Below are 229073 nucleotides of genomic sequence, written 5' to 3' on the forward strand. Positions count from 1 at the left end.
AATGTTAAAAACAAAATCAGAGCCAGATAGTAGAAAAGGACAAGATAAATACTGTACGTGCTGGAAAACTCCATTGCTGTGCTGACTCACAGCCTAACCATTCTACGAGTCAGGTGACATTACCGCAGTGATAAATCTGATCTGTATCTAGAGAGGACGACTCCTGGGCCAATTCTTTGTCAAATACTGAGGAAATCGTTGCCATATGTGAACATTTTTTAGTGGTGCCTTCTGACAAAATACATATTTTCCATTCTTTATTGGGTTGTTTATCTAGACTTAGAATTATGATATACTTCTCAAGTGGTTCCTTTTCTGAGGATTCGTATGGAACGCATTAAAAACAAGTTTCCATAACAAAATTACTCAGCAGTAGAGCTGCGAGATCTTCCACACCCCTCCCTCCAGACAAACTTCACATCCAAAGTGAATACAAATGGCCCTGCTTTGTGGCTTCCCAGCACTCAGCCACACGTGCTGGAGAGGCAGTCCCACTCCTCTGCAGGAATGCACAAGGCCAGGACTTGCCTTTTAGATGCTATGATCCACTGCTACAGCCTGGTGAATCCAGTGTGTTCCAACATATTGGATATAAGGCAGAAAGTTTTCATGATGAGGGTGGTGAGGTATCGGAACAAGTAGCCCATCCATGGAGGTGTTCAAGGCCAGGTTGGATGAGGCTTTGGGCAACCTGGCTTAGCAGCTGTCTCTGCCCCAGAGGAGTTGGAACTAAGTGATTTTTGAGGTCCCTTCCAACCTAAATTCAGTGATTTTATGATTCTATGACATGATTCACTTTCTCCATTCCTTTCAAGGTAGTTACTCCTCAGAAAGGAGAAGAGAAAAAGGGTATCTACATCTAACTCCTAAAAAAAAAAAAAAAAAAGGAGACATGGAAAGATAAGGCATTTGCTTTGTGTCTATATGCCTATACAATCCTTGAGTACAAAGGCTAGAGATGATCTAATTGACAACAAAGAAAATATTTGGCTAAATAAAATGTAGACACAAAGCAGCTCCATTTGTACTTCATCTTGGAAATACTTCATTTTCATCCCAGCTAAGGCTTTCTGACATTTCTTTTCATGCGATCACATTTTCATTTACATCTTCAAGAAACTTTAAGTGTTGAGGGCTGAGATTTCACACTTGTCATCCACCCCATGCTACCTTACTTCTAAAAGTAGCCAAGAACTTTTCACAAACAAAGTGGATGAAAAATAGAGAAACTACAGCTAAATAGCACTTTAAAAGATTAGCTGCAAAGCTGAGGTATTCTGTGTTTTCCAGGAACCGTGTGGAGGAAGAGCTGAACTTTAGTTAAAAATAAACTTTGTTTATTCACTTTTTCCTGTGAAATACATCCAGATCCCAAAAATGCACAAGTTTCTGACAAGTAGTAGTTTACATGTACCTCATAAAGACTTGCCGGAGTTTAATAGCTAAGCTCCCCAGGCAGTGTCTCTTCACTAAGTATGTCCCACCTCCTTGCAAGCTCTATACATGACTGAACTGTACATGCTTACAGTCAAGGAAAAAATAAAATAATAATTTAAAATTATTCTGCAGCATAGGGCTAAAAAGAAAGAAATCTAGTTTTCCTTTGCAGTGATTGTTCCTATATACCTTAGGCTTCAAGCACACTGGATGTTGCTCCAGGGAGCAACAGTAGTCCCAGTTCACTCACTGCTAAAGCCAAGCATCACGGAGAGGAGGGAGCTGCCTGCCTCCTCAGGGAAGAACAAAAGGTAGATCAAAAGCTGTGAGGAAAAAGTATGTAGGAAGATGTGAAATTTCTGAAGGAGAAAACTAGGTCTATATGTCAATAAAGAAATAGAAAGTTGTACTGAAACAGGACAAAGACTCAGCAATTTGGTAAATCTCACAGAGGAATAATACTAGGTGTGGAGAGGTGAGCTATAGGTCCAAGCAGGTGGCATGGCCACAGTGAGGGAAGAGTGGAGCTTTACATGTGCAGAGAAACCATTCTCAGAACTGCATGAGGAATGGGGTGAGGCTGATTGATTGTGTAGAAGAATAACACCAAAAAAATGAGAGTTGATAAAGACTAACATAAGATTTCATGAGGGAAAAAGAGATTGAGGAAAAAGCAATGAGGTTAAGAATCTCTAAACAAGACACTTTTGAGTCTCATTTGAGAGATGGTTAGTGAAGTGCTAGGCATAGGACTGGAATGATACTGGAACAAGTACATCCAGCTGAAGAGTTACTTGCTAAGGACAAAGAAGTGGACCACAATCATCAGAACTTCAAATTAAGTCCCAAATCTTTCAGCTCATCTCTGCGCCTGACTACATGTCCTGTGCTCTGCTTGTGTCCCTCTGTGAGGTCTACAACATTCTTATTAGGTCAGAGAATGAAAGAATTCATAGAGTTAGAAGGGACCTTTAAAGACCATCTAGTCCAAATCCCTTCAATGATCAGAGACATTTACAACTAGATAAAGTTGCTCAGGGTCTGCTCCAGCTTGATCTTGAATGTCTCCAGGGATAGAGCATCTACTACTTCTTGTTCCAGTGCTTCACTAAACTCATCATAAGAAAACTCTTTCCCCATATCCAGTTTAAATCTCCCCTCTTTTAGTTTTAAATCATTTCCCCTCCTCCTGTCACAACAGGCCCTACTAAAGAATCTCCCAAGATCAAGAAGCCAACCTCTGTCAGTGGCAGCACTGCTGATGAACAGTGTTGTATCTGTGTAGGACAGCACATGGGAATGCCCAGAAGGAGAAGGACAACCCCAAAAATTTTAATATGAACAAAGTCTGACATTGCTACTTACCTTTGATTGGCCTCAGGTAGACAGGGATCTCTAGCAAGAAATATCCTTGCCTCTACTGTCAACCCTTAAATGAGGTCTGGAAAGGGGTGGAGCCAGGATCCACCCCTTCCAGTCACTCTGGTGCTTTGCTTGCACCTGAGCTTCCCTGGGTTGGCCCTGTCTTCCCACCAGGTGCTCAACTCCTGCTTCAGGCCATGATTTAGCATTTCTACTACAGAGGGTACTGGGACATTAGTACTACAGTGTTTGCAGTGCACAGACCACGGCACCTCGCATCCTAGGACAGTTTTCTTCCCATTCCTGAGTTATCTTCAAACCCTGGCCTTCATTCAAGAACTCTGGAGGAGCCACAAAGCCTCCTCTTCCTCCTGGAAGATAATTGCCAAGGTCCTGAAATGGTTCCTCCAGGACAGGGAGACTCAGCTCTCTCATGGGCTCAGCAGAGGAAAGACAAAGCAGGAGGGCAGAAAACCATTTGGCTATAACAAGATCCATGAAGGAACTGAAATCAATACCCAAACACGGGACATAATTCCACTTTTTCATAACTCGAAATAACGATCCTGGTTTAAATGATTTACACAGCTCCTCACATGATCTTTGTGTCAGAGACAGGGATGAAATTCAGCTCTCCTGAGTGACATTCATCTACCTCAGCCATAAGACAACCCGCTTTCTCCCTTCTGTCCCCCGCCTCATTCATTTCACATCTTCCAACTTGTACAAACATATGAGTCAGGGGACTTAACAGACAACAGATGCCTTCACAGTATAATTCTGAATCATAACCCTGGCAGAGTAGAAGAAATCATGTGTGATTATTTAATTCAAGATTTTAACCTAAGGAACTGAATGAAAATTTGCAAACAACAATAATTCAGGTATTTATTAATTTATAAATTAACATCTGTGAGTGTAGAATTTTTTTTAAAGATGTTAACTGTTGAGTGAGTTTCTTTGTTTTGTTTTCTGCCATGGTCTAACTTTGAGTACAACATAGAATCAGCTTTATAATCCCAGAGCAACAAGAGCACAAAGACAAACACTTGGGTTTCTCTTTTCTGATTCACTATAGTCAAAAACGTGAAACAACAAACTTACTGAAGTCCTGTCAAGAAAACTCCCAAAAGACCCACATTGATTTCAATCTGTACTTTTATGTGTACTTATTCTATATGTACAATCACATCACGATCAGATATACAATCCTATCCTTTCCTGATGTATGTTTGGAATCCTAATCTTTTAGGACTTTGGAGATTTGCAGTCCAGCCCACATATGTAGTGCACAGCACAAGTGATGTGCCACTGTGCATGTTCAGTTTGTGATAGGTTTGTTATGCAAAGCAAACACACACAGAAGTTACAGTGCCCCAGATGAGTCACGTGTTCATTAACTATTCCACCGGGCTGCCAACATTTGCTGTGGAAGATAACAATGCAGTAGATTCCCAGCAGAAAAGCTCTCTGGAAAAGGGAAAAGAAACAAAATTCTCTGCAAAGGACATCACACCAAAGCTGTTAGTTATGCATGAGTTCATAGAATTGGAACCTGCAGATCAGACGAGTGTTTAGTTTCATACACCTCTAATCTGCTTTTGTTTTTGTGGGTTATTATTTGACTGGGGCTTGTGCTTTCACATTATCCACTCTTCCATGCTCACAATACATTCCAAAGAGAGGAAGAAGATATGGAGAGCAATAGAAAATAACTTCAGCAGACATCTTCTTGGCTACAGGTGTAATTATTGGATTTGATAACCTACAAAGATTTTTCAAGTATCAGTGACAAGGCTATGATTTATAAGCAAATCCTTAGAGTCTTTAAGATGGAGACTGCCTCTCCATATTACAGTTGAATTTTAAATATTTGGCTACAGAAAATTCTCAGTAGAATAAATAAGAAGGACACTGATATAATGTGCCCTACATAGTATGGCTAGGCTTCTTGAAGCTTCTTGAACAGCTGTTTACTAAAGAATTGGAGACGAGGAAAGCATTATACTGATCAGATCAGCCTCAGCTTTAGCTATGGCCTTGCACTCTGAGCTCCATCTACCAAGGCAGGATGATTTGAATCCTAAGTCCGATTATCCAGATCCAACATCCAGAGAGCCAACATCACAGTGCAATAAGCAAGTGAGTCTTCTCAAACTGCATGATTTTTTCTACTGTTTGATTATAAGAGGAGTTAGTTCTGCCATTATTCATTCTAACAAAGTTAAATTAACTTGACAGTTTTACGTCTTCCCAATAAAAGAGAGGTAAACATATTCATCTAGAAGACCATTCAAAGCAAAAAAGCTGACTCTCTGTTCTTTTGAGATGGGATCTGTACTTCCCTTGGTAGCAATGCTTGAGACCCAAGTAGTTGATCCAACAATTTGGTCAGTAGTCTCAAATCCTGGAGTTCGCTCATGAATTCTCCTGCCTGCTTTTCCCTGCCTGGGGAAGCTGCCAGTTCTCACAGACAGGTTGCCACAGAGCATGTACAGATTAGGCTCAGGAGTCAGCTGAAGCTGGCTGAGCTCATCTGTGCACACATAGGTGTCTTATGAAGACCTGAGTCTAGAACTACCTTCTAGAAATCTTTTATTTTAACACCAAGAAGTGAGAAAGGTTGGGAGATTTCCCAACTAAATCACACTTGACTTGTGATTGCCCTTTCCCTTCCACTCTCACTTTTATTTACAAGTCAGGCGTGCTTTAACATAGAAAACAAGCCAGAGATGTTCAAACCCAGATATCCTCAAGGTTACTGAACAAAGGCTTGAACTTGTGTCTCCCTAACATTTCCTTAGACTTAGCTGATGGGTCTTATTTTGTCTGTGATGCAGTGCTTTATTAATTCTACTGAACTATTACATTTACTCTTAGTAGCTGCTTAGTTCTGCTGGAAATATGCATATATTTGCTATAATGTGATGCAGTTAAAAACAGGCCATCTTTTCATACATGTTCTCACTTAAAAAAGTGAAAGAACAACAAAACTTCAACTCAGGAGAAGGAAGGGATTAGGATACAATTTCTATCCAATCTTCAGCATGCCTTTCACAAGCTCTTCTATTCTCACTTTGTAAGCACATAGTGTATAGTACATGAAGTACAAATGTCATCAATCTACTGTTTACAGTCTCTCTAGCCTGAATGGCTAATAAGTTTAACACATACATTTTTCAGTACAAATTAAGCCTGCCAGAATGACTCACACTTCTATATAAAGGAAGTTCTAAACATATTTATGGGGAAATTTAGTTGTCAAAGTCAGTTAGCGTGTTGAAGCAAGAGGAATCCCATGTTTCTTTCTAACCTTTCAGAGAACACAGTGTTTGGCAGATGCAGACCAGTGCAAGATAAGTGGTTTTTAAACTTGTTTGTGTATGGGTGTGTGTGTGAAGAGAGCAATTACAGACTCAGGAGAGCAATTCCGTGGAAGTTGAAGATATACCTCTTTGCCTTTTAGGAAAGGAAAGGGTCTTTCCACAAACTAGCGAAAACTGAGGAAGGGCTTCTGTACTTTTTTTTTTTTTTTTTTTTACCCTCAGTGATACAGTTGATATACTGAAAGACTTTACCTATAGCTCTTGCTTTGCTGGTATCCTCAGTTCTAACACTACAACTTGTTGCATTTCAAGATCATCTTTAGTCTCCAGTTTCTGAAATGTTTATATAAATATTGTTGCTCATAACGATCTTTTCCAGAAGAAATGGTCTAGCAAAGCAAAGGTGTTGTAAACTAAACATAGCTGAAAGCCATAGCATTTTTATTTTTTTTTTTCCAACCAAAAAGAGCAGACTAAAAAGGAATGCAGAAGTTCTTCAGTTTATTTGGTCAGCTAGCCAAGAAACTGATTTTCTATTCAGCCATTGTTTCAGTGGAAAAATTCTGAGCAACCTCTAATGAATCCTTCCTCTCATTGTTGCTCTACAGACCCTAGGAAACAGGATAACTTGCCAAGAATACAGAGATAGTTGTTTCTCCTTTCATTATCATACCTCATATCCTGCAAAGAGACACAGAGTCATAGAATCATAGTCAGAGAATCACAGAACAGCTTGGGTTGGAAGGGACCTTAAAGCCTAAACAGTCCCAACCCCCTGCTGTAGACAGGGTTGCCATCCACTACATCAGTTTGCCCAGGGCCTCATCCAGAGATGGGAAACTTCTCTGAGCAACCTGTTTCAGTGCCTCACCTGAAATGAGGCATTTAATCTCTGAGTTAAAATATATATATATATATTATTTATTTATTTATTTAAATATAATATAAATCTCCCATTTTTTAGTTTAAAACCATTCCCCCTTGTCCTTTCACTATCTGCCCGGGCCACACATGCCTCCTTTATGCTTTCTGTGCTTCAGAGCCTAAAATCTACATCCAAAATGGATGAATTGGTGTCTACAATGCACAGCAGTTAATGCTCATTTGTTTGTTGCCAAAGCAACAGGCCCTGTGCAAGACCAAGATTAACAGCTTGAAACCTTGTCAGAAAGGAAGAACTTCATTTGAACCATAAGTGCAAAAGAACTGCAAAAGACCCTGAGGCCAGAAAAAAAAGTAGCAATAGGAAGTGTAATTCTGGAGCATAGCGATGACAGAAGACAGCCAGAAGGTGGAGGATGCAGGCACAGGAAGGATGGTATAACTGGAGGGCTAAGGAAAAAGAAACAATTATCCTTGACAATTTACAGCAGACAGTGGTGTTTTACTCTGGAGGGGATGACAAGAAGAATCCTGACCTCCTTCCCTCCAACTCTACTCTGAGACTTACAGCCTGTGTCCCTGAACTGAGGCTATTAAATATATTTATCTGTGAAAAATACAAGACGTCTGAAGTACCTAGCAATAAATAGGGCCTATTTCTTCCATATAGATTGCCCTCATTTCCAGGTTACGTGCATAAACATCTTCATTTTACATCTCTTCAGAAATCCAGGCACACTCCTTTAGGCAGTTAGATCACTGTTGGAGTCTTTCCCCAAAGGCCTAGTAGACTTAACCAGCAAAAGCAAAGCTGAATGTGGACCTTGTAATTTGCTTTCTCGACTTTCAAATACTGATAAGTCATCTGAGTCCTTTTTTGGAGCCTGTGACCTTTTGTGGACTTCAGTCCTTGTTTAGCTATTAGTGCCGTGTGCTCCAGCAGGCAGATGGAACAGCATGAGGAACGTCCTTCTGATATTCCCTTCTTATCAGCATCCCATTCAAAGAACAGAAAATTATCAACAAAAATGTTCATCTCTTCAGGATCATGAGAAGATCACCTTTTAATCCAATAGAGGATTAAAGTGAAATGTCTGTTAATGGGGAGACCAAATAACTATGCTCCTAAAGGATCAAAGCAAGCCTTAACATGTCACTGTACACCTTCTCTACGGGCAGCTAATGCTAAACTCACCCACTACGAGCTTTACTGCATTTTTAATGGACATTTGAATTCTCCACTTCCACCCAGCAGACATTAGGTTAGACAGTGTGCTGAGGCAGGTGGGCAGCGTTTAGTGTTAGAATTTTCAGTTAAAGTTAGAGCCTGCTTTCAAGCCCACTTTTTGTAAAACTGACCATTTCTTCTCATAGTGTTAATCAACCAATACGGTATCAACAACAGGTTATAAGGGATTGCTCTTACCTTCTTAAAAGAATTTCCTTTCTGGAAGATTGTGTTTAGTTCCTTTTTTGGGAATGGAAAAGGAATCTCAGCATCAGTTGAACAGTTTCAAGTCAGGCCAGTCACCATGGCAACATTTTTTCTGATATTAGAGAGCATCACTTGGGAAGTACGGTTAGTGCAATAGCATCAAGGATCATTTTCATACATTCACTTTAGCCTTGTGACTTAAAGGCACGGTGTCCTTTTCTTGTGAAAAAGGCTGCGATACAATGCACAACACAGAGAACAGGGGCATACATTTATACGTTGCAAAGAAATTGAATGGTCTCAGCCAAACACAGACCTCAAAAAGTGTGGCTGGCAGAAACCCACCTTTAGCTACCCCATAATCTAGTTGACAAGCACAGCTGTTCTAGACTCATTTTTCTCCACTGACTATAGTATAACAGTATTTGTCTGCTATTTAGCTATAATCAGATGCACAGATGCAGAATACTTCTGAGCTGCACAGTATCACCTTGAATAATGACTGTGCTTGAGTTATTTCACTTCTTGTCACATTAGATTGAGCTGTGTTTAAAATATGCTGGTTTTGCTTTTAAAAGTAAGGATAAATATGTAATTTTACTACACTCGAGGATTCTCAGTCTATAATGTCATTCTTTTTACTTTTTCCTCTCTGGAGTTAAGAACATAGCTTCTAAATGTGCTTGAAAAGAGCTGCTTAAGGACATGGTGGATTCTTAAATGAAATCTTTGGGATTATTTCCTGTGATACCATGAGAAGTGCTGGATTCAGTGCAGGATTAGGAATGAATATGATGTATATGAAGCAGAAAGACAGTCATATCTATAATTATCAATAAAAGTATTCAAGATTCTTTCTTGTCAGCTAGAAAGAGCCAAAATTCATGATAGAATCAGAGGCCAGCTACCTCAATTGAATCAATATTTGGTCTAAATATTACATTTCAGGATAAATAAGTACCAAAAATACATATCTCATACTTTTTTATTCAGTGGACTAAAGAAGTCTTTTCACTATTTACCACACTGTGAGGAATAGTGAGCCAAATTCTGATTTCACTTCCATCCATGTAAGGCCTGATCTGGCAAAGGAAACTCCTCAGGATTTACAAGGTGGTAGAATGAGCTCAGGATACAGCCCTGTGTACTGCATGAGGTAATGCTTACTCCCATAACTGCCTGGAGTGTTTCCTTATGGACCATGGAAGAACTGCTCAGTCTGTGCAGGAATCACTGAGTGAAACTCAGTGGCCTCTCTTCTGCATGAGGTCAGACTAGATAATCAGAGTGCTCCCTTTTGGCCTTGAAATCTATGAATCTATTAAATGAAAACAAATGTTACAATTAATCAAACTGCTTTTCCCCTGCTCTAACCCACAGTGTTAGTCATGAAAAATTGGCCTCTCAAGACACGGTTCTTTATGGCCATTTTGACTGGTGTTTGGTGCAATACCACCATGAATTAACCACACCACAAGTGTCAATCTTTCCATTTCATTTTTTTCACATTGGTTGCCTGCTGAAACTCAAATTATATTAGACCTTCAGAATGCATGAATAGGTATCTCCATCAATAAAAAGATTCAGTAGGAGTTAGGACAGTAGCATCCAGCTGTAGAGGAGACATGGAAGTGTCTGCCAGCTGCAGCCTGAAGCACTGAGACACAACATAATAACAAATGGCATACATCACGTGTGGGCAGAGTTTAATGTCCTAGAATGGAAACCCTGTTGCATCACCCATGAGTAGAGGACTGAATTATTATAATTGTCTAAGTGTAAACAGGATACATGGTGTATATTTTTACTTGGATCCCACGCTCATTATGCATTTGCCACAGCCATAAACTATGACCAGTGCATGCTGCAAAACCTGAGATCCATCTGGGGTAACATGAAGAGGACAAAATTAGAGATGCCTCCTTCACACAATAAAAAGTTGACAACCTAACCAACCTACCCAATGATTAAGCTATCCTGAAAATAACTGTTCTCAGTCACATTAATTGTTCAGTGTAATTGTTTGTCTTCTTCCTGCGAATAAAATATATGAATTGTCAAATTTATGTGAAATGTTAAGTAATTTACCAATAGTCAAAATCAAACAAAATGTACAGGCTGCATTACCATATGTGCAGAGTGGTTACAAAATATGACTTGCATTATTATAGCATGCCTTCTAAAATGGGATTTATGAAGGTGAAGTTTTGCTGTTATGTAATGTGCATTGTTTATTATGCTTGATACAATGATTTGGGTAAAAAACTCTGCACGGAGATTAACCTTTTAAAACAAAAAACTTTTCAGATACAATTTTCTGGATAAGATATAAATGGAAATATATTCTACCTCTTCTTTTGGCCATCTACCAGCTAATAATGGAATAAGGAACAAGAAACTTTCAGTTACTCTGAGGAAAAAAAATAGAAAATAGCAATACATAAACTTGATTGAATATGAAAAAAAAAATAGTTGTGCATTATTTCATGTCTAAATGTACTACATTCTTCTGTAATTCTTTGAGTTTAGGGGGCATATGAATTTCCAAAAGGGGAGTGAGCTTGAAATGGCAGTGTCTCCTCTGATTACCGACACTAGGAATGATTGATACAAGCTTTTCTACTGGCTTTTTTCTTACTATACTTGAATACAGCTGTGATCTTAATGAGTATATCGATATATGAATGACTCAGAAAAATTTAGCATTTGTGTTGAAGTGATTTTGTGAATTGCATCCTATTATCCAGGAAAAATGGCAATGCAATGGTGCCTACATGTAGCCTTCTTGCAATTTTTTCAGGTGTCATAGGATGTCTGAGACTTTTACATTGCACTGGCAGATATGACCTGCCTCCTCTGAAGATGCAGCTGGAGATCAGCCAGGATCCTGAGGAGCAGCTACCATCGCACGAGGCATCTGTGGTTAGTCAGCTGAATGAAGCCTGAGGCACCCAAGTTCTCACTGTATTAGCACAGATCTACTCGATACAGTCACCAGAGTCTGTAGGGTGACTCAACTTGCCTTAATGTAGGCAGCTAGTGGCTAAGCAGCCAAGTTGCTCTCTGGGTTTCTGTGTGTGCATTAACTAGATCTCCACTGACTCTGAAGGAAGTTTGAATACTTAGCTTGCATGTAGATGGGTACACATGGGTACATGGAGTGTACCCACGGATTCAAAGTGTAGGGGCCGATACAGCTGTCCAAACATTTAGAGTTATTTCAAATAATCAGGGCATCTAACTGCTTTCAAGGAAAGCAAAGGTCTAGTGTATATTCTGCATTATAATTCAAATTGTTACAGTGATGTTTCAGATACATTTGAGCATACTCTGTTCTTGTGAGACCCCACCTGGACTTCTGTGTCCAGTTTTGGAGCCCCCAGTACAATAAGGACATGGAGCAGGTACAGAGGAGAGTCACAAAGATGATGATAGGTCTGGAACACCTACCCTACGAGGACAGACTGAGAAAGCTGAGGCTCTTCAGCCTGGAGAAGATTCCAAAGAGACCTTATAGCAGCCTTCTAGTACCTGAAGGGGGCCTATGGGAAAGCTGGGGAGGGACTTTTTAGAAGGGCAGATAGTGACAGGATGAGGGGAAATGGTTTTAAACTGAAAGAGGGTAGATTTATACTAGATAACAGGAAGAAATTCTTTACTATGAGAGTGGTGAGAAACTGGAACAGGTTGCCCAGTGAGGTTGTGAATGCCACCTCCCTGGAAGCATTCAAGGCCAGGCTGGATGGGGCTGTGAGCAACCTGGTCTAGAGGGAGATGTCCCTGGTATAGAAGGGGGGTGTTGAAACCTGATGATCTTAAAGGTACCTTGCAACTCAAATCATTCTATGATTCTATGATAATATGCTGCATTCAGATGTGAAGTCCTTGGTACAGGAGAGACACGGACCTGTTGGAGCACATCCAGAGTAGGGCCACAGAAATGATCCAAAGGATGGAATACTTCTCCTATGAGGACAGCTGAGAAAGCTGGGGCTGTTCAGCTTGGGAAAGCTTCTCTCAGATGCAAGGTGACCTGATAGAGGCTTTTTAGTATCTAAAAGGGAGCTACAGGAAATAAGAGACCCTTTAGCAGGGTCTGTGGTGATAGGACAAGGGGAAATAGCTTTAAATTGAAAGAGGGTAAATTTATGTTAGACATAAGGAAAAAGTCTTTTACAGTGAGGATGGTGAGCTACTGGAACAGGTTGCCTAGAGATGTGGTGGATGCCCTAACCCTGAAGAGTTTCAAGGTGAGGCTGGATCAGGCGCTGGGCAACCTGATCTAGCTGTGCATGTTCCTGTTCATTGCAGGAGAGTTGGACTAGATGATTTTTAAAGGTTCCTTCCAACTAAAATGATTCTATGATTCCGTCATTCTATTTTTCTGTATCAGCCAGCACAAAGAGGATAAATTCAGGCAACTGAACTAGAGTTCATAATTCCTCCATAATGCCTTCAGCAAATGCTTCTGCATTCCAGACTGCAGACACCACAGTTCCTAATAAGAGGTAAGCATGCTTAAAGTAATATTGTAGGCAGAACTGGGCAATTAATTAACCAGCTGCTCATCCAGTCTGGGTTTTGGGAAAACTCAACTCACTGGAGCCTTTAGCCAATGACAGACACCATCCTTCTTGTCTCATCATCCATCACCATGCTCAGTTAGTGCTATTTTAAGTCCATGACTGCATTTACAAAATAGATTATCAGGGCAACCAACCTCAGACTGCCCCGAAGAGGGTCAGATTAATAACTGGGAGGGGGTGCTCCCAAACTGTCAAGGGCAATCAGAATTAATGCTTAAGAGGAAATAAAACTGAGCAGATGAAAACCAAGAAACTGGGACTTCCCTGAGGGATGACGAAAACACTTTAGAATAATGGCCCAATTATTTAATTCTGAATTTCAGTGAAAATCCTATAAAAGTACTTAAAACACCCCCATTAGCACTAAATGAGCTCATCTTGATTAATGTTATTAAAATAATTGCCAAAGAGTTTAGTAATAATTAAGTCTTTTATCTCAGGTGATAAATTCTTAACATTCTAGATACATTAGTATAAAGCATAAAAATAAAAGTTTATTTTTCATTTTTATTTTTCTAATTTTTTATCTTCTTTCTTCACCCTCACCATCAGACAAAGCAACATGTGCACATTTCCACCCTAACCCCTGTAAGTGTTGCAGAGGCAAATTATGCAATAACATTCCCATTGTTTCATCTGAGTGCTTAGATGCTTCTACCTGCTCAGACCACTGACTTTGGTGGCTATTCAAGACACCGGATTAGAAGATGAATTTCTCTAACAACTCTTAACATTAACTGCATGGTGTGGTCTCACTCAGACAGTCTGGTCCACCACCTGTTTCTTTGTACTGGTCTACCCTTGAAATCTTAATCAGATGCCTACATTTAGGTGGATGGATCCAACTCTTCAAACCCTGTATAGGTACACAATTTGAGTAAAAATTCAAGTCCACTCGAAGCCATTTAAAAAAAACCAACAGTTTTCAATGCTGAATTTGCTTAGACTGATGGAACTGGTAACTGAGGACAGTGCTAAACTCCTCCCTTCCCTCCATCCTCATCATGACCACATGTTGGAGTCCCTTTACTGATATTGAGTACGAGTTCTATTGCTCCTAATGTTCAAAAGATGCACTGTGCTTTTCACAATATCGAGAAGAGCCTTCGAGTCCTTAGTAATTTTTCCCAGGTTCCAGTGACACGTCAGCAGCACTTTTCCTTGTGTTAGGGCTCAGAGCAAACTATAACTTGCAGGTGTTCAAATTGCATTGCACTCAGAATGATAGGAGGCTGTTTTTCCTTATCTTCTCCATTGCAGGCTGCATAGGGGCACAAAGAGGTTTGCTCTTGAGTAGACATAAAAGGAAAGTTTGGGAAGCTTTCCTCTGCTGTACTGTCACACAAGCTATAGTCCTTATCACTAAGTATACAGGTGTCTGTATGAGTGCCCTTGGAGACAGGAACTACCCAAAAGAGACAAACTGCAGATAGCACTATAGTGGCATCTACTTCTGGAGAGGTACTGTGAGGATGGTGCCCATATGATTAGAAGGTCTGAGGATTTTCTGTCCTCAGTTAGACACAACAGAGCTATAGATGATTTGAAAAGCATGGCACCAACTACAAACCTAGCATCCTGTGTGAGCATGTAGTGAAGCTAGCATGACCACGCTCCACTGAGCTACACCAAGCAGTGCTACAGTGGAAAGAAAAAGGTGACTTCAGTTCTGTTAGATCTCCTTGCAAACCTGCTTCCACACATTGTTATCAAGTGATGCCGACAAAGAGTTTACTTGATCTGAAGTGATTTTTGTTTAAAGTCATGTTTTGATGTTATTTGTGTGCCTGTCCATAGAGCAGCTTTGGACAGTACGGAGGGAGTGTCAAAGAAATCTGAGCCTGTAAACACAGACCACAAAATCTGAGCAGGGAAAGGCATATTTTGATCTAAGGGAAATAATTGCACCCAGGGATTTCTTGAAATTGAAATAAAACCAAACAAGTTCTAGTTACTTTCTCTGAATCAAGTGATTTTTTTATAAGTTTCCCATAAGTTGCACAAAACCACTGGTTCTCCATTTCCTGACATTTCTTTGACAACTTGAAAGATCTGATGCAATCTGTGGAAATGTATACAGCATGAAACGTCTTCAAATTTCACAGATATTTTCCTTTCATCTCACATCTTGCAACATGTAGCCATTATTGGAAAGCAGTTTGCAATTTCACTTGTCTACACCCAAGCTTTTGTAAAATGTCCTTGTTTGTTGCTGCTGGAAAAAAATGTCTTGAAGTTTAAACTGTTTCTCCCTATATGCCAACAAACTGGCAGCAAAATGTGCATCCTTGCAACTTTCTGGGAAATCATAGAATCACAGAGTCAGAGAATGGATGGATAGGAAGGACCTTAAAGACCACCCAATCCCAATCTCCTGCTATACAGGGTTGCCAGCCACTAGATCAGACTGCCCAGGGCCCCATCCAACCTGGCCAAAAAATACCACCCACTTTGTTAACCTTACAGACTTTGACTTGCAAGGACTCATTTGGTTTCTGAATTTATTTCTCTCTGGCTCTATTTAGTCTCCTATCAGTCCTATCCAGACTCTTTTCCCTTTGCCACCCCCAGATTTACCTTCCATCTTCTCCCTCCCACCAGTTCCCAGCCCAGTTTCTTCTCCCCACATGTGCTGGTTTTCTGTGACAAGGTTTTGGTAGCAGGGAGTTGCTGCAGGGATGGGCTCTGCGAGCAGAGTCCAGCACTTCCCCATGTCAGATTAAAGCCAGCTCCAGCTGCTCTACATGGAACCCTCTACTGCTGCTCCTGCAGGATGGGCCCTGTGATATGCAGCCATGTAGGAGCAGAGCTTGGAGAGCTGCAGCCTGGGGGAAGACCATATAGGATCAGTTCAGGAGGGACGGCATCTTGTGGCATCTGGCCCTGCCCTACATGGAGCAGAGGCATAGAGTGACCATGGAAGAGTGATAGAGATAAAGCATAATGGACTGAGTAGAGTCCTTATTCACCACCCCCCTGCACTGCTTGGTGGGAAGAGGTAGAAGCAGGTAGGAATGGGGGAAGGTGGTTTTAGTTTGCTTTGAGTTCTTATGGTTCTGGTCTGTTTGTTGTTGGCAATAAATTATATTAAACTCCTTAAACTGCGTCTGCTTTGCTAGTGATGGTAACTGGTGAGCAACCTTATTAATTTATCAACCTTTGAACCTTTTCCATCATATTTTCTCTTCATCTTCCTTTCCAGATAGGTGATAAGAAAGCAGTGTGCTGGAGTTTATCTCCCCATCAAGATTAAATCACCATACCAATGATATTTTTCTTCTATTCAAAATGAAGATTAGGGTCCTACAGGTGAACCCCGTGTGGCCTGTGGAAGTCTGTCCAGCCCAATCCATAGCAGCAGATTGAGTAGAGCCAGGACACAGCCACAGATCCCCATCATCTGAATTGGTAGATGCTTCTAGCAAGGCAAGAACCATTTCTGACTGGGAACTGTCAAAGATAGCATCCTCCAATCAGTTTCTGTGCACAGCTAGAATGATCTAGTTGTGCAGGGATTAGACTTGATGAGGACCTATTAACTAGCCAGGTTATAAGCAGCTGTCATGTCTTGAGGACAAAGAGACTTTAATAATATAGATATTCCCAGATGTCTTCAGGCACAGAGAACAAGGCCTGGCATTGTTCAGAGCAAACACGCAGTCAGGTTCCCAGTACTCCTTTCCCAGAACCTCTGCCCTGCTGCATTTGTGCAACCAAAAACAAGGAACAGTAATACATATATGCACATACTGAAGGTTGTAAATCTGTCCTGGCCATTGAACACACCTTCATCCTCCTGACAGATGGTTTTTGCCCACAAGAACAAGCCCATGAACACTGTTTGCTCGGTGTTCCTCTTTTGATTTCACTCTGCCATGTGTTTTTCTGAGCTCTCCTCTGCACTCAGACACTTCCCACACCAAAAAAACACAGAGCAGTGTGGCTGGCTAGCTTGTGCTGCTCAGATGTTGCTAAATTCCCATTGAGAAGTAATGCTGAATTTGGCTGTAGGTGTTTTTCCCCAGTTAAAACTAGCAGGAGTGTGTTTTGTGAATGGTGTGGGGGGAAGGGAGTGTGAAAAATAGAAGCGCCCCATTCAGTTGCACAAGCTTCAGGAGCAATTAGTAACTCAGAGGGGAAAAAATCATGAACCAAATCATAGGAAATGGCAATGGAGCTGCAAAGATGACATCATAGTTTATTGGAATTATTTAAACATCTTAGACATATGTGCAAAGCTCAGTGGAGAACTCCAGTGCTACATGCCAGTGAAAATCAGCCTTTCATTCAGGATCAAGTCTAATATTCTCCTGGCTTCACATTGGAGTGCTTTACTCATCTTTTTTATACATGGCATCTAAATAAAGCTTCTGTCATAATTAGCTGTGCTGAAACAACCTTGAGTATCACATGATGATACATATGCTTTAGCTGATGTGCATCCGGAGAGAAAGCTAACCAGAACCACAGGATATTTCAGACCTTGGGGGGAGGGAAGTGAGCAACTGTGCTGTGGAAAGTAGCTGGAAGTTATCCAGCTTCTGCAGGCCAGTCAGTCATGAATATCCTGCTTTGGCCACAGAGGAGCTGTGGAGGAAGCAGGCTCACAACAATTGGGAAAGGTTTGTAACCACAGGAGTCAAATGAATGAAGCCAAGAGGCCGCCAAGTGATGCAATTCATGGAAAAAAAAAAAAAAAAAGAAAAAAAGAAAAGAAAGAAAGAAAGAAAAAAAACAAACCAAAACAAAACCTCTTCAGCTCCTACACAGGAGCATTCATCATTCACTGTGACCTTCCAGGAATGTGCTGACAGACACAAAGCATTTTGTGTGACATTGTGCCAGTGAACAGGAATGACTGCTGCTCACAGCGTTGTTTCCTAACAGCAGGGCACCATCTTCTGGAGGCTGCAAAGACTGTCCTGTCCCGGCTGCTCCTTGAGCAGGTCTGGAAGGGCTGAAGAGGGGTGAGAATGATGCACCAGCCTTTTGAAAGCAATTTAGGGACTAAAAATATCTACTCTTCAGACCTCCTATTAAATCCAGACACTGTGTCAATTAGATGCAAGTGCCTGAGTGGCAGAGAGGGGTGTGTGAAGGAAGGGGTGGTGGTGCTGTGCTGGGTAGGATGGAGCTGGGGGAGATGTCTTAAGAACATCCTCATAGAATGTGCTCACAGGAAGAGCCACAGCTGGACAGACAGACACTCTGCACTTCTCCTTGACTGAACTTCATGAGATTCCTGCAAGCCTGTCCAGGTCCCCCTGGATGACTGCAGCCCTCTCATGAGCCACTGCCCTCAGTTTTGTGTCACCTGCAAATTTACTCAGAGTACACTGTACCTCATCATCCAGATTTTTAATGAATATGTTAAGCAGGACTGGACCCAGTATTGACCCATAGGATACTCTTCTTGCTGGCCTCCAGTCAGGCTTTGCATTTTTGACCACTGCCCTCTGGGCCTAGACATTCAGCCAGTTTACAAGCCACTGCACTGCATCACCAGTAGTTTCTCCATGAAGATCTTATGTGGTCAGTGTCAAAAACCTCACTGAAGTCCAAGAAAACAATGCCCACTGCTCCCCTCTCATCCATCAGGTTACTCATTTCTCTACAGAATCTTATCAGGTTGGTCAGGTATGACTTTCCCTTGCAGAATCCACAATGACTACTCCTGGTGATGATTTTTTTTCTCCTCTGTCTGTTTCCAGGATGAGCTGTTCCATCAGCTTCCAAGGAGCAGTCACTAAGTCCTCCCTTTTTCTCTTCCCAAAGAAAGGAGTGACATTTGCTTTTCTCTACTCTTCTGGCACTTTTCCCAGTGGCCACAAAGATTATGGAGAATGGCCTCGCAACCACACCTGCCAGCCTCCTCAGCACTCATGAGTGCATCCCACCCAAATGGGATCCACCCAAATCCCACCAAATGTCTTGTTTGCTCAAGTAGTTTCTGATCTGATCTTCTTCTTTTTTTGCTCCAACCTTTCAGATTGGCCTCTGGGGCCTGAGATTCCTGAAAGGCAGTCTTGGTGATAAAGACTGAGGCAAAATTGGCATTCAGCAATCTCTGGAAAGAGAGGGAGAAAAAAAAGTGTGCATTACAGATACATTTCTGGCTTTTCATAGATTATACTGTGTTTTGTATTTCTTGGTCCAAAGAGGATTGATTTGATCCAACACCTCTGAGCTTGCTGGTGGTTGTGATACAGAGAGCTGTAAGCTGGTATCTCAATTCAACACCTGATCCTGACATCAGTTACATCTTCCTAGGTAATTTCAGAGTAAAACATATTTTAATTTTAGATGCAATTCATGTGAAAGAAATGTGGTTTATATACTGGATGCAGGCACATCTGTTATCTTACACTTAAATTTATCAGAAGCACAAGGACACCATTTCCCACTGCCATGGTCATTAGCTTCTTTAGGCTGCTTTGGATACAACATATTTTACTTCTGCTTTCAGAGCTGTACAGTGTAGTGTTCCAGCAGCTAAGGCCCCTCTGGGAGAATCCCTGACCCCTCAAGCCTGTGCACACTTCTTGCACTCTGTTTATTGAAGGCACAAGCCAAGGAAGACACAGATTAGGCAATTGAAATTTCTATGAGTTTTCATTGCAGAAAACTAGAGATGACACCAGTATGGCCCTGCATACCATGAAGACACAATCAGCACTGTACAGTGTGTTGAGGGATGTAGGCATTCCTCTAAAACTGGTTATGCCTCCAGTGCTGACCCTCAGATTCTCTTCAGAGAGTTCATTGCCCACCTTTTACCCACTCCAGGCACAAACTCAGCACAGACACCTGAGTACAAAGTAGCATGAATTTTACTTTCCTGTGCCATGCTTTTGTCCAAACTCATAGACTCACCTAAAACAAGTACTTGCTCCATTTTACATCTACAAACCCACAGTTCCCAAGCCCTTTGACAGTTGAGGTGTATGTCCTGCTATCTTTCTCTTTGAAAAGCTGAAGTCACACAGATTAGCTGAAAGGCAATGCCATAGGTACCATGAACAGAAGTCTTTAGGCAGTTGAGTACATCTGAGAGTTCAAGTCAGACAGATTGCTGCTTATCAGCAGCAGAAGCTAAAGGCAGACAGGTTTCCCCCACCCTCCTACTCATTTGTCTTTCCTGAAACCCTTCCAGCACAACACATTGTGCAAAGGAAGAAGAGGGGGTAGTGCTGGGATGCATGGCATTAGTCTGCACTGAGTGCCATAGTGCGTGCCTTGATGAGGACTCCTACTGACAGGCTGGCAATTCAGGAAGCAGAAAAGAAGCTGTCTCACTGCACAAGTGGTCTGGCTGGTCTTTCACAGACTTTGTTGTCTGAGTGGGCCTGGAACTCTGCAGCCCACACAGGAGGACAGGAGTGGAACCTGGCCAAGAGGGTGGATGGATGTGGGTACTGAGGTCTTGGAGATCTTGACCATGAATGAGGTTGCACAATGATAAATAGCTTCATGTATGGCTGGATTTTAGTACTGCAGTCTGGATGGGCTCATCTGACAAGAAGAAGCAAAAGAAGCAAAATAAACTGGTAAAATAAAGAGCATAAGGAGCTGCTTGACTTCACTGTGTCCTCCACATAGTTGGTGTATCAACTGGCCAAAGCCAAGGAGAGAGCACTCTTTGTCACATGAAGGCAGAGACTGAGAAGATAAAGGCACAGAAAATACCAACCACAGTTGATAGAATAAGAGTGGTGGACAGCAGGGCGAGGGAGGTGATTGTCCCTCTTTACTCCACCTGCTTGAGGCCCTATGTGGAATACTGTGTCCATTTCTGGGGCCCCCAACACACAGAAAAGATATCAGGCTTATGGGATCAGTCCAGAGGATGCTCAGAGGGCTGGAACACATCTCCTATGAAGACAGGCTGAAGGAGCTGGACTTGTTCAGTCAGGAGAAGAGAAAGCTGCAGGGAGACATTATTGCAACCTTCCATTATTTAAAGGGAAATTATAAATAATAGGGAATTCAACTTTTTACATGAGTAGATAGTGATGGGACAAGGGGGAATGGTTTTAAACTAAAGGAGGGGAGGTTTAGATTTAGATTAGATGTAGAGGGAAGTTTATTACTGAGAGAGCAGTAAGAACCTGGCACAGCTGCCCGGAGAGGTGGTGGATGCCCCATCCCTCGAGGTGTTCAAGGCCAGGTTGGATGGTGCCCTGGGTGACTGATCTAGCACTTGATCTGGTGGTTGGCAACCCTTCCTGAGGCAGGTTGATCCCTGAGGTCTCTTCTGATCCAAGTCATTCTATGATTCTGTGATAAATGCAACACTGCTGTTTGGGTTCAGAGGTAGGACATGAGGCAACAGTCAGAGAAAATAATAGACACTAAAATCCTTCAGCAAAAAGAGAGTAGAAGATCCAAAAATACACTTCCTCTTCTGTGCTTGCCTAGAGCTAAAATTTTCAGGGCCATCCAGATGATAAAGTGGTCAATCAGGACGAGAAAAAGGACTCACAGCACCTCTGTGTGATACTGTCACTGTAAAACCAGGTGCTCACTGATGTCCATTAGTTTTAACAAGCACTTGGGTTTCTCACTTCACCTCTCACAGGGCCACATGTATTCAGTTTCTCACAGCCCAGCTGCAGCATTCAGTCTCCCACCACTGCAGCCCACAGCAGCAGCAAGGCTGCTCCCATGCCCCTCACTAGATGCTTCTTGGCAGCCTCTTCTGAGAATGGCCAGCCATGTACACCTGGGAGCAATCCTGGGCCAGTGCCTCCTATCGGACCAGCTGGAATCATTACCAGGCACTGCCTCAATTATTGCCCAGTGGTATTTTCAAGTGCTTATTGGAAAATGGGGACACAACCAAAGCAAACCTGTAGGGAAGCATAAAAAATCAGTTCTAATCTAAACTGTGGGTAACAGCTCAGATAGACAGAGTGAAACCCTACAGTTACAATCCATTTAAGAGACTAGCTTCCTCTTATTCTCCCTCTGATACAATAGAGATTTTATGAGATAATAAGGCAGAGCTCTCCAGTTATGTAAGGGAAGATTTTACCTCCCGGTGAGCAATGAAATACGAAGCCCACCTGATGTCAAATTGAGCAGTTTAACTGGTGGCAGTGCATACCAGTAGATATCAAAGGCGTTACTCAGAACCTGCAAAGGCAATGGAAGTGAAATGCAATACTCATCCACTACATAACTGTGGGTTGTGGCAGCACGGCACCAGGAAGTCTATTAAATAAAGACTATTATAGAAACTTTCATCCCTAGGTATCCCGAGCCTTTTGTGCTTGCTGCATCCTGAGAATCATTCCTCCCTATATAAAGACAACTGATTGTATCAATCTTTCCAAAACAAAGGCTGAATTCCCAGCAGCAACCACTTCACTGATTTATTTTGAAGATGTAAAAAACTGATGCAAGGCTCTTTAAAAAGGTGGTTGTGAATATTACAGTTTATCAGAAAAGCAGGGAAACTCCACCATAGTAAAGAAATGAGCACCATGTTTTCTTTATCATAAAATCAAAGCACGTTGCATTCAGTAATTGCCAGTTTCTTTTTTTCTAATTCCACACATGTTGGGACATGGAAAATTGGGTATGAGGAGGCTTTTAAGGAGGAAATTGCATCTTAAAGATTTTAATGTATTTCCATAACTTCCAAGCTTTTCAAGAGTTACTGATGAATTAGAGGACCGCAGTCCTGAGAGCTGAATTTAAAAGACCATAAAAGGACTTAAATTTCAGATGATGGGTGCTCAGCCATTCTGAAATTCAGGCCTTATTACAGTGTTTCCAGTTAGGCACCCAAAGTCATTAGTCACTTCTGAAAACCTTGGCATAAAGTAAAAGAGAAAATCTCCAACTGAGCTAACATCCTTCATGTACAGTCTCATAAAATAAAAACTAGAAAAAATGTCCTAAAGCCCATGAGTGAGTCAATCTCATTCATTGTGGCTGTGGTAAGCTGTAAATTATTTTTATTTAATAATAGCTAATACCTGGCTTTTACACAGTTTTTGCATTTTGGGTTTTGTTTTCTTTTTATCAGTGGGCTATAAATGTACTATAATCTTTAAATGCAGCATCATGGAGCCATTAGTACAATAATTTAGTTAGTGTAGACAGATCATCATAGCAAAAGAATCCAGCTAAACAAAATATACACCAAAGTATTTGCTCCTTAGAAAACAATGGGAAGTTTCAAGCAGGCAAAAATTCTCATGCCTTTCTCACATATTCGGAGTGTATTTCGCAGTCAGATCAAAGATGGTTTTGTTGCTATTTCTTTCTCTGTTTCTTTTGGTTTTTCCTGCCAAGCCAAAGGCATGGCAGTTGAGTTGCAAATCCCAGCATCAGGTTTTCTATCCTGTCCTTCAGAGCAAACAGACAGGAGGAAGCATTTGGTTGGACTGTGTCCACTAAGGTGGTTTGCAGAGCAGCTGCCTGGCCATCTGCCCATGGCTGTATGTGAAATTGTTACCTGGCTCAAAAGATGCAGGGACCAACTCATGGGTCCTAAGTTATCCCCAGCAGCACTTTGTCTGGGATACTTAAACATCCTGGGTGGCCAATAGCTGGCTGCAGGAGCAGCCTCATTCAGGATATGGATGGCAGAACTCCCAAAGAGGCTGTGCAGCCTCCTCCTTAGAGCTCTCCAAACACTGCCTGGACATCGTGCTGGGCCCTCTGCTCTGGGTGTCCCTGCTGGAGCAGGGCTGGGCCCAATGGACTCAAAAGTCCTGGCCCACCAGTGATTCTGCAGCTGTGTGACATGAGAGCATTACATTCCACCTGGCCAGTGCTGCTGTACCACAGAGCTCTCCATTGCCAGCTAAGCCATTGCATATGTGTGCAGACCTGATCAAGTAGAGTAGCCATTTGGCAGGTAAGTCTGGCATTTTCAGGTTCAAAAGTTTCAGCCTTGTATGGCCAGCAAGCCAGGAAGCTGGACTCTAAAGAGAAAACCAAAGCTGTGGTGGCGGCTTGAGAAGGCCCATGTTTCATCCAGCACAGCAGGTCAGTGCCAGATCCATCACCCTGCAGCTCAAACTTCATATATGCTAGCCGAGTTTCTCTTTTTTCACCACGAATTTTTTTTGCTGTCTGGTGACAAGAATGCTCTTACAAGGGGCTGAAAGTATGCGCAAAGCCAGGCTAGAGCTGCCCATGGAGCCACTCATCTGTTGCCTTGCAAAGGTCTCTTACAGCATTTGAGAAAGTGATGCTTTGCAGTTTTTCTGCACAAACATATCGCACTTTGCTTCTAGCTAAAACCAGTGACTGGACTAGGCAGGCAAAAGGTTGATTTAGGTGTGGCAAAGTCTGCAGTTTTAATGGATAAATAAAGTTCTTGTGAAATTCTTGCAGAAAGCCTTGGTGCAATGAGCAGCTGCTACTTTGTTCCTGCCACAACTTTGCAGCCTGCTGAACAGAGGCAGGTGAAGACATGGGCACGATGAGACCAAAGGAAACCTCATCTCAGGGTCCGTCTGAAATAGGAAATGATGCTGAGAGTGACACACCAAACAGCTCATAAGGAAGTTAAGAATAATCCTTAGGAAAAGAGCACAATTTGTAAGGCAAGCACAATTCCCTACGAAAAAAAGGAAGGAGGGGTGGAATCAAAAGAAGCGAAAAATGGGTAATGGGTAATAGTCGGTAATCCGTGCAAAGCAACAAAGCAAGAGTTCTGGATAGAAGTAGTCAGTACAGTTTTCTGAATATTTCTTCCTAGCCCAATCTCAGAACTATGTGATTATGCATCAGTTTTATGCATTCGTTTAATAGTCAAACCAACTCTCTATCTCGTTTTTATATAATTTTAGAACCTGGAGATCCGTTTGCTTTGCAAATGAGCCTTTCTTTTGATGTAAAATAATTCCAGATGAAAAAATCCAAGCCTACACCTGACAAATTGTCACATAAATCCTTTAAAAATAATTTAGAAGTGTTAAGGAATACAATATGTTTATACAGCCCATCATTATGATAAATATTAGTTTTTCATCTCTAACCAGAAAATATGAAATTTTCATATAGCAAAACATTTCACTTAAAAGGAACATAAAAATGATTAGCCTACTTCTTAAAATAGGTAGTGGTTTTGTTTAGCTGATGTGCTGACACTGCCTGAATGTAATAAGTATTTGTTTACCACTGTGGAAGGTCATGCATTTGGTTATTACTATCAATCAGTTTCACAGGTAAATCGGTGGGTAGTTAATTTGACCAGACATCTACATTTTTCCTTTTTATTTTTATTAAGAATTACAATCACAGCGTTATTTTCCAGAATGAAAATATTTTTTCATGTTTATCGATGGCAGTAAAAGCCACCGAACATTTTTATGTTGAAAGGGAACAGATAGAAGTTCAGATTAGCCAGAACTGTTCCTCCATGTTCATGCCCAAGAAACATTTAGGTGCTGTACTGTGGGGACATGGTTTACTGGGAAATAGTGGTGGTAGGTGGATGATTGGACTACTTGGTCTTGAAGGTCTTTTTCAACCTTGCTGATTCTCTAATTCCCTGATTTTTTGAACGTAACCCCTCACATCACTGCATTTTAACAAGCGGTGTTAGCCCCTCTTCCAATCTGTATATTGGTCAATGACTTCAAAACTAGTCGACACCCCGTTATCTCCTTGCACAAAACTACCTAAAGCTCTGAGCACTTTCAGTGCTGAGTTCCATCATTCACTGAGTGCCATAAGTGCTCAGAACTTTTGAAAATTAGCTTGCATTGAATAGATGGGTGGAGATACACTGGGACAGCCTTGCTTGCTAGCTTTGGCACTGGGATCTGCCCACCCTGCTCACACATCACTGCTCCTAGATATTCATTTTCTCTTTAACACTTTGGGTTTGGAATGGCTCTGATGCCTAAGTGTATTGTTGTAACTTATCAACCTTTGCTCTGTTTCTTAAATGAAGTGCTTTATAGAGAAATTCATCTAAGTTGGGAATTTATAACCAAACCAAAGCCTTTTCCCTGTGTCACCAGATAATTAAAGTATAATAAACTTTAAAATAAGCCCATGAGGGCTATTTCTCACTCATAGAAATAGAAACTAGGAAAAACTGATCTACAGTCCTGCTGCTAGTTACTGATGTTGCATTTACCTAATTTTTAACCCCTTGTCTGCTTGTTGTGAAAGGACATCGCTGAGCTAGGGCTCACCTGGAAGGTCTCGGTTATAGAGAGAGCACTCTATAATGCACTAATAGAGCCTCCAAAATGGCCCACCAGGATGGAGCCCACTAGATTGGAGCTCATTAGTGCATGGCCCACCAGGATAGGACCCACCAGGTTGGGGCTTACTAGGATATGGCACGCCATGCTCCACCAGGACAGAGCCCACCAGGATGAGACCTATCAGTAGGGCACGAGTCCTGCTTAGTCCGTCAGCAAGAGAAGGTCCTTGATGCTACTCTGAGAGCTCTTCCCTCAGTGGCACCAAGCAGGCAACACAGGTGTGTCAGGCTCTTCAAGTAGATTTTTTCCCACAAGACAGTACTAAAAAAGGAAATGAGAAGCAGCTTCCTTCATGACTGAGATTCTCTCCGAAGGGCTGTTTTCTTGCCTACCACTCTCCTCCTATGTTGCAACACAGGAAATTTGCTTCTACAAACACCTGGTGTTGTTTCAAACAGACAGATGGTCGTAACCTCAGTCTCCTGTAATTGATGGCCTACTTGTCTAACTCAGTAACTATCTCTCACTTTAGACACAGATGATGCATCTCTAAATACCGTTCCACATTAAAACATTCTATCTTCCTGTTTTGCATATCAGTCAATGCAGCAGTTCTTACAGAAACCAGCAATGGCCTGTGTAAACCAGGAGACAGTGGGTGTAAGCAAGCAGAGATAAAATTATGCAGGCTTAAATTACAAAGTGGATGTGTGGTTGAAGGATTTAGACTCATATTGCAAAATTAGCTGGGACATAACGTGCAAGCAAACAAACATGCGGTAACCCCAGAGCAAATTGGTTGGACTTAGCCCACAGAAGCCAGGCTGCTGTGGCACATACCATAGAACCCCAGAATGACATAACGGCTAAGGTTGGAAGGAATCTTAAAGATCATCGAGCTCCAACCCCCATGCCATGTACCACCTGCCCCCCACCAGCTCAGACTGCTTAAGGCCCACCAAACCCGGCATTGAGCACTGCAAGGTTGGAATACCCACATCTTCTCTGGGCAGCTGTGCCAGGGCCTCACTGCTCTCTAAGTAAAGAATTTCTTCCTAACATCTAACCTAAATTTCCCCTCTTTTAGTTTAAAGCCATTCCCCCTTGTCCTATCATGTTTTGTTACAATGATGAATGCTGATGTGACATTTCTATGCATAGACATTTCGCATAGAAATGTTTTCTTCACTCTTCTTCACACTTTTTCAGACTCTCTACCACTTTCTAGGTGCATCCAGATAGCCTTAATGATCGCAGTTTCAGTGCTCACGGCTCTTCTGGCTGGGTCCAGAGATCACGATCGCATCCCAGAGGTTATCACAGTACCAGAGACAATTAGCAAAGCAGTGCCACTTAATCACTTGGAATGTCAGAAGCTTTTTACCCTGATTTTACAAATCAGGATCTGCCCTGAGTTACCTGCTTCCTCTCAGTCCTTGTGCCAATCACACCAAAGGCTGACATGGTGCCTGGAACCCTGGCACCAGGCTCATAAACTAGCTGAAGTTGCTGAGGCTACCAAGACCTTTTGTTTCCTGTTAGTGTGTGGAGACAGTAATTCTTTCTCCTCTCAGAAAACAGTGAGGACAGTACTTCTTATGATAGTTGGGTCTTCAGAAGCTGAGCTGCTGATAGTGACTCACATACCTCCCTTGTACACCTCCCACCGCTCATATCTTGGCATCTCATTGGCAGCAAGGCCTTGTCCTCATAGCATTCCTGGTACAGAGGCAGCTGCCACCAGCCTCACCTTGAACATAGAGAGCCAAGGCACAAAGTATACCGAAGCATTCATCCCAACCAACACAGACGTGGGTCAGGGTGTGGGCTGGATCCTGACTTGGAACCAACTTTTTGTTTTCTCATCAGCCCTTTTGTCTTGGGCAGGTAGTCTTGATCCTGGAACTTCTTTACTTGTGGTACATCAGCATTCGTGGTCCATCTGGATATGGATACATCCACGTTCTCAAGTTCACGAGTGGATAACAGGCAAGTTACTTTATAAGGTCTATGCTCAGTCATAGGAGGATTAATATAAACAATGATGAAGTAAGGCACTGTATGGAAATAGACATGGGAAAATTATGTTACAGTTTCGTTAGACATATTTAGACAAAAATATGAAGTCCAGCTCTCCTCTTCCTCCTATCCCTGTGCTCCCCTACATATACTTTCTGATTCTGGCATGCACTGGATCCCTCCCTGAGTCTAGTTAACTCTACTAGTGCAGAATAAGTCTGTCCCAGAAGTACAGAGTGGCAGTGGAGTGAAGAATCAGGAGGAACAAGAGAGGAGACATGGAAAGTGACTTTTACCTTTAGGCAGTGACAAACCAGTGGATCAGTTCATTAGCTCTTGAAACCACAGCCTTTTTTTTACAAGAATTCATTAGGCAAAAGAAAACTGAAGTGATTCCATACCGAAAGCAGGTGGAGAGTAGCAGCCCAGGGCAAGAGAAGAAATGAGTGTTGCAGAAAATGCGGGTGCGCACAATGGAACAGCTTCCTAAGTCATTCCATCCTAGTGCAAACTGGCACTGACACAAAGCCAACAAAAATCACATCCCACATTAATTTGAGAAATAAGAATATTTCTCATGCTATTTCCCTTCACACTACAGCTGGACCAGAAATTAAGTCCACAGTACAGAGCATTGAATTTTTATTTGATATCTGTGTTCTTAAATGAAAGTGACTATGATAACTTTCAGCACTCCCTGTTTCTTTCCTCTCAGTACTTTCCCAATAAAGCTTTTTTTTTCAGTTTCTGAGAACTGCAATTTTTTCTTCCAGTCTTTGTCTCTGTTACCTTGAACTTGACAGCTGAGTTGGGTAACTGAAAGGTCACATTTTTAACATGACCTGTTGAATTCCTGCTTTCCCAGTGTGTTTATTTGCACTCAAGTATGATTTTCTGTACCTCCCCCTACACACTGTCTCTCTAAGAAGTCTGCATTAGCAGAGCTTTTCGACTTTACGGGCATTTTGGAGAACTCCAGAGATGGCCTCAGCTTCCATATCACACTCTAATGTAAGCCCATGCAATATTAAAAAGAGGCAGAAGCAGTTTAGGTGCAGACAGTGCCTCTTCTTGGGATCAAACTAGGCTACAGAAGAACTGAAGTTCCTTTCCAAGCCCACACAAATTGCTCAGCTCCAGCCTAAACCCTCTGGAGGAGGAGGCCCTAATATCTTATTGCTACTATCACTCCAGCTAGAATTTACGTGGAGAACGTAACAGCTTTGATGTTTGTATCCAGCAGGGACACCCAGAGCAGGGCACTCAGAACCATGTCCAGATGGCCTTGGGAGCTCCCCAAGGAGAGAGCCCACAGCTTCTGGACAATCTATGCCAGGGCTCTGTCACCCACACAATGCTCATTCAAGCAATGCCTAGACACAGGCAGAGGGTCAGCAAATGGCCACCACTTGGCAGGATGTTATTTGGACACGCACCAACCCAGTTGGGTGTGGTGGAAAGGAACAGTCCCTGCCCTTGTTGGGCAGCTGTTTACTTGCACAGGCATATTCACTAAGCATGAAATATAAATAGTTATATCTAGCAATGGGGAATGGAAACTGTCCTGGTCATTGGTTTTGATGTATTTATGGCTGCTTTTAACGTAAATCTACATTTTCAGAGCTAACGGTCCAAGCCTGCAGATAATTCTCTTCTTCCTCTACCCTATCCTCTACAAAAGCCAGAAGCAAATAGATCCACTTCTACCTTCTCTTGGCTTCTAGTGTCCAAAACGAATTGGTGGGTGCAAGTGTGTAACTCACTGTTCACACCAAGTCGCAGCCACAGCTGCACGTGTCTGAACGCTCATGCAGAGGCTCATGGAGCTAGTCCTATGTCAGCACCATCAGACAAAAGGCTTCCACCGTTTAGCTCTTGGATATTTACTGGTTATGAATCAAAGAACCAACACCTACTGAGAAATCTGTGAAAGCATCTTTTTGGTCTGTGTTAGCAGCACTGTTCTGAGATAAAGTTATTATTTGAAAACATGACCTATTTTCATTTTGCATCAGTCTTTTTAACTGTTCTGAAAAGGAGAATGTTTATACAATTTTGCAAAGAAATGTGAACTCTCCTGCTACATTTACATTCCTTTGTTCCAAAACGTATTCCTCTTGTTGAGATTCCAGCAGACAAGGAAAGCAGACACAGCGGTTATTCTCCAATGTGAAACTTAAAACCACAATCTCCCGCTCAGAGAACGCAGAATGAGTCACAGGAAGGGGCCACTCGCTTGCAAAACTCATTAAAAGCAAGGCAAGGCAAAATGGATTTCCTGTATCAATAAATAGATTGCTGGCAGTCAGCAGAACACCTGACAGTGCTAGAGGGTAAAAACCAGTCCAAGAGTAGCCAATAGAAAATAGATCAATTCTTTAGCTTGAAAACTGTACCTCCCCAGTACTAGTTGGGTTTCTTGGCATTAGCTGACTCAAGCAAAGTGCTTCAGAATATGCATAAGTTTGAGTGCAGGTCGCTGAGTGTACACTTAAATAGACTGCGGTTATTTTCAAGAGTAATCTTACTCTAATGGTGCATGTATGGTACTGCAGAGCTATAGGTGCTGCAGAGCATATAGATGCTTTGTTCCTTGATTTTACGAAGAAGAAAAAATCCATAAAGATGCTCTAATCCTATCTATCTAAATTTTAAGTACATCTGTAGTTGCAACTTCATTTTGCTGTTAGCAGTAGCACTCAGACATGTCCGTAGGGATTGCTTTTTGGTTAATCTGCTTCTCTCCTGCTGGGCAAATGAAGACAAAAGGGCCTGCTCACCTACTCTGCTCAATGCAGAGACATGAGATTTGGGTCAAAACTGCTTAGGATGCATCTCAACATCTGGCTAACTACAAACCAAGGTTCAACACTGGCTTGGAAATAAGCTGCTTTTAGCCATTTACTTGGCTTTCGTTCCCATTCTCTAGTTCCCCCTGGAAGAAAATTTATCTGTCCTTTTGCCTTTGTTTTTCTCCATCACATTCCAATGGCTGGGAAAATCTTGATGAGGATCTCTTCCCAAAAGCATCTCTCTGTATCACTGCTGGGTTTTCTTTAGAGCCAACTTTGTGTCTCTTATTTGCAACTAACCTCCTCCACACGTCACTCAGTCACAGTAGAGGAATGAAGGAGGAGACAGTTTTCACATCAAGCACAAGAATTAGGACTATCACAGGGTTACAGCACTGTGAGTATAGGCCCTTCAGCAGCATTTATATAATAAAAATAAATCAGTAACAATTAATACAACCAGGTTTCACCTTTCTGCGAATTCAGAAATTAGTTGAAAGCCGTATTTTTAAGCTCCTGGCATCAGTAGTCTTCTGCCACTAGCAATAATCTATTCTGATGTACTTGGTGGTATCTGCAACACAAATTAAGACACTTATTTAAAAAGAAACCAATTAACATAGCATTCTGTCTGGGAATATTCCCTACCTTCCATGGCATCAGAAAATAATGGTCTTCGCTCCTCAGGAGATTTGCTCCCCCGACTTTTCTACCTCTAGTGTTAATTAGATATTGCAGGAGCAATGAATATGTCCTTATAAAGTTGGGTTTGCTGAGACAAAAGCATAATTCCTCTGACTTTTAATTAAAAAAGCACCTTCATTTCAAAGCCCGTCTCCAGAGCTCTAGTGTAAATGTTTATTCAAGCCGGAGACATACAGAAAATAGAGAAGACTGAAGAAGCAATGAGTGCAGGCTGCCCAAATACGGCTGCTTTTCTATTTTTAACAGGGAACTTTAGCTGCTGCAGAGCCTTATCAACCCCAAACATCTTTGTTTTCATATCAACACCAGCCTGACACTAAGGCTGCGCTTAGCTCGTTCAGCAAACCCAGCAGAGGGAGCAAAAAGCAGCTTTGCATTCTCACACACTTGAGGAAATGGTTCATCTCCAACAGAATAGCCAATGACAAAGAGAAAAAGAAAGGGAGGGAGGGAGGGGAAGAGGGAGGCTATCAGGTCAGTACTATTCATCACAATGATCCCATTCAATCAGACTGTTGGTCTTCCAGATCATGCTAAGAATTAGACAAAAAGATAAAGAAAAATCCGAGGTGGGGTAAGATTCCTGACTGCCCAGTTCACTCCAGTTCCTGTCTGGTTTACTCCTGGCTCCCAGGTGCATTCTCAGATCCCAGAACAGTGAGAGCCCAGAACCAGGCCTTGTCTTTCTCAGACTCCTTCCAGTTGAAAAAGCTCTGGATCAAACTCTGTAACAGCAAAAATTTCGTAAGTGCCAGAAGTTTCACTGGACAGCCCCAGTATGAGACAGGCAGCTGAGAGCAGATATACAAACCCTGTGCTTCACAGTTTCAGCAGGTCTGCAAAAGCACTCCTGCAACATCAAAGCATACAGAAAAAGAACAGAAGTCAGAATTTTTGTATTTGCCTTTATTACAATATATGTTGTAATATATGTTGCATTCAGCAGATCAAAATGAGGCGTTAAAACGATTTTCATCATTGCAGTAGCACATACATATACAGAGTAAATACTGTATATAAATAGGCTGTGAAATAATAACCCGTATCTACAAATAAAAATACCCAGTACCCTCTTCCTCTCACCCTATATTACAGCAGTAACATTTTAACCTTAACACAACTAATACACCAAGCGTGGTATTCTGTCACTCAAATGACACAGCTGGAGCAGTATGGTCATCAGCTCCATGAAAAACAAACATCAGTCACTCCTCACTGCTGCACATTCTGGTTTGTGTGTATTGTATAAACAGAACGTGCAGCGATTTCACGTGCCTGCATATTTACGTTCACCAAATATTCTTTCTTGTAACAGAAACCAGCACTACACTGAAAGTTGATTTTTTCTTTCACAGAAAGAGTAGGAATTTGTTAAACCATGCTTTTCTTTTTTTTTTTTTTCTTCTGTATGAATTAACAAAGCAGTTCAAATATTACGCATAAAATTGCTCAGCTACCAAACCAAGATATCTTATTCTCTCTTCAAAAGTTTAACAATGTTTCTAACAGGCCAAAACTTGGATTTTCTTAACTATCTTTTTAGTCAGCAATTTTGGTAAGCACAAGTTATAATATAAACACATTTGTTTTCCTCTTCAGCTATATTTGAACTTTCAGATACAAAGGGGGATATACCATTTGTCAGACATGAGGCGTTAATGTCACAGAACCATAGAAATGTTGGTCAGAAGGGACCCCTGGAGGTCATGTAGTCCAACTTCATGCTTGCAGCAGATGTTTGGCAATATGAGATCAAGTCAGACCCAGCCCTCTTAACCAAGTCAAAAAAAAAAAAACCTCCAGGTGGGGATTTCACAGCATCTCAGGCCCACCTGTACCAGTGTGGCTCTATGCCTACGAAAGCGACAGAATTAAAACAAACCCCTGTTCACACTATGTGGGTTGAAATACACTCCGATGAAATAGAAAAATAGGGATTGTTATCTGGGATTGTTTAAGTCATAAATAAAAACCACATAGGCTTCAGTTGCAGATATCTCTTGGAATTTTTCTTATGGCAGAAGTTGCTGTGTGCAAATGAAGAATAAAAAATTGACAGCTTCTGACTGAAAAGAAGGGTTGGTTTAATTTTGCATCACAAATGGATTGAAACAGACCATTGCCAAAACTGAATTAAATAGGAATCAGTGTATTCATCCATTAATTCAATCATTAGTGACAACTATAAACAGATACTTGAAAGAAACTGTGGCTATATTTAGAGATGCAACCATTTCAGCCTGGTAACCTGAGATCCTCACTGATTGTCTTACAGGTTTGAGAAATGTGATACAGGCTTTCTGACAGTCAATTTGCATTTTCATTAAATTTGCAAGGAGAGCATAATCAGTCTGGGTTACTGAACACACATTTCTTCCTCTTTGTGTTTGTCTATTAATTCCAGTATCTCCAAAGTGGATGTACTCCGAACCAGCAACGTTCATGCAAAAAGGAAGACGGAGGGCTCACCACTGCACAACTGCAGCTGTGCACACTGCAGCTGTGCAAAGGGCTGTGCTTAGTAATTACTATTGAAGGCACAGGAAAATTGTAAATTGGCCCCCTGACATCTCAGATAAAGTCTGCAGCACTAAAAGTCAGAAAGCCCCATTTATAGAATTACCATCCTAACTATGTTGTTATCACTCTTTTGACATGCAAAAGCAGAATTTGTTGAAAGAGAACAAATGTGATACAGAACAGCTGTTCCCAAACCTTTGGGTGCTAACCAACCACAAACACATCTTAAAATTTCTCCTGGACCATTCTGCCTAAACTCTTAATTGAAAACACTGCAAAATAGCTGCAAAATGTGCATCACAGCCTCACAGATCACAAGCCGGCAGAGACCACAGCTTGCAAACCACTGTTTCAGCCATACTGAAATCCCACATACACAGAATCCCATGATGTCATTTTTAGTGTTTCAGAGAACAATTAGATTTTTAAGTGTACTTTAAAAAGAGGAGAAAAACATCACTTTCTTAGCTACAAGTTCAATTTAAGAAGTATTTGGCATATGGTCATTATTTGATGCGTACATTTTAAAGCAAAGTACCACATTGTATAAAGGCAGATCATTTGGAAAACACTACCAACTGATCTGCAGTATTGCTTCTATCACACATAGTTAAATCTTAAGGCAGTTAAGAGCAAGTAGCAAAAACAGTACATACAGATTGTGTCTGAACAAATGAGTGGAAAAAAATATGAAAGAGGAGATTTCAGTCTCTTGAAGAAAGTAAATGGCACTAAAGTATCCATTCTTTATGATACAAAAACAACAAAAAAATCCATACAGTAAAAACCTGAGATGCATCACTCACCAGCATCAAAGTTCACATTTTAACCAAAAATAATGTTTCAAATACAACTATTCCATTTTGACAAAATCCTCAGTTCTCTTGGCTCAGCAATGTCTTGAAACTCAGCACATATGCTGAGCAAGACGTCTTCACTGAGGAAAAAACAAAATCACTGAAGCCAAACCACAGACTCCAGTAAGATGGGCACTACACAGAGCAGCCTGCATCTTACACCGTCACACTTATCTTAATCCAAATAGCTTTTCCTGAAGTGCACTACTTCTCAGTAAGATGACTAGCAGGATCTTATTTTACTTTCCATTTATATTGCACATGATTTATTTCCACACAGAAAAGTGTTATCAGATCAAAATAGTAGGATGGAATAAATGAACACAGCTCCACTGGCACTGATGGCTACACCAGTTCACAACAGCTGAGGACCTAGTTCAGTAATTAGTTCAGGTTCCTCTGGAAGCCATCTGGTCCAATCCCCCTGCTCAATCATTTGCCCTTTCAGAGGGTGGAATCTGGCATACGGACTGCAACATGTATCACAAAATGATGTCAGGACTGGCAAGTGCCTCCAACTCCCCAGCTGACAGTGGTGTCTGATGAAAGACAACTTCAGTGATACACAAAGGATACAGAACCACTTAATGATCTTACGACAGATCTAACCGCAACTCTATCATCACTGCACTTTTATTTAAGTAATGAAACTGCACGGCATGATTTGAGTTGCTGAGTGAAGAGTGAGGAATGTAACTCCCATTCCTGGTACAGCTCACTCTTGTCATCTGGAAGTGTGACTAAGTATGAGGAAGCATTTCTAAGTTTGCTTACAGCAAATGAAAACAACATCACAGATTCCAGCTGAACTGTCAACAGTAAAAGCCAAATGATGTTCTTGCAACGTGAGCTAGCGCTTTCTTTGCTCTGAGGCTGACAGTTTGGAGATGCAGTTAAGATGAGTCTGGATGTACATCCTGAGTTTCAAAAGGTGGCAGAGGTTCCCTCCAGTAGGTAAACTGACTGTAGGTATCGGAACAAGGGAAATCTGAAGAATGTCTTCTTTTCAGCAAAGGGAAAATATGGTCTACTACTTCACACAGTCTGACATAGCTGAAAAACAAATAAATAGATAAATGCAATACCAAACCATCTCAGATCATAGTAGTTCGATTTATTTAAGTCCCCAGTCAAGACATGGCTGTATCTATATGAACAGTTATACTCCTTAAATGAATAAAATTGAGTTTAATTTTGGTGTCTAGCTTCCAAACAGGATTCACAGTTCAGATACAGAATCCACCTTTGCTTTGAATGAATGCTTTTCTAGAAAGAACAAGGTGCCATTTTCAGCCCAGATCACCTGTCGAGATATTCAGGCCCCACATGCTGTTTCTTCATTGCTGTCCAGCTTGGCTCTAACAGCTCCCTACTCAACTGGTCATACACATATATGCTCATTTTGGTTCCCTGTCCATTAAGTGCAGTCTCAACTTTACACAAGGCCTTTTCTTTTCAACTGAGATGCCTAAGCATCTTGATGGAAGCCTTCAGTATTTCCTTCACTTTTTTTCCCTAGCTCTTCTACACAGAAGTTTCAGGAAAAGGAAATTTTGACAAGGTCACAAAAAGGCAGATGGCTTCACAAAACTGGTTAATATATTTTCTATGCAGATTAAATTGTACACTTGTTATTCCTTTTCAGGAGTAGACTAGATAGAATATGTTACACTAAATGTGAAACAATTTCTGTATCAGTTTAACCAGAAAAGTGTGGAAAGTCTGCACTTTATTTTACTTAATATTTTGTTTGGCACATCCTAAATATTTTTTCATTACTAAAATTAAATCCATCTTTGGGCAAGTTGAGTCATAGGTTATAAAAGGAAATTAATTTAGACTATAAAGTGTAGGGATTAAGATTACTTACGATGAGATGTTTGTCTTTGCATGTTCTTGTATAAGTTCTCCTTTGGGGTTGACTGTAAATATTCGGTTTAAAGAAACACCCACTTGTTTGTATGAGTAAACATCCTAAATAGAAGGCAAAATTAAAAAGGATTATGATTCTGTCTCTGTATAGTAAAGTTCATCCTGAAATATATTACATAGAATATATCTGCATAGTATTGTTACTGTATCTATCAACTGTGGATCTGAAATTCTCTAAAAGTTTGCAAACTTGAACTCAGCGTAATGATGAGCTCATGAAACAGACAATTTGCGGTGAAGTATGGAGTTTGCCACTTTAATTTAAACTATTGATCAAATCATGTTGTTTCTCAGTTAATTCCCTTGACACAAAAATAACATTCAATAAAAAATAAAAAATATTTGCACATCCATTTTTCTTTCAGAGAATATTTAATTCCCCAAGTGTGTTGTACTGAATATCTCGCAACAATGCTAAAACATAACTGACATAAAATAGTGATTAGTTTGTAAGGACAAGGTCATAAAAGAAAGTTATAACAACTGTTTATTTAAACCCCTGGAAACATCTCCCAGTTCTTGTGCTTGGTGCAATATCCATAAATTGACTTTGTATCAGAGAAAGGGAAAGCAAGGTATAAACACTATAACTGCAGTTCTGATTCCCAGGAGGTAACACAGATACAACTGTGGGAATCAATTAAACTGGGAGAGGGAGATTTAGACTAGATACTGGGAAGAAATTCTTTATTGTGAAGGTAGTGAGGCACTGAAACAGGTTGCCTGGAGAAGTTGCAAATGCCCCCTCCCTGGAAGCATCCAAGGCCAGGCTGGACGGGGCTGTGAGCAACCTGGTCTGGTGGGAGGTGTGCCTGCCTGTAGCAAGGGGTTGGAACTAGGTGATCCTAAAGGTCACTTCCAACCCAAACCATTCTATGATTCTATGCTATAGAGAGCAATCAGAAGTAAGGGTTAAGAATATCTTCTAAGAAATTCAAATTATTACAGCAAGCATGAAAAAGTTCTGATCTAAAAAAACAAAACAAACAAAAAAAAAACCTAACAAAATTAAGATTAAAAAGATCAGGCCTAGCTGCCATGGATATAGTTTTAAAGTTCAGATGGTGAAAGATTGGAAGTTTAATGAAGAGATGCAAACAATTTTAATTTCTATACCATGCAGTATGCTATGTGCACCTGTAGTGCTTGCAAGTACTGAAATTCCACTGAGTTTATTTGGGGAAAGAACAAAAAAGTGGCAAAAGTAGGAAACAGAGAAAGTTATGATCCTGACGTTCACAAAGCAACTAGCCTAATTGTATTTAACATCTGAAACAGCAATCAAAGAGATATCAGTAATCTCTTTAGAAACTCCAATTTTCTGCTTTATTTGAAGTTGTTACTGATGCATGCACTAAAATAATGATTTTGTTTTACTCTGAGGTTCATCTATAATACGAAGCCACAAAGTAGACAAAATATTAATTTTGAAACCATATGGCTAAAGTTACCTTGATAGGGGAAACTAAACTGTGTTTGATGGAACAAACAGACAAAACACTGGTCAGTCAACGGGGACCCCTTTCCTATCCTCACTGACAATACTTTTGAATTATGTAACTCGTTAGAAGATGAAGCTGAAAAAAAATTGATACTGCTCATAAATACCAGCAACCCTAGGAGAAATGTGATTTAACTGTAAGAATGAATTCCAGCAGAAAGGCATGCTGAACTCTCTCAAATGTAGCTACAACGTGCATGGCTTCAGTGCCAAAATATCTTGCCAGGCACCTTCATCCAAACATCTAAGCATCTAAAATACTCAGTCTCTAAATGTTCTCATTCACACTGACTATGGCTGGTGTCCATATTTATGCTGGTGATTTCCTTGAGCTATCAATGTTTTAGCCAGTAGACGCATTTGAGGTCTTGCAGGCTGAACAGCTAAGGCTGGAATCTATTCCATGCTCAAGTTTAACTAGAGCTTTTAGATCTTGTAAAGTCAGTGGAGAGCACCTGAATCACCCTCGAGAAGCTTTCCATTTCTCTCCAGCGACTAAAGGAGGAAGGAGCCAACTGGTTAGTTACAACAGGGAACAGGAAGGGTCAAGGACCATTCTCTCAAGGCCATGTTACAGGCTGCCCTAAACTACACATTAGTTTCCACTGAAAATACCACTCACCAATACACTGCTGGAGGAAGCAGCAAATGCTCTGCAGGGCTCATGGGCACAAATAACAGTTCCATCTGCTTAACTTAGGTGCCCACTGACACTGTAAAAACTTAAAGAGTGCTACTTCCTGAGCCAAAACCATTTTTCAGATCATGGTTTCAGTATAAAAGAAAGGATGATCACACGTCAAGGTGCCTCTGTCCCAGTTTTGCTTAGCTTATATGAAGTCTCAGCATCCTCCCTAAGGCTGCTGCCTTCTGCGGATACATGTAAGCATCCTTTGGGCCAGGACAGGAGTAAGAAAAGCATACAGCACAATTTTAGTCTTCAAATGTGTGAGAAACTTGACTTCCTCTCTCTGTGTCAAGAAGCACATAGGTCTCTCCACAAAGCAGAATGCCTGATCAAATGGGACATCCAAATCTTTCTAAATATTGTGTTTTGAAGTCTAAAGTCCCACTGATGCTCATATAAAAGGATTTGGTGTTTGTCCACAGGTAACTCAGTGGTACTGTATCAGCTGCAGTGATATGGTACCAGTATTTTCACAAATGCTCAAGGATTTATTTATTACATAGTTAGGGTTTAAATCAGTACTTAGTGTTATGCTAAGTTATGTAGATATAATGTAGTTGGTTTGCTGCTCTTCCACCTCTGCACTGTGATATTTTGGAGGAAGAACTTTTTTTTTTATCCTTTGTACAAGGCCTAATAAAATATTCTCTAGTTCCGTTTAAAGCTTTTCATTTTTAATGCAACAGAATTGTGAAATAACAGCAACATTTCTGTTCTCTGCAAAAAATAATTTCAGCTATTACTCACAGCGGGTCTGTTTCCAAAAGCAGCATAAAAGGGTTCTGTGTTGGGATAAAACAAGTTTTTTATGTCTGTCAAACACTGAACTTTGAATTTTTCTGGCTTTTTCTCTATCACTTCCCTGAAATGACATAAAAGAAAAAAGTGAGGGAAGCACCAAATGAATAAGTACACATGAAATACAGCATAAACCAGTTTAACTTTATTTCATCTTCTTCCCATCCCCCCCTTCCCCCCCTCCCTTACTCAGGACTTCTGCAAAACTTTTTCTCCAATAAATCTTCATTTGGAAGTCACAATGGCCACCAAGACAAAAATATCATTCCTAAGCTTATGTGATGGCCACAGTAAATAAATCCTCCAAAACAAGAGGACTTCTACTGAAGCTTAAGCATAAGTTAAGTAAACTGCTTCCTGAGAACTGCAATATGATTCACTTAGATTATATTAGCCACCACTATGTATGGTTTTTTAATCACAATTTTTTAAAAAAATTAAAGGATTGTAATTAACATATGTACTAAAAGGACCTCAGACTTTTAAGGTGCTTCTACAGTTAGGGTCATCCATCACTGCTAACTAGCAGAAGTAATAAAGAAATCTTCCATTTCTTTTCAGTTGCTTCTTACAGAATACAGAATTCATTAATGAACAGAGGAGCTGCCTCATCTCTGGGTAAAAGCCCTTTCATAACAGCTTCTCTTGGCAAGGATGCTGAACAGGTGGCGAAGTCTGGAGTTCCCACAACAGAGAAAGACACCAGCATGACACAAAAGTACCGAAGATGCTCAGAATCCTACATCCTAGTATCATATATGCCAAGGAAAATGCAAGTAGCACGGACACTTCATAGGAATATTACAGCCCTTTGGAAGAGTAGTTTCACATATAAATTAAAGTTTGAGCATGTGCAAAGGAGGAATAAAACCGTCTTTCCCTTAAAATCACAGTGAATAAATCCACAGGTAACAATTTAGTCATATGTTGCCCACACACCAAAGAAGCTGAGAAATAAATGGGCATTTTTTAGTCTAAAGATGATACCCAAAAGAGTATCACTTGAAATATATTTCTAGATATAAGAACGTAAGATGACAGCAGCTATGCTTTTACCATGACTATCATTTAATCAGTCTAAGAAGAACACTGCGTACCTCCACGCTGTCTTATATTTAGAACATGACTGGTAAGACAGCCTGTAGCATGTCATTCAATCAGGAGAACATCTGAACAACTTTCCATTAAAAATTCTAATGAAATCCTGTCACAGCAGCGTTTTTACAGCCTAAAATATTTTCAGTAATCACTTTACTTACTTTGCTGAATTAAGAAAAAGGTACAATATTCATATCTGTGCTGTTATGATTTATTTGTTACACAACAACACCTACAAAAAACATTATTGTCCAGGTAGAAAAAGCACAATATAGTCAGGACTATAAAGAGTTCATTTTATTTACAGGTGAACTTCTTTGTAGCCCCCAAGAAATAAATATTTATCATCCACACACACACAGAAACAACAACAACAACAAAAAAACAGGCAATATTTCTACCTAGACAGTGATTGCAGACATATGTTGGGGTGTGTTTAAGAGAGAAACTAAGCAATATGCTTATCTATTTTATTGTGGTCTTTTCTTCAGCACAATTTCTTTTAAATTCAACTTTGGACCACTATGTAAGTAAAACGATTATGAATATTTCAGTAGGTCCCATTAAAACGCTGACAATTCAGCTTTCACCAACCTCCAAATTTCTTTCTACACAAAAGTGATACTGCAGTACCTGTGCAAAGCTGAGAATAAGCTGCTTGGACTCAGCAATACTGGCCCCTGTGGCAGCACAGTTCCACGTTCATTGACCCAGTGCAAGTATCCTCTGGTCATGTCTGCCATTCCAATAGCACGTGCTGAGCAATACAAAAATTTATATCCATTTCTGTAAACAGGAACAAAAGATGATAATGCTGTTAAAAAACAAAGCAGGCGTTTTGAAATAGATAATGTTGTGAGTTTGTTCTCACATGAATCAATCACGGTTAACAGCTATATTTAAAAGGAACAACATTTATGTTACAATGCTGGACAATAAAAATCTGCCTGGTTCCACTACAGTTAATGATTTACACTTACAAGGGACTTGTCTTCTCATAACTTCGCATGACTTTCTACTTACCCTTGCATACTAAAACCACAGACATTTGAATTAGCTAAAACAATATCTGCTAAGAGGAAGCACTTGGCATAAAACAGACAATGGCAGATTAACCTTCTTTGTATTAACAACGTCATAGTCCAGCCTTCTGAGCCTCTGGGTGGGGAAAACTGGTCTACGTGCAGCAGCAACATGCTCCTTTCAACTCTGAGCAAAGTAAAACTGCAAAACATTATATGAGAAGTAATCTTTGTACTGACACTGAAACAAAAGTTTCAGCAGAAGTTACAGGTTCTGTCAGAACAGAACAGAGACGAAAGGCATTAGTTCAACTTCACAGAATTTCCTTTTGCAAGTCCTACAAGGGAATGTGAAATAAACAAATGCGTATTCAGCACACACAGGCCATTAAATATAGCTATCCTATATTTCTGTAGCGTTCAGCTGTAACGTCTAGCTGCTACATAATTAACTCAGTAATTTTAAAAATGACATGACTCAAATCTATTTTCCCATTTTTGTGTTTTCGATCAGCAAAGCCCAAAGTACTGACAGGCACAGAAATAACTACCGCAATTAAAAAGAAATTAACATTTTCACCAAAGACAATGCAGAGGCCACACACAGGAACTAAACAGTGTTCCAGTATCTGAATTCACATGCTGTCCTGCTTTTTCTCTTATCTTGTATGTCTTTACAAGAACTAGAGGATGGACCAGCGTCTCTGGCATAATTTAGATTCCACCAACCATGGTTTATAATTTATCATTTACGTAAAATAAAAAGCAATAAACAAGTCCTAACATAACCACAGTGCACAGAACTAGTCAGATTATAAAACAACAGTTAAGATATGTTCCAGAGGCTCTTCAAACAGCTGTGGTAAGCTCAATATACAAGAGCAGCTGAATGTGATCTAAGAAATACATTCTTTTTTCCCCAGTGTCTGTTCAACATGAACAGAAAACAACCACTAAAACTTGTTGATGCTAAAAATCTGGATATATGAATATCAGAATACAACTTCTGACACTTCATCTGATCCCATTCAGATGTCGATTAACTTTTCTCCTAGCTTCTCTTTTTCCCCTCAACTACTACTGACAAAGCTCACTATTCTCTCAGAACAGTTCTCCTATTCACACTCATCAGAGGAAACATCAAGTTTTTCTAGTTCCTCAGGCCCTGTGCAACATGTAGCTCAATGACTTTCAAAACCTTTAAAATATTTAACATTTGTAAATTTGCCACTTAAATTAACAGCAAATATTCATATAGGCAAGAAATGAAATAAATCGTATAACAATCAGTAACAAAGATCACCATCACTGTATATAAACACAATGAGAACCTTAAATGGTCCATTCCTACTCAAGATAGATACTACGGTATAGAAATTTAATATTTAGACAGCTGGAGTCCACACTTGTTCTCTCAACTCCCTTTCTGCTTGCTGGAAACAGCAGAAATTCTCCTAAACTGACTCATTTCAGGTATTTTAGACCTCATCCATGCACAACAGATAAAGAAACTCATGTCTCTCTACTAACCTCTTCAAAAGAAAAAGAACTAAGCAATTAGTTTAGATTAGACACCTAACTTCCAGGCAAGTAAGCTTTGGCTAGAAATCCACCTGCAATGACCACCCTCAGCTAAACAATCCTTAGATGTTTTGCAACGTCTATCCTCAAGGATAGACACGAAAGTCTCATATGGTAAGGTTGCAACTTCCAGGTTGCAAAAGCTTCCACTTATTGAAGCTATACAACTCATTTAGATTACTATATTTTTTCTAAACTGAACTGTATGTGTTTGAGATGATTAAGAGAATAATTGCTACTCATTAACTGACAGGGGACTTCTGTTCCTGGTATCACAAAGCAGGTATTGGTCTGGCTATCAGACAGCAGATAGTTACACTGTGTAAGCAAAGAGATAGTGACGAGATTTCTCTTAACCTGTAAGCGTAACAGTCTATGAAGATTTCAACTTTCACATGCAAATGAACAAACACACACAAATCACAGATATATGAACAGATTTACTGAATACTCACTGGCTCACTTTATGATACAACTTTGCAATCCCTTGGTGTGTCCAATCTTTGCCAAGAGTAGGTAAAATGTGACCTAAAGTATCTGACCTGAATAAAAGAAAAACAATGTATTTGAAATGAAGAACAAAACAAAAAACAAACTTACTGCTTTTAACTAATAACAGATGAGACCAATATAAATTCCCCTAATTAAATTACCTAGCTGCACAAGAAAATTAGATTTTCTACAAAGTACTGATTACTATCAGAAGAGGGTGAGATTATTCCCTTTTCTTTCAAGATAGTCTTGACACATCTATGCTGCTTTAATCAGCCTAGTGCTCCAAGACCTGTTTTCTCAGATAAGCTAGTGAGCCATAAGTTAAGGAGGAAGTTATAGCATACAAACTACCAATTAGACCTACGGAGTAGACCAGTTAGTATTAAGTATACTTTTTGAGGTTTACATTTCCTAAATAAACCAAGTCTAACTACAAGGTAGGTAAGATCGTAAACCTCCAAGCACTGCAAACCTCCAAGCATGCGATAACGTTCTAACCTCTTCAAATAACCAAGCTGTCAGTTGGTCATATACAGCTATACTAGTTTCAACATATTTCCCACTCCACATAGAAGAAAATTATTTGCAATACAGTAATATTTAAAAGTAGAAAGAACTGAACACCTCACTAGATCAATCGTTATAAGGATACACAGCAAGAAATCCAACTACTCTAATTATCTTGAATCTTACAGAGAAAAGATTTGGCAATGGATTAGGATTCACAGTAGTATTGTAAGGTGAAAGAATTCAATTACTGTCCAGACAAAGAGAAGAGTAGGTCTCATTTACTTTGCTGAAACTTAAGAAAATAGAAAAGGCAGAGGAATTAATTCATGTTGGCAACCAAAAAACAGTTTGCCCTTCAACTGATTAATTGCAATGGGAAAAAGAAGTTCAAGAGTCAGTTCAAATCAAGTATTTTAATTTAGCCCAGATTAGTTTTGAAAATCCTTTTGTTCATTGTTTGTTTGTTTGTCTGGTTGTTTTTTTTTTTTGCATCTATTGTACCTCATAAGTCTGATAGAGCAAGAAGCCTATGATTCTGCTGAATGCCCCGCAACACTGCTGTAAATGCTATCACAAAACACCAAAAAAGGAAACACTGAAAAGCGAGTGCTTATGGCATGTTTCTTTATGAAATAATGATTCTAGCCAGTGAATCTTGCAGTGTTTGAAAACAAACAAAACTGAAGCAGAGAAAAAACAGACTCCACAAAATACTGACATACAATTCCTTTCCTCAAAATTCCCTGGTTTTCAGTCCAATGGACAGAGGCAAATAAATAGTCCCCTTTTCATGAACTCACCGTGTAATGGTTCCATCTATGTCAGAAATTATAACCTTGTCATCCCAATTCCATAGGTAAATGGTGCCTTCACAGCGGCAAGTACCTTGATATTGTGTTGTAACACTAAAGGTCACATCATTGGGACCATTCTTCAGCTTTAAGCTTTTCTGCAAGACATTATCAGCAGAATTATCAACAATTTGAGCATGTGAAACAGACATCATGCAGAACAGAAAGCTACAGATGGCTGTTGCTTTGGACACAACCTTACTGCTTTCAGCAGAGCCATTTTCTAAGTAAGGTCAGAAGAGATTTGTCACATATTTTGAATACGAAGCATGGAACAGAATGAAAAAAAAGTCTGATTCATGGTAACCAATATGAAGGAGCATCCTGAAAGGTTCACATGGAATAATGAATACGGAAGGTTTCTCATACCATGATAAAGATATAGATATGGGGAGAGAAGCACAGGTAACAAGTAGTGCCATGAACAGTGAAAATGACAGAGTGCTTCTATGTGGATTTATGTTCTATGGATCCACACTGGCACATTTCTAGTCTATAATAACCCACCTATTATCCTTCAGTTTCCAAAGTTCCTTAACTTTCCCACCCTGCTGCCCTTCTCTTTCACTTAGGAATTAATTTGGCATGAGACTACTGATTTGATCTCTTTTTGTAGGCTCAATCATTCATTTTCACAAAACCTATTGGAGTTTCTTGCTTTAAGTGTTCTTAGTTATATTCCACTGAATCGTTCAGTGAGTTAATATGCAAAATGAAGGTGTGAATGCAGATGGGAAACTGATGAATCCCATCTACTGTGCAATCAAGAATCTTATCTAAGAGTAGTTCTGACTTCTGCTAATTACTGCAAGGTTTATGTATCTTAAAAGGACATTTATATTTGCAAGCAAGTAATATATTTGTGTAATCCTTGTTTTCTGCCTGATTTAGGAAGTTACAACCACATTTCATTCATCTCTTGGGAAAAATTCAAAATTCCTTTCAAACTATTTAGGAGTGAGCAATAGTCTGCAGAATGCTGTACTTCTCATATGAGTTTCCTTTAGAAAATTAATTGGCTGTAGGAAAGATGATAAAAAATGTTTCACTAAAGTAGCCCATTTTTCCAAAATCCAATTGGCACGTGCAAAACAGAGCAGCAACAGTTTTGTCACCATTAGTCAGAATGTGTTCTGTCATAGAGGAAGACAAGAAATTAATAGCCAGGCTTCATAGTGAGTACACAAGTAGCTCTTTCAAAAGTTACTAACAAAGAACTGTATTTACATAAGAATGCCTGTCTGTTTATTAACGGGAGGGTGGTGGCAGAAAAGAGACCTCTGGGTTGACACAAACTTTACACAACACAGAAAGGATGTTGTTCCAGTATACTCAGATGCAAAACACTTCAGAAATAGTTTTGGTATTTGTCTAAATGGGCTCTGAATCTCTGAACCCCAGCACTTGCTGAAGGAACATTCATGTATAATACTGAGAAGAAAAAGGAAAAGATAGCTTTAAAGTTACTGTAAAAAGATGGAATTAAATGTAAGAAGTAAAGAAATAATTAAACCTTACAAGTCTGGATAACAATATTGTTCTCGTTGCATTAGAAATGACATTTCAGTACAAAGATGTAAAACCAACTCACAAGCTGGTCAGAAGTTAGTCGAAGTGTTTTTTTGTAACTGATTCCAGACAATAATGAGAGATGACTCGAGTTGGCTTGTAATGACCCAAGGTTTTGTTTGGCAGCTCTAGGGTCTTCATCGCTCGAAGAAGATTCATCTTTTATTCTGGAACAGTGCACACAGAAAATGATGCTATCATGTCCGTAAATGCATCTCAGTATCCATTAAAAATGCATTAACAGTGAGTCACCAAATAAGTTATTGATTCTCTGATCCTGTTTCACAAGAGGTCATTCACAGCAGGGCTTTTAAATATATCAATGGAGTGCTGAATTTTCATTCATGCTTGTCCCCCATTATTAATACTTGGATTCCCATGAGGTCCCTTCCAACCCTCATGATTCTGTGCTTCACTTGTCTATATGCTAGTTTTCATCACTTAAATTTAACAGATAACAATTAATATGTTATGTTGACTCAAAAAAACTCAGTGGTAAGTATTCATTTTTATATACATTGTTTCTTTAATATATTAAAAAAATACTAAAACTACAGAAAATTCTCATTTCTCAGTGCAAGAAAAAGAAGTTTGCTGTGCTGGTATTTTGTTTTGCTTTTTTGTTCGTTTTCCCTAACTTAGCAGTTAATAAAAGAATTTGGCAATCTGGTCATCCCTTCTCCCCTCCATTATGGGTGGGATACGACACCAAGTGATTACAATTTTATCATCAAAAAACTCCTTTTTCTGAAAGCAATTATCAGGTTATTCTTTTCCACGATCTGCAGGATTATCTCATTCAGGATAAAGTAAAAACAAAAAAGACCCACTTGATTGAGCTCATTTAGACAGAGGCAAAGTTTTTCTACAATACACAAAACTATCACTTAGAGAAGATAACATATCCCTTCAGATCCTGCAAATATAATCTCTGAAACTACTAAAGCTACTGGGTCCGTTTCCATCACAGCTGGACGTTCTTTGCTGTCAGGAAGTCTTGACCTATCATCAAGATGGTATATGTCATGACTAACAACATTATAAAATCCATCTTATTATCCTTTGTAACGTCACATCTCAAAAGCTTTATTCAACATCCCACTTGTGCTCTGTTTGTAAGCAATAAATTCTTAATGACAGATTTTTAAGATCAGTTAAAACTTAAAGAGCACTGACTACAGAATTCTGTCTGCTTGAAATCCTAACCCCACTTTAAAGCCTATCTTTCAACAACCATGTAAAAGATATCAGACCTAAACGTTACTTATCAAAAAAGGAAACTCAGTCTTTTTGATTCCTTTGTTAGATCTCAAACTCAGAGAACAGAGACAAGCAAACCAAGAACTACATCCCATTCTCCTGGAATGCAACTGCTTAAAGAACTACAGCTACTCCATTTTTTTTCCAACCATGGTGACCCTTGAGTTTCACATAGTGAGTATAAAGCATATTTAAATCTGTATGATATGGCCCTCTTCAGCTCTAAGCACAACACGTATGAGCTGTCTTTACAGTCCAAACGGAATGCACAGCAATGATACAAGATAGGAGAGCTGCCCCTGGCTATCTCATCCCCTCCGCAGTTTCTGGGGAAAACTAAGACTCATCATACAGAGCCTTTATGAGGCAGAGATTCTAGCTATACAGTATGATTAATTTGTAACATGAGAATGAACAGATTTCTGCAATCCTTAAAAGAACTAATAAAAAAAAAAAACAAAAAAAAAAACAGGAATCTTTCCTACCTATTGCATGTGAAAAGAAGCCTGGAAAGTGTTAGGCTCCTGAACTTCCTAAAATACGCAGGAAGAAATTAAAGTGTCAAGCCATAAATCAGGATTTTAGCACATGTGAACTGAAAACAACCTGGGATAACCTATGATGCTGCCTTGAAAACTCCAGAGAGATGTAAATAGTTTTGCAGTACTGCTTCAATTATTGTTTGCTTTTTTTTTTTTTTTTTTTTTTTTGTCAAAGGGCTGGAATATGTGTCATAGAATTACCAGCCAAACCATAAGCTAAAAATGCCAAAGCACACTTGCAAGGTCTGCAACCTTGCCATGGCTTATAGCCTTGATAGCTGCACTTACACACAATTCATAATTCACTGCATCAAATATTTACTTCGCACAGTACTTATTTTTCATTGCATTAAATATTTACTTTGTGCAGTACTTCTTGGTTCAAATATAGAAACAGCTTGATTTCACTTTTAAATCACAATTCTTGCTCATTTCAGGTAGAGCAAACTTCTTGGGTACCTGTTTGCCATGCTCATCTGTGAAGAGTCTTCTCCTTTAAGTCTACTCCCACTCATACCTTGCTCTGCCTTTGTTTCCTATAAAAATACAAGAAAGTATACAAATTCATGGAAATCTGATTAAAGAAGGAAAAAAGTTACATGTAAAGATCAAGTACAATTTTTTTTTCCATGCATTCCCTATCACTTTATCCATGATTAAAGAGGGAAAATTGCATGGATTTCTTGAAGAATAAAGGCTGTGCAAAATAATTAAGCAATGTAAATATAAAACTCAGAAGAATAATTAAGATTTAGTTTTGCACAGATACAAAACTCAGATTTCACATAGCTGGCACTCTTGAAGTTCCAGAATCAAACTACTCAGTTAATCACAGATAGCCAGATTTCACTTGAAAACCAAAACCATCTGGAAAAATAGAGTTACCTTCCACTGAATTATTAAAATCTTTAATCCAATAAAACATTCCACATTATTTTACTCTGAGTCGATGCTAAGTTCTATCAATTCCTTCCCAGAAGAAGAAAGATTTTTGAGTAGTGAATGACTCGTGAAAAACAAAGAAGAATAAAACTTCCCCTTGTCCATTTACAGCTTTATAGATAAGCAAACGCTTCCACTGAGGAAGAAATTCTAACTATTTCAAGCTGCAGAAACTAAAATCTCAGTCTCTAAAGCTCATATCCACAGACCAGTACTGTGGTTATTTCAAGCAAAGCTAAGAGTTCATCTATTGAGGTACAAGCATAAAACCTATCTCCCCCAAGAACTAATGCTTCAATAGTATAAATGAATATGAAGTAGTTTTATTAGCCAACTTTAAAGATTAAACACGTCTAGACAGGAGATCAATATTTCATATAAAATTTTGCCTTTTTCACTGTGCTTTAATGTTCATTCATGGCTTTAAGGCTGTTACCACAAACTTCTAATATTCAGAAAAGAAATTTAAGATGACTTTAAAAGTAATGTAAGTTTTCCACCTTAAGTTTTACTGAACTTTACTGTGCACTCTCATCATAAAAATCTGTTCTTCAGCTGTGAGCAAAAACTGTAGAAAGGTAGGCAAAACACGTGGCACACCTCTTCAAATCTAGGCTCCCAGACACAAATTTTGTTAGATAATACTGTCTCCCATCTATATAATGGAAAAAAAAAAAAAAAAAAAAAGCAGAACCAAAATACTGCAAGCAAACATTTTAGGTAGGGTCTGATCGAAGGCTTTCTGAAGTCAGACTTCAGATGCTGTTTAAACAACTTCTAGCGTGCAAATCCTCAGCCAAAATGGGTATGAAACAAAGTTCTGAGGGATGAACTTGAAGGCAGCTGGCCTTTCCAACTTACCTCTTTAATAGTGCTGTTTCTCCCTCTCCAGGAAAACCACCATCTTCCACCTTTTTTGGGCATCTTGTCTCTCATTATAGATTCCACAGTGGCCTGTGATAAATGGATGGTAACATAAAAAGAAACCAAAACAAAGGACAACCTGATATATGTAAATGAAAGAGTGCAAATGCACAATTTTAACTGATAATAAACAGAATAAAAGTAAACATACTGTCTGTGGACCATAAATTCTACTAAAGCAAAATCTAATGGTATCCAGCACTGCTCTGAAGTAACTTAAACATGAATACTTATGGAATTTTTAAAAGAAAAAATGAAAAGGACAAAAAAAATCAAAGGAGGAAAAAAAGCATAAGTAGGTATTAGTATAATGCCAAGAATGGAGAAGCTACTGGTTTGTTTGTTTGTGTTTTACATTACTTAGTGCAAATTATATTTTAAAAAAGCATAACAAACAAATGAGTAAAAAAGATCACTTCCTGAAAGAGTTGTCATGGAAAATAGTATTAAAAAAAAAAACAAAACAGCATGCAAGATGGTCATTTTCATTTATGAATTACTATGAAGTACATAACTCATAATAAGCTAGGATAAAATCAAGGAAGTTAGTAGTTTTAAATGAGGTTAGCATGATACTATGAACTTGAATGACAGCGTTAAGTTTTGTACTTTTTCTTTTAAACCTTTGCTAATTTCAATATTCTGTATATACTGGATTCCTAGTAGAAGAAAAAGTTTCTTCCAGTAACTATGATCAGAGAGATTTATAACAAGACTTGAATTCATCCAACCACGAGAGTGAGCAAAAAAAGCAGAAGAGGAAACACCACAATAAAGGTGGCTACAATGTTCAGTATGTCCTAGAATAGCTTAGCCACAGGTTTTGTGACAGCCTCTACTGTGAATGAAATATCAAAACAAAATTGCATTGTTGATTAGTGAAAAGAAAAAAAAAAAAAAGAAAAAATCCAGAACTGATTCCAAGAAAAGCTAGCAGTTAAGAAAGCAGGCTGAGTTCAGGTTATGCAAAAATACACTTTTTCTCAGTTTTTTTTTTCCACAGGTTTTCCTTCACTATCCTATCTAAAGTATAAGAGAAAAAGAAAAAAAAAAAAAAAAGAGATGTGACAGAGGAATGAAGTTGAGCAAAGAAGTTGAAGTTTTTTTAGACACAAAATGAAAACTGCAGATGGAGCTACTGAGAAAATAACAGTTGTTGAGAACAATGGCTACAGTTTAAAGATGTTATCAAACATATGGAAAACCTCAAGCAGATGTACTATTGATTTTTAATTAGATAATATACTTGCTTACAGTTAAGCACTTAAGTGTATTTTGCAGAATGTCAGGGTTTTTTTAATAATAGCTTGAGCTTTCAATCACTTCATAAAGCCTGTTTTGATGAAGTAACTTAATATTACACCTTAGTTGCATTATTACAGCTAATCAAAATTCTTGTAAGTAAGTAAGAAAACCAGTAGAATGACTGGTAGCATAAACAAGTAATTGTGATTTCAGCAGTACAGTCTGAACTACTAAGCCTTTCCAATCACACAGACTGTGCCAACTATAAGTATTAGCTTCTTCACCCTATGAAAATCGTCTAGAAAGATACCAGCGTACAGAAGAGACAATAGTGAATTTCACATGACCTATATGAATAATGGTGTAACCATAAAATCATTGAAGGAATTGCTATTTCCCCTTAATGGAAAAAGTATTTCATACCTATTGCTTCTGCTTATTCTTCCTCAGCCAAAGACAAAACATTTGGATCAGGCATCTAAATATTGAATTACAAAGGTAGTTACCCTGCACTGAAGGATTCAGGGTAACTACCTATATTGCCACTGGAGACCAATATGTGCTAATGAGATGAATCATGGCTTTGATGACAACTGGAATATTTGCAGTAACACACAAAAATATCTAGTTCTGTGATGCTCTGAAATTCAAGCCTGATTTATCAGATGTTTAGGACTATTAGGATCGGTTTAATGTATTGAATCTGGAGCTGGACTCAATGATCCTTATGCATCCCTCCCTTTTAGCAATATTCTATGATTTTATATTGTCTGTCTGTATCAATAGGTGTTGCGGCACTAAGACAGAAAGAACATAGTAGTAGAGTATTACTTCAACTTTTGGCAAAAGAATTAAATAGATTAAATACAAAGATACATGAAGAGCTGCAAGGGACAGAAGTTTAGTTTACAAAGGATGCTAAATCCATGGCCAACTAGGTTACAAATCAGTGCCAATGTTGATACTTACTCCTTTATAAATAGTCACAGTAACATGTATTTCTGTCCTGATCATCTCTCTGGCACTAGGTCACATGTAATCGGACTAAGTACATCAGTGTGTTTAATATAAACAACCATACAGCTGTCACAGTCATAGCTATCTGTCACTGCCTACCTGGGATGGTTATGATCAACCAACTGAGAAATTGAGAACTAACAAGCTGTAGACCTTCCCTGTCCAGACTTAAATTGCATTCAAGTAAAGTCAAAATCCTTGACTTCAATTTTTATTTGCTAATATATGCTGTACATAGATAAAATGAAGCAGGTCATCAGCATTCAGATACAGTAAACATTAAGGTGAGTCAATCTAACTTATGTTTACAATCTGTATTAATGCAGGAAAACAGGAGAAGATAAAGAGATCAAGTTCAAAATACTTGTAATTATCTCAGCTTAGAAAGTAAAAACTATTCACAGACCAAATCTAGCTTATACTACGAGCTAAATAAGTAAGACTAAGGGAATGGTTTAGAGTGAAAACACACACCTTTATAACACAACCCCTTTTATCTGCCTTAGTTAATGATATGCCTTAATAAACAGCAAAACAAAGCTTCCACTCTGACCAACCTTATATTCAATCTCACCTTTGGCAAAGGTTTCTGGAATGCCTGCATTGCCAGCAGAAGGGGACCAGCTGTTGTCCAGTTGTAGTACCTAGCATTTAAGAAAGACAATTACTTTATTCTGTAATCCCAAAGTTCCAATACACAATTTAGTATTTATCATATAGTAGGTTAAACCTGTGAAGATTCTTTAGTACAGGTACTTAATGCCTCATTAGCAAATGAGCTTCGTTTCTGGTTTTATTTTTGGTTTTTGGTTTTTTTTTGTTTGTTTGTTTTAAACAGGCAGCTTCCACTGGTTTTGCATCAAGTCACTACACAGATGTTAGGAACCTGAGTCTGTAGGATGTTAAACTTTTACTATGATGTGCTGAACAAAGCTCAACTACTGTTATAGACTGTATTATGATTAGAGAAGTATTGTCCTCTCTTTCCAAATCACCAGTAGGCAGGTAAACGTTACCACAAAAAAAAAAAAATTAAAAAAAAATCAGATATATGGTAGAGGAGAAATAAATGACTCTCCTCCCTGATGGAGGAAACAAGGTCATCACGTACTCAATCCATATGCAATTAAAAACTATTGCATAAGGATGCACTAAGTATCAGATATCAGATTTATATGAGCAATTTCTATAACTAAGGGTAGTTTAAATTCTAACTGCAACACAAAGCCATCATCTCTCTTATACTCTAAACAGAAAATGCTAGCTGGAAGTGGCTGCAAAGTTAAAATACCCTCCAAACAACTGCATCTGGCATAGACCATAGCACTGCACTGCTCAGCAACACAAATATATGAAATAATATCTTTAGCTCTCCAGAAACAGAAGTCTCATACCCAGTGGGTGAATTCCAACAAATTCGGAAAGAATGATGCTTCTCTAGAGGCATATTAGCAAAAATATTCAGCTTTATAAACACAACTTATTGCATATGGAGGGCTTACAAGTAGAACACAATCCTGGAAATATTAATTATTCAAATTGGATCAAGGCAAGCCTTAGCAAGTTCACATCCTACTTCATTTTTACTCTACCAATTGAGAATGAATACTATTAGTTTTTAATACTAGTTTTTTGAAATTCAGATTGTGTCAGTTAGCTGTGGCAGGTGATCTGAAGCTCCTCTTCAGCCTCAAGGAGAACTGTAAGTAAAAGCTTGAATTCACTTGAAAGCTGTGTCTTTCTAAATGAATCTATGCTACAAAAGTTCAAAACCTATTTTTCAGCTATAGTGATGTTGGTCTAACACAACAAAGTACCACAGCAGAGCTTTAGTTGCAACAGTAAGAATCATTTCTCCTTACTTACTCCATGGAAATATACTTACTTATTTCCAATCTTAACCACAAGGTTGGGGTCATCAATGATAGCAGGATTGTCCACAAACTGCTGATATGTTACTGCATGTTCTAAGAATTCTTCTGTTGGGGAAAAGAAAAAAGCAAACAAGTCATGCTTTTATAGATTCCCCCTGGGAATCTAAAAGAAAACATATTGCTTTCACACTCAGTGCTTGCCCTTGATTACTGGGGTACTGAGATCAGCAGAAAAACTGAAGCAAGACGTTCAGAAATTTCAATCTCAGAAGATTCTGAAGGTTTCTTTGTGTACTGCTGGGCATTTTCCCCTTCAAAATACAAGCTAAGAGAAAGTCTAGGGATAGAACTGTGAGGAGGAAAATTAGGCTTCTAAGAAAAGTAGGGAATATTTCCTCATGCCTTTTACTGACCCTTTGTCCAAATTAGGAATAGGACCTGGTGGGCTTAAACATGCATAAACCCATAAGCAAAAACATGACCATTTGTACAGCTTACAGTAAAATAATAATCACCTATGAATAAACACCTTTTCCACTACTGCAGCTCCTTCAACAAAATGCCCACAGTTTACAGGTGATCTGAATAACAAGCATAACTCAAATTACAATATAATCAAAATGCATAATAACTAGCTTCTGAACAGTAATCAGCATAACATCAGGCTCATGGGTTTATGACTCCATGTTATTGCAGAATTTGCATTTTTTAAACCATTTATCTTCATCGTATGCAGCTGAAAGTTTAAAGAACCAAACACTCTCAAATTATTTCTCTCAAGAGTCACACAAGAAATGGAAGGCACAGCAGCTGTTGCCATCTACAGACCAGACCATCTTTTTAATTCCTGGCACGGACAGCAGAGTACTTTCTGGCTATACATTATACCAGGTAACAAAAGCACCATGCACACTGCTATGATATAAAATCGGTATTATCAGGAAATACACACACATTTTTAAAAAACATAGCATACATTAGATTTCTAAAAGGTGTTAAAAATAGTGAAATGATAAAGACCTTCTAATTACGAAAAGAATCTAGCAAATTTGTCATTTCAGGAAGTGTTTTATTCCTACATACAGCCACAGGAGGGCACTGCTCCCCTGATAAAGGACGCTCAGACTTGGTTGAGCACACACGCCTGTATCGCAGGTCAATCTATACCTTTGGTTATCTCTTTGTTGTCCGTGAGGCCTCCACAGAGAGAAATGGCAATGGAGGGCAAATCTCTGGTTCCATCTGAGGTGCTTTCAACACCACTGTCAGCACCTGAGCTCCCAAAAGACTGTGGAGAATGGGTGGCAGACCGTGGCCCTGTGTCATTTGCGTTTCTGTTTTGTATGTTATCTCCACTGAAAAAGAAAAATCAGACATTCATTCTTCACGTATCCATTCCTAAATTCTCTCTCTTCAACATCATACTGTTTAGATCAGATGCATGCTGAAGAATAAAGAGAAATAAATTTGCTGGCTTTTGCCATAAATTTAAACAAAGTAGCACAGATCTCACTTGTCCTTAAGAATTAGATCACCTCTACTAAATTTCCTAAATTACCCATGTATAATTACAGTTTATTTACAAGAAGAAAAAATAATATACAGTAAAAGCTTAGTGGATAAACTAAGATGGCTATAATCAAAATTTATACTAGGAGAATTGTTCACAAACAAAGTTTGTACATTTGTCAGATATGTATATAAATGTTTTGAATATTGAATATGCATAGAAGCATATACAAGCTATTAGGAATTGAAAATTTTAAGAGGATACTGTTATGCATTATTTCTTAAAATCAAATGTATATAGATGAGATCATTATGAAGAAACGTAAGCTCATCAAGTTGCTTTTCCATTCCAGATTTATAGGAATGCATTTGAGAATGGAATTTGCAATCCAACCTCCTCCTTCGTGTTACTAATCTTTCTCTGTTCTGTTGAAACACTAATGTAACAACAGCTGATTTTAAGCAAACAAGAAAAAAAAAAGAAATGGAAGCCACTTTAATTGTTGCTCACCTACTTTAGTGAAATGACTAGAATGTGATGGACAAAGAAGATGTGAAATGTGAAGAGATTCCGATAAAGATTGAAAAAAGTTCCAATTTGTTTGGGATGAAATACTTTTACAAGAAAGTCTACCATGCATCATTAAAAAATGATTTTCTAACATATTGTTTATAGGTCATTACCCACAGTAGAACAATGTAAGAGCAATAGTTTTATGCTGGTAACAGTAAGGTACCAGTAATGAGCAAGGACATGGGGATATATATATATCCCACAGCCAACTGTTCTCCCAGGGCACGTGAGTAACACCCACAAACATCAGTGTACATTATGTCACAATCCACAATCAATATGTGATGCTTGGTTTAACAAAATGTAACATCAATTTTGAGCACAGCTCTTAGGCCCAAATGCCAAGCCACCTAAAGGCCCCGACATTTCTACAAACTGTGGTGAAGACCGAAAGAAAATAAAACTTTCTTTTGAAGAAGAGGCCTCATCTGGTTGGCACAAACCATTTGATCTCAGTGGAAAAGGAAGAAAGCTACACAAGCAGCAGAAATGTAAGCAAACAACTTATACTTTTTGGGGAAGTAAAGCGCAGCAACTTCTGGATCCATGTCAGTAAGGTCATCTAAATAGACACCGTCAGCACCAAGATGCCGGCTTCTTTTGTCTGTAAGGGATGGTAGAAATAAGCCTATTAACAAGTCTCTTCTGAGTAAGAAGTCTGAATTGTTACTGCTATTTAGCTATTCATTTTAGGATTGAGAAAGAAGACAAGTCGTAACAGTCTGTGAACTGCAGTTGCATAAAGTAGTAGTGCCTAAAATTTCAAAACAAGTTGCCTGTATACATTGCTCACACTTGGAACACACAAATGGAAAAACACAGAAGAATTGTGAGATATTCTGCAGCTTTCCTCATTCAGAGGATTCACTGGGAATTGCAAACCGTTGGTCACTAACTTGGGCTTTTTTGACTTCAAAGACACCAAAAAGTTTGTGAAAATTGCTATAAGCTTGTATGCTTACTGATAAAACACACCTGCACAAAGCAGGCTTATGTAGAATTTTCATAATTATAAAACAATCAGAGCTCTAAAATGTAACATTTTGTAAGCAAGTATATTTTACATGAAGACTAACACTTGCAATAAAATACAGTAGGTATAGATCCCAAAAGTTAGGAAACAGAAATGCAGACATCTCACAAATTCAAGACAAGATGCATACTAAGAATATAGAACTAAAATTGCTCAATTTAGATTATATCTATTGTTTGTGTAAAAATCCATGCTACATCACTGTACAAGAACAGAGAGACTCAACAAGTACCAGCCATGCACAATAACTCTGAAAGTGGTCAGAGCAAGTGAATCAACAGATCTAGAGTGGGAATGTGCCAAAAACAAGATCTCTGAATTCAACCATATTTGATGAATTTGGAGCAAATTTTGCAGCCTTGCCAAAAATACCCAACAAATGAAAACTTCTGTCCTTCTATACTGTGAGCAACTCAGGTTTTGAGTGTTCTTTGTAAAATTTATTCCTTTCCAAGTCTGAAAGTGTCCTAAGGGCACAGATTAATTTATATGGCAATGGAGTGCTTTATCACCATGAACTTTAAAAAACAAAATCATACATGTAAATATGAAGAATCAAGTTTTACCTTTCTTTCTGGAAGGAGAATCCGTCTTGCCAACTGCCTGAGCTGAGCAAGCCGCAGCTTGTTTTATATCCTCATTGGCAGGCAACGATAGTACAGCTGCTCCTGCAGATTCTGTCTCTGGCTTATTTGTCTCAGCTGGCAAAGGCTCAGTCTCATCAGCAGTTGCTGCATCTGTCTGTCCAAGGGCAGGTAGAGGAGACACACCGTTAAACTCCCCTATAGGAGCACTCTGGATGACCCGAAAGTGAGTGCTTTCAGAAGGATCTACATCTATTGTGTTGGGTTCCTTAGCTTTGATCAAAGAACTCGCCTGTAAGGAAAAGAAAAAAAAAAAATACAACAGACTGCTATACAGAAAAGCTCTTAAAAAAATGCAATAGTTTCACCTGTACAACACAAGATCAGATTCTCAAGGTGAGCAAGCCACAAATAACTGAGTTTGATGCTTCAAAATACAATAGCCTTTTACTGCACTACTTGCTTGTAAGTATGTTTTATATATAATGTTTATATATATACAAACACACACACACACACACACACACAAATATAATATAATGCAGCTGCATCCTGGGTCCAGGAAAATTTTGTTCTACAGTGGGTTCTGCAGTCCTCATTTCCCACACACCTGTGTGAGAGCACATCACAGCTCCCACCTGACCTCCTCTCTTTCAGCACAAACTGCAGCTTTGCCTTAGAAAGTAACCCTGACAAACATTGTTGACTAGAGTTCTCATACAATCAGGATGCTCCCAGGGAAAAATATGTTGCTTGCTGTAACTTATCAATACTCCAGGTTAAGATTTTTCAGCTCTCTATAGGCACAATTCTAGATCTCCCTGGAGTGCAAGACATGAGGCCTTCTTACAGAGAGAACTGCACTACAACAGCAGCTGTACGGCTACTGTAACCTTCATGTCAGAGCAAGCAAACATTTACAAGGTGATAAAGAGCATCCAAAGCTTAACTCCCACTTCAGACATGGCCAGATAAATTCACAATAGCTTGGTTAGCGACACAGATAGGGATTGCAAAGGGAAGAGTCTCCGAGAATAAGATCTGCAAGGCCTACTTTGCTGGCCTGCATAGCCTGGGTTGTCCCTTTATTCTGCTCCTGTCCCATCACTCCCTACAGTCCTTCCTGCAGAAAAGCCAGCCTTCAGCAGAAAGAAGCAAAAGCTGCATACTCTGTGCCCCCGTAGCTGCAACATGTCCTTGTAACTAGCAATAGGACAAGAGAGAAAGGCCTCAAGTTGCATAAGGGGAGGTTCAGATTGATATTAGGAATAATTTCTTCCCAGAAAGAGTCATGAGGTATTAGAACAGGCTGCACAGGGAAGTTGTGGAGTCACCATCTCTGGAAGCATTTAAGGAAAGGGTAGATGTCCACCAAACCTGTCTAAGTACTACAACAGGACTAGATGACCTTAAGATCTGCTCCAATTTTAACGATTCTATCATCTTTGTTTCTCTCACCCACAGGCAGGTACAAGTCTTCAATCTCTTGTCCTGAATGAATTCTCTGACTCAGCAGCTCCCATAAGGAGACAGACACACCTGACCAGCAGCACACTCAGCTGCATATGGCTTGGCAGACAATGCTGCTGGCACACCACAGATCCTGCCATCTAGCAGAGCTCTCAGAAAAGCCAGATGGCCTCAGGCTGGACACAGGCATCAAGCCAGTCAAGTCAGGACATCCAAGAAAGCTGCACATCTGGGCATGTGAAGATTTGTTGACAATTGCAGGTGTTTCTGGATATATATACACTCAAACAGCCACTTTCATTTTTGGTGAATCAAACTGCTAACACCAAGCACCTACTTTGCATCTAAGGCTCTTTAGGAACAAAACACAATTTTCCTACATGAAACCTTACAATTTCATGTGAAAATGGGATCTCTTCTCCCTTCAGGAGCCTGCAATAAAGTAAGCACATTTGCCCAAAGCACAACAGATGCCAGCAAGGAATTAAAACTGATTAAACCACATACCTTCGTAGCCTGTGGTAGCTCTCCCCAGGCCCAGTGCATGTGTGGATTCTTTAGTCCACTCCTGTCTGTAGATTTACTGACTAATTCTGAATCACTTTGAGGAGTAGGAGGACGTGAGCCTGACGGACTGAAGAAAAATAAACAAGAAAAGAAGTAGTACTTACTACAGAAATACTACAAAACCAAAAATAACCTTGACACAGTAAGCGCATTACAAATTGACATGCACCAGTCCAAAGTGTTGGAAGTTTTATGATTATTATCAGCCAAATGAGACAGTATGAAAGCAAGGAAAAACATTTCAAACAGTTCAGGATCTTCTTAATACTAGCACACAGTGGTCTCATCATCTGCCATCTTTTAGTGACTGCCATCACAGAAGCAGACTTCAAGAAGATGAAAAAGATGAGAGGAGCACAGGACCTGAATATTTCAGAAGATTTTTTTTCCCTGTGTGGAAAAAAAAAGAGAACTTGGAATGGGGATGGCACCAGAAGCAGTAGATGAAGAGATGTTAGTATTGTTACAATGGACATGAAGTATAGAAGTGATTCACTCAGATCAACAAGACACCTTACCCTGACTAAGTAATTAACCTAAGGGTATTCAGTTTATTACTTCTTTTTACTGACTTGTTCAATTCCATCCCCATGTACATATTTATAGGGAAAACAGCAAGAGTAGTACACAAAGAAGTTGAATGATCCCAGCAGAAAAATATTTAACTTTTTGTTTTGCTGTACTGGAATATAAAATCATTTATTTATCAGGAGATTATCAGTTTTGCAGCATATTTTTAATCTGAAGTCAACAAAGTGAAGTCAATTTAGTCCTTAATAAATGATGCACTGATTTCAAGGGTAAAAGGAAAAATCATAATTATCTACTCTGCCTTTCTGCGTGATGCAACTCCTAGAATTTCACCCCAAAAATCTCTGAAGAAAGCCCATTATTTTTTGAGCTACAGAATTTATGGCTGTTTGAGAAGTCATTGGTATATTCATTCCATCTTGATTCATAAACCACAAGAAAAAAAAATAATAATAATCCACAACATTTATAGATCAAGGGTTCAAAGCTGAGTTATCTTCACTGTTAAAAAGCTTTCTACATTGGTCCAAGTTCTTCATGTTTGATTTTTTTTTTTTTTTTTTTTTTTTTAAACTTTCTTCTAAATAAACTGAATCCAAATGAATATCCAAAATAGCTTTGCACTTCCAAAAGAGGACAGTTTTTGTAGAGTATGGTGGGGAACTCACTGGTTACAGACGAATAACTACTATGCACTTACACAAAACAGTTTTGAAAGACCTGTGAACTTCAGTCCTGAATATTATCAACTTTATCTGCATTATTGCTTGTTTTCAGCTCTGCTGCACTGGGACATATCTTGAATATGGAAACATGAACACTCTTCAGCTACAAATGATTAAATTACAGAGTTTATAAAAGGACCAAATATTCATTAGTCCATAAAGTACCATCTGACACATGAAGGAATTACTGAAATACGTTGTAAAAGGCAATTTTAAGCTCCAAGGATTTAAGAAATGCCTGGTGGCATTTTCAGTATCTTTCACTAGCCCACTAGCAAATTTCTAGAACTGGCAACACGCATCTAGGGCCCACTGAAAATTTGTATGTTAGGAATCTGGACACTTCAGAAAGTCTTTGCCAACAGTGATCCTATTGCAACTTTATGCTCCAAAAATCTAACTTCAGGGAAGCATTATCACCACACTAATCAGTGCATTATAAACATTTTAACTTTCAAAACACCTATTCTACTTCAAAAAAGCCTTCTGTCCAGGCAGGCTTTGGGGTGTGTTCAGATCAAACTCCCACCTTACTCAGCCAGACAACTGAAGAGAATACAGGCATTAATTCAGTTTGGGCCAGCAACTGCATTTTGCAGTGAGAATACAGACCAAGGAGTGGAGCAGAGGGGCCTTGCGTTTCCCAGAATTTTCTCTGAAAACACAGTTTTCTTACACACACAACTAAGTGAAGAAGAACCGTGACATTTACTCCCAGACATACATGTGTAGGTGCTTGAAACAGCATACGTTAACACTGAGTTCTGCTCTGAGAAAGCTCCTGATGCAAAAGGCTACTACCCACTCTCCTAAAACAGAGCACACATCATCTCTTGAATTTTCAACACAAGCACAATACCCATTTCACATGGAATAAATACTAACACAATACTAGAGGAGACCATAATTACTGTTGCAATGGCATCTCAGTGTAAAAGGTTTGATATCAAATCAGAATGTAAACACATCTATAAGGCAAAGAGAATAAACTATGGTCTTGTTTACAAAAAAGAATACTAAAACATTTTTACCTCTTATATAATCTAGAATATAAACTGGAATTTTCCAAGCCATCGAGAAACATTAGCATGGAGTTAGAGACCTTCCAGTGAAAGCTGTTTTTCTATTAGAGAGAAATATCCTTCTTACTTCATACTGTCTTGTTTAACACTCAGCAGCTACTCTCTCCCCACATAATACCCTTCTGGAACAGCAACAGCAATTTATGTGTGCAGAAGGCAATTATGCAAACTATAGTCTTGCTTATTTTCTGTCTGTTTGCATAGTTCTACCTCCATGTATGTGATGCCAGATTTGTCTCCTTTATCTGTGCAAGGACTATTTTAGCTGCTATTTCCCTCAAAATATTGCTACCAAAGTAACATCATACTGGAGGCTAATAAAGCTCACAACCACTTTTTTTTTTTTTTTTACTCCACTATCATAGAACCACCAAGGTTGGAAAAGAATCATCCAGTCCAACCATCCACCTACCACCATTTCCCACTAAACCATGTTCTTCAGTACATGTAAACATTCCTTGAACACCTCCAGAGTGAGTGATTCAACCACCTCCCTGAGCAGCCCATGCAGCACCTGACCATTCTTTCAGAGAATTATTTCCTAATGTCAGACCTGAATCTCCCCTGTGCAACTTGAGTCCATTCCCTCTAGTCTTATTGCTAGTTACAATAGAAGAGACTGAAAATACTATATGAAATTAAACCTTGGATTAGTGTTATACTTGCACTAGGAAGGTCAATAAAGCTGAACCACAAGATCACATAGGATTTGTAGTTCAGTGATAGTAATCTAGAAGCAATTCCCTAAATAAAAGACTCCAAAGGATTTTTATTTCTTACACCATCAAGACATTTGTAGCTCAGGCCAAGCTATACCTTGCCTTTAATACAATTCTGTTCTCAAGTCAGGCACTGATGCAGCCCAGCTGAATTTCTACCCCCTTTTACAGATTGCTGAAGATACTGCAGATCAAACTAGAGCTACCAGTCCTGTCAGTAATGCATAAGGGCAAACTCAATCATTTAGGCAATCTATCCAATCCACATATCCAATCCATAAACACCAAATACTGGTGTCCCAGACCTATAGATTTCTTCATACAAGCTGTGCATGCAATGAATGTAGTCTGATGTCAAAGAATTAGGAACTTGGACTGTGGCTAGCAGCTCTATAGCAGGAAACCACACTTATCTAAGAAATACTTCCTACTGAAAGCAAGGAAAGCCCAAGAAAACAGCAGTGTGATCTGCAAAAAAGTCCTGACTTGACTGAAGTCAAACAAACTGCAAAAAGATAGGCAGAAGGAAAGGGAGATACTTCATTTACATTCCAGAACAACTGTTCAGAGTTTGAGCCTCCTTTTGAGTGGTCACAGTAGCATTTCTGATCTCATACAGAGCAAAGAGTTGTAGACAGAGTGGGCCTTATCTAGACCAGTCACTACAGCACTTTAGCTACAAGTCTCAACTGCAGGACAGCTAAACTCCAGATCAAATTTGATGGAGCCATACAGGGCACATTATTTGTTCAAGGCCCACTTGTGCACATGCTCTACCTTCCCATGAAAATACTGGAGAGAACATCCCTGACTACCCCAGGATTTCACACAGAGTAGCTGTTGTTATGGCTGTTTAGGCTATAAAGAGTAGATCTCCAAGCTGGGAAACCCTTAAGATTTTCAGTTTTTAATACTACCTTTGGTATCTAGCTTGCTATCTATGTTGAGATAAGCAACGTGCAATTTAGTCTGATTCACTACTCAAAGCTTCCCCAGCACTAAAGGAGAACCAAGACCATATTCAGACACATAATTTAGAAGGTTTTGCTTAGTTGCTGTAACATCTCTCCACTAACTGGAAAGAAAGTGCCTGGCTGCAGAACCTTGAGACACCTTGAACACAAGGCATCTACAAATATCTGTATCCACTTTCAGATTTGTAAGAAGTCCAAGGTCAGAGGATGCCCACACTACAGCAAAGGCATAACTGTGGGTCTCCCAAGTTTTAGGCTCTATCTGTTGTGCCATCTTTCCTCCTAAGATGCACCCCATTCCAATCCAATGTGCAGAGAGTATTTCAAAACAAGCAACAAGAGAAAAAGAGGTTCTGTTTTGACAATTGGCTCCTCCCATTTTAAAAAAAAAAAAAAAAAAGCAGAATTTGTATTTCTGAGTTTTAAAGGATGTGTTTTGCTTTTACTTTCGCTGGTGAAGAAGTAAACTCCTCAGGAGAAACAATGGATAGAAATGTCATTTAAATACATATTAACTGTAAAAAGACATGGAAATGCCAATCTTCAGAGGACTGCAGAACTTCACTAAGTTCCTTCTCCTTTTTGGGGGATATCATCTTAATAAACTTATCTTTAAACTAGGTCTTCAGTGCCCTGATTTGATGGATACATTAGCTACCCTCATTCAACGTGTGATTCAAGGCAACTTACCTCCAGCCAGTGCTCACAAAGAAGAGAGGAAGTGATTTCCAAAGTCACTTTCATTAAAGTGTCTGGGTTAGCAATGAGTACAGTTATAAATACAGCAAAGTTCATGTGCAATTAATGTGCCAAGAGCATATTAATGCATTAAAAGGATTAAAGAATAGCACAGAAAAGTGGGAGAACAACTGTTCTACCTGTCTGGAGGAGAAAAATGAGAAGACTGATGAGGACAAGAGTTAGATAGGCCACCATCTACTGGAACAGTGAGAAGAGAGGATTGCCCTGTGCAATCTATAGGTTTACTGGACAACACAACACGTTGGTAAGAAAAAAGAAATAAAACAGTGTCATTATTCACAACTAGTGCTGATTAACATAAGCTCTTTGTGTATTAGCTATGTAAATGATGAATTACATCTAGAGTTTTTGAAATACAGAATATTGCAATCCAGAAACAAACAGAACATACAGTAAAAAAAAAAAAAAAAAGCCTCTGAGGAGGCAGGGTATTGACACATACCATCACCAGCTAATCTCATTAAGCTATACAGTCAGTGCAGAAAGTTTACTATAGAATGCAATGTAAAACATCTAAATTAAGCCTCTAAAATCATTTCCTTGCTTTCCTTTCTTCCATTCCTCACCCACAGAGACAGTTCGTTAAGACATACCATAAAGTCTTACTGATACTACCCCACTTGAAGTGGTGTACAGCCACATAAACACACACACTCTTCATTCTTATTTTAATGAATGCCACTGACAACAAGATATCAATTTCTGATGGCATTTTCCCAAATACCAGGAATGGACATGAACATTCATTTTAAAAAAATAAGTATAATCAAAGTATATTTATTGAGTATACTCAAAGTGCTTAAAGTTTTACATCTCTGCATTGATTGAAGTGCTTAGAAAGTGTGTGCATCAGGTGAAGATTCAGTTTTGACAACACATGTATCCTCTTTGAAGTACACACATCTGTTAATACCACTGCTTGCACATAAGTATTCTTTAGAATTTGTGGGCCTGAATTTGTATGCACCTGTTCGTTAAATCAAGGGCAGAGTTAACCTGAAATTGTTCTACAGTATGCGATTTCATCTAGCAGTTGACAGTGATCATGTTTGTTGTCAAAACTTTCATAAGACTTGATATAGCACTAGCATGTAAGAAATTAATGAAAAGAGAACTATATAGGACTGTACCATCAGAAAATTACCTTTGAATAGGTGACCATTCCCCATCCGAACGAGGGTATGATGAGGACTGAGAATAAGTAGACACAGCAGGTGCCTTTATATCAGATACATCATCAACAAACACATCCGGAACAAGAATCCTAGGAGACATGACATTAAAAAAAACCATTTTATTACTCAACCATTACATACTACAGACAGCTGGGGTGGGAGTAAAGGGGGGAAAAACACGTACTGCAAAGAAGAATTGACTTAACCTGAAGTAAAAAGACAGAGACGTCATCTGATTCACACCTTCCTAACCCACAGCATGACTAAAGACTGTTTGTTTTTTTTTTTTAAGTGGCATTTTCATTATTCCTGATAGTAGCACTCTGATAGCTTTCTAGCCAAAAGCTGTTTCTTAGAGAGAATGTTTATCAGCCATGTGTACCAACTTCAAAATTACTGTCAGAGGTACAGAATGGAACATTAACCCTGCATTAGGTTTCCATTATACATCTCCATTCCACTGTGATACCTTGAATTGTCCAATGGTTCCTTTTCTTCCTCTGAGCTAATCTCTATAGGAAACATGTCTTCATCTTCTGATGTGTCTCCAATGTCTTCTCTTTTTAAGCTGTCTATTTTGTGGGTAGACTTCCTCCTCTTTTTCCTTCTCTTTTTCACAGAGCTACAGACTGGAGATGTTTCATTACCAGGCTGGGATCCATGAGCTTGGGGTGGTACTTGCGAAGATACACTGTTGTCCAGGTTTCTTATCCTGTCAATTGAGTTCCTCTTCAGCTGAGCTTCCATTAACACAGTTCCCTCAGACAGAATGGGGGACGTAGAGAGATGATAAGGAATTACTTCCTGAGAAAGAAATCCAAATCATGCAAAAAAGTTAGTTCTTCTGTCAGTCATAAATATAGATCTAAAATCCACACACAATCAACAAAATTTAAGACATCACTCAGAAAAGTAACAATTTTATATCTGGAAGCTTAGCAAGATCCCTCTGTAGAAGAATTTGAGAATTCATTCCACTTTGTACAGCAACAAAAATTAAGGGCTTTACTGATAGATTACTTCACACAGGTACTACTCAAAACAACTGTGACCGTAACTTACATAGGCTAGTACTTAATTCCACAGTTCAAGGGCAGAAGTTTTCATTTAAATACAATTCACATGAATTACAGTTGCATGATCATGTCTTTGGCGAGTACAATTACTCTGCACACAAACGTTTACAAGGCACATGCACTTTATGCTGGCAGTCTGCTGAGTATATGTGTTCAAAGTCAAGATTTCTGAGAGAAAAAAGAAGCTGTGAAAATACCATCCTCTGCTGTACGCATCTTTGGATCACATGAACTGTGTACATGTTATTTCTGTTCACACACTGAAATGCATATAAGCCCGTAATTTTTAGTTATGTGATGATTTTCTTCAGGTTCTTTCCAACCTCAGCAATCAAGAAAAAGTTCAGTACTGAGTTCCAATAGCAGAAAAATATCCAGAAACTTTCAAACTTACAGAATGGATAAAAACACATTTTTCAACAAAACCTCTAAATTCAGAATTGACTTTGAAGAGTAAGCACTGTGTTTTAACAAACAGGAATTTTGATTCTTACCTGATCATTATCCATCTCCTGCACAAAAAAGGCTTCTCCATTGTCTCCTAGTTTCATGTGCAAATCTACAGCCTCTCCATTAATTTCTATGTCAACCTGGAAGTCAGTAACATTTTTGAAAATTAAAACAACATTGTTTTAGATACACAGTTCCTGTTCAGCTATCCTACCTTTGTCAATGGACAAATACTTCTCAGTGCAGCACAGGAAGCCTCCTCATTAACAAAAAAAACCACTCCACTACACTTGTGAAGGGGCAGGGGAATTTTCTTGCCCTTCACAAGGCCATCAGTTTTCAGGATGCTGCCCTAACTTATTCAGCTCATTGTTGTCTAGCTCCCCAGGAATGTTTATAGCCATTACATAAAGCCCTGAATCTTTTTAATTGAAATTCTAGATGCTTCATTTGCCACATAAATCTTTTCTCCCTTTTAATTCACAGCCTAATTTTCCAGAGTGCAGAAAGCGCTTTCACTTACAAATTTCTAATATCCTGTCTTTCAAATTAATTAAGTAAGTACGATGAGAAGCAAAAACAAAAATGTTTTTTTTATTCTCAACATGATCCACATATTGATTTCTTCCATGCATTTATCTTAGGGCTGTACAGCACCAACCATTTCCATTTCTTCTCAGGAACATTTCTCTCTTTGCTTATAACCATTAACCATGCTTATAACCATTTTTGCCACTAACTTCTTTTTCACTGTATTTATGGAGGGAGACTTGGACAACCTACATTTACATTTCCAGAAATTGTACGTGTTTGGCATAGGAACAATTTCAACTGTTATCCATTTTAATTGTTCGCATTCCTTTTTGATTTCGGTAAGACTTAAAGAATAATGACATTTCAGTTTTTCTGCTGAATAATTACAGATACGCTCTCAGCTCAAACTATATGTGCTTATGAATTATTTCCTAAAGTAATCTGTCATGCATTAGTCACTGGCAACTTCTGATCCTACACTGTATGGCCAGACCGTTCAGCTTGATTACATTTATCTGAAGTCCTGACTGCTTTTTCTAGCTTCGATTTGTCTTAATATTCTTTACCTCAAAAATATTACTTCATTGTAAATCCCTTTTTTTATAAATACCAATGCACATAGCATAAAAAGTCATTTTTCAACGTAGTCACTAATGAAATTGAGAATATGCCCAAATTAGCACATTCAAAGTTCTGCTCTATTGAAAATAAACACTACAAATTTCATGGTTCCTTTTTATTATTACAGTCAACGTCTTATAAATTATGCTTAGAAGTGTAGCAGTCTGTAATAACTGTATTAAGTGAAAATTGCTTCAATTTGAGCACTTTGTAAAGAATGTCCAAAGAAAATCTTGTCTAACATACAGAGTATCTAGTAAATTTCATACCACTGGAGTCAAATCACAGACAGAATATATCCGAAGTGTCAATTCTTACCACTTTCTCCCTGGAACGCAGAACTCCCATTTTCCCAAAGCGGACGTGGAAAGGAGAACACTGAAGATTTCCATCCGGCTGACGTACAACAATTACATCAATACATCCCGACAGCGTGGCTGGGTTTAGTCCCTTGTAGAGTTCCTTCACAGTTACAAACACTTGCCCTGCTAACTGTCCAACGTAGTTCATGGTTTGGACCTGAAAAGGAACAGATAAAACAGATTAGGTTTAGAGCTCTGCTTTATATTGTAAAGACATTTGAGATCGAGACATTTTACATTCCAGCAAGGGTTATTCTCTTGTTTCATTAATTAATAACTTCACATGAAATCAGGATTTCTCAACGACTTTATTTAGAGCTGACACAAGTGTGGAGAGTTATCAAAAAACAAAAACAAAATAAACCTTTTAACTCTCAGAATTATAACAGCTTCCAAAAGTTTGTAACATTATTTGCATTCAAAACCACAGTCAGACTTTCAGACTGCAGCTCGTAAGAGTTTCTACTTTATCGCTGAAGAGAAAAGCATTATTGCAGCATAAAACATCCCCTCCTATCATTTATCGTGCTCTAAAAATGGAATATATTTTTCTCGTATTTCTACAGGCTTTTAAGGGCAGGGCAAGGGATGATTCTAAGCAGATCTCCTTTTTCACTGCATTAAAGACAAAGACTATTCTCCACTTAGCTGAGATTTCTGCTGTTAGAAGTATATTGTAAGACACATGCATAAAGTATGCAATATGTTTTGGCACTCCAGAGCTTCTGAACTTTGGAGTGCTTTCTAAATACAACTCTACCAATCTTTTAGAATATCTTTTTAGTACAAGCAAGTTTATCAAAAATGAGGCACGTGTTGATGGTTAAAGTGGTTGGCTGCTTGGCTTTGTTTCCCTTCCTCTCCCAATTAGTATAGTTTCCTCCCTTCTTAATACATATTCTCATCACACGCAGTCCCTACACAAGACACTCATAAATCCAACAAGTCCTTTAAGGGGTCACAAAATATGAATGAGTTTAAGCAGATGCTCTCCAGAGCACTAGAAACTCCATGGACTGTGTTATTTCCTTTGTTTTTTCCAATACCTCTTGGAGATCCTGAGATAGTGATTTCAAGACTGCTCTTGTAGGCTCAGTACGTACACTTAGAATGCCTGGCATACATGTCCCTTACAGGGCTGCACATCACCTGGATACCAACAGAGAGGGCAGGCAACAGTAAAACTCACACTGCTGATGAGAACAGAATCAAACTCAGTCTGAGACAGTCACTGCATTGAGCTGCATAGCACGCATTAAGCAGCAGCTCCAACACAGGCTTCTTTCAGCTGTGCTCTCTTGGTAACAACAAAATGATGCAAGTATGAAATGATTCAAAAATAGCTCTGATTTTTAACAGTGATTTATACTTAGAAGAGAACAAACAAGCAAACCAAAAAACAACTATTAAAAGAATGCCATGAAAACTGACCTGTCTATTTCAAAGTATTTGGGACTACACAAAATGTTAATGCTGAAATCCGTAAATCTGCACTCAGGCACCTAGGAAGTGATAAGTCCACTGATAAGTCAAAATGTGAAAACTTGATAGCAAAAGGTCATAATATTCAATGCTCCAGTATCCAACTGGCAGGAGCATCCTGAGCTCCTACAGTAAGTGTATTAGTAACATACTTTTCCTAAATGTAAATCCAGCAGAGAGCTGTTGCACTGAGAACTTTAAACTCATGATGCACCTTGTGCTGTGTCATAATTGTTGGAACAACGGATTAGAAAAGGGCTTCTAGAGTCCCATGTACCACAGCCCTCCTTAAAGGAGGGGCAGCTCGGCCCAGAATCCCAATGGAGCTCTCACTGCCTTCAAGGATGGAGATTTCACAGCCTTACCAAGAATCTGTTACCACATCCTCATAGCGATGATTTTCTACCCAGCATCTAACTAGAATTTCCCACAGCCCTGTGCCCTTTGCCCCATTTTATCACTCTGCACCTCTGAACAAATCCTGCTTCCATGGTATTCCCAGCAGGTTGCTGCCCTAAAGATTGAGCAGAATTAACTTTCCAAAACTCTCCCTGCAAGTCATAAACTTTAACCCCCTAATTATCTTCATAGTTCGCATGTGAACTCTCCAAGAAGCCAGCACTACACACACACTTACTGTTAGTAGATTTTTTTTTAGTTATCTCTGCTTTGGAAAAATACTTCCAATTTCTATGAAGGATTTGTCTAACCTAAATAAGAAATTTATTTCTTGTTGTGCTAGCATTAAACTTAAAGCTGGCCACATTTAGATTCCAAATTACATGGTTTATTTGACCAGTTGACGCCTGGCCTGCATAAGCAACAAAATTTCTAGGTGCAACACAGACGTGACTTCCTTTTCCTTGGAGAAGGAGTACTTGCTGGGACTCGACATACACCTGCTTTTTTGGAGGGTTACGGGTAACCAATCCAAACAAAGAGAACTCACATCCTCTTAACAGGTTACAACAGCAGATCTCCTCAGCTCCTCAAAGGAGAATTATGGAACTGCTCTCGTTCATGACAAATCCAACCACGCTGCCTGCCCTGTTTTAGGGCACAGATTATTTTTATGCTGGTGAATTAAAAGTGAGACGCTATCCTCAAGCTCTGTGACCAAGTGGAACAGCACAGTTTGCTTCCATACAGTGTAAGCCTCTTATCCCTATAAAAAAAAATAAAAAAAATCCACACTCAAATAGTTCACTAGTGCCAGACATTAAGTCCAGACTGGGCTGAACCTGGCCCATGCTTGTAAAATCACTGCAGAATTAAAAGAGGATGACAGATTAATCCTATGGGAATCACACAAAAATGGTTTCATATTTCCAACATAGAGAGCAAAAGGGAGTTCTAGTAGGGGGATAGTTCAGAAATGGGACTCAGACTCAAAATATGGGCTCTCTGTCCTAGCTTTTGCACAGACCCACCAAAGCTCAAATTGATTGGACAACCTACAGTCAGGCAATACTGTGTCAGCACTCCAGGAAACCAACATTCCTCAAACCCCAGAGAGGCTGCCTGTGGTTTTGGTGCAACATTCACTCTGGCATCTCCAAGACATCTTTCACACACTAACCAGGCAGCAGTGACTTCAGCAATAAGCACAAGGTTTACGTCATGGGTTAAACCCACTGCCTGGTTGTTAATCACACTGGATTTAGCAAAACTTGTTTTCATACTGTGGAAGCAAGCTAGTAGACAGAGCATAAACTATTTTTTGCTGCTGGGAAAGTTCAAAATCCTTTTGATCAAAGCTTTCAGCAAGTGAGAGCAGCCTGTAATGCTTCTGCCATTATTCTCAAATGGTCTGAAACACTCCACAGACCCAAATGATTCATCCATTATGAAATTAAAAGTATTTTCTAGCATAATTTTTCATGTCAAACTAACTAGCATCCCCCGCTGAGGGAATAACTCCAATCTTTTTTTTATTAAGACAGCCATCATTTTTCAGATGTTATTGTTTTGTGGAAAATACATAAAAAATAAAGCATTGGGTGCTAAATTATTACTTAAGTATGTAACTTAGCAAAGAGTAGCCTTAACAATATCATCTTCAGTCTTTCTTGAAGCTCCAACTCTACTGGATGACCAATCTAGTTCAAAAGCACCACCACCTGAATCATCTGCTTCTTTTGTACAGGTATACCAAGCTGTACACACACATTGGGAAAGCTGGTAATTGCACCCTTCCCGGCCCCTTCTTTGCAACCCAGCTCTTCCCCCATACCATTCCATCTTTCTTTTCTGGACACTACACAATAAAACACTGAAAGTTATCACAATTAAAAGACACCGTCACTGTGCTCGTGTCCTAGTTAGTAAGTAAAACCACATCACAGATATCATCGTTTGACTGCTTAGACTGAATCTATTCAAACTACAAAAACCTGGTATATTTTTGGCACACAAGCACTCTCCCAAGCAATTCTTGGGTAGCTGGCCCAACAGTAGCAGCAGCAGTTCAGACAGACAAGAGATGACTCCCAAAGAGCAGTTTAGATGTAGTCACCTTCCTTAAAAGTTAAGAGAGCTTTAATGCACAGATGCAAACAGACTAAGCTAGCTGGTCTGTCTGCCAAGAATGGCCTTTGGCATTCTTTTATGTGTTAGCATGAGTAAAACATTTAGGTCCCTTTCAACACTTTCTCTAGAGTTCTACAGTTCCACAAACTGCAGAATTTTTTGCAGTTGCACAAAGATGTGCAGCAATGCTAAATGTAACACAAACAAAATCCGCAGCACAAAGGAACATACCACATTACAGACACACCTTTTCATTATGGATTTAAAACCTTATGTCATGATGAGACCCTAACTTTCCCAATAAATTTTCCTTATAGCTTCGAAGTGGTGAAAGGGAGCCAGAAAGCAACGAGCCAGCATTCAGTTAAGATAAATCACTGCAGCACTGCAGCTCATGCCCACACTATGACAACTTCCCAAGCCTGGTCTACATGGTTCCTTGATCTACTCTTGGCTTTTGTCATGAAGATGCAAAGCTTGAAAGAGACTGGATCACAGCTGGGGATCAAACTTTGGCTCCTCCAAGGGAATCAATCACACACAGCAGAGCAATCGGCAGCACTTAAGAGACTCCTAGGTAAGTAATGACTTCTATCATTTCATTATGTGCCAAACATTTCTTTTCTTGACTCTGAAACAACTCAGTTTTGTTTGCAGTATTGAACACCAACCTCCTCTACAGCAATTAATAGAATTCTTCAGAATTGTATCAGAGTTTATATTCTAAAAACATTGATAACAATATTATTCCAGTAAGATTCTCTGGAGGGATTTATTTTTTTTTTTTCCCCACAAAATTAAGATAAACCCTTCACATCTATAGAGTAACTGCACTAGCAGTGACTTCCTAACTACTAAAGCTCATGAAAACTAATATTCTACTCATTTAGAATGAGAATTTATGGATCCAAGTTGAAGGAGGGAAGATTTAGATTGGATGTTAGGGGGAAGTTCTTCACAAGGAGAGTAGTTAGGCCCTGGAACGGGCTGCCCAGGGAGGTTGTGGATGCCCCATCCTTGGACGTGTTCAAGGCCAGGTTGGACGGGGTCCTGGGCAACCTGATCTGAATATGTATGTTTGGTGGCCCTGCTAGGCAGGGGGGTTGGAACTACATGATCCTTGAGGTCCCTTCCAACCCGGGTGATTCTGTGATTCTGTGATTTAGAAGTGGTATTTCTATCTATTAGTAAATGATTAACATCTTGCAAAGTCATTAATGCTGAGTCACCACCCCATCCAAACCTCCTAAGTTCTACCACATTTCTAGTCAGACTCCGAAAATCATTAATAGCTTTTGAAAACCTTTTTCTTCATTACTTGCTGGCTTCTACATCAATCCAACCCAGGGTCTTGGCTATGAACCCCACTGTGCAGGCACCGTGTGGGTTTGTAGCAAGTCTCAGTTTAGGTCCATATTTTGCAACAAGATCCATATATCATCTTGTCCAAGTTACTAAGGTTGAGATATAGAGTGTGATTTAACTCCCACTAATGTCAAGTGAGGTCTGTTACATGTGGCTACATCATACGGTAAATGCTACAGACAAATCTTGCTAAACAATACTTATTTCCTCCCCCTTTCCCTCCCCCCCTCCCCCACCATCTAGGAAAGGGAACCTGGACACGCAAGCTAGAAGGAAGCCATGAGCAGCCACATTTCTGATATGGACAAGTTGTGGGGATGCAGTTTGCTGAACAGTGCAATTCTGGTTGTTTCACAAATAGTATGACAGACTCTAGACCAAACCTGATTATGCACAGTTTTTCCAGATCTCACCACAGTCACAGCAGTATGAGACAGACCACATTCCTGCAGGTGATTTGACAATGCTTCTGGTCAGCTGGGAACAGGTGCAAGACACTTGCTCATCCCGAACTAGAACAGAACATGCTGCATGTGGCTGGCTTGACACCAGAGTAAGAGCATTCTGCTTCCTGCCAGCAGAAATGCTTTAAGGTTGGGATTATTCTGGGCTTAATTCTATTAGACAATTTGACTCCCATTTGGAGTTAGCCAAGAGCTGTGACTTCTTATAATGTCCAAGAAGTCAAACAGATCAAGTGTCAAAGTTATTCCCCAAGCTGCAAGTCATTCCCAGAACCTGCTTATTCACAGATACAGCCTTTGACTATCTGATGACTGTCCTACTTGTTATTGCTGAGATTCTACCACAATCTCTCCCATTTGCAATACCACATTTCTCATATACTTGAGCAAGTTCCCATAAATAATAGCATATTTCATTGAGAGCATCTGAAATCACAGATTCAATCTGAAGACTACAAACACGCCTGTACTGAATCCTGGCATTCAAACAGAAGGAGGACAAGGCTGGCTTCTTGCCCCATAGCCAGCGTGCCTGAGCCCAAGTGAACTATCTCATGATCAGTTTAAGTCAACAACTGCAGTCCCACACCAGCCTCCCAAATGCACATTCCCAGCTTGCCTGTTGGGGACCACTAAAGCCATACAAATTGACACTTGAATTGGTACTGCACAAATACGATCAAACTTCACAACAAATTGAAACTACAGACCAATGTTTGAAACCAAGAGCTTTTGAATCAGGTGGTGAATATTATGGAAGATCAATCCTGTGCTGCCCTGGGCTACTGTTCCAATGTCAGAGCAGGAACACAAATGAGAGAGGAGGCACAGCTGTAGCTCTATTCCTTGCAGACTCCTCACATGACTAGCATTCTCTCTTTCAGTGGGACTCGAAAATAAGTTTTCTTTCTGACTATACTGCCCTGCTGTCAGAGCTTAAAGTAAGCATTTACTGCATTCCAAATGTTTTTAATGATTGCTGAGCGTACGTGTGCTCAACAGATAAACAAACACATACACCTGCACATCTATCGGTATGGAAAAGGGCTATAACTGAAACTTGCCCAGCTCCCTCACAACCAGACCACACAGAGCCAGGTAAGCAGATGCTGACAGGTGACACAAGCTACCAGAAAGTATCTAAAACCATCAGTAGCTATTTTTGTGTCTTTATACCTAAAACCATCACATTATTGAACCTCTACCCTATCATCTCCTCACTTCTCCTCCAGTTCCTTTCATGGCAACAGGCTCTGTTCACTGTAACAAGAGCATCTGGCTTCTAAGTGACAAGACGATGATAGCAAAACCTTACCCACAGACACTAAACATTTGCCAGTAGTTGCCGTCTGAGACAGCACAGACACAGATAAAACCACCGAGAAAAGAAAACAAACAAAACAGCCCAGACCGCAAACCAGAGGATAATCACAGCACAGAGACTCCTGACAGCCAAGTTGAGCTGTACGCACACAGCGTGCCGGCCAGGCCCTGCCTGTGACGCGCACATCGTGCCACCTCCGAGCAGCGCCTGCCAAGCGGCGGCGAATCAGAGCGCTCAGCAAGGAAAAGGAGCTGCCCGCCGGAACCGTGGGATGTCCTGGGCATCCCATCCAGGCCGGAGGCACCTGCGGGTCACGCGGCCTCCCTTCCCACCCGCACGGCCCCGAGCCCCGACTCTCGGCTCCCACCTCCGCCGCAAACCCGGCAGCAACCGCCGGACCCGGGCTGCCTCGGGCCGCTCCGCTCCGTTCCCCGCAGCCGCCACCGCCTTTGTGCGCGCCGCCCGCCGCCGCCACGGCGACGCAGCCCGGCGGTACCGCCCCGGAGGCGGGACCGCGGCGGGGCGGTGTGAAGGGCTGCCCAGGACGGCCCTGCCCACATCGGGCGGTGGGGCGGACCCGTCTGCCGGCCTGATGGTGGTGGTGTGACACGGGGGCGGAGCGCCGTTGTTCGGCCGATCGAAGCAATGGAAGGAGGCGTGGAAGCCAGCCGCAAACGGCCCGAGGGCGGTGGTGCCCGTTCGCCCCCCCGGAGGCTGCGCGGTGAGCGGGCGGGGAGCCTCCTCTGCATCGTCACTTACAGCTGTGTTCTCTCTCCGTTCGGCTGTGCCCTCAGGCCCAGAACGCTCTGTACCAAAGGCCGAACTAGGAGATGAGGACAGGTCGGTCACACGGTTGCCCCTTTCTGTGAGGGGGTGTCTCCTTGTTGGTTCCCTTAAAGTCATTGTTTCAAACTTGCAGTGACAAGAACAGAGATAGCTTGTGGTGCAGCAAACTAAATAGGGAAGTGGATGTGCACTGCTAAAACTACCAGGTAGTGGGATCTCTCATAGCAAGTAGGAGGGGATGGAGCTAAGTGTCAAACAAATGATCAGGAAACAGTAAAACACAGGAAAAAAAAGAGGGCATAGAACATGCATAAGGAAGGATCAAAGTTCATAAATGAGCTGGAGGAGAGCCTGCCAGATTTAGGCTTGAAAACTAGTTTTTTCAAGGTGTTTTTCATGTGCCTACATGTTCTGGTCCCCACCGTGTAGCACAGCAGAAGCCTGGGGAGAGTTCCTTGTTGAGCAATCAGCAATTAAGTCTTCCATTTTCTGTTAACTTTCCAGTCATACTGTGAAACAATCTCCTTGCAGTCTCCCCTCATCTCTCACCTACTTGTAATTCTTTGCAAGGTTTTTCTTCAGCAGTTCTTCCTCCCCTTCCAACTGTGTTTGCTAATCCTTGTGCAAACCACAAGAACTGCTGGATGATGAGACTGATGCACTCTCACGTGCTCAAATTCGTGTTTGCTGGAATTCCTGTAACTGGAAATTCTATTTCCAGTTACAGAGCTACATGAACAATTTCATCTCTGCTTTAGAACAAAAATTCAGTGAAGGCAGTTTCTGCCGGCACACAACAGATATGGGTGTTTGCTTATTCCCCAAAATAAAACAATATGCAACTGGGTCAAAAATCATAGACTCATAGAATCATAGAATTACAAGGTTGGTAGGGACCTACAAGGTCATCTAATCCAACCGTCCTCCCACTACCATTGCTACAACAAGCACTAAACCATATCTTGTAGCACTTCATCCAGACGCCTCTTGATCACTGCCAGGGATGGCGACTCCACCACCTCCCTGGGCAGCCATTCCAGTGCCTGACCACTCTCTGAGAGAAGAAGTTCTTCCTCATGTCCAACCTAAACTTCCTGTGGCACAACTTGCAGCCATTTCCTCAGGTCCTATTTGCTGCCTGGAAGAAGAGGCCAAACCCCTCTTCACAACAGCCTCCCTTCAGGAAGTTGTAGAGTGCAATGCGGTCTCCCCTGAGCCTCCTCTTCTCCAAACTGAACAATCCCAGCTCTCTCAGCCGCTCCTCATAAGCCCTGTGCTCCAGACCCCTCACCAGTTTCGTTGCCCTTCTCTGCACATGCTCCAGGGCCTCAGTGCTGTTCTTGCAGTGAGTGGCCCAAAACTGAACACAGCACTCGAGGTGCAGCCTCACCAGTGCTGAGTACAGGGGGATGATCGCCTCCCTGCTCCTGCTGGCCACACTATTTCTAATGCAGGCCAGGATGCCGTTGGCCCTCTTGGCCACCTGGGCCATGTTCAGCTGAGCATCAACCAACACCCCCAGGTCCCTTTCTTCCTCACAGTCATCCAGCCACTCAGCCCCAAGCTACATGGTGTTGTTGTGGCCAAAGTGAAGGACCCGGCACTTGGCCTTGTTGAACCTCATCCCATTCACCTCAGTCCAGAGTATCTGTGCTTTCATTTCCCATATAATTCCTTGTCCCTACAAGCACTGAGATGTGCTGGTGAATAGTCCCATCCCTGATGTAAATACAAGAAGCTGTGCCTGTGCCAGCAGTGGACCCTGACCAGTGCTCTGCTGCATTCATGTGGAATGCAGTTCAGTATTGTGTTCCCTCTGAGTGGGTGGTATCCTCCAGCCCTCACAGTTCTGGACTGCTTTAATGCCACCAAAATTCCACTACAGGCTTTCACTACTGTATTTATATAAAAACATAATTGTAACACATTGAATCAAAGTCACTATCTTTCCACAGCCTTTATACCACCCACTCTTCTCTGCTGCTCTCAGAAATCCAGAAATGAGAGCCTCACTGTTGGAAAGTTGTGTCCACTTATTTACCATGTTCAGCCACCTGCTGCTTGATCCAGCCCACAAGTAAGGTTCTACATTTTTTTTAAGGGTTTGATGTGCTAGGTTACATTTTCTCTTTCTGTGTTGCAGTGCAAATATAGCCATGATACAAGTAAGATACTGAGGAGAGTGCCAAATGCTTGCTCCGCAACTATAAGATTCTGCTAGAAGCACGACACCATCTTAGTCCTGTTTAGTTCTGCTGTTCTTGCTGATGTGACCATCATCTCTGAGGACACTGTTCCTCAGATTACTTCTCAGAACAACTTCTGCTGACTGATTCTGAAATCTTTACTCTTCTGATACTCAACTCGCTTCAGCTCAACTGTTCTCATCAGTGACATCTGTTTAAAGAACCAAGCACTAGTACATAGTCTATCACACCATACAAGCTTTAACATGGTCATGGATGTGGGTTTGGCTCAGTCCCATGTCTGGGCATAGTTTGGAGGATAGTATGGCCACAGACCATACCAGACTAAGAGGCACACTGAAGTTATGCACAAAACTGCATGTCTGAGGGAGCTGGACTATATGATCGAGAAGCATGCTGTGCCCTTGCAAGAGAATAATTCATGGAGTGAAAAAGTTTTGAATCAGGTCATTTTCTTCTTTGTTTTCTGGAGGCATGTTTGGGCAACACAAGTTTATTTCCTAAGTTTTGACTCTGCAACGGTCCACAGACTTTCAAAGGACCTGCTCACAGAAGCTTTTTTCTTTCCGTTCCTTCTCTGATTTGTATCCACCCATTATGACTCATTTAACACTTAATTCCTGTCCCAAAGAACTTACAGGTTATCAGTTCAGTTTATGTGCATATGGTTTTGGCACAGTGCTTCTAGCCTAGGAAGTAGGTTCATAATTACTCTGAAAAGACAGGTTGCAAGAAATTTGACCTGTGTAGTCTTCTGATAATTAATAAAACTGGCTTTAAAAAAGCCAAAAAGAAAGAAGATTTAATAAAACTCAAGCATAGGTTACTAGAATTTAGTACATATGTTTATGCAGAAGAAAAAAGAAGAAAAAAGCCTTCAGTTCTTGGGGCATTAGATCTTCCTGGCAAGCATGTTGGCCATTCAGAAAATGACCACTCAGACCAGAAAGTGATTTAATGCATTAGCTCTAATGCCTCTATTCCCACACTAAAACTGGGATACATCTTCAGGCATATAGTGCCTGAGTTATGAATGACTGCAATTGTTAATGCATACACAATGTCCATGTAAAAATGATTCCATAAATAGAGAACTTGAGCTTTTTGCTAACTTATAATGTATTCATAAGCAAATATAGCTCTGGAATCTGGTGCTGTTGTCTTGATAATAAACTCAGTAGCTCAAGCTGTATAAACTGTATAAGCAGTATAAGAGTTCATCTAGTTTTATTCCAGTATGAGCATTACAAAATCTGGCTCTCCAGTTATCTAATTAAATGTTTCAACATCTTAATAAAATAGTAACTCTCCTAATTTAAGTAAGTAGGTATTTTTATACTTTACCTACAGTACCTTTGATGATCTACTGAATCTTCCATCTCCATCATATTTTTTCCCTTTTATTTTCCTTCAATTACCTGGCAACTCATTTTTTCCTTTCATTTGAAGGCACACTAGTGGTGGTTATTGTAGCATATAGATGTATGTAGAAGTTACTTAGCTGTAGTGATTTATAAAACATTTTTCTGTCCTGCTGGTTTTTCTTTGTCAGTTTCTGGAATGGTCTGTTCCCACTCTGTCAGTGTGAGGTTCTTGAAGATCTCAGTAGAATACAACCTCAGAAAGAGTAAGAATGCCATCCTTATCCAACATAAAGCCATACAGGATAGATTTTATTCTTTATTCCGTATGAAACCATCTTGCTTCTGTCAGTGTGCTCAGTGTGTTGTATTTAGGCTGATGCTTCTGGCCCGCACCAGCTGCAAAGTTTGCCCCAACTGAACTCTTTGCCCTTTGCCAACTTCAGGTTTTGGATTCTGCTTTCCATATGGTTGTAATTGCCTGCTGACACGGTCAGTCACGCAGGTGTTACACAACACCGTTCTGACATCATTTCTTATCTTCCTTCTTTGTCCTCACTGTTAAGAGGTGAACAATGACATCATCCTCAGGAAGATTACGAGCTCTTCAAAAGGACTATAAAATCTAAGTCACTGAGAAGGTGGAGTGACAGGTGAAAAGGGAAACTGTGGGGATTATTTTGTCAAATGTAGGATTGCAGTTTTCCAGGAACAGATACAAATGAAATTAGAGGCAGGGCAGGAGGTATTGATTATTTACCAAAATGTTCATCTCTAATGCTAACACGCTTATCAATTGTCATGCCGTCAGGGCTTGTATTGTGTAACCAAATTTGGTTTTGTACCAACTACTTTTGGACTTGGTTTTGTGATACACAGTTTTCTACCTACCCCTCATTGAAAAGTACTCTCAAAAAAGAGATCTGTAGCCAATGAACTACTCAAGAAGTGGGTTTTTTTCCTTCTCAGTATATAACGTCTTGATAATGAAACTTAAATGAGCCTTTCTTTTCTCTTTAGATCCACCTCAAACCTTGCAAAACCATGAAAATCTCAGTGCTTCCTTTATATCCCAGGAGCTCTTTCCACAGTCAAAATACTGGGCTACCAAGGAACAGTAGCACGCATTGACTCCTATGATGCAAACATGGCCAAAACAAAAGAGGGGAGGAATATTCAAGAGACACACAAGGGAGGCTAAATATATCTATCAACTCTTATGGAGGTCTACTTGTACTAGTCTGGTCTTGTTACAAAGTGACTTACCTCCAAATCTGTAGCTTAAGCTCCCTAAATATAACCTTAGAAATCTTAGAAAATCATGAGCGCCAGTAAATCAAAGCAATAAGAATGTATGAGATTACAGAGATAACATCAACATACTCTTTCCTTAGCCAAAGCCCAGAGTTTCCAAGTAGACATGTTCAAACAAAGGACTGCGCTCTGCTCAGACAAAATACATGCTTTTGTTTAAAAGTACATACATATAAGGAAGGAATGATCATGTGCACCTTCACAGGAAGCCCCTCCACCCCCTTTTGGACTGAAATGCTTTCCAGCCCAAAAGCTACCTTTCCTTCAATCCAATATTTCTGTGCATGGCTAAGAGCTATTGCCCAGAACACTGTTCTCAAAGCACAGCAAATGAAAAACAAAATGCATTGTTTGTTTGGAACAAAATATTACAAAATATGCTTTGAGAACTCCAAACAAAGCTGCTGTATTTCTCAGAGTATAATATTTTCTTTGCTGTTTCTGTATCTTTTCCAAACAGTTACAACAGTTACAACAGTTATCTTAAAATATCCCATTCCTAAAAGGATATTCAGAAACCAATTTCTTCTGTTGGGAAGATCATTGCTTTATTCACACTTATGTCTACATCAGATTGCCTAGGAATATTGAATTATCTTAGCGAACAGGTCTAGAAAGTTACTGCTTGGAGTCTGTAAAGCATCACATTGTGATGCCCAGAGAGGTTGTGGAGTCTCCTTCTCTGCAGATATTCAGTACCCTCTTGGATGCCTTTCTGTGTAACCTACTGTAGGGAACCTCCTTTAGCAGGGGGTTGGATTGATCAGCTCCACAGTTCCCTTCCAGCCCCTAAAATTTTGTGATTTTCTGATTCTTGAATATTTGAAATGGTAGTATGTAGCCAGGTTACAGCATTTTTAAAAAACATATCTGTATTTCTTAATAAAGCTCTTTTCCACTTTTCCCAATTCAATCCATGCAACAGGTTTGGATCCTGCACCTCCAGCTGAAACATGTCAGCTTTCCTTCTTCAGGGCTTTCTGTAACAGCAAGTCAGGAAAGAGAGTGCAAGCCTGATCAACAGCTGTGGCCCTCAGGTCTTTCCTCACTGTCTTTTTGTTCATTCCCATGTGCTGTGAGACCTTAGCCTTGCAGCAGCACCTAGCAGCACAGGTTTCCAATCTCTCTGATCTTTAGCCTCTGAATAAGTATTAGGAGGTTTGCAGGGAGAGGTGAAATACTGTTGTGGGGATAACCCATCTTAGTGACATTTTCTTTGCACTTCTCCTCTTGGGATTTTAATGATTACAGTTTATGACAAGCATGTATTTGTTCTGGATTTGAAGTGTAGTCATCCTTTGAATGCCTGTAGCATAGCAATGTTTAACGAATATATGGTGTTTAAACAATCTTTTAGTTGTGCTGTCAGAGCTAACTTAACCATACTGCTTCTAGGATCACTTATTCTCAAAATTATATTGTTACTGATAAAGATAATAACTGAGATTGTACTGAAGTCCTAGAAACAAGTTGAGACATAAAGTTAAATGCAGTCACAGGGCAATGCTCTTTAATTACTTGCATCGAGTCCAAGTAGTTAATCGGTATATAAAGTTTACTGCAATCTTTCTCCTATTTAAGTGTGTTCACTGGTTTAGGCGCAGGGCATGTGGAAAACTCTCATTGGTGCCTCTGAGTCAAGCATTTTAAAGCAGGAATACTGTGATTTATTTCAGATTGCTACTTGCTATCTTTCTTTACATAGGTGAGAACATACAGATATTTATGGGTCATTGTGTAAGGAATAGAATTCACTTATGATTTCTGCATCTGGAGTACTTAAACAGTTAGTATATATGATTAGCTTTGCAAAATCATGAAAGTATTTTATTCCAGTTTCATGTTCAAATTTCTATGAATGGGAGAAGTGTCCATGATAACTCAGTAGTAAATGCTTCCCTTCAAATATCTTGATGTCAAAACAATTGTAGTCTCTCCAAAGGTGTCGTGGCAAAGCGGTCCCCAAACATGCTAATTAATGTTATATTAGAACTGCAATTAAGCAGAACTTAATTTCTATCATTATAAAAGAAAAATTTGGAAAACTAAACTTAGGTTTGATGTGACAAACAATACATCAGCCAATTCGAATTTGGAAAGGGAAGTGTTGAATATAGAAACTGCAACCTGCATACTTAAAGTGTTTTCCTGATTTTTCTGCTTTACTGAAAACTAAACAAAAACTGAAATTTTACCCTATTGGGAAATTTCACTATCTAAATATTAACATTTAAACAAAGACTTTGACACATAAATGAATCTATATATAAAACACGCAAGATTTTTGCAAGTGGAACACCTGAGGTCATTATGGATATATAATCTGGCCAAAAAGTGTGATGTATTTGAATGACTCTCAGGAGGCAAAAATCCCTTGTAAGGAAATCTAATTCAACACTGAACTGAGAAACCTAAAACAATTTTAGCTGGTCAAGTATTAAAATAGTGGAAAAGAAACCATAATCAACTCTCTTCCCTACTACCACTCTCTAGAGCCTACCCTTACATAAAAGGTAGTGAAGGTCATCTCCATCTCCATGTTTTTCTGCTCACAATATGAAAAAAGCTTACAAGCACTGGCACTTACAAACATGAACTTTTCTTAAAATATATATATATATATTTCAGGGGGTTTTTTTGGTTTGTTTTTTGTTGTTTTTTTTTAATAAAATAGCTGTATTCAGGAATTAGCACACTGTGAAAATTATTTCTCCCTGCTCCATAAACTTGTCATAAACTTGTGTTTCGTACATACAAGCATTTTGCATAAGTCCATGGGAATCATTTAATTCAGTGAAATTAGTTAAATCCATTTCATTAGGTCTAGCACATTCTGGAATAGAAAACCTTTGTCCTGGCAGCCTGTATGCTTTACATATTCTGTTATGCAAACTGAGAATGTCAGAGACTTTGCCCTGGACCTGCTACCCTTGTTACAGCTTACCCTACAGTTTATTGCCTGCAGACAAATCTACAGACCATGAATGGTCTCAAACCTAGCAGCTTCTGCCTACAAAAGCAAGACAAGCTCATTTTACTATTATTTGCAAGTTAGCAGCATTGTGCTCAGCAGATCATGCACAAAGAGAACTCAGGCCCAGCACTCAGTTCACACAAAGCAGTATAATCCTGTTCAAACCGGTGACCTCTGTAGATTTAAACAAGCAGAGGGTCCTGCTCATTGTAACAGGTGAATTGTTTGGTTGTTTTTTTTTATAAAAAAGCTAATCTAGGCAAGCAGATGGTGTTTTGCATGAAGCTCTGCAGCAGTGCAAGAAGCCTGGTCAGAAAAAGCCCGGTCAGAAAATACAGAAAATAATTCTATTTAACAGAATTTTAAAAAAAAAGTCATACCCACAGGTAGCTCAGAGTCACATCAAGGTACATGCCTGCTTCTGATCTGGCCTCCTCAGACACCCTGTTTTTCCCCATGACCACCCACACCCTGCAATTTGGGCACAAACAAAAAAGCCTGCCTGTGTAGTCATCCTGCTGCTATCAGATGCCCCTCCCCTGAAGCCATCGGTGACAGCCCAGCTCAGTCATGCTGTATGTTTTGCATGTTGTTTGCATGCGATGGGATCATGCTTGTTGATCACCTATCTTGTCCTGATCAGATATAATTTAGCCTCTGTAATTCTGTTTCCTGTGGCAGATTCTGTTTGATGTCTTTTTGTCACTTTCTGTTTCATACCTTAGGCTGCAGAATTGCTCACAGACAGTTTAGTGCAAACGTATCTTTTGTCTGCAATATCCTTTCTATATTCTAAATTCTGGTGGTTCACTGATTCACTTGACTTTCCCTCCCTGTAGCATGTAGCATGTATTGCACATCTACAGAACTGTTTCCCCCATCTTCTTTTGATATTTCCATGCTACATTATGGGTAGTCTAGGGAAAAGTGCATACTAATGAGCTATAAAAATGAATTCAAATTTTTTCCCAAACACAACTTAAAACCACAGAGTATCCTGAGTTGGAAGGGATTCACAGGATTGTAGAGTCCAACCTCCAGCTCCACACAGGACCATCCAAAATCCAAATGCTGTGTCTGAGAGCAGTGTCCAAATGCTCCTTGAACTCCAGCACTCAGGACTGTGCCCACCACCCTGGGCAGCCTGTTCCATGCCCACTGCCTTCTGGTGCACAGCCTGTCCTTGACCCCCACCTACCCCTCCTCAGACACAGCTCCATTCCATTCCCTCAGGCCCTTTTGCTGACACGGAGAGTAGAGCTCAGTGCTCCCTGTGAGGTCATGGAGGCTACTATGGGGCCTCCCCTCAGCCTCCTCTGCTCTGGACTGAGTAAAAAATGATACTTCTTGAAGTATAATCTTACTACAAGAAGGCACTATCTTCATTTCTTTCAAGCTTTTATACAAGTTCACATGACACATTGCCTTTATTTTTGGATTTTGTGCTTCCTTTTGCTAACTGGGGCTCCTTCCCTCTTTGTTTTCTTTGCATTGTGAATTCCCATGAATCTTTCTGTCTGTACAGCTCAGCAGCTGAAACTGACACCCAAACCTAACCCAGGCAAACAGCAGCCAACCTCACCCTCATTTCAGACTTCCCATCTAGTTTATGTGACATTGCTAATATCAAACTCATTGTATGGATTAAATCCTTAATTTGTGTTGGCATAGCTCCATGGAAATCTTAACCTTCATCTGTCAGACACAAACTGAAAAGTTGGCAGGCTCTACCCGGTATAGGAGCTACACGTGAGTCACCCAAAGACTCCTACATCAGGAAGGTTCCTCCATAAATCATAGCATATCTCCTATGCTGCGCTAATACAGGCAGCATGAAAGCACCTGAGCAGGATCCACATGAGATAGCAATATAGCTATGCTAGATGACACTCCACCCAGGCTAATACATCTGTGAAACCACACAGAAATCTGCAGTGACTCCAGTCATTCAGTGAAACAGATGTGTTTGAGCAGCACTGCTTTGTGCTAGGTAAAAATGCTGTGGTCCCACATGTTTTCAACACATCAGCCTGTAACTATTCTGCCCCACAATCACTGTACAAGTAGGTCACTGCTGAGGGGTAGCTCCAGAGCCACAGAGGTCAGCAGGTTCTTTCCTGGCTCTGCTTCCTTTTCTCTCTTCACAAATCATTCAGTGATGGCAGCTCTCTATCTGAGGTGGGAAGAGGCTTTTTTTCCTCTCAGAAGCAACAAGCTCCTCAGAGGTCCTTTTGTCCAATGTGTGGCTGTGTCCCAAGATCACTGCCTCACAGATGTGCCTTCCAGGAGAGCAGCAGCAGGGCCATCTGGGTGAATTCTGTTTGGATGTGTCTCTCATAACATGTGACACAGCTTTTCTTATTCTGTTCCCCAGGCAAAGTTCTGTTTGCCCAGGCAAAGTGCCAAATTTCCTTTTCTTTTTTTTTTTTTTTTCCTTTTCTTATTCTTTCTTTTCTTTTGTCGTTTCCATCTTTTTATCCTGCCAGTACCATCCCATGTGAGAGCCACAGTTTCACAGCAATAATAGTACCCCAAGGTGCATATGGTACATACGGTAACAGTGTCTGAAGGATGACACTGGGACATGCTCTGCTGGGTACTGGAAGGTGGCCAAGCATTAATTTCTCCCTGTCCCATTTTCCTGAGGACCTGCCTGGCTTCAAGCTAGGCCTGCTGTAAGGCACTAGAGGTGAAAATCAGAGAGAACAGTATTCCTTACATTTAGATTGCGAGTCCAGACATTTCGAATCCAACCAGGATCTTTCATCAATAGAATCTGAAAGAAAGAATAATGATGAACAATACAGTTAATGCACAGAATTATATGTATATGCACAGAAGTTAAAGTACCCAGGCCTCAATTACTGTACTTCAAACACGGCTGCTGTAATGCATATCTCTTCTGCAATTCCTTTGCAAAACACATTGCCCTTGTGTAATCCTCACTTTTTAGTGTACAAAGAGATGTTCTCAATTCTCTCTTTTTCTACAATCTCAGCTTTTGTACTTTTTTTCCTGTTACTGTTGTTGTTGCTTTCTGCTTTTTTTGAATTTGTTTGTTTGTTTGTTTGTTTTCAGTAGGATTTAATCTTATCATGGAATCATAGAAACATAGAATGGCCTACGTTGAAAAGGACCTAAAGATCATCTAGTTTCAACCCCCCTGCTATGGGCAGGGTCGCCAACCACTAGATTTGGCTGCTCAGACCTACATCCTTGAATGCATCCGGGGATGGGGCATCCACAACCTCCTTGAGCAGCTTGTTCCCCTGAATGAAAAACTTCCTCCTCTATAAGGAGCCAGAGCCTTTTCTTCTCCAGGCTGAAAAGTCCCAGTTCTCTCAGCTTGTCCTTGTAGGGGAGGCGCTCCAGCCCTCTGACCATCTTCATGGCCCTCTGCTGGATGCACTCTAACAACTCCATGTCCTTCTTGTGAGTGCTCCAGAACTGGACACAGTACCCCAGGTGGGGTCTCACAAAAGCAGAGTAGAGGGGCAGGATCACCTCCCTCAACTTGCTGATCACATTTCATGCAACCCAAGATACAGTTGGCCTAATGGGCTGCAGGAGCACATTGCTGGCTCATGTTGGGTCTTTAATCAATCTACATTGCCAAATCCTTCTCCTCAAGGCTGCTCTCAAGCTGTTCTCCAGCCAGCCTGTATTTGTGCTTGGGATTGCCCCAACTCAGGTGCAGGACCTTGCACCTGGCCTTGTTGAACTTCACAAGGTTGACATGGGCCCACCTCTCAGGCCTGTCTAGGTCCCTCTGGATAGCGTCCCTTCCCTCTGATGTGTACCACTCAGCTTGGTGTCATCTGCAAAGATGCTGAGGGTGTACTCAATCCCACTGTCTCTTACAAAGACATTAAATAATACCGGTCCCAACACCAATCTCTGAGGATCACCACTGGTCTCTGGTGTCTACTTGAATGATAATAGCTTGCACTCAGAACCTTCCATTAAGGATTGCACCATGCCATTCAAACACAATGTACCAAGTTCTTAAATAACCTTATGTGCCAGGAAGTATTATTAATTCCATTTTCCAAATGAAGAAACTGAGATACACCCTGAATAAATGACTTATTTTGGGTTACAAAGGAAGTCTAGCAACAGAATTAGAAACAGATCTCTTTCCATCTGCCGTTATTTTAACAAGACTATTTTCAGAAGTAGAATAAAAATGATGATATTGTTGCACCAATTAGGAAATGAACAGAAACATTTTCACAAGCTAAATTATTAATTGAAATGCAGGTGCCTGTTGTATTCAAAGGTGGGATTTAATATAGTAACATTTTCCAATTGCACATGCCTCTTTGGGTTCAAGATGCATCTTGTTGCTTTGATAACAAGGTGGTGGCTTGAAGATAACACAGCAGTTAACTGCTCAGTGTTAACACAAAGTATATGGAACATGAAATAGCAGATCAAATTCACACTAAGTGTTTATGTGTTTGATGCTTGTGTATCTAGTGCTTATAAAATTCATATGTTATATGTGCCCTGTATTTTCCTAAGCAAAGTTCCATTCTATTTTACTCAGACTGATCTATGAGTCTTTAGTACCTGTATGTCTTTTGTTTTTGTAACTTCTTGAATTCTAGGAGCAATTCCACCTCCCAGAGAAAGGTATCAGCCCCATCTCTGTCCTGTCCATGTTAGAACCAAACCCAGATTTTCCAGATCATAGAATCATATCATAGAACCGTGGAACGGCTTGGATTGGAAGAGACCTCAAGGATCAGCAAGGTCCAACCCCCCTGCAGCAGGGCCACCAACCTCCTATCTAATGCTAGACCAGGCTGCCCAGGGCCCCATGCAACCTGGCCTTGAACATCTCCAGGGACGGGGCATGCACAACCTGTCTGGGCAGCCTGTTCCAGCACCTCACCACTCTCTCTTTAAAGAACTTTGCCCTGACATCCAATGTAAATCTTCCATCAGTCAACTTGAAACCATTTCCCCTTGTCCTGCTATTATCTGCCCTTTCAAAGAGCTGTAGATAGATGCAATGTCTGGGGATTTACAACTAGTGCCACTCCCCAGAAAATGTCTGCCCTACAATTTGGCTGCAGCCTCAGGATTTCCCACAGGAAATCACCTGGGAAATGCAGAACCACTTGGGGTAGCAGTCTGCTACTTCTGCACAATGCTGGGTCCAGGAGATCTGCTTTGGAGATGGGAAGGATCAGCTCTGAAGGGTTTTCTGTACTAATTCATTCCTTCTTCCATTTCCCCCAACTTTTGCTGTCTAATATGCAGATACAGATATAAAATAGCTCAGATAAGTAGAGCTATTTTCATGAAAGAAGTAGACTAACTTTTGATTTTTCCTTTTCTTTCTCTTCTTCTTTGTTTTGTTGCCTCCTTCTCTCCTACTTTTCCTTTCCTGCTGACTTTGTCTTTATTAATAACAAAGTCCCCCATAAACCACATCCAAGATTAAAGAAATAAATCTCAAGAACTCAATACTAGGAACTGCCATAAGAAAACAGTACATTTCATTAGCAGAGAAGTCAACAGTGTGTTGCAACAAGTCGGTAATTGTACAATAGTGTTGCTGCCTTCTCATTCAGTCCCTCTGAAAAACATTGATCAGAGACAGCCCTGTGAAACATTCTTTGTGCGCTGGTGTAACAACCACGGGACTCTCCAGGATCCCTGCCAGCTGTTTAGAAGAACAGTTAATGTTGTAGTTAAGTATTTGATCTTTAGAGTTGCCTAGTATCTGTTCTTGCTTGCATTTGAAAAACAACCCTAAGCAGCTTTCATTTAGTCCTGTAATCAATGAGAAAAAGTAGCTTTTAGTTGAATGATTTTTGTTCAATGTTTAGTGTGTCATCTTTTTCAAGTTGACTGTTACAAATCAACTATCTGCATTTCCTATATAATAGGCTTGGAAATGCAAACTGACATGATTTAAAATTGTTTTAATGCAGATACACAGTGCATTAAATCCCTCCTTCAACTATGCTAGCATCTGCTGACCTCAGGGAACAAAGCTAACGCAGGGAGAAGATGACCTTGTGCTTAAGCCAGTGAAATAGGACACAAGGCTATTCCTGTAGCAGAAAACTAAACAGAGGCAGGAGGCAGGCGGAGCTGCTGGAACAGCTTCATCTCTGCCCTGACGCTGGTAGACCAGACCAGTACCTGGCATGCCTGTAGCCCCAGCCCAGCCTCAACTATGAGCACAAGGCATTTCCAACAGGCCATTGGAAAGGGGCCAGCCAATACTGAGGGTCTGAATAATATGGAAGTGACAACATCATGCCACGAAGCATCAAAACCCTAGCACTGCTTAGCTGACTTGCAGCCATACAGCCAAAGGCTCAGGTCTCAGAGCTACCTGAGCTTTCTTGTAGGTCTGTGTGTGTACCACAAGCACTGTTGGTCAGTTCTCCTGCTGTTGAACAGGAATAATGTCATCCTCAGCTGTTAGGGAAAAGTACTTAGTATTCAGGACAAAACTGTAACTTGTGGTGCAAAGCCAAATCTGCTTTTTTAAATTTTTTTTATCTTATTTTTAAGTAGAGACTTTATAACCCTGTCTTGCCCATCTGGAAGCATAAAGCCAAGGTGTACTTTTCCCAGCTAAACGTGATATGTTTAAGAATCAGAGGATGAAAAATTCTTACAACTCATAGAAGACGAGAAGATTGAGAGATAACATGTTATGACATGACATTCGCAGGAGAAAAATTAGTCTGTAATTCATCCCATCACTAGCATGTGTAAAAAATTACAAGGAAAATGAAAATGTCACAGCTGCAATCCTTGTCTCCTTGGGAGAGATATGGGGGATGTGGAGAGGGAAAGAATGCAACAGGAAGCATTTAGCTATTAGGAAAATTATAATATTGGGGTAGGCAAGCTCTGGAATGGATTACAGGAAGAGGCTAAGATCTTTCAGAGCAGGGTAAACACACATTTGTCAGAAATGTTGTAATTCTTGTTGAATTTGCCTTTAGGCATTGAAATGAACCAGATGATCACTAAGTATCTTCCAGCCTTGTATTCTGTTGTTGTGTGATAAAATGACACAGCAGGATGAGGCTGCATTTTCAGGAGCTCTTTCCTAATAATGAAATCTCACAGTGGAAAAATTCAGAAACTGGTAATGAAACCCTGTCACATGAGATGCTTTGAATCTGACTGAGAAAATAGAGCAGGCACAAACTGCAGGGAACAAAGACAGAACAACCCAGGAACAGGACAGGTGATCTGCAAGGTTCTTCTGTCTCAAACTTCCAACTCGGTTGCATGACATCACCTGACCACTGATTAACTCATCACGCTGATTGCAGCAGATGTTGTAAACAAAGTTACTCATTTGTGAATTACTCACCTCATTTAAATCTGGTTCTTGCGGTAATAATGCCTCCTAATGTAGTTAAGTGCATAGAGTGTGTCTTCTTTTCCTTCCTGCTGGTACCAGAGAGAAACAACCTATTTCTTCCCCTGAAGGGCATCTGATTTAAAAAAAAATGATTATAAGACCCACCTCTGATGCCCAGAGGTGACTTACATTTTCTCTAGTGTGGGTGCATAGCTCTGAGCAGCGGATCTATTCTTTCACAGATAAACAGAGCTAGTTTCTTAGATGAGGTGATGTTATCTCCACTACAGAGTCTCTTTTCAACAGCAAAGAAGGAATGACCTCTTATAAGATAAGATGACAATCATAGATTGAGTGCATGACCAAATTCCTTTCTAAATGATGATTTCCTGGTATGGAAATAAAACCATTTTATAGTATCTGGAATAGTCAAATTTGACAGACAAGATTGAGCTTTCCTGGAGAGGTGTGGCTAGAGTCAGGTGAAGATTAGATCATCAATAAGTGATTCAAAGAATGGGTTAATATTCTCAGAAACTATGTCAGAAACATAACTTAGAGAGCTCTGTCAGAACCTGCATGAGTTCCTAGCTAAAAGGTCTGAACTTAGTTCACTAGAGTCAAAGCATTACTATGTACATTTCTACAAAAAGCCTACAAAATGCAGCTGCTGGTCTGTAGGAGGTCACATGTGGGACTAAAGCACCATTTATGTCCTTTGTAATGTGAAAATCATAGTCAGGCTGCATTGTGTGAAGTTGAGGAGGCCCAACAAGAAACTCTTTCTGCTCTCTTGCCTCACTTGACCTTCAACATCTGTCCCCAGCAAAAAGAGCCATTATCCACAAACATTTCAGTAGCTGCAAGGTCACAATGAATTATAGGCATGGTTACAGGGCAGGAAGATCCCAAATGATTTGGAACACCCTTACTTGTCTAGCCCCGACAGAACAGCATGGTGGCCAGGCAGCTCTGGTTGTGTTCCCCTTGCCCCTGTTACTGCTGAAAATACCGATAGCTACATTTTGCTCTATCTCATGCTCCTAAACCACTTTAAAATTTAGACTACGCTGAATGTTTGTAGTAGTCCAGTCTCTAAGCTAAAAAATGATTTGCATTTTTGTCCTTGAGTTCCAGTCTTCTTGCTGTGGGAGTAAAGGACAATTAGATTGCTCTGACCTGCAGCAGAGCCCAGGACAGGCATGGCAGTTTTCTAACCACATTTGAGAGTGACTTTGAGGTTAAGGTAGAAATAAAGACTGGAGGAGGAATGCTACATAGCAAGTATATTATTTTACCAGACACTTCACTGAATTCATCCCAGCACAAGGTTAAAGCATGAGATCACAGGGCCAGTGTTAGAAACACACTTGTTCTGTATGAATATCCAGCTTTAGCTTTAACTTAATTCTTTTGCCTGAGCTTCCTCCCATTTTTTAATCTCATGTTAGTCACCTGCAGATAAAATGAGAAGTTGTTTATCTGAAAGCTTATGATGCATCTACTAAAGACTGATTGAATCCATTTCCTCATCTTCACCACACAATTCTGCTGAAGGAGCACATCTGAATGCTGCCTCCATTGGCTGGCAGAGTGGCCCCACCATCACGCCTTCTGCTTGCTTTTAACAGACATTCTAATCACTGCAGTTAATGCTGCACCTGGCTGTGTTCCTTTTAGGCACTACCCCAGGCTACCAAAAGGTGTTTCATGAGGTGATGTTTCCACATCACCTGATCATCACACCCTCACTGCCTTTCCAGGGCCTGTAGCCTCCTTGCCTTCTTGTGCCCAGGGCAGCTTTGTGGTCATGCCTGGAAATGGCAGCTTACCACCAAACCATCCAGAAATCCCACAGACACCTTTCACCAGAGGAAGGTTACAGTGAGGAGTGGAGCATGACTGCCTTATCCTCAGTGAGGGGCAAAAATCTGGCAAATTGAGAAGTTGCCTAGTGCTGCTATTTGCTCCATGTGTGTCCTTGCATGTTGGTCTCAGCCTGGTAGCAAACTTTGGGTTGTCCAGGCACTTCCTGTTAAATATGAGGTCAAGGGGTTCAGAGCTGGATCTGAAAATCAGTAGAAAGTGAGATTTACACCCATGAAGAGTCTGAAAACGTTTGATTATTCACAATAAATAGAGAACAGACTGTATGTCTTCCCTATTGGCTTTCATGCTGTGACACCAGATACGCGTTCAGTCACATACACAGGACCCTCAGAAAGAGAAAAGGAAGGAGCTATTAGGAAGCTATTGGCTTAGATCAGGCATATTCTGGTCAAACAGGTACAACAGCAGAGCTCAAACTGGATAAGTCTTGTTTACAGGCTTGAGAAACTGGGTTTGTGACACATGCTGAATCCCCAGGTTCCACAGCATCCAAAAGTAAGCCATAAAAATTGTTGGAAGTGCAGTACTGCTATGTGCTGCTCAGGTAACACAGGCACAGTCTGTCAGTGTTTTCTCTTGCTAGTAAATTTTGCCATAGTTGGCATACAACTTACCAAAGCTTGAGGGGGAGGCGGGGTGGATTACAGAAAGGCTGTAAGAAAACGAATGTTTCTCTGATCCCATTTATTCTTAATGAAATCTGGGCATGAGGTTTAACACTGTGGCTGAGATCAGGAAGATGGCAGACAAAACTGAGTGCTGCATACTGAAAAGCCATATGAGCGTTACATGTGGTGAACTGAACCCTTTAATTAATGCAGCTTCTTCTGTAGTGTGGTATAAACGTGGCAGCAAGTCAAACATAATGGTCACACCTGGGTCCTTGCAAATCAGGTCACACCTTGCAGATCAGCTGGGCTTGCTGCACATTCTGTCTCACTTTGCCTGCTCATAGGCAAAGGTTTCCACGTGGTACCACAGTTGTTCTAGACTGCAGGTGGTGCTTCCCCAACCCTTTTAAGCAAGCCTCCTATCGGAATGCTGAGTATTCGAAGATGATTAAATTTTGCCACAAACTGGCAAAATTTAAGGTCAGTTTTCTGGAGTGGAAACAATAGCAGAAGAAAAACAATTATTCTATATCTTTTCACACAGAGGGTGGTGATGCACTGGAACAGGTTGCCCAAGGAGCTTGTGGATACCCCATCCCTGGGGGCATGCAAGGCCAGGCTGGATGTGGCTCTGGGCAGCCTGGTCCAGTGGTTAGTAATCCTGCACATAGCAGGGGGGTTGAAACTAGATGATCATTGTGGTCCTTTTCAACCCAAGACATTCTATGTTTCTATGATTCTATGATCTCTTAGTGAGCCACAAAGTTTGGACACCTCCACTGTGGCTAGCACTGTCACAGGCCTTCTGTGCTTTGTGAGCAACCCAGCTAACCCCAGTCTCCTGTCATGAAGCTGCATTTCTCATGGTTAACGAAGGTTCCCAGTTACTTGCATCACAACATAGGGTTCATATGTAGTAAAGACCACGTACACATAAAAGTAAATACAAGTTCAGAAATAGACTTTGGAAGCTGTTCCCTACTGGATTTTGTCCAGGAGTCAGAAAACAGGGAGGAGGAGAGCCTAAGTGTGCTTTTTGTTATATGAGATTTGTTTTTCTCACTAACACTACATGCTGTTCAGGACTATTTCTAGGAAGAAGGAGGCGATCGTAAAAGCCAATCAGAATTGCTGAGTAGTAGAAAAACAGCATGTGCAGAACAAGAGGAAGCTTTTGACTCACATTCTTGGGCAGGAACATCGCAAAATGCAGCAGGGCAGAACTGTTTTACTTCCGTGCTGCAAGTTTAATACTTGTTTATATGTAAAGCTTTAAGAATCTTTAGAAATATTTTAAATCACATTAACAGTCCTTTCAGCTTAATGAGCTTTACTTAACATTTAAATAATTGCGTTGGCTTTGAAATTATTCCAACATGAAACTGAATTGTATCATTACAGTTTCCTTTTGCCTCTCCTCCTGTTTTCCTCAGAATTTTGCTTAAAGCAGCCTGGCATCTAGCACTCCTTTGTTATTAAAAGTGATATCACTTTTCTTCAGGCTATGAGTGAAGCTTCACAGATGCCCTTGCTGTACAGCATACAGTTTACATTGCCAGCATATGCTCCACGTGGGGCTGGCTAACCCTGGGATAAAGCAGTATCTTCCAGTGTTCTTTACAATCATCTCTTCTACACTGATGGAGCTGCTATTGCTGCTGTGGTGGTAGTGAAGACATGCAGGACTAAACCAGCAATAACAACCTGCCCTCAGGAATGATCTGAGGCTCTCTCTTTTCTGGATTTACAGTTTAAGAATTACATGGTAAGATGTAGCTCTGGGCAGCCTGGTCTAGAGGTTGGCAGGGGAGTTGAAACTAAGTGATCATTATGGTCCTTTTCAACCCAGGCCATTCTATGATTCTATGATTCTATGAGATCTGTGCTGTAAACCTCTTCCAATATCCAGTGACATGATCAAGGATGTAATACTTAAGGCTAGCAGGATCCATTTTTGTAATTAACTTCGCAGATCAGGAAGTGAGCAGGAGGTGACAGAATGAAAACAAGAGATAATCTGTTCACTGGAGCAAGGTCTAGGTTATTTTCTTTATTTTTATTTATTAGATGATGTCCTTCATTGAATTATTTAATTATTCCTGTGTGAGGGGACTTCTGCAAAGAGCAAGCAAACAGATCCAGTTACTTGTATTCTGCTTCAGGTGACAACACAGGTCTACATCTTTTCAGAGACTGTTTCACTCCGGTCAGAGTTTTCATTCATGGTTTCTTAGTGTTTAAATAAAACATTACTTGATTAAGAGAGTTCCCACAGTAGAAGTGTAAAGATGTTTAACGTAAGGACTCAGCCTGGATGTGCATTTCTGGCTTCCAGGATAGAGAATGGTTTCCCCTGACTTCAGGGCCACCTTTCTTCAGGGAGATCAGAACCTAGGGCTGCCCACTTACCTTGGACATTCATAATGAAGACGGTTATGTCAGGATTCTTTTTCTAATCAACAGGAAGACGTAGCTTTGTTACAGCATGATCCACCTGGCCTACCCTAAAATGTCATAGGAAGGCACCTGGCCTGTCATAGGAAGGCACTTTCCATAGCAGCTTGCTGTTCTTTCTCCTGTACCATTTTTCACAGTTTTTTCCCATATTACACATTTTCCTTTGTACAGTGTGCTTAAAGCACACTGCTTCCAGCAGGGGCTGCAGCTCCATGAAATGAAATCAGCTTTTCTTCAGCAAACTCTCATGGATAATGGAAGAATGAAAAACAGACATAAATGCATGCTGAAAATCACTACAGCAGTCAAAACTCTCCCAGGGTTTACAGAGGAGGAGAACATGCACTAAGACTCGCTTTTTTTTACTATTGCTTGCTTGTTTTCACCAGAGCTCAACAGCTTCATTGTGGTCCATTTTGTTACACATTGTAAAAGGACAAAACAAAAAGCTTGTGCCAGAATCTCTCTTTTGTGCAGCCCTCCTTAATCACAGAAGAGGGAGGATTTCCTGAAGTAGTATTCAACTTAGGAACATGGTTTTGTGGTCATGGTGATGGGTCCAAAGTTCGATTAGATGACCTTAGTGATCTTTTCCAATCTTAATGATTCTATGATTCTGTGATATCATGATTCAAAAGTCTGGTCAGTCCTTCAATGGCTGCTGACAGTGAGAAATGAAAGTGAGGAACCGCTCCAGTATGGCAGTGTAATGCAGATTCCCATCTATCAGCACCTTCCCTAACCTTGGCCAAAGCCTAAGAGAGCTAGCTGACTGTGTTCTCCATAGGCAGTGGAGAAGTAGAGATATTTTCAAGGACTGATTTATTCCAAAGGCTTTATCTTGAACATGAACCCTTCAGGGGGAGCACTGCTCTATTTCCACTGAGCCCAAATGTAGTCAAAAGCCATGCAGCAGCCTCTGCCTCCCTCTGACATGGGTGCAGTTGAAATGAGTCCATGGGAAGGTGAGAGGCAAGGTCACGGGGAAGCAGAGCCCCAGCCACCACGTGAGGAAGGGCTGGAGGCTTGTGGCTCTGGCCTTTGGCAGCCCTCTTCCCTGGCGGCTTCTGCCAAAGGCTGAGGGAGAGCTTTGTTGGGCTGGATGCAGCCCAGATGTTACATACACCTTCTTCAGAAGGAAAGTGCCTGGCTGTATAAAAGGTAACTTAGTGCTGGGTTAACACTTCTTTTGTAACTTTTTACATCTGGCACAGAATCCTCCCCCTCTTACCCTGATGCCTGTACTGCTGAGAAAACTGAGTCAGAAACTTGGCTGTTGCTTCTCTGACAGCACTAACCTGTCACCCATTAGGCACAAACTGCCAGCAAGAAATTAGACACTTGCCTCCATCTTGTTTTTTCAGTCATTAAGTGTTGGGATTAGATAGTCTGCCAGACACCTATTAATAAACCACCTTTTTGTTTGTTGTTGTGGTGTTAGGCCAAGAGAAGATCCCATTTCCTTGCTGCTATTCATTGTCAGTGCTGCAGAGATCCTCAGGAATAACACAGATTTCTGTATCATTCTCTAATCTGCTGAGATTTGTGCAGTGCTCATAAGGAGGAGGAAGAAGATAGATAGAGATCAGTGAGCTTGTTACATAAAAAAAAGTGTCTCAGGAAAGTTCACATTCTCTTCTGTACCATCAAGGCCTGGCTGTGCACAAGTATCACCTTGGAATGGAAAGGGGGAAGAGACAGAAAGAATATTAATTCTGAGCAAAACTTAAGCTTTATGACACAGTTTATATCCAAATTTGTCACTGCAGAGATGTGAACATCTTCACTGACTCCTACTTTACAAACATAATGAAGCTGCTAGAAGGAAGCAGAAGGAAGGAATAAAACAAAAATAAGCAAACCTCCTTCTTCCATCCTTTTAACTCTCATCTGTCATGTAGCTTTTTACATAGGAAGAAAATAAAAGCATTAGTATATTCACAATCTGTTTATTCAATCCCTCTGTTACATAAAGAACTGCCTCCATGAATCTCAAAGCATGTTACAAAAGATGTTATTAGCATAATCCCCTTTTAGCAGATGGAGTAACTGAGAAAGTTGCAGTGGTTTGCTGAACCAGCAGCACTGGGGAAAGTTGCTTTGTCACCCTGTGTTGGGCCAGCCTCACAGGGCTTAGGCCAAGAGCTGCCCTTTGTTTCTCAATCTTAGGCAGAAATCTTAATTGGCTTACACTGAAGTCATTGCCTTTGTTGCACATACAAAATAAAATTTCCAACGGAAGGGATTTATGAATATCCAAACATTTTTATCAAAGGTCACGTCTGTATTTCTTTAAATCAGTTCAAATTGCAATGACTTGCATTTTCACTGACCTGCCAAAAATGTTGGGGCGTGGCCAGTGAAATCAGTCTGAGGATGTAAAGATGTGGAATAATTAAATACCAGTGGCAAAACTCTTCTTCAAGTTCTTCACACCAATAATTTTAGTAGTGCATTTCTACTGCATTTCTTGAACATTCCTCTGCATGAAATCTCCCCATCAGATGTCTTGCAAAAACCTCTAAGCAAAAACTGGGGGGTGGAAGGTGCTCACATATGTATGCTGAAAGATGATCCTTGATCTCTACAGATTTCTCAGAGGTGTTTGCTGAGATGCTTTTCCGTGTAACCTACCTTAGGAAGCTGATTTGTCAGGGAGGTTGGACTAGATGAGGTATGTCCAACTCAAGCATTACTTTCTTAGTGACCTATGTATAATGTCAACCAAGACAATTCTTCTTCATTCAGAGCAGCCCATGTAAACCAAAAAATTGGATACCCGTGGGCTAGATGATTGCCAAAGGTCCCTTCCAACACTTATGATTCCTGATTCTGTGACATCCAACAAAGCCCCAACTTACACCTCTGCCTTTTGTCTCTCTGCCTTCAAACACCAAAGAAAAGATGAGTCCACAGAGAAATGTATCAGATTTTCAGATTTTAAAGGAAAGTTAGTGATTTTATTAGCAAAGCTTTGCAGAACTCCTAATTGCTAGCGTAATATCTGAAAATGAACCCTGAGATGTTTGACATTATATTCTCTAATTATTTGTTTATTCAAAACTCTACTCCACTCTATGTGGGGATATTAGCACCAAAGCTGTACTACACACAGAAGCTGAGCAAAGATTATGGGGGAGATAAACCCAAGCATAACACAAAAACAACAACAACAAAAAAGCCATTCCTGATGTATACAGCACTGATGAAAAGGTAAAGTAATGAAAAACTTTCATTCTGGTTAGCAAGCCCATATGTACACAGAGCACCTGGAAATAAGGAACAGTTTAATCAATGATGATGGCATAGGAGGCAATGCTAGAAAAGGCACAGATTGAGAATTAGCCCATTGCTTCTTTTCTAACAAGGGAAACAGAAGGCCTCAGCCATGACTAATGTCTGTGACCACTGGAGGTCACTTTTGTTTTAGAAATCCTCAGCTGTCAAGGTTTCAGGCAGCAACACAGTCTGTCCAACTCCTACAGCTGGAGTTTGCAAACTTGTTCATAACAATTCATCGAAAATATCTAATTTGTTTTATGATATTCAGCAGCTCAGCAGGGCTTCAGAGGATACTAGCAAATCGCTGCGGTCAGCCATGGTGAAACAGCCATTCAAAAAAAGATTTAAAAAATTTAAAAAAAATCTATATTATAGAGTTTTGCACTGTGACTATTTAGACCTGGAAGACAATGATGTTATTAAATAAATGAACTTAAAACAACGGAAGGATTGGGTTAGAAAAAAAAGAACATGTTTTCTTTGTGGCTGTGAAGACAGGTTACTGTTTGAAAGTGGATCAATATTTATGAAGAAAAATTTTAAACTATTCACCTGATTCATGAATCAAATAACATGCACATCTTTCACTTAGCTGAAAGGCTCCAAGTTTAGGATGTCTGCCACTGAAGAAATGAAGCAAATAGAAGTAGCAATATGCTTCCCTTGCCCCTTGTGTTCCCCTTGTTTGTTGGGCGAAAGAAAAATTTCTCATACATTGCAGTAGTACATTCAGGTAGTACATTTAAGTAATGACTGTAAAATCAACATTGCTCCAAGATCTGAGGCTCTCATGAAATTCAGAAGACAGAAGGGAGAATAAAGGAAGAGAAGGCGAGAAAATACAGGAACTAAATAAATCCATCCATCAATTTTCTTCTTGGCCTTTCAGAAGGAAGGATTTACTATGAAAGGGCATTCCTCTATTGCCTGGTAAGAGTACCTGTATTATAGATCCGTTCTGTTCAACAGTGATCAATCTACTGTGGTGTGGTCTGCAGTTTGTATGATGGACTTCCTAGGAAGCTGTAAAGATAAAAATCACAGCTTGCCACATGTTGAAGATTTTGAGAGCTATAACTTCGAAGCAGTGTTTCTGAGGGAAAAATATGATCCTGACTTCATTTCCTGAGTGCTCTGACAGTGCCACCGGATCCCTCATAGCTCCTGAGACCTCACCTCCCTGAAGGCCTCATGAAAAACACAGGATTTCAAAATTTTTGACTTGCTTCATGTTTAACTTCAGGTGCTAAAACCTAAACAAAAGCCACTGGCATGTTAACAAATGTCCTGCGTGAGAGGGAGTTTCAGAGCCCCCAGAGGACACGGTGCACAGAAAACTTTCAGTATCTCCATTTTATAAAGCAAATCATCAAACTTTATGAGTGTCTACACCCTTCAGCCATCCCCAAAAACAACCAGGCAGTGGATATTTCCCTGACTGTGCAGGTTCGAACTGGGCGTCACAGGAAGCCCCCACCTGCTTCTGAGATTCCTCATATTAAGAGGATGCACACACATAAGGAAGCCAGGCAATCTTTGCTCCATTTACAGTTTCTTAATTATTTCAGCACTGTAAAGGTGATGGCATCCACAGGACCATTTGCTCCCATTTCCATATTCACACACACACAGATATCATTTTGAGCAAGGTAAAAGCCAGTTTTGCATTTCCTGAACCATTTTGCCGTGAACATTCTGAGATTATTTTCCTGGTCTGTGCTCACTGAATGCTGAGGCAGCCTCTTTTTGAGCCAAAACACTTTTAGAAGTGTTTTGCAAATGCAGCCGACAGCTTGCTGTAGGTTTTGTTCAGTCATTTGAACACGGCTCCTGAAATTTGTACTTTGAAATGGTGCAACATCCAGTTGCAAGTGAATCACCTGTCAGTGATCACTACAAGGAACACTGGCAACAGGGAGATTAACACTCTCTGCATTTATGGAAACAATTGTTGTTATTAAAGCTTACTCATCCTGCTAAAAAGAAGCCTCGTGGCAGTGTAGGCGACAGGAAGGAGTGGAAGGCAAGGCAGCTGGTAGCTTCTATACTGTTTGCCTACCAGCTCACATCCTTTGGTCCTTGTGAACTTGCAAGTCTATATTAAGACAGGGCAGGCTCTATGAGAATGATCCCCAGATACAGAGTGATTGCTGACCTCCAGCAATCTGCTGTGAAGAAAAGGCAGTACTTTGTTAGCAAAAAGTTCCTCAAAGCATGAAGGTCTTCAGCTGGGATCTCAGAGCAGAGCTCCCTGTAACAAGTGGGAATTATGGAAAATAAAACCTGATGTTTGCCCAAGGCTACATGGGAATTTTTGTACAGGAATTTGCATAGATCTTTGTGTCCTCTGTAGTTTAGCAGGCTCAGCCCTGCTCTAAAGTTTCAAATAATGAAGGTGGGCTGAGTACTAGATAAGGTAGTGCTCCTAGATATTTCTGTAATTAAATCTGCATAAACCACACTATCATTTGTTAGCAGGTACAAAACCTCGCTGTAGGCTCTCCCTGGAAAGCAGGTGACCCTACACCCAAGGATCCCCAGAGCAGCCTCGTGACCTCCCCCACTTGACAAGACAGCTGTCCAACCCAAAGCACAGGGATTTCAAGCACACCCTTCAAAACAAAGTAAACAACCCCCAGGTGAACTGATGAGAGCGTGCAAAAGTTGAATCCAAACAAATCAATCAAGGGGAATAAAAGGCCTTCTCCTAGCTCCTGCCACAGCCCCTCACGAGCGCTTCCTGGTCACAAAATGGGCAGTCAGGTTTGTGTGCCTGGCACACACCCATCATGACCCCAGCACCCTGTGGTGATATATGGCCTGCTGACATTTTGGTGTTGTAGGCAAAAGCCGCAGGAATTAGGTTTGGTGTCACCACCCAGCCTTGCAATGTCACTTCACAAGGCTTCCTGGGCAAGAGCCTTTGAGGGACACCTTTGTCTGCCAGAGCATTCCCATTCTGGGGAATCTGCTCTCAGCCTCTGTGTGCCCATGATGGCAGCCTCCATCAGCTCATCCCTCTCCTCAGTGTAGATCTGGTGCAAGAATGAGCAAAACGAATCCACCTTTGCATTGTAAATACAAATTTGTGGCGATCGACTATGACACTGTAGAGAATTTATAATCGTCTTACCTTCACATGAGGTCTAGAAAGGCAGATACACAAGTGTAACACAACCAGTGTCAGCCAGCTGCAATATGGGCTGCAGGTCGCACTGCTCCGGCAGCATCCTCCATTCCTAACAGTCCTATTTCCAGCCACACAGGTTAGTCACAATTTTTATCAAAACTTCATCTGCTGACACACTGCCAGTGGGTGGTTAAAAAAAGAAGGAAAAGAAATGGAACTGGTTGCGCTGGTTTTTAAGGTAAAACTTTTCTTCTGCCTAATCTATTATATAATTGCCACAAAACTGCCTTCCTAAGTATCTATTTCAAGTCCGAATCATAGCTACACCATCCTCACCCTGATGTATTGGCTTCTCTCGGTGATGTGTAATTTCTTTGTCTGAAGTTCATGTTATGCATTTTTTCACAGAATCACAGAATGGCTGGGGTTGGAAGGGACCTCAAGGATCATGAATCTCCAACCCCCCTGCCACATGCAGGCCACCAACCTCCACATTCAATACTAGACCAGGGCCCCATCCAACCTGGCCTTGAACACCTCTAGGGTTTGGGGCAACCACAACCTCTCTGGGCAGCCTGTTCCAGAACTTCACCACTCTCTCTGTAAAGAACTTCCCCCTGACGTCCAACCGAACTCTTCCCTCCCTAATTTTCCTTTATTCATCTGATGAAAGGGGGAGAAGTATATCATCTCATTCAATATCTTTATGGAAATAAAATGTCCTTGTGTAATCATACTTATGCGATCCTCTTGAAATGCTGTGGTAAATAAGAAGAGGAGTTTTGAAGCCTAGATGCTTATAAAAGAGTACTTTTGCTTCTGGAAGGATGCAGTCTTTTTAATTGCACATTAAATTTCAAAGTTTAACCTGAGGACTCAAATGCTTATCCGTGCATACCCATGGAAACTTCTATTTGAACTCCTCATTATGAGCTTTTAAAAATCTCAAATATATAAGTCTTCCCTCATCATCCTAAGGGAATTTTTTATTTACTGTACGATTTGCAGACACACAGAAGCACTTTAGTCAATCTATGGAGAGAAATGATCTTCTCTGAAGTTCTTAGCAGAAACTTAGAGGCCAACACCAACACTTTCAAATATATTTAGAATATCTATTTCTATTAAAATCCGATATGTTTTACATGCTAAATAACACTGCTTATTTAATTTGTAATGAAACTTCCACATTTGTTACAGAATAGAATGTTCCATGGCTCAGTGGAATCCATGGTTTTTCTTCACAATTGCGGAGACTTATAAGTGAAGGAAATTCCCAGAGGGAAATTTAAACTAAAGTACATATGTATACACCACAGTCTTGGCTTTTTTGTTTTCTCTTTTTCATTTTATTTTTGCTTTGCTTTGCTTTGGTTTTTCAGAACATCTTAATTTTTAACAAAAACTCATAGCCAGAAATCTGCTGAAGCTTTTTAGCCATACTCAGAGTTTTTATTCAATAAATGTAAGTCACTCTGAAAGTAATGCATCCTATTCATTTCCATGGAAACTACAGATGCAGTGAGCGTAGCAGCACTGATAGAACACATTCTCAGCTACAAAACACTGTTTTTCAACAGTCACCACCATTCATTTCACAAGCAATGAACAAGAGCCTGCGTGCTGCACTCAAAATGGTCTGCACCAGTGGAGGTGACCCTCTATCACTGCTACCACTGCTGAAATGCCCCTCATTTGCTCACATCCACTCTTTGGTCTCCATCTACATTCAGCAAGTGTTGATGAATGTCAGTTGGTGCCATCTTTTCCTCACAGAGGCATTCAGTGACACACCTTTGCTACATGAGCACTTCCATGTCAGACTCCATTGTGTCAGAGTGCCCCTCTGCTGTCATCTGTCACAGCACCATGTCATGGGATAATGGCAGGAAGGTTCAACCTTTACTACCATACCACCAGTGTAGAAGTTCTTTAGAGCTCTACTATCTGCTAGTTGGTCAGCACATCTCTATCCACACCCAGACTTCATTCTGATCAGTCTGCATGGGATCTTAACTGAAAATAGAGCCTTAATTTAATTAAGAAGTCAACATCTATAAATTGTTTTCCTACATCTCAAAAATAGATATTCACCTACACACTAATCCTGTTATTCGTCAGCAACCTTGTGGATTGATAGTGAGAACAACTGATATTCTTTTTTATCCTCCCTGCATGTTCCTCCGAAGATGAAACAGTTTTAAATCCACAGTCCTATCGTCAGCTAAAACAGTTTACTCTATGCTTTTTACCTTCAAAAATAATTTTCTTTGATAACTCCTCAAGTACCTGCATGAAATGTCAGTTCAGTGCTTACAGACACTGTGCCTCTTGTGCCTCACCACCAACGATCAGAAAGCATTTCAAACACTGATGTTTCCACAAAAATCATACGTGCATATGTTTATAAAAAGATAATGAAATTTAAGATCATGAAATGAAAACATAAATACTAGTGTCAAGATCTGATTATTTTTTAATCACAATCCTAGTAAATATGCTTTCTAAAAAGTAATTGAAAGCCTTGCTTGCACAACCCTCTTTTTCTGAAACCCGCAGAATTCCCGAACCACTCAGTAGAACTGTTTCTGTTTTGATCTGAAGTTCTATCGGGATGAACACATCCCTTACCTTCTTGTCAGAAAGCCTTGCTGACCCACAGCCTCTCTGGTATCAATAGGCATCAAGCCAGAACCTTAAACCACAGGACAATACTTAGTGGACCACTGGTGCACCATATTTTGTATTAAGGCAGTTTCTGTCTTACTGAAAAAAATGACAGCAATGCATTTCTGTGTTTGTAATAGAAGTCTCACTGACCCTCTTCTTAACACATGTTTAGAGCAAAGGTTTATGCTGTTGTTTAAATCACTTCCCTCCATCACACCAAATGGTACATTTCCACAGTGCTGCTTTACGGAGCCAGTAAGACAGCAAAGCAAATGGTACAGAATCAGTCAGGTTTTCTTGCAGCACCTGACATACACAACAGAAGCAATAGGTTTTCACCATTCAAATGTTTTCAAAACATTTACATCAGGTAAAGCTGAAACAGAAGCATAAGCATACTTTGCTAGGAGATTAAGAAAGCTGGTTTTATTCAGTTCTATCCAGGCTCATACAACACAGTCTCTTACTTTTTCCTACAGCTTCAAACTGTTATTTATGCAACCTTAAGGCATAAGATCTTACCCAAGACCAAGGGGAGCCAGGAGGGCTCTCAGGCTGTTCTTCGTCCTCAGACGACATCTTGAGGTGATCGTTTTCCCCCATTCTTTGCACAGGATACTAAAACTAGCCTTGGCTTCGGCCATATACAAAAATGCTGCCTTCAGGTTTTAGCTGTTGACAACAAAGCTCCAGAGAATATAATTTCCCAGTGATCGCGTTTGCTTGCTAATTTTACCTGCTGAAGTTCTTGGAAGCACAGTCAGAGAAAGAAACATGAGCTCCGTAAACCAGAGCACATTTTCCTTGCAACTGACTCCTCAAGTATCCTAATTAAGTCATAAGGTTCAGTGAAAAATTAGAGCTTGGCAAACCAATTAACTTCCAAACAGTCAGTGTCCATTGTATGTCTGTATGAGATTTTATGCTCAGACAACCTGCTGAGTGTCACAATCTGTGAACAGAATATAAGGAATTCTCACCCTGCCAACGTTTTATTACCATCACTAATCATATTTAGAATGGATTTTAATGGTTTCATTTTGTTTTCAAGGCAGGTTCTTAATGTCAAAATCTCATTCTGCCTTTCTGCATAGCTGTGCAGTTGTTACAGATCGTAACTGTGCAGGCAGCACAGATTCTTCCTTCTGTGCAATAAAGAACTTGGAAGAGGACACTTTCTTTTCCATTTATTTCTTTTGGTCTTACATTTCCTTTCAGATATGGGCCAAAGTGCAAAGACGATTATTGTAAGTGTTGTCCTATGTAACTTCAGACAAATGAGCCCAGATACCTGAGGTGGGACGCCCTTGTCTATAAGAGAACTACAGAACTCAGCGTCCTAAAATCACCTCTGGCAGCTGATCTGAATGGAATCCCAGATGAGACACAGAGAGGCTTTGCTGTTGAGCTGACCAGTAATTCACGGCTCTGTTACGCTTTCAAATTCATAACCTTTGGCTTTGATTTTATTAATTCCTCTTCTAGTGATGCATCCACTTGCATTTGCTGGTGAAATAAAATTCTTATTAAAAATCCCTGACTTCAGGCAAATGCTTCTCAATCTTTCCTCTGTGCTCAAGAATGAAGTGTGCTATTTGTAGTAAGCAACTGCAGGAGAGACCCAGCATTACCTTTGAGTTGATAATGATCATCAAATCAACAAGTGCACCCAGCTGGGTTTGATATTTCACCTTGAGCTATATGTAGATTCACTAAGTAGGTAAAACAATAAGCAATGAAAAAAGAAAACTTTGGAAATGTGGTGTTGAGCACAGGAGCAGCCTGTAGCCAGCATATGGGCTCTGTCCACCGTAAATGGCACATTCATGGACATTCATGGGGCATTCACCTGGAAGACAGGAGAAGAGTTAATTTTCAGATAAATTAATGCCTACTTAGACAGACACATCAGAAACTTTGAATCTAAGGTGGCCAAATAGTCAGGTCACTTTAATACGGCAGGCCAACATTTCGCAGAGATAAGAGAACAGCACTTAAGTTACCAGGATGCTCAAATTACTTGCTTCTGTTGAAGAGCAAATGGTAAGACTGTCAGCACAGTAACCCATTTATTAGGTATCTGGCACATCACATTTTCTTTCTGGAACAGATTTGGGGAAGGAAATTCAATACAATTCTCCTGAATGCTGCTTAGCAGGGAAATGCCACACCTAGAGCATTTCAGTGGCATTCCTGCCCCTGCTGAAATGTTTATTCACTGCATTTGAAAGGTGGGAATCACTGTTTGCCAGGGTAATTTTCCACTGTACCACCCAACTCTTCTGTTAAATTTACTTTCAAACTGTGATAACAGTCCATCAGAAACTGTTTCAATCTCTGTTAAAGTGATTGAAGTGTTATAGTAATATTATTTATAAAATCCTTCAAGAGGTGGCTGGACATCTTTCCCAGCACACTGCACATCTGGAGCCTTTGTCATCTTGTGCACTGTACAGCTCTGGGAACTTTCCCCAGGAAGTCCTGACAGCTACAAGCATTTCTACTGTGCAGCACATGAACCTGGTGACTGATGCTCCTAGAGGTATGCTCCTGATTGGTGTCCTGCATCCAAGGGTGACCAGTACCAGATGTTTCTGATCGAGAAATCCAGAAACAGAAGAACAACCACATGGAAAAGGATTTTCCCCCTAACTTTCATACATTAGAACAGTGATTCCCATCCTTTCCCTAAGGTTTTCATTTCCACTGCCTCTACTTCTGTGCTCCCAGCCAGGCCAATTCCTCTTTGCCTCCTGAAAGTCTCCTTCCTACAGCCTCAGGTGCCAGCCCTTTTCCTCTCAGTGCCTTCCCATTTCTCCACGACTTTACTACTTTGCTGTTCTTTCCCACGTTAGCATTTCTCATCAGAGACCCACTGGGACTGCCCCAAAAATCACAGAAGATCTTCTCAGACTCAGGTTCACATAAAGTTCACAGTCACTTTTGGATTCCTACTCAGCTCATTGCCTCTGGGAGATCCTGTAGCAAAAAGCTTCATTGGATAATCATGCAAAGCATACAAAAATCTTGTGACAATTTTAAATATTGCCTGATGATTTCATTACATGAGGACACAGGGTAAACAGGAGCCAATTTCGTTTTATAAATAGCATATGTAAGTGCTCTGTCATGAGAAGGGGAAAAAAAAAACACAAGAAAACATTTGTAATCATCCCAGAATATTTAAAATGGTAATATTATCTCATGGAAGCCTTGGTGTGAACTTTATTTTCTGAACTGATAAGATAATGCCTTCTTATTTTTAACAGGATAGTTTTTCATTAAGATTAATTTAAGATGTTTTTAAATACAGCCACAGCTCTGCTGTTCTGGGGCAGGATCACTTTCCTAGAGCAGTCTAACTTCCTCCAGCCTTTTCACAATGCTGGAGTTGCTGAGAACAAAGCATAGGGAACTGCTTTTTACTACTTTCTCTGTTTTATCTCCTAAACACCGAGGACAATTAATAAGCCCTTGAAATAGGGATGAAGAATCATAGAATCATAGAATCATAGAATCACCAAGGTTGGAAAAGACCTAAAAGATCATCCAGTCCAACCGTTCACCTATTCCCAATAGCTCCTACTAAACCATGTCCCTCAATACAACATCCAGTCTTTCCTTGAACAAAAAGAAAGCTCTCTGCTTTGTGCCTCTGGGCGCACACAGGAAAGGAGCCCCAGGACCATGCTGCACCACACCAAGAAGCCCTACTGCAGTCCTGTGCACTCCTCTGCAGAACCGTGATCCACCAGATGCAGCACCTCTCTCCAAATAGGGATGTCAGGAGGTTTATATAAGGTCAGCAGACCCCACAAAATGAAAACGTCCTCTGGAAGAATGGTAGGAGGAGCTCTTGCAAGGGAGAGAAAAGGAGATTGAGCAATACATAGCAATGGAGCTTGGAATTTTTTAATTATATAGGTGCCAAGGAGAACAAATAATGAAAGACACGTGACACAGGTAAGATGTAAGATGCTGCGTGTTTGGCCCAAATACAGCCCAGTGTTCCCCACTTGAGAGTGGCACGCAAGGCTGCTGATGTGTCCCAGCACAGATACCAGTTTGTGTAGGACAGATCTGAGATTTACATCTGATAGACTATGGGCATTTATGAAAATAAAATTCAAAGGGAAAGAAATGACAACATCACCAAACCCAGATTCTGTGCAATTGCAAAATGACCTGCTGCATAAGTGTGGCACAGAATCCTGTGGCTACTGCAATACCCTGCTCTCAAAACAGTTACTAAGTCCCTTCTGGCTCCCTACAGGCAGTAACAAGTCCAAACTCACTTTCATATCAGCCCTGTTATTTCTAAAAGAAAAAGGAAATTGTTAAGCTGCTGTTAACAATGCTGCTAAAATTTTTCTATAACACATCAGAATGCACTTTGCCAAAATAATCCTCCTTAATATGTTCAGAGTTTAAGTGTTCAGTCAACACATCAGTGATGCAACAAGTAGAAAGACATTTCCTTCTCCTTATATAACTAAGAAAATGCAAAACAAATATGTCAGGTTTTTCGAGGACTTAAACAAAACCACATTTACGTACAGATCATAGAGTCGTAGAGTCATTAAGATTGGAAAAGATCACCAAGGTCATCAAATCCAGCCACCAACCCATCCCCACTGTGCCGACTGACCACATCCCTCAGTGCCACATCTCCGTGGTTCCTGAGCAGCTCCAGGGATGGTAACTCCACCACCTCCCCAGGCAACTTTATTAAGCCTTTCTTAAAACCATAGCAGGCAATTTCAAATTTCTGTTTCTTACTGAGCAGAATTCTCACTGTTATCTTTGATGTCCTCTCTCTCTTTTATTGAATAGCATGTACACACTGAGCAATGCCAGCAGCTGGGCTGTGCCTCAGAACTCCCTGAGCTGTGTCCTCTACAACAATCCGTGACTGCCTCTGGAGCTGCCAAGGCAGGACTGGAAATGTTATAAAAGCACTGACCAGAACTGCTGTTGATTTTTTAGGTGAAAATTGGAGCAGGGATAAAGGGTGGAAGGCAGTCAACAGGCAGAGAATATGCGGAATCAATTTTCCTTTTCACTGAAGAGCTGGATCCTTAAAGAGATAGCAAAAAGGAAAAAATAACAGTTTATTTCTCACATTATTCCAGTGGAAGCTGATGAACTACCAAGGCAGACTGCTGAGGGGCAGACACCAAGCTTCTTCTGTCTCTGCTTTAAGCCCCACTTCTCTTCTCCACCTTGTGAACCTCTGTGACCCCGAGCCTTACACATTGAGTCTGTTTCTCTTGTATTTCTTTCGCTATGTGTGACCGACTCACATCACCACAGAGTATCACAGATCTGCCTTTGATATATTTAGCAGCTGCTGTGAGATGCAGCGTGGGAGCTGAGAACTGTACATTCCCCATCACCACAGGAGGTGCTTATTAAGGGAAGAATGCTGAAATCCCTTACATCCTGTAGCGTTCATGTCATCTATAATGCCCATGGTATTCAAATACCAGACATCAGTGCTCAAGTGCTTGTGAAGTATGCTTTGATAGCGGAGAGAGGATGGTCAGAAGGAATATAATGTCACCTTCCCAGTAACCTTCTCTATATTTGGATACTGTCTGTTGCAAAGCTGAATCACAAAATGCTTCACCCTCTGACACTCAGTACAGAACATGATTACAATACTGTCTGTGATAATAGTGGCTGACTAAGACAGCAAGCATGGGAGGCACTTGAGAAGAAGTTAGAGGCTGGATAAAAGTCAGTAAAAGCATGCTGTCAGTTCCCTTTTGCCTTTTGTTTCCTACAACATTATCACATCAATCCGTGTGATGGAGAGCTCTATCTTCTTGCCAAGTCAGAAAGAATAAATGATCTGTTTGCTTAATGAGTATGGGCCAATTTTTCTCACAAAGGCAAACGTGATGGAAAGCAAATAATTCCCTCTCACAAAGGTAAGACAAGAATGGAGCTGGGACCTGGGTCCTCAACCCCATGGTAAAAAATACACAGCAAAAAGAAGTTGCTACTGTGTGTATGGCAAGAGATGCCAGTCCCACTCAATCAGATGGCATTTTATTTGTCTTGATTGTTTATCTGCATTACTGTGTCATTTCAGAGTCCAGGTTGGACACAAAATCCTACATTGTCTCTATGCTTGATAGCTGACAGTTGGAGGGAGTTTAGCAGGTAAACTATACTAAGAATGAAGAAACTTTTGGATGGAGCTCTGGAGAGCTGTACTACCTGCCTCATCCACCACCACTACTCAGACCACATTAAGAAAATGCTGTGTTTTTCTGCCATATTGTGTGCCTAGCTTCCCTATACGGGAAGCAACTGCATTTTGGTCACGCAAGGAGTGCAAATCTGCTCTTACAGCAGGATGTGCCTCGTCAGAAAATGGGCAGTTCAAGCCAGTTTCACTATATATGTGACTGTTTATATATGCACTCTTAGGTGGAGAATGACTGTGCTTGGTCACACAACAGAAACACGTCTGGTGAGGCCTGGTCCTGAGAATCCTATCCTGTATAAAGGGTACAGTGAGCAAGTAACTTTGAGCCAAAGGAGAATGTCAAGAAAGGATGTGATTTTTTAATTCCCATTGGATTTAGCGATGTTTTAATTTCACAGATAAGAACAGTTTTGCATGAAGAATGCCACAGCAGCAATAAAGTAAACATGCCTTTCTGGAATTACTTTTAAGCTTTTCCCCGTTCACTTGGTCTGTACATGAAAGAATTTGGGTTACTGAATATTTTAAGTAGGCTGTTTATTGCTGAAATTTCAAAAATGTAGTAATGTTCTAGTTGAAAAAGAGCTATCTTTTCCACACAGAAAACCTTTAAATAAACACACAGTTACAATGTTTTGCATTTTCATAATGTTTCTGCTTCTTTATGTCAGCACCTTAAATCTTAACAAGTAACCTTAATAAATGATGTCAGACATTTCCAGTGCCATAAAATGGTCTGTTCAAATGAGAGTACAGAACCTAGAATGCCAAAATGCCAGCAACCACTTTAACAGGGAATTGTTTCAAACAAACAAAACCAAAACCAAAACCTAAAAACCTACCTGTCCAAACTAGAAGTTTAAATGCATTTTTTTATCTTGCAGATATTTAATGAAAATCTTTGAACTTGTGATCATTTCAAAAGGTTTTACCCAGTGCCAGTAGAACTGAACACAAGTAGAATAGCATGGGACAAGGCAGAGGGTAAATGCTGGATAATTCCATGAAGACAGAGCCTAAGCACAATCAAGCAACTTTTGCAGTGCTGTAAAGGTTTGAGGAACCTTGACAGCCACATTAATGGATCTGTATTTTATCACAGTGATATCTATCCACAGAAGCATTGTACACACTAGTCAATAACTTTATGGGGACATGCATGAGGCTGGACTGGTAAGAAAGGCACACTGATATTCTCACCAGCATGGTGTTCTTGAAACTTACTGTGAATCATGCTAGCTCCTCTAATTTCTGGTTATTTCTCTCTTTTTCTCTTTCCTAACATTTCAGTAGTCAAACTGAATATATTAAAATGTTGTTAGAAAAGCAAGAATTTATTTATGAATATGCTGGACAGTATCATATTTCTCTACCACTTCTATTATGAAAAAAAGAAAAAACACATATATTTGCTCTGAAATAAATTCTTAAGACTACAGTGAACAACCAGAAATTTTGCTGTGCAAAGTCCCCATCTCTGAAAGCAGAACTGAAAGGTTTCTTGTTTCAATAAATACTTTAGGCATTTTTTTCCATTAGAGAGGTTGATTCATGGAGAAAATGCCTGTCTAAGGACTTGCAAAACAAATCATCTCATGTCTAAAACATAAGAAAAGTTTGCAAATGTTTGGCATAAATAGTTGGAGCATTTGGTTACAAGAAAGGAGATTTCAAAGCTCTGTCTTTAGCCCAGAGTTCTTTTAAAGACTCATGTACCTTAGAGGCTATATTATGCTTTAGACCATTAAAAGACACTCTATTTTCTCTTATTCAGTTCAGGAAATTATTTAATCATCTTAGCCCCTTTCAACCAAACTTTTTCCTCCCCCAACCCTCCCCCCACAAAAAACATCCAGTGCTATACACCACCAAGACAGATATCCATGCAGTATTGACTTTATTTATAAAGAATAGTTTGGACAAGAATGTCACATTCCTTTAAAAAGTTTAAATTAACTAACCAACAGGTGAAAACTGCACAGGTGGTGCTATTTACATAAGACAATGTCCATCTTCCTTCCCAAAACTTAAACAAAGCCAATCTCACTCTGAAGGAAAAACAACAGAATACATAAGCACACTGATTTCTAGCAGTTATCTTGCAAATAGCAGTCTGTCTCTTGTAAACAGCAGTCAAGTCTCTTGTATTTACTGAAATTACCTTTTCCTTGTAAACGCTATGCAATTTGCTCTTTGGCACAGCCATATTCATGTCATCATTTCAAGACTGATACTGTAAAGGCTTCAGGCACCTAATGGCATTTCATCAATATAAAAATCAATGATACTCTCATTGGTGTATCCAGCAAGAAAGACTGCCCAAATATTAGACACCTTCTGGAAATGTCTATACTTACCCTTCCTGCATCCAGACTGAATGAAGTTTACACAGATTCTATAAAAATAAACACGAAATCTGAAACTTAGAGAATACTTCCAAAATCCTAGACAAGGATTGTGATCACTGACTTCACATATAGAGAGCACAAAAATACTGTGATGCCCGGTGCCTTTCTAGGACATGCTCTTGTATGGCCACCTAAATTAGTCTGTATTTTCTCACTTTTTTAATGCACCTTGGCAAGAAAATATCCCCAGTAAGTGTATTAGGAAAGTTTCAGAACCATCTGATCCACTGTCTTGAATGCACTGGGCCTACCTTGAAGCTTGTAGTCAGTGCAAGAATTTAGTCAGAAAACAAAAACATCAATGTTCTAGATGTAAAAATCACTTGCAGGTAAATCTCACCATTTGGTGTTCTCAGTTGTGCCAAGCAGTTTCATTTTCATGTTTAAACGTTCAGATTTCATTGTCAAATTTCCTGGCTCTTCCTTATGCTATGAAATTCAGACATGTGATTATGCTGCCATCCCAAGATTCCCGTATACTAAAACTATCCAGTTGGCATCTGTTAAAAAAAATAAGACTCCAACTGGGCTCCCATTCTTTAAGAATTATACTTTACATATCTTGATTAAAAAGCCTACCTGGATCAATTAAGAGCAATATTCTACAAGGCTGTAACAATTCCTGTTGCCTTGTGCCAACTGTTAGATAAATAAGACTTGTAAAACAAAATCAAAACCTGTTCCTACATTTACATTTCCTATTTCTGGAATGAACACAAGTTTTCTAAAACTCTTGCTTATCAACTTGTGTGTGGTCTTTTTTGTGTCAGAAGAAATGCATTCATTGATTTCCCTTCTGATTGAAATGTTTTGCTGCCACAAGGAATAATGAGTTTCTCTGTCCTTCCCAGGAATCAAGAATTACCTCCGTCAGACGATTAAATTAGAAAATCCACTTACAGTGCTTGGAAATAAGAGGATAAATTGATTCTAATAGACAATGGCAAGTCCTGTTTCTCCTCAGAAAGCACAGCCTCTCGAAAGCCATTTCATGAGATGCTGGCAATTAGTCTCCTGTATCATTCTTCTTCTTCTTCTTCTTCTTCTTCTTCTTCTTTTTTTTTTTCCCCTAGTTATTCAGGAAAAGTGTCTAGTTTCTATTAAATATGTCGTCCAGTCAGGAAGAAAAGTGGCCTGTCCTCTTTTGCGTTGGCAGTCTGGAATTCATCCCTCAATCGAAACTGCCATTCATCTTCCAGCTCCAGCCGGACAACAGTCTGGCGAAGAGAATTCCGATCTTGACAAATAACACACAGGGTGGCACCTAAGTAAACAGTCAGTAAGAAACCCATGTGAGTATCACCCTTGTTCTCAAATCGCCCATCTCCCACCACCTCTTAGCAAGAGGAATTTCCACCACTTCCAAAACAGGAGCTACAGATATTCTTGAGTGAAAACTAAGACATTTAGGTTTTTTGGAGAGTTATCTTCAGTTCCCTGTTTATCAGGGTCTTCTTCTGTAACCTGGGATATCTCGTATTCATCTAGTACACAGGATTAGCAATACATTCCTTCTCTTTGGAGAAAGAAAGATCAAATCTGTCAAGTCAAAGAGGGTGGTGACAGAAAACAAAGTAATACCTTACATCCATTACTGTTCTAGCCCTGATAGAACGTTACTTTGTTAAGTGAAACCCTCACTCAACAAAACACACCACAAGCCAATCCCCACAATGGCTAATTAAGCTCTGTGTATTTTGCTGACCAGAAATGATCTAATATGAACTGTTTTGACTGGCATGCTGATACTATTTCAACATACACACATGATTTCCTGGCTCTTGAAAAAAGTGCTCAGTCAAGAGGAAATCACCTCACCTGCTCTCATTACTCTGCAAAAGAGACGGTGAGATAGAAAGAGATGCCCAAGACAGAAGCAGCTGAGAATACAATAAAAGTAAAGAGTCGAGTGGTGTTTAATGCTTAACTGACTGATTAGAAGGTCAACTAAACTGCCAAGGGAAACAGGGAACTCTTGAATCAAATACACTTTGTGCTACACACTGCAAAAATCATCTGATTTGTGCAGGCTTCTTGTCACTCGAAAAAAATGCAGAGTAACTTTGAATGGAAGCAGTCCTTTTATACTTCAAATGTGGACATTGCTCCAGAATGCAAATAGACACAGGGACTCACGTGGCTTCAGTAGCACATGCAGGTAAAGCATTGTGTACCCTAATCTGTGCTACAGATACCTATACAAAACTGCATTAACTACAAAAAAAGAACACAGCAGTTCATAACTTCTGTTTTAAGAAGGCAGTGGCAGTGGTGTTTATACTCCAGTGACAGATGTAGCTGAGTGAAACAAATCCCCAGGGCACTGAATCTCTACAACAGCAGCAGAACAATCCAAAAGAAGTTGCAATACAGACAGAAGTGATTTGTCTCCAGTGCTGTCCATGATCATATGCACTATGTGGAGAAACTGGTTACTAAGAATAACTTCTAGTGATAGCATTTATATTTCCAGGAACAGCAAACAGATTCTGATGGAGTCTTATCATCATCCATTTTCTCTTGACAACTGAAAAAACATCACTTGCAAGAACACAATGGCTGAACGTTTTTATACATAATCATTTTCAAATATAAGGTAACAATTTATGTGTATACACTATGCATAGCAGTATAGACCAAACGTTGTTTCCCTGTCTGCAGAACTCTTAACACTGTTATGGATGAATCATCAAATATCAGAGATGGTAGGGCATATAAACACAAATATAAATACACACATGTGCATGCACAGTTTTTCACATAACATTCAAAATCAATGGTGCTTTCCCCATTTTGATCCCAGATTTCCAGTGACCATGTCATATAATTCCCTGTAATAAAACGGTTGAGGCTCACCTTTAAGAAAATGGAACTTCTTCAAAAAGCTAGCTACAACAAAGGAGTCACAGAGGTACAGCAGGAGACCACTGAATGTCAAACCAGAGGAACTGATATTCAGAGAGTGAGGCCGTGAACTCACATAGCAAACTGCAATCTGATTGGGAGGGGATAAGAATCACAGAAATTAGCTTTCTTCAGGCTTCTTCACATCAACCTTACAGTATTTGCACCTGATCCACCTTCAGACTTGCTTTCCAACTCCAAACATTATGATCATTACTGTTCCTTTGTAACTATTCCTCTACTTATTAAAAAGCAATCTAAAAGCAGTATCTGTAACTATTCATTAGTCATAATTACTCATTACTACTATAATGAGGTTTAGATATGAATGGTTTGAAAGCTGCAGTAATGATGGCTCCCCACATCCATAACTCTGTGACCTGTGCAGCACAGTTTATCTACACAGGCACGAATATAGTAACTGCACAGTCTGACACAAGAAAAACCCTATAGAAAGGTCTAATGCCATTTACATCACAAAAGGATTAAAAAATCAGTATAGTTGTGCATCTACATAATTGCATGAGGTTTCCTACTGTCTAATTGCTTTTTCTATTATTAATCTCCTATTCCAGTGGGAACTAGGAGTATTTATAGCATCCTTTCAGGTTTTGTAAATTTCAGGTTAAGGAATCCTCTAAATATAACTGGACTTCCGAAGTGCCTTTCTACTCACCTGGGGCAGACCCACATCCAGCTGAAATCAGCATGATTCAGTGGAGGAAGGTTGACTCACAGCAAGAGAAACTGGCGCAAGATATCTCTATTTATACATACTGTAGATGCAATAATTCCTTCAACCCTGCTGTATCATATATAGTAGCTCAGGTAACAATTCCCAAACTGAATTTAACTGAAAGGATGCAGTGGATGAAGGCACTAACAGCCCAGTGCCCTTCCACGGATTTTGTTTTTTCAGGCATGATGGGAAGCTCAGCCAGAAAGGACTGGAATCAATCATAGAATCACTCAGGTTGGAAAAGACTTTAAAGATCATTGAGTCCATCCACAACCTAACCATACTACCCTAACAACCCTCTGCTAAATCATGTCCCCGAGCAAGAAAGACAGAGATCAAAATGTTCTGGAAGCAGCACAGATTGGAAGGTCATTACACAGCTGTTTTGGTAAAGAAGTTAAGTTAGTAAATGCAGCAAGACTGATTTTCATTTAGTATTTAAGTCAAGTGAAAAGATAAAAATAGATTAGTGAAAATCAACTCCTTATTATCGCACTTCTACATGACCTACATTTGTATTTAAAAATAACCTTGGCTTTAGGTCCAAAGCCAACGGGGAGAGCCAACGGATCTTGAATGCTGATGTCAGCCTCTCCCACTCTGACTGTGTATCTTGGTATTTGCTGCTCTGACTCAGCTTGTCAGTTAAAAGTGGACAAAAACTTTTGTATTTTGAAGTGCTTCTTAAGGACTAGTTAGTGTTTGTAAAACTCTTGTGGAAGATATTTGATGTAGGAAGGACCAAATTACAATGGACTGGGAAAACACTTCTTAAAAAAAAAAAAAGTGTTCTATGTAAGTTAAAAATCTAATACCACTCACCATATCTATTGGACAACTCTGATATTACTTTCCATGTACTTTATTTGTAGTTTCTCCCAATATCTCTATAAGACCAAGAATTTAACGCCATAGGGTTCTAATATCTGTTAATTTGAAGGCTGTGTTCTGAAGGCATCCATCAACAAACTCATCCAAAACATAGGCAATACATTCCTAAAGCAAATTAAAGATTTCTTTGTTTCATACCTGCGGTCCTAAGTTGAGGTAACAGTCAACAGAGAGCACTGGATGTCTATAATTCTTCAGTGAGAGAGGGAAGAAGCGATGGCTGTGATACTGGAGGTATTTTTCTAGGAGTAACTGGGCAGGTGCTGACAAGAAGGTATGCTTGCTGTCAGGAGCACAAATGTATTGAGCAGGTGAGATTGAAACTGGAATGTCAGATACCTATGAGGAAAAAATATTTCTGGCACAGATCAATCCTGATCAATCACATTGCATTTATCTGAATTCTGGTTTGTACAAAACACATCTCAACCCAAAAATCTAAGACTTATACAAGAACAGTCATTCAGACAAACGTATCTACTACTAAAAATGTTGAGAGATTCAAATAACTATATTTGTATTTACAGAGACTTAGAGTTTTCTTCTTTGATACCAAAGTACTCCCGAATATGAAATCATTTGAAGATGAGTAATCAGTACTATACACTTACAGTGAATGGTTATCTTTACTGTAAAATGTTATTTGGGGTAATTTTGAAAATTGGATTTTAGAAAAAAAAGAAGCAAACGTATCCCATTACTGGCACCTGAACCATTAACATCTCAGCTCTCCTGGTTACAGGGTACGAAAGGGAAAACGAAATTTTAACAAGGACGAAGAAGTCTCAGTTCCCACCTTGGACTTAATGTGGAAGGATCTTTGTCCTCCTACTGCAATTTGCTTTTTCATGACACTGAAGTGATTGAACCGACAAATAAGAAGGCCAGCACTGTGGACACGCAAGTTGAAGTCAACATCATCACAGGTAAATCTAGGAAGAATAAAATCACGGCACTTCAGAGGAAAGTTTGTCATCACAGACTAACAAGTACAAGCACTCAGGGTCTTTGATCAACACCATATGAAGGAGAGCTATCAAACATACCAACACTTTATTTAGTAGTAATCAGTCAGGGAAAGAGACTTCAGCTTTGAAATAAGTGAGGTCATTAGCAATAACCAGAATGAATTCAAGAAGATCAGAATGAGGGAGGGAACCATTAGGGAGTGAAATAACCAAAAACACAGGAGAAAGCAGAAAGAGGAAGGTACCAAAATGCCAGGGAAATGACCTAGGAGTTAAAAACATTTCTTTGCCTCTTAGTACAATAGTGCAGTCATGGAGAAAATATACACAAATATTTCCTTGACCTAAATAAGGTCAAGGAAATTAATTCCTTTGACTTCCAAGGAAATGGAAAAGGCCCTGCATTTGATCTGTCAAATGCAAATAAGTCTGCCTAATCATTTTTCCTTTAGAATAGAAATATCTGTCGTTGACAATAGAACAAAGGGCAATGGGCACAAGCTAGAACACAGGAAGTTCCATGCAAACCTGAGGAAAAATCTCTTTGCTGTGAGGGTGACAGAATGCTGGAACAGGCTGCCCAGACAGTCTCCTTCTCTGGGGATACTGAAGAACCTTTTGGATGCTTTCCTGTGTAACCTACTGCAGGGAACTTGCTATAGCAGGGGGTTGGACTCAATGATGTCCAGATGTCTCCTTCCCTGCAATTCTGTGATATCCAGTAATTTTGTTTTACATTCCCCTACAGAAATAATGCAATTTTACGTAAGTAGAGAAAAAATTATTTGAAGACAAAGACCCTTTTCTTAACCCAACAGAACTTCTGGAACAGAGAAATAAAGTAAGCAGAATGAGGCCAAACATCCTTGAGCTGAATTTGACCTATTTCAACAATAAGATGGAACAGAAGGTAAACTTCTAAAGCTGACAACATTTAAATCCTCTGGCCTTTGGAAAATTCAGCCTCAGTTCTCCATTTGGAATGCAGATTTGTACAGCAAACAGGATGATGTGCAGAACTGTGGAATTAACATCCAAGGCTTGGATTTAAAACAGCGAAGTAATTACTGCACAGTAAGAAAAATGATATTTTATTGTATGTTTTGAAAACCCTCTTTGATTTTAGCAATATTTATGTGGATACTTGTTATCCACATATCCCAGTGTCTCTGTGTTTTAAAATACACCTTTTTCGTTGCTAGCTCAGGCTTGGACTGCCATGTAATGCTTCAACCTCAACAGCACCCACATAAAGCAATATGGATTAAAGACACAGGCAGGAAATGGATGATGTGGTCTGGCATTCCTGACCTTTTAGCATTGCTGCCCATGCTTGTATCATTTTATTTTATTGCACTGTCGTTTTCTTCATTAGCAGTTCATAATGCTTCATAAGATAATAGCACTGGACTGCTTGGGAGCAGTGTTCTGTATCAGAAGATGAACGGGAGCAAATTTAAAATGCTCTTTTAGTGTCAGATTGGTAATGATAGGAATTTAGGTCATCTGTTTATCCAGACTAATGAAAGTAGAAGATCTTCCTCTCAGTTAGAAATAAATTTGGACTTCAGGAGACATCTTCCTGAGAAATACAGTAGAGTTTTGCTGTGCATTTTAGATGACCTGGGCTATCCCAAATAGCTTAAAGAAAAAATAAATATTTTAGATTTCCTGTAATACGTTTCAACCCCATGTGGATATGCTGTGCATGCTGAGGTGCCTAAAGACTCACTTTAGACAGAGGAATCCCACCTCTGACAATAGCTACTTCATTCTGTTGTGATAAATGCTTGTTTCTCGGAACCAATACCCCAGGGTTTTTTCAAGTAAATCAGTGAATGCCTGTGAGGTGCTGCACCTAGTGAATGCAGTTCTGGTAACCGTGGTGACGCTGTTCATGGTAGTATTTTAATTTGAAATACTCTATGTGATATAAATAAAAAGAAAAATGGGAGTTCTGTGGCAGCAGAATGTGAGAAATAATCACTAATGTTGATGTTCATTTACTGCTTTCTTCTGATTTGGCTGATAAACATACATGGAATAGAATAGGAATAGGAATAGGAATAGGAATAGGAATAGGAATAGGAATAGAGAATAGGATAGTTCAGTTGGAAGTGGCATGCAAAGATTATCCAATCCAGCTGTCTGACCACTTCAGGATTAACCAAAAGTTAAATTATACTAAATGTCTCTTGAACACTGACAGGCATGACTATCTTGCTAAGAAACCTGTTCCAATGTTTGACCATCCTCATGGGAAAGAAATTTGTCTTAATATCTATTCTGATCTATATTATGCTCCTCAGCATAAAAACAAACAAACAAACAAACAAAACCAAACAGCTGTATCTCTGTATCTCAGTTCCATCTCAGAACAAGACTTAGTTATGCACCATTCACCCACAAAGCCATGATTTCCTTTGGAAAAGTCCAAGTTGGCAGGAAGAGAAATATGGTGTTACCAGAAGGCTACTCGGATAAAACTGGGAGGCCTGCATTACAGTACACATTGCTCAGTGCATCTACTCCAACTCAAATGACTGCTTCTTTGAAACTGTGGGGATTAATGTCTTTTTTTAACTATTGGTAATTTGGGAAGGATTTGAATGTTCAAAAAGAAAACAAAACCTGTTTGTGCTCCATTAATAACCTCCTAAAAATCCAGCAATAGCGTTTGTAAAATTTATTTGGTTCATTATGTCTTTTGAAAGACGTTAGAGATTCACTTACCTGTTCTGATTGTATTGGACATTCTGTGTCAGATCAACATTTAGCATAATGAAATCATGGACGTGGCAACACGAGAATGGTTCCTTGATGTCAGAAGTGTTTGTTTTACTGGACCATTTTCTCATCCCAATTAAAGCATAGTGAGTGACGTTAGGAGTTGCTTCAATACGTTGCAGAATGTGCTTCAATGAAACATTCCTTTCAGTCCATGTATAGTCGCTACAGCAATTAGGAAAATGTGTTGAAATACAGAGAGAATAATTAGAATCTTATTTGGCTGAACAATAGTTCTCAAGTCCATAGTAGTTACCAGGTAGATAGCTTCAATGTTGTACTGCTTTATTGCAATTTTTCACTTCCCATTTCAGGGTAGACTCAAAATTTAAAACTATCTAGCGCTTATGTGGTGGGAGACTGATATGTCAGGTCAGAAATTTACCTTAGATCTTTCAAAGTATTCACTCAGATTTCCAGATTTTTAAAGTTACCTAGATAATGTTGCAATGCACCTGGATAATGATCACTGCAGGGTTGCTGACTTTGTGCCAGAACTTAAGTGTGCAAGATCGTCCTAATCTACCTCTCAAATCCATAAACCTCAAAGCTTTCAGTGAGCATTTTTCTTTTCGAAGGTTTGCTATAATTCCTGCATTGCCATCATTCTGGGAATAGACAAAGACATGTAGAACAAATAATGTTCTAAGGTTACGGAAATAAAAATACTGTTTGAAGACCTAGTGTATTGAAAGAGCCACACAGAGTGAAACTGACAAACGATCCAGCAGAAAGCAGTTGCCTGATTTGCACAGAAATGTCTTTTAGCTTCCTTAGAAAAATCCTACTGAAAACGTACACATGAATGGCTGTGTTTGCTCAGTGTATGAAGGACTGTTTTCAGAACTTGAAATCTGCAGTTCTAGATTGAACCAGAGCAAGGCACTTAAATCCTCAGGGGACAGAAAAGCAAAACAAGCAGTAAACATTGTGGAAAACAATTTCTCAAATGGCAAATATTATGCTCTGCTTGTACAGGGTAAAAGTAGTATACGAAATGTCATTTTAAAACTGATATGCTGTGAAAGCTTAAAAGAGATCAGCTGAAAGAGCGAGTGGTCTTCTATTTACCTTTTCCTGTCTCCTGAACAATCAACTTCTACTGCATTCCACATAACACAGGAGTCATCTGAAATGACAATGAAAGGCCAAATGTCCTGCGGCTTGATGCCCAGCTCCTCCTGCCGATTTCGTTCTAGCTCCAAGTTATGATAAGACAGCTCTTTGATCAGGAAGTGTGCCGCACCTGAAACCAAGGACATAATCTATAAGATGAAAAGTAGGGGCAGAAATTGTTTGCTTTTAACTTGAAATCCTTTAGAAGAGAATATTTCTGGACCCCAGGATATGACTCACTCTGAAGGCTTCAATGTCCTAACACTCCCCAGAGCCAACATAGTGTGTCTGTGGGCAAGATAATGACTGACAGAAACCCACTGGAAAGCATGCAAAATAAAGCCTGATTTCTGTGATAAAGATTTCTTAAAATCTGAAGGGTTGAGTGACTGATCATTTTAACCTGACAGATAGTGCCTCAACTATTGTAGTGTAAACTCTAGAAATGTGGGTTAACTGAATGACATGGGAGCGATTTCTCTTGATTCTCCATTCTAAATGATTGTCACTACTGATGTCTACAAATTGCATCACTAATGCAAGGTGCTGAATACTTCACAGATATTATATTAACAGAATCTACCCAAGAGATGTATCTAACTGGTATGCTCATTAATCTTTACCCATCTCATTTCTCCCACACACACCTGAAGCTGTAATAGAGGGCTTCCAGTCTCATGAACTCAGTTGTTTCACTTCCATGAGATGCAGCAGTTACCTCCTCTACCAGAAAGTGTGAGCACAATTCAGTTGAGCAAACAGAAGCCTCTAGCAATATTTGAACCTCTCTGGGTACCTGAGATTCCTATGCAGAATTATCTGGAAATAGCATGCAACTTAGTTCTAGAAGGCAGAGTAGGTAATTCCACCTGAATTAACTACCCTCATTTCTATTTAAAATCAAGAGAGAAGAAAAAGTATTTTCATGTGATTCATCTAGCTTGTTCTAGGTGATCTGGATTAAGTGAACTGCATTGAAGACTGTTACACAGACTGTTACACAAGACTGTCTTCAAAGAGAATCCAGATCATCAGATATGGTAGCTATAATATCTATATCTATATATCCATATCTATATCTATATCTATATCCATATCTATATCTATATCTATATCTATATATCTATACCTATATCTATATATATCTACATTTCAATTTGAATAGCACCACCTCAAGGGCCCAAGTCACATGTCCATATTTTTTTATGTCACACTTCATGTCACACTTACCCACTCCTGCACTGTTGAAAATGCTTGGAAGAACAAGCATAATGTGATTGGGCCAATACTTTTTATATATGGCCATTTCGTATTCCTTGACAACTAAAACATGCAGATGACTGGCTCCATCCATTGCATGATATAAATTGAAAAGCCCATGTTCATGGCGCCCAGTGGTGGGAGTAAAAGTGGGGCTTTTTATGAAATCTTCACTCTGTAAGTGAATCGAAGATAAGTTTCTTTATTAAGCTGGATAATGTTTAAAAAAGAACCAGGTCCATCAACAGAGCAAATTGGTTTAAGTTTCACTACATTGCTACATTTTAAATCAGCTTAATGGGAAAATAAACAAGTTTTATAAGAGTTGGAAAAAAAAGAAAACCCCATCTACTAACTTATCCATCTGGTGAGACAGTGGTGAATTGGATAGGACTGGTAATTTTTACTGCCAACTACTCATGGACCTTGAGGCTAGATCTGGAAAAGGGTTCAGATCTGTATGACAGAACATGGTAAGAAACACATTAGTCCAAAACTGTAATATAAGTCTTCTGACTGGCTATCATCCAAACTTGAATGCATTTAAACTCATTAAGTACTTTCAGGTTTGACAGTATATCTCCATAGTGCCTTGTTTCTACAAACATCCAGAACTATTCCAGCCTGAGGAACTGATTTCAGGCTGATAAGGACCCAAAAGGAAACTGCCTCTTCACAACCCTCACAGTTAAGCACTGCACATTAAAAATGTCAAAGCACAATATGATGGACGGGTATTAATTTCTGTGGAGTTCTACAGATTTAATTAAAGTGCACTGAGAAAAATATTTTATAGCTTATTTAACAGCTTATTTTCTCAAGTAAAGTAGTAAACTAGTGTTTGCTACTGTTTCACAAATTGCTCCACTAATGCCCACACCTAGCCTGAACCACTCACAGCTTCATCATAAATATGGATATTAAGAGTCACTGTAAAGGCCAACATCAGAGGCTGCATAGCCTGCCAAATGTTTTATACAGTGTTTTCTACAAGTGTATCCTGCAATTCTTTGGATAGTCTTAAAGCCTTGGCAAAGATTCTTTGTTTTTAAGAAATCATCTGAGAACTTATGCATAATAGGATTGAAAATCCACTGCCTTTCTTGTAAACCGTATGACAAACAAAACCATCTCTGAGACCAGTTGCTGAAACTGTTCTTGCTTTAACACCTTAAACCCATAACAAAAAAACTTTAACCTCAGATAAGAATGTAAATGTGAAAAAAAAACAGCCTTGGTAATGAGGAAAAGCTTATCAGTTGCTTGACAATTTTGTTGCATGTCTCTCTTTCTGGGAGAAAATACAAGCCTGTGTTAGGTCCTTATCATCTCTTGACAGCACGATCAGAAATGTAAAGAATCCTACAACGAATCTTAAAGATGGTCGTGTCTCTCTCCTATATATGGCCACAAATATAATAATTCATCTACCTTATCTGTGACTAGTGGCAGCCTCATGCTTTCCAGTTGTCTTCCTGGTTGGCTAAAGACAAAATGATGCTCCTTTGACTTTGGAATGATAAAATGAAGCTGGATCTCTTCTCCCAGCATGGAATAGGAAAAGGCAAATGCATGCAGAGTGGACTCATAAAGCTGAGGATGGGAAAAATAGGATAATGCCAGTGGTTAGTGTCAAAATTATTTCCTACGAGGTCTCACTGTGGTGAATATGCATTCATAACATTACCAAGCACACAATGTCCCTCTGAAGACCCCAGATTACATGAAGAACAGAAACTCTATAGTCCCCAGGTCTGATATCTAGTCAAGGCAGGCAAACCTCAAGACATAATAAAATCCAACAATCAGCTCTTTCTTTAATCTACACAAACAGATTGTAAGTCAATTTAGCTACAGTGAATAAACACAAAACTGTGATTGGGTTGTGTCTGCTTCAATATCTGATCTAAATATTAATGTCTGGAAATTTTTACCTGGTATCTGGGATTGAAACCCATATATTGATGGCACTGTTCACAGTGATGGTAGGTGTTATACGCTGCATACTTGGATAATCTCATTCTAGTTGTTTGACGGTGGGTGTACATATCCTCCTGCCTTCTGCTAATGGGTCTGTCTATTAAAAACAGAAACAAAATGTATGTAACATAAATTCAAGGCCAGAATATATTCCTTTGTGACAAATTGTTTCTGTCACTTAAATTAAATTAAAGAACGATGGCAGGATTAAACACATGCAAAACAAGGTATAATTTCATTCTGAGCATTGTAGTGGTAAGTCCATAAACTTGCTGAGGTTGCAATATTTCCCTTTGATTGGGTTATTAAAGGCAATCTTAAACAGCATTTTCCCCACTATCAGTCCCTAGGCATTGCCATGCATAAGTAGGTCAGACTTTATGCCACACCACACTTGAATGAATTCCTATGCACTTCAAAATTGACCTGTCTAAACTCTCTCTCTCCAACTTTGGCTATAAAGATATTACAGAAGACACTGACAAAAACCTCACTGAAGTCATTGATCTTCCTTTTTCCATCCTGCCAGTCCTCTCATGATAAAAGGCAATTAGGTTTGTCAGTCATTATTTGCCTATGATTCCTCCATGCTAGCTGTTCCCAATCACTGTCCTATTCTTTATGGTCCTGGACATGATTTGCAGGAGGGTTGGATCCATAACTGTTTTGTGGACTGAGAGTGGGCTGAACAGGCAGTAATTGCTTTGGCCTTCCTTCTTGTCCTGAAAAAGAAAGGCATTTTTGCCTTTTTTCAATCACCAGGAATCTCCATCCACTGTCGTTACCTTCTAAAGGTGGTATGATGTTGGCGAGCACTCTTGGTGTGCTTGGATGCATCCTACCCATGCTTCCCCAGCTGGCTTACGTATGGGACCCTAAGATAAGAGTTATTTCACCTGGCCATAGACATTTTCATTTGCTATTTGCTTGTAAGCTAGATGAGTGCTACAGACCGCAGAAAGACACAAACACATCTGCAATGCACGTGCCCTAATTTAAATGCGTACTTTATCTAAAGTTTACTTCAGAGGTGCTTATTTCTTATGAAGAATTATTAAAGGAGTCCAGAGGACTATTTCACACCTTAATTCTACAGGAATTTAAATCTGAACACATACATATCACCTTTTCCAAACCTAAACCAAATAAACCTATTAAGATCTCTAAGAACATAAAGAACAACATTGCAATAGAAAACATTAAAATGCTCACTTTTTGTGGGATCAGAGTGTTTTTAATGAGACTACCTCTTCAATATGCCATAAAACACTAATAAGGCTACTAATCTAGTGTTTCATCTGACAAACTACAAATCTTTTTTCAATTATTATTTAGTCAAGTACAATTCTGACAGTTTTACACTGTTTAAAAGTCAACATGATTCACCTGCTAAAACCAAATAAATGTATGTATGTGTAACATTCAACAGACTTTTCAAATTCTAACCTTCACTGTTTACAGCCTGAAGCTTGGAACAAATCAGACTTGCATCTTCATATTTTGGGTCATGGATAGTATAGTCAAAAGGGATCTTCTTAAACATCTCCAAATCTGGCCATGTATCTCCAGGCTGATGGTAGCATTGATCTGATTCTTCTTTTATGTCTATGAAATTATTGAAAAATAAAAAGTAATGAAATTACAATTGCAAATATGCCTTTTATTATTATAGAATGTTTTGCTATGAGTACAATCTTGCATCATTTTTTTTAATCATTCTCATTAAACAACATTATTATGCATAAAGAGGTGCAGATTTGAACAAATATACCTCATTTCTCACTGCAATTTTGGCTTTTAATTCATAATGAAAACAATTTTTAAGGCGCTAGTAAGGCTGATTTACCTGTATCTGGACATTTGCAGTCTTTCCACTGCACATTTGAGAGCTGAGTGGAGAAAAAATACTTACTGGGATAAAGAAACTCCACAAAAAAACTTATTGGGAAAAAGAAACTCCACCTCAGAAACTAGGTGTTAAGTACCGTGCAGAGTTAAAGTCAGATGCCTCTTCTAAGGGGAACTAAAGGCCAGAGGAACTGAAATCAAGCTTTTTTTGAAACAGGGAAATTGGCATAAAACAAACCAGCAAGCCAACAAACATATGCACAGTAATCCTAATGAAATACTTTTTTACTTTTGTCAAGAGGATGAAAGTAGTGAAAAGTTCAATTTGGGGATCAGTTGCCAGCTATTGTAAAGAGCTACAACTCAGTGGCTATTAATATTAATTGATTATTTAAAATTATTATAAATTATTTAAAATCCAAAGTAAATATGAACTCAGATGGAATTAATCAGATGGTGAATTTCCAATAGAAGGGCATTCGTTACATTCAGTATTCCTTGTGCCTGCATAAACCCTTCATCTTTGTAACCTTCTAAATCAGCTTTTCAATTTGGCATATTATTCTGCACAACTACTTTGCTCAGAGCTGTATTTAATGACAGAAGTGCAGTAAAATCAGGAAAAGATGTCATCTGCTGCATGAAGTTAATGCAGTACGAGTCAGGTTGTGATTTTAAAGCATAGACACTGTTCCATGCTCCCATTTCCTTATGGCACCCAACTTTCACTTGTGATTTTGTGTTGATTTAACTTGCCATGTTGGTTGCTAACAACAACATCAGAGTTTGGCTTTCCAGTCAGGTTACCAGATCTTCCTACATTCCTGCTCAGCCCCATGCTGAACTCGGTGGCCATGCAGCTGTCCTCCTATCAAACCCTGGGCTTTATAGATATAGATAATAGATAAGCTATTCTACTATTATATGATTTCTCTATCCATAATTGATCCATAATTACTGTGGCTGAGTATCTAGAATTAGGAGAGAGTGAGTAAATGATAATTTTAGAATTTCAGACTACAACTAGTTATTAGAAAGCAGGAAATGTTTTTTTCTTCATGTGGTCTTATGTATTTAGAAAATATAACATTGCTCCTGGCAATACAAATGTGTCAGTGTTTCACTGATTGCTTTTATGCAGTTTGCCTCAAAAGTTCATTCCAATTTTAAACTTAAAAATGATGGCTGGATATCATCAAATGAACATAAAAGCAGATAGTTATTTACCAAGAAAAACAGAGGTTTGTGGAGAGGAAGGCTAAACTCTAAATGATGACTGAAATATTAAAATGTTCTTAAGTATCAGTTGAAGATCACAAAAAAATCTAAAAATATTTCAACAATATTTCTAATTGCTGAGGTGAACAGTATAGAATATGCAGAAAAAAAAAAATACTGCTTAAATTAATATAACAAGTCTCTAAATTCTCCAGAAACAAATTATATTTATATATTATTTATAACAAGAACTTACTAATGTTGATTTCTTCCTCATCATAAACATCCACTTCCGTCAGCCTGATCAGCATTCTGGACAAAATACTGAGGAACTGCAGGTAGGCACCTGTTTTCCCTATCTGTAAATATACAAATCAGAAAATACAGAACTTTCATTTTCATCTGGAAATTGCGGCTGAAGTGAAACCAAATATTAATATTCAGTGTTTGCATATCCCTGTACTTTCCTATTCCCAACCATAAACGACAAGCTCAGGTGCTTGATGTTTTTTAGGTGCTCTTCATGTTGCAAGTTAGTTTGGAAAATGCATTTTGTGTCACGGGTCTAATTATAAGACAGCAAACTTGAATTTTCTCTCTTACAGTTGCTAAAATGGCAATGAACATTTAAAAATCCACACAAACTCCTAAAGTGTTCTAAAAACAATTCACGTGATGTAAAATAACAACATAATTACTTCAGTTCTTTTGTATTTGCACAGTTCATCAGCATACTGAGTGCTGTTGAAGTATCCTGAAGGAAGAAGTGTCAGACCTCTATTGGAGAACTTGTCCAGGCCACATCCAGTCCTTTTGTAGGTTTTTCAGCCACAGCCAGCGTTTAACTCAATTAATTGCTCAGTGTCTTCCACATAAAGTTTACTGATGATCACATGAAGAAATAACACTGTTACACTTTGAAAGGACGCAGTACAGAAGGGGAGAAAAAAAGAGACCTGCAAACTCATTTCATTCTGACAGGAGAATACGGAGTGAAGTTAACACATAGGTCAGTTATGGCATGTTCTCCTTCTGCAACTAGTTGTTCTCAGGTAGTTGAATAGAATTTTGAAATACATCTACATTAGTACTGCATTTAAACCCCAGCTTTCGTTGCCAGTGCTGGGCTATGTCAGCAACATCGTGTACTGAACAATTTAAAACAGTGCTGGACTTAATATTTTCATATTTCAAGTAGCTTTTTCATTTTCTCTCAACACTTGAGTCTTTGAAGATGGAACAAGAGCAAGTAAACATTTGCTTTTGTCAAAGTTCATCCCTGTTATTCTCAGTAAACTAGACAGCACTTGGATGAGTGTTTGGCAAGGCTTGAAAAGGTTCCCTTTTCCCTGCTGAGGGTAAAATAAGCCCATAGACCATGTGTTCTGCTAGCACACAACTCCATGTTGTCCAGGGGTAATACAGGAAGAAGTTACTTTCCATTAGAGCACAGCCCCATGGTTGAGATATTTCTGAGTCCCACTCTGAGTTTTCATATAAAATCCTTTGAGACTCATGAGAATCTTTTTACTAAGTTTGGAGCAAAGCTGTAAGCTTCAATGAAATACCTGTTCATTGGTAAGCAAGGCAAAACTACTTCATTCTCCACATTTGTGGCAAACTTGATCATACTTTGTTTTATTAGAATGTATTTTCTACATTTTTTTCTCACAGCAGTGATTACATTTCTATGCCATTATGAATGTACTCTTTGTACATGCTTCCCACCATCCTCTGATTAAACATTAAGTGGCCTGACAGATTGAGAGCTCCGTAATTTTGAACAAATGAGAGATAAATTGTCAAAAGTACAGAGCTGTCATTCCTAATCTGTTTTAAGCGTATTCTTAGAATTGTCAACAGGCTGAAAGCCTTACTTTTCCCTTTCAGTAACCATTTAAAACTTGCTCTATCAAAAACATCCATTTTCTGTTAGCTCAGGAAACAAGTTTTCACAAATAGTTTTCAACAATACATCTGGGGTCAGCAGGCTAACTCTAAGTGGTACTTAGATGAAAGGTAGCAATAGTCTGTTGATTCAGATATACAAAGCAGTCGGATCACAGATTGAAAATGCTGAAAACCGTTCAGCATTTTTCAGGGATTGAAAATATTGGTCTCTCACCAGGAAACTAAAACATATGCACTTTTGATATTCCATGCATCACATCTTACCTAATCTCATTATCTGTCAGCTAAAAACTGTCCAGCATAACATTGAGCTTTGTGAACTGCTAGGTATTAGCAGCACTGCATGGAAAATGCTGGTGGGAGCAGGCAGGAATCTCTCATTTTCAGACTGCTTCTCTGCAGGTAGAGAACCCAGGCTGAACACATGACCGAGTTTTTACTTTGACTCTCCTCACTCACATATTTGCCAGCATTTTCTGCTGAAGAAATAACTTGCTAAAATACAGAACACTTTTTTCAGTTCATTTAGAGAGCAAAAGATTCAAAAGAAAAATGACTTCCACTTGACAATCAACATTTTCTTCAGAAGGGAAGAGCCTTGAAAATCTGAATTTATAACATGCTCAGGTAGGTAAATGTGCCTTTAAATTCAATAATATGATTTCTGTGTTTTTTATGTGCCATCACTTGACCAGATGGAAATGCACAAAGTGTCAGCTTGCTTGACAGTACTGAGGATTTGTCATTACACACAGCTGCCAGATCTCTCCAAAGAATTCTTGTCTCGTATGTCACTACCCTTCTTTTAGATCAGTTTTTTGGGGCATCCACAAAGAGATGCTGCAAGCAGGATAAGTCACCTGGGGGCCATACCTTGTCAGATAATTGAAGTTTTACTCTAATTTGTTTCTGGGTATCTGAACATGAAAGATAGAAGTCTGATGAATTAGAATTTGAAGGAGAAGATCACAGAAGACTTAAGTTGCAAAAATCTCATACTTTGTGAAAACTTGCAATAAATAAGGAATGAGAATCCTGCAAAGATTTAGCATTTTGGTTTCTATTTTCATCCTAAATGCAAGGCATGATTTTGTGAGATACATAAGGATATGTTTACTCCGCAACTGTTCATTCATGAAGATTGTAGATGTACAAGAGCAAGAGGAGAGAACATGAATTCAAATCCTTCCCACAGAAAATTCCAGAACAAAGGTTCATCTTTTGTGTCAAAGACCTGCAGTACCTACAGGAGTGGAAGCTGTTAAAAGATTTTGGTCACTGAACTGTATTTTCCATAGATATCTATAATAAACTGAAAACAAACTAAAAACTGGAGATTGAGAGAATCCAGTCAGAAAAATTAGATGTGCTTATTCATAAAGTGGTCATCCAAAGGTCTGTTGTAGCAGGTCTAAGAGCAATGAGTTTCTCTATTTTTTTTTTATTTTTTATTTTTATTTTTTTTTAACTTGTTCCAATCATTAGACATCGGGAGCACTGGAAGTACTTTATTATTCTCACATGTTTCTAGAAAGTACCCCTGATAACAATCTTCACATCTGGAGTAATTTATGGCAAAAGTGGAAATAATTCCATAAGGCTTTGCTACTTTAATTTCCAGGTGAGACAGTTCTTCACATACCACAGCAGTGGTTTTCAGACTGTGGTCTGCGAACCAGTGTTGATTCATAGAAAATATTCTGATGGTCCACAGACAGCTGGTCAAATGGTGCTGGGTCTTCTCCTTGTTTCCACTTGCTATGTTCTGCTAAAAGACAGCTAACAAAAAATATATTAAATATTTCCCTAATACTTTTATTACATTAGAAGAATGGCATTTAAGCCCATTGTACTAAAATTTTAGGAAAAGGAGAGGAGACCCAAACAGTATGAGCAGCAGTTTTCTTCCTCAGGAAATGTCTTAAGATGGTTTTCATCCCCTGAGAGAACTTCTATGATCAGGAATGGGCAGTTACTTACAGACTATGAGCAGCTTACCTGCCTATGGAAAATGCTAGTTCTAGGCTTGTAATATTCAGGTATAAAAACAGCGGCACAAAATTTTCATTTGCAGTTTGGAGAATTTTAAGATAAACGTTTCTAAGAAAAATATTTCAGTGAATTTAGACTTCCTGATAGGCATTTTGTTCAACGTCATTCATTTCTACCCATAGCTATGATACTTGTTCATGCTCACTAAGCAATGTGTTAGCTGCATGATCCAATGCAACACTAGGAAAAAACCCACACTATGGATATAACACCATAAAATCATATGGAAGAGGCCTCAAAGATCACCTACTCCAAGCACCCAATTACCACTAATATTGCCCATTAAACCATGTCTACCATTTCCTTAAACACCTCCAGGGACAGTGACTCAATCACCTCCTTGGGCAGACTGTTTCAGTGCCTGACCACTCTTTCTGAGAAGAAATTCTTCCTAATACCCAATCTGAACCTCCCTGACATAACTTGAGACCATTCCCTCTAGTCCTGCCTCTAGTTATGCAAGAAAAGAAGTTGACTCCCACCTCACCACAACCTCCCTTCAGGACATTGTAGAGAGCACTAAGGTCCCTTCTGAGCCTCCTCTTCTCCAGACCAAACTATCGTAGTTCCCTCAGCAATTTCTCATTAAATTGTGCAGACCCCTCAACAGAAATATTGCCCTTCTTTGGACACGCTCCAGGGCATTTATGTCCTTCTCATAGTGAGGGGCCCAAAACTGAATGCAGTACTTGAGATGAGGCCTCATCAGAGCTCAGTACAGAGGGATCACTTCCCTGCTTTTGCTGACTGCACTATTTCTGATATAATCTAGGATGCCATTGGTCTTCTTAGCACTGCTGATCCATGATTAGCCTAGTGCTGACCAGCAATTCCATATCCTTTTCCTCGGTGCAGCTTTCCAGCCACTCTGCTCCAAGCTGTAGCATTGCCTGGGGTTGTGACCAAAGTGTAGAGCCCAATACTTGGTCTTGTTGAACTTCATCCCGTTGGCCTCAGAACATCAATCCAACCTGTCCAGATCTCTCAGCCCTTCCTACACTTCCCCACAGCTCGGTGTCATCTGCTAACTTACTGAGGATGCACTCAGTGCCGTCATCCAGATCATGAGTAATTAAACAAGATGGGCCCAAATACTGACCCCTGGGGACCAGTTGCCAGCTGGATTTAACTCCATTCACCACCATTCTCTAGGCTCAACCTTCCATCCAATTCTTCATTCAGCAAAGAGCGTACCTGACAAAGACATGGGCTGCCAGCTTCTCCATATAAGTAGAGAAAGGATGGAATTTCACGTAAAGAAAGTGATATTAAAGGTGTCATTCACTGCTGTACAAGGGGCCCACAGGAGCCCTATTCTGTATTTGAAAAAGAGTTTCATGTGATAGTTAAAGGTGGTGAATATCATATACCATGGTAGGGAGCTAACGAATGAGCAAGCTGCTTGTCTCAATATAACTAGCTAAATGTCACATGTCATGTGTTAAACAACAAGTCCTTCTGATGGATATGTAGAATGCTTTCAGAGGTCTCTAAATGACTATTTTGAGAAACACAGGCTTACATCTGAGACCCTAAACCATATGCTTCACGATCAGGTGAATACTAAAGCAGTATTTACATATCAGTAAATCTGAATTTTTATGGTGTCTTTGGGAATAGTCTCTTTGTGAGTTGTGATATGTATAAATATAAAATTCTACAAAAAATTGTCACAGCTTATGTTTTTCTTAGAGATTGATGTCAACAACCTGCTGCAGAATGTTATTTTTTGGTCTGCACCTTAATATGACATTCATTTTCTTGATTGTGTAACACTTCAATCTTTGGCACACACAGGCAATTTACATTAAAAGAATTGAGAGTATTGTATAACTCCTAATCGAAGTACTTTCTGGAATCCTTTACACATTACAGTAAAATTAACAGGAACTTTCAATACGAAAAGCCCATTTATGCTCTTCTTACTTCACTGCAATATACATTTGGTACTATGGAAAAAAAATATTTAATAAATAGCAATATATATAGTTTCCTTTTCCAGTCAATAGGCACGAATGGCACTTATAATAGGCATAAATCCATATGGGTGGATCAAGATAAGGCAGGTAACTACATTTAGATGAACTTTTTGTTGATACTAGAGCAACAGGAAACATGAGTCTTTGGTTTGATTTTTCCTTTCTGACTTCTGATGTTCATGTGATGTAAATATGCTCATAGACATGTGGTCTCATTGCTTCAGGAGAGTGTGAGAGGCACAGCATCAGACTTACTATGTAACATGTGTACTGAACTAGGAGATGTCTTACTCAGACATAAGTATTAAACATTCTCAGAGAATTTAAAAGACAAGCAAGGAACTTCTTAGGACAATACCCATTTTTATGCATAATTTGAAATAAATTTACAAACTCTTGGTTAGTATTCACCTTGTAAATAAAGCTCTGCTAATGTTGAACAGGTCTTCTTGCATGTGCTACCTACAACAGCTTCTAAATTTCTGCCTGTCATGTGGAGGAAACAGAAAATACCTCAACTGCAAAGTTCCAGCTATCTTTAGATTGATCCTGGGAAGTGTTTTTGTGCTGATCTTTGATGTTTATTTAAAATGTAAATGCTTATTCAACTTTGACAGAAATGATGCATGAAATCTATCTTCCAAGCAAGCTATGTTTGAAAACATTTTAATGGAAAGAGACTGACAGAAAATGAATATTGCTCCAGATTGTCTTTGAACTCAAACTAACAGTAAAGAATAAAAGATCATTTTATTAGAAGGGAGTTGAGAAATAAGGAAATAAAATATGAGCAACTTACTCTCCACATAAAAAATGTTTCAAGTACGAAGAACAATAACTAATCTGTTTTTGTAGATGATGATAAAACTGAATAACATAAATGGATGATAATACCTTGCTCTTATTACACACCTGTGGTGGCCCACTCAGCAGCAGTCTCCTTGGGTGAAAGGTGTCCATTCTGCCCTCATTTCTATTATTGTAGTCCATATGGATTGGCTTGGGCACTGTCCATTGGCGGTAGTATAGAGACTGCTCTGTGCAAGTCATCATCTTACTCATAAGAGGACGAAAAGAACTTGCCCACATCACAGAGTGGTAAGGCAAAAGGGAAGATGATTTTGGAAGTCCACTGCTGTCCGTAGAGGTAATAATGTCATAAACCAGTTTGGGCAGGAAAACTATGGGAGGCTGTTTTGATGATTTAGTCATGAAGCATTGAGAGGTCTGTAAGATGAAGGAGTTATGAGTAGGTGCAGAGGAGGAAGAAGAGGAAGAGAAAGGTGAGGAAGATGAGGAGGTGATGGAAATTTGGGCACTTTTTAGGTTTTGTTTTGTATCAGGTTGTTCATTTCCCGGAGGTAAGTGTTTGCTGATTGTTGTTTGTGCCCCCTTGTCTACCTTCTGCTTCTGCTTCTCATGGCTATTTGTAGTTTCTTCGGTGCTGTTACTTAGGACTTGGTGGGGGGATTTTGCTCTGTCTCCTGCTGTTACTAAAGGAGGAGATGGCTCGCTGCAGAATGCTGTAACTAAAGGAAAATTATATTTCAATACAACATAATATTTTAATGTAAGTGCAATAATCCCAGCTAGTCAATGACACAGCAAAACACTGAAAAATTGCTTAGATACAGTACCAGTCAAATAATGCAGCCCTATAGCTCCTGCTATCTTTCAGCTTCCTCATACAGAAAGTCTTAATGAGATTAGGTGGGAGTATTTGTCTCAATGCAGCAAGTGCCTTTCCAAGAACTTACGTTCATAGGAAAGGTGTGATTGACCTGTCCTCAGCCATTCCCTATTTCATCAGATATCCTCATCACTCAAGACTATAAAATTCTGTAAACTTTTGTTCAAAAGGGTGAAAGAAAATTAGTACCCATTGGCTCTTACCCCATCAAACTACAGAAATCTCCACACAAAAACAGTTCTCAGCTCTAAGTCAGCTCTGATTCCAAACTCATGTTTGTGATACTGAAACACAAACTGACATAATATAACTCAGCTCTCAAGACTTTGGTGCTATGAAAACATCCAGCCTTTGGTCAGCTCAAAGCAGAAACTGAACTCATCAAGACTGGCCTTGACCACCACATAGATATAGCTCATAGCTCTTTACTGATTCTCTGAAAATGGTGTACTTTTATTTATATATTCTAACTACAATGATCTCTTGAGAGTTTGAGGCTTCATTTTGAATGGCTCTGAGCATCTTTAATCTCAATAACCTCCAAAAAGGAGATGTAAAGACTGCGCAGTCCTCAGAGTAGACTGAACACTGGCTCAGGAATCAGTCTCCTTGTGTTAGTAAGAATGTCTGTCTGAAGCTAGACATAGATAAAAGCAGCTTTCCATTTCTAGTGAAAACAAAAGTCTGTGTTCTCAAACAACAACAACAAAAAGCAACAAAGCAGATTCTGAACTAATAAAAGAGTCTGTAGCTTTTCTTGGTCTCAAGAAATGGTAAGAGATCCTAGTTGCAGATATTAATCTAAAGCAGCCACCAAATGATGTTTGCAATGAAGATGAAAATAAATCATCAGCAGCATGAATGGTTTCAAGAAACCACCGTAACATCCTGCAGAATATCAGTATCCCAGAGCACAAGGAAAAAAAGAAAGAGAAAAGAGAAAAAAAAGATTTGTTTAATCACAAGCAAATTCAGGCTACACGGCCACATGCAGGCCATATGGATCCTGCAAACTGAAGAACAGATTAAAGAAGAAAAAGCATTTTTCACATTAAAGCTGTTAAAAATCTTATCAAAAATGTCTGCAAATCTTGTCTTTTTCTTTCCTTTTATAACCACTACTGTGTTTGTAGAGAAGAAACCATGGCTAAATATGCATGTCAGCATGGTGAAAACTACAAGCAGATCAAAAAGAAGGTATTGTGACTCAAAAGCAGCAACGTTTTGAAAAGCTGCAGGACATTGTAACACCTACATAACAGTTTGTCTTCTGAACCTTCATTCAACACTCCCCCTGTTATCTGCATTGAAAAGCATTCAAATAAACTTAACAGACAAGAAGCTCAGGTAATTCTCAACATTGTCACATGCTTCATGCAACAATTTGCAGATTGAAAAGGAAACAAAGATTTAAGAAAAAAGATCCACCTCCAAAGGAGCTTCCAAACAGTGCAGATTTAATGAATGAACATTCCAGAGCAAAACAAAAAAGACAAAGACACGAACAAGACTGAGAATTCTTTTCTTCCTACGGATTTTCAAAAGATTATTTAAAACTGTTGAATTGTCATCGCTTCAGTGAACGCACTCAGTACTAAGGATTCAAACCTAAGTGTCACACATTAAAGGAGTACCTGTTTTAGGTAGCCTGTCCTATGTTTACTTTCCAAGCAAGAAATCATCTGCTTGTATTTAAGAAGTCTGATTCTAAATTACTTTTTTAGAAGTTACCTATGATAATCTCATTAAAATAGGCCTTGCCAAAAGCTGACTGATTTGTGCCTTTTTTTTTCCCCCTTTCTTTAACAAGCTGAACAGAAGGTTTTTTATCTATCCTAAATACAGCTTAATAGAAATAAACTTAAGGACTTACTGGAAGCTTTTGAAGAGAGAGATGAAGATGCAGAGTCATGAGAGTGAGATCTTTCTCTTTTCATAGGACTTCTCTTTTCTGAAGTAGAACCTGTTTCATGAATAGTAGCAGAGGAAAACAAAAGCAAAGCATAATTAAAGTAAGCCTGTAAAAAGTGATGGCTATATTGTTGAAATAAGGAAGAGCTCACAACTTTAGATGGAACCAGCCAGATTTGATGTATTGCAACCCTGACCATGGCAGGGGATTGGAACTGGATGGTCTTTAAGGTTCCTTCCAACCTAAGCCATGATTCTTTGATTTGTCTGGATTCTGTCCTCCTTCTGACACTGTATTCAATGTGTTCCTACCATGCAGCATTGGATTAGCCTATAAAATATTCTAATTATGTTGAACTGCAGTACAACTTACAAAATCAGTTCTGCTGCCAGGAGCTGACACGTCACAACTGTGTTTTACCTTTCATACCCAATTAGTGTCAGTGAAACCAACTGACAAAGTGCTCTGTTTTGTCAGTGTGTTATGAACTACCTCCTACCCATTGCATAACAGCTTTATGGATAAATTATATCTCAGCTTTTGATGATGACAGTCCCTCAAGGGCATTTGCTTGAGGTTCCTAACTTAGCTTTCTATGCCAAAATGTTTTTGTTTTTTTTTTCTTTTTTTTTTTTTTTCATGTGGTTTAGCAATAATAAACAGAGGCAAAAAGCACTGCGCTCAGTCTATCATCTGAGCTGATGTTCTAAATTGAACTCCACGGGAGTACACCATACTTCACAGACCAGGAGAGCAGCCTTATAACCTCAGTGCACCTTGGACTCAAATTACACCAACTTACTTCAACTAAATGGACAGAAATATTCATCACACCTAAGGTAGGCCTCTCTTAAGAAATAATAACCTCTCCAACTCTACTATTTCAGTATGAGTTCAAAGACAGACAATGAATGGAAGAACTTGAAACCCATTTCTCATTTTCTAATATATCACATTTTTCTAATATATCACATGTATTTTTCTAACACAGCTCAATCATTTTACACCTCTTATTATCACTGGTAGCAGTACCTTCTGTTGCTATTTCTTCATCTTCATTATCAGTGCTGCTTAGTTTCTCTGGGTCGCTTTCCAACACATCATTCACAACTGCTTTCTCAGTGTGAATTTCTGAGCTCACAAAGTATGCTGCCAAACCAAGCTCTTGCTCCAAAGTTGTCCTTACTAAAGAAGATGAATTTATTAAACGTAGGTCACAGTATCTCAGTGATCTGGAGAGAAACAGATGAGAGAACATGAGAACTCACTGTACTCTATTTCTTTTCCAGACACAGCCAAAGGGGAATATTTTTTACAATCTGCTTAAGCTACACATGAGACAGAACAAGGTAGATTTTTGGTGTTTAATAAGTTTTCCATTATGGTGCATATGGTTTTATTATTCTTTATCTAGTTAAGCAGTTTAATCTGGTGCACTGAACATTAGCATCAATATAAGAAAAAAAAAAAAGGTATCATTTTGGATTTAATTGAACAAACAAAAACATTTAGTGCAATTTTGGTGGTCCTAGGGCATCTTGTTTGCCTTTCAGCTTCAACTCCAGAAGGCACAGACCTCTACACATGTCCTGCTGGATATACACCAATATCCTGCACATATCTCAGCTGCTTTGAGGTATCTAAAGTAGCTATAGATACTTCTTTTTTACATACCTTTATACCATGACAACTCATAATATTTTTAAGTTACTAATATTAAGTTACTGTAAAAGCAGGAGATTATTACTAATAAACTTTTTTATTTACAATATAAAAATTTACAAAAAAATGGAAAAGCATCTTTGACACTGAAATGTTTTCTTCCCCACAGGTATTTAAACAGTTAATTTTTAGCCATCCAATAAGCAAGGGTAAAGAACTCCCACTGAGAAAATACCAGATCTACTTACCGTGGTAAAGACTCCCCTTGTGGATCCATACCACTGAATATTAATATACAGGGCAAACCTTCCAGTTCCAAATAGGTCTGTGGCCTCCAATCTACATCTTCAATTTTCTGCCAGACCTGCATAAGAGACACTATTGAACATCCTGGCAAGGCACAAATGATCACATATTTTATCATCCATTGTTTGAATTGATTTGCACGGTGGATGGATGTTCCACCAGAGTAAGCCACATGGCAGAGCCAATTTCAATACAGGTAGATTGTACAATTCCTAAAGAGTTACAGGTAGCAATCTGCCTGATGTAAACCTGAGGAGAACAGACAGCATGTTCTGGTCTGAAAAGTCTCCCTGTCTCCCAGCTGCACAGCACTAGGACTAGGGCATACATGGATAGAGTGGATATGGTACATCAGGCAATAAAGATGAGTAGGAGCTTCCGGGGAGAGAAAGGGTTGCTTCTTGTGATGGATAAATTACAGAAGGAAATGAGGCTATTTCACCATAGAGGAATAGCATGAAGCTGGAAGTACTGAAGTTTTGAACACACACATTACACTGATCTCACTTAAGCCTCTCACTCTGAAGCCTCCTACTCTCCATCAAAGTTGTCAATTTTCCTAATAGTGTAATGAGAAATTTGATAACTAGTTCTGTCATTTGAATGTTTAGCATCAGGTTATACTACTTTATTCATACCAGCCAATACTTTCTGCTGTGAGATTGACCTACAGATAAGGAATACACAGCAGGAACAACAGTATGATAGTTCCACTTCTGCCACTTACACACTTATTACCACTACTGTGAATGTCTGGGAAGACAAATGGGATGTGATTTAGAATATTGATTTTTCAGAAGAAGTTATTCATGACACAGTAGGATGAGCTTTAGGCTCTGGACGTCAAATGACTGTCTAACACATCAAATTAAGCACAGAACAGTACAATAAACATTTTTGCTAGAGCAAACAGATGGCAGTGTTATGAAGAGCAAGAAAATACCAGAGCCTTTTGTTACATACATGACTTAAGATTCTGGACATAAAGGGTATAAATGAATCTTTGAAATAACACACGGTCCAGAAAGAATTAAGTACCAGATTGTGAATTCCAAACCTATAGGCAGCATCACCAATTTGGTGCCTTTATGCCATCTGCTGGTGAGAAGAATAATATAAATCTTAACCAAAGAAAATCCATGCAACAATGACTTTGTGAGAAAATTGTGACAGTTCTATATGTCTGTTTTCCCTGTTGTTGTACATAAAAGCAGTTCAGCTGTTTGGAAGGGTTGCTGCAGGAAGCCAAGCTCTGGCTCTATCCGTTAATATTCAACTGAGTAACCAGAAAGTAACCATTGGTAGGACAGTAAAGGAATCACAGATTATTTGTCTACAGTCAAAAGTTGTGCTCCTTGCAGTAATTTTGAGTTTTTCCAGTATGAACCACGCTTCAGCTCATGACCATATCTCTCACCAACAGTCTCCCCATCTACCCAACTAACGAAGTTTCCCAGTATATGTCATTCTGCAAGTTACCTTTAGTTGCTCCACAAAGTGCTTCCCTATAGTGATTCCAGAATTAGGATTTCCCAAGATTATTTCAAAGTTATCTTCAAGGGCTAGTCTTTCCCTTACATTATACAGACGTTCATATGCCACTGCAGCCAGTGGGGTACATGGAATTCTCAACACTACCATGAGGCCATGACCACTAGGACACTGTCTTGAAGAGTTTATTAGGTTTTGGGTGATTTCCAGAGTTTCAACTGAGGTGTAATTCTTCATCTGAGAAAGACCACACACTGCCATCATAGCTGCAGAGTAGTGTTGTATGAGGACAAAAGTCCTTATCACTGCACTGTGTAATCTGGGAAACCTGAAATAAAGGTTAAATAGTGAAGTATTAAAGTAAAAAAAGCTGATGTTCTCCAAAATATAGCAAACTCAGGACTTTCTCCTGCAAAGAACCCTTATCATTTACTGTCCAAAATTACAGTTTGATAGTCCTTGCAATAACACATCATTTCACAATCAGAACTGAAGTGGTCTCCCTATTGCTCAGTAAGGATTTTATAAGCAAGTAGTTCATCAGTGTTACATCACTTCAAGTTATCAACACTTTGCTGCTGTTAGAAAATTTGTCACAGAATATTTGCTAATGCACTCAGCAACACCATCAATCAAAATGCATGCACTCGTCAATGAAAACAGTACTCTTCATGACATTAGCATTAGGGTTTTTCCTATTGCGTTCTTACTCAAGCTGTGTATCAAATTACTCTTTTTTTCCAAGAGGACTGAATATGTAGTCAGCACTCAATGAGCAGGACTAAATATGTAGGCAGCACTCAATGAGCACTCCAAATTTCCAAGCCCAGGTACACCCTGCCTTAATGCCCACTCTATGAGAGGGAGAGATGTGGAAATGTAATAGCTTCCTTTGCTCTGATTTTCCACAAAAATGAAACCAGGCCTGCTCAGAGAAGTACCTGATGTGCGTGACCAGAGCTCCATGTCACCCTGTAGCAAATGCTAGTAGCGAATTGTGGACATGCTCATTCTCTCAGTTAGCAATACAAATTTGCAAGACTCTACTCATCCTGTCTTAAAATTCTTACAGACTCCAATATCATCCGCAGTTGCATGCCTTCACATAATATGTCATTACACTTTTCAGTGGCTCCATAATTACTGTTGATATATTTTCAAGCTGGGAAGCTTCTCTAAAAATTTTACCACTGATTTAAGTACACAAAATATAGTGATATACCTCCTTCCCTTTTTATATGGTATACAAAAATGATACATTAAAAAAAAAAAGTCAGCTATGGCCAGCAAGTGATAAAATTGGACTAAAGTTACATTAGAAATCATTTGGTTGTGCAGTTTTCAATTACTGTAACATAGAATTATCTGCTGTAACCAAGCACACACACTAATATGGGTTGAACAGTGTGCAAGTTTATCTAATGAATTCATCTGAACTGATTAGATCACAGGCCAAATATATACTGAAAAAAAAGATGAGAGGATGAGATAAGAACAAATGAAATAATTTGTAAGACAGTGAGACTAGAATATGCTCCCTATGTTTCCTTCATTAAACTAAGGATTGTACCATACCTCTTTCCCAGAGCCATGACCATTGCTTCAAAAGAGCTGTCATACCGAAGCAGTGGGATACTATGCCCAGACAGAGTGGATTCAATGAATTCTGACAGTCCAAAGTATTTCTTGTTTTCATGATATAAATCTACACCCTAGGAGAAATGAAGCAGTAGAATTTTAAAGGTAAAAATCTACCAATTATTAATTTATAATTGATTAATCATCGGTATCTGCAGTCACATTCTATAATAGGCATAATATATTCAGGCATATAATATACAGGAAGAAAGAAAAAGTTGGTTTTTGGAGAGAAAAGAAGTTATACTCCATTTTCCATGTTTCTTTCCTCTCTTCCCATGTAAACATACAGACAGAAAATCTATGTAGGTAAAAATATGTGAAGAAATTTCATATATCTATTTATATTTATGCAGTAACACACTAGAAACAGATTTTCTAGATGATTTCTACCTATGTAACTCAAAGGTTTATAGCAGTTACTAGAGTTTACTAGTTACTAGTTACTAGAGGAGATATAAAATATATAAAGATAATAAGCAAGAAATGACAGAAGAAGCAAAAGGAAAAAAAACTTGACATAGACTGTCACAGACCATGCAAACTTCACTCAGCTTACACAAAAATTATCAGGCCTCCAGAGTTTCAACAAGTATATAAAAGTAAAATAACTCATGAAAAGCTCACAAAATCACCTCAGAGCATCCATCTTACATTGCTGTATGAAGAAGGCCAGTGGATCTCATTGTAAGGGCTGATGTGAGTGTGCTGCGTCTGCAGCGCATAAGGAAAGGAAGTCACATGGAGCGTCACAATGTTGGGCGCCTCTTTCACCTCCCTGCAGTTCAACAGTCTATCAACAAGTCCCGTAGACAGTTCTGTCTGAGGATAAAGGCTATGCATAGCACTGCAAAACAGAAACCCAAAACTCTCCAAAGCGATTGGCTCAAGGGAGATGTGAAATCAAAGTTAAATGCAAACAAGGAGTTTAGGATTCTATTCATTACCCTGATTTAGCTGCATGAAAGGAGAGGAAAATAAATGTGTTATTTCACTGCAGCTGAATATTTCTTTAAGTCTGGTTAACTCTATAGCTAGCAAATTACTGGTCTCTTACGGCCACAGGCATATGAAAGGACAAAAGGAAGCTGACATTATGGCAGTTATTAATGGTTGCACACTTCCCTGCTAAATTTAGCCAGATTGTTCTGCTGCTCTTGAGAAAATATAATTCTTACCTACAAAAAAAAGGACAGAAAATGACAGACCATAAGCCACAATAGTGGAAAGAAAGGGGGAAAGTACCTGTGATAGAATTAGTACAATAAAGATTAATAATTGTTAGAGCAAATGCCAGTCTCATAGGACATCTGCAATCAACTTCTTCCTCCAGTTTAACACATCATTCCAAATTCACTCATTTACCTGAAAGGTCTAAGTTACAAGCTTCAGCACTACAAGTTGCTGTTATCAACTAAGAGAGGCAGGTGACTCCAGAAAATGTTTGTGCCTAGCCATGACCTCTCAGCCTTCAGAAATGCTTGCATCTCTGCAAGCAAGTTCAAGTATCCTTACCTCATTAGATCCCAGTGTGCATGATCATGGATTAGGACAAACAGTGTGTGTGGATTCTGCATAGAGTTTTGCAGAAAGACTTTGAACTTAATCTGGGCTTCTGCGTCTAGTTTCAGAACATACTGTTCCACCTTCTGCTTCGTAAGATGCTGCTTCTCCAACCCAAGTTCTAATAAAATACCTAGAAAAAAAAATGGAACAAATGTCAGGATTTCCCGATATAAATGCGTTCATTGGTTTCTTGTAAATCCAGCTAATAAAGCTAACTAATGAGCACCTGAATGCCAGAGATGAAACAAAGTCTGCTGATAAGTCACTTCAGAGGGTGGAACACAAATCAAGAAATCAATTTTCTCAAAGGAACCCAAATCAAGATTTTGAGTGCTGGAGTCAGCAATTGAGCAAATATGAGACAGCAGTTTCTGAGCTACTGCCAGCTGGAATGGTCGAATCTGATGTCGTTCAATCTCATAACCTAGAAAAAGACAGAATTCTTTTTATACATACACCAAAAGTCTAATCTAGTGTAAAACTGTACAGCCTGGAAAAGAATGACTGGCCTATTCTCTAAGGAGTCAGTGTTCTATTTTAGGAAAATCTACATAGGACATACAAAGAAAACTTTCTGCACTTGGGAATTTTATTCCTGCAAGTCTCCTAAATATTTATGAGCTGAAGTTGGACTTGTGCAGTAGCATTCTGCTACCAAGGAAGTAAGATTTAAAGCTTCAGGAAGTACAGCTCTCATGGAACGAACTGAGCACCCAGTGTAAATAAATCTGGGTATCCCAAGACATGAGTTCACGATCACCTCAGAATAGAATTCTTCAAGAGCCCAGGACTCTACCCAGGTACATCTAACTGCACACCTAAAGACCTATTCTCAAGCATCTGACTCTATTACCTTTTGAGAAAATCCTCCTTACTTGTACACACAGCTGCTCCTGTTCCATTCAGTGCTGTTGATTTATTTGCTGAAGCAGACAGTGATGAAGAGATGTGCCCTTGGTTTTCCTGATAAAATTTCTCCAGCAAAAGATCGATGTCACCCTCTAGCAAATGGAGAGGAGAGTGGTAAAAACATTCAGGTTGATAACAGCTGTATTTCATGCTGACTTTCTTTAGTAGATCTCAAAGAGCTTTGTATATGCTGTCCTGTCTTTGGCTTATTGGGTATTTTGTACACTAATCCTATCATTAGTTTCCAATGCATTATTTATTTTCAGCTTATCACTAATAAAGTGCACATCAGGCCAAGGAATGACAGATCAGCTCTGCAGACCTCTGCTTAGGACATTTAGAGAACATAGTAGAAAACTAGCTTGAAGATTGTGACCTAAATCAGCAAAGACAAACACCTGCACAAAACCTAGTGTATGTCCTGACCACTGTAGCTATTTGTACTGTTTACTAATAAGGATTTGAAGCAGCTTTTGAAAATCTGATGCAAAGCACAGATATTAAATCTTTAACACTTTTTGTGAAAAAGAAGGAAAAATATTTTTTGATAAAGTAGACAGAGAAATGAGGTTTTTTACACAATATTAAAGCAAGGTATGTTTTACTGAGCTAAGTACATCTGCTCTGTTTAGCAGGGACCCTGCTTACAGGTAATACCTACTCAGAAAATACAGTATGCCTGTCCTGAATACTTATTTTCTCAGCAGTTGAAAAAATATTTGAACATGTCTGCAAATGGTACTAGAGTGTCAGGGTCATCTTCGTGAAGTGCAATCCAGTGGATGTAGATGGCAACTCGTTCCAGGATGTTCATTTACTTGTTCTGCTCAAACAATAGTAGGAGTTATTCTGAGAATCATAACACACAGATACTAGGAACAGAGACACCAGTGTAACTGCATGATGGCTCTAGGAAGACAGGTGCCTCTTCAGTGACCGATAAAAATATCGTAACGTATTCAGAAAGCATTCTTGCCTTCCAAGTACAGATTTCATGATGCAATGTGAATGGTGAAGGGGACTGTGAAATGCATTAACACTGACAAGTATGCTGCATTTGCTCTAGTGCTGCGATCCAGTTACATTTTCCACATGGCTGGATCTATCTACAGAAAACCCTCCCTGTAGTAATCCTCAGTTAAAAATGATCCTGTAGAGCTGGCTCTGCAGTTATCTTCTCTTTCCCATGCATCAAGTTCAAGTTCACAGTATGACTTCCTTTCTTCTGCAAAACAATTCTGGTCTACCACCGTCCAAATGAATCGTGTGCTTGGGGCAAAAGAATTTATTCATTCATATGCATATGGGCTTGTATATTGTATAGGTGGATTTGTGTAGCCAAGAATAACATGTTGAACTTCTTGCTCGCATATTTTTATGAACCTGAGGTATTTTAGAAACTGACACTTCTAGGAGAAATTGCAATTTCAAATATACTTTGTCCTGTATTTTTTTTATACATTTGTAATAATGTCTTGCTTCAGGGAAGCATGAGCACAGCTGCTTTCACTCACTAAAAAGACTGACAGACTTGGAAATATGCCTATCCACAGCGTATTATATACCTGGGCAGAGGGTGCTGAAGAAGGACCCCAGAGATTCCACTTTGCCTGTGACCAGCTGATAGTTCACTTCTTTTTGGTAGTCTGAAGGAGTGAGCATGCCCTCAGACAGAATTCTTGCCTGATACTTTCCTAAAAGACAAAAATGTCATCTTGACAGCACTTCAAGCTACACTAAAAACATTATAAGTCATAATGAAAAACACCTCCCAGCTAAATGAATCTTCTCCTGCCAAAAAACTAAGGCCAAGATGAGATTTTTTTCTCTCTTATACAAGTACGTACCATGTTTGTTGAAGACAGTGAGGTTGAAAGAGCATGATATAAAAGCTGAGAAAATGCTCAATTCTCTGCTCACAGTAGTACCTCAGTCACACAGAGCAGGAAAGCATTATGCACTGTCTGCTGTTAGTTTTCTATTATTTGTTCGCAGTAGTGCCTTTGTAAAGACACAGCTAATATGGGCAGAATGGGATTACTGGGAGGAGATCCGACTGTGCGACAGCACCTTGGGTTCATCAAAGCCCATTACTCCTTGGTCACGGCTCTTTTTTCTGAGGCAGCTTATCAAAAATCCCCATGGCATGGGATGACTCTGTTTTGCCTGGAGAAACCGTTAAGATCTTACCTGTTATCACAATGCAGGAATCAATGGCTCTATTTCTGCTAGCACAGATGATCACCACATAGTTTGTCTTTATTAATTTTCCTTCGATGAGCAGCTTAAACATTTCTGAAAGCCCTTCAGCCAGAGAATAGCTGCACTCAATGATGTGAACGCTGTCATTACAGGAGCTGGCTGCCAGCCCTGCCAGCCAGGGGAGCTGGGCTGAGGTCACTGGGGCGATCTGGCTGGGCACTTGAGGAAAGGTCTGCGGAATCATCTGTTGGTACTGACGGATTTCAGATAGGTGCGACTCTCGCCAAGAACGCATGAATATTTGTTCTAAATCCTCAATAAGAGGAACTTGGTCTGAAGCTAAAAAAGATTAAGAGGAAAATGTTCATATTATGAAACAGTTTAACAAAGTTGTTGAGTTAAAAGGTCTTTTTTTTTTAAATGTACTGTTTTTTTTTTTATTAGAGATGGTTGTGTTTCAGATTTACGCATGCATGGCTGTGGCCATTAGAAGATGTGAACTGTATCTTTCATTTTGAAGTGTCTTTGTGAGACTCAAAGCTGCTGTAATTGGAACCTGACTATCAGTTATTAGAAATATTTAAGAGTTTGAGAACTGCTTATGTCAATGTAACAATATTTATTAACTATGGTCTACGTGCAAGAGCAATGAATTACGGATGTTTTCCTTTCTTTTTTTTTTTTTTTTTCTTGTCAGTTGCTGGGATCCTCTCTTATAGGAAAGTATGAACTTTGTTTCATTCATCATATTTTAATCTAAGTTTGGTCTTGAGGAACAACTAATTACATAGTTTTAGAAAATCATCTTACCTAGCTGAACAAGGTAGTAGACAGTCAACAAGAGCTGCATCTCTTCTGAAATGGGCTGTATTGTCGGGGCACCATATTGTTCATATGCTCTAGATAAAGACTGTGAATTTCTGTAACAGGTATACAGCAGAGGACTCACTATCACATCATTAATGTTCCCGCAAAGATACGGGAAATTTCCATGACCTTAAAAAGAAACATTTGTACACGTCACATTAATTTCATGTTTTAATAGTAGATATTTCAAAAATGAGACCTTTAGCATTGTTTAACAGTTGGATTTACCTTTATATCTCTTACAAAACAAACAAACAAAAAAAAACCAACCTGAGATCTTTCTGAAGGGTGGGTTTTTTTTACCTTTGAAAATAACTGGCTTTGCTTTACAGATTTTCAGCAGGTTGTCAGGAACTGAGACAGGCTCTCCTGAGCCCACGATTGGAGATGATGCTGGCCCCACCAAAGCAGAATGCGGTAGAGATGATAGGCTTCCTCCATCTAAAAGTTTATACGTAATATCTCTGGAGTGAGATCTAGTAATTGTTTTCTCAATGAAAAGTTAATCAGTCATCTTATAGACACATATTTGGTATAAGTGCTACATAGTTCCAATCACACCACACATTTCACGATCTGTAACCACAACCCATAATGTGCTTAATTTCTTGAGAGTACTTGAGAATCAAGTTGACCATTGAACGCGCAATCCAAAGATTTTGAAATATTTATAAGTAAACATTTCACATTATGAATGCATGAATATAGAGATATACATGATATCAATGCAAAGCTATGATTTGAGAGCTTTGTATGATATAATTGGTTGTATTCATTCTAAGCATTTTGGTATGTAAAAAAATTAAGATTCAGCATTTGTTCAAAACTAATTTATTTGTGTTAATTTTAAACCGTAGCATACTGAAAGAAAACATCCTGCTGAAAGTTGGTTTGTTTCATCACACCTCACTTTAGTCTGTATCTAGACTAAAATTCAAGAAAGAGCCGAGAACACTGTGACAAATCAGTGAAACAAGAGATGATAGCTTGGGATCTGAGTTCTGACAGTATAATGTCCCAAAGGTGTTTAGATATCAAAAGATGGACACAAGCACTTGTTGCAATTTATTAATAATGACATGATGAATGGATTCTAATGAGAGTAAAGTCCAGAGACTCCAAGAAGGATCACTAAAATTAAAGAACTGAAAATAATTCTGAAAACGTAGGTATCAAACACCTTTCAAAACTCTTCCGAGAATCTGTGTATGTCTTTAAAATATTGCTTCTTTTCCTCCATTATTTTCTGTATAATGAAATGAACATCCTCATTACCTTGGGTTCAGCTTACCATTTTTAATTCTATTTGGAGCCTGTGGGTTGAGCGGCAAGTTCCAAGTTTCAGTGGATGATGGAGACTCTGGTGACCAACCTTTATGGCGTTTTTTTGGAGGCCCTGAATTTGTCAAAGTGCCTGAATAACAATAATATTTCAGAAAAGTATTAGAATATATTTTATTCATGTCTGTGCATGATAATTCAACACATGCTGATGGACTAAATTAAGCATTAAGTACTGTGGTAGACAAGATTGACTCCATGAGTATAATCATTGCTTCTAGTTTTCGTTTTACTTTGCTATCTTTTGCATAAAGACCTAGGAGCATTCTGGTGCAGAGACTTGTTAAGCTTTACCTATTTTACACCAATGTTTACTCTGAAGTAAAAGCAGTATACTAAAATGAGACATCCTAAGTAAGAATGCTTATGATAATACTTTGAAGCCAATGTGGACACTTTGTGCCTTCTATTTCCAAACCCACAATACTGTGTTTCATGTAACTTAATTAAAAAATATTTTCACAGGTTTCAGTGCAATATTAGTAAAGATCTGTGCTCTTTTCAACAATTCTTTCCACTGTCAAGGTTTTTGTTCTTCCCACTGGCATGATCTTTAGCTTAATGATAATCCATATTACTTCAAAGCAAATGACTTCTGCACATTCCCTCTATTCATCGTTAGCTCCAACATCTTTGTCTGTAAAACCATGACCATATTTCTCACAGTTTTCCTGGGAGCCCCTTGCAATTAAATTCTTCAGTCTCTTGTTACTTTCTTCAGTCATCTTGTGTCTTCCTGCAAAATCCTAAATGACAAGTTTTTTCCTGCTAACATCAAGTATTTCTAATAATTTAGAGTCCATAGTTGCCCAGGAATTATTCAGCATCTTGAAGAATTGAGCTGTTTCTGCTTATACACATTAATAAAATATGCAAATGCTGTAACTACTTCACGCTGGTAAGTCTGTATCTCCTGGTAAAATGGTTAGACTTTAAAAAAAAAAAAAATAAAAGCAAGAGTAAGAACTTGTATTAAAAATGTTGTTAGTTGAGTTGGTTTGTTTTTGTGTTTTTTTTTCTAATTTTGTTTTATTTTCACAAAAGATACTAAAGCCAAAAGTAAAAGGAATCCTCAAATCTGGAGATTGTACATTTGCAGAACAATCTTATGTCCATGCTTTCAGAGATCACTTTTAAACCTATACCATGTGAGGGCAGTATGTAGCTGTTTGTTCTACTTCTATACCTTTCTTAATTCCCTCCACAAAACTATTCAGTGAGATCGATACAAATACAATATTGAAGAAACTAGACTCAGAATCCTGTCTGTACTGATTGCAAATTGTATCAATTGTAAATGCAATGAAAAACTTTGATTTATAATTGGAATTACAAAAAAGCCATGGCTAAAATCACACGAACTTTTATTCTGAAAATTAACATTCAAAAGAAAAGGAGAGGTTACAGTGACAAGAGATTTGGAAGGGAAGTGTAATTCCTGTTCATACTGAGAATTATGATCATGGTATCTTTTGTTCAATGTTTCTGTCAAAACCATGGAATATAGATCTTTAAGGTTATTAGAGAACAGATCCACACAAATACCTAACACCGATGGCCTTGTCAAAGCAGATAGGTTATTTTTCGCCAACTGTTGTTTAGGAGATTCCTTGCCATTATAAGCTGCTGAGCCGAATGCTGCTGTTGATGGGATATGATCTATGGCTGTAGCTGGCAAGAAAAAAATATAAAGTATTTACAATAAATGTTTCTAGAACAAGATTCCTAATTGACATAATAAAATGATCATTTACTTTAATAGAGCCATCAGGATCCATAAGAGTCACAAGAGAATATTCATTGTGAAGCTCAGAGAGATCACTTCAGCCACTATCATTGATCACTTTTTATTTATGTGAGGCTAATGGAAAAGTAAATGTTTGAGAAATTGTTGTTAATACAGAGATATCACTCATCAGTTTGTCTTTTAATATTAAAGCTCCTTTACTCCACTGATGCCCATACAATCCCAGCAGTAACGAGCGTTCTGGTTACAATGCAAAATGTCTCTTAAAAGAGAAGGCCTGCCTTAGTTATGAACAAGCTCCACATCACCTATCCATTGTATTATTTCCTAAAATTTTGTACATAAATCGGGGGGGAAGAGGGGGTGGGGACAAATGGACAGTGAAAAGACTAGAAAGAAGAGTTTCTTCCTTTATTCATAAGATACTCTATTTGATTTGTTTTATTGCACGTGGCAATGTGCTCATTTCCGTCTTTCCACTCAGAAACACACACAAACACACACACACGGAGCAGGAAGAGCACACGTCAACCCGTTCTCCTTCTGCGTGGTACCTGTTTGTGGAGTCCCAGGCGCAGGGTTTGGGGGAGGCTCGGTCGCGGTGCTCCCGGAGAGGCCTGCGCTCTCTGGCAGTTGGCACCCCGTGCCTGAGCAGGTGCTGGACAAGGACTGCCGCCCTCTGAGTTCTTAAGAAAAAAAAAAGAGGCTTCTTATCCATCGGCAACAGCGACAGACGCTTTTTTCTGCGTGTTTGACTTGGTAATTTCACACGTGAATTACTTAAAGGCTACAGCACTTGGAAGGGAGGAACCGATGGCATCAAACATGCCATCCTCTTATTAGGGCGGTCAATTGCTTTTTACAGCTGCACTTTAAGGACTCTTTCTTTTAACTGATCCGTCTCAGGTTTTACATAGACGCCAGTCCCAGTAATATCCAAGCCTGGATGACAAAAACCAGAGCTCGAGTAAGACAGCTTCATTATCTTACCTGCCCCTTTCCAGCAGATTACAGATCCTTTCGTCAGAGCTCCCTGTGCATTCCTGACCAGATAATACTTTAAGTGTTTCTGTTTCTTGGGCTGAGTGGTCAGTTTAAGGTTAATGTGATTTGAGAATTCCGTAAAGTAGCAGAAACCTTTCTTGCCACAGCCAACACAATTGCCAGAGAAGCCTGATAAAACAAACAATGCACATTAATCCAGTGAGAAAGGTTGGTGACTATTAATAACCTCACAACATGACTCTTCCCTGGAGAAAAAAACAGTTTTGTTTTGTTTTACAGGTTTAACTTTGTATAAACATTATAATCCCCAAAAAATTACATCAAGTCCTGTCTGTTGCACTTTGGCTACTAGATTGCAAAAACAGTCACACATGAACAGAAAATTTAAAACAAGCCACATTTTTCATTTTCTCCCACCAGAAAAAAGTCACAGTACCCACTCATTATGTACCTAAAAGCATTAAAACAAAATATGTCTGGTTCAACTATACTGAATAACACACTTAGTATCACAGAAAGTTTTACTCCTTTTTAAACTTGCACTGAAACTAAACATTCAAGAAAGCCTCAGGAAATTAAGTATATTTAATCTACTCTCTTTAGTAAGATCTAAGTTCATTTAAGCACCAAGCTTCTACTACAGAAGTTTGTTTAAGGGAAAAAAAATACTAATGCCTTTTTAGGATACTGATTGAAGTAGATTTGCCAGGTGATATGGCTGGACTGCGTTAGAACTTCACAACACCTCAAGCTATTTATGATTACAAAAAGAACATGTCTGCAACTTTAAGGAACATGACAGAGATGCAATCCCTGCACGTAAAGAAGCTCATTGTACTCAGGCTTAATGGGGCATTTCCAGGGATACCGCCATTTCCTCTCATTCTGAGGTATAAAATTTGAGCTTCAAAGAGGAGCTCGCGATGGTGATGCCATTATCACCATAAGTAAAGAACAATCCTTGAACAGCTAATTAAGACTTATCTGCTTTTTATTCTTCAACAGCTTCATTTTTGCACTTTCCAAAGTACTTCCATAGGAAAATTTTGCACTGCATCTGAGCAATTACCTCAAAACACTTGATTCTTACAAGGAAATCATAGTTTGTAAATAGAAGACAACGTTCCCCATGGAAATTTTCTTCCTATTCCCCATACGTGCCCTGAAGCATGGAGGTTCTTTTTATTTTAATCCCATCTAATGGACATCTTGATGTGTTATCACAGGAATTTCAAATCAAAATTGTGTGTTCAGTCCATTGAAAGACAGTAGAAATAAAGCAAAGGAAAAGCATCTCATGATCCCATCAATATGGAGAATAACACTAGAAATATTACAATTCCACCATGTTAAATAAAATGAAGAGCCAATCATGAGAATTTCATTTCATTTCAATCATGAGAATCACATTTCAGACCAATCCCATTTTCAAATTAACATTCAATACTTCTTAAGAAAAGTGAACTAACATGCAGACACTGAAATACTGTGCTCTGTAAACACCTGTTTCTTGGTCTACAATTTGAGTATTTTCATTCAAATTGTTCAGAAGAATACATTAAAAATATAAGTTTATAAGGCATTTTTTTAGATACCAATGTTTTGTCTATATCTCTGGTAATAAGTGGACAATAACGACTGAAAGCTGTTCATTATATCACTGAGGCTGATAGGTAGAATGATAAAGGTCGTTATGACTCATAAAATTGGAACAAGTCAAGACTGCTAAATCCTGTTTTGTATCAGTCAACACAAAAGAATCTGTCTAACATCACAGAACCTTCAGTTGCTGCAATAAAAGCAACAAAGGGAAACAAAACCACAATGGATGTGGTAAAGGCTGTAGAATTGACATGCATTTTAGGCAGATTAAGAAACTACGGAAAATGATTCTGCTAGCAAATGAAAACTTCCTGTACATCTTGGCAGTATACTGAGCATGAGCAGCAGCACTGCAATTTTTAACTGGTTGCCACTTACAAGGCCTTATTTTTTCCAAACAGAAACATGAGGGGACCATTTCCAAAAGCAAAATAGAAGTACCTTTACCCCTTCTAGGTTTTATTGTTTAGCTGAAAGTGTCCAGCTGCTTTCAAAAGCCACATGGGGAAATATTTCTGCAACAGAAACAGAACAGTGGGGCAGTGGACGCAAAATCTTTTCACATGGACACTACACCAGTCACTGCTGATAACTCTTGTAACTCATCAGCAAACTAAGAAAGATTTAACAAAAAGTATCCTCTACCTGAAACAGCCTTTTGCCCTAAGTCATCTATTTTTAACTTTGTCTGCTTGGCAGTCTACTATTCAAGATCTACTGGTTTTCACCAGCTATAATATACTGGTGAGATTTAATAAGAATTAACAAACCTGAAGAGTCAACATGTTTTGAAAACTCTTCGGAGAATAATTTAGAAGCTTATTTTTCAGTTTTCCATTTAAATCAGACTATCATCTTTTACCTCAATTCTTCCCACCTCCCCTGAGCTGAGCTCTTTCTGGAAAGCACCTGCCAGCACTGAATTTTATCCCATTCATTCAGACTGACACTTTCTCTGATGACACCACAGATACAATATAGCATGAATTTATAATTTCAGTGCTGTATGATGTTCAATCATTACTCTTTTCAGGGCTGCTTTTCAGATTGAAGCATCCACTGCCAGCCTTGCAGCAGATGGAGTAAGTCTGAGAACAGTGTTCATCATAATGTCTTGGGGTCTCAGTGAATGAAAAGCTGGACATGAGCCAGCAGTGTGCTCTTACAGCCAGGAAGGCCGATGCTATCCAGGGCTACATAAACAGAGGGGTGGCCAGCAGAGAGAGGGAGGTGATTGTCCCCCTCTACTCAGCCGTTGTGAGGCCCCACCTGGAGTACCATGTCCAGGTCTGGGGCCCCCAGCATAAGAATCACAGGATCAAATAATTGTAGGGATTGGAAGGAACCTCTGGAGATTATCAGACCAATTTCCCTCATCTTTTCTTCTCCAGGCAGTCTCAGGTCTCTCAGCCATTCTTCCTAAGGGAGATGCTCCAGGCTTCTCTTCATCTTTGTGGCCCTCCACTGGACTCTCTCTAGCAGAACACTGTATTTTTTAACTGAGGAACCTAGAACTGGACTCAATACTGCAGGCACGGCCTCACAATGGCAGAGTATAGGGGAGGATCACCTCCCTCGACCTGCTGGCCGTGCTGTTTTTAATGCACTCCAGGATACAATTGGCCTTCTTGGCCAAAAGGGCACATTGCTGGTTCATGGTCAATTTATTGTTCACCAGGACACACAGGTCCTTCTCCACAGAGCTTCTCTCCATCAGGTTGGCCCCTACATTGTACCGATGCATGCATTTATCCCTCCCCAGATGTAGACTCTACACTTGTTAATCTTCATCAGGCTCCTCTCTACCTAACTCTTCAGTCTGTCTAGGTCTCACTGAATGGCAGCACAGCCTCCTGGTGTGTCAGCAATCATCTCAGCTTTGTGTCATCAGCAAACTTGCTGAAGGTGGACTTTCTCTCTTCATCTAGATCACTGATGAATTTGAACAAGGCTGGACTCACTACCGACCCTCATTCTGTGCATGCCCTGTTCACATACAATGGCTGGAGCTAACAGCTGATAGAGAGGAGAGCTTGTTTTACAAACAAAACACATTAAATATTCTTCCATATATTATAGAAAGGACAAAGGGGAGTCAGGGCAGCCATAAGGTGACTCAATATATCTATGTCATGCAACTGATTTCACGAGAGAATTAGAAATCAATGCCCAGAGTTCTGGGGCCAGAAGCCTTTCACCTTTAGGTCAAAGTTCAAACCCAACTCTGTTCAGTAGTGACTTAAGGCCATTACCCTCTGTAGATTGTTTAATCAGAAGATATTTGATTGTGTCTGATATCATGTGGGCTTGGATTTGCCCACATCACAGTGATCTATTATTCAAATGATCCTTGTGGGTCCCTTCCAACTCAGAATATTCTATGACTCTATAATTTAAAAAGCACTTCCATGCTAAGGGCCCCATGGTCAGTAGCAGGACCTTGGACTAAAAGCGTGTGAAGCCCTATCTACCTTATGACTGGGCAGTGGTTCCTTTGGATTAACAATGAACTTGCGCTAAGGGCGAGCAGAATATTTCAAGGTGAAAGGATATCTATCACCAGTTGGTCCAGCTGAAAATTTTCCTCCTGTTTTTGTTGTTTTGTTTTTTTTTCTTTAAATGACTAATGGAGTTTTAATTAATGTTCATACTTATGTAATATTAATATTTCTTTGAAAGTCTCCAACTTCCTTAACACTAAGATTTAGTATGGTTTTAACTCTTCAACAAAAATATTTCTTCTGTTCAGTTCTACCCACAAGCAAAAAGCACACAAATATTGACTGCTTCACTTTTTTTCCCTCCCATTCAGTATCATTCCATTTGAAGACTGAAGGCCTTAAATGAAATTAATACGTTCATGTTGAGACTCCATTGTACAGAAACTCACAACTATTACAAAAAACTAATAGAACAGCGTACTTTCTAACAGAAGTGCCACAGATTTTATACCGCAACCTTTTCATCTTACAGCATACAATGCAAGAAAACTAATCTTTTCCTCTGTTGTCCTGACCTCAGGGACCCACTGAAAAAAAAAAAAAGAAAGGATTTCTTATTCCCTGCTAGGAAAGTGGGCAGCTGTTAGGTCTTTTGGGAAGGAAAATGATGAGTGAATAGCTGCTTTGTTTATCATGAGAGACCCTTCTTATGAGTAAGAACTGAAGGGAAAAAATGAAAAGGAGAAAAACCTTTGGGGGTGATGCATGTTAGCTGCATTTTCTAGGATACAATAAATATCACACTATTGCAGTTCTTCCTCCAGTCAAGCATTCCATCAGGCTACAAAACAAAAAGGAATGGTTTCCTGGAGCCAAAATTTGAATTTGTTTTGTCCCAAGTAGCAAAACTTGGGATCTAACTTGATTAGTGGAGATATATACAATACGTTCTCAGGCTCCTCAAATACAGAGAACTTTTTGCTTAAGAGCCTGCCTTTTCCAGAAAACAGAAGTTTCCCATGTAATAAACAGCCCACTGTAAAAAAGAAACAAAACAACCTTGGTCTTCAATAAGGACAACTTTCATATTGCAAGCACAAATTTCTAGATGGTGGAGCAACTCAGTAGCATAATCAATAAATTGTCACAGTATCATCAGCCCCCTATGGGAATAAGGCTATAAGTCAAAAGCTGGTCAAGAAACTCCTGAGACATTTTGTTTTTTCCTGGAATTTGGATCTCAAAGATCCAAATGCAAATTCTTTCACATTTAATCTTGTTATAGAATACACAAAACTTATCCTAAATTATCACTTTTTTTTTTTTTTTTTTCAAAAGAACACGATTCACTAGAATTTAAATGTACAACAGCCAAAAATAAGCATCTAAATTGTTTAGAACAAGAAAAGAGTGTTAAATAATCAAGCTGAGGATGCAAGTAGCATAAAAGCCTCTCAGTTATGCTCCCGTTGCTTTCTTTAGCATGCAATTAACAAGTATACTACTTTCTCTCCACAAAGGCCTGAGGAACTTAAGCTATTAAGAGTGCTAGCACTGAATGATCGGAGCGGTACAACATTCCTGTCTTAATCTTTAAAATGACAACATGTGGGTGATTTATAGTCCTTCTAACTCTTTCGCAATCATTAGTCAAATCTACTGTGACCAATCCAACTCTGTAAGATCACGAGGAAATGAATTACAGTGCACAGAACTACATTATCCACCTTCACACTACGCTGTCATCCCAAATGCCTTGAAGAGCGGCTCCAACTGAAATAACAACTGAGTTCACGTCATATCCCTCAGTGTTTGTGAAGGAACATGGTTAAAGGGCACAATGACAAATAGTTCCTTTCTGCTATCTAAAGCTCAGACTGGTACACAGAAAATGACGAAGCATTTTTGAAGAAAATAATACATAATTACCCAAGAATGTCTGACTACAATAAGAGCTTTCCCTCCAGATTATATACTTTCTGTCCCAGTATATGAACTATTCCAATTCACTAACGTCAATACCTGGTTCATTCATTCACAACACTGTGGATTGCTTATAATTGTACTGATTTGGATGAGGATAATGGCAATCATAAGGGCTAAAATGAAAATAGAAAGACTCAGTTTATGTCAGAAATTGGACACTTAAATTGGTAAAAAGCAAGAAAATTTTAAGTATTCTGCACAATTTGTTTTCTTAAAATAATGTGCATTGTAAGACTGAATTCAAACACAGTATTACCTGATTACGCATTAAGGAAAAAATTCAACTTATAATACTTCATATTTATTTTTACTCTGATAATAGTAAAAAATCATAGGTTAGGATCCAGAATTCGTGCTGTTGTTTAAACTTAGTTGGGAACACGATTGCTGCCCCAAAGGAATGAATGAAAATGGTCATAATGGATGAGGCTCTGGGCAATCTGATCCAGCGCTTCATTCAGTGGTTGGCAACCCCACCCACAAGCAGAGGTTTGAAACCAGACAATCTTCAAGGTCCCTTCTAATCCAAGCCTGTGATTCCATGTTAATTTTTTACAGTACAAACTATGGTAAAATTGTTTACATGTATCTTGTAGACAGGTTCACTTTGACAGATGTACACTCTGTCCAACTATGTTAGTATTTGGAAAGCTAAAATAGGGAGCAGTTCAACTCCAGTTACCGTTTCCAGTTTCAACTCCAGATGTGTAGTTCCAGCAACCAGGTCATACACAGACCAGATAATGACTTAATTCTTGGGCTAATGGACAGATCATGAAGAATTTCTAATGAATTGGCTTACTCTGTATCTTTCCAAAGTAAACATAACCAGCTCTGAGTTTTTATCTTGCTGTGCATCACCAATGAGAGTTATGTACAAACACGAAAGAAATAACATCTGCTGAACTCACTCTGAGAAAAAAGACTAGCTATTAATTGTAGACCACAGAAGCATTCACTTACTATGACACACTTACCCAACAGGGCATTGCGCCCATTATCATCTGGAAGAAATCTTTTATCCACAGCACACACTAAGAGGTGATCAGGTAAATTTGGTGACTTGGCACCAACAAGTAAAAACCCTGATGGTACCTCAATATGTTCGTTGGAAATTGAAACCAGTCTCAAATCTTTACCAGCCTGGCAGAAACCTAGAAAAAAAAAAAATCAATCCAATGTACTTTAAGTTGAGAAGAATTTTCTCTTTAATACAGTTAATTGTCTTTCTTAAAGATCTTCCAATACTTTTAGTGAAAAGCAAAGTGGTATTCTCTGAGGTCGAGCCAACTAAGAGATAGTTTTTTTCCCCTCCTTTTGGTCACCATAAACAAATACCATCAGTACAATAAACAAACTCAAATTTGAAAATCCAGAGAGAACTTTCCAGAGAGAACTTTATCCAGAGAGATGATGTTACACATCACTAATATACACTAATATCATACTAATATCACAGATATTTATGGGCTACTTACTAATGTCATTATAACTACAGTCAGATTTCCAGAAATGCAGATAATAGTTCTAAGTATTTAGTGAATTTCACTGGTTTTCCTGTTTTGTTTTTTTTGTTGTTGTTGTTGTTTTTGCTTGTTTTTTGAATAATTCTTTCAGCAACATTGAATTAGGTAAATAGGTACACCTCAAGTAGTAAAAACTGATGATAAAACCTGAGAATTACTCATTATAGTACTCATTATAGTGAATGTTATGCCTGTGAAACTCAACCTTGCCTTGTTCTGTCCTTATGCCAGGTGTTCTAGCACATACACTTACCTGCCACATTTGGTAAAGACCTTGCAAAATGCAAAAACAGCCAAGAACTATCCAGCTTTGCCTAACAGATAATGAACAATGGAATGCTTATTATTTTTACAACATCAGAACAAGATCATTTATATGAGTTACAGGGAAACGCTCCAGTTATACCTATTTGAGCAGGGCAAAATGCCTTCTGATGCATGTTTAGTGCATTTCTTACCATCAGTAGTGCAACAACCCTCTGGGGGAGGCTTCATCTGGTAAGAAACAGGACTGCTTGACTCTGAGCCTTCTTCTTCCTCCTCTTCTTCCTCTTCCTCATTATCTGCTCTGCTGCCTGCTACAAATTGTGATAGCAAAAATGTCTTAGAAAATAGAAAATGCTGGCAACAAATCATTGAATGAACAAGGTGACCCAGTTACAGAAAGTATTACAGAAAACTGGATTCTCTCCTCTTGACAATGACTTTAACATTGTCAGCTCTACTGTTCTTTCTGTGAAGCTCCAACTAGTAGTCTTATGCTTACAATAGAATGTCTTTGATTTTAAAAAAAAAAAATAGTTTTTTGCCTAAAAAAAAAAAAAAAATTGAAAGCACGACATAAGTGTACCTGAAGAAGTAAAAAGCCAAGGGGCAAATAAAAAGAAGCCTCTATTTATTATTCAAAAAATAATCTCTATTTTTAAAATAACCTCATGAGTTTGGAGATCTAATTCCTGATGTTCGAACTCTTGTTGATCACAACATTGTAACTGTATCCTTTATTTATAATATTAACAGCCAAAACAAATGTAAATTCATTACTTTAGAACACCACGGCTGCAGTCCAAGTACAGATTTTATCAATGAGGTGTTGATGATCGTGTCCTTGATGCTGTAGACTGAAGAAACAGTTCCCACTTGAAATTAGGTTCAACCAACAGCTGATATCACAACAAGAGAACCTGATTCTCATGCAGTCACAGAATCACAGAATTGTATGGGTTGGAAGGGACCTCCAGAGATCATCGAATCCAACCCTGCCAAGGTTCCCTACACCATTTTCTACCAAAACCCAGAGCTCTGAGTGAAACACTGCTGCTCTCTGCACAATGTCAAGGAATAGCAGATGTCTGGAAGACAACATACAAAGGTCTGCAGAAGGACTGGGCCATTCTAAGAGGCAATTCTGAATGCTGAGGAAAAGGATATATCATTTAGGCTTTTATTTTAGATGCTTTCACGTGTTTTACCTTCAGACTCTCTGCTGCATACCACTTTTCCAGTGTTCTGGTCCCTCGAGTCAGTATTTTTAACTGATAGATTGCTTGCTAACAGAATTAACCTGCTTACTCTCCATGTGCATTACAGGGAAAGAATTTGAAATACGTTTTCTTTTAAGTATTTAAACTTCAATCCTGGAGCACACAGATAAAGGCATAACATTAAACATTTCTGTTTAAGGATATAGTCCAAAGACAAAAATGCTGAAAGTGAACAAAGAGAAAAGTGAAGTTCTTTGTCTTTCGTGTTTAAGATAGGGATAAGCTATGTGTTATGACTTAATCTTGACTAACATCTACATGCATCAATAATAAAAAGACAGGAAAGAAACAGAATGAGAAAATGTCCTACTACTGGAGCCAAGGAGATTTGATGTTGTATCTAAACCAACTTATGTGAACATGGCACTTTCAATTTATATAGCTTCAAATGATTTTATAGGCAATTGTGCTTGTGTAAGTGACCATAAAGGCATACACTTACAACAAGTATGTTCGTTTTTTTTTTTTCAAATTTAAATGTAGAGACTGGAAAACTGTAGTCATTGGAAAATAATTGGTTGTGAACTCTTTGCAAAAAATGGACTGTGTAGGTGAGAAATGTCAAACTTTTTAACTTGTCACCAGCACTGACCTTGACTACATTACTTTATATATAAATTATGTATAACATATTTGCTCCACCATAGGAAAACTGGCTGTATTGATGACTAGTAAGCAGTTATGGTCGAAAACAGTCCAAGTATATGAACAAGACAATGTCAGGGGCAAGGACGCATAACAAGATGGATGGACAAGAGCTTATGCAGGATCCTGAGGATGGTTCACTGCTTCACATTCCTCCTGGTCCTCAGAGTACAGGGATTCACCTAGCTAGGAGTGGACATTTCTACTTATTGTGAGGCTGGAGTATAGGATGCCAGACTGTAGAGCTCTCTCACCTAAGGAACAACCTTGGGAAAACTCTATGTCAGATCGCTTCAGAGTTCCCTTTGTCTGAAAATTCCATGAAATTAATGTTCTTCACCAGGCTGTTGTGTGATTAATTACAGTTCAATTCTGTTGCCATTAACTGCAAAAAAAAACAGAACCAGCCTCTCTTGGTCTAAACAGTTCCTTGTTGAAAGCCCTGAATGAAAGAAGCCACGGTAGTGTGAAATTGCACTTTTGTTCCTCAACAATGTATCTGCACCTGTAGCACCATTCCCAGGTGATATCATAATCAATTTTGTGACATCATTGTTGATTGGCATGGAAAAGATTATTAAATCCTCATAGAAATATTTAATAGAAGAATCACTTCGTGTAGAGATAAACCAGCATAAATATTTAAACAATGAATGTAGATTCATTCTCATGCACTATGCTAGCAATTAAAATAAAAAAAAAAGATTAATGATGTGTGAATGGTGAACAAACTTACTTCTGCAAGAGATATTTCCTCAGCAGTTACAGTAAGGTAGCAGTTTAACCCATGCAAAATACTTTTTTCCATTACTATTTCTTGGGCTGCTGTTTTTTTTTTTTGTTGTTGTTGTTTTTTTGTGTTTTTTTTTTTTCCTTTCCTTTTATGTTACTGTGATCATTAACCATTATGCATTCTGCACTGCATATCTCTAAGCTATCTTTAGCAAGGTAAAACAGCATAAGCAGGCCTGGTGAGAAGAAATGAAACACCATCCTGGTGGCAGAAATGGTTAAATATTAAATATAACCTTGCACCAGCACTGAATTATGCGTATTAGAGCACATCAAAGCACTGAGTTGTACCATGAGTTTGCTTGTCAGAGCTGCAGTTCATCTAAATTATACTATTTCTATGAAAAAACAACTGAGCAAATGAAACTTAAAAAATGATCTTCTCTAAACCATGTCCCATGTGCTATATGACAACTTGAACAAGATTTACCGGCATTTGTATCCTATGTTTTTACATTTGCAACAGAATAACTAAAAGAATCACACCAAAAGTAGATATAAGCATCCTCAATAATCAGCTACAATTTTTTGTACCTTACTATTCACAACAAAAATCACTTCAAGTGCATCTCATTCAAACATCTGTTATTTTTTAAACCATCACTTACTATATAAATTCCAGCAGTGTATGATAAATTATAAATGATAAATTATAGGATAACAGATAACAGACCCTATGCTCTAAATCACCAAAGATTCCTCCAAATCTTCAATTTATACATGCGTATAAATCTGAGCAAGCAGATAACTTATTTTTGTCAAAACAAAAGACAATGCATTTTGCATTCTAATCAAATTCTAATATAAATATTTATACATGTATTTAGATCTTAATATATCTAAAGAAAAACTTTGAATGCTGCAGCTTTTCTGCATTCCTATTTTAAGTGTTTTTGCTGACCCCTAGGAGAGCAAACAGCAGAATTGTGATGGAGCAGAAATATAAAGTTCACTAATTCCTACCTTCCAGCAACGACAGCTGCTGTTCAGCTTCCAAGTACAACTGAGAGAAGATCGGCCTTGGAACTAAGTTGTTTGAGCGGAGAGAGGCCTCGATAGAATTATGCAACACTTCTTCAAACCTTGTTGTCTTGAGCTGTCCGGCGTAAGAATTTCCCATCTTCTCAAACAAAAAGACAAAGAGAAAAAAGAAAACTGATTTCAATTTTAGTACTTAGAACTCCATGACTGCACATTGATGTCAGACTGCAACATTTCTCAGGGAAGAGAAATTGTCCACAGAGAGAGGCATAGGAAAGGAACACTGACTGCAGCAGTGGCTGAGCTGATCCTGCTGGTGAACTACAGGAAGTTATCTACAAGTAACAGCTTTCTGAAATTCAGTAGAAAAGCTTTGACACCTTCTTGAAGACAAGGCTGGAAAACTCAGTCTAGTAATTCCATGGTGTGTATAGCAATTGAGGAGATGCATTTTCAGTAGTCAACAATCTCACCTGTCAAACAGCCTGTTTTGTTTGATTTGAGCAGAATAAATTGCAAAGGATTTGGGCAATAGCACAGTTCAGTGTAGTCACCTTTTCATGGCCCAATCTTGGCTAAAAACTCACAGGTAAGGCAGGCCAACATGTATTTTAGAGGTGTTACTGCTGTAATGTGTTGTGGAAGATGATGGCTTTTTCTTCTCACCTTAAGCAATATTTTTCCATAAGAACAAGAGTATTTTTGTAAAGACAGACATATCCATTATCTATTTGATTTTTGCATTCCATTATTAGCAGCTTAGTGAAACAGCATAATTCACTCAGATGGTGAGGAGCCAGCCTATTCTAGCTGAATATCCCAGCATTTCCTTCCCACGTCCCTTACCACCGCCTGCTTTCCCACAGATACAATGACCTGGTATAACCAAAAGCCATGTCAGCTTTCTTTTTCTATTACAAAGTAGCTCTTGCCCTGGGCCCCATGTCCTTTCCCTCCTCACATCACTGTGAATGGAAAGCATGAAACGTTTCCTGTTTGTGGCAGTAATTCCAAAACAGTGAACAGCCCCTCCTCGGTGCAGGGTGCTGCCTGGGAAATGAGCCTGTTGGGAAGCATCCTGCAGGAATAAGGCAAGCAAAAGGAAAGCTATTTGGAAATCACATATGGCTCTTCTCAGGAGAAAAAAAAAAAAACAACAACAGCATACCCCAAAAAGAAACATTAAGCAAATTTGACCATTTGGATATACTCGTATGACTTTACAAATCTTATAGACATACAAAACCATAGCTCTGTATACTTTTTGGTAGCCTTATAGTATCATATATTTAACTACACACTATATACAGCATTAACAGAAGCTCAGTGAGAACTGCATAACAATGCAGTATTTACAGACATGATCAAGAAAGGAAGTAGGCATTACTGACAAAACAGGTGAATGAACACAAAAGCAAATGAAAAAATTGCAGCATATTGCACTGATAAACCCATTTGCTGAAGGGTTAAAAAAAGTAACAAAATAAAGCACATTAACTACGTTCAGAGCTAATGTGGAAATAAGGAAGCATCCTCTCTCCCAGTAGAAGCAGCAATTTACCTCTGGCTCTTCTCATTTCAAATTTTAATTACTGCTATCATCTATACCAAACCCAGCTAATGATAAAGAAGAATTCCTGTCTTCAGTATTGTCTCTAAAAGGATGTATCAGAGGTGTATGCACAAAGCCCACGGTTGGTATAATTCGTCTAAGAGCTCAAACACTGTTTCCAAGCAAACTCACTAATTAACCCATCTTTCAAGCTTTATATGCCAACATCAGTGCAATAAAGACAAATGATTATCAAGATACCTAACAGATATGTCATTCTTCTTAAAATCTCTCCCCCTCCTATGAACAATATTTTCTCTAGTTAGTTTGTTAGTCTAGTGGCCAGGGACCCATCTCCACATTCTCAGGACCAGGAACTGTATGGTTCTGCACAGTTTTGAAATTCTGGACCAAAAAGAAGTAAAAATGAAGGAACAAGCACTCAATATGGTATATTCAATGTCATACCTTCTGGATTGGAAGCACCACTCAGCTATCAGGCACTTCACACTTTTTTACATAGATTGCTGTATTTCCAGGCAGAGACACAACAAGACTGGAAAACATCCAAAAGATTTTCTGTACTTCATAATTCCTGATACAGCCTTCAGATAATACTCAAAGTTTGACTGCAGTTGCAGAGGCTTGCCTTACAAGAGGCTGGATTTTACCCACTCTCAACCATGACCAAAACTGGACTTCCAAACTTACTCATTTACTTCTTGAAAATCTTCCATAGAGCACATGAAAAATAGGAAGATTTAAAATTCATCTAATGAGAGACACAATATTTTGAGACGATCCAAAAGCATTGTTTAAACATAAATACACACGCAGAACTGCTTTAAGCAAAGAGGCACAAAGACTGATTTGCTCATTGACACTATTTGCATCTACTAGTGATGAAAGAAAAAATACTGCAGTGTTTCAGTACATAAACTCTCTCCTACTGGTACAAACAGCTATTATTCTGTACTGTTTATTAGGAATAGCAACAGATGCTACTGTTACAGGCACCTTGCATACCTGTTATGTAGAGCCTGCTAGCACACACATCAGAAACCCTGTCTGTAATGCTATGGATGCCAGAAATCAGCATCACCAGATAATAAGTCTGGTGTAACCAGTGCAGTTACACTATTTATACAAGGTCCAGATCCTGGCATCCTTTGCGATGCAGTCACAGTTTTTCTTCCACTATAGTTCCAATTTAATTATACGGATGGGTTTGTACAGCAAAACAGAAACTTTTTGGATTTGTATCTGTGGTAAGCTCTCGCATACCTGTAGGCTGTCACACTGTCAGACACAGTCATAAATTCAGGAACATACTTCAGAAGACACAGCCAATCTTTTAGAGACATTTTACATCATCAAGCACACACTTCTGGAGCCAGAAATTGTATATTGCATAAGATTTGGAGGTTGTGGATGCCCCATTCCTGGAGGCGTTTGCCAACATCAGTCCATGTCATTCAGAGCCCCAGTAATTCTCTCAGTTGTGGGAGAGATGACTTCCATGAAGCATGCAGGGGAGAAGCCCTGTGATGGTTGTCAGCCTCTTTTCTTTAAAGCCGCCGAGACTGCGGCACCTGAATTGTAAACTGCTGACTCTGTGGCACCAGGAAGCAAAGGCTTTGAGTCCTATTTTCCTGCTTCAATGAGCTCAGCGTTCCCAGCCCAGATTTATGCCTCTCTTGGATACAAGTGGGTGGCGCAGGCTGAAGTTTCAAATACATGTGAAATTCCAAGCCATGAACATAGATGGCAACCAGATCTATTAAAAAAAAAAAATAAAAATCACAGGGCAACAGAAGGGTAGGCCTCGACCCCAACCGCTGATAAATCAAAGAGCAAATGACTGCCACAGCCAGTTTCCATGGAGAGCATGCAGAGAAAAATACTAGTTAATACAAAGGGGGAAAAAAACAGGAAGGAAGACCTGGAGCTGGGAGAGCTGCTTACAACCATGACAAAAAGAATAATGAAAGCACTCTGAGGAACATAGGTGCCTAAAAAAAATTTGCAGACACAGCTGAAGTGGGTCAGTACAACGTATTAGAAACCCACAGATAAATGTTGCCAAAGAGAAATGCCAGACATCTGAGAATGCCTGTGAATATGTTAGTCTAAAGATATTAGGAGTCCTGGGCAAACATCTGTTTGTCATGGAGTGGAAGGCAGGGCTTCCTGGTTATTTGGCTTTAGCTTTGGCCCTTAATTCTCTGATAGCGTAGTCCATGGCATGAAGATCTACATGGCACAGCTAACTGGCCAGAAAGATTTACTAAGCATTTACCCTAATAAACAAAGTATATGGGGAAAGTGAAAAGTAGATCTATGTTAGTTGTAAGAGAAAAGCTCTCTAGTTCCAAACAAGGAACTGTCAGGACTCCGTTGGTAAACAGCAATTACTTGACTAGGAAATACAGAATGTGATTCAGAGTTAATAGCTTTGCCTGTTGATTACAGATTCATGCTCAGGTTCAACTGCAGTTGAAATCACCAGGTTTTGAAGACGAAGGCCATCACCTGCACTGTTCTGCTATGGTCCTGTACTCCAGCTGATGCACTTTTAGAAAATGCCTGCTCAGCCATGAGGACAACACCTACCAACATGAGAGCCATGACAGTGACTGGTCATACACAGAGCAATGACCAGCAGCAGAAGGACATGCCATCTCCAACCTAGAATGGAGATGCTGGTGAGAGATCTTTTGACTAGTGAAAGGAAGACTGTAATGTACTGGTGACTTATCAGATGCAGTTGTCTATAGTAAAAGAGTATTAATGTTTTGTGAAGACTGAAGATCTAGCATAGCAACACCAGGCAGAATTTATCCTACACCTTGGACAGGATGAGTGTCATAGAATCAAAGAACAGTTTCATTGGAAAAGATCTCTGGTGATATCCTAAGGAAAACTATAGATATAAGAGAACAGAAATTAATCCGAGGCTTTATATGACTGCTAAATAATAATAATAAGACTGTTAAAAGAACCTTTGGCTTTATCAGAAACAGAAAAAGCGGATCTATGCAAGCTGTGCTAAGAAGATTTTAAAATGTAGTCAAGAGCTCCAAGTGCGAAATTAAAAAGCCACTGTTAATCACTTTAGTTGAGAGATCTGAAGGAAATTAAAAACATTTGTATCCCAAGTTTTCAAGAATTACAGGGCTTGGAAGGGACCTTTGTAGTTCATCAGTCCAGTCCCCCTGATGAAGCTGGTCCCCTACAGTAGGTAGCATATGAAAGCATCTGGATGGGTTTTTAATATCTCCAGAAAACATAACTCCACAACTTCTCTAGGTGGCCTGTTCCAGCGCTTGGGTACTTCACAGTAAAAAAGTTCTTCCTCATGTTTTTCTGGAAATTTCTGTGTTTCAGTTTGTGTCCATTTCCCTTAACCCTGTCAGTGGTCACAACTGAAGTGAGTCTGGCCCCATCCATTGACTCCCAGCCTTTAGATATTTATAAACAGTGATGAGCTCCCCTCTCAGCCTTTTCCTCTCCAGACTGAACAGTCTCAGGTCTCTCAGTCATTCCTCATAAGGAAAATGCTCCAGGCCTCTTGTCATCTTTGTGGTCCTCTGCTGGACTCTCTCCAGCAGGTCAGGCCCTAACCTGTACTCATGCATGTAGTTATTCCTCCCCAGGTACAGACTCAGCGTTTGCCCTTGCAGAAACTCATCAGGTTCCCCTCCACACTACTCTCAGCCTATCAAGGTCTCACTGAATGACAGCACAGCCTTCTGATGTGTTAGCCAATTCTCCCAGCTTTGTATTGTCTGTGAACTTGCTGAGACTGGACTCTATCCCTTCAACAAGCTTCTTGATGAAGAAGTTGAACAAGATTGGACTCAGTACCAACTCTTGGGGAACACCACTAGCTACAGGCCTCCAATTAGACTCTGCACTACTGATCAGAACCCTCAGCCAGTTCTCAGTCCACCTCACAGTCAACTCATCTATCCCACACTTCCTAAGCTTCATTAGAAGGATGCCGTAGGTGACAAATATTGCTGAAGTCAAGGCACATAACAGCCACTGCTCTCCCCTCATCTACCCAATCAGCCACTACATCACAGAAGGCTGATGTCTAAATAAGAAATGAGAATTATATAGGACTTGCAAATTATTAAAAGAGAAAAATTTTCACATTGAGTTGCACATTTTTTTCCATTTTAAAGCTCTCTTGGCATCACTACTTCAGAATATTATTTCTAAAAGAAATGATAAAAGGTAGGTAAAAGATTTTAAAAAATCATAATAAGGAGTATCAACAGCTGAACAACTACAGGTTTAAATTTAGAACAATATTCATGTCCTTTTGCAGGCAACATGAACAAACTCCTGAGATATCTTTAGCCAGTTTAGTTATTTATGATACAGAAGCTGTTCATGTCAGAGTAAAACAGTATAGCAATAGCAATGGATACATTTTCCCATTTTGAACAGTCTGCACTTTTTTGTAATGACCTAATAGAATAAACTTCTATTTTTTTCTTTTTTTTTTTTTTTTTTTTTTTAATAGGAGAATGATAATAGGTCTACAAGCCCAACAGTACTGTAAAATAATTTCATTGCTATAGCAAGAGGAAGTTCATAAATTCTTCAAGATGGGGTTTGTTTGAATGAATCACGGTTTTAAGTATCCAATTCATTATCTATTAATATTTGTCTGGAAGGAGGAAGCATTCTCTATTGAAATTGGACTTGTCCAAAGCTCAGTGTTGGAAAATCAGATAGCTCTCTGAACACAAGTTGGAACAATCTAGTAACACCCAGAGTCCATCACTATTTCTAAGGTTAAGTAAAGTCCCTATTAGCTCTAATACAGTCCCTATAAAATCTATATTAAAAACAACAATCTGATTAAGAAGGGAGAAATCCTAGGGCAGAATTCTAGAAGTAACTAAGGAAAGAAAAGTAAATTTGTAAACGCTGAAAAAGTGATTCTCCTCAATAACAATGACAACCAATAGAAAATATTCCCTATGGCTTCAGTTCAGGAACAAGGCTGTGTAATCATGTTTTATTCTTCTCTTTCTGTGATGCTATCTGCAATTACTGACAGTGATTTCTTAATCATCGGATTTGCAAGAATAAATTATTTTTAACTTTCTGCATAAAAGTGCAAGACAAACATATTGTATTCAATTTTTAATTCAGGGAAACTGAAGGAGACTTTTACAGCTTTCACACCTACAGAATTCAGCAAGACTCAGCACAGTGTTTCCTGTCTGTCACAGCCTGCTTTATGATCAAGTCACATAGAGGTTACATCTTTAGAAAACAATAAAATGGGCTGGAAACTATTCTCTGAGGCTCACAGAATGCATACATAGTATCATAAGTAATGTCTTTACTAATGGCTTAAAACAAAGTTACTTGATCCACACTGCTTTTTGGGTATGGTCATCCTAACTTCCAAAATGTGCCAGGGAATTGCCGGAGAGAACACTAGCCCCAGAGAGCTGCTGATATGAGCGAGGACAATGCAAGACTTGTTATTTAAGAAAACAATCTGTTCATTCACATACTGTGAAATTATCACTTGTATGACAAATAAAAAACTTCTACAAGCATAGAAAACAGGTGGGCTAATTCAAAATTCTGCAAAACATACAGGTTTCTGGAAGCCAAACCTGTTTTCAAAAGATATCTGAATATTCTTACTGTCAACTTTAATGAGTTGGCAGTGAGAAAGAGAAAAAAAGGGCTCAGAAAACTGAGGGTTATGACACAAACACAGACTATGGGAAACATTTAAATACGTCTTCATTTGAGAACATTTCCAGACCAATATTTTACTACTTACATGATGTTCATCTAAATCTTCATGAAGGTTTTGACTTTGTGGTTAGTCTTACTGATAAGGAGAAAATGTGAAACTTCAAAAATTTGTTGAGAAATGAAATGATTATCATCTGCTTATCCCAACTCTGTTGGCTAAGTGCTAAGTGAGTAGTATCAGCAGCCACTCTTGGATCTTCTGATTTATATCCACATCTGTGAAGTAATTTGTTCCATTGCAGTTAAACTGGTGTATCACTGAAAAGTCTCTAGCTGATTCATAGATGAATAAAGTTATGGTTCAGCAGACCACATTTGACCATTGTATTTTAAAGGTAACATTAAAGCTTTAGCTTAAACCACTGATATCTTTCCCAGAAATTCCAGCTCTTTTTTGATACCGGATCTTAGAACTCATATATCTCCTGTGGAATTGTATTAGAAAGGCTTAAGATTAAACTTAATGGTTTCCTTTCAATGTTACTTTTGATAAGCAGTTCATGAAACACAGAGGCTGTGATTAAGGTTGATGACAGGTCAGAGAGAACATAATTCCACCATCTTAATATAGCCAAGAACAATTCCACTAGTTTCCATAAAGAGAATACACCAAAAGAATACTGTGACTCAGACCAATATACCACTTTCTTTTTCGTCTGTTACCTGGTATCTTATTTTGATTTTGAAAATTAGGCTGATCCAAAGCATAGGATTTTTCCTGCATTAGCAGTGAGATGATTTCTTCCAATGACTCATGTTTCCAAGCAACAGGAGCTTGGAACAAGAGTGCTGTTTGAAAGGTGCCAAGCTTTCAGGTGCCCTAGGAAGAGGGGAAGAAGACACCAAGCTTTTTTGCAATCCCATGCCAAACTGCTTCTGTCAATCACCAGAATCAGTTCTCTCACTCAATTCAGAAGTTAAAAAAACAGTGAGAGATATCATTGTTGTCAGGAAATCACTGCAGAGGTTAAAACAGATACCTCTGCAATGAAATCAAATATATGCCATTTTCCCCATCTACTGAAAAATCAAGCCCTATTTGTTATCTGCCCTTTGTGCACTCATAGATGTAATGACTGATAACAAAGGGGATGAAAACAGATTGGGACAAATCAGAAGTAAGCATTTTCAGTAAAGACATTATTAACTACTTTTTTCCCTTCAGGCAGACAGCAAATCAAGCTATTGAATTGATCTTCCTTAATAAAAACTTATTTCACATTCTTTTCATCTATTGGAAAGACAAGAATTTCAGGTTATTTTCTTATTTTGGGGAAATTATTCAACTGCAAACCAACAGTTATTACTTTTGAAGAGGAAGAGTTCATTTCTCAATGAAAATCCTTTAATTTGTGCAGGAAAAAAATATAAGCAGGAGTGATTCATGAATGTTTTTCATAGACAAAGAAAAAAAGAATTTACAGACTATGTCTACGTGTTTTTAAACTTCTCATACAGATTCAATTGTACTAAATAAAACTCCACTAAACACAGAGCACTCTGACTTGCCATAAAGCCATTAAAATACACAGCAATGCATTAGGCTTGAAGATCCGGACTCAGGCATGTTAGCAATTTAGAGGGGAAGGAATTTAAACTGTAACAGCCTGCATTGTAGCTTTCTGAGGAAAGACAAACTCCAGCAACAACCAAATTCTTTTAGTTATTTAAAGATGAAAGGTTGTTTTGATTTTAAGATGTAGTTTAATCTTCCTTTATGAATACTGAAAACTTAAATATCCTTCACCTTAAAAGCTTGTATGACTACTCTCAAATGCGTTGAACTTTTCTAGGAAATTCAGATTAACTTGTATAAAAACGATTCTGTATCTATCTTAGCTTATCTTAATAAAGAGAAAAAATGCCAAAGTTCAAACTAGTCATAGTAGGAAGTCCTTGGTGAAAAGTCAAACACTCGAATACTAATCTAATTTCGAGAGAATTATCATCATTAATCGGGACCGATGCCCAAAAAACACCCGTGTCTGCAAAAAGAATTCAGAAGAAATCTTAATCAGACTTTGTATAGAAGACTGAACACCCATTATTAGCTCGATTCTTAGTAATTTTCACAGGAAATCCATTTCCAGACAATGTTAATATTAAATGATTAAATGATGATTAAATGTTAATATAAAATGATTTTCATGTTCTTGCTTTTTTGATTTCAGGTGAACCTTCTTTTCATTGCCAATCATGCATGTCATTCCTTAATAAACTGACAGCTGGTCTAACTCATTGAGAATAAGCATAAATTGGGTGAATCCAGTGCTGTAATCATGCAGAATAAGCCTGATCTATGATATGGCAATAAATACATTTAAGCAATGCACTTCATTCAGTAAATACCTTCACATTCCTCTGCAGGAAACAATGTATTCTGATGCAGATTTGTCTGATTTTCCTTTGGGATCTCTTAAACTTTGCAGGTGTTACTGGAGAAAAAATCCCTTATCAGCAGCTCCCAGCATAGCTCAGGCAATATGCTTCACTATTTCTACAGCACAGAACCCTGACCCTATGGCTAGTCAGGCAGCTCTGCCTTGGCTCCCATTCGGCTTTTGTGTGTTGCTTTGATCAGCTCCTGGCTTTGGATGAAAGCAATTCTGTTAGAGACCACCTTCAAACTCTCTTAAAAAAAAAAAAAAAAGAAAAAAAAAAAGAATTACATACATAAAACCAATTGAGCCTGTTAAGCAGCAGGAAGAAGCCAAGTAGGGGGAGGAGAAAGGGAGGGGAGGAGGTGCCACAAATCAGTGCTAGGAAATGATGATCAAAGCGGCAAGTGGAAAATTAGTTAAAAATGTTGTACAGGTCTCGGTCATTCCCTTTCCCAGCACTGTAAGGCAGAGGGTTTCTCTGTGTTACCCAGGACAGAGACACGACTCTCTTTTCAACTATTGTCTTACACGCGAGCTCTGTACCAGCAGCACTTCACATCTTAGAGCAAAGCAGTAGGAAACAGACTGGCAAGTCAGAAGGAAAGAGATTATCTTTAAATCTATGCTTTCCAAAGCAAATTCTAAAGAAATCATCAGATGGGACATATTTTACTATTTTTAGCTATGGATGCTAGAGATTATTTTTGAGAACGTTTTCAGAATCTGACATGAAATTACAGAGTCATCGTATACTGACTGTAAAGGCTTTTGATCCATCCACTTTCATTTTTCCTTAACCTGATCCTAACCCACTAGGCTCATTAGGGGAAGCAGTGCAGCAATGTAGGGCAGCCCCCAAGAAGGGCAGGATGTGCAGTAAAAGCTCTTTGGAGCTGTCTGCTTCAGAACAGCAGAGGCATAGGCAGTCTCTGATCTCTCCCTTTATACATATGGGCTGCACAGGTTTAGAGCCTGTTACTTCTTTGATAGAGAAAGGCATCGCTGGTTGATGTAGAAATCCTCACTGATTTCTTCTGACTGAACACACTATGATAAAACTGTCATAATTTCCACACAACGAAGATGAACAGATACATAATGGAAATAGGCTAAAAGGCATAAAGCCATCCCTGGGGTTATGATAAAAGACAGCAAATACTTCTTTTACGTAAATTAATTACACTGGAAAATCAAACAGCATCAAGGTTTACTCAGTCAGGAGATCAACGTGCACTGCATGTTGAAAATGTGAGTAAGAAAAAGTAATAAACTTTTTTCAAGTAAGAAAAATTAATAAACAAAAATATGCAATGCAAAAACCTTAATCAAGCATCTTCAGTTAAAGAACCACTACAAAGCTCATGTTTCATCCTTTTAGCAAAGTGAACTTGTAGTTTGAGATCTAAACTGATTATTTTAAGGGATCAAAAATTATAGTTTCCTGTATTTTTTAAAATACCTCAGAGTTATTCTGAGGAGAGCTCTCTCACCCCAGAAAACAGCAAAGCGTGAGGGACTAAGCAGTCAGGACACAATCTATCGACAAATGCACATACTTACAACATGAAAATTAGGTGTTATAAAATATCTCTCAACTACAACATTTGAATAGCCACAAATACAAGCAACTGTGAGTCTGTCATCTTATGTTATAGGAATGTTTTCAGTAAGCAGTATTTTTCAGCGTGGGAATACTAGCCTGGTACTGAAAAGCACACTGTACCATAATGAAAGCATGAGCTCCTTGGGGTCATCCAGTGAGTTACTCCCAAAGTTTCATACTCTGGTTGCATTGCGGAACATCTTACACCCAACGTAACTGCCAGTGATTATATCTTTACAGCGTTTTCCTTCTTTTGATTTAGAATAGCCTGCTGCTTGAAGAATTGGTTAGGACACTTAACACTCCTGAGTCAGCACTGTACGCAACCACCGAACAACTCAGCTGGGTCGCCATGACACGAGCACTCTCCTCTGACAGTAGAACACAGGAAGGTTTCAAAGCTATCTATTCTGCAGCTGTAGCAAAAACAAAGCAATTAGACCACAGTATAACCTGGCAAGCTGTTCTCTAATTTGTGTGCTGGCTATACTAAATGATAAACGGTCTGACTTTATGTCTTGTTAATACAGAAGTGCTGTGCTGGGTCATGGTGCTCCTGTCAGGGCACATATCAATCTGTCAGTCTGAAGCATTATTAACGTCAACAGTTTTGTTACAGGTTTTGGAAGGGCGGAAGGTTGTTTTTTTTTTTTTTTTTTTAAATTAGGAGAGTCTTTTGCATTATGTTGATAACAAAAGCAGTAAAGAAAGCATAATAAAGCGGATACTTCATTCTGCTAACAGAACTAAATTAACAGAAATTACATACGTAGCATCATTACTTTTGTGTTGGTACTACGCCTCTAATCTTCTGAATAAAAGGAAATCAAAACAAAATTTGAGAGGCTGCGCTCAGTGTACTACTGCATACACAAAGGAACAGCTATTGCACCATGCACAGACACTACATCTCTTAAAGATGTCCAGTGATGTCTGGCTTCCTATTAGCAATGCACAGATGTGAAGATGTGAACCTTACACGTATTAACCTCACCAGATGACACTTAAAAGACTGCATTGCCAAAGTTACGAGAAATGCAAAGGAAGAACAAACACTGCAAGAAATACGCATGCATGAGTATGAGCACACATGATTTCTGGAAGAGTATCTTTTAGTAATTTACCAGTTCAACAACAACACAAGCCATAGAATACGTATTTGTATCTCAATTAATGCCAGCCAGACATTCTTAATAACTGTGATGCAGTCATGAACCAGATTTCTCTGGGATGCTGTATAGGGTGCTGCCTAAAATGAAGTCTCCAGCTTTCCTTTGGGCTGGAAGGATCACTCCACTCAAAGAACATTAATAGAGGGCAGAAATAGAAGAAAAATATGTTATTCCAGAGTTCAGTGGTGGAATGCAGAATGTAAAAGCAGCCTGCCCGCTCGGTATAGGCACAGAATAGAAGTTCCAGGGGAGAAATAGAAAGAAAACAGAAGGGCCTGTTGTATTTGATTAGTACCCACAGCAGGAATGCCAGGAGTGCCTGATGAGCATAGAGATTATGTATGAGAGATGCAGAGTCAGTGAGAGTTGGTCTGTATGCAGCTGCTGACATAATGTATGTCAAAAGATCGCGTTTGTCTGTCTAAATGAGTTGCCAAACCTGTGTGAAATGAATCAGTAATTTAAGTGATGAATTGATGGAACAGTTAAGGAAGAGATGATTATATAGTTATCCACCAGAAAGGTATAATTTTATAGCAGAAAAGCAAGCAAAGATTATTTGTCTGATTTGCCCTCCTGCTTTAGCAGGGAAAAATGGAGACTGCTCCTCCAAAATACCCAATAACTTACTATTTGATGTGTGCAGAATATATAAAAATCAATTAAAACATGGCCCAGCCAGGCAGAGCAACTGATTTAATTGAAAGACAGCTACCTTTCTTCCCAAAATGTTTTTAAAATTGTTGCAGGTATAACTGCTTTTTCTGCTTTGCCAGAACTGTTAAAATGTGTTTAAAATCTTACATAAAAGTTTCTTTGTATGCAGACTGGAAATACCTATTGGGTTGAACTTCTCATGTAGTCCAGGATGGTGTCCTCCAAAGAGATATATGGAATGTCTCTTAGTTTTGTACTTTTAGATGTGTACAAAAGGAGACATTTAAAATCGTCTAGAAATACAGAGTGTGATTTAGTTTCCTAACTACACATATATTCTAGCTTTGAAACTAAGTTTGAACTGCCTTGACTGGATTCTAGCAGAGGTCTGAGGCAGGTCATCGGTCATATCCAATAGTGAACATCTCAGGTAAACCACAGAACCTCAAATGAAACTGGAGAACTACTTAGGCAATGGAAGCGATCCACAGATATGCATCGGTTCACTAGGCAGAATTTTTCACTATTCAATAAGATCAATGGAGCAGTTATTCAGCTGACCAACCACTACTGTTTATTTACTTCAGCATTAGCTATATCACTCATTTGGCTCCACTGATCACATTGACTGCATGTCCATTCCTAATAAGAGCTCTTATTAGGATGTCTTACATTAGGATGTAGATGTCTTCTACATGAAGACATCTAGATTTGGGAGTCTTGAGGTTCAATTCAGTTGCCCACATGTAGATGTTCTGTGGCCTCAGTTGTGCCTTGACAGGAGACCTGAGACACCCTTGTGGATCCCGCTAACACCGTGTAAGATCTTCAGGAAACCAAAACAACCAAAAGACCTGCTGGCAACTCAAATGTCTAAAGAAGCATGTAAACAAAAAACTGTTATCAGATACTTTACCTCAAATTTATTCCCATACTCAACGGCAAAACAAACAGCAAGGACATGGATACATTTACATTGGCAAATGACTCAGATTCCAGTTTATTCCTGATTTCTGATCACCTGACTTCTTACAATGCACATATATTAGTTGACATCCAGGCATTTTACATTATGTTTCAGTTCTGCAAATAATTAAGTAAAAGCACTCCTTTCTCACGGACAAGATTATGTAAATTTTTCTCCCATCATCCCACACAGCCCTCTTCAACAGTTTCCAAAAACAAAACAAAAAAACAAACAAACAAAAAAAAACACGAAAACTTGGTACTTTTACTCACCTGCTCTCACTCCACGTTCCACGGCATGCAATAGGTGCCATGCTGTAAGATCATAGAAGCATGGAATGGCTTGAGTTGGAAGGGATCTTAAAGATCATTCAGTTCCAACCACCTGGCACGAGCAATGTTGCCAACCACTAGACTAGGTTGCCCAGGGCCCCATCCAAACTAGCCATGAGCACATCCAGGGATGGAGCATTCTAACTTCTCTGGGCAACTGAGAATTGTTCCAGTACCTCACAACTCTCATAGTGAAGAATTTATTCCAAAATCTAATATAAATCTACCCTCTTTTAGTTTAAAACCACTCCCCCTTGTCCTGTCACTTCACACCCTGATAGATTCCCTCCCCACCTTTCCTGTGGACCTTCCTTAAGGAATAAGGAGAACTCAGTGAGGTCTTCCTGGAGCCTTGTCTTCTCCAGGCTGAACAACTCCAACTCTTCAAGCCTGTCTCCTAAGGACAGATACTTTAGCCCTTTCATCATAATCATGGCCCTACTCTGGACTAGCTCCAACAGGTAAACATGTCTTTTTTCTGCTCAAGACCCCAAAGCTGAATGCAGTAGTCCATTGAAAAGTCTCATGAGAGCTGAGTAGGTGGGGAGAATCAACTTCCATGGCCTATTGGCCACAGTTCTTTTGATACAGCCCAAGATAGGGTTGGCTTTTTGGGCTTCAAATGCACATTGTCTGTTCATACGCAATTTTTCATCCCACTAGTACCCCCAAGTCTTTCTCAGAAGAGCTGCTCTTAATTCACTTACTGTAAAGTCTACTTCCCTGTTGGGGATTGCCCTGATCCAGGTGCAGCACCTTGTGCTTGACCTTGCTGACCTTCATGAGGCTTCCATGGGACCACCTCTCAAGCTTATCAAGGTTCCTCTAAGTGGCATCCTTTCATTCAAGCATGTCAAGCTGACCATTCCTGCTAGATGTAAAGGATAATTTATAGTAGCTTGCTGTCTGAACTGAAGCTAAATTCCTGCCACACATAAGCACAAAAACTGTCTCAGAGGCACAAAAGTCTTGTGAAGGGCACAGCAGACACATGACTAGTCAGTTCGTTCTGAAAAACGCTACTTTGAGCAAAATGGGAAAGACCCACTGCACGTTATGACCCATGGGCTATGCTGACCTGGGCAGCTTCACGTCCACAAAGGTGTCACTGGGTTCTCCCAGAGTTGCAAGAGCTGATCAGGGTTCAGCACATTTCAGTTTGGAAAACTCTATAAATTTTTCTAAATGTTTTCATCCACTTTTTTATTTTTATCATTGTTCTGTGACTCCCTTCCACTGTTTGGAAATACGCTGGGGATGACATCACTTCTCTAATGCACAGAGAACAGTTACATTCATGATTTTGAGCTACCCCAATAGTGTTGCCAGAAAAATCATGTCAGGAAACTACACTTCATTTTTTGTAGATATAAAAACAAAAACAAAAAAAAACCCACAGGATTTATTAAAAAGGTACTGAAGAGAACAGCAAAATAACATGCAGGATCTATTGGGAAATACTTAACAAATGTGAAGTAAACTGGGAAAGCAAGTATAGTAAACTGCTTCCTTCTTATGAAGTAAGAGGGTAGGCAGAACGGAATTGTCTTTCAAGTGAAAATGTTTTAAAGAACCTAAGAACCTTCTTAAATACTGCTTTGTATGTAAAGCCATATAAGTATTTCCTGTATTCTTCCCATCACTGATCTGATAAGGATCCTAATCACGATAGTATGTTTTCTAAAATCTCTAAGGAAAAAAAATGTAATTAAAGAGTAAAACAAAAGGCCAATTAGGTATTATCAATATTTCAATAATGAATGAGAAGAAAAAAAAATAATGAAGGGCAATAAGCACTTGCCAAAAAACTACAGAAACCAATAAATCACTCTCTCTTGCTAATTCCTTCTTCAACATCCACTGCACAGAACTTCAGAGCTGAAAAATTAAAATAAACAGGGTCACGCTGACCCTAAGGCAAGCAACAGACTTAATTACTGCACCAGACAACGATGAATCATGGCTAAGCAAACCTCCCATTCCTTTTCAATAGAATGCATTATTAATCTGACACACTGTTTTATGACAGATAAAATCACTGCCAGAAAAAGCCTTACTTTTCTCAGTGCACAAGGGGAGCATTTCAGAACGTCACAACTGTTTCCTCACTGCTCTTACAAGCAAAAGAAACCATTGCTGCTTTTGTATCTCACTCACATTTCACTGTTACTTGTGCACCTCACAGAAGTGCTATTTGTTCAGTCATGCTGTACCTGTGTAAGAATTTTAAACAAATGTTCAAAGACTATTTCTTAAAAACTTAAAGATACAGCCTGACTGGTGCTTTCGTAGCTATTAACAGCTCTAACTGTTCAAAACACTTCCTTCAGAACATTCCTCCATCTCTTGAAATTGTCATCCTGGGGAAAAAGAAACCTGAGAAACTCCTGGCTGAGTAACACCCACTTGTGTGCTCAGAAAAGCACCTCTGAAGAACTCTCAACTTTCTTCACTGTCCTTGTGAAAGATTTCATATATCAGACCATGTGATGCAGGACTCCAGATAGTACGTTGGGTCAGGAGACAAGATGTGGCACAGCTGGGGAACAGGCATATTACATTCTGCTGCCAGTACAAAGTAAAACTAAACTCTATGTGATCTGATACACTTGTGTTTATTGTTTAACATCAAAGATGCTGCTATTTCACTGCAAACTATCACAGTTATTACACAATTTCCATTACCATTTTCATAGAAATATATAATATCTAAGGTTAGAAAAAACCTCCAAGATCATGTAATTCAAACTATTTCCCTATTTCACTATTTCCCCACTAAACCATGCCCCTTAGTACCACATCTAAATGTTTCTTGAGCACCTCCAAGGATGGTGACTCCACCACCTCCCTGGGCAGCCCATTTCAGTGACTGACCACTCTTTGGGAAAAGAAATTTTTCCTAATACCCAACCCGAACCTCCCATGGTGCAACATTAGGCCATTTCCTCTCATCCCATTGCTATTTACATGGTAGAAGAGGCCAACTCCCACTTAGCCACAACCTTCTGGGTAGTTGTAGAAAGACATAAGATCTCCCCTCCGCCTCCTTTTCTCCCAGCTGAACAATCACAGTTCCCTTAGCCTCTTCTCCTCATAAGATTGGTGCTCAGACACCTCATCAACTCCATCTTTTGCTCCTACTTCCTCATAGACACCTGGGCAGATATCAGGTCTATGTGTACCTATGGATGGTTTCATTTCACAGTCAATTAATTAGAAAATAATATATGTCACTGCTTCCAATTAAAACAAATATACACTACGCAACTTTCTATCTGATTGGCTTGTTTTAATTACCAGGAATCATTTGAATTTTGATCTCTTTAGTTTACCATGGTTTTAGATATATTTTCCTTTAATCTCTCATCTGGTAACTTCTACTCAAAAATGACATAGAGTTCAGTGTTGCATTTTAAATACATCAGTTGACAATATTCCAAACAGTAAAATTCTCAGACTTACTTAAATAAAAATTGTGCCATCTTAGTTTTGAGAAGTGCTATAATCTCCATTTTTTCTTTCTTCTTTCAAATCACAACTTCTATATAATAATTCTTGAACAACTCCGTGTTTACTAACTCCCTAGTAGAACTACAGGGTATGCCTTTTCTCCATTTTACTGATGGGAAGTTACAATCTGAAGTGCTCTTGGCATAGTACCCATAATCTCCTGAGTCCCTAGTTACAACTGAAAAAGATTCAGGTAGATTCATCTAAATGCTTCTAAAAGACTTAGTTCAAATATTTCAAAGTCACACAGGAACAGTGACAGAGCTGAGATCTGAGCATTTTTCCTACAGTAACTTTTTGTGCTGGATCATCATTTCTTCTTGCACTTACTAAACATTTAGCTGTTTACTTTAAACTCCTGGCAGATGTGTGGACTTTGGAAAGCAAGGAGGAGACGATCTGTAAATTTTCTACAGTACTCCATCCTCAGAATTTGTCAAAAAAACAGTTCTGGAGTCAAACCCACCAGGATGATAATGAATTTGACAGATGTGTGATTTCAGATATTCTGTTGAAAGTGATGTTAAAATCCTTACTAATTTTTTACCTCATAATACAGAAAGAAGCTGTAGCTGAAGAGAGCATTGCTATTCTGACATTTATGGCCTATTTGAAATTTTTGGGTTGTTCAGGTTGAAAAGGATATCATTATAGCACAACACAAACATCAAAAATATTAGTAAGAGATGAGAAGAATAGATCTATAACAAATATAATACAAACTACAAATAGCAATTATTTTTTACCATAAAAATCTTAAAACAGCCTAACGGCATTTACATACCTCACTCCTTCTGTCAAGTACAAATGCGCATCATATAATCCTAATGAACATGGTATTTAAATTTGTAACCATAATAGCAGTTTTCTTGGAAGATTAAGAATGATATATTTGTATCAGAAATTATATTCTCAATATACTCCTGCAGTAAAAAAATTACCTAGAATGTCAATTTCTTCATTGAGAAAAGCAACCTCAGTAGTGCTCATTATTGCATAGTAACTCAATAATAAGTGACTTTACTAGTAAATTCTAACTAAATTTTACTTTTATTTTTCTTTTCATTAGCAAACAAACAATCAAGCAACAACAACAAAAGCTAATCAGATTTTAAGACTTAAGAGGAAAGGAGCTGAAAGCAAGACAGGAAATGTTACTGTGCTTCTGGATAAATCCACAACCTTATACACTGTGTGCACTTTAGGCCCATTTTGTCAAAAAGGACATAGTAGACCTTGAAAAGACTCAGTAAAATACAAGAAGGGACACCACAAGAATTAGCAGGCTTCAATGGACTGGGATCCTTCAGAATATAAAAACGTGACTGAAAGGCATCTACTAGAACAAAATCACGACTTGCATATCAACAGCACACCAGGAGTGATTGCTTACTTTAGCTCCCGCTGCAAAATTTAAGACGCTTTCTCATTTACATATTTTTAGTGCCATCATTTCAGTTAGTTCAGAGTTCTTGGCATTTTTCAAATAACCTAGGCATTGCTCCCACTTCTAATTTAACTCACTGCACTTCACTCCTGCAGAAGAAAACAGACTCATGATCAAGAAAGTCAGAAAAGAACAGAGTTTCATGTGATTGAGAAAAGAATGGAATAGCACTGTGAACAGACATCACGAACAGTACAAAATGGTATTTCTAAAACATCACCACTGGACATATTGTACCAATCAATATGTTAGGAATAGGAACAAGCTGTTATGTAACAGCAAAATTCTTGCCTTTAAGGGCTTACTCTTCATATCTCCAAGCATCCATTTATCCTGTAATTTGTGTAAGAGCAAAATTCTTTGCTTTAAGGGCTGACTGTTCATATTTTCCAGATCCACTTTCCCTTAATTATGCACTACAGATATTTTACACACACACACACACACACACTACTTGTCCAACAGCAGTAAAAAAAAACCAAACCTTCTTATAAAGACTTCATCCTAGACATTTGATAAAAGCTCTCTCAGAAAAATATAGCTTACTGTTATGTAATTTATCTACTCTCCAGAGGGCACCTACCTCCCATGTCTTTGTCAATGTACATCTGACATGGGGAGGCTTAAGAGTATCCTAATTTGTTATAACTCATCCTAATATTTAAATGCTACATAAACACTACTACACCACTTTCAGGAAACTGCTCCACAATAAAGTTTAACTTCTGAAGAATAAGAAAATAAAATTTCATTAAGTGCACCAGAACAATTGCTCTATTATTGAATATGGGATGTTCCAAATATGAAGTACTCTGAAGAATTTACCCCCTATAGGGGATCATCTCCCTAAGTACCAAGGAACAATCATTAAACTTGCCATTTGTCTACAAGGTGTCTGAGACTCAAGAACGTGATCTCTGGCTAAAGAAGAGTATAAGTCAAGCCCACAAGGGGCCCATGTCACTTTCAGATAGAAATATTATCTTTCTTCCTTGTCTTTTGTGTCAAAAGCTGTGAAGAAGGGAGGAATAATTAGTATACACAATTACAAACCTACCCCTATTAGAATTCTGCTGTTCACTTAAAACTTAGCACATGGAAATACTGGAGCTGTATCATATATAAGGTCCTCCAGGCTCACCACCCTGCTTCCCACTGTGGCTTCAGGTAGCTTTCAGGAAGGAGCACAAGAGAGGAAGGCTTTTTTGTCATCACCTGATCTGACGTGCAGCTTACAGCCACATCCGGAGGGTTAACTAGTATTCACAGATCTTTCTTCTATGAATTTGTCCAGTTCCTTTCAGAAAATCTTCAAGCCTTTGACTTCTTTTTTTTTTGACATAAGTTATCAGCAAGTTTCCCATTTTTTTCACATTATCAAAGTCCTTCCTTTCTGACTATGAATGCTAACTTCTATCAGTGTTTCCAGATCCATACACTGCAGATACAGAAATAATATATTATCTTTTCTTAATCCTATCATCCATTCAATCAACACTCTATATACTACATGAATAGAACTCTCTCATTAAAATGCTCACAATTCTTTACCAAATTAGAGTTTTATAAAACCTTCTCTTCTTGAATAGTTCTTTATTAGTTTATAAGCAACTTGGAATCTTTCGTTATTCTGAATAAATTCTGCTTATCACCATTTCAACTGTTTCAGCCAACTGTACCCCCAAACACCAATAAGAAGCTCTTTTAAAGCAATAGCCACATGCCAGTAATGGATAAAAGTGAATCAGGTGGCTAGATCCTACCTGTATCTACACACACATCAGCAAACATAGACATGCGTCCTAGGGCTGAGGCTCAGTTATCAGTGCACAACATGATATTTACAGCAATTTTGTTTTTAAAAGCAGGTTTTTTTTTTTTTTTTTTTTTTTTTTTTTTAACCAGTTGACATTAAGTGTTTTGGTTTCATGACCTCATAAGAATTTTTCACAAAATGCAAAGACAAAATACTTCCCTCCTGCAGTAACACAGCTATAGCTGTTAGTCACCTGCTCACAATCTGTCACACACAACAGTCCTTAGTGGTAGAGTCTATAGAAATGAGTTTATTGGAAGACTCATACAGATGAATCACACAATCATACAATCACAAGGTTGGAAACGACCCGTAAGATCATCTAGTCCAACTGTCTTCTCATAACCACTGCTACCACAAACTAAACTACATCTTGTAGTTCCTCATCCAAACGCCTCTTGAACACTGCCAGGGACAGCGACTCCACCACCTCCCTGGGCAGCCATTCCAGTGCCTGACCACTCTCTGAGAGAAAAAGTTCTTCCTCATGTCCAACCTAAATTTCTTGTGGCACAACTTGCAGACATTTCCTTGAGGCCTGTTTGCTGCCTGGGAGAAGAGGCCAAACTCCTCCTCACCACAGCCTCCCTTCAGGAAGTTGTAGAGTGCAATGCGGTCTCCCCTGAGCCTCCTCTCCTCCAGACTGAACAATCCCAGCTCCCTCAGCTGCTCCTCACAAGCCCTGTGCTCCAGACCCCTCACCAGTTTCGTCGCCCTTCTCTGGACACGTTCCAGGACCTCAACATCTCTCCTGTAGTGAGTGGCCCAAAACTGAACGCAGTACTCGAGGTGCAGCCTCACCAGTGCTGAGTACAGGGGATGATCACCTCCCTGCTCCTGCTGGCCACACTGTTTCTAATGCAGGCCAGGATGCCGTTGGCCCTCTTGGCCACCTGGGCACACTGTCAGCTCATGTTCAGCTGAGCATCAACCAACACCCCCAGGTCCCTTTTCTCTTCATGAAGTCCATCATTACGCTACTTGATAAGGCAAGCATTCCCACTCAAGCACAGTCAACCAGTTTCACAGCCCATCCACTTTCTAGCCAAAGTCAAACAGAGGATGTGGCTCCTTGCAGTATCTGTTCTGCACAATAAAACAAGGCCATGGGTTATTGTATGGCAAGAGCACACTTAATTTCTTGCACGCATATAGCGTTCTATGGCTCTGAGGATGTAATCACTGTGTGTGGTTTGAGTTAAGGTTTTTAATTAATGCTAATTACATTTTGAAACGTCCCACCCTGCTTCAAGTGGGATGGAGCATCCACAGCTTTTCTGGGCAGCCTGTTCCAGCACCGTACCACATTCTCGGTGAAAAATTTCCCCCTGACATCCAATCTAAATCTCCCCTTTAGTTTAAAACTATTCTCCTTGTTCTTGCCATATATCAATGTTCTTCATATAATCTTATTAATTTGCATTTTTAACTGCTTTTACTTCACTTCTTATTTTGTCTCATCATTATGCTGTATTACTGAGAACAAAGTGTGCGATGCTATCTGCCATTTACTCAACACACTTTCACAACCAAATCAAGGTAAAGGCTTCAGAGGGACCACATCCTTCTCCCTGAAATCAAGTGTCTCTCAAAGTCCTCCTCATAAGGCCTCTCTGTCTTAAACCTGACATTAGGTAATAGATGTCACTTCATTACAGAGAAAGGTTCAATTCTCCTACCAACAAGTGGCAAAACAAAATGTAAAAGCAAACTTAATTTTAAAAGCTTTCAGTCTAAGCAAAAATTTAAAAGCAGATGGTTATGATAGGAAAAAAAAAATAAATCTATTTCCTATATATTCAATTATATTTTTTTTAAGTAGATTTTTAAATGGCAGTATGGGAGGACTAGTAATGAATTTACATCACAGCAAGACCTCAGTGAGTGTTCAGTATGGGTAAAAAAGAGGCAACTATGTAAACATCAAAGATAGCCTGGGAATCTTTATGAGAGAAATTACATTTTTTTCTTGCTTCCTTGATTTCTATATTATTATTTACAAATTATACTTTCATGGCATAACTGAATATCACTGTATGCTAACAAACAGTGACCTACTCATTAGCTAAGTGTGCTAGCTATTGAAATAAGATACTTGCAGACATGAATCACTTTTAAAAGGAATTTAAATTAATCTGTTTAGTCACAGATTCACAACTGAACTAAAGAATCGGATTTCATTTTGTATGGATTTTGTCCTTCTCCCTTCATTTGATCTATTCTCTTCAATAAAGTTATGGATGGAGATATTTACAATTACTTAAGACTTGGAGTATATTATGATACAGTTAGCAAGATGTGGGCAGCAATGAATCCTTTTTTTTTTTTTTTTTTTAATTAAATCTTGGTTTTATCAAATATCCCTAGAAAGTGATCTACAAACAAAATTTGTATAATTCTACTGCACTAACTCTCAAACCTGCAAAGACTCAACTTTACATTGTTCTATTAAATTCAAGAATGACAGTGGCATTACATGGTGATATAGGTACCACCATTTGTTATGACTTCACAAAAAAGCCAGGAACCAGCAGTACCAGCCCATTTCTAGTCTGGCTTCCTCTTCATAACCACCCACCTTAGTCTAATGAGCTCCCACTTGGCTGGGGCCCCAGATTATTGCCCTAGCTGCTCACCACTAAAACTCACAGTAGCCAGTGTCTGTAAAAGTGAGGTTTTAAAGAGTTTATATCTTAAAAAATAATAATAATAATAATAATAAAAAATTTAAAAAAAATTAGAAAAAGGAACCAGTCTTTCCTTGTGCACATAGGCATACATAGAAAATATTCTAAATAGTCATAATTTCTTTTCACATAACACTTTTAGAATAAATTTCTGTATTGGATTTGGCACAAAGGAAACACAAACAGCTGTTTTTCGTTCAATAGAAGGCAATATGGGGTTGTATATATTAGGTATAAGCTTTGTTTTGTTACTGTCACTCATTTGTTGATGAGGAAAGCACATCCTTCTTGAAAATGATGGTAGCACTCTCTCAGACATCAATGTTTCAAGTATGAATTGCACAAAATATCAGCTCTTTTTCCAGTGTTTGTTTGTTTTCTCTCAGAATAATTCTCCACAATTGATAAAGCAGGCAGAAGTTGAATTCTTTATGGAATACAGTCTCAGCTAATGTCAATTATGGAAAAAAAAAAAAAAAAAAAAAAAAAGGATTGGCTAATCTGCATTTTTAGAAACTAGCAGATTGTTTTACTGGTTAGCACAAACATTATTGATCTGCTTTCTTGCTGAATTAATAGCACTAGCATAGGACAGCTCGCTTTCTCAGCTTTCCCAGTGTTTTCCTGAAAAGAGGCCCATTACATGGCAGGGGGCAAAGGACAGGCCTAGATAACACTGTTTAGACATTTCTTTGATGTACACAGGCATCATCCTCGACAACTGACCACCAAAGACAAAAGAGCACTCTTAGGCTGCTGGAAATCCCAGCCATTCTTCTCACCACCTTTTGATATCCCAAGGCTTCTATACCCTGACCTCTGCACTCTGACACAAAGATCTTATCTGCAAAAATGGTCAGCCACGTCAAAAATTCTATCCAAATTTAGCCAATAAACTCAGGATTTCTTCTGCTTTTCATAATTACTTTTTGTCCTAATGTACCAGTGCGGACGCTAAGAAGATTTTACAAAAAGAAGGGGAGAGAATGTGCCAATGAGAAAAAAACTGCTTGAATGTTGTGATTTTGAAACCATTCTCAAAAATCTACTTTATTTTACAAACCACTCTGTCTAAAGCTTCTTGACACTTCACCGTGCACAGATACAGTATTTCTACCTAGTCACTATTACAGAGAAGTCCAGTTTGAGACACAGATACATGAGCTTGCTGATGTGACTTCACTCAACAAATTGACACATTTTAAATGGTTTGCACACTTTAAGGATTGATATTGATTTCTGTATTTTTGTTTAAATCATAGAAATATAATTTTAATGGTTTTTAATTTTTTCCTCCTTATACACCGACTGATAATGAGATCATTTTTCCCATTGTCTTCCACAGAAATAATCTGAGATCATCATGGGTACTTTTAAACATTTTCCCCCTTAAAATTAAACAAAATGCTCCCATAGAAGCACTGTATGCCTAGCCAAAACAGTAGGAGTACCCTAACACAGTTAACAACTCAATACATTCCCTACATCACTCAAACAACATTTTCTGCACAATCAGCCAGAAAACTCCTAGAGAAGCACCCTTCTGCCCCTTTCTGAAGTGCTTTCTTACATACATGAATTAATATATGTATCTACAGGAAGTCCTGCTGAAATCCCACTCTAGATATATATATATATATATATATGAAATCACATGTTTAAGATCTTTAAAAAGGCAAACTTATTGATGATTGGAATGGAATAATAGTTCAGTTGCAAGAGACCTACAAATATCATCCTCTACAACTGCCTGAACTCTTCAGTGCTAAGTAAAAGCTGAAGCATGTTATTGAGGACATTATCCAAGTGCCACTTGAACACTGAAAGGTACAGAGCATCAGCCACATCTATAAGGAGCCTATCCCAGAGTTTGATAACCCTCACGGTAAAGCAGTTCCTAATGTCTAGTCTGAACCTTCCCTGATCCAGCTCTGTGCCGTTCCTGGGAGTTCTGTCATCTATATCTATAACAACTTGAGTTCAAACAGATTAGTGTGTCTATTCCCCTGTACTTTGACGATCACCTTTGTAACACACTCCTAAAACATTGCCCTCCCATGAAGTACAATTTGTGTGAATGAGGACAAGGACGGGTCAGAAATTTGAAAGATTTCACAGTTTACATTATTCAAAACTAACTTTAATGAAACCTATGACCAAATGGTAAAGTGTTAAGCACAGAGTTGTTTTTTATTTTTTTCCCCTATATTTCCCTGCATTCTTAACATTTTAATAATAAAACAGTCCAAAACTTATCATGCAAACACTTGGATCTACAATGCTTGATTTAACACCAATTCTAAATCACCTGTTATCATCTACTTAATCAATGGTTATTTACTTAAATTTAGGTGTCTGTAATAACACAAAACTCACAAAAGAAATGATGTACAATTAGAATGACCATGAATCTTGCAGCTTTGAGAAACTCTCTTCTTTAAATTAAGTCATTACCATAAAAATTAAGGCAAATACCAGCAAATAGAAGAGTGGGGGGAAAAAGCACAAGTTTTAGAATTCACACAGTGCTCAGACAAAATGCTGATGGTACAAAGGGCATTAGAATTTATCCTAATGGGTTTAATAGATTTTCAGCCAAACCAGAGGGTTTTTGCAGTTATTTTTAAACAAATAATTGTTATTATAAAAATAAATTTCATGTCTTCAGATGGAACAGGGGATTCTGAATCAGTATAGAGTGCTCAAAGCAGAACCTGTACGAATGTAAAACCGATATTTAAATCAGGGTAAAAAAAAAGCTCTACTGAACAAGTCTGTAAATATTATATTTTCTTTTAACTGAATCCTGTCTATGAATAATAAACTACACCCAAGAAACAATCCATACACCAGTCTAAGGCCATATCTATATCACTATATGAAAAGACTAAACAAGCAGTGATGCAAATTCAATGCACATAGGCCGTGAATAAATGTTCCAGTTCTGCCAGCATCAACTGAAGGAATAATTTCTATAGATGTCTCTATTGGTCTGATAGAATATATGGCCCTGCCTGTTTCAGGCACACAGTTGCTCCCGTGAGCAACACTTGATCCTCTTTAGTAAAAAAAAAAAAAAAAAAAAAAAAAAAAATTAAATGTTAAATAATAGATCTCCATCATCTCCATTCATTTTAAGAGAAATAGATCAGGAACCACGTGTATGAGCAGCTCAGCTGGCAGCCAGCTGTGATAACCCCTGGCAGCAGTGCCCGAACAAGGGACTGGGAGCAGTAACCTTTCAGTCAGCACAGTTACAGCCAGAAAAGGACATGAGAACAACTCCTTGATAAAACACATTAGATGTTCATGTGCATGTATTTATATGTGGCTTTGAGTGTAGGTAAATTCTACAGCTGCAGTTACCCTGAATTCTGTTGCAGGTAGAAAACATTCTATAATCCAATTCCAGTATTTGACAGAGATTATTCTTTCTCCTTTGTGTCAACTTCGTTATGAGTTGCCAGACCTTTATCACATAACCCAACACACACAGCCAATTTCTAACCAGACATGTTCAAAAGCATGCCTGAAGAGAAAAATTTACTTCATTTTGATAAACAGAAGCACACAATGAAAAATAAGAAAAAAAAACAAAAAATAAACCCTCAGGCTACTTTTTTACCTGTAGATTAAGACCTCACTCAGAAACTTTAAGACTTACTAAGTGTTGGAGTGATCCATTTTACCTGAATTCAAGGCCATTTTTCCTTAGAAAGTAAAAACATTGCTAAAGAAACCAAATGAGATGCAAATCAATGTAATCTAGCTATGAAAAACTAGGCAAAGCAGGACAGGTAATTTGAAATGAGAATAGTGTGACCCATAACACCATGCTTTCTTGCTGCCACCCTACACAGCATTACTTCACATCCAGACCAGCCTCTTTACACCCATACCGATGCAAGCACCTGGGACAGAAGAGATACCTGTCCTTAAAGTCCATGGATGCAGAACCTGTTGTGTCTACACTGCTCAGTTCTAGTCCATCCTAGACCAAAAGGACCATGTCCACATCACTTGATGCACAGCCAAAGTGTCTTAGTTAAGTATCCTTGGCCTTAGCATATTTGTATAAGCTCTTTACCCACTCCATTTAATTATTACAAAAGCTATAGTGCCATTTTCAGCTGAGAGATTCTTCTTGGCATAGAACTGGAAGATGTGATACGTGAACCAGGATGATGTATTACCCAGAGGATACCAGGTCTTCTGAAAGATTATTAGAAAACTGTGTAGGATTAAGAAAGTAAAAAACAATTGTGTCATCCAATTGGCACTTGGTTGACTGTGGTCTTGGTGCAAAGTAACACTGCTTTCTGTATTGAAGCCTCACAGTCTGAAGGCTGTAGTCATAGGTAACTGTGGCAGATCAGCCAATCAGATCTTATGACTCATGCCTAACATAAGGAGATTGATTTTACTACCTTGCAATCTGGATATTTCCATTTTATTTTTTCAATTTAGACAGTCACACTTAAAAATTAATTTTCAACTCAGTCATAAAAATAACTTTTGAAACAATGTTTTAGAGACACAACATTAGACACAACACATTCTAATCAACTCAGATTGTGTGAGACAGTAGAAGCACAATATTACAGTGACAGCATTATGACTACAGCCAGTACTCCTTGTGGAGTCACAACCTAATTCCACATTGCAGGGGCCTACACCCCTGGAGAACAGATTGCAGTACTGGTGGAAGACCAGTGGTTACCAAGCACCATCTCTCTGATTCAGCACACAGATTTGCTTCACAGAATTCAAGCGATATTTTGCTGGTCCCTGTGAGCTCTTCTCAATATAAAATGTGTACAATATGTCAATTTTTGCTCAGCCACCCTCACAGCAGAAGAGCTGGATGTCGTGTCAAATGCCTCATTCTAAGTGCTTGGTTTATCTCTTTTCTGTTTAATGTTATTTTGTTTCATGGTTGGTTTAGATGATCTTAGTGATCTTTTCCAGACCTTCTAAGCAGCACAGACATAATTATCATCAATTTGAACACCTTGCTCTTCTATGCACAGAAGCTGAAATGACAAAAAAATGCGGAAGAATAGGAGAACAAAGGGGGAATCAGTGAAGGGTATAGTAAATATCTGTTGATAGATTTGAAACTGAATGCAATGATAAAACTGAAAACTACTTATTGAAGTAGTCTGAACTGACAGGTGATGAGATGCATTTCCTCCTCAAAAGGGAGTGACAAGTGACTTTTTCACGGATGGTTGGAAGGACTGAGCCTGATTTATATACTTACATCTGTGCTTATGTCCACGTGCATACTCATGCACGTGCTCTGAATAATTAAGGCACAAATCACTTACAGTTCCATCTATGGGAGAAAACTGAGATCTGGCTCACTCACTTAAGCAGAGTTGCATTGCAGTCAAGCAAGTCACAAGTGTTTTCTTTGAAAACAAACACACATAAATTAGCCATTTCATTACCCCCGGGGTGAAAATAATGAAAACAGCTGTCAGATGAGGATGAAATAATCTTTAGAACTTTTCATTAACTTCAAAAATATTCTTGTGTCCAAAAGTATTTTCACTATTATTACAAGTAAGACTTTGAATTATCACAGCAGTGATATCAAAGATCTTATCCACTGTTCTCTCTGCCCTGTTCGATCGCTTTGGGAGGTATTGCTTTGCTAATTAATCTTTCATTCATAGAGAAATTGGCAACACACAGATTTTTGAAGACATGTAAATGTGGCTCCAAATCAGATAAAGACCATACAACACTTTCAATTGATAGAAGAAAACACTTTGATTTAAACCTGTCTGTAAAACCATTTGAACCCTTTTGGAGCTGATACATTTATCCCACAGATAATTACCTGCACAATAAGATAGCAATAACAGTTTTGATATAATTCTTGGAAACTACTGAATTCAAAGCACTATATAATGACACTAAAATGGCACACAATGGGAACAGTTCATTGCCTTGATTTTAAATAAATGTTTAATCTCATTAAAAAAAAAACAGATAAGAAAGTGATGGAAATAAAATGCTATGCATTTTCTCCTATTCACAAACAGCAGAAGACATAGATCCACATTTTCCTACCATAAAACTCAAAATGAAGACAGCTACGTATATAAGGACACATTTGGCAGGCAGTCACACAGCAATACAGAAAGGATTAATAACAAAAAAAAAAAAGACAATAAGCAAAGCATCAGAGTGAATTCCCAAACCTATAAAAATGTCTTTGATGATAATTCCTTGTCGGTACTGTTTATTTTTTTTATGACTGCAGTGTAAATACACTTCATTTCTATTTAAGGCAAATTTACTCAAGATATGCCTCCAACATCACAGATTTTACTACATTAAGCACTGTTATGCTGTTTAGCTAGGAAAAAAAAAATGTTTTCTTCATATGACATTCAGTATTTGTCTTACAGCATTTTTTCTAAGCTATACCATGCATAAACAGCAATTTTCCTTTTCTGTTTCCTCAGAAATATACCTCTGGCTGTATAGATCTAAAATTTCCTTTATTCCTTATGTAAATATTTAAGCATGAAAGGCAACAGATGGATAATGGCAAGTTAAAGCAAACTGAAAATCAAGTCTTTGCAATCCTTACATGTAACTATGCTACAAATCTATGCAACATAAGCATAAATGACATATTTAAATCTACTTCACAAATAAGAATATCCTCTTCCAGAGTCTAAGAGAAGTTTGGATGAGTTAGACTTGCAGATGACTGAATAACTAATCACAGTCTAAATGCAAAAAGGCAAAGTTTTTTCAGTTCAAGTAAAAGATGTGGTGCTTACCCTGTGTATGTGTGTAATACACAGATGCAATCATGTCTGTGTAAGTAGGGATGTTTGCATGCACGTGGTGGTGGCTGATAATTACACCAGCCACCTTGTTTCCCCTTTGTGGTGCCTTTTATCCGCACAAAACAAACCCAAGGTTGTGCCTGATCCCAGCTGAGAGTAAATGCCTTATTTTGTATGAGGGTGAGGAAGGAGTGACAGACACATCACTTATCATTCACCACACAGACTTGGTATTCATTAGAAAAGCCACAATCAATAAGAACCAAAGGCAATTTTTCCCTGAAGATAATGATGTCCAGCATCACTAGAATGTTTATGAGTCTGATAGGCTTTCATTTATGAACACAAATCAACTTTGAAAGTTTACAACTTCCTAGTCAAATTTGGCCTTAACAAAGAAGTGCTGTAAAATGCTTCCATTTTTATTAGTTCTACAAAACCGCATGGGCTTTCTCGTGGTTACTTTCAATATGTGTAAGATACATTAATTTCAAAATGCAAGTCAACTGCACATGTTGAACTGACTGCAATTTTTCACAAATTATGGAGCAATCTCCTCTGTTTTTTTTTTGTGGGAGTGAATAGGTGATTTTTTTTATTTTATTTTTAAAAGAGAAACTTTGGAAGCCATTAGTTTCTTGTACAGAACACATGAACAAGAAAAGCAGAATTCAAACAGTTGTTTTAACTTGCTGTTTGACACTAGAAAATACCTTCCTTAACTTTGTGTATATCATTCACAGCATTATTAAGATTAAAAACTCGCCTAAGAGATTCTGAATGCTCATATCCAAAAAGAATCCTTTAACAGAAGCCAAGAAATAGAAACATAAATAGACCGTAGTTGTAAAACCTAAGTTAGAAGGCTATTTCTGTAAAACCATATATTCACAACACAAAAAGCAATACAGACATTTTTAATTCAAAATCAATGTAATATTGCTTCAAAAGATTGCATCTAACAGATATTCACAAAGCAAAGATGATTAGGGCATAAGTGAAATTCCATCCCTAAATCATTCTGTTCTGCTCCTGTGCTCATAGCATCCTCTGTCAGGAGCTAATCTCACGTGACAGGCCTGATCCAAAGCCATTTGAAGTCACTGGAATGTCTCCTCCTGACTTCAGGGAGCTTTGCTTCCAGCCCCTATAAACTTCAAGAACAATACAATTCATAGGAGGTTGTTTTAAGAGAACAATATCCACTATCTAAGAGGAAAAGAACATTCACTTCAAACAAAACTTACCTGCTGTGGTAGATTTGTTGGGTTCTTATTGTTAGATGTTTTGCTACTGTTGTCTGTGTGCATACCACAAATAAACCTTTCCAAAGTGAGAACATTCCATTTCCTTAGTAGAAGCCACAGAAAAATCAACAGTAGTCCAACACCACATAAACCCCAAACCCTAAACTAAAAAAAAAAAAAAAAAAAAGTATTCTTGAATGTATACACATCAGCGAAGAAAAAAGTTTCAAAGGGTTATGTTACCACATAAAGGTGAAGCTCAGACAGCTATTTATTGTTTAAAAGTAGTAATAGAAATGCAAGTCTTGAAACAGCAATTAACAGCGCTGTAAAAGCGGTGAAAGAAAAGCCCTATTGATGTGAACTATGTAGCTCTTTTTTATTAGAAAAAAAAAAAAAAATGGGATGATAATGAAGTACGGAACTCAATACTGAACCCATGTAAACATATAGCAGAAAATTTACTCTGATGAATAAGCAAATCCCAATCAGGTCCATAATCACCAAGTTCTCCAAGGCAGCAGACAATGGTGGCTCTAACTTCCTCTCTCACACAACAAATCTACTCACTACAGCTATTTTAGCTGCTCAGCATGAAGATGAACAAACAGAAACTTGCAATTAGGCACAAATATTCCAGAATGTTCACCTCTGGAGACTGATCTCAGTGTTCCAGAGTGGGGAAAAAAAGAGACTTGAAATCCTTCAGGATCTTTGTCATAAGATATAAAAGACTTAAATTTTTTTTGTAGTTGTCTCAATATATTTAATGAAATTGACATTATTGGCATTACTAGTTAACTAGTTAATCTTTTTCAGAAAGGTCTATAAAGCATTATATCAAAACCAAGACAATACCTCAAAAAATAAAGTAAATGAAACAAAACAAGAGAAAAAGCAAGCAACATTTTCTCCAATGTGGAAATTATAGCATCTCTATCTCTTTCATCTAAACTTGTAGAACCAGAAACTGAAAGACTATTCACTTTCTAAGCCTATTCAAACTGATTTTTAGGCTGAGCGGGCAAATCAAACAATTATAAATTTTATTTCAGGCCAGTAAAAAGAATGTTTTCGTGTGTGTGGTTTTTTTTTCCCTAGATGAAATGGAAAAGAATTTCTCAGCTCAAACTGCATATATCATAAGTATTTTGTTACGATAATTGTCAAACAGCATATTCCATTTGACTCAATTAAAAATGCTTCATTTGGTTTCTTTGTTTCACCTTTTTGCTACTGAATTCATTTCCGAAATGAAATACAGCCCTAAACTGCAACTTTCACAGAATTCAATCAATATTTGACTTCAGCTTTGCATTTCATTTACATTTTTTTGCATGTATAAATTAATAGAGTGTTTTGTTCACTCCAGAAGTACACATTCAGAAATAAATTATCCATTCGTATATTTTGTTAAGCTTTATTCAGCCCTATATTTCAGGTACTGGAGCATTCACCCACATAGCTTTTCTACCATTTTTCTCCTCTTCCCACACAGACAGTTGGGACACAAACTGCCTGCTGCTGAGTACAACTAGCTGCTATTCTGATCCCCTCAAATCCGATCTGGCGTTCCCCCCCCCCCCCCCCCCCCCTCACTCTGTTCTTGCTGCTGCTACTGCTCACACTTCCTCAGCCTGCTGAGGACCTGAGATTCCAGCTACCCTCCCGCCCCTTCTCAGCATTCCCAGGTGCTGATAATCTATACTCTTTTTTTATTATTGTTGCCAAATCTTTTCCTCCTTTTGGCAGATGCTACAGTTTTGCAAGTTTTAAGTATCTTACCTCTGAGACCCTCTTTGTTGCTCTGCCTGTGACCACGCTGGAAGCAGAGAGTGATGGATATTAGGGAAGCATGAGCCTCCCCTGGCTGTTTAGCAGCGTGGTCTGCAAAGAAAGATAGATAGAGATGCTGCTCTCTCCTCCTCCCCCCTCGCTGTCCCAGCTTCCTCCTCCCTCCGCCCTCCTTCCCAGCCACAAACTCTAGTTCTGTCTGTGCTTCAACACAATACACTACCTCTCAGTACCAGCCACCTAAGGTCAAGAATACGAACCCTTCACCCTCCCCCCCTGCCTTTTCCTCTCCAGCCTCATGCATCCTCACCCCTGCTTCCCACAGAATATGGTATCTTCCCAACTATTTCCCCTTATTTGGCTCCAGGGTCTAAAGCACAGACAATTTCAGCAGCCCCAGGAGAGAGAAGAAAAAAATAATAATTGTTTGTCAAATATCTTCTGTTTTACATCTTTATATCATGTGAAGGGAAACAGGAGGTTTTTGGGAGAAACTGGAAACTTCGGAGTTGTATTTGTGTGTAGCCACAGCAGCCAAAGCCTGCCAGTTGGAGATTAGTTTTAAAAATCTATACAAACTAAAGAAGGGTGCCCTAAACTGCTAATTATCTCCCAAATCTAGTTTACCTGCTGCTTGTACTCTGTTTCACTACCTTTACTATAAATAGTATTTCAAAGGAGCTTCCAATTTTTTTTCCCTGTTCAAGCCAGATTTCAGTGTAATCTGATGATGCAACAGCTATTAGTGAAAACATAACCAGTGGCATTTTTTTCAAGATGAGGAAAATGCAATAACTGCCTTTGAAATCGCTGAAAGCACAGTAATAAGTCCTCTGATTTCTCAGCTTGGGCAACATGCACTTGAAGAAGTCTTTTTTCACTTTCAGTGACTGCTGGCTTGCAACACATTCAGGTGACCAACACAAGGCTCTCAAGCAGTACATAAAATGACCACTAGCCAATGTTTTCTTCTTCAAGACCTACTTTTAGACATCTAATAGCCTCTCCTTTCAAAAGCATTTTTGTTACAGAGACTACAAAGAGAGGTAAGGTGATGCTGAATGCTTCTAAAAGATCTTGTCTGATAAACTTTAAAAATTAAATGGGCAGGGTCTCCCTCTGGAGGTCTCAAGCAGTACCTAACTCTCCTTAGAGATGTATGGGGATGCCTCAGGCACATCACAAGGTTGGTTTTAATTGGGTACAGTATGGCAAAAAAAGATGATAGCAGTATCTTCAAATAGGATACAGGCATTACTGAGCAATAACAGGTAATTAAGAAGGAAAATTATTTCACCCCTTCCAAACAACTGGTCCAAGAGAAGTACAGTCTCTATCCAGAAAGATTCTACTCCCTCAGCTGCTAACCCTTACTGAAGATGAGAAGCAGCTCCAGGCTCAACCCCTTCTGGTTACTCTGGCGCACTGCTTGCACATGAGCTCCTTGGGTCAGCCACATTTTCTCACCTCATGCTCAACCATTGGTTCAGGCTGTGACCTGGCAATTCCACTGCAGATACCTTAAAAATATAAGCAAAAATCCATGTTTTTTCATTGTGGGTGACCTCATATGGTAAATAGCAGGCACAATCCATCTATGGTTAAGAAGAAGGTGGTCTATGAGGCAGAAAAGCCACTGCTTGTAATCCATGGACCATCTCACAGGGAGGAGAAATGCTTTCTAAGGAGACTGTGCATAACAGCAACATCTATTACATCAAAACAAACTCCTCATCAAACTTATTAGAATTTCTGATAAATGTGAAAAGAATCAGAACGTATTTTTCACCTTCATTCTGTGGTAGGATAAGCAAAGTAGCTAGTATAACCAATACAGATTTGATTAAGCTTAAAAATTATAACCTGAAAGACTGAAATGTAAGTAATTATAGTTAGTCTAGTTTTTGCCCAGAAAAGAATGTTTAAGAAAAATTAATCCAGACTTGCTAAATCTCATACATGCATTATGTGATACACTTAGAGCAGTTTCTTCCACCTTTTCCTATGCAATAAGACCCATATCGTAGCATAGTTATATCCCCTCTCTTTGTTAAAGCTCTTGGCATCTGGTTTAAACTGAATGCATAATCAATGGATATTAAGATATTATAATCACAAAATAAACAAGAGAGTTAGGCGAAGAAGACTATGATAACAAAAGAGACTAAATGCAAGGCTTACCCTTATGCTGGACTCACCCACAGAACACCAGAAGAGGCAGTCTCCAGAAGAGATCCTTCCCCACTGGTAGCCAGCTCTTAAATAGGTCTAGGAGAGGTGCAGCCAGGCTCCACACCTTTCAGCAGCACAGGTGAGTTGCCTCCACCTGTGCTCCTCTGGCTGACTCATGGCTCGCCTCAGGTGATCAATCAGAGGTTCAGGACTCAGCAGTTCCCATACACTGAACAAAATGCATCAGATACTAATATTTAGTGCTCAGAAATGGGCTACATGTGTGAGCTGCAGCAAAAGAGTGTGCTGCTTGTATTTGTGCTCAAAAGAGACTGGCACATCCACCTGTCTTCTCTAATTTCAAAAAACAAAATCATTCTAATTTCAGAAAAATGGTGCAGACAAACATTAAGGTAAAGAAACAACATGAATTTCTGGATAACTTTTGATAATTAAATGTACATCAAGACTTTTCTATCTGAGCTGTAAGCTACAATGTATATTTTTTAAAAACTAACGCCATCTTTAAATTCATGGGGAAATATTTCATACCACGCTTTCAACCAACAGGATAAATACTGTTTTCAAGCAGCCTTTACCACCCCAAAGAGACAAGAATACCACTCTTAAGTTATAGCAGAAAGCTGCTCAGACCTTCTGGTTTTCAGACCAGGAACACTCCTTGCAAGCTTTACAGAAACAATCTCTGAATAAGTATCAGTGACAGTTTCAGACCGATCTGCTCAAGTTGCAGCTGTTACAGCTTGTAGGCGCCTATGGGGACGCCCTACTGACACAAAATGCAACCCTTTGCCCTCACAGTGGACAGCTCTCACTTTCAGCCAAACAACAGTAGCAGCCCCAGAACAAGGCAACCCAAGGCAACCCAAAAGCTATTTCCTCCTTGCTACCTGCTTTTCTCCCAGTTCAGGGAAGTAACTCAGAATAGAGAGAATGTGAAGATGTTGCCAAAACCACACTTCTCAATACCACTTTTTGATGCTCCTTCTGCTCTGCTCTTGCTACAGCTGCTAACTGTATGTGCATAATGATGGACTGTTACCCACTTAGTGAAAAGGTTTTTGAGCACTGCAGACAGCTCCTGAAAACAGCTAAATGCTCAGCGGTTGTCAAAAAGACACACACAGGACTAAGAGAAGAATGGAGAACAGAAAAGAAAGTATCAGTTTGACAGTGCATTTAGTCCTCACTTGCAGAATTCTCATATACTGCATATTCGTCTGATCATTGGAACATAAGATGATTTATAGAATCATATGAGTTGGAAGGAACCTTTGAAGGTCATCTGGTCTAACTTCCCTGCAATGAACAGTGACACCTATAGCTAGAGCAGGTTGCTCAGAGCTCTGTCCAGCTGACCCTGAATGTTTCCAGGGATGGGACATCCACCACCTCCTGGATAATCTGTTCCAGTGCCTCTCCACCCTTACTGTAAAAGACATTTTTTTTACATGCAGTCTAAATCTCCCCTCTTTTAGTTTCAAATGATTTCCTTTGCCAGTTCTACTCCACCCCCTTGTCCTTGAAGGCAGCTTCTCAGAGAGTTTTGTTGACTAATTCCCTGAAGAGCTGGAAGTTGGCTTTCCTAAAATTTAGCGTCCTGATTGCACTCTTCATCTATCCCATATTCCCCAGGAATGTGAACTCCACCATTGTCAGATCACTGCAGCCCAGGCAGCCTCTAGTCCTAATATCACCAATCAGTTCACTTGTGCTGGTGAGCAACAGGTCCAGCATCCATCCTGGTGGGGCTGTCTACTACTTGGCTCGGGAAGTTATCCTTGATGCATTCAAGGAGGCTCTTGGGTTGCCTACAGCTTGCCATGCTATTTTTCCAGTAGATGTCAGGGTAGTTAAAGTCTCTCAGAAGGATAAGAAAATCCATATTGGAAGAGACAATAGCAAGCCTCTAGACCAGTCAAAAAAGAGTCAGCTATGAGGTGAAGTTGCTCTGGGCTTTATCCAGTTGTCTTGGAAGCCTCCAATGATGGAGATTACACAAGTCCTCTCGACATCCTGTTCCACTGCTTTACTATCTTCATGTTAGGAAAAAAAAATTAAACAAACAAACAAAAAAACCTTTCTAATTTTTTCCTTACAAATTACAGTTCTCTTCCTTTCAAATGTCACAGTGAACAGGCTATGCCAGAACAGAAGAGCAGCATAGTAGAATGACTACAGACTTGAAACAACTTCCACACAAAAAAAAGAATACATAGGGTAGGAGCCTTCTGATTGAAAAGCAGGTAACTATGCTGATAAATTACAAAAAGGCTTGAGTTGGAAGGGACCTTACAGCTCATCTAGCCCCTGCAGTAGGCTTGTTGCCACCCACTGTGTCAGGCTGCCCAGGGCCCATCCAACCCAACCCTAAATGCTTCCAGGAATGGAGAATCCACAGCTTCTCTGGGCAGCCTGTGACAGTGCCTCACTACCCTCCAAGTAAAGAACTCCCTCCTAACATCTAACCTGTATCTCCCCTCTTTTAACTAAAATCATTCCCCTTTAGCCTATCACTATCAGACTGTGTACATAATGGTCTCCTTACTGTTTATAAGCTCCTTTTTTAGTAAGGCTGCAATGAGGTCTTCCCAGAGTCTTCTCCAGGCTGAACAAGCCCAGCTCCTTCAATCTTGCTTCATAAGAGAGGTGCTCCCAGTCCTTTGATCATCTTTGTCACCTTCCACCACCATTAGCTATGCATTCTGGCAGTGATGAACAAGAGCCTGCGTGCTGTGCACATGAAAATATGCTCGAATCTGCAGAATAAAATAGGAGGCATGACTTTTGGAGCAGCCCTCATACATGGATAGAGGCCCTTAAAAACAGTGCTGATGCAGTACATTCACTTTCCAGAACATCTGTTACAAGTGGACACTCCAGAGAGAGCACCACTTTACATCTCTGCTCTGGAACTCTTCCAGCAACTGGCTGTTCCCACTGATCATTACCATGGACAGAATATAAACAACATATTTCAGTACCTCATATTCGTAGAAAGCAAAGTTTTTTGCAGGCTTTCCTGAATCCTTTTAGTAAAACACAATTCTACCGTTTTTATTATGGGTAAGAAAAGAACCTGCATACAACATCAATGGTATAACTGAGCAAAAGCATAAGTCTTTCACAAAGATGTTTTAAGACAATGCACTGCAACACAGTTAAAGATAAAATCAAGTAGTCATTTTTTATTTATTATATGCTGAAGTAGTCGCAACAGAAAAACTTTATTAGTGGATTTCCGTCAGCAATATTTAGCACAGATCTTGTACTAAGGACACACTTAACAATCTTCATTGCTTCTTCATATACTATTTTTAAATCGCATACCGCTGCAAAGAGGTAATAAAAGGCACTAGCATGAAGTATTCAAGTTCTCAGTGGAGTCAAATTAGCAATGAATTGGTGTTTTACCTCAAATATGAGTTCCTGCCAAATTCTCATGACAGGACACCAAAACAGCTCCTTAACTTTACCAGAAAAGCTACACTATGAATTCCAGAAGCACAAGACCATGACTGCCTTTGCAGCTTACAAAGCAGAGTCGTACCTGTGGCAGAAGCCCAGGTTTCTGAGCAGAGCCCATAGATCTGTGGAACAGCCCAGGGGTTGTCATGGCAGCCATGAAATTCTGAGCTATTCCAGAAGACTGATTCTCTGTATGAACTGCAAGTGCCTAATTTACATGCTCAGCACCAGGAACCAGCTGTATCATTCCAGTTGAGGTATCAATATGAGCATAGAATTTTGATTCAGGTATAATCACTAGGCCACAATGTTCTCCTGCTTTATGGAAAATGTAGAAAAGTGTCTTCTAAAAGGTTACAGATGCGTTGCCACTGAAATGTTCAAATAAAAGGCAAGTCTGTCTTCAAGAATCCACCTTCTGATAGAGGTCAATATTTATTTTGCATTATTGATCTTAAGCAACCATTTTAGGTGCCTATCAGCTACACTTTTTTCTATTTGTATCTGACTGGACCTTCGATCTTCTTGAGCCTTTTAATAAAATAGCAGGAAAATTCTCTATCATTCATGTTGTAAGCATGACCTAAGGTAATAATTAAATAAACTCCACTGCCCAAAAGGAAAAATACTAACACCCATAATATCTTTCACAAAGAGAGGGTAAGTGGGGACATGTTTCTGTCAATAGATATTTAGGTGGCTGCAGGAATGGGGAAATAATCACATCACACATAATCTAAATGTTTGAGGATATTAACAAAAATTGCAGTAGCAGTTTTTTCCTCTGACAGTAGCAGAGGACGTATTCAGAAACTATAAATATCATTAAACATCAGATTCTTAATAATCACTAATAATCAGTAATAATCAGTACTGAATCATAACCTCCTTAATTATCACAAAACCCAGCTGACACTGAAATATTATGAATCTTTGACCCCTCAGCAGAAAACACACAAGACACTTCACAGCTATCTATTTAAAACATTCCAGTCATAAAATAAATATAAATCGAAATATAAATTAAATATAAATAAATAAACCCTTTGGATTTGTGTATCTACATTTTGCATGAAATTCTCGTTTCTTCATAAGCTCTGCTTTTAACTGCATGAATCCTAAGTACTCAATATGTAGTCTACAGAATGAATCCCCACAGAACCATTGATTTGGCTTACAGCCTTTTCCTCTTTTTTTTTTTTTTTTTTGCTTTGCTAGAGTTTAGCTAAATATAATATTCACAATCACGATTCGTTATTTATTAGAATTTGCCTTTCAACGAAAAGCAACTCAGGATCCTGAGTATTACTGGCAAAGCTGAATTTTGCCATTCCATAGGTAGAAACTATTTTGTTTTTTTAGTGGAGAAATGAAGCTGCTTTCTCCTAGTGAGGGAATAAACTGACAATTTTTAGCACTTTTTGGTAGTAACAAATAGTTTACCTAAGTTTCACAATAATTAATCCCCGTTTCATGTCCTATCCCACAATTTTAAGGTGCTCCTTCTTCACAGAATCACCAACTTGCAATGGTTGGAAGGGACATCAAGAGATCATTGAATCCAACCCCTTACAATAGGTCACACAGGTGGGCATCAAGATGGATCTCGAATATCTCCAAAGAAGGAGACTCCACAACCTCTCTGGGCAGCCTGCTCCAGTGCTCTGTCACCTACTGTAAAGAAGTTCTTCTGCATACTTGTGTGGAACTTCATATGTTCCAGTTTTTGAACACTGCCCCTTGTCCTATTACTACACATCACTGAAAAGAGTCTGAGCTCATCCATTTGCCTGTTGCACTTCTTTTTATAAACTTTGATCAGTCCCCTCTCAGTCTTCTTTTCTCCAGGCCAAACAGACTCAGGTTACTCAGCCTTTCCTCATATGGGACATGATCCAGGCCCTTAACCATCTTTTTTTTTCAGTCATATTAACCTGAGCACAAAAAAGACAGTACTATTACTAGAAACACATTTTAATTATTACATTTTACAGCGTAGAAAATTACTTGGTAGCATTACAATTCTCTATATCATTATGTAGTGGTGAGAACCTTAACAGGATTTGAATGAGATCAGGAAGTTTAAACAAGCAGACATAAAAATATATACAGAGAATTGCACCTATATGATACGTACATCTATCATTTGTCTTTAATGATTTCATACCTTTTCAGGTACTTTTTCAGGATGCTATTAGCTTTGCTTCATCTTTGCAATAGTACACATGCATCTCCTGGAAAATCCAGCTGCAAGATTTAATTAAAGAGAAGACAGCATTTGAGACCAGAAGTGTATGATTTTTTAGAGAACAAGGCCTTCATTTTAACTGCTGGAGATACGATACACATAAAGAAAAGAAATACATATCATATAGGGATATAAAGGTACCTGGCAGTGATATAGTTTCTAAAGTTAGAATTACAAATACAGGCTAACAAACAATAATTTCACAATAGTGTAACAAAATAAGAAAAGTGGAATAAATGCCATTCACAATAAACCTTAATATGTTAGAATGATAAAGTCCTTTTTTGCATGAGATCTAAACCTTGCAGCATTACAGTCCTGCATGAGGATCGCCAGTGAGATTTTTTTTAAGTCTTATTTCAGCTGCTCAGCATGGAAGTACAACATACATGCCAAAGTGTTACAGAGAAATATGTTAGATTTATTCTATTAACATAATAGGCATTAAATTATACAGCTGAAGTATTTTCTAAGAAAATGGCATTTCGAAATTCAAATACAGTTCCTCAAAAATTTTAATGAAATAATTGTTCTAGGGTACATTAATTATAAAAAAATCCCATTTAGCAAATGGAATTATTGCCCTCTGGTGGTGGGTCGAAAATCAATCAAATTGAAGAAAATTAGATTTCAGATAAATGCCTTTTATTTTAAGAAACACGTCCAGTGCAGTTAATGCCTGGAGATATTAAAAAAAAAAACAACTGCACAGACATTTTTGAATAGAAGAAGACAACAGTAAATAGGTAAACAGTAATTTACATTTTCATCTGCAAGAGGAATAAAGAATTAAAGTGGGAGAATATCACATTCAATAGAATGTGGTAGCCTAAATTCCTGATAAACAAGTCAATTTCTACCAAATCTCATTTTCCTTAAAAAAAAAAAAAAAAAGTGAAGATTTAGACTTTCAGTGTAAACACAGGAAAAGCCTTTCTAAGTCCAAAGCCATGTGGGACTTTTCTTTGCTCCATCGTTTCCACCAGCCAGGAACAGACAAGCACAGGAACAACTCAATTAGATCTTATGACTTGCTACAACAACAGCATTGTTAAATGTTGATGCAATTTCTTTCACATGGGTTAATACAGAAACTCATACAGCCACACACCCTAATCCTCAAATTATGAGCAGCTAGCATTCCTGCTGTTATCTGTCTACTCAACAATTATAAAAATCCTAGTTAATGATTTTTTATTCTGCATAGCACATTCTTTACATTAACCCAAACCAAAGCAACCCAGGACATTTTGCTGTTACAGAAAAAAACCAAAAAAAAACAAAAAAAAACAAAAAAAAAAAAACCCACAACACTACCAAAACAACCTATAACAGTAGTTTTACAATGGGAAGATATGTCTCTAGTTGAGAGTATAGCAGCAAGAGCACAATCTTCATTTTTCATTGGACTGTATTTATTGCCATTGAATACTTAAAGAGCATTACGTTGCTCATACAAAAATGTGTGTTTTTAGATTTCAGTGATTTCAGTTGCTCCCATGACAGGAAAACCCTCTGTACCCATTCTGGAATACTGACACAATTTCTTTAACTGCACGATTCAAGGCTTCACGTCTCTTGTTACAGAGACATGCCTTTGAGGAGCTCTAAGATACTTTATCACCTTATTTTCTCACAAATTGATCAGAACATTAGGTCAGAGACCTAAAAGAACCTGACTGAAGAATGATCTTGGGAGAGAACAAAGTATTTTGACAGTTTTAAGGGAACCAGTTTGTGGCTGTAGCTTGCAAATATCTTGTTTTGTAGAGAGAGCTGACTTTGGGATCGTTTATGCTGTTTTTGCAAAGACTTGTTTTGCAAGCAGGTGTTCCTCCTGGGCTTTGTATCACGCGTTGGCTGCACAGATACAGCGTGCAAGTGGAGAAAACCCTGCAGATCCTGGGGAGGATAAAAGCAGAAGAGAGGCTGTGGTGGGAAAGAGAGGAAAAGCATGCTCTGAAGCAGCGGACTCCCTGCTGGCACTACCTATCAAATCCACCACCAGCACGTTTCTTTGCTCTCCTTTTCGCAATTTGCTGTCTCCCAAGGGTCAGTAAATAATAGTGCACTTGCTTAGGCAGTTCCTGCTTCCCACATACGAGCTAAAAATGGATGCCTGTGTGTGTATAAGCATGTGTATGTTGACCAAAACCTGCAACCCTCTGTGCTGCTCTGAGTGCATAGTTTGCTTGCTTCTTCTCCTGACGCATTCCATCTCTCAGATCCAAACGTACCTGGAAAAAAGCATGAAAACTGCCTGAGTTCTACACATCTCTACAAAGATTATTAATGTGCAAGTGAGCAACTGAAAAATGAGTTACCAAGATGAAAATCCATCCTCTATAGAGTCATTTGTTTTATCAGTGGTGACTCAAGCTTCTTCAGAGGAATAACTAATCTGAAGGGATATGAAACAGCTAGTAAGCGAAAATAAATTCACTCTATTTTCAAGATAAGAGCGTTTTTCCTGACCTGCCCTGTCTGGCCATTAGAAGACAAATGAAATATTTCATGACTTTGATTTCCACATACCAGGACATGTTGTATTTTTACACAAAGTTCAATGAAATTTACACCTATTTAGAGAACCCACAGGGGAGTGCTCTGAAACTTCATCTCCTGTGGCAGGGCAGGAAAGCAAGCTTCGGAATTTTTTGTGCAAAAGAATTCCATGACAGATTATTTGTATACAGTCCAGCTAACTGACGTGAAGAGCAATCAATCTACAGACAAGCGGCGAACAAAAAATTTTGTCTGAGGCAGTAGTTAGCTGCTATGGCATGGAGCCGTCAGGGAGGGGCAGCTGGGGCTCAGGGACAGGCTGTGCACCAGAGGGCGGTGGGCACGGAACGCCCTGCCCAGGGCTGTGGGACTGCCGGAGCTCAAGCAAGCAGTGCTTGGACACCACTCTCGAACACGGGGTTTGGGTTTTGAGCGGTCCTGTGTGAAAGCGGGTTTTGGACTCGGTGATCCTGCCAACTTGGGAGACAGTGTGTGATTCTGGGCTGCGCACTGAAAGAACAACGGACGACGGCAACGGGACAATGAAACACGAGGCACGCGGCGCTGGCGGCACAAATGAGGAACGCGCTTCCCGCCGTTCAGCCCACAGCAGCAGTTCCGGCGAGAGAGGGCGCGAAAGCCGCGCGGGGCGGGATGGGTGCCCGGCCTGAGCACCGCAGAGGCTTCTGGGTAGAGCAGTGCCGACGCACCGCCTTTGCGTGGCCTTCGCCAGGTGCGCGCATGCGCAAGCGCTCCATCCGCCGCCAAGCCGCCCGCAGGTGGGGGAGGGTAGGAGCGGCCGCAGCGCCTCGCGGCGAGCCCGGGCAACCGGGGCAGTCCGGAGGCGGGGTGGGGATGGAGGAGCCTTCTTCTAGCACGGGCCTGCAGCCTCATCGGGTAGGCCTCTGAGCGCTCCGTCGCTCCTCCGAAGGCCGCCGCCGGCGTGAGGAAGGAGGAGTGGCTGCGCGAACATGGCCGCCGCCTCCAAGTGGGAGCGCCTGAGGCCGTTGCGGCCGGACACGCTGCGTCTGAGCGCGGTACGCGGCGGGCGGGGGCGGAAGGGGCCGCCTGGGAACGGAGAGAGGGCGGGGCTGGGGCTGGCGCTCGGCTCCTGCCGCTGAGGGGCCGGAGGGAGGAGGGGTGCGTGGGGCGGGACGGCGCTGCGTTCGGGGCTGTCCTAACGGCACGGCGCTATGGTTGAGTTGAATGGGCTGTGAGCGCAATGGAGAAAAGCAGCCAGGCTGCAGCTGAGCGTTTTGTTCCTCTCAACGGCTCAGAGGCTCAGAGGAAAACGAGGGTAACTAGCTGAAGGAAAAAAAAAAACAGCTTCAGTTTGCTAAATATAGTAATGGAATGTGAGATGTATGTGACGTAATGTGATTGTCCAGAGGAGAGCCACAAAGATGATCAGGGGGCTGGAGCACTTCCACTACAAAGACGGGCTGAGGAAGCTGGGCTTGTTCAGTCTGGAGAAAAGAAGGCTGTGGGGTGACCTTATTGCAGCCTTCCAGTACCTATATAGGGAGCCTACAAACAGGAGGGGAATCAACTCTTTGAAAGGGTTGATAACAACAGGACAAGGGGAAATGGTTTTAAGTTGAGGGAGGAAAGATTTTGGTTGGATGTCAGGTGGAAGTTGTTTACAGAGAGTGGTGAGGTGCTGGAACAGGCTGCCCAGAGAGGTTGTGGATGCCCCATCCCTGGAGGTGTTCAAAGCCAGGTTGGATGGGGCCCTGGGCAGCCTGGTCTGGTATTAAATGGGGAGGTTGGTGGCCCTGCCTGTGGCAGGGGCGTTGGAGCTTCATGAGCCTTGAGGTCCCTTCCAATCTAAGCCATCCTATAATGAACAGATGGCAGCAGAGAATAATCTGTTTATTATGAGCAATGCACACAACTGTAAAGGACACAGAATCTGTGGCTCTGAGTTTGTGTGAGGTACCTGTGGAGATGGGGTGGCTCTGGTGGCCTCATACTTTGATGATGCTACAATATGCTTTCTTACTTTTAACCTGTCCTGAAGAATTTATAGACTAAAGTTGAATTTTTACTGTGAAGATTCCAACCGGTTTTAGTAGGTATGTTTAAAAAGGGAGAAAGATGTTCTTAAAAACTTGCAGCAGGGGATTTTACTTTTGGAAGAGGTACTTTTCCAACCCTAAGTTAGAGCAGGTACCAAAGAGAAATAGAACGAGCACTGATTTCTCAACACATTCTCCAAAATGAGAAGATAGACCTTTTCAATAGTCTTACACTATTGCTGCTGATCAGCATGCTGAAAACAAGGCGCTCGTGATCCTGGCAGGCTTGCAAACTATGGGAAGACTCAGTGAGTACATTTGAGTCAGGTTTTCCTTGCAACGTGCTGAATCACTGGGATGTTACAGAGCAGTGGGATCTGCAAAAGAAGATCTTTCTGCCAGCAGTCATACAGCAAGCAGAGACCTTCACTGTCTGAAGAGGCCAACCTCTGCTTCACTGTGACCTCTTTTCAGGCAGTTGTAGAGAGCAGTAAGGCCTCCCTTGAGCTGCCTCTTCTCCAGACTGAACAATCCCAGTTCCCTCAGCCACTCCCTGTAAGACTTGTTCTCCAGACCCAAATGTAAACAAACCTTTACATTCTCTCAAACTTTTACTCACTTTGGCAGTCTTCAGGGCTCAGGTTATTCAAGCAACATGTCACTGAGATACTGAGAGAGGCAGCTTGGAAAGATGAAGGGTGGAGGCCTGTAAGGACATAATCAAGGATGACTGGATCTTTTACTACTGTGTTAACAGTCAAGGAAGGGTGATTGGAGGAAAATGTGAATTTGCTGCTAAAGGGAAGAAGTAGTTTAATGAAAGCAGACGCAGATAAGGCTGAAGTGCTCAGCCCTCTTAGCTCTTCGGATGTCCCTTAGGCTTTGTGCCTAACAGGTAGGGTTTGAGCTGGAAAGGAACAGCCAGCAAGGAAACAGAGAAACCTCAACCTGAGTCTGTAGGACCTAATGGAGGGTAGTAACATCACTAATAAAGGGTCTGAGAGACCTGGCTGATGTCATTGTTAGGTTGTACTCTGATCTATGAGAGGTTGTGGAACTGGAAGACGGTGATTGGAAATAGCCAGTGTGACTGTCCTTGCAAACTGAGTACCTTCAGTGACTGTAAATCCAAACTGCGGATGTCGTCTACAGTAATGTTAGCAGGACTTTTGAAGTGGTCTCCAGCAGCATCTTCATCCTTAAATGGGTATCCTGCAGATAGCCGTGAATTCAAAACTGACTGGATTATTAAGCTTAAAGAGGAGTGCACGAAGATTTATACTTAACGTGAAAGTGGGTTTCATGGGGAATTCTTCAGGAGTCTACTGTGGGACCAATAATGTTAAATATGTTTATCAGTGATGTAGAGGATGTGCCCTTCTGATGCTTACAGTTGTCAGCAGATGGGGAGGGGAAGATGTTAGGAACCTCTGCATAGGCTGGAGGGATGGATCATCAAGGAGCTGATCAACTTGAACAAGAAAGTTGAAAAATTGTGAATTCTACACCTGGAACTGTAACTTAACATGATAAAGGCTAGGAAGTGAGATGCTGTGCAATCATTCTGCTGAAGAGTCCTATTTTGACTGAAAGTCTGTATGGACAGTGGGCTAAATATGAGCTAACAGTATGTTCTGGCATTGAGGCATATCGGATTTGTTGGCTTGGCCAAAGGAAGTAGTTCTCCTTTACTTGTCAAGTATTACATTGCTCCTGGAGTGCTGTGTTTTATTTGGGACTGACCAGTACAGGAAGGATGGTGATAAACTTGAGGGCCATCAGACGTCTGTCAAAAGTAGTACACGTGTTTTAGAGCACATAACTGAAGGAACATTTTAAGCCACAGTGACCCATGACTATTTGCAAGGCAGTTGTCAAGAAGCTTCAGCCAGATACTTAAGGGCAGCGTATGATGACAGGCTAAAAGGAAATAGCCATAAATTGAAACATCAGGAGAGGTTGCAAATTAGCATAAAGGTAAATGTTTTCGTCATAAAGATAGGCAGGTGGAATGGGATGCTTAGAGAGGTACAGCCATGAGCCTTGGAAGCTTTCCGGACCCAACAGGAAGGTGATCAGATGTAACAGCTGTTTCTGTTTTGAATGAGAGGCTGGTCCAGGAACTTTGAGGTCTCTTCCAGTTAGAATGAGTCTGAATTTGAAATAATGCTTGTGTTAAATTGCAGTGAGAGAATAGAATAACGTACATAGCTACACTTACCATGTGAGTTTGAGAATTGAGCAGACTGCTACTAGTTTGGAAGTCTGCTGTCAACTGTATCAACTGTATGTGAGCTATTACGTGGAATGGCCAAAACTGGTATTTATAGACTTTATAGAGATACTGGTTTGTGTTGTGACCATTGCCTAAGATTTATGGAGTTTATTGATGTTTCCTGCCTTCCAAAACAGCAGGAGGTGTGCTCAACTTAAGAGCTGAAAAATCTGACGGGTATTAACATGTGTGTGCCTTTGTTGAATGGGGTTCCTTCACAGTATGCTCTGCTGAGCTGTCAGCACCCCTGTTACTGTAGCATCTAGAGTTGGGTCGTGGGTTTCTCTGTTAAAAGCTTCCTGTGCTTCCTTGAAACAGCAGGCATCTTGCATTAATTATACTCTATTTTTTTCCTCAGACACCAATGCTCGACTTGAATTTGGACGATGACGTACCAGTTGTAAAAAGTAAGTGGCTGCATTCCATGTGTTATCCTTGAAGTATTTAATGGTTTGGTTTTTTTTACACTGGTGACACATGCTGTAAACAAATGAGAAATTGTTACAGACCTCATATAGACAGAACAGGAAGCGTGCTGCATGCGTAATTAACTAGCAGATATGGCAATGTATTTGTCATGGTTTTCCCTCTTCTCTTTCCATCTGCCAAGTATATATCCCTACAGCTATCAAGAAAATGAGCTTACAGAGAAGTAACCTAGGGCATCACGCTGCCTGGCATTATTTTTCAATTGGTACTAATAACTAGCATTATTTTTCAATCAGTACTGACAAATGTAAACACAGGGTTGAGCAAATTTAGGTTTTTGTTGTTGTTCTGATTTTGTTTCTCACTGACAGAATATTCTTACAAATCTCACAGTAACACCATTCAAAATGGAGTAGAAAGCTGTTGAACCTGTTACTTCTGTTAAAAAGAGCACAGTCTTGTAGCCACAGAACGGGAGCGATACATTGCAAATAGAAGAGCATGTCTCGTTCATCCTGGGAAAAAATTGAAGCAGAGTGTTTCTAGGGAAGCTTCCTTACACGTGCATCCATGTTCTCTGGAAGCATTAGACCATATTTAGTGGCAAAGTTTGATAAGATATGAAATACTTTGCAGTACAAGGCACAAGTAGCAATGGTATTTTACCACTTTAGTCTTTTATTGACTAGCATCAGAGATTTTAGATGAGAGCATATGTACCATGACTACCTTTGTGCTTTAAAATGAAGGAGTGGTCAGGCATATGTAAATAACAATCTAACATTAACCAAGCTGTTGATGAGTCCTTTTCTGCTCTGAGACTGTACGCTGGTGTCTCTTGATTTGTAGATCTTTGTTGTATAGTAAATTAAACAGTGACTGCAGCGATTTTTAGTCCCTGAGGCTAAACAGTACAAGTTCAGTGTGTCCATACACTACATTCTTAGACTCTGGAACCAAGTGGACTGAAATAGTCCCTGGAGGCGAGCTAACTCCTGAACCATGCCTGAGAATTATTTGGGAGACCTACTAGGTGGTGTGAGCCAAGAAGGTACGAAGAACTGGGAGTAAGTGATAAAGCTGCAGTTCTCTGTCAGTGCCCTGACACTACCTGTAATTAACCTAAGTTTTGTTGCTGTTGCTGATTTAATAGTCAGAGCTCGTGTCCTACAAATCATGTGGTGACACGACTGTTATTACACATGCTAGTTGTAAATGTGGAAAGCACAAAGATAAAACCACTGCATCTTGTTAATGGACTTTTTGATGTAAATAACTGCATTCTTTCAAACTCTTACGTTAATTGCTACTTGATCACTTGTTTTCTAAGAGACGTTTCGTATTACCATGGTAACGTACCCTAAATGTTGTATCAAAAACATTACAGAAACTCTGAAGGTCAAAAGGCCTCGATTTGATGCATCCTTGGTTTATTTGACTCGAAAATTCATGGATCTTGTCAAAAGTGCTCCAGATGGTGTCCTTGATTTAAACGACGTAGCAACAGCTCTTGGAGTGCAAAAACGAAGAGTGTACGACATCACCAGTGTGTTGGATGGGATCGACTTAATTCAGAAAAGATCAAAGAATCACATCCAGTGGGTGTAAGTTGGCTTGAAAACTTGTAATTTCTGAAACAATAAAATGCAACGATGTTGAGTAGTATAGCTTTGAAAGTATTTTAAAGCACACTGAATTATTTTAACAGATAAAAAGAAGTTAAGTTTTTCTTTATCCCCAGGCTGTCTGCATGACATACTATATTAACAAGTGCCAAGTGAAAAAGCACATTGTGTCATGTTTCAGCTGAGTAAAGGATACCAGAATTCCTGGTTGTTTTCTATTAGTACACTTTCTGTGTTCAATAACCAGGCTCTTCTTTTCATCAGCATATTAGACAACTTTCATATTCTTTTAGAGGTTCTAATCTTGACCAAGTTGTTGAAATGGCAACACAACGGCAAAACCTTAAAGATGAACTTTCTGACTTGTCAGCCATGGAAGAAGCTCTGGATGAATTAATCAAGGATTGTGCTCATCAGTTATTTGATCTAACAGATGACAAAGAAAATGCAAAATATCCTTTTAACTCTTGCATGACTTTAGCATGTGGTTTTGGTTGCTAGTACTCAGGTGTTCTTGCAGAAGATTTAGACTCATACCCCAGGTATGCAGTAATATTGGGTAATGAGATCATCAGTTATTCTGTATTAGTATATAATAGGCACATGCTCTATAGGATTGTGTACAGTTTGACTGATCCTTGGGAGAGTGCTGTCTGTGGGATGTTTCCACTGGAGAATACTGACAGAAAAAGAGTGGGAAGGACTGGAGTTGGACTGTTTGCTCTTCGTTCCTAGGGCACTTTGTCATGGAAAGGAAAGCAGAGTATCCTGGTGCCAGTGAGGGTAAGGAATAGAGTATTACTGAGATAAGCAATTATTGGCAGTAGTAACAAGGAACAGGAATATGTAAGTGGGGCAGTGGTCTTAGAATCCTGACCATCACCTTGTTCTTTCCACTGTAGAGTAAAGTTGTCTCAGGGGCAGATCTTGACCTACCAGTGAGATTGAGTTGCTTACTGAGATGAGAAAGAGGACCCAAAACAGAGTGACAGTGGCCTTTTGCCATGAAGATACAATGGTACGTTGATCATGTCCTAATCTTTCAGGTGTGGTTTTATAAGGGTGGGACCTCTTTGGTAACTTTACTAGGACGTATACGTTGTATTTTGACTTCGGGTACAATAAATTAAGGCTGAGCTCTGGTGCCTGGTAAAATGTTAAAAGGTGTATGCTCAAATGAAGAGAAATGTGGCCATTTCCTGTGTGATATCGGATGACCAACTTTTCATTATGGTTTATCTATTCTCGTTAAGAAAGCAATTCTCCAGTTTTCCAGTTAATTATTTCTATATATTGTTAAATGAAAAAAGTAAATTCTTCAAGACTGTTTTCCCTCTGCTGTACAGACTTACGACAGTATTCACGAAAACTGTTTTATCAAATGCAGAGTTCATAATATTGAATGCCTTGATTTCCATGAAAGATGAAAGACAAAAAAAGAAAAAAAAAAATTCTACCTGTCAGCTAATAATTAATTTTACAAAGCTAATATTAAAGTAATATCAGCTGAACTGTTGACCACTTTTCTGGAGTGGGTGTTCTGGTCAGCATATCTTAACATCATGCTCTTTGCTTCTGCCCATTAGCAAATAACTGTACAGAATCCTTGACCAATGTATACACTAGCTTATGTGACGTACCAAGATATCCGTAGCATTCAGGCATTTCAAAAACAGATTGTGATTGCAATCAAAGCTCCAGAAGAAACCAGGCTGGAAATACCGATTCCTAAAGAAGTAAGTTTTACAGCTTTCTCTCTTCATGGTAGAGAAGTTCTTAAATCTTATTTCTTTTGCAGTAACAATTGTTAACTGACTCTGAGTTTCTCTGTTGTGCGTAGCAAATATTGGTACTTTGTTGTTTTTGTGTTTCACTAAATAGTGCTGTAGGTATAACAGTCTTAAGGAAATTATTTTTAGGATTTTTGTTTTGCTTAAATTATTAAACAATAAACGTGTGAACTTTACTTACTACATTAGTTTTGCTGGCAATAATGGAGCAGCTGTAATACATGTTTCCCATTTCCAGTATCAGTGTGTTTGGTCATTATTAGGATAATGAAAACAACACTTGTTGAGCAAAATCTATAAAACAAACAAACAAAATAAGCTTGATTTGATAACTCTTAACAGCAAGTAAATGCTGTCTTACTGCTTAATGAGCAGGCAATATTGTTACTGTAGTACTGAAGTATGAAACATGCAATATGATCAACAAAAGAAGTAGTTCTGGTAGTCCACATGTATTCTTCGTGGAGGCAGGGGATGTGGCCTGTCCTTTCTTCATGGTGCAGCATACCTATTCCTGTTCAGGTCATCCTAGGAAAAGAAGGTACAGATCAATAAAAACAGAAGACTTAAATCCACTATGCATATATCTGCTGATTTCACAGGCAAAAGAAGCTGTGTCTCATCCCATGCTGGTGAGAAGGGTAAGATTCCAGAGGCAGGCAGGATTTGAAAGGCAGTTCTTTAGAGAGAATGTTGTTCTAGCAATTTCCCACTGAGTTTGACTTAGTCTGTGCCTTGCAATGTGATGTCTGCTAAAGGAAAATAGTACTAGAGTGTGTTTTACATTTTATTATAAAACCCCAGTGTGCTCTGAGTTGTTTTCTGATCCATGGCATCGACTGTCAAGTTCTTACTTTTGTTCTTACTTAGCATATGATAAATCTTGGCTGTTTATCAGTAAAGAGACTGAACGGATTCATTAGGTATGCTGCCCACCACAAGTGAAACCTTGTTAGCTTAGTGTTACCTAATAATTAGTCTGAAAATCAAGTTCTAACTTACACAGGACTAGTAGCACAACTTGAAATAGTTACGTCACTCTTGTGTTTGTTCTGTTGGGATTAAAATACGTGCAGAAATACATAACTGACATGTAAGGTTTGTCTTTTGTTTAATATGCAAGTCACTATTTTACAGGATTGCATCAAAGTACATGTAAAGAGCACAAAAGGACCCATTGATGTGTATCTGTGTGACGTGGAGCAAGATAAACCAGGGGACAAAACTTCTGGAGATAAGGAAGCTGTCACTTCTGAAACTGAGCCATCAGTTCCTCCTGGTGAAGGTACCATCTCCTGTTTACATTTTTATCCTCATGTAATTTTTTTTTTTTCATTTTTAAAAGACTGTCTTACAGTTTTCAACTTCAAGGTAACACTGTAAGTTTTCACCCCAGGAGATAGTTCAAGTGTGCTGAGATGTGCGGGAGCGTAGGAAGTACCTGAAAGTTGTGTTTATGCTGTTATGCTGTTGCATTCCTTCATGGCAACCGGAGGCAAAGGGCTGGGCACGTGAGACACAGCAAGCTGCTCTTGTTCTCTGACCCTGTCTCTTCCTTCCTCTGCTCATTACTGGCTTTCTGTCAGAGCTGACCGTTGGGCGGTGTGTGTGAGTTCTCAATCTGCAGCCCAGCGGCTCGGCTGGAAAACTGGTTGCCATGGGAGTTAAGATGTGTTTCAAACAAGACACTGTGCTGCTGTTTCTCATTATGCCCTATCTACAGGAGAGTGGACAGGAGATGAAACATAGTATTTTAATCTCCTAAAACAAGATCGGCTGGGATTCAGTCTGTCAAGATCTCCAGTGCTGCAGGATGTTGTGGTTGTTGTGGTTTAAAAATAAATGTGGCGAGAATTGCAGTAGCTTAGAAGATGAAAGGTACTTTATTTTTAGCAATTTTACTTCATTGACGAGAGGAAGAGCTGACTATTTAATCTTGTTTTGTTTTTTAACTATTTTGCTTGTGAAATGACTGTATAGTTTCCTACAGTGACAGGATTCTTCAGTAACTGGATTCTTCTTTCACTTCACTTCCAGGGTGAGAGGAACTACAACTCAATCTAATGCAACATGTAAATATCTGTGTTGTAGAGCTCTTCCAAAGCTGTTTGGAACTGCAAACTTGCCAACCTGAAATGCTCCAGAGTATTTTAAATTTAAAACAGCAGCGGATTGAGTGCTTGCACAGGAATGTTTAATCTTCCCAAGTCAGAAGACAATGGCTCCTAGATTTGAGATTAGGAGCTTTGATTTTATAATTGCATATGGGAAAACAGTGTTTTTAATTCATGAAATAATTTTAAATGAATCTGAAAAATGAAGGTTTGAGAACTGTTTTTGGAACAATCTGTAAACCTTCTGGAAATGTATATAATAAAGAAAATGCACTTTTCAGTTCTGAGGCTGCACTACTATGGAAAAGGATTATTAAATTCAGATGAAGAAAGAACTGATGTATCAGAAGCCTTCATTATGAGGAACGAGATGTAAATATTAATAGAATTATGCCTTCCCCTGTGTAGATGCTGTTTGCATTACTTGCATCCAGTTCTGCATTAGACGTGGTATCAACACTGAAGTTAACTAATGGCTTTTTGTGTACCTGTACCATGTCTGGGTAGCTACTGATGTAGGTTTATTGAGATGGTTTACATTTCTGCCTCTGTACAGCAAAGTAATAAACTTTATAAAAGCATTGAGGGGTCAGTCTAAATAAAGAGTATAATGATTTGTCTTTAAAATGTTAAAATTCTCTGGGTAACTACAAACCCTGCTAGAGCTGCAGCCCATGGAATGGAGCAGCAGGGCTGAGGGAGCTGCTGCCTGCGGGGCCCTGTGCCCAAGCAGTGCCTGAAGGGTGATGGGCCTTGTGATGCAGAGCTGTGTTGGAGCAGTGCTTATAGAGCTGCAGCCTATAGGAAGCCCACACAGGATCAGAGTGGGAAGGACAGCATCCCGTGGAAGGGACCCCACGTGGAGCAGGAGCAGCATGTGCCTATGGAAGAGCAGCAGAGATGAGGCCATATAACTGCCCACAGCCCCTGCTCTGCTGCACTGCTTGGTGGAGGAGGTTTGAAGTTGACCCTGTGAAGAAAAGGGCTGAGGGAAGGTGGTTTTAGTATGCTTTCAGCTCTCACTGCTCTAGTTGATTATTAATTGGCAATAAACTTGATCAGCCTTCCCCAACTTGAGTCTGTTTTGACCATGATGGTAACTGATTGAGATCTCTCTGGTTGAGAGATCTCCCTGGCCCTATCCCTACCCATAAGCTTTTTTTCTAACTTTCTCTCCTTGTCTTGCTGAGGAGAGGGAGTGAGACAGAGGCTTGGTGAGCACCTGGTGACCAGCTAAGGTCAATCCACCATTCTTCAACATGAATTAACTACAAAGACCATGCTTATGCTCATTTCACAACAGGTTTGAAAAGCGCATTCCATAATTTTTTAAGTGTAATACTTAAAAAATATCAGAACTCCAATGCACGGTTTTCCTGATTACATGCTATCAACACATCAAATCCTCCAAGTTTCAACCAACATCTCTACAGCTGTTTTGACAGATGTCTAAACGTCTCCTATTCCACTAACAAATGCAAGTAGGTAGGGCAGTTGACACTGTAAAGCTTAAATACGCCTACATACAAGCTGATAGTTAAACCTGTCTTTCTACAAAGTTAGAATCATAGAACTGCTCATGTTAGAAATGGCGACCTAACCGTACTACCCCAACTCTGACAACCCCCTGCTAAATCATGTCCCTGAGCACCACATCCCAATGGTTTTAAAACACATCCAGGGATGGTGACTCAACCACCTCCCTGGGGAGCCTATCCCAGTGCTTAACAACTCTTTCTGTAAAGAAGTGTTTCCTGATATCCAACCTAAACTTACCCTGGCGCAACTTGAGGCCATTTCCCCTTCTCCTGTCACCTGTAAGAAGAGACCAAGTTCTCTAGTTCTACAAAGTATTGTATCAAGCAGGCTGGGAAATACGGCACATGGAAGTTTGTATCCGTAATCCTGGCATTTTGTGTATGTTCAATTACCATCCAGCTCTTTAAAACAGGACTTCTGTGGTGCACAGTAATTTTCTGTACGTCTATCTTATGCACACTACAGGCTGAGCGATTACAATAATAAAAGCAAACTGAAAAGATATCGAAGTGAGGAAGATACTCTTCCAGTGAAGCAGGGGGTGGAGTTTTGTTAGCTGACAATACAGCACTTCCAACTGTGGAATAACAAACTCTGCTTTTACAAGGTAACCACTTTACCGATGTTAAGAACGGCTGCTTTTGAAAGAACCTGCTTTAATTAATTGGAACATTATGGACTTTTTGTTTTCAGCAACTCTAGTGATTCTATTTTTCCTCCTTCTGTGGAGGTTTTCCAGCTGTAGAATTCATTTTTAAGGTCAGCTAACTCTTGGAAGATCAGACTTGGACTCAGAAAAACTGAGTGATGCTAACTTTAAATACAAGTCAGAAAGCTCACTTAAAAACGAAAAGTGATGGAACCTTACTATGAATATGTATAATGTGTGATTTTTGTCCGAAAGGTTATGAAGATGAAAGTGTTTTTGTTGAGTCCGTGTGTCTATTTTCAGTATATTTATGTGTAAGCATTTCCATGGGCTGCTTGAGGACTCTGTAATAAATGAGAAAGCTCCAACAACGCTTTTGTCTTTCCTTCTGTAGGAATGGCTGAGCACCCAAATGCATTAATCAGCAACAACAACAGCCCAGATCTGTAATTATAAAATGTCCTGCTTTGGCTGACACCGTAATTGGAACAAACTCCACAAGCTGCCAGTTCAGACCTTATTTGGTCTGAATCACTCCTTGGAGTTTTCAGATGTGAACTGCAATTTCTAAATAATGTGACTTGTAGAGAGAGGAATACTTTAAATTATTGGTGTATTCTGGAAAGTACTTAAAAGACAGCAAATTCCTTCATTTTTAATTAGTTCTTGTTGTGTTTGAAGAGCCTCATTTATAAACATAAATAAATTACACTGATTTCAAAAGTCAGTTTAGCTCTTGGAATTTTCACAGGCTTTAGGTTATTGTGGATTTCATCACCTTGGTACATGGGCTCTGCGCAGGGCCGGAACATAAGGAAAGGCCAAAGTGTTCACCCAGAGCAGCAATTCTGCTGTTGTTGGTTCCAGTTCTGGTCTGTTAACAGGAATTTGAGAAAAGTGCATCGAGGCTAAATGACATACGAACCTCGCTGTGTATGGCTGATGTAAATCCACACAAGGCTTCTCTCACCCACGTTTTCTAGAGGATTGTGACGCTCGTTTATAAAGAAACGAACTAAAATGTATGGCACACGTGGCTCCTCACTGCAGTCTGCCATGGGCTGTCTGAGCACATGGCTGTGCGCTAACTTCTCACTGCATGCTCCGTGAGCACGGCAGTGGCTGTAATCAGCCCTGAATTAAGTGACGAGGCTGTAGGAGACGCTCATTAAATGCAAGAAGCTGTAGCAGCAAATCCAACAGATGAAAGCTCAGGACACCATTAACCTTTTATTGATGTTGTAGGCCTCTCATATTTTATGGCATCCTTCTTCAAAAGGAAGACTTAGCATTAGCACTTCAAATGAAATCTGTAGGAATCTAAAAATCTGCAAGAAACTCTTCAAATTGCTGGCACAGCTTTGCTTCCAATCTTGTATACAGATTCTAATGCAAATCCCGTGCAGAACTGATTTTAGATTACGCAATATTCTTTCCCAGACAGAGAAGCAATTTGGAAGTACTTCTGCTGTTTTCTAAGAACTCTTTTTTCATCTACAACCATCAAAATGTCACAGGCAGGTTACAGCAATTGTTGTTGCTTTTCCAACACGCAGCCAAAGTGAATGGAAAAAATGAAATAAAAATTGATGCAATTTTTCTTGCAAAATAGAAATGTGTCGGATCAGATATAAAGTTTCAGCAAGCTAGGAAAGCAAAAACCTTTTTTTGCATGTATTTTAATTACAAGGCACGCAAATTCTGAAGAGGCATCCTGGTTCCTAAATCTCAGATAATATTTCTCTGCACAAACAAGAACCTCATATTAAAAGAGTTCATTTCCAAAAGTGAAAAGTTATCCTTCAGAATAAAGCTTCAAAGTTCAGTAAAAAACATTTCAGAATTTATAGGGATAATAAAGTTTTAAAGGTGATTGTGAATTAGAGATGGCCCTAACCCTTTAAGAGCAAGTTAAGCAGCAAATACCTGCCAACTCAGAGCAAAACAAGGCCAGCAGACCCCATGTTTATTATGCCAGCTGTTAACAGTAAAAGCTGGATACAGACTTCCTTAAAGATCAAGACACCTGGCTGAGACACAGCATGTCCAAAACAGCAGTGAGACAGCTGGGACTCAAGCAGAAACATCAGCAAAGGCAGAATTTCCCTTTAGTTTTTGGAGCAGCAGCTGCTGCTCATGGGCAGTTAACCATCCCCTTGTTTTCTTTACCAGCACTAAGAAGCTCTTGAATTTGAACCTTGATAAAATGCATCCTATTAAGTATTGCTAATAAAGGAAGTGTAGAAAAATTCCAGTCCTGTGTCTGCAACCATGGGACAACGCAATTTTGAAAAGCACAACACAGCAAACGTTTCTACTGCTGTTACCTAAGATCAGCCTTTCTGCAAATTGCAATGAGGCTGTTTTCACCCTCCACTCCATATTGTTCCCATGGTGTTTGGAAGGGTCTGAAAAATAATGGTATGCAGAATGAATGAATGAATGAATGAATTAACGAATGAACTCCAATTTTCCCCCAGCAGGAACCATGAATGTTCAGACCATTTCTTCCTGGTTGTGTAGAAGATACGAAGGTACGCTGTGTTACACCAGGCACTGTTGTTATCTGGGAACTCAAGGAGCAAAGCCAATCTCCCAGCAGGTACCTGTGGTTGTAGCACTTCCTTTTCCCAGCGCCTCAGGAAAAAGGGCACAATGTCCATGTGCCAGCTATCGCATTTATACTAAAGCAAGTTGCACACAGTTTATGGCCCGGGACAGAGAACTGTGATTCACTTCACGATGCTGCTGTCCACAAATCATTTCACCATGCAGTGTACTCTTCAACCTTGCTAATGCTCTGTTCCATTTAGTCTAAGAAAAAAATTCTTGTGGCAAGTCCCCCTAGAGTTAGACTGCACCTCGCTGCCCAGCAGTGCAAGTGCTGTCCTCGCCCAGCTGAAATTAAAGTAAATGTTTGTGAAATGGCACAAACAGATCCCATCTGGAGCAAGTAGTCACAGGGAAAATGCAGAGATCTGCCTCAAGACCTGCAGGATCCATCTTCTGTGGTCACACGTTTGAAGTAAAAGAAGAACACTGTGAAAGCATTCGCATTGCCTCTCTTGAGCTCAAACATGTCCTAATTGTACCTTTTTTTTTAAGAGAACTTAATAAAGGAATAAATGCAGTGTTTCAATTGCTAAATCCGGCATGTATGTCAGCAGTCGCAATGCACAGATCAGTGGATTTGGTGTGTTTGGAAACTGCTATAAACAGTGGCAACCCTGGGCCGGTGAATAGCAGAAAAGAGAACTGGAGATTACTGTAAAGTATACTGCCTACTTCTTTGTTTCTTCCACCCAAAAAATCTCCATACTGCTCTAAAAATCTACAGCAGATTTAAGCTCTGCAATCATACTTCTTTTTGGTTAAGCTTGTGACATTACAAAACTACTTAGCAGAGTATTAAAAGCAAGTGTCTCCCAGACGAAAATACCTTTCACTTCCAATCTGTAAAACAGTGTTCCTTTATACCCAGAGGAAAAGCGGGCTGTTGCAGCTGGGTCAGACTGCCTCAGACAGCTGTCCAGGCAGCCTGTGCATGTGTGCGTCTTGCTGACAGTCTGTCGCCTGGAAATGAAAACAAGACAACAACTGTTTACACAGAGGTTGCTCACAAACTTCCCATGGAGTTATGCTCCCTCAGCTGGCTCCGTGCCTACTATCACTGGGCTACTGCAAAAAGTGACAAGTGGGAGCTATTTTTTTCAGCGTAAGGAGGGAAGGCTGCAAAACTGCAGTGATGTTTTGGAGAGAAAATAGTATAGCTGTACATGGAAAAAAAAAAAAACCAAAAACAAAAAACCCTAAATCTCAATAACATCTCAAAAACTTTCCATAGAATGGCTTGGGTTGAAGGAGGACTCAAAGATCATCTAATTCCAAGTTCACTATTGAAAGCAAAACCTGATCAAGATGATATCTGTTCACTCAATTTGTGGCTTCTGTTCAGAAATACTCATTCAGCACATTGCTTCACTGACAGCAAGTGGTGATGGCTTTAACTGGACACAAGCCAACTGTATACATGACACACAGAATTGAATTGTTATACTTATGTATTTTGTGCAGGTAATTCTCAAATAATGGATCCACAGCAGTAGTAATGGTAGAAAAGAAGAATCACTGAGATTTACAGCTGTGATCATCAAAGTCAGGCTGGATGGGGCTCTGAGCAAGCTGATCCAGCTGTAGGTGTTCACTGCAGGGGAGTTGAACCAAATGGTGTTTGAAGGGCCCTTCCAACTCCAGTGATTCTAGTTGGATGACATTTGGGCATTTTGTTTCCACACAGAGGGAATCTCGGCGTTGGGCCCTCTAGAGACATTTTCACCAGTGCATACACCCACATATCTGACCACAGCCACAAATGCCATCGTCACCACATCACCCCACCGCCGGGCAAATCGCCTCTCTGCTCTGTGCTCATTACAAGGGTGAGCACCTTCTGATTTCTTCTGCAAGTCCTTGTCAGCTGCTTCCTCAGGCTGCTGGCCCTAGGACCAGGGCTTCAGGCTGAGCTCCCTAACCGTAGCAGGCTCCAGGGTAGTATCCTGAAAGACAGTATCTTCTGAAGCAGACAGCTCTGCAAATCCTGCTGCTCTCTTCAGGGATCCTGCCCCAGGACTTACTGATGCTGTCAGGACATCCTCTGAAAAATTAAATTGCCAAACTATTCGATGTTCCTAGCACATGATCAAAATTAGTGTTTTACTGACAATTGACAATGAGAAACCAAAATGTACAACTGCACAAATAGATGTTTCCTATTTTAATTTTACAGATGCATTTTTCTTTTTTTTCTTCTTCTTCTTTTTTTTTTTTTTTTTATTCTATCATTCCTTTTTTACGAGACAGCAAAATATGCAAAATCTGACAGATATTCAGTAAGCTGCACATTTTTCAATAGTGACAGATTTTATTTTTCAGTCTCTAGGTTAAATAACTGGATGCTTAAATAAACTTGGAGATAACCTTAACCCTTTCCTCCTCTCTCTTTCATCTCTCGGTGCATCTTTACAGAGGCCTAACAGGAACTGAAATACATCCTCATGTCTGGTGTTGACATAAAACCAAGCTGCTGTAGAGTTCCAAGGAAAATCATGGTGAAAAAGGAAAGGATGGATTTTCCCTAATCCTCATCTCTGTCCCAGCCATCAGCCTTGTTCCCAGGCCACCAGAGGGCTGTCCAAGCCCACTGTGGCTTCACCGCCTTGTGCAAAATCCTCTCAGCATCAAGCCCTGCAATTGGAAATGCCATAAAAAAGCTAAAAACTTCCCCCTGAAGCCCAGCTGCATCCTTCAGCACCTCAGGCATCCCAGCCATTCGCTAGCACAGGTTCCAGGGTTTCCATGTTCCCAGCTACCTGCTCTGGACAGCAGCTTGGAAAACTGGAAATAAAAAATAAAAAAAAAATTCCATA

General features: G+C 39.3%; 3 protein-coding genes and 1 long non-coding RNA gene across 12 annotated transcripts; 2 read left to right on the top strand and 2 right to left on the bottom strand.

Moving 5' to 3' along the window:
* Positions 1-32613: 32613 nt before the first annotated feature.
* Positions 32614-107582, bottom strand: LPIN1 (lipin 1). Of its 7 annotated transcripts, XM_052704126.1 has the most exons (22): positions 107413-107582; positions 88225-88281; positions 69656-69856; positions 68227-68322; positions 67126-67460; positions 66626-66745; positions 65598-65705; positions 60629-60755; positions 58634-58943; positions 57545-57638; positions 56119-56306; positions 54963-55056; positions 53652-53721; positions 50753-50845; positions 49409-49485; positions 47170-47314; positions 45528-45676; positions 44178-44264; positions 41753-41905; positions 39971-40085; positions 36973-37076; positions 32614-36155 (listed from the first exon to the last, which is right to left on the bottom strand). In XM_052704126.1, exons 1-22 carry the CDS (start codon positions 107491-107493, stop codon positions 35996-35998), a joined length of 2964 nt encoding a protein of 987 aa, XP_052560086.1. In that variant the 5' UTR covers positions 107494-107582; the 3' UTR covers positions 32614-35995. The 7 variants fall into 7 exon arrangements, with proteins under 7 accessions (XP_052560086.1, XP_052560247.1, XP_052560166.1 ...); XM_052704287.1 differs by lacking the exon at positions 65598-65705 and having other exon boundaries at positions 107413-107580; XM_052704206.1 differs by lacking the exons at positions 88225-88281; positions 107413-107582 and adding an exon at positions 85886-85990.
* LOC128072698 (uncharacterized) lies at positions 79641-123740 on the top strand. Its single transcript, XR_008202421.1, has 3 exons — positions 79641-79726; positions 120792-120975; positions 121836-123740. It is a non-coding gene; the product is annotated as an uncharacterized LOC128072698 (long non-coding RNA).
* Positions 114988-203013, bottom strand: GREB1 (growth regulating estrogen receptor binding 1). Of its 3 annotated transcripts, XM_052703702.1 has the most exons (36): positions 202976-203013; positions 202262-202314; positions 200786-200887; positions 167004-167160; positions 163518-163637; positions 162511-162687; positions 155490-155672; positions 155054-155185; positions 154298-154423; positions 152703-152825; positions 151715-151852; positions 151355-151540; positions 150533-150883; positions 149908-150036; positions 148309-148434; positions 147660-147857; positions 147383-147563; positions 146522-146714; positions 145805-145941; positions 144218-144557; positions 142681-142796; positions 141803-142002; positions 140732-140821; positions 138570-138697; positions 138081-138395; positions 131483-131585; positions 129607-129765; positions 128115-128257; positions 127612-127773; positions 126151-126355; positions 124876-125050; positions 123751-123969; positions 120846-120981; positions 120188-120388; positions 118372-118510; positions 114988-116779 (listed from the first exon to the last, which is right to left on the bottom strand). In XM_052703702.1, exons 4-36 carry the CDS (start codon positions 167158-167160, stop codon positions 116616-116618), a joined length of 5652 nt encoding a protein of 1883 aa, XP_052559662.1. In that variant the 5' UTR covers positions 200786-200887; positions 202262-202314; positions 202976-203013; the 3' UTR covers positions 114988-116615. The 3 variants fall into 3 exon arrangements, with proteins under 3 accessions (XP_052559662.1, XP_052559504.1, XP_052559582.1); XM_052703544.1 differs by having other exon boundaries at positions 138081-138697; XM_052703622.1 differs by lacking the exons at positions 200786-200887; positions 202262-202314; positions 202976-203013 and adding an exon at positions 176719-176944 and having other exon boundaries at positions 138081-138697.
* An 8945-nt stretch (positions 203014-211958) lies between these two features.
* E2F6 (E2F transcription factor 6) lies at positions 211959-222040 on the top strand. Its single transcript, XM_052665840.1, has 7 exons — positions 211959-212245; positions 215860-215908; positions 217318-217534; positions 217849-218007; positions 219177-219291; positions 220483-220630; positions 221383-222040. Exons 1-7 carry the CDS (start codon positions 212180-212182, stop codon positions 221385-221387), a joined length of 759 nt encoding a protein of 252 aa, XP_052521800.1. The 5' UTR covers positions 211959-212179; the 3' UTR covers positions 221388-222040.
* The last annotated feature ends 7033 nt before the right edge of the window (positions 222041-229073 follow it).

Source organism: Tympanuchus pallidicinctus, unplaced genomic scaffold (assembly GCF_026119805.1).
Source record: "Tympanuchus pallidicinctus isolate F22 unplaced genomic scaffold, pur_lepc_1.0 scaffold1, whole genome shotgun sequence".
NCBI lineage: Eukaryota > Metazoa > Chordata > Aves > Galliformes > Phasianidae > Tympanuchus > Tympanuchus pallidicinctus.

Bases quoted from the DNA above. Each gene is read 5' to 3' on its own strand.
- LPIN1 (XM_052704126.1), bottom strand. From the start codon at position 107,493: ATGGGGGAAAACGATCACCTCAAGATGTCGTCTGAGGACGAAGAACAG. The intron at 68,323-69,655 runs GTAAGAATTGAC...ACTGACTTCCAG, and splicing joins TGCGTTCCAGGGAGAAAGTG to GTTGACATAGAAATTAATGG. The intron at 40,086-41,752 runs GTACTGCAGTAT...ATGTCATTTCAG, and splicing joins TTATTCTCAGCTTTGCACAG to GGAAGTGATAGAGAAAAAGC.
- GREB1 (XM_052703544.1), bottom strand. From the start codon at position 167,160: ATGGGAAATTCTTACGCCGGACAGCTCAAGACAACAAGGTTTGAAGAA. The intron at 142,797-144,217 runs GTAACTTGCAGA...TCTCTTATGCAG, and splicing joins ACTTTGTGGAGCAACTAAAG to GTCTGGCAGAAAATTGAAGA. The intron at 131,586-138,080 runs GTGTGTAATAAG...GTATATTTACAG, and splicing joins TGCTGAGTGGGCCACCACAG to ATAGGGAAAACAGGTGCCTA.
- E2F6 (XM_052665840.1), top strand. From the start codon at position 212,180: ATGGCCGCCGCCTCCAAGTGGGAGCGCCTGAGGCCGTTGCGGCCGGAC. The intron at 212,246-215,859 runs GTACGCGGCGGG...TTTTTTCCTCAG, and splicing joins ACACGCTGCGTCTGAGCGCG to ACACCAATGCTCGACTTGAA. The intron at 218,008-219,176 runs ATATCCTTTTAA...ACCAATGTATAC, and splicing joins GATGACAAAGAAAATGCAAA to ACTAGCTTATGTGACGTACC.